We start from the raw sequence: 230666 nt of genomic DNA, 5'->3' as shown, positions 1-230666 counted from the left end.
GTGCACCCAAAAACTGAAAATTCAGTCATTATTTACTCACCCTTCCTCCAAACCTGTTTGACTTTCTTCTGTTGAGGAAGATTTTTTAAAGAAAGCAGGAAAAATCTTCCATTTGTTTGTGTTTTTTCCTCTCAGCTTTCTTCAAAATATATTCATTAGTGCTCATCAGGTTTGAAACTAGTTGAGGTTGAGTAAGTAGTGAGTACATTTTCATTTTTGGGTGAACTATCCCTTTAATCATCACTGAAATAAACATCCTGCCATACCTAAATGATTTAAAGGTCATTTTCAGATATTTTAATCATATCTAAATATATTTAAAACAGAAATTATAAGTGTTTTTATTGAGAAATTAGCATCAAGATTGAAATACAGTATACATGTTCAGTTTATTTTCTGCACCAACTCAAAAACATTGATCTTTCATCACAAATGTAATAGCACAGAATCTCTAAAAGAAAACAGAAGCCTTTTCATGGTTGCATAAACACACACTCGCTGTAGAATTCCGAGTGAGCAAGTGTATGATTTATTATGAATCAACATCGAGGCCTTTGGATGAATTATTAAAGTGGATCGTTATGACAGTGGTACATGGAGGTCTCACTTTAAAGATAAATGTGTATTTTTATATGAAGTGTTATTCTGTTGTTGTTGTTGTTTTGCTGCATATGTCGATATTGGATTGTTTATAATATGTATTCAGTTGAACCAATTGTATATATTTTGGTACTGTAAATATTTATAAAAACAAATATATATTTGAATGTTAACCCAATTGCTTGAGATCTTCTTTTTTTCCACCCCATTTCTGGTTTCAAAATGAATTCCATCACCCTCAATACAACACACACTGATTTGCTAGGCTCCTCTTGAAAAATATCCCCAGGAAAGAAAGCATTATCCAATTGGGAAGTTTCTGTTCTCTCAGCTCATGTCTTTCACGTATGCATGCTGGGAATGGACTCATTCAACTTCAGACTTGTCGCCTCGTATCCATCCTCCCTCTACGAGGGCCCTTTGATTATCCGTTTCCCTCTCATCCTGGAGTCCAGGGAAGCCTTTCTCTCTTTTCCCATCAGCTCCCCTCGTGGTTCATTCACTCGGTGAACATGGTGCCAAAAAATATGTCACTGTTCCTTTGGTTCACTAAGCAAATCTAGCCATTGCCATTCGTTATACTTCTGAAACACTTCATATTTCGTCTTTTATCCTAATATGTGACCCTGGTCTTATGTTACTTGGGTATATTTTGCCAATGAACAAAAATACGTTGTAATATGATTTTTTTTAAATGCCAAAAATCATTGCAATATTAAAGAGCCCCTATTATGGGTTTTTGAAAATGGCCTTCCATGAAGTGTGAAACACAGCTCTAAGTGAAGAGAAATATCCAGCTAAGGTTTAAATCTGAAAGTGCACCATGTTTAAAACTATTGATTCATCTACAAAAGAGTCGACTCAGAGTGGTTCAATGAATCATGGAGGTAATGAGTCTTTAGCCATGTCGTCGTGACGTCAATACTGAACTCAAGCCCCGCCCATTTGTTGCGCTCGCAGATGCTGGAAAATTTAAACCCCCGGCGCCGCCCACGAACACTGTAGAAAGAAAAAGAGGAAGACAAACACTGTAGCACATCCTGGTTGAATCATGTCGTAAAAGCATTGTGCTCTGAAGTGTGAGGGAAAGTTAGTGCTATTTTCCCTACCCAAAGATGAGGCTATAAAGGGTCAGTGGTTGAAGTTTATTTTTGCAAAAATACTTCAGCATTATAGCCCTTAGCCTTGTGCTGTGTTCCCATCATTTTTCTGACAAGAGCTACAGCAATCTACACGCTTACAATAAGGGATTCATCAGCCGTTTGTTAAAGGAAGGATCAGAAAAGACTATTGATGTATGGGACTTTGTCAGAACTTGACAGGAACTTTACAGAACACAGTTCATGGACCAGTTTCTTCCTCCATTTGTGTAAGCAACTTAAGTGCGATTAAAATGGTTGCCTCAATGTTTTCTCTAGCTTGCAAATTATATTTAATTGTGTTTTGCTACTTGTAACTGCTCCATGCGGCTTGTACTGTATCTGGTTCACTCTTTAAATTCTCATATCACGTCTAAAAGCATGTTGAAAATGTGGCGTGTGCCGCTTTATTTGCTCATTTAAATGCATTTGTGAGCTCGTGATCCACTGCTGTTTGTCGTTGCTATGGCCACCGTCAGCTGTTCCAACACATGTGCTGCGTTCAAGTTTCAAAATAGTTCCGCTTTTGCGACTGTGTGGATTAATACTGAATGTGTGTGTCATAGTTTAGAATAGAGCAACATGCTGGCGTTAAACTGCATTGCTTTAATGCACTCCTGAATAAGGCTCACACATACACTCTGCACTCTGACTACTTCTGTCTCGTGCTGAATGCAGTCGACCAATCACAACAGACTGGTTCATCGACCAATCAGTGGAGATTAGTTTCGTGCCAAGGAAGGGTTTGCAAACAAATGAGTTGCTGAATGAATCATGGGAGTTGTTGGATAATTAGGTAAAAATAAATGCATATTATAAAACAATGAAAGTGTTTTTTGACCTTGCACGCATATCAGCCTGTTGTTGGAGACCCCAAAACCAAAATATGACCTTTTTAATGCATAATAGGGGCTCTGTAAGCAAACATCATTTGTAATTTTCCAACTGTAAATATATCAAAAGTCAGTTTTTCATTAATAATGTGCAATAGGCACTTTATTTAGACAATTTTTAGATGCTATTTTCTCAGTATTTATTGTTTTTGAACCCTCAAATCTTGGTCAACAACATTTTGGTCAAATGTAGTTCTTTCCTAGCAAAACAAACAACAATGCAAACCTAATTTACAGCTTTCAAGTAAAAACAACAACAACAAATAAACAAAAACACTTACGGTTTTGTGGTTCAGGATCACATACTTGCACTGCAAATAATTAATAGTAAACCTAACGTACAACTGATTTTGCTGCTCACATCATATATCATGTTGTTGTCTTCTTACACTGTAAATATCCTTGTATTAATTTTCACATGCCTTTACAATAGTAATACATTAATTAAATTACAATGATTAACAAGTTAATACACCATACATACAGTACACCAATCATATTCAAAAGCAGACATAATCACCTCAAACGGCGCATTAATTGGGCTTGTTCCTCAAGCAACTTCACTTTAACCCTTTTCTGTTTCCTGCAGTGCTGTGCGTCCTGTGGCAGAAGATTTAAGTGCTGTAATGTGACTTGTGTCAGTCATTTAGGCTTTCCAATCCCAGAGAAGAACTGCCCATAAAAGCAAAAGTGGGCGGTGCCCTCAGTGTAAGACTGGGCGCTGGGGAAAGGTATAGTAAAATTTGCTTTACATTTATTTGTGTGAATTACAGGCCCGTAGCCAGCCTATTGAAAGGGGTGTTTTTTTGTTTTTTTCTCAAAAAGTGGAGCTTTTTGCAGTCATTCTCCTCAATTTCTATTAAATTATGAGATTCAAATACTGCATTTTAGTTACATTTCAAGCACTAATCTTTGCTGCATTAGCTTGTCGGATGATGATCATAACCACACTTTTTAAAGCAACTAAAATATTCATACAATTTTGTCTAAGTGCTTAACATACTATTTTACCACAAAGTGTTTAGAAATGTGCGTTTAAACTAAGTTATTACAATTTTATAAATAATGTTATGAGATTAAAATTTTACATTTAAAATTTAGAATAAAGAATTGTGAAAAATACTTATTTTTAAAATCCAAATTATCATCATGCATCATTAAAAAAATAGGAATCTGTTCAAACGAATTAAAAACGAACTAAACACATTAAAAACTGTACCCTGCAGATAAATAACATTCTGGCCAGCTCATTTCCTCAGTCAGAATTTGTACATTTGAATTATTAAACATATAATTTGTCAAAGCCTTCTTTTATCAGTTATTTTCACAATTTATGATGGCATACTGTCAAAAAAAGGGACAAATGAGTTAATATAGGGGCCAAATTCTGGACTTTGTCAGTGGGGGGGGTGGGTGTTTCGACCACGCAATACATTACATTACATCGATACATTACATCATGTAATACATACAGTTGTAGCATTACAAACGTCTTTTTTTCCACACAGAAAATAAATCCTATTCACTTTTACCTCCTCCATAAACTTTCAGTGGACCCGATTAGAAAAAAAGCTGTTTGAAAGCAAACAGCTTGCTTCTCTTCAATTGTAATCTAAACCTGTCACCACATACTGATTTACAGCTTTCACTGGAAGTTATGCATTCCTGAACAAACAGGCTTGCTGTATGTACATATAACAGTAGAATTGATGGACAGAGATCCATTAACCTACCAATGTGTCTCTTCATAGTGTTCATCATCATGAGAAGGACTTCTCAAATGTCCCATTGTCCTTCTCCTGTCCTCTATCCAGCACCATCAAGACTCAGGCTGTGTCTTCTGCTACAGGTGGGCCAAAAAAAACTGGTAAGAGATGAATAAAGAAAAAGAGAGAAGTAAATCGATGAACAAGTGTGCGTGAGCAGAAGAATGCATGACTGAGTGTAGCACAACAGTGACCGCCTACTTTTAGTGGCCTCGGTTCCTGGAGTATTTTCTTTTCTTTTTTTTTTTTAAAGGGAACAGTTCACCCAAAAATGAAAATTGTCATTATTTATTTCCCCTCATTTCATTTCAAACCTGTATGAGGTTTTTTCTTTTGTGGAACATTAATGAGGATAAAGTCATTTTGTCCTTGCAGTGGTGAACAGAAGTATATGAAGAGTTTAGATACAAAAACCTCTAAATGCCATCTGAAATTTTCCTGTAAAATGAGAATTTTTTAATCAGGCTCCTGTGTGCATGTTCAGTAATATCACTTTTTTAGCAAAGATTTAAGTCCTTTTCTTGTTCTTTAAAGTGAAATATTTCAACATAAACAAAGAAGGTTAAGAAAAATGTTCATTTTCTATGGATATTTTAGATGGCACTTACGAGGATTTTGCAGGGATTGGTCAGCTAACATAATGTGCTGTGATTAGCGGATCACGTCACCAGGAAGCATCATGTCCAGTCACATCTCTACTAGCTCTAGCTCTAACTCTGCTGTGTAAATACTGTCAGTCAGTGTAGCTGTGTCAGTGTGAGCCTGAATAAGACATAAAATGAAGAGGACACAGCTGAACCTCACACCTGCTCTCTAAAATAAAATCTGACAAGTGTCCTTCACATATATTTGGAATAAGCATGTGTAAATAATATGAAACGTTCACATATCTTTTGTGAATTTGTTATGTGAGATGTAGAACTCTGGGAAGCCGGCTGCATACAGAGACACTGCAGAGCTGGTGAAGATTGTGGGTGTTTACAGCGGTTTGACTGATAAATATGAATTTGTAGCTAAATTGTTAACAGTGCCAAAAAGCATTTCCTGTTGTTTACATCCTCGTTTAAGTCCTTGCTACAACATACCATTAACGCTAGACAATATGCTGCATGTAATTGATCAATTTTAACAAATAAAAATACTTCCAGGTTGTGGCTCACAATCCACAGCTTCTGCTGTTATGACTGGAGCTGCTTCTTTTTAGAGGAGTTTATAGCTGAGTTCAGCACCGAACTGAGAGAGATTCTGGAAGCTGTCCTTTGTCAAATGTTAGAGCTATATCTTTTTTTAATTCTCTGGAACTTAATTTAAATTGTAAGCACTTCTCTCTTTATGTCGTGTCCTTTGGAAGCCCAAATATAGAAACAGAACAGCAACTCTCTGTGGAAACAGCAGCGTTTGGACAGCATTTTAACTTTCTCTGCTATAACATTACAGTGCCTCTGGCCACGCCCCTTTACTGCATGGGGTGTATGCGCGTGGTGAATACACATAAACTTAAAGGGATTGCATTAACCTGGATATATTATTTTTTTGTAGTCCCAAAACTTTGTTCGCTGTAGGCTTTGCTAAGCTAACTCTGTAAACGCCAATGTCTCCCTTTGCATTGAACTTTGAGCGTATTACATTCAGAGATGTTGTTTAGTTCATGTGTAATGTAGCTGTGTGAACAAAGTTTAAATGAGCAATATAACACGAGCAACAGGGCGATGTGGCTGTATATCGGCACTGGTCGGAGGCGTGTGTTGTGTCCCACTAGTGACGATATACAGCCACATCGTACTGCTACTCGTGTGATATTGCATTTATACAACAATTCGACCGCATAATCGTGTATATAAAAAAGAAAATCAAGCACGGAAAGTCTGCAGCTTTTATCAGAAACCGTTGCTACTTCACAAACGTCACTTTAGAGCTAGTATTTGAATGATTCTCTAGCGTAATGTCTAAAGTGATGACAAAACAGGTGATTTTGCTGACATTTTAAGATTATAAGGCTGAACGGCATGAAATGCCATCAGTATTTATAATGATTTGATCAGCTGTAGTTTGTAGTTTTACACGGAATTTTTCCCTTCTAAGGGCTTATTATGCGGATGAACAACTCAAATGTCTTTACTCTGCTACAAAACAACTACATTCTTGACTAAAAACCCTCAAAAGTACATTATGTTGTCCAACAGCTGCAATATTTGTCAACTGTAGTCCTCTGCTTGCCGGTCGTGTGGGCAGAGTAATACACAAGAGTGAAGAGGCTGTACGAGTTCTGTTATTGCAGAATACTGCACAGCTATCAGTCAGATTCGTGAACTAGACAGAACTGTTGTATAAAATATGATATCGTAGTGGACCACCTCTTTATGATTTTCTGTGCTTGTTTTATAGTGCAGTTGACTGATTTTTGGATAGTTTTAGCGACACCAGTGGCCATTAAGTGAATTGCAGCCAGCAACTTAATGTTCATGCTAACACCTGTGTGCAGAAAATGGTACAAATGACTAAACGCGACTCAAGGTGCTGAAATATTCATGGAAAAACTGTTTTGTTTATTGATTTAAGTAAAAAGTTGTAAATGTCTACAGCGATATAATTCTTTTAAAAAAATCAACTGAAATTGAAATGATATTCTTTTCCCTCCCTTAACACAAACAGTTCTTTAAACGTCTAGAAACAAACAGAATTACCTAAACCCACACTTCTAGATTCTGCGAATAATATGTTATGTAATAATTTATAGTTCTATTAATGAATGTTACATGAGGAGTTAAAAGAATTGGGTTAAAATGTTTATAAAGTCAAAAAGTTGAAAACCACTTGGTCTACAGAAAAACTATTTCACACAACAAATCTGTTCCATAAAACTGAAATCTGGGTCATCTATCAGCATGAAATCACAGCACTTAACAGAAGTGTAATTAGTTGAGTGCTCTGCTCGAGAGAACACCTCCACTTCTCCCCCAGCGCAGAGACGCAGGCAGCTGGAGCCTATTAGAGCAGCTCACTTTGCCTGTCGGATGCTTGAGGGGCCAAGTTACCTCGCACAAAGCTGGGTTCTGCCCATTGTCAAATATTTACAGCATATGACAGGATTCTCAGAAACTGGTTCCTCTCTTTCCAATTTCTATATCAGAGGTTAACTGTTGATGGGTGATCTGAAAATAATTTGAGGGTCCAAGTCTTGAACAAGCCGACATACTCATCTACTAGTTAAATGTGCAGTAGGTGATCTGCCAAAATGCTATCTGTTAGCATATTATCTGTGGAAACACAGTCCCTCCCCCGCTGTCCAAAGCCACGCCTCTTAAAATCACGAACATGCACATTAAAGATGACAGAGACACACTAGATCATGTCATTTGCCAGTTAGAAAACATTATAGTACTTTATAATACTACAGTTCTAAATGAAAAGCTGTATTATATTTAGCATGTTTTCAGTTTTGTAGTTAGCAAGCAAAACTTGTCATAATGTGCAATATTTCATGCATGCAAGGATCGCTGGTCTCACTCTCTCACGCGCTTTGTCCTAAAGCGACTTCTGTATACTTAGTGGTTGGCCGATGGGGTGCAGGAACTACACTTATTACTAAGCCATACCTACATGCTATTTCAGACCAAATATTCAGTAGCGTGGTAAACTGTCACGGTTTGTGTAGGTGTAACGAGGGAGCTGAGGCGGTGTTAGAATCCATGTGCAGAAGTTTATTTAAGGGGTTAGGCAGAGACATCAACGAGTGAACAAGCAGAGAGTCGGCAACATATAAGCAATCCAATCCAAACAACAAACACAGGGGCAAATCCAGGCAACGTAGTATAAGAGCAGGCAGAAGTTCAGTAACACAACAATCAGTCCAAAACAGATCAAAAGGGCAAAGACAGAGAACGTACGTGATCAAGGCAGGCAGGGTCATACACAGGATAGCAGTCATGAAAGTCACTAAGGAACAACGCTTGGTAAGGCAGGATAAACTGGCAATACTTCGCAAAGAAGCATGGCCTGAGCACTCATTGAAATACTGTTCAAACAGGAAGTGGCCGCAGAGGGAGCGGAGCTGAGTCAGTAGTCGGGCGAGGGCTCCCTCTGCTGGCGTGGCGTTACAGTAGGGGAAAGGAACCAGGACTAAATGGGTTTTTATTTAAAATAAAATAAAATAAAAAGCAAAATAAACTACCCCGAGGGGGAAAACATTAATGAAATAAACAAACAAACAAACAAACAAACAAACAAGACTTGGATTGGGGCTCGGTGTCAGGTCAGACTCACGATGGCAGGCCAGATTGACCATCAGGTATAATTTATTTATCACTAGCAAATCCTAGCAAGCAGCCCAGATCATTTGAACAACCTGTTTAACTTTGGTAGCAACATGGTAATTTCAATTTCATTCAATCTTTCTGTCTTTATGTACTAAAACATGCTATAATTAGATTAGATTAGATTAGATTCAACTTTATTGTCATTACACATGTACACGTACAAGGCAACGAAATGCAGTTTAGGTCTAACCAGCAGTCCAATAGCAGCAAGTGCAGGATACAGGTATAAGTTATAAAGTGCAGTTATAGAAAAACTATGGTAATATTTACAGATGGATTTACTATGAACATTATATACAGGTTGTATTAGCTATGAACAGATTTACAATAAATGAATATATGTATAGGATACTATTAATAGCAGACGTGTGCAGATAGATAAAAATAATTACAAATGTCCATGTGCAGTGGGTATGTCCAGTTCAAATAAGTGAATCAGTGCAATGAATATGTGCAAACTTTAAATGTGCAAATGTTAAACAGTGCAGTGATTGTGAGGAGTATAAGTTAGAGGAGAGTGGGGGGTGGGGGGGGGGGCAAAAGAGTCAGTGAGGGGCAGAGTTCAAAAGGAAGACAGCTCTGGGGAAAAAGCTGTTCCTCAGTCTGCTGGTTTTTGTCCGGAGAAGCCTGAAGCACCTGCCGGAAGGCAGGAGAGAAAACAGTCTGTGAGCAGGGTGAGAGGTGTCCTTAAGAATACTTTGTGCTCGGCGCAGACAGTGTTTCTTCTGGATGTCCTCTATGGCTGGCAGTGTAGTCCCTGTGATGCGTTGGGCAGTTTTCACCACCCGCTGCAGTGCCTTACGCTCAGCAACAGAGCAATTAATGTGTTAATTCATAATAGCATTCTACACAGAAAAACATTATCTATGTTAAAAAAAGATAACATTTTTATTACATGCTGATAATGTTAAAACAACTAAACAGAATATAAACAACTGCTTTCAACATATTACAAAAATGCCAGCAGCCTGTGAAATTTATGCTAACATGTTAGCCATGTACTAAAACATGATATAAACCTATTAATGTACACTAATAACATGTTAAACATGCTAGCAACATGCTAATTTACAATAGCAGTGTGATGAAACATGTTTCTCATGTGTCAACAGTGTGCAATTTTATGATCACACAATGTTACAACATAGTAACGTCAATAGCTAGCAAAGTGTTTCCTAGCAAAAGGGTAATTCATTCTTAGCCTACCTTGTGCTAAATATATTAATAACATTATAATTATTGCTAAAATATGCTAGCAATATTCTAAAACAAGATAACGCATTCCAAGAACATTGCTAAATGTTAACGTTATACTAATCATACTAGCAGTATGCTAAGTCTAGTATGCTAATGTTTGGAAATGTAAATTAATATTTCAAACTGACATGCTATAGGAAAAATATGGATATGGCCGACTTTAACCTTTTTCTGTGAAAATAGTAGTGGCCTAAGACTTTTGCTGTCGTGTACTGTATGTATGTGTCTGTTTTAACACGTGTGTTTCCTTGCTTTTGTTCATTGGTGCTCAGCTAGATGGAAGGGCTTGCCTTGGACAAAGAATAAACAATCAAGTGTACAACAGTAGGAGGTGAGATTTATGAGGAAAAAGCCCCTCTTCTTAACCAAAATAATGGAAAACCTCTTTCTTGTAAGTACCACAGAATTAGTAACAGTTGAAGCACAATAATTACAATGAATGTACTTGGAGTTGTATTTAATTTCTTTACATATTATGGTAGTTGGAAGAATAAATGTTGTTTCTTCCAAACTAGTAAGCTTGTTTGCTAACAGTTTGCTAACTTGAGAAGTAGCAAAAAAAAGACCTTCAAACAGTTTTAGTTTCTTTTAGCTTTAGTTTCTTACAGGGTTGCTGTTTTGCTCCTGTCTGACTTTATAGTCAGTGCTAAATATAGTGCTAAATATAGTGCTAAATAGTGCAGTATAGTGCTAACTAAGAATGGGAGTGCTTTACTGAACCAGTTTCCGTAGTGTAGTGGTTATCACGTTCGCCTCACACGCGAAAGGTCCCCGGTTCGAAACCGGGCGGAAACAACGTGTGGCTTTTTGAAATAAGAGCCTTACTAAAAATAGTTCTTCAAACAGGGTTTTAACTTTGAGATGGTTTCTAGAGTCCAGCTCGATTACTACCACACAACAGTCAGGAAATGGTGGATCATGTTCTTTGAAAGTACAAGTTTTTGTATTGCTAACCCAGTTAGAAAAATCTTAATTTAGATGAATCTAATGGTTAAAACCTGATGGTCATTACCATTCTTTTATTGTAAGTGATAATAAAAAAAGTAGAACTTGTTGTTTTCAGCATTAAAACGTGAAAGTCCAAATGCCTCTTAAAGTGATGAGTTTTATACATCAATAGATGGATGACAGTCATAATTATTTTATTTTAAATCCATTCAGATGTTATCAGAAACAATTAAATAATCACTGAAATAAACCAACATAATGACCAACATGACAACAGCTTTGTACAAAGAACAGTACAGTCTGTCTAAAAAGTTACTGGCCTTCTATTAAAATCAACCTCCAAAGAACCAACCAGCTGGTAAGAGCCACATGTTCTTCAGTCTGTAACGGAAACTTTTTCCTCACAAATTCTAAAACGTTGTTTCCGCCCGGTTTCGAACCGGGGACCTTTCGCGTGTTAGGCGAACGTGATAACCACTACACTACGGAAACCCTGATTATCATTTGCCATGTTACTTTTAAAAAAAGTGTTAATAGACAAAACTGCCAAATTACACGGCGGACTCAATGTACAAATATAAACATGAGGATGATATTTGTGCACTTAATTTGCATGTTTTGGTCACTTTTGCACAGTTAATGTTTAACCTAGAAAATATCTGTGATAACATATTTACAGTCAATTTGTCATATGGCACAAAAGAAAAAAAGCTTTTAAAATAACTTTATAACAATTTTATATATTTCACAATAACTATATTATAACTTTAACTGTTTAACTGATACTATTGACTAGTTAATTCGTTTTTAGTTACTAATAAAGTTATGGTAACTGCTAACCTTAACATTTCTGAATTTGATTGTAATAATCATATATAATGAATAATGTGCACCTTTTGTAAAGCTGATTTGAAACAATAATTATTGTGAAAAGCGCTATACAAATAAACTTTAATTTCTGATTTTGGAAATAATAAAAAAACCTGCTTACCTTCTCTGTTTATTAGATGTTCTGTTCAGAAATGAGCTCTGACAATCCTGTGGAGTACAGATCACTAGAAAAGAAGTGAACTACACTTTAACCCTAGTTCACACTACAGGATTTTAAACAGATCACTGTGCTGTTCACACTACATGACTTGATTTTGTGTCTTTTAATCGCTGTGGTGTTCACACTACGCGACACTACGTAAATGATCCACAAGAGGGGGGGGGGGGGGGGGGGGTCATTTAAAAACATTGTCAATCAGCTCATGCATCAGCAGATTAATCGTTATTATTCCTAAATATCTGTATTTCTTTCTAACATTGTTATTTTTTAAATTACAAAACAGTAAAGAACTGAGCATTTCTACCTTTAATTGCCATATTGGTCAAAATGACTGCATGCATGTCTGCTACTTTTCGCTGTGACTTTAAATAAGCATGCATTTTTTTGCCTAGCAACTTCCTGTTAACATAAACATAACTTTCTCATAGCAAAAACATAAATTTACTTCAGATATATCTTTCAAACCAGAATATTCTGTGAAGGGAAATAGCTCCTGTTTTAAAGTGAAAATGAAAACGAGGCCCAGACCTTTGCGTGTTTAGTATCTTAACTACATATTTATAGGCTTTATTACCAAAAAACATAATATTAGGGTGATGGTGTCATCAAATATGATGAAAGACATTCAGAGCTTAGTTTTAATATCTCAATAGAAGCTTTGAATGTAAATATGATGTGACAATATGACGTTTTATATGAGAACGGTCAGAATGACCAGTATGGTAATTCTAATAGTTACAGAATTCTAGTTCCCCTGTTAATATAGCCTACTGTGTTAACGCAGAATGAAGCGAGCGCATCGATACCCTTTCTGGCCAATCACAAACAATTCTGTTGAGCTTCTTACCCTTTCTACCCTGAACACAACCCTTAGGGCATGAGACGGTCTCTGTTGCGCCCCTAAAGGCAAAATAATGTAATAATGCTAAAAATCACTCAGAAGGAAATCGTTTCTCCCTTTTGCCAAGCAGAGGCGGGAAGAAATCACGGTTGAAAATTTGTGAGGACTGGGGTTTAATAAAAAAACGGCTTTATTACTGTCCACAAATAATATATAGTTTTGGTTTATTGAAACAGTATGTCATTTTAAGTACATTGTATCTTTCTAAATGTATTCATATTTTTGCTCTTTGCTTTTGTTTTAATTTCTGTTATTATAGATCTGTTGTAGACCAACTGTTTTGATAGCTTTTGTCAAATATTTTTATTGTAGGAAATCATTCTTACCTGTGAAATGTAATTCTCAACTTGCAGAATGATGCATTAAAAGTGCATCCTCTGTTCTCTATTTCATACACCGTATATGACATTGCCTTTAAGGGGGGAAATTAATATTAGGATATTTGGTTTGCGTTCATATCACCTTTTAACAATGTTTAATTGTTAATACTACTACTACTACTACTATTACTACTACTACTACTAATAATAATAATCATAATAATAACCGTTTTCTTTCTGGCACAGTTTGTTTTGAGAAACTACCTGGAAGATTTTTATCAGCAATTAATCTGCAGTCAGTGTAATCATACAATGTGACCAGTTGAAACAAACACAACCTATATCATTTGTTCAGGGATCTTGGTAACACTTTATTTTAATGGTCCATTTGAGTATTAGTAGACTGTCTGCTTAATATCTGCTGATACTGCTCCTTCAACTGACTATAAGAAACTTTGCAAGTACAGGTCAACTAACTAACCCTAACCCCAACCTAACAGTCTACTTATAATCTAATGAGAATTAGTTGACATGCAATGTAACTTAACAACAAACGGACCATCAAAATAAAGTATGACCGGGAACTTGTTGCAACTCCAGACTGCACATTTGCCATTATGCTTATTATTATTTGTGTGGTGAAATGGTGGTAACCAATATCACTTTTCAGGCATTTTTTTGTGTTAAATTTGTTCATGTCTGTATTTAACAACCCTGTCCCAAATAAAAAAAAAACACTCTATATCTTATAATAAACAAATCAGCAGTCACTTTATTATATACATATATATTTTATTAAGAAATGCAAATTTAGAACATCATCTCAACATCATCATTTTATATGAACATGTGCAAAGTGGAAAACATATCTTCTTATACAATGAAATTCTTTACTTTTCACAATAAAATCCTGTACATGAATGAATAAATAAATAAATAAATAAATAAATAAAACCAAAAAATTGTATCAAATTTGCAAGATCTAGACGAAAAAGAACCAAAAACCTTCTCAAAATAGACCATATTGTTAAATCAAAACCTTTGATTTTGCCTACATCCCATCTGAGAAGAACGTGAGAAGGATGGAGAGGGTTGGGGCAAATGCCTTTAAAAGAGATCTTTAAAAGAGATTTTTTGTTAGTTTTTTTTTATTGCTGAGCTACAAAAAGCAAACTGAAATAAAATGTTTCAATTAAACGTTGTAAATGAATCAGATTTTTAAAAATGTACAGTGAAATATTGTCACTCCATGGATAGAAGACTTTGGTGAGCAAATCAAGGCAAAAACTAGTGCTTTATTCAACAGTGTTCCATTTTGTTATAAATGAGATTATTATGTTTTTTTTGTAATAATTTCACTATAAAACATAATAAATGATGCTGTATTAGTTTATAAAGAAAAGCAATGTTTCTAGTTATTTTTAAATATTATTAAATTAATTAGGAAATTACCCATGGCAACTTTATTTACCTATATTTGCCCACTAGCCTAAATCAAGTTTGGTTTTTGGCCCTTCATAAGTAAATATTTGGGCACCCCTGCTTTAAAGTTTCTTTTCCTCAAGGTCAGGGGCACATTCACAAGCGCTGTGCTCTTTCTATGTGTGTCTCACTCAGTCAAGTTGCTTACGTATACCTCAGATGCACCTGTGCTTTGTTTTATACAGAAGAAGTCACGTGTGGGCATCTGGAGAGGGCTATACAGTGCTCATGAACGTGCACAATATACTGACACTAAGGAGAAGAAACATGTTTCACAAATATTTTCATACATTTAGAATATTCAAATAGAACCACCGAAGGCATAATCTGTACATAATGAAGCAATGATAAGACATTTGTGTGCACATAAAAAAAGACTTTATTCTTTTCATCAGTGTCAGGGTCACATTCACGAGAGCGCTCGTGCACAATATACTGACACTGAGAAGAAGAAACATGTTTCACAAATATTCTCAAACATTTACAATCTTTTTATCATATTTTTCTATTTGATGCTCTGCATGTGGGCCACTGCACTCAGATGTAGATTCTTGGAGTCGACTGCTGTTTTGACGATTTTGATGCTTTGTGTGAGGAGGTCTTAACTGAGGAAAACAAAAGAAGAAAAACATGTCTAGAATCTTTCTGGCTCAAATTTAGATAAAAATCATCTTGTCTGTGAACAGCCCCTTAAAGCTCCAGCAATCAACTGATAAAACATAGTATGGAGTCAGTTTAGGGCCATATATACTTGCAAAATGAAAGAAAGTTTAGCAAACAAAAAATAAAGTATTGAGCAAAATAAATAAACAAATGCAAATCTCCAAAAATCACAAAGCGAAAATTATTTTTTGAGAAATAAAAATTAATTTTGCTAACAAAAATAAAGAACTCAAAGGGAAAATTAGGTTTTGAGAAATTTGCAAAAAAAAAAAAAAATTGCAATTTAATTGTTCGCGTTTCACTTTGTGGCCCTGTTTTTACAAGGGGGCGGAGTCAATGTAACTTGAGCATTTACAGGCCCGGACCTGCCTCCATTTAAGCGATGTCATCACCTGGAGACACAGTATCACTGAGGTGGTCTTACAGCCCAGTAGGTCCGGGCCTGCCATAAATGCCCAAGTTCCCTTGACTCCGCCCCCTTGTAAAAACAGGGCCACAGAGTGAAATGTGCAGAAACATGAAGTGCAAATTGAAAACAGCATCGCAAACTCAGAGTTGACTAAAAAGCAAATGAAAATGAGCATTGCAATTGACTGGATGGGTTTTGTAAAGGCAATGCTACAAAAATGTTTATATATATATATATATATATATATATATATACATTTTTTTTAATTGCAAATATATAAATAATGTTTGTTCTTGTTTTGTTTGCAAATTTCATTTTTATTTCTTAAAACTTATTTTTCCCTTTGCAGTTCTTTATTTTTGTTAGCAAAATAAATTTTTATTTCTCGAAAATAAATTTTCGCTTTGTGATTTTTGGAGATTTCCATTAATTATTTTTTTTTTTGCTCAATTCTTTATTTTTGTTTGCAAAATTACTTTTATTTTGCAAGTATATATAGCCCTAGATTGACTCCATACTAAAGACCATGGCCTCTAGCATCTGTCGCTAGAGCACCTGGGTTGGTAGAGGAGTGAGGTTTACCTGCATAGCACTTTGCTAACAAAAAAAGCTTTATACTTGTGAATTTTGCTGAGTTTTAAGTGTACAATAGCATCCTAGCAAACATAAAGATGCCAAAACTAATCTGACACTGGCCGATCATCAGCTTTGTGTGTCCAAGTGTTATCAATTTAGTTTCTTCAGGATCAGTTGCATTTACCTTCATCCCGTCTTCATTCACAGCTTCTTCATCCACTCGTGCTCTAAGACCTCCTCCAGTGTCGACAGGTCTTGATTCAGACACTTTTCAATAAGATCACAGCAGTCTGTACAAGGAGAGAGAGAGATTGTTAGTCAACACTGTAAAATACACTTAAAGTTGACAATTCTGATTATATATTTGGGCTGCACGATTCTGGCTAAAATGTGAATCATGATTTTTTTTTGCTTAAAATCAAGATCGCGATTTTTCTCACGATTCTGTAAATGTAAAATAAAGGTTAATATGATTAGCCTATTATAATTGTTAATTCTGAAAAATATGGTAAAACAACAACTATAATAATAATATTAGGCCGATGTGTATGTATACTGCTGCTTATAGTGGACTTGAACAGACTTTCAATATGTCCTGTTTGTTCATTCACAGTAAATGATGACATCAGAATATAACTATTCATAATTCTGAAGTTGATTTATTATGTTTAAAACATGTTCTTGTCATCTGTTGTTGACAAAATTATTAGACCATTTGTTTACACTGGTAAAATTGGAATTTTGTCATTATCAGATTCCTTCTTGAATTTTAATCAACATTAAATATAGGTTAGGGTTGTTATACTGACACAGTAAACATTTATTTTCAGGCACAACACTTTGTGTTCGCTATGAAAGAAAAAACATATCAAATGCTTGTCGTAATCATAACTCTAATATGCCATATGATCATTTAAATGTGCATGGCCGCCATCACTGTGAGGAAAAAAAACACATACATGCAAATCAAACCTCCCGCACGGCCCTCAAACATTTACAACTTTATTACCTGTTATTCACAGCCTATGCAGCGTCTGTTCACTAAAGTAGGCATCATAGACGGCACACACGCGTTCTTGGAAGTAAATAAACAGCTAGCGGTCAGCTCACGTGTGATTTCGCGGCCACGAAAACATTATTACATGAAGACAAAAATTACATTTTTGGGTGAATTATACCTTATAAATACAGCATGTGACACTTTTAACACCATTTGAAGGTGTCAATGTTGCTGTGAAGATTTGTGTGACTGCCTTGCTTCTCTCCGGACCTTGAAAATATAATTGGCTGAATCGTAGAAAAAGCTGAATTAAGATCGTGTGTAGGTCGAATCGAGATCGTGATCTTTTTTCGATGAACCGTGCAGCCCTATTGTATATAGTCTGAAATGTGTCATTAAAATAAACTAGTGTAGGCGACACAGTGACCAAGTGGTTAGCACTGTCGCTTCACAGCAAGAAGGTCGCTAGTTTGAGTCCCGTCTGGCTCAGTTGTCATGTTTGTACTAGTTTGCATGTTCTCCCCGTGTTTGTGTGGGTTTCCTCCGGCTGCTCCGGTTTCCCCCACAATCCAAGGACATGTGGTATAAGTGAATTGAATGAACTAAATTGGCCGTAGTGTACAGTATGTGTGTGAATGTGAGAGTTTAGGAGTGTTTCCAAGTTCTAGGTTGCAGAAGGGCATCCGCTGTGTAAATCATATGCTGGATAAGTTAGCGGTTTATTATTAGTGATAGTAGCTAATTCTGGATACAATTCAAGATCACTTGAAGATCTTTAAGTTAAGAGTTGGAGGTAAACTGCAGGACGGTAGCTCTCAGATGCCCATTACTGAGTTAATACATATGGTGACATTAGGGCCATAGTTTGATTCTGTTGTGGACGTTTAAAGCCACACATTTCCTGGCTTCAACAATGCTATGCTCTTTCTGTCCTGGCATGAGACTATGACAGGTTGAGTTTTTGGCATGTACATTTATCAGTGTCTGTTCACTCACCACTAGATAAGTTGGGGATAAATCTAAGCCGATATCCTTTTTTATCCCTGGAGTAAAAAGGCACTTTTCCGTTGACCATTAAATACAGCAGGTAGCCTAGAATCCAGATGCTCCCTGAGATGATCATCTCATGGTCTTCTTCCTTGTACATGGTAGCACAGCCGAAGTCAATCAGCTTGAGCTCGAATGTCTCTGTGTTCACCAGGATGTTGTCAGGATGCACGTCGTTGTGAAAAATACCATGTTGAAGGGAGTGCTGGATTGCCTGGATTAACTGGTGCAGCAGGCAGCGTGTAATCGGTTCTTTAAGCATGCCACGTCTCTGTATAAAGGTCCCCAGGGATATACAAGGTTTGGGGTACTCCATGACGAGTGAAATGAATCCTTCTTGATCAAACCACTCGTACATTTCTATCAGGTATATGCTGGTTGGAGGATTTTTCAGCATGAGCATAAACGCCACTTCTCTAAATACTGGTTTGGAATAACCAGGCTAAGGAGAAAAAGAGAACAAGGGTTACAAGCTGTAGATCTGAAGAAAGATCAGCACTATTTAATCGATTAGTTCAACCAGAAATTAAAATGACTTTCCTACATGTCATTTTAGAGACCTTCAATCGTCTTCAGAACACAAATGAAGATATTTTAGATTAAATCTGAGAGCTTCCTTATCCTCCACAGACAGTAACCTTCCTGAGGCACTCAACATCAGTTTCAAATGCAATCATACGAAGCTCCAAGAACACTTGTGAAACGTTAAAACAACTTTCTTTGCCCAATTCTTCCACATCAGGTCAGGGTGTGCATTTACTACAGGTAATATAACACTTGTGCCGCTGACTCTGACAATATATCATACTGCCTGTAGAAAACATGCCGCTTGACCTGATGCAAGAGGGTTTTTGACACACAAAAGTGTCCTGTCAGGTTTGTATGATTACAGTTGGACCACTGAAGGCACATGAACAGTTTTAACAAGGTTTTTGGCTCCTTTTCTGGACTTTGAATGTCCGGGACCCTTGCTGTCTATGGAAGACAAGGGAGTTCTCAGAATGTATCTAAAATATTTTCATTTGTGTGCTGACGATGAATAAAGGTCTCAAGGGATTGAAATCACATGAGGGTGAACAATCAATAATTTAATGTTTGAGTCAGCTAATCCTTTAAAATGTGCTTTGTTATTTTTGTTTGTACAATGCTCAGCAAATATAAAGACACCCCTCACAAAAATCTGTATTTTAAATTCATATTTTTAATAGGAAGCTGTACAATATTATTTTTGTGCATATACATTAGATTAGTCAGTACTGAAGCCAAATATGGAGCTTATCTAACAAAATAACTTACAATAACAGTTCAAAAACTTGTACACCCAAATTTATGCTATAGAAAAATATTAAATTCAAATTTTAAAAAGAGGAGAGATCAAGAGAAGCAAACAAATGTAAAAATTTAGGTGAAATTTTGTAGGTTGTAATTATTCTTTGCAATATTTTGCTTGAATTTAATTCTATTATCTTTTAATTTCTAAATATGTTTGGTGATTAAAATATTATTTTAATAAATATATCTGTTTAATAAATCTGTTTTGTTTAAATGAACAAAAATATATTGCCTATATTCACTGAGAAATGGATAAAAATATTCATTTTCAAAAAGGGGTGTACTCAATTACACTGAGCACTGTATGATCAACAAGGCTTTGCAGCTGTTTTCTCTTACATTGTTGCTATGTACTACAGTAAATTTTAACACACAAAAAAAAGCTTTTTCCCAGTAGTGTAGACATATATGAAGCTCAGCTCATTCGATTAAATTGAATGAGTTACCCTAAACATTATTTTCCCTTAAACATTATTTTATTGTTACCCTAAACATTATTTTATTCGGCTTGAACATTTTTTGCATACATGTTCAAATGACTGAATTTTGCCTTTTAAAATTAAACTATTAAACAGAAAATGTGTCCAAACTAATAAAGAATTGAGTGAAGTTTTGTAACTTACAACAGATAAATAACGGTCACCCAGTCTCTTGCGAATCCTCTTGATGGCAACCTGCAAAGCGAACATACAATCATTAGTTTTTCCCATATTATTTGACTCTGTGATTTATTTAATAAATATACAAGTTTTGATCAAGTGGACAAGTTACATAAGGAGCAAAATGCACACTAAGAGAGTTTTACCTCCTTGCCATTAGATTTACAGATTGCTTTGTATGTTACGCCGAAGCTCCCGGATCCCAGAATATCTCCAAAGCTGTAGAGACTGCTCAGCAATCCTGAAAAAAGAAGAGGTTAAATGCTTTCAGTTCTCTCACACTAATAATACCTTAAATTATCAAATATGTTAGAGTAGCATTTATAACGGTACTATTTGTATCAAACTTGAACTTGACACTTTCATTTATGTTTTGTACATGACTTCAGAGTTTTGTCAGCAGACTCACCTCTATTTGGCCCTGTGGCAGATGATGACTCCCCATCAGCCATGACCTGGAGCCCAGATGGTCCAGAGACAGGTTCTGGATCTGGAACCGGATCAACAGTACCCTGGCACCCAGATGCTCTAGGGACAGGCTCTGGATCTGGAACCAGATCAACAGTAAGCTGGCACCCAGATGGTCCAGGGACAGGTTCTGGATCTGAAACCAGATCAACAGTGTTCTGACACCCAGACGCTCTAGGCACATGCTCTGGATCTGGAACCGGATCAACAGTAAACTGGCACCCAGATGGTCCAGGTACAGGCTCTGGATCGGGATTCGGATCAACTGTAGTCTGGCACCCAGACGCTTCAGGGACACTCTCTGGATCAGGAACTGGATCAACAGTAATCTGTCGCCCAGATGGTCCAGGCACAGGCTCTGGATCTGGATTCGGATCAACAGTATTCTGGCACCTAGATGGTCCAGGGACAGGCTCTGGATCAGGATTCGGATCAACTGTAGTCTGGCACCCAGACGCTTCAGGGACAGGCTCTGGATCAGGAACTGGATCAACAGTAATCTGTCGCCCAGATGGTCCAGGCACAGGCTCTGGGTCTGGATTTGGATCAACAGTATTCTGGAGCCCAGACAGTCCAGGGACAGGTTCTGGATCTGGATTCAGATCAACAGTATTCTGGCACCTAGATGGTCCAGGGACAGGCTCTGGATCGGGATTCGGATCAACTGTAGTCTGGCACCCAGACGCTTCAGGGACACTCTCTGGATCAGGAACCGGATCAACAGTAATCTGTCGCTCAGATGGTCCAGGCACAGGCTCTGGATCTGGATTCGGATCAACAGTATTCTGGCACCTAGATGGTCCAGGGACAGGCTCTGGATCGGGATTCGGATCAACTGTAGTCTGGCACCCAGACGCTTCAGGGACACTCTCTGGATCAGGAACCGGATCAACAGTAATCTGTCGCCCAGATGGTCCAGGCACAGGCTCTGGATCTGGATTCGGATCAACAGTATTCTGGCACCTAGATGGTCCAGGGACAGGCTCTGGATCTGGATTCAGATCAACAGTATTCTGGCACCTAGATGGTCCAGGCACAGTCTCTGGATCTGGAACCGGGTCAAAAGTAATCTGTCGCTTAGATGGTCCAGGCAGCAGTTCTAGATCTGGATTTAGCTCAACAGTATTCTGGAGCCCAGACAGCCCAGGGACAGGCTCTGAATGTGAATCATTCTCTAGGTCTGGATCGGTTGTAGGTGGAATCCCCTGTGGTGTTTGAGGCTCCACTCTTCTCCATCTGCAGCAGAGGAAAGGCTTCTTTATGGCCTTCCACACTCTCTTGAAGAAAGAATGGATTCTGCTCCTCCTGCTACCTCCTGTTTGAATTTCTTAATTGAACAAAGACAAAAAGAAAATAAAAGAGAATATTTAAAACATGATAATAAGTAATTGTAAAGGTATATATAAGAAAATATAAATATATTCATATAAGAAAATCAAAATAAAAATTTTATATTGGGTGAATTGTCTTGAAGTGGGACACCTAAGCTCTAGTGTTTGTAGCTCCTTCATTAACCCATAAATGCCACTAAAACTGTAGGTTAGACAGAGATGTAGTGCAGTGTGATTAAAATCCCACAATCCATCAAATGTCCAGATATAAATGTGGAGCAATCTTTGGGTGTTTTTCACAGAGGGTGCTGCTTGTTTTATGATTCTTGATTTTGCCCCGTTGGAGACTTTTGAGTGTCCCAGATGAGGAAGCTGCTATAGCTAATAGCAGCTATACGTCTTTCATTTATTTTATTGAGATGTATTATCTGTATTTTCTCTTTTTCAATTGAAGTGGTTGCTGATAATCTCACCAGTTGTGTCTTTCTCTGCAGTGTTCTCCGGAGGAGAAATCTCATCCGGCATCTCATCCTGTACTTTACCGGCATCTGAACCCACAGTCCAGTCTTCGTCCAGCCACGAACAGAAGTTACTGCAAAAGCTGATGGTCTCCAAATGTGATCCTGAACAACAAAATCAGCCATAAGGGTCAATTTTTAGAAATAGATTTATTCATAACACAATGTCTTCAAGGATGAACATAATCTTTACTTAATATAAAACATACACAAACATTAGGGCTGCATGATATTGGAAAAATCTTACATTGCGATATTTTGTTTTTCCGCGATAAATATTCCAATATATAAACAATTTCACCAAATGACTTAAACTGCTATTTAGAAATAATTTATTAATTTAGATCAATTGGACTGATTCTGTAGGGAAGTGAATCGCTAATAAAAATATCAAACATTAACTAATTACAACCATGATAACAGTGAAACAGTGTTTTATGGTTTTGGGGGAATCAAACAGTATTCAGGTACAGAATTTGAATAATCAAATGTAAAATAACACTGCGAAAGTCTTTACAGTATAAATAATTAAAGATTATTCTTTATTTAAGTTACAAATGTTAAAATGTCTTGTGCCTAAACACTTTGAACGCAGTCAGGCATTAAAAATGTGCAAATGAAAAACTCACTCCATTTTGGTTAAACTCTGCCTTAACTACACAGTTCTCATGTGTCCTAAATGGTTACACCTGGTTAACTATAATCATCTATGAATCTATGTTTTGAATTTTCACTGTAAATGTCATATCCATAACGCTGGAATATATATATTTAATTGCAATATTTATGGCAAATACATAATTTTATTTACAGTATGTAAAATCCAAATGTAATTTGCATATGTTGCCATATATATCATGCCATGTATCAGCTTTCTACACTTTACCATAGTCTTTTTTTACAGGAATCCAAAGATTTCTGTAAAAAATGTATGATAAAAAAAATGTATGATTGAATGATAAAATGTTCAGTGATTCCACTGTCTATACTATTCCTTCTACACTTATGTGTAAACAATAATGAAACCTGTATCATATATTTTAAACAACAAAATTGAATGATTGTTTATTGAAACAATGTGTATTGTGTGGGTGAACTAAATAATGTTCCTGTAGTATTTATGTGATAAAAGGATTATGTGAACCAATGATGCTGCTAATGCAAGACTATTTTAAAGAAATGAACATAACATGCAGAGTTTTAACCAACGGAGAAGAGTCTGTGTTAAAAGTAGTGACTGTTTAGAGTTTTTTCTCTACAGGTTTCTAAATTTATGTCAGGGTTCTGAAATTTGTGGCAAAACAATTGTAAAAGAAACTGTAAATAAATACATTCTTGAGCATCATTTCCGGTCTGCTTGCCTGATTTTTGTCAAAAGTGGAGGTGGTACAATTTGGTGGAGGTGGCCACCTCGCAGTTATCTATGCAGGAAAAAGTCCTGTATGAATATCTTTTTCAGTTTTAATAGGATATATTATGTCTTTTTAAAATGGTGTTGTGTGTGTGTGTGTGTGAGAGAGAGAGAGAGAGAGAGAGAGAGAGAGAGAAATAGTATAATAAGAGAGTGTATGGTTGTTTCTAGGTACTGGATTGTGGCTGGAAAGGCTGAAGGGGACAGTCAGGGGGACAGTCAGGGGCGTAGCAACCGGGGGGATATGTCCCCCTCACTTTTAGAGACAGACCATTTAGAAACAGCAGACTAATAATTATATGAACGTAAACTTTTAGATCTTATTCAGCTTATACCCTCGGGAAAAGGCATGAGTGAGTGGGTGTGCATCACTGGTGTGCATTTAATGCTTTGACTAGGCCAAAGTCTCGATTTAAGTCAATTTACCTCACACAAAATTTTCTCATCCCAAAGTCTGCTAAAAAACCCCATTAGTGATTATTTATCATTTTTGTTTTATATGTAACGTCTCTTCTGTCATTTATACCTTTATTTTAACTCCCCAATAGCTTTTCTTCCCTCTGTTTTTAGAATTTTTTAAACCTTAGACAGCTTGAGTGTTTGCTGACAGTCTCACCGGTTGTTTTCTCCACATAAACAGAAGAGGGCTCGTCAAGTGCTGTACTGGCATCTGAAGCCGCAGTCCATTCCTCGTCCAGCCAGGGACAGAAGTTTCTACAGAAGTCGATGTTTTCCAGCAGTGCGGCCGCGTCTCTTTTCTCTCCTTCACCACACACAGGTGCTGTTGCTGCCATCGCGTGGCCAACCACAGGCGGTGTCGTTTCACTCAGAAAGTCTTCGAGTTCACTCATGTGTTTACTCATAAAGTAAGTCGACAGATATTGGTAAATCAGAAGATTTGGTCAAACTCTGTAAACGCGTTCAAATAATAATCTTCACTGTAGCTTGGATAATCACTGAACTAAAGATGGAATTGAGAACGCGCGCTTATGTAGTTGTACTGAGTGACGTCACTTATGGAATGTTTCGAACAGCTAATACACCATTGCGTATATATATATATAGTGAGGGGTGGAGTTCATATAACAAACGCTGTGTTGTTCACATTTAATATATAGTTTTGATTTAATACAAGAGTACATTCTTTTATGAACATTATTTTTATTTTTAGCATTTTATTTATTTTTGCTCTCACAATTATTGGTGTATGTTTGACAAAGTTTTGGTGTATGAATGACAAATGACAGGTGCTAAACGTGGTTTAGGAAACATTTTTATACATTTTATCAGCATTGCTAAATTTATTGCATAGCAAGACCACGTGTAACGTATTCAAATTGAATTCCTTCATTGATAAATATATAAATCTTGTAAATCAACGGTTTAGTTGTTTGTATTTTGTTTAATAATAAAATCAAAGGCAAAATATTCAGTTTTCCAGCGTGTTGTCATCATGACTATCAAGTCCAGTGATCAGGCTACGTGATCGAGCGAGCCCGCGCGCCTGATTTACCCAATAACACACCTCAGCAGAGCAATAATTTGAACGGATGAAGATGTTCATCTCATGGAAAAGAAAACTTGATGAGGAGAATCGACAGTTCAAAGTTGAATGTTCAAAGTTGAATAAGTATGCTTTTAACTTACCACAAGCCAGCACAATGCCATTCTGCATGATTTGTAATGAGACAATTGGAGTTGTAAACAGTGGAAATGTGAAACTCCACTATGAAACGAAACACGGACATTTTGCCACATTTACATTGTATTTGATGTGTTTTGAATGCAAATGCCACTTTATTTAAAGAAAAATAAGTGTTAAATAAATAAGTGTTGACTTGTGGTGCATATGGATGTTTATTAAAAACAAGTTATGATATATCAATTGTTCTGGACCTCTGACCTTAATAAAAATTAATTTAATGTAGACATTGAGAACCCCTGCTAGCCTATAGCATATACCCAGCCAGTGATGTAATTTCTGTTGTTCTGGATCTGTTGTTATGCTACAGTATTGATAGTTTGTCACATAGATTACAGAAAAACCTAATATCATGATGATATAGCAAAAATATTTTTGTCAGTTTAACTAGTGTAATATTGCTACTAGGCTTGGGCAGTAATACGGTAATATGGTATACCGCAGGATCTAAAAATAGCAACGGTGTCAGTTTCAATACTGTTATACCGTCATAAAAAACAATGCTCTTAAATAGGAGACAAGTATTAAATATACAATATAATTTATTTAATGCCTAAAAATGAGTATGCGTGATTGTCATCACGGAACAGTGTAGAGGAGAGAGGGAGGTGAGATAAGATGGCGAGTCGCGCACCTGGTCTGGAAAAAGAACACAACCTCTGCAGTTTGGCAGTATTTTGGGTTTCGACCGAACGAGAAGGGAGATCTGGTAAATATGAAATAGAGGTTTGCATTCCTGCTGCTGTACCGTAGGAGCCGCGGGACCTGACCAGATTTCTTGCGGTGCGGGAATACATTTCCGAATAAAGTGCAGGAGCGATCGGTGTAATTTGAATGGGAGCGGGCGGCAGTGTTGCCAGATGTAGCTGACTGATTCCAGCCCAAAAACTGTTAAGTTGCAAACCGCCCAATTTTACTATACCAGCCTATGTCATTTTTCTCCCGCACAATCGTGTTCAAAACCACCCAATCTGGCAACACTGGCGGGGCGGTCTAACAATATCGCTCCCGAGCGAGCGAGCATTGTGGATGCTGTTTATATTTGTGTGTCTGTGTGTGTGTGTGTGTGTGTGTGTGTGTGTGTCTGCGTGTGTGTGTGTGTGTGTGTGTGTGTGTGTGAATGAGAGAGAGCGTGATGCTGTGTGTCGCTTGTTTGGTGCTGTTTATGTGTGTGTATGTGTGTGAATGAGAGAGAGAGTGTGATGCGGTGTGTCGCTGGCTTGATGCTGTTTATTAGCTCGTTTCCACTGACTGGTACAGTATGGTACGGTACGGGTCGGTACGGGTCACCTTTATCAGGCATGCGTTTCCACTGCTAAAAGGGTACCAATGGTACTCTTTTGGTGGGCGTGGTGTACGACAGAAAGTTTCAGTCAACCTCATTTTCACTCGAGAAAATGTCTACAGTAAAGCTGTACGGGTCGCTCGCATATCACATGAGAAGCACTTCTCACAAAACAGATGCTGTATACACATAAATACTTCTGTATAAATGTTTATTACTAACTTTTCTATGAACAGGATTTGATCATAACTGCAGATCAATGACAGTGCGAAACAGCTTACTGTAATGTCTGTAATTATATAAAATAAATAAATAAATGCAACATATATGAACACATACAGACCCCCACAGTCTCCGATATGTTATCAATTACAGATAAACTACTAACAGCAGACATTTAGTCCTTATCGAGGTTCAAAACAACACGAATTCTAGCCCACAGTCAGTGCAAACCTCTCATGATTAAATGTGTCTTTAATCTTCAGCAGCACGTGCAACCTCTTGTTAGAAAATAATTCCGTCATTCTGAATTCATTATAGTCCTAAAGGTGATGATAATAGTTAAACATGGCAGTTTGTTCACGTTTGCTGAAAAAATAATGTGCTCCTTTTTTCCGGCTTCTCCTTTGTTTCTTTGTGTGTCACTCTTGCGTTTGTCAGTTTCTGACAGGATCGGGTTTCAAAAGCACGTCAATAATCAAGCGCACGTTATTATCATTAGCTCAAGAAGTGTGTTATTTCAAATATAGACTCGAGCGCGTTTTAGACTGGCTTGTAAAAAACTATGGGGCACAGGGTAAAATCTGCTCTTCTTCATGGCTTTGTGGCTGTTCATCAAGACGACGGCAAAGTTTGTTTGAGCCCGGGTCGACCATGGCTCGTTATTATATGTATAAATAATTACGCTGTAATCTCTCGGCTTTGTATTTAAAACATGGCGGTTCCTTTGTTTTCATTCTGGCTTGTTGCGTGAGCGAATGACGTATCTCTGTCAAGCAATATCGTTCAGCTGTGCATCTAGCCCTGCCTCTTGGTACCCTTTCTTGTGTTCTGGTACCCTTTCGAAAGGGTGCTGAAAAAGTTGTACGGTTCGGTTAGGTACGCCTTTTGACAGTACCGTACTGTACCACTCAGTGGAAATGGGCCATATGTGTGTGTGTGTATATGTGTGAATGAGAAATCTCTATTACGAACAAGACAAACAGGTGACCGCGAATCTAAGGTAGCATGTACAGTATTCAGTTTTTCAATGGTTTAGGCACAAGCCAACAGTTTGGTGACACTGTCTGAGCCTTGCATCATAATTTTTTTTATTATGCACGGTAATGCTGTATAGCCAAGTAAAATTGGGAGGAGGATCTTCCTGAAAAAATTTACAAGTTAATATATTATAGTTTGCAAAAATGAATACGGAGAATTGAATCCTAACCTCCCTCTTCCCACTTTATTTACCTTATTAGCACTGTCAGTATTACTATTAAAAACTATTAGCCTACTATTGCTATTGAAGTTCAACTTTAAAACTGATTCTACTGCCGACCTGTATTGCAAAGAAGTTAAATGTTTTTTTGTTGTTTGTTACTTCTAGGGATCAATTCAAGGTTGAGTTCAAGATATTCAAGGTTGCAGAGAGCACAGTTCTCTGATTTCTCAAGGGAACTACATTAAGTCTCAGGTAATTCAGACACAAAGTACTGGGTTTAAATAAACAAATCTATTTGCTGAAATCATAAAGTCAACAACATATAGCATACAGTTTTTTTAATACATTTTATTGTAACACATTGTTTTAATGTGCTACTACATTTTGCTTTTAAGCTTATATAGTTAATTGTACCCTGCAAGCATTTTTTGTTTTTAAAAGACATCTATTAGACATCTAAACGTAGACAGCTTGGCTAAAATAAGGCTAAATTTGGGCTGTCAGTGAAAATCTAACAGACGTTCAAGAATAGACCAAAACAAATAAACAGAAATGAATGACTACACATATAAAGTCTGTCTAATCTGTCTATTTGATGACTAGTCTAGTTTTGGGCTACTTTAGATGTCCATTAGATTTTTACTGACAGCTTAACTTTAGCCTTGTTTTAGCCAAGCTGTGTTGTAGGTCTTAAATAAAGTTTTTTAACAGGTCTTAAGTTTCCTCTGTTCATGTATAGCTACCCAGTCTGGCCATTAACACTTATACAATGAAACGTTTAACTTTTTATTATAAAATAGCATTTAATTTCTTTCCTTACAGTACCATTTGTTTAAAGCTTCTTCATTTATGTTGGCGCAATAACATAGTGGTTAGCGCGCTGACATATGGTGCAGTTGCACTTTAGGGCATCCAGAGTTTGAATCCCAACTTGAGGACATTTCCCGCCCCTACCCTCTCTCTTTACCCCACTTCGCTTCCTGTTTGAAATACTGTCCTATCCACTTAATAAAGGCAAAAAGACCAAAAAATATATATATATATATATATTTTTTTTATTATTAACTGCTGAGGATACTGACCTGACCTGTATTTTTATTATTAAATTATTATTATTGTATTATTTAATTATAATAATTTTTTGATTGGTCAAGTGAAATCTTTTCCAACCAGATATACTGGGATATCCTTAGCATTTAGCCCTATATAAGTCTAAAATTTCATTCATAATGGTCTTTAAAAAATGTCTTAAAAAGTCATAAATTTAACTTGGTGAAACCTGCAGAAACCCTGATTAAACACAAAATTGTTTGCTGGGTAGCATGACAACAGTTTCTTTAAAACCTTTTCGAAACTAAGTATAGGCCTACTTTCACTAAAACAGAAAAAGTTTTGTTAACCAGAAGTGATAAAAAAGTCAAATGTAAATTCACCAGACCATGTGTCATCCCTGACTGTGCAGCACTCACATCTCTGAATGAATAGTGAATAAAGTATATTGTCTATTTTTGGCTTAGAATTTGTTTTTAACAAGTGCAGTACCTACTCATCCATCTTATTTAGTACAAGTGTCCTGTGGAACACAATCATGCAGCTGCTGTGCAGAGTCAGTCCTTCTGGAAATCAGCAGAGAGAGTCATTTTGGCAGAGATTGAAAAGAGTCCAGTTTAAAATGATCCACTGTTACAAGTCAAGAGCTCTAGAGGACAAGCAAAAGAAAGAATTTAGGTCTATTGCTGAAATGAAAGTGAGTTTTCATTTAAAGGCCTTTCTAATTGGGTTTAATTTTCTTTATCATATATTTTCGTTGTTCTAGTGTTATTAAAAAATGCATAAGAAAAAGCTCAAGTGTGTAACTTTTTTTAGTGTTTTTTTATTTGTAGTTAATAAATCTAAGCCTCTTGTAACCTGTTTCATGATGATTCATGATCAGTTTAATGGTATACTCCGTCATTAAATTGAAAAATGACAACACAAAAGAGGTTACATGCTGCAGCATGCAAACATTTTAAAAGTTGGGGGCAGCCATAATGAGATCCAAAAGTTTACGTTCATATAATTAGTGATCACCTCTTTCTAAATCCCTAAAAGTGAGGGGGGCATAGTAACTGGTTAACCACCAGTAAGTGGTTGCTACGGCCTTGTGCTGCAGCTTAAAAAAACTTACTTAGAACTTGAACATGTACTTTTTCTTGAATCCACAGGATGGCAGTAGAGATTTGGGAATTCGTGGTGTTTTTTTGTGGAACATGTATTCCCTCTTCTAGCTCTGGGCTTCTTGTTAAAGGTCCATATGTGAGTGAACTGGTAATATATATATATATATATATATATATATATATATATATATATATATATATATATATATATATATATATATATATATATATATATATATATATATATATATATATATTACTGTCTGTTTTAAAAATCCTTTTAGTTGAAGCTTTCATTCTTTTGTTGAGTCCAAAGGAAATAAAGAGCAGCCCGAATGACGTGTTTTGAGAAAAAAAATGTGTATGTTTACAAAGTTGACAACTGTTTACTTACAAGCCATAAGAATCATAGTACTCTCTCAGAAATAAAGGTACACGAGCTGTCACTGGGGTGGTACCTTTTCCAAAGGTACAAATTTGTACCTTAAAGGTCCATAATAATACCTCAAGGGTAGTACCTAGCAAGTACAAAAGTGGTCCTCTTAAAATATTTATATACTTTTGAGGTACCAATATGGAGTACAATTTATTTTTGAGAGTGTATACTACTATGGCTGTCTAAGGAAGACAATGTTTCAATGGAAGTCAACATTTTAAAGAATCCTCAGAAACTAACAAGGCTAACAAAATCAGCAACAACTGATTTAGAAATTGGAGGGTTTGAAAAGCATATTAAAAAATGTGAAGCCATTAAAAAAGATCTTTGTAGAATGAAGTGCTCACAAAATAGATAAGTTTTCAACGGTCTCAAATGTTGTCAAAGATTTTATAGTTTTTTTTTACGTTTAGATTTTCAAGAAAATATTAGAAGAGACATGCTAATCACACAGCTAGTGCCTTTAATTTACTTTTCTGTTTAATGCATTCCAGAGAAGCCAATATAAGAGAGAGCCTAAATGAAAGACATAGAACACACAGTCTGTGTGTTTAACATTGTTAGGGAAAGGAACGTGTTGTGTCCAAGCAAATGGAATTCGGACTATTCGGTACCGCTAGTCTAAAACAGTTGTGAATGGAGAGTTAAGCTAAATGTAGTTTCACCAAGTTTGTTCTTAGACTAAATTATTTAACTGAATTTGAGATTAACAAAAATAGAGTAAATAAAACAATATTGAGAAGTATTAATACAATATACAGTACAATAACTTCTGTTTTATATCTTTTAACATACTTTGTTTAGTTTGACTCACAAAAAGACTTGAGTCTATACGAAATGTATAGACCTAAGATGTTTGGTGGTATCTAGTAAGTTTTGTTTTTAAAGTAATGCAGCTTTTTCTAGCTTTGAACTCACGTCACAAGTCTGTCTGTAATTCTTGCCTCATTAGCAAGAAGGAAAGACATTCCAAGGATTTTTGTTTGCAGTTGGTTGTCTTATTCATTTGCCCAAGCTTTGCATTTTGAGGCCAAGTGTTTAACAGCCTAAAGGAAATCAAGATAGTTTGTATCAAATGTTGTAAATACATTTAGGTGTTCCAACTAGAAGAACCAGCCAGCAGACATCAAAATCATGTCTGGGAATGTTCTCTGGATGCAGTGTGGTGTATATTATTTGTCTTTTTAGATTATTTTATGGGGTGATGGTTAAATGTCTGATGGCCATTGTCTCAGTAATGATTAGGATATTGCAAAATTATTGTTTTGTTGTAATATTTAAAGTATATTCATTCATTCATTCATTCATTTTCTTTTCGGCTTAGTCCTTTTATTAATCTGGGGTTACCACAGCAGAATGAACCGCCAACTTATCCAGCACATTTTTTACGCAGCGGATGCCCGGCTGTAACCCATCTCTGGGAAATATTTAAAGTATATATCAGGTAAAAATTTATTATTATATGAAAATTCTAAATGAAATTGTTTTTTTTTTAATGGTGAAAAATGTACTTGATGATTCCATTTTTTTGCATAATTTTTCCCAGTTATTAGTGTTGCTAATAGCAAGGGTTTCTGGAGTAAATTATTAGATTTGGTTTATTTATTTGTTTAGTTTTTTAACATGTAAGAAATCAAGGAAATTTTGAAATCAACAGAGCTATTATGTTGGGATTTATTTGTATTCTATGAAAGCCAGAAGACAATATTGTAAATTAATTTGTGGCAGTTCATGTTTTAATTTTAAAAGGTGTGCATGTAAAGAAAGTTACACTAATAGGCACAAAATATCTCAAGTACATTGCAATATTATACATTGCTCTACAAAAAAATGTAAAAATGCTTATTTGAAACTTAATATAAATAGGGCACAAAATTTGATGTTAAAAATATTTTTTCTAGCTGCAAATAAATTGTATTAGCATTTTACCATTTGTATTTTTCCTATAATTTCCCTTTAGAAAATGTTTACAGGGTGACACGGTGACGCAGTGGGTTGTGCTGTCGCCTCACAGCAATAAGGTCGCTGGTTCAATTGGCATTTCTGTGTTGAGTTTGCATGTTTTCCTTGTGTTGGCATGGGTTTCCTTTGGGGGCTTCAGTTTCCCCCACAGTCCAAAGACGTGCAATAGGTGAATTGGGTAAGCTAAATTGTCCGTAGTGTATGTATGTGAATGAGAGTGTAAGGGCGTTTCCCAGTGATGGGTTGCAGCTGGAAGGGCATCCGCTGTGTAAAACATATGCTGGATAAGTTGGTGGTTTATTCCGCTGTGTCGACCCCTGATTAATAAAGGCACTAAGCTGAAAAGAAAATGAACGAATGAATGAAAATGTTCACACATATTTACCTCTGTAAGATATCAGTTAAACCTAATAGCTCCATGAGTACATGAGTTATAGTATGAGTTATGTGCAGGGCCATACAGAGTCTGCTGACATTTCTAGCTGTTTCTGAGCCAAATTTCAAGTATCTGTGTATTTATGCAAAATCTTTTTGAGAGTATTGGGACTAAAACGTAAGATAACATTTTTATTTAAGGTTTACAATGCAAATCCAATTAGAGGATCACTTCTTTGTAAAAAAAAAAAAAAAGTTACCTAGACTAAGTCGTACTAGCTAACTTAGTCATACCATTTATATACTGCTACTCTATGATTTGAAGTTTTTATCTGTGTAAGTCACTTTGAAAAAGTAGATGACTAAAAGTAAGTGTAAATTTTTGGTAAACAAAGTAAGTCTCATAAAATATATCTACAAAAAGACAGAAAACAGTGCTTTGTATTGTATATAAGTCATATAAAAATTGCACATTATACAATAATATTACAGAAATTCATACAAAAACGGAATAAATATATATTTACACACATTTACATAAGTAAAATAAAAAATTGGCTATAAATGCTGAAAATGTAATTGTCTTGCTATGATCATAGTTATTGTACACAGATATAATATGTATATTTTTATTAAGCAAAATGTGTTTTTTGTTTGTTTATTTATCTATCTCTCTCTCTCTCTCTCTCTCTCTCTCTGTCTCTGTCTCTCTCTCTCTCTATATATATATATATATACATATACATATATATATATATATATATATATATATATAACTGTGAGTTTCACAAGTTTTTATGCCTTACTTTTAGCTGAAATGTTGGTTGAGAACCACTTGAAATGTTGTATAAGAATTGTCTTGAATTGCGGTGACTAAGATATTTACATTATTGCGTTGTTTTTCATTGGCCTTGAATGCCATTCACATACATAGAAATGCAAGCTTGTTCTTTGAGCCCCACTTAAATACTGAACTCTGAGACATTTCTTACATAATGACCATGAAAGTGTCTCTGTAAGTGTCCTTATCATGCTGCTTTGTTGATCTCCTTTTCCTCTAAGTGCTTCTTACTGAATAATTAGAAAAAAGTGATGAAATATTTCAGCTCTTTGAGAATGAGACGCTTTAAAATGACCTTTTGCCAGTTCAAAGGTCAAAAACGAAAGCATCAAATCAATAAAAATAATAGTTTTTTGTTTATTTATTTATGTGTGTGTGTGAGAGAGATAGAATTTGTCCTGGTTATTTTTTTCTTTGCAGAAAATAATGATGATCATACATTTGACTATGGTTTACAGAAGGTCAGTAGTCTTTATAGAATCACAAGTGCAGTACCAGACAACAATAACAACAACAAAAATTAAACCAAAATAAGACTTGTCCTTGATCGTCATACATTCATCAGATTCAAACCCTTGATCTCAATGTTGCAGCTGTACTTTTTAATAATTGAAGAAAAGTAACAAATTGTTTACCCCAATAAATGTATAATGAATGAGTGAATGAAATAAATTATCAGAATATTACGCATAAATAAACATAAAACATGATTACATGATTGATACATGATTTTGACACATAAAAAAATAGCTTTTTAGTTTATCTGTGGCATAGGTCTCAAACTCGATTCCTGGAGGGCCGCAGCTCTAGTTTTGCTCCAACCCTAATCAAACACCACTGATCCAACTAATCAAGGTGTTCAAGACTACTTGAGACTAAGCAGGTGTGAGTTGGAGGTGGTTGGGGCTAAACTATGCAGAGCTGCGGCTTTTCAGGAATTGAGTTTGAGACCATTGATCTACGGTATCCACAATTTAACTTTGGTTTTACTACATTAACCATAGTGTAACCATGGTATTTGTAGTAAGACTGCAGTGGCAATGTAACAAAAAAACAGGGTTACTACACATTTATTCAAGGGCGTAGATTCGCTCTTAACATTGGTGGGGACATAGTTGAAGTCAGAATTATTAGCCCCCATTTTTTTCACCATTTTCTGTTTAACGCACAGAAGGTTTTCTCAACCCATTTCCAAACATAACAGTTTTATTAACTCATTTCTAATAGCTGATTTATTTTATCTTTGCCTTGATGACAATAAATAATATTTTATTAGATATTTTTAAGACACCTCTATACTCATTTAAAAAGAGTTTTGAACTCAGTGTTGAAGGCAATGAGTTAATTAAGTACCTCTTTCAACTTAAATGGAGTAAGTTCACAATGCTCATATAGATTAGTTTTTTAACTCAAATGGTTTGTAGCAATCGCTTTCTTTAAATGGTTTGAGTTGCCTTAACTTATTGGGTTTTACACTACTCAATTGGGTTGAGTTCTCTTTATTTATTGGGTTTTACTGTGCTCAAATTGCTTCATTTACTCAAATGGATTAAGTTCACAGTACTCATTAGTTTTTGAACTTAAATGGTTTGTTGCAATTGGTTTTCTCAAACGGTTTGAGTTACCTTTTTTTGGGTTTTACAGTGTAGGCACATTTCAGGAATTGGTGGATATTGGTGGGGACATGTACGTCCCTGCCGTCCATGCCAATTCCTTGCATTTACTATTATAAAATCATGGTATTTATACTTACTTTTAAAATAGTACACATGTTTATATTACGAAATGCTTGTTTCTCTATATAAATTTCTCAATCAAATTCATTTACACAATGACAAAGCGATGTACAATCTAACCCTCTCCTTTTTTCATGAATAAAATTAAAAACGGTCGATATCGGGGATTTAAGCAAATACAACAACAGAAAAGGTCTCCCTCATTTACACCGGAATGTACCTGACATTTACAAGTTTTCTTTCAAAAACCGCTGCTGTCTCCGGAAATGCAGTAATTTCATTCACAAGCGCGCAGCCAAACAGATGGGACAGACGGAAAGAGCGAGCGGCGATGAGCACTTCTACCACTCGCTCATATTGACTCAGTGACCCGTTTGAAATCGCTTTAAAATTCATTTCTTCAAGCTGTCATGTTTGTTCGAAGCCTCAAGAAGAGAAACTCCAGCCGGTCGGTGAGTAAAGTGGTACAAGGGTGATTTCATTTTAACGCCTTGTAGTTTTACGCACGGTTGGTCTACGCGAGTCCATGAGACATTCAAGAAATGCTATTTGTTGTGAGTTGTTTGGAGGAAATGAAAAGAGGTGAACATGCGGACTGTTGATGTGTGAAGTTGCGAACAACAAACACTGAGAGCTGGTACATCAGATAGGTCTGATGTTGCAGTCCGAAACGTCTGTTATCAGATTAGTTTGGTGTTGAAACGGTATTTTGTTGTATTTAACTGTGAGCTTAACAGATTAATTATTCACCACAAGCGTGTCGTCAGTGCTATGATATGTCAACATCTGGGCAGTTGTGTTGCTGTGTGTATTGCATTGGATCAGTATTTATTTTACTCCAAGCCTTATAAAAAAACTTAAATGGCTTGAATATTAAGGAAAGCGCTTTATTTTTGGTCAGAATCTGAACAGCTGCTCAGTTACTTAATAAGAAATTGAAATATGAATATGTGTTCACATTGGCTGCACAATATTGGAAAAATCTAACATTGCCATATGAATACAATCTCACCAGATGACTTAATATCTCTTGGAAAGATTTATCATGTTAGATCATTTGGGATGATTCTTTAGTGGGAGAGCATCTCCATAAAATCTAATAAACAATCTATAAACCTTTTTGGGGTCTCCTAGCAATTCGTTGTGGTCTGCTATTTGCAGTGCATTTCTGTATTTGCACATTTTGTGAGTTTTTTTATGCATAACAATCTATATATATATATAATCAGAAAAGGATACAATTTAAATAAAGTGTTTAAATGGTACAATTTCATGGTACCATTTCGGTAACACTTTATAATAACTACACACTATGAATAATTTACTAAGCATTAGCATCTAGTGAATTCATTATCTGTTAAGCATTAACTCTACATTAATAAGCGTTAGTAAGCAGTTTATAACTGCATCTAAAAATGCTGTATTCTTGACTTATAAGCACCTATATAATGTGCTTAATACTTGTGTTTTCATACTTTGTTAATAATTTACTTTTCATTACTAAATTAAGTATTGCATTATTTACAAACCATTTGTATTTAAAAGTAGTTGAGGGTTTTTAGGATCATTCAGAATGAGTTAGTAAATGATTAATAAACTATTGAAATCAACGTTTATATGTCTTATTATTCAGGCATATATTACGGGTAACTATGTATGTTAATAAATGCTTTATTATCTCAACTTCATCTAGTTTTGTGACCTAATCTAAAGTGAGGACTATTTATGCTTTATTTGCTAATGCTTAATAAATGATTCATAGTGTGTAGTTATTATAAAGTGTTACCACAATTTCTTATACCTGAATGCTTTTAAAATCATTATACAATCACAGGCATCAAAAACGCAAACAAATGATAAATTATGATACAAACTCAACATTGCATATCCTGTGATGTGACTATTGGGAATGATCACATTGCTAAAATATGTTGTGCATTATGATACCAAGAAATGTATGGATATGTTTGGGTTGAATGCATATTTTGATGTTCTTTATGATGTGCATGCATTGATTCCAGTAAGTTTGCCACAGATATTTTGACATCAGTAACTTTCCATAGATTTAAAGCATAAATTATGAACTTGCATATATGAGAAATAACTCTTGGACCACTTCTCAACCTTTGCAGCCCACTGTGCTTGATGACCTAGAAAGAGGACAGCCGTGCAACGTGTGTGGAGAGCAGTGTCCAGGCTTCATTCTGCATAAATGGAGGTGAGACTCACAACTTTTTCGCATTTCGCCTCATGCTCACGTGTTAGGAGGAGAAACGAGTTATCTGACCAGATCCTGATTGTCTGCTTATGATAGCCACAGTTTTTGGTAAACAGTGTTTTGCTTTTGTATATGGTTATTATTAAATTAAATCAGCATTTCTAAGCTCTTGAAATATTCAGTGGACATTTACACTAGAGGTCTTTGCCTATAGAGTCACCATAGGGGGATTCAGTAGAATTTGAATAGAGCTGATGGTGCATGTCTGAGCCAGCAGGTAATTTGCAGGACCTGTGTGCTGAAAGATAACAGCGTACACTATAAGCTAGCTATTCATGCTTCCAGGACATTTAGGCTTCATTTTTGCTTGACAAGTCCAAAAGCCAACACTTTTTCAGGCTCATATGGTTGAAGAAGTATAGTAAGCAAATTAAATTGCTTATGAGAATAGTTCATCCAAAAATGGCAATTCATCATTTACACCCCATTATTTTGTCATACACCTGCTTGACATTATAATGTTCTATGTGTGTTTTGGAGTATACAATGGAAGTCATAGGAGGACTTGATTCACAAAATCATTCTTTAAAATATTTTTATACAGTCACACAGCGTTGGAACAACTTGCGGGTGAGTAAATATTGAAGAATTTGGTGTATTGTCTCTTAAACTGTACCAGATTCGGAAATATTTTCATATTCAATTGGGTTTATTAAATAATTTGTTGCACATTTGTAGCCTCGGATCTTGCAGTTTAAACAAATTATTAAAGGCATAGGTAACCTTAAAATAAAAATGACCAAATCATTTAAAATACCTCATATTGGTTTAAACTTTTATGAGTTTCTTTCTTCTATTGAAAACAAAAAAAAGATATTATGATAAATGCTGGTATATTATACATGCAGATACACTGCTAAAACTCAACAGATCATTTTTTTAGTCAATATTTTATAATAATAAATATTAGTTTAAAGCAGGCATGAGGAACCTCAAGGCCCGCAGGTCCCTGTCAGAGTTTTTGTTTTTTAAAATATTTTTTTTATTATAATCATTAGTTCCAAAACTTTTTTTTCATAATTTTATTAGTTCTGCTCCACTTTCTGAAAATACTTTTTTTTTTAAAGATGATAATCATATTTTATCCAAACGACATTTTCATCATTGTTCAATGAAAATGTTTTTTGGGAAAAAAAAGTTGTGAACTTTGGTCTCACAGTTTTGACTTTCTCACAATTTAATATGTTGTTTTTCTCAGAATTGTGAATTTACATCTTGTTATTTAGACTTTAAACTCACAATAGTGACTTATGTTTTCCGTTTTCATTGCAATTGTAACTTTGAATATCATAACTTTGGCTTAAAAACAGAATTTTAAGAAATTGCAGCTTACTTTTCAAAATTCTGAAAAAAAAGTCAAATATATTCAGAACTGTGAAAGCCTATAAATTCATAGTTGTTAAAAAACATGCAGTTATCCAAAAAACTTAGAGTTGTTAGATAACTATATAAATTTTCTACAGTCTGTCTTATAAACATAAAAATAATTCATTGACCAATCCTAGACTTTTGTTACAGTTTTGTGGTATTGTGTGTGTCTAGATCCTAGAGTTGAATCAGCTAAACAACTTTCTATGTTTGCTTTATAAAGAAAGCAAAGAATGTTTTATGAGTTTCTATAGAAGCATGCGTTGCTGGGATCGAGTGTAAAAGATCTCCTCATCTGCCTGCCCTCCGTTGCTGTAAACTATTACGGGGCAACAGTCAGCTCTGGAATGTGCCCTAAATTGCCTGTCTCTTGCAGTGCTACAATAAAACTAAATGGTATTCCAGACAAACTTAAAGCGAACATTTGTAACATAGTACTTTGTTGCCATCTTTGTGTGTGAGTTGAGACACCTATGACACAGCATGGGGCCTCTTACACAACAGCAGCTCCTAAACAGTTTTACAAAGACTGTAAAAAGGCATATTTGAATGCAAATGATTAATAGGATGGTTGTGTATGTGTGAAAAAGAGAGGAACGGAGTTTAAATCCATGTGACCAAAATCTGTGTAATAGAGATCAAAAAAAGCAAATTTGAACACTTGATTTTTTTTAAAGTAGTCTTCATTGTTCAAAAGCTGAAGGAACTTTAGTTGTGGCTAAACATGCTAGAAGAGCACAATGAGAGGTTTTGTCCCTGCAGGGTGAACCATGTAAACTATGATTAATTTGTTGTTTTTTTTCTAAAAAAGCACAGGAATTTCATTAGCTGGGGGGAGGTCATTCCACAGAACTGCAGTGCTTTCTGCCCCAAATCTCCAAAAGCTTGTTTCCGCCCGGTTTCGAACCGGGGACCTTTCGCGTGTTAGGCGAACGTGATAACCACTACACTACGGAAACACCTGCTGTTGTATGTTGGCCTGCACCAGGAGATGTTGGGGAACTCACAGGAGTGTGTCAGTTACTGAAAATAAATACAGCTTACTCATGAATGAATAAGTAAACAAACAAGTAAGCTAAACAGTCATTCAAATAATTAAACAAACAAATAAATTAAATCTGACAAGGGAGCTTTAAACGGGATTGTTCACCCAAAAAAGAAAAGTCACAATTTTATCAATAGTAACTTGTCACAAACCAGTTTGAGTTTCTTTCTTCTGAGGAAAACACAAGAGAAGATGTTTTGAAAAATGTATAAAAACATATAGCCATTGACTTCCTTTGTATTTGTTTTTTCTATTATGGAACTCTATAGTTATAGGTTTTCAACATTCTTCATGTAGTTTTTTTGTTTGTGAAACAAAAGAAACTTAAAAAGTTTTGTAATCACTTGTAATTTTTTTGTGAGCTATCTTTTTAAACAAAAATGACTATTTCTTTCTTTTTTTTTGTGGGAAAAAACTTGTTCACCAGAGTTACTTTAGTATAGTGGTTATCATGTTCGCCTCGCATGCGAAAGGTCCCTGGTTTAAAACTGGACGGAAAGAAGTTTTTTTTTAAATGGTTATTTGTTAAAAGTTGATTACCTATAACTTCTTATAATATTTTCTAAAAAATAAATAAATAAATTAGCTTCCTGGTTTTTGTAGTTTTCTCACAGGAAATAACTGAGCCACTTTTATGGGTCAAAAGGACCACATGTATAAATTTGAATGAAAAAGGTCCTACCTTCTATCCAAGTCAATTAATCAAGTTGGTAAAGTTACATTTACTCTCCGTGCTTTTATTTTCACCAGTTAACAGAATTTTTAAAATGTTGTTTCCGCCCGGTCTCGAACCGTGGACCTTTCGCGTGTTAGGCGAACGTGATAACCACTACACTACGGAAACATGTGGTGAACTTTATGTTCTCACCCTCGTAGTTGTGGGGGAACTGAAGGGGATTATGAGGTTATGAAAAATACACTGCTAACATTCAAAAGATAAAATGTATTTATTTACTAATGATTGAAGTATTAGTTTAAAGCATGCATGGAAAACCACAAGGCCTCTGAGTTTCCATCATATATTTTATATTTTATTAAATTCAATAGTTCTACAAATTTGTATCTATTCATTCGTTCTGCTCCACTTTCTGAAAATACTTGTTGTTCAGAATCCATGACATTAATCAGTCATTTCAATTTGATGGTTATCAGAAAGATGGCCATTGACTGAGTTGTTTGCCCCTTGATTGTAACAGTGGGGTTGAATGGATTTAAATGGTATCAGCCTTAACTTAAAATGCTAGCTGTGGGTATAAAAAGATTCTGGTGTATCTGTGTTTAAGTAAATATAAAATATCTGTTCAGAGGAATCACCAAAATGGTCACCAGATTATCTGATGTCCCGTTGATGGATTTTGCTCAAAAGTAGAAGGAAAAAGCAGGGATCTGTTGCGAATGAAAAGGTCATGCATCAACTCCTATTCCAACACTTTTAACATCTGCAATGTCTAAAATGTTTTAAAATATTCATAAATCTATAAATATTAATGTTGGTAGGAATATCTGCTGGAGCCGAGATCTATGTTCCTGCTTATCCATTAGGATATAAGAACATGAGGGGTAGACTGGGGTTTAAACAGTATTATTTGTCGAGATTTTTGGAATTAGCAACTCTCCTACTCAAGAACTACTAATGTTAGAGCAATTTTACCACTAGACAGACTTTGCAGTTTCTTACTGGCTGATTCTTTCAGATATCAATGCATTTACAACAGGCATTTTGAACAGGTTATTGACTTTATACTATAGACATCAATATCAGTTCTTGTGATGAAATCAAATGAATATTCACTCACTTCTAAAAGCCAAATAAAAATAAACAAGCAAAAAACCATTGTTGTGTCATTGCATGTCAGTCAATCTTTGACTTTTGTAATCTGCATTGTGAATCAGATATTATTACTGCATTACAAACTATTAAAGTAAATTTATGTTTTCATTTGTCTGCCTGTCTATCAGCTTGAATTGGGGATGCTATGTAGGCAAGGAGTCAAGATAGCGGGACATGTAACATGAGGAGGTGAATAATTTATGAGAGCCGTTGGCTTGATTGATTTTCTTTGTGTTAATGAGTCTCAATACTGCCTCTATTAGCATCGGTGTGTTGAGTATTTGCTATCTGATCAGCCAGCTTAAATGACCCGCTCCGCTTGGCATGTAGCTTTGTGCATGTTGGTGTCCATTTGTGATGATCAAAGACTTGTTGTTGCCAGCTACATTGTAGTAAGAAATGTTTTATATCATGTTGATTTTGTTCTAGACTTAAATGGTATGTAAATGGTGAGATGTAAGGATCATCTCTGCACACTTTGTCTGTTTCTGTCTGCACAATAAATAGTTTTAGCATTAACATCACAATGTGTACATAAACAATAGTTACATTGTAGGATGTGCAATTTCGAGTTAGATTTATAGTTGACCAGCCACCACAGATTGGAAGACATGTGATTTGTGGAGTCATGGCATATTTGAACCATAATAGAGTCAACGTTTATCATTTGTAGGCGTTTTGTGACTTTGTATTCTGTTTAAGTCAATTTAAAGCATTCAGGGACAAGGACTTTTATTCATAACTTTAACAAAGATCATTTTATAAATTAGTTATTTAATGAAGACTTTACAGTATATTGTACTGTACGCTGTTAGACTCTTCAGAAAAACATAAAACACTGTTTATTTCATTTCTAGCTTTGCTTTGATGGGTTCATCTATGCTTTGGATTGAATACATTTTATTCAGATGCTCTACTAGGGCTGGGCGGTTAAAAACGGTATTGGTATGTAGGCATGGTCTGGTATAAGATTCTGACGGTATGATAACCTTGGATAAAATATCACGGTTTCACAGTGATTACTGCTCTAAAATATAGTCTTATATATTCTTAAAACTAAAACTTTTCCCCCTTTGAACACACAATATTTTGTTTTGAGACACATTTAAAATATTTTGGAACAGTAAACATGTCAGACTAAATGAATTATTGACTTCTGCTGTCTTCATTTGTTTCAAAAACAGATTTTTTTTACAATTTAAAATGGCATCTTTGGATAACTTTTCTGCTGGAGATACTGTTGTCCTAAAAAAAAATAAAACGCAAATAGAAAAATCATACACGTAACTTAGGAGTGGTATTGCAGAAACTTTGACGGTTTTAAAACCTTGACTCTTCCAAACCACCGTATACCTTGAAAACAGTTATCGTCCCATGCCTATTCGTATATACTGACCGAACACTATTGTCAATAACGCTAAAAAAAGTATGGTATGTGTCACATCTCCGGCTCGTTCCTGTATGCGTAACAGTATGAAGTTTCGGTTTGAAGTACAATAGTTTTATTAAAATGTGGCTCTTGAGCACGAGTTTTGGGTTGTCACTGCCACATCAGGTCAGAATATCAACACATGTAAGAATGAGTGTTGAGGAGATTGTAAATAAAAATATGATGTAAGGATGTCACCAGAGTGGCTTTTTGGTTTCTTTTCTCGTGCATCCCAGCCATTAGCACCCTATCTGAAAGATTTTTAAGCAAATTCTTCAGCAGGTTAGCGCTCCTTCTTATTCTTCAACCTCCACATAAAAGTTCCTGAATGCAAAGGAGGTCAAGGTGCTCCAAGATTGCGCAGCCCAGTCACCAGACATGAACATTATTGAGCATGTCCGGGGTAAGATGGAGGTGGCAATAAAGATGAATCCAAAGAATTTTGATGCCCTGGGAGTCCTGCAAGAAGGCTTTTTTTGCCATTCTAGATGACTTTTATTTATTAAATAAGCTTTTTGATCAGTTGAGAGATTCACTATCCATCTTTTCATCAGCAAGGTGTGCAAAGACTGTTAGATATGGAACTAAAGACAAAAACACTGATTAAAAATGAACTTAAAATGTCTGTGAAGTCAGCTGTAGCTGCAGGGCGATTCGCTGGATACTGTCCTCCCGTTAACCTGCTCCAATATGCATAACAGTGGCTTTCAATGAGTTAACCAGCTAAACCAATCCGTCAGACTGCTCTGTCACATCAATGAGCCTGTAAACCGGAGTCTCCTTTTCAGCCAGTCAGGAGGAGGAGAATCCATGCTTCTCACACATATACAAAGAGCCAAGAGAGCATAACAACTGGGACCTTCTAGATTAGCAGAGCCATTAAAACTCATCCACTGTTTCCACTCCAGGAGTTTTGTTGCCTGCTAGTGCTAATTCCACTCATCAACTAAATATGCTTGGGTTTTGTTGGCTTATGTGGTGATTTAAGGTTATTTTAAGGAAAGATTGATATTTTGCCATCTGTGTAAATTGATGGGCTGTATAGAAATGCATATGAAGGGATGCATCAGAGGTTGACCATTGAGATTCAGAGAGTGCTGTAGTGGGGGTGGATGTGTGTGTTTGTGGTTGTCTTTGATTGGGTGTAATGAGAGGGTCATTTATTTGTCATTGTGGTCATGAAAATGGTGGGGTGGGTCACGTGCCCATGGATTGAAGCCAAATGGATACACTCATAAAAGTAACATCTGGTTTTAGAAAAGAAGTAGGATGCCCAAACTTGACGATTAATGAAATAAAATTAAATATAAAATGTAATACAATAATATTATAAAATATATAGTTTTTTTATCTATTATAAAAATAAAATACATACACCTGACCTGGTACAATATGAAAAAAAATTGTAATAACATAATAATATAAATGCTAAATACATGTTCATTAAGCTGTTTTTAAGATTTTTGAATATTCAAACGTAAAACTAATGTAAACTCGAGACAAGAAACTATTTAAATTCAAAATACAATATTTTTTTTACCTGTAACACAGATTTCTTCATGTAAACAAATTACCTGCAAAAAAAACATCAAGATCCTCAAATTGTTATTTAAGCCATTACAGAAATAAAAACCGGGGCATGCAAGTGCCATTTGAATTTCATAACAAGCAATAAACAAGCAATAAAAAACAGAAGGATTCCCAAGTTGGATTTTAAGTGGACTGCAAAAAAATTCCAAAATACAGCATTACAGAAATGGAAATTGGAAAATTATAATAATAAAGTAATTAAATACAAACAATTGTACTCATTGAAAAGTTGTATTGCTGAGAGTTGAGAACATTAATTATAAAGTAGAAACAATTTTGCTTAGTCCTCCTTTACATTCAGCCAGTTGCTGAGACAGACCAGTCTGTTGACATTATTGGGGGACAATGTGGCCATTTTCTTTAATGATGTGACCTGAGAGTGAGAACAGTTGCTCACAAGTAGGGTTGGGTACCGAAACCCAGTGCCATGTAACCGGTATGCACCGGACCGAATCAGCATATGAATTTCAGTGCCACTGGTGCTGCGACAAGGCATCAAGAGGTACATTAAAGGCACACACAGGTACACGTTGTGTCACACCAAAGACTATAACATTCTTAAAGAGACTTTAGTCACACCATCTCTAAACATTGAATTCTAAACAACTTTGAGGGATACGGACATCGTTGGTGATGTTCTTGTTGCTAGGGAACTCGTATGCGATATGCACAGTGAAGCGCATGCGATGAGAGACTAGATTCATCAAAACGCATGATCGCGCTCATCAAATGTGCTTTAAAGGTTTAATAGCAATAATAAAACGATTAAATAATAAACAATATAATTATATTATTTATTTATTGTTGGGGTAATTTATTATTTAAATGATTAAAAATGGGATAATTAAAAAAATTTAATGGGCGAATTACCGGTTTGTAAACATTCAGGATGTGCGCGCAGCGAGGTTGCAGAAAAAAAAAACAGGAGCGCTAGCATTTACAGCGAGGGAATGACATGCGATGCGGTACAGAGTTTGTTGTTGTATTAGAGAGAACTTGTATTGATAACATATTATATTTATTATTTACATAATGCTTTCAGCGTATTATAACAGCTTGTCACCCAGTGATAAGCACAGTTATTCTGCAAAATTAACGTTAAGGTGAGCGGCATTCGTCTGACAGGCCCATTTGCGATTGCACCCTCACAATGGATATTGGATAAGACGAAATGACCAAGCATCCAGCCCCAAATATACAACAATCTCATTGAAAATCCAAGTGATTTTACAAGAGAGAAGTTAAAGGCCTACACGTCTTTGGATGCCAACAATTTTGTTCTGTGTGGTCATGTGCAAGAAATAATATTCCATGATTTCCAAAAGTTTGTAGTGCTAAAAACTAGGGTTGGGTATCGTTTGGGGTTATTTCTATACCGGTGCTAAATCGATACTTTTAAAATGGTACCAGTGCCAAAACGGTGCCTAAACCGATACTTTTGAACCACAAAATGATTTGACCAAAAAAAAAATATATATTTTTATCATTATAATTGAACAATTTAAATATATATTTATTAGGGGTGTAACTATACACCAAAGGCAAGGTTCGGTTCGGTTCGGTTCGGTTCACAGTTTTGGAGCCACGGTTTGGTTTCTGTTTGCTGTGGGGTTAAGGTTGATGTCATCTTAACAGCAATGCTAAGGAACAATAGATTCACTTAATAACAAGAACAACTAAACTTTTTATTTATTAACTTTGCCATCATATTTTTAGTACAGTCAGGATACCGGAGTAAACAACAAAAATTAAATAAATACCTGCAATATAGACTATTCAGAAAAAAACAATTCTCTTTAGTGCAGCAATCTTAACTAAATAAAACTAAAATTAAATAAATAACTGCAGTGTAGACTAGTGAAAGATAAACAGGCTTATCCTCTCTAAGGACATTTGGAATATTCAATTAAGTTTTAAGTTCTTCTTCAAAAACACCATAATGTCCACATTCTCAGGTGAGAGGCTTGATCTCAGACACAGACATAGTGATGCTCATTTTTGATTATAAGTTTTCATTTAGATAGATTGGTTTCCGTTTAAATTAATGAAAAAATATACATATAATGTGTTTGTAAACTGTTTTTACATGACATATTCACCAGTAAAATACATTGTAGTTTTATCTGAAACGAATGTTATGGTTGTAGCCGCATATAGGTTGTATTTTTGCCTCCCGTTAGTGATGCGCGGATGGCGGTTATAGCCTATCCACAGGCGCTGCGGATAAAAATGGTCGGGTATAAAAATACATTATAATTAATTGGTCATTGATCTTGTTTATTCCTACAACATGCTGTGCGAGCGAACGCTCATTCAGTGCAGCTGGCCGCGTTTAGGAGTCGAGGCGGAATTGACCGAATCCAGGCACAGTAGATGCTATTCTGTTTTTGCACAGTGCGAAGAAAAATGCCAAGTAAACATAACAGTTGCCATTTAGACTCAAATGGCACCATTTTTGTTATCTTGTTCCTGTATCTATAAAAGCTAAAATGTTTTATTTTTGTTTTCTGTATTTATTTGAAAATGAAGAAAATGTTGTCTAAAGACAAAATTTTGTTTTTATAAATAAATGTTCATTTAAAACGTTTAAGATTAACGTATTATTTTACTATCAGAGATGCGCAGGTTAGCTCACTGAATCTGCTGTTAATATCCACGTTGACCTATCATCATGCCTAAAACAAAGAATTAAATGATTAAAGTGGCGATCGAGTGCGGATACATATAGGCCTAAATTAGATAAAACTATATGTGCGTGGCGGGTGGATGAAGCCGCGGATTCGGTTGTCATTTCAGCTCTACCTCCGGTTCTCTTTCTCTCTTTCTCTCTTTCGCTCTCTCTATGCCTGTCATTTCTGTAAGTCCGCCTTCACGACAGCTGATTGGTCAGGAGGCTACTTTATGATTGGCTACTTTATTATATTATTTTTATTAGTGTAAAGTTTCTTTTTTGTATATATATTTGGACATTATTCTGGTTTCACTTTTGTACATTAAATCACTTTTGTTGGCAGTTCTGTTGTCAGTTTTGCTTTCATCCTCACATTGTGAAATTAGCACACTTTAAATGTTAATCCTTATAAGTAAGTTTCGTGAAAGTTACGACAGATAGACGTGCGCTTTGTCTACATTCCTGTACTCCACTGGAAAACCAAAATGTTCCCACACAGGCGACTTAAATGTGTCTGGGGGATCTGCAATCTCAATCTATGCGAAGCAGCCATCCTGCATATACAGTAGTAACCTAGTGTGATCGCTCACTCAAGTCACATGACATGACATGCACTTGGAAAATACTAACTTTATAAAATAATATTTAGAACAAAATATCATCATTACTAAGGCAATTTAATCAAATGTGATAAAATAAAGATGTGTTTAAACAATGGGCAGCAGGGGGCGTGAGAGTACCGCGGTACGCCACGAGAGTTTCGCGATACGTATCGTGGTTGGTGTATCGCGATATTTCGGTTCAGTTTGTAATATCGTTACACCCCTAATATTTACAATAAGTTTAAAGTAAACATCAATTCATATTTTATATATTTGAATTGCATTAATATATTTCCCTTGTTCATTTGTTTGCTAGCATGAATGCAAGATTTGTATTATGCTATTAACATTACATTAGCTTACCACCAACCTGTGGAAAGGCTGTCATCAAAATCAGGAAACACCTATTTTCTGGGTTTGGGGCTTGTGACTACTTTTACATGGACATCAGTGGTCTATTGATTTGCCATAATCTGAATAAAACAGTAATATGAATCAGGTGTTTACATGAGTTGCTTTTTGAATGTTGCATTCATGATACCCAGTTACATGTTATAGCACAAATATCCATCAACGTCATTGCGTCACCAGCCAATAAACGTTTCCTCTGCTGTTTGTGTCTGTAGTCCTTTAAGATAATTAAAAATCACTGTTTACGTGATGGACTCTTGATCAGAGTATTGTCTTAATCATATTAAAATCAGAGTATTGGTGTTCTTGTAAACGTACTAACTGAAAGTGCCAGATAATGTCACAAGCTGTCAAAGACAGTCCATTCCTCACCTTTTAAGTTGATTTCATGAGCCCTCAAATTTCATAAGTTTGACGCGTTTCCCCCCTTACACAAAACTGTTGTAAAGCATCTGCTGCGTGTTGGTGTGTCAGAATCCTTGCTTGTAAAATATATTAGCCATACTTTAGAATGCTTAGTTTAAGCAATGAATGTAATCATACGTGTTGATGAAGGAAGTCGCTTACCGCATGCTGAGTAATGCGCGCTTTGCCTTCTATAAGCAACAAGAACAAACGCCTGACATCACTGACATCTTTATCCCTCAAAGCTGTTTAGAATTAATATATTTAGAGATGGTGTGACACAATGCGTACTTATGTGTGCCTTTGATGCATCTCTTGATGCTTCTTAAGGCCGTCAACCACCTCATGCGCTGCTCAGAGCCACGGCACAGTGCGCACATGACAGTTAATAGTATCACGCATCAGACGCACACATTCGCTATTTAAAATAAAACTATTCAGATGGCGCTCTGTGGCGCGGCAGAAATATGAACAGTGTCCTGAGTCATGGCTGGGCGCCGCGTGCATGATGGCTGCGTGGCACGACGATGCTCATTGCCGAGCGGCACTGCTGGTGTGTGACCTGCTTTTACGTACTTGTCGCAGCACCAGTGGCACGGGAATTAGGCACCGAAATTCATATGCTGATTTGGTCCTGTGCATACCGGTTCCAAAGGTACAGGGGGCCATAATGGCACTGGGTTTCAGTACCCAACCCTACTAAAAACCGAGGTTCTGCCTAGCCAAAGACAAGACAAGAAAAGAAGACGGAGCTGTACAAGGCCTGAGTAATAATCAACAAGCTAAACAACTGCATTCTGACAGCAAACTGCACCTGTACGGCAGGGAATGTGAACTTGCATGTTTATATTTCATTCTTAGCATTCAGTGTCCGCAGTTTAATTAACCATATTTAACTGTTTTTGCTGAAATCATTGCTGCAGTCAAAAACAAGTAATGTGTATGATTCAGCATAGCGTAACCTTACCTGATATGAAATGAGAACTGCAGAGTCGAGCATTTTTAATTAGGTCCTCACTCCATTCAGCTCTTCTGATGGCTGTTACATTAAATTAATCATAAATGAAAGTGCTGACCTATACATTGTTACAACATCCAATATAATACAGTCCTAAGAAATAAATGCTTTATCAAAGCGTCTTAACAAAATATTATGCAGCAAAGTTTGAACTTTATTAATATTATATTAATATCATTCACGATATTGTTTTCCACCCTCAAATAAGTGAAAACTTTCAGAGCATAAACAACCATGAACCCAGTTCACCATTCACCTTTTTTTTAAAATAAAAGCATCGTTTAAACATCCTGCCATATTCTTCATAAAAATACACCTAATTTATTCACTAGAAACATAGTTCAAAACAACTGCCCCACTTTATGCCAGTAAGTGCTGCTGTGTGCTGTTATTACACAACTGCCTGTTAGAACTAGACTTTGACTAGACAAGACTCACACAAGAGGGCAAGTTTCACCATCAATAATAGCCCTCATTTATGAAGAGATTCTTCGACACGCAGAGTTTTGTATCAAGAGACTTCCTTTTGCACACATGCACTTGGAACATGCTAGGATGAAAAGAGACATCTCTAGGGGTTGGTTTTATGGCACCTTTATATTTCCACCTTCACAGAGGCAGATGGGGCCAGAGTGGGTGTAATTGGAGAATGTTTCTATCCTATTGTCTGTGAATCTGTAGAGATGATGATTACAGGGGAGTTTAAAAGTGTGCCAGCCTTTGGGTTCTTTACCATAGTAAGCTTGGTTTTTAGTACTTCTTTATAATGTGTGTGAAAGTGAAGGAGAGGACATGATGACAGGATAAGGCCTATTTCTGGTGTCACATTGCCTTTTCCTGTATATTAATCACGCTTTATGTGGATATGTCATCATTTGTACTATATTTGGCTAATTACCTAAACAATCTTGAACAGCATCATGTTCATTTATTGGGATAATGTAATACAAATGGTGTTACATTGGAGTAATTTAAAGGACAAATTAAAAAGTCATAGTTCTCTTTTGACAAATAAAACATCATGTACTATAAAAACATACTGTACGTTTCGGAACTTGAAACTTTATATTGAAGTGACAGGTTGTGGAATGAGCCAATTTATTTTGTAATAGTGTGTCTACATCGGAACTCTTACCTCCAATGATGAAGGTCAACTCTTGCTTTTACATCACTGTCTGTTAAACTCCACCCAGTGGTTCACTCTGCAGTAGGAAAATAACGAGAGACGAACATGCAGAATATCCATGCAGAAACAAAATGATAGCAAGACATTGTTCGAAGCTAAGTTGTGGAAAACGCAGTCTTTGCTTTGCCTTATTATGATCCGAACATAAAAAAGTGTATGAACTTTGTGAGTAGGAAATTAATAATTAGTTCTTATTTGTAAGTGATATTATTTTTGTCATTATAATATTCATTTTATACCAGACACTGTATAATAATGCAAACAGCAAAATAATGCAAATAGACTTACTTTCAAGGGACAAAAACTTTTCATTCTTATAATTATTTAGATCATATACTGAGATTTACCTTTTAATCAACGTATTATAAAAGTAATGTAAATGTCTTTGCAAAATGGCTTTAACATTATTTGAAAATATCACTTATATGGAGGTAGACTGCAGCTTTGAAACAGCTCATTTGTACAGCTTCTTCCAAACTATTGGAAAATGTGGAAATTGATCGTTTTCTCACCTTTCAGCTAGCATTGTTTCTAAAGTCTACTTCACATTACAGGATTTTAAGCCTGATTTGAGCCCGATTTGAAAGTTAACGAGTTCGCCGACAGATCGGGCTGTGATCGGGAAAAAATCTGGGGGTGCTCTTTAAGTGTGAATTACTGAACAACGCATCAAAGAGGCTCACTGAAGCGTTGCCGACACTGGCAGACAAAAATCCTATATCTAGCATGCTGAATATTGCCGACTCAACCCCATGTGCAGTCAGATGTAGTGATGAGCTGCAGCCAATGAGAGAGCATATCGGCATGATCTGGATGGCCATTGTGCTCAGGAGCTCAACAGAAACGTCTGTGATTGGCCAGAAAGGGCATCGATGCACTTGCTTCGTTCTGTGTTAACACAGACACGAGAGTAGGCTATATTAACAGGGAAACTAGAATTCTGTAACTATTAGAATTACCATAGGCAATCATATTTACATTCAAAGCTTCTATTGAGATATTAAAATTAAGCTTTGAATGTGTCATATTTTATGACACCATCACCCTAAAATATAAACTTTTTGGTAATACAGTCAATAAACATAGAATAGATACAAGAACACATGCAAAGGTCTGGGCCTCGCTTTCATTTTCACTTTCAAACAGGAGCTATTTTGTGGCACAGAATATGCTGTTTTGGAAGATATATATCTGAAGTAAATTTATGTTTTTGCTATGAGAAAGTTATGTTTACGTTAGCAGGAAGTTGCTAAGCAAAAAGGCACGCATATTTAAAGTCAGAGTGAAAAGTAGCAGACATGCATGCAGTCATTTTGAGCAATATGGTAATTAAAGTTAGAAATACTAATACTCTAAAAATAATACTAGAAAGAAATACACAGATATTTAGGAAACATTAGGGTGTTATAGATATGTTAGTTTTATTTTAAAGCGTTATTAAATTACAAAAATTAAAAACTTCCTGACTGCCGCGGTAATTCTAGTGTTAAAGCCACATCTATCCACTTAAACCTTGCAGATGAGCGATTGATCTGTTGATGCATCAGCTTACTAACAATGCTTTTAAATGCTGCCTTGAAAGCTTGAAATGCTGTCAGTGATGTAATCAGCACACAATAAGCTGAAATGTTTGTGACATTCATTTTTTTGTGTAAAAATAATTGCCATTAAAGCAGCGATGAAAGGGACCTCGCACCCGGTGGCCTTAGGATGACAGAGAACAGCGGACAATAATAATTTAAGCTGATATATACACATATATATATATATATATATATATATATATATATATATATATATATATATATATATATATATATATATATATATATATATATATATATATATATATATATATATTAAAAACTTGAGAAAATCACAGATCTATGCCAAACTTCCTTCTGCCAGCAGGTGACGCTATGATTGTGACTCAGTATTAGCTTGTAGATGTCTTACAGAGAGAAATCTTATCGAACATGAATTTTCAGGCAGATCAGACATTGTGTGGCCGAGTTATAAGTTATTCATCCTCCATGGTCTGCTGATCTGATAAAATTCCTTGGAGTTAATTAAAATGCAAACGCTGCACTGTTTTTGATAAGGAAGTTAAAAATATCCGACTTTCTGTTCGACTTTTTTGTAGGTATTGGTATGTTTGATGTGTGTGTCAATTTTCGTACATGTGTGTGAAATATTGCTCGGGGGCCACTCTGTCAAAGGTGCATAGGTGGTGCTGTCGAGTCATTTTGCCACACCCACTTCTGAAACCATAACAAACATACATTTTCGCCACTTTTGGTATGTGTGCAAAGTTTTGTGAGTCTTTGAGCATGTTTAGACCTTCAAAAATCTGATTCATTCTAGAGAAGAAGGAGAAGAAGAAACGGAGCAATTCCAATAGGGTCTACGCACCACTGGTGCTTGGTCCCTAAATATATATTTGATCATCAAAAATGTATTGGGGTTTGTCGATTTATTACCTGATATTGACTATTCTCAGCCGGCACACAACACCATAAGACGTTAATATTAGGTTAGATTTAGGTCATGATGTCAGGTGACCAAAATTCAATGTCTAGCCAGCGTCTAAGGACAACGTTATTTTGACGTCCAATAACGACGTCAAATTACGTTGAAATCTGGTTGATTTTAGGTTGTGTTGGAAAGTGACAAATCCAATGTTTGATAGATGTCATAGTTGTAACGTTCACACTACGTCAAGGTGTAACATGACGTTGATATTTGGTTGATTTTAGGTTGATTTTTAGGTTGGATATTGGACATTGATGTCTGCCTGACGTTGGGTTCTGACATCAACACGATTTTCATTTTCAAACAAAACCCAATGTCCCCACGACATTGGGGTAGTTGGGGTACTACCCCAATTATTGTGGTACCCCAACATGATTGATAATGTCATGTTGACACCCTGTGCCTGCAAGGTTGCGACAGGCCTACCTATTTCAAACAAAGGCATTACTTTTCCCATTATTTTGGATCTGACAGTAATGTCTCATCACACAAGTGTGAGTAACACTTAGAGTATGCTTTGTCTGTTAATAAAGACTGTTTGATATTTACTGAGTATGTAAGTGTTAAAATGCAGCAGCATCCCTGAAGGATGTAGGCTCTTAGACATACATGTGACAGTGGGTGCACAGATGTCCTTATCAACTTTAGGACCTGATCATAGAAACAAAGTGTCGAAGAGTTTAAATATGCAGAATTGTTATCTTATCAAACCAGTGGGCATTTACTTCACAGTCTACAGTCTCACCTATTCAAACAGTGTGTTCAGATGAGAATAAAAACAGAACAGAAAAATAGCCTATTGCTTCTAAATTATGATGTGAAAATTTTATAGATGTCATAGTTGTCATAATGTCATAATAAAATTTTAATAGCATTATAAGTTGACCTCCAAGAATATGACAGCCTTTTAAAAATGCAGTTCATAACCACCTTGAATGGAGTGAGATGTTTTGATCTTTTTTTGTTGCATAATTCATTTATGACTCAAAATGAAATGCCAATCGACAGATTCTTGGTAAATTTAGCAAGATGATATTAAACACTAATAATTATGATGTCATTGTTATGCAGGTACATGCAAATGTCATTGATCTCGAAGAAAGTGAATGCTCATTTGTCAGCATTTGATTTTCCATTCAGATTTTTAATCCAGAGAGAGTTTTAAAGTTCAGCCTAATGGAAAAATACACTTTATTGATGACTCAGTAAGATGAATGATTGTCCATTTTATTTAACCCTTTCGGAGAAAACTGTTGTTACCTCATTTTCTCTCTTCAGTATTTCAGTCTCTAATAGGGAACAGCTGGATACCTTTCCAATTATTATGCAGATTATTCCTTTCAAGTTTATTTTAGTTCACTGTCAACATACCTCAGCATATCCTGGATCTGACAACAAGCCTTATCACCTCAGGAGGCCAGTTAGTGACCAGGGTCCTGTTTACGTCTGGTACTAACATGCCTTCAATCTGTCTCCTGTGAGCACTGTAGATCAGATTGCATCGAGAGTCTCTCAATGACACAACCATTAGTATCACCTATGATATTAATGAATAAATATGGATAGATAGATAGATAGATAGATAGATAGATAGATAGATAGATAGATAGATAGATGGATGGATGGATGGATGGATGGATGGATGGATGGATGGATGGATGGATGGATGGATGGATGGATGGATGGATGGATGGATGGATGGATGGATGGATGGATGGATGGATGGATGGATAGATGGTTAGATTGATTGGTAGATAGACAGACAGTAAGATAGATTAATTGATTTGTGGATTGATAGACAGACAGACAGACAGAAAGACAAACAGACAGATTGGTTCATGGATGGATATATAGATAGACAGACAGACAGATATATAGATAGACAGATTGACTGATAGATTGGTTTGCGGATAAGTAGATTGATAGTTTGATTGATTGGTAGATAGATACATAAATAGATAGACAAATTGGTTTGTGGATGGATGGATAGATAGACAGACAAAGACAGACAGACAGACAGATTGATTGATTGATTGATTGATTGATTGATTGATTGATTGATTGATTGATTGATTGATTGATTGGTTCGTGGATAGATAGACAGACAGACATGCAGACTGATTGATAGATTGGTTTGTGGATAGATAGATAGATAGATAGATAGATAGATAGATAGACAGACAGACAGACAGACAGACAGACAGACAGACAGACAGACAGACTGATTGATTGGTTTGTGGAGAGATAGATAGATAGATAGATAGATAGATAGATAGATAGATAGATAGATAGATAGATAGATAGATAGATAGATAGATAGATAGATAGATAGATAGATAGATTGATTGATTGATTGATTGATTGATTGATTGATTGATTGATTGATTGATTGATTGATTGATAGGTTGGTTCATAGATAGATGGATGGATGGATGGATGGATGGATGCATAAAATAATGAAAGGGTGGATAGACAGATCGACAAACAGATCGATATATAGCTAGAAAGATAAATATATTGATAGATGTTTAGACTAATAAATGCATGAATGGATGGATGGGTTGGTGGGTGGATTAACAGACAGATGAAGGAATAGATGGATGGATAAATAGGAAGACTGGTAGATGGATGAAGAGGCAGATAGACAACAGATGAGAAACTGGATAATCACTGTGGCGTGAAATTAAATGGCTGAAATTAGTAGCTCTTTTGCAAAGACTAGTGAGGTGTGCAAACAGAGGGCAGCAGTGTAGTTGGAGAGATCAGAGATTAACACAGGCAGAGAGCTGTGTGTCTGCATGAGGAGAGCTAAAGCTGTATTCCCTCCAGTCTCAGAGCTCAGGGTCAGCTTTCTGTCAGCTGCAGCTGCTGAACACCCAGATCATGTCTTCATCACCTCAGCCAATTTACTTACACAAGAGCCTCAAAGAGCCACTGGAATCCACACCCAGTTAAGTGATTGAGTAAAGGCTTGGAATCTATGCGAATCAGATGCTACCTTCAAAAACATTTAGTTCATAATATTTAGTATTTGTCTTCCATCTTCTGCTGGGGCCAACAGCTCTATTCTGAAAACTTGTTAAACTCTCCTCAATACTCACAAACTGTGCTATTTTTGTGTGCTGTTGGATCACAACTGGATAGGGATTCCAACCTTGAATAGCATAAAATCGTGGCATGTAAACACACAACCAACTGCTAGAAAACCAACTGTTTTAGTAGATCATTGCCATTCAATGTATATGAATGTGTCCCCTCAGATTTCTCAGTCAGGGGAAATTTTTTAAGCATTTGTAAAGTTGTCATGATTATTATAAAAGTTATACATAACGTAAATAAAAGCTCCTCCATACAATAAAAACATGACAAATGGTTTTACAAAAATGTGTTTAATCTCACTAAGGCTACCTTTATTTAATAAATGATAATTTAACAAAAGTAGGCATGGGATAATAACCGGTTTCAAGGTTTACCGCGATTTAGAAAAGTCAAGGTTTTAAAACCGTTAAAATTTTCTCTTATACCGTTCCTAATGTATTTGTAAGGGTTTTTTATGTGCTTTTTAAAAAATGTGTTGTAAAGGAATCTGTGTTTTTGGAAATTAATGAAGAGAGCAGAAGTCAATTGTTTATTTTAATTATTTAACCGGACATATTTATTGTTCCAAAATATTATAAATGTTTCCTAAAATAAAAAGGTGGTTTTGTTCAAAGGGAGAAAAGTTTTTTTTCCCTGAGACATTTAACGACGGTATCCGCGGGGTCTTAAAGTCTTAAAATGACTTAAATCTCAAAATCTAAATTTTAGGCCTTAAGAAGTCCTATGTTTACTGAAATATTGTGTTGTTGGTCCTAACTTTTTTAAACAGGCCTCAATTTTCCATTGTTCATGTATAGACGAATTACCATGTTTGTAAACACTCAGGATGCGCGTGCAGGGAGGTGGCAGAAAAAAACCTGGGAGCCCTAGCATTTACAGTGAGGAAATGACATCCGATGCAGTACAGAGTTTGTTGTTGTTTTAGAAATAAGATTACATATTATATTTATTATTTACATAATGCTTCCAGCATATTATAACAGCTCGTCACCCAGTGATAAGCACAGTGATTTGGCAAAATTAACGTTAAAGTGAGCGGTGTTCGTCTGACAGGTCCATTTGCGATTACTCCAAATGAATATTGGATAAGACGAAATGACCAAGCATCCAGCCCTAAATATACAATATCAATGAAGCTCCAAGTGATTTTACAAGAGAGAAGTTAAAGGCTTACAAGTCTTTGGATGCCAACAATGTTGTTCTGTGTGGTCATGTGCAAGAAATAATGCACTGTGATTACCAGATTCAACACTATGTAGAGCTAAAAACCGAGATTCTGCCTAGCAGAAAGAATGACAATGACAATGAAAGAAGGTGGAACTGTACAAGGCCTGGGTAATTAATTATCAACAAGCAAAATGACTGCATTCTGACAGTGAACTACACCTGTACGACAGAGTATGTGAACTTACACATAAAGGTAAAGTTGGTTTTATATTCGCACATTTGGACTTTCTACTTAATAATATAATTTCATAAAAGTATTATTTGCAAACTATAAATAGCGAAATCATATTAGCAGCCAATGATTATCAAAGTACAACACTGTTCACAGTCAAATAAACAGTGTTAATGTTGTTTTCAAGTCACACTTGCAGGTTATTTCAGACCGAATATTCAAAGTGCCGTGGTAAACAATATAGGGAGTGTGTCACAAGTTGTCACTGAATGAATGTGTGAATATAAAACCAAGTTTACCTTAATAACTTACACTTTCACGTTTCAATCTTAGCATTCAGTGTCCGCAGTTTAATTAACCATATTTTCAGTTTTTGCTGAAATCATGTCTGCAATCAAAACGAGTAATGTGTATGATGCAGCATAGCGTGAACTTACCTGATATGACATGAGAATTGCAGAGTCCAGCATTTCTAATTAGGTCGTCACTCCATTCAGCTCCCTTCTAGCCAAAGACGTCTGCAGTTGGCATTAAGGCAGTGTGGTGTACGGTAAAAGTTAAGTTTTATATTTTTGGACTTTGGCGTTGAAAAAATTTCGAATTTGAGGTCCTGCCGCCAGCGATACCCACTGCGCCACCACGTCGCCCCAGAGAAAATGTTGTTTTCTATATTTTTTTTGTTCAGTGTAATTTATACTTGTGATGGCAAAGCAGAATTTTAAGCATCATTACTCCAGTCTTCAATAGAACAATTTGTCTCATTAGTCCTGTTCATTTCTAATGAATGGTAATTTCTTTAGACATTAGGAATGTGTTCGATCAATGTTTGTCTCCGCCAAACATTGTTTCTTGATTTCAGCCACTTCCGTGTATAGAATCGATGTCCATTTTAGCACAGAATAAAATAAATAATTAATAAATTTGCTTCATGGTGGTACTGACAACAGTTGGCATTTCTGTGTGGAATTTGTATGTTTCTTCCCGTGTTCGTATGGGTTTCCCCTGGGTGCTCTAGTTTCCTCCACAGTCCAAAGACATGTGCTGTTGGTGAATTGGGTAAGCTAAATTGTCCTTAGTGTATGTGTGTTTGTCCTGGTCCTCCAGATTGGGGGTTAAGCGTTGGGCTAACAACTCACCTCATAAAAACTAGATGTTACAAAACACCAATATGGTGCAGCTAAATATCAACTTTGATATAATTGGCCCTTTGAGCAAGTAAGTAAGTAAGTAAGTATGATTTGATTACAGGTTATCTCATGTTTCACCTCTGGCAATTGTGAGTTGTAATTTTTAGTTATGAGCTTGCAATTGTGAGAAAGAAATTGAAAATAATGAGATACAAACTCTATGTTTTGTGAAATTTTAGAATTCCAAGACAGCTTATAAACTTGTCTTATATCAATTCTTAGGATAAGTTGCAATTCTGAGTTACTAACTAACTAACTAACTAACTTAGAATTGAAAAAAATCCATTGTTAAGAAATCTTCAGAATTTCAAAGCAACAGATACACTGGCAGTTCTAACAAATAAAGTAGCAAGTTCTGTAGAAAAAAAGGAGAAAGAATTTCAGAATTTTAGCACGTAAACTCAGAATTGCTAGAAATAAAGAATTCAGAAACTGCCTATAATCTCTTACAGTTTTTTCCAACTGCTTATCTTTTCATGTCACACAATTTCTAAAACAGCTCACTCAAAATGCAAAACTACACAGCAAATTTCCAAAACCAGAAGCTATTTCTCAGCCTTGAACTTTCCGATTGTATAAAACACTTTTTTCAAAACACTACATACAATTCTCACATTTTATTGAAATGTAGAAGCCTAAAGAGCAAACCGCTTTAGTTTTAGACCAACAGTGTTTACATGCTATATCCAAGCATTTACTGTTATGAAAAACGTGTTTGCCATTTGATGCAAATTCTTCATTCTGACATGTGTTTATGGCATTTTGAATGAAGTGTTAGATTTTGAAGGAGATGTGAGGCATTTTGCATTTCGTGTGTGCAGTTTGGGGAATTGTGGGTAGAGTTTTGAAAAAAAGGTGACACTGTTTTGAAAACTTGTGTTAGCAGTTGGAAAAAACTGTACAATAAAATTGTAAAATATTAACTTTTCTGACGAAATGTCTAAGAATTCTGAATGAGTTCTGTTTTTTTTCACAATAAGAAATTATAGGTTGCCTTAAATATAAATCAGAATTGTGAGATAAAAGTCATGATATAAATGTAAAAATTTTTTATTTCTTTTAATCTCATGGCAAAACTCACTTTCTATAGTATAACAATCCATCTCAAGGTGAAGAGTACAAATGACTGCAGGTGCTCTGGCTCTGCAACACTGCTGATCTGCAACTTTACCAGACAGCTGAGGAGACTTTATAGGAATGAATGTCTCTTTTACTCCATTCAAGTATGACTAGGCTTTATCCTCCTGTCTCTAGTGTCCAAGGGATGGCAATTGTTAAGTGGCACAGCAGGGCTATGTCTCTTAATATACATGGGCACAGAAACACACACATTCAGTCAAAACAGCTTGTGAACTGCAGGTATCTGGACGCCTCCCTGCATCACTTTAAACTGTCTTTTGAATCAGTTCCTGTCACTTTCTCTCACTTTGTCATCCGTCTCTCACTTTTTCACCACTTCTACAGCAGTGTTTTGTTCTTGAGGCTGCAGATTGAAACTTTTATTGATCTCAACTTCTTTTTTTTAAAGCCTTTTCCCTCTTAACCTCTCAAATTAAAACGGCATCTGTTCAGACTGATTCTGTTTTGAATGAGCTTTAAATGGATGCATGTGACTAACACTGCCGCTGGAATTCTGTTTGGAGGGAGGAAAAAGATTTTATCTTGTCTGTGAGGTCAGGGGCAATTGCAGTAATAGTTAAAAATGCTTAAAAATATATTAAAAAGCAGGACTTAATGGTATAGTTTGCCCAAATATTACAATTATGTCATTATTTGCTCACCCTTCACTTGTCTAAACCTATTTGAACTTCTTTCATCTCTTGAACCCTTGAAAAATGCTGGTTACTGGGACCCATTGACTTCCATAGTATTTTTTTCCTACTTTGGAAGGTGATGAGTCCCAGCAACTAGCATTCATCAATATATCTTCTTTTTTGTTCAACAGAAGACAGAAACTCAAAGGTTTAAACTTATCTGAGGGAGAGTAAAGGTAATTTTCATTTTTTTTGGTGAACAATACATTTAATTAATCATTTATCTTTAAAAACTCAAACAATTATTTAATTGAAGTGTATAGTTGTAATCTATGCTTGACTTAGCTCTGTTTTAGAGTTCAACAATATGTATAAACGATTATATACTTTAAAGAAAATGATCATTTAGTCATGACAACATAAGTTTTTAGTTCATTTTTACTTATTAAACTAAGTTAATCATGTTCTAAATTAATTTGATAAGTTATGCAAGCTGTTTTAAGTCAGTTTCAATGGACCACTCAAAGGTTAATTTGATTTGGCTTAATTTAAGGCAACCAGTATTTTTTTCAGTGTATGTAAAGTATTTGTATGTAAATAAATCACATTAAATATATACACATATGTTTCACATACAAAAAAATAATGTTAGTCTGTAGGATATGAAAGTGCAAAAATGTTATGGTTGCCCATGAGTCTACTAAATTTACGAACAGATACTGAAGTTGTTGTCCTTGAAATCCTTGGTTGTTGTAGCCATATTGTGTCAACAGAGGGCACTGTTGTATTTATTTAATAGCGTTACAGTGGAAGTTAGCGGCTGATTGAATGTTCACTGAGAGTTGATGCCAACACCAGAGTGTTTTAGATCGTTTTTTTTTTCCTGGTGGATTAGTTACTCGTATAGTTAGAAATGTGAACCGTTTTTACACTTTTTAGCCTTTAGAACTGTGTTAATTTGGCAATGTGGCTTAGATTCAACAAGGTCAGTTCAAGGTGGTCATAAACTGCATTTTTAAAATGCTCTTCTGTTCTTGGAGGTCAACTTATAATGTTATCAATGTTAATTTTCTCATCATAATTTAGAAGCAATAGGCTATTTTTTGTTCTGTTTTTACCCTCATCTGAACACACTGTTTGAATCAATTTCTTAGATATTTTGGCATTATACCATCACACTATTTGCTGCAAGTGTGTCATATCTCCACATTCATGATGTGATTCTCAAATTCTGGACTGTAAAGGCATTTAAGAATATCTAACTCAACTTTCAAGCAACTAGTTTGAGTTGATTTAAGCTTTGTGATGACATGCTCGTCTGCTGAAAAATCCATGAAAAGATGAACACTCATAAATATGCCAAGTCTGTGCCATGAAAATACTCCCACACCAGACAAGGTAGGATGGATACATGCTTTCATGTTGTTTACTTCAAATTCTGTCCTGACCATCTGAATGTCAGATGCAGATATTAATAAAGATATCAGACCAGACAACATTTTTCCAGCATTTTTCAACCTTTTTCAGGGTTGATGAGGCTGTGTGAAATGTAGTCTGAGTTTGCTGTTTTTATCTTACAGAAATGACACCGGTGTGCTCTTCTTCTGCTGCTGTAGCTCATCTGCTTCAAGGTTTTTATCATGTTGATTATATTTGAAATAGCAAGCAAAAAAAAAAACAAAAAAACAGTTGTACCTAATAAGTGATTGTACATCTGAACAAAGCATTTCTTTACAAAAAAGTTACAGAAACTGTGTATTAGCGATTGTATGTTTGTGTATGCATGCATTAAGTGTTAGCATGTGTTTATGCATGTACATGGATTGCTCAGAGTTTTACGGATGACAGAAAAACAGGCATGACCGTTCAACCGCTGCCTATCATTCAATCTAACAGGAAAGCGCAGGAAATGACTCTTAATAGGAGAACTGAAGTGGTTCCAATTTCCTGTGATCACAGACCAGGCGCTCTTGTGAGCCCATTTCACACATACATAAACTCAAATGCACTTTTTAGCCTTTATCTGAACTGAACAGAAGTGTCATTTTAATGTACACCAATGACAACCTAGTAAATTTAAAATAATAATAAATAAGAATAAGTAGTAAGTAAATAAATAATAAATAAGCAAATAAATAATAAATAAATTGATATTACTCACAACATTGAATTACATATTTACATTCACATAATCATCATCGGATGCTTTTATCCAAGACTACTTTAAAAGCAAGTAATCCAAGCAACAAATGAAAACATAGTGTAAATATTCTGAATTAGTATTACTAAAAAGTAGTTTGGATTGCGCAGTGGCGCAGTAGATAGTGCTGTCTCCTTACAGCAAGAAGGTCGCTGGTTCGAGCCTTGGCTGGGTTGGCGTTTTTGTGTAGAGTTTGCATGTTCTCCCTGCGTTTGCGTGGGTTTTCTACAGGTGCTCCGGTTTCCCCCACAGTCCAAAAACATGTGGTACAGGTGAATTGGGTAGGCTAAATTGTCCGTAGTGAATGAGTGTGTATGGATGTTTCCCAGAGATGGGTTGCAGCTGGAATGAAAAGGGACTAAGCCGAAAAGAAAATGAATGATTGAAAAAGTAGTTTGGCGTTGCATAAAATGCTGATTTTGTTTTATTTTGTAAACCGTTTTTGACAATTGTTCCAAATTCTAAATAAAAAGGATGTCATTAAAGCATTTTTTGCATAAAGTTATAAAAAAAGGTGCCATGTTCTCAGACATATTTATAATCTGATTTAGACAGCATAATATCAATCATATTTATATATATATATATATATATATATATATATATATATATATATATATACATATACAATATATCATATTGATGATCAAATATCAGTGAGAGAATTTGTTATTCCGACCATTTTTGGGGGAAGTAATCTCTAAATTACAATATTATTTTAAATGTTGAATAAATGTTTGTAGACCTAACAAAACAAATATTAACATTTTACTCAAACCTAAACTAAAAAAATCAGTAAAATGAGTGTCTCAATAAAAAGTTGTCTCAATTTTTTGCCATATATATGGATTTTAGAATGTTTATAATTAATACCTTTTTATTTTGATAAAAAGATATAATAGAAAATAGAAAAGGGACTGTTAGTGTTAGAAAATTATATTATATATATTTTTTTATCTAAATTAAAAATGCATCTGTTCAGAATTCATTTCACATTGGTGTTTGTCACATTTTACTGTAACATTTTATTTACAACTAATTTCTAGTTTTAGCTTAATATATAGGTTTATTTTATAATGTTTAGCATTTTTAGCTTCCTCGCTCAAATTTAACAGTATCCAGAACAGAAAAATGCAAATATAATCCAGCAGAAATTATAGCGTCATTCACTATGAACCACATTTATTATTAAGGTTAAAGGCTGCACAATTCAATTTTAACATTTTCTATGTTTTACTAGATGTACGTTAACCGTATTATAGGGCTGGGCGATTTGGCCTAAATTCAAAATCGAGTAATGAACGATTATTTAATTTATTTATTTATTTATTTGTTTGTTTTGGCCTCCTTGTTCACTGTCAAGTTTAGTTAATATGCTTACATATTACATGAGAGAGTTTTGAATGAAGAGTGTATTACCTGATTTGAAGAAAACACGCACTACCTGCAGGCACAGGATGTCAGATTGATGTATGCCAACATCGTCGGACGTTGGATTTTGGTTGGAAGTGAAAATCAGGTTAACGTCAGAAACAACATCAGACAGAGGTCAATGTCCAATGTCAGGCAGACATTGGATTTTGGTTAGTTAATGCCACAAATTTAAACCAACCAAAGATCAGCATCTGCTGAAGTTGTATGGACGTCACATTATGACGATAAGATGATGTTGAACTTTGATTAGTTAATTCAGTAACCTAAAATCAATCAAAGATCAGTGTCTACTGATGGTATACTTTTGACGTTGTATGGGCGTCACATTATGACGATAAGATGATGTTGGACTTTGGTTAGTTAATTCAGTTACCTAAAACATCTACTGATGATATACTGACGTTGTAAGGAGGTCTTATTATGACATGATTTGACGTTAAACTGACATTGGATTTTGCTCCCCTGACATTGCAACCAAAATATAACCAAATACCTACCTCTTAAAATGTTGTGTGCCTGCTGGGTGTCTACTATCTATGATTATTTATTAAACATCAACGTTGAACAACTGAAATTAAAACACACATTGCCTAAAACAAACAGGCATTTTTTTCTTATAAAAAAGTGAAAATAAATCTGCGGTGTATATTTGAGAGCGCGCAATAAGTTGTGCATAAACAGAGGAAATCGGATTCGCACGCTCCCATTACACGAATGTGCTTACAACATGTAATACTGCACTCACGACATTTGTCATTTAAATAACTTCATAGAGACAAGTAATTAAAAATAACTGACCTGGAAAAATTAGACCGATTATAGGTTCTGAATGTCAATTTTGATTACTTTTCGATTAATCGCTCAGCCCTACCGTATTATATAACTCACTTTTTTTTTGAAAAACTAGTTACAGCAAGTTTTAGATGCTAAACATGGCATACCACTGAGAATATGGTATGTAAGCAACATTAGCTTAATGTAAGGAACATTTTCAAAAGTGCAATGTTGCAAGTTGCTTTCTTAAGGTCAGAAAAATAAATGCAAGCAGCAACTCTCATTCAAAATGCCATCTTATTCTCAGTGAGTCATAAAAAGAGAAGTGTTTCTAGGCGCCAGTTTCCAGGGTGATGGTACTATTCACACTGCTTTGGTGCCGAGAAGGCAGACGAACGAGGGCGAGAGTGGTCAAAAATCAAACACAACACCCTCTGAGATGTGAACAAACACAATCTCTCCATGTTTTTGACACATCTCTACAGCTGTTTTGTGGTGAAGTCGTGGCTTTAAACCCCCAAAACGGAGACAAATTGTGCAAAATCTCAGCCTGAGTCTCATTGCGTTCTTAACATCCTTGACAGTCCTGTTTGTTTGAAGTCCAAAATAATTATTTCTACATTAGGACAATATGCCAATAAAAAGCTTCAAGCAGAACAATCCTTGTTCGTGCGTTGAGTCTCCAGCTGTTGAGCTCTGACATCCCCACCCAAACATACAACAGCCTGAGGGAGTGTAAAATCCAAACCAGACATGGCTTCTTTCCATGATTTCTATGATAGATTATTGGTAATGTAAACATACTTGTGTGGGGATCGTTTCAAAAGCATCCCAGCTACAAGAGAATACAGATAGCCTTCACTTAGTGACCTAAGGTGAGTCTCAGATTTGGCAGTTCTGAGAGCACAAATCCCAGAAATGCGAAACTGTAGTCAAGGTTGTGCATTTTTCAAAGGCTGAAAGCCATTTATCTCTTGATATGATATCCCTGTAGTCCAAAAGTCGCTGATTTTGAACTTGAAAGCAGTTTGGATTTGTTTTGACTGGTCATGTGATATTTAACACCGTCCTGCTGATGACATCACAGGGCAAAAAGTCAGGACAGACGCTGAGTTACAGGGATTTTATCACTGTCTGTTTCCACTTGGTATTAACTAAGGATGGGTACCGTTAGGGTTTTTTGCAATGCTGGTGGGAAATCTTTTATGAGCCAGTCCTTAAAAGTGCCATAGATTGAAAGTCTGGACATATCAAGTCATAGCTGAATAATAATTGTTCAGTGCCATAGATTGAATGTCAGGATATACCCAGTCATAGCTGAGTAATAAGAGTTCAGTACATAGAATTGGCATACAGTAAACCTTAAACACCATTGTTTAACCATTCTCTTGTAAATCCGGTGAGTGTAAAATCTAGTGAAAAACCAAGCCAATCAGAAAAAACAGTAATGTTCCCCAAAGGATCATCAATATGCATGCCTCAGGCAGCATTTGATTGGCCACAATGTTTCATAGTGAGATTACAACAATGATCATTTCTCTTATTTTTGAGTTTTTATAAACTTGCATTATACTATTGGTGTGAGACTCTTATTTTGAAAATTTAACAGGCTTTAAGGAAGAGTCAAGTAAGACCACATTGTTCATAGCTCATTGTCAGAATGCAAAAGGCTGGATATACTGATAATAGCTTTACTCCATATCACCCTAAAACTGCATAAGGACTGTTTTTTTGTTAGTTGTTACATGTATCTTGTGAAATGTGCAGTATATGTGCGTACTGTGGCAACAGACAATTGTGCACATTTGTAATGAGTGCAAATGCTTGTAAACTGCTGAATACAAGTGTTCAATGCACATTTATGCATGGTGTCATATCGCTCAGCTCTTACTGTGAATTGTCTGGAGTGAAAGTAAGCCAATAAACTGATATTACTTACTACATCTGTTTTCAGATACATTACACTCATAAAAAACTCAATCTCTACATTTCATCCCTTTTGTTGAGTATAATTATAATTTAGCCTATATTTAAAGTAAGAGTGAAGCACTCAAGTCAAGTTTACATTATTTTGTAAATTGATTTCCACTTTAATTAAAATATATTAAACAAACAGAAAACTGTGTATTTTACTATAGTTTTTAGAGCTAGGGCGTCGCCATCTTGGAAAGCCGCTGTGTCTGACGTCACAGAGTTGGTTCCGTTCCCTAAACTGAACAGATAAAGTGAAAGTAATGGACTGAGTTACATAATGATAGCTCCTTAGTTTTTTAGCTAAAATGTTTACAGTTTGACTATAGATAATATACAATGGTTTTAATGTTATTGTGGGACCAGCTTGTAGCACAATAAGATAAATGAAAATCATTGTGTTCATAAAAAGTTTAGCAGCAGCCATAGGTATCTGATGCCTGATGTTTCTATAAATCCTTTGACTTGCTCTAGCACTTTTGGAAAACTTCTTAATGTGTTTTTTTATTTTAATTAGAGTCAATAATTATGCCTAAATTTTTAAAATGAGCAACTATATTTATCACTTCTTTATGACCTAAAATATCAGAGCGATGCTCCTCATTTTTCTTAATTGAAAAAAACATTCCCACAGTTTTACTTCCATTGAGTAAGACATGAATGACATAACCTGTCTGAAACTTTCTTGAGTGCAGCAGTAAGTTTGTTAGCAGCTTGTCATCTGCATACATTTGAACCTGAACTTCTGGACACACTGCAGGCAAATCATTAATGTAATTAATGTATAAACTAAAAAGAATTAGTCCAAGAATTGATCCCTGTGGAACTCTAAAATCACAATTAATAAATTAATAAATGGCGAGTATGTGTCATTAATTCTTGTACATTGTTTTCTCAATTTTAGATATGACTCCATCCATGATAATGCATTAACAGAAAAATGAAACCTCGATAATTTAGATAAAAGTACATTGTGGTTAACATTATCAAAGGCATTTTTAAAATCAATAAAGACAGCACCAACAACTCCACCCCTATCTAGACTGGATTTAATTTGTTCAATAAACGAACAGTTTCGGCTGGTGCTGGTTTGCGGCTGAAAGGGTATCCGCTGCAAAAACATATGCTGTAATATTTGGATGTTCATTCCACTGTTCCAACCTCTGAAATAGACTTATTCAAAGGAAAATTAATGAATAAATACCTTTTTCCTTATTGTTTTATAACTTCAGAGAAAGAGAAAGTTAACTAAGAGAAAGGCAAGTAAGAGAACTGTGAGCTTCAGATCAGCAATGGGTGTAACTGCATGTTTTATCTATCCAACTGCAAAACTGCATTTGATACAGAAGATTTGAGATCCACATGTTTTTCCAGCCAATTGTAACATGAACACTGGCATCCTTTCTCTGTGGTTTTTTAAGAGCACACTTAAATATGAAGACAGAACTTTGCACTGCACAATATTATGTCTCAAAATGTGTATTTGAGATCGCAATTATATTACTTGTTTGCTATAATAAAGCGATGTTTGGGTTTTAAATGAACCGTTTACCTTCAGATGGAAACTTTGCATGAAAAAAGTAACAGCATGCAAGTTTGCGCATCATGAGGCTGAGTAAATGATGAAAGACCTTTCGTTTTTTGGATGAGCCTTTGAAGTATTACAGAAATGACGCACAGCTTCACATTATTAAAGCATTCCTCTCTCCTTTTCTCCGAGGAAGCACAGCCTAATGATTCACGGCAACCCTCAGCTGTTTAGGAAGAAAGACTAAGCTGGTTTAGAAAGTCAAGAAAGAGAAAAGAAAGAACAGATTGAGAAAGGGGTGGGATGACATCATCCTGGCTGGCCTGTATAGCTTTTTTTCTTAATCACTGCATTCTCTTTATGGAGCAGATTAAACCAGCGCTTATTCCATCAGTGCATCTGTGTCTAATCAGAACTGAGTGATGTTTGTTTCTCTAATAATATGTTTTAAAAATCCAGCCCTGACTATGTTTATTGGGTAAGTGTGTGGGGGTTAGGTATACGCAGGGGGACATAATTGTCCCCAGAAGTTAGTTAATTTTGAAAAAGGCTGCCTTTGGGGATGCATGCAAATGGGTATAACAATATCAAAACACAGCAAGGTCAACAATCGTTGCTTTCAAGAAACGTTTTTAAATGTTTCCTTGGCAAAAGCACGACATTTTCAGCTGAAATGATTAATGAAGTCAATTGTTTATTTATTTATTTTAAATGCAAAACCAGTTCTTTGGGGAAAATCTCTGGAACTTGCTTTACATGTAATTTGGACAATAATTGACTAAAGGGCAATGGGAGTTGTTTCATGTCAGTTGCATCCAATTTCCATTTAAATGTAAGTTTATTGCTCATTAGTAATTTCCAGTGTAGGCACCCTTTTTATTTATTTATATTATTTTATTAATCAATCAATCTAATGGACACTTCCAATCTAATGGACATTTTTATATATTTCTTTAGTGGACAAAATGGGGTTCAGCTTTGTAATTAGCTTTGTTATAATAAAAAAAGATGGCGCGTTTCAGGTATGTCTTCATTTAGATGGCTAATTAAACAAATGTGCATGTTTGTGGGTTTACTTATCTATACTTGGCAATACTTTGGGGACAGTTTTGTCCCTAGAAGTTAACTAAGCTTAGCAAAACCTCCCTTTAGGGACATTTGGCACTGTTCTTGTTTATAATTCATAAATGAAGCATGTAATGTGTATCATATAAATTATACAATGTTTCTCTTAGGACTGGATTTGCCGTTTAGATGGAAATTTAAGGCTGTGCGATCTGGGGAAAATATCTAATTGCGTTTTTTTTTTTACATATTGCGATTTTGATTTGATTTGCGGTTCAATTTTGTAGTCAAGCTTCAGCTCAGTAATCTGTTTCGTAGCTTCTTACTGCTAAAATGCTGTGAGTGTTGAGCCCTGGTCAGATCACACACATTTGGAATTTATCACAAATTTCGGAACGACTTCCTTGACGTAGGGTGTCATAGGGATTCGTTAACAACAAATGGGCGTTGTGACACAAGATTCAAATGTTTCTTCTTCTGTAGTGTGGCATAGTCAACGACAACTAATACCATGCCTGTAACACCTCACGAGTCCATCACAGAAAGTCTAGCACAGGGGTGTCCAAACTTTTTGGGAAAAGGGCCAGATGCAAAAAAAACATTGTCCCGGGCCAAATTGTACATACATCACACAGACACGCATATATATATATATATATATATATATATATATATATATATATATATATATATATATATATATATATATATATATATATATATATATATATATATATATATATATATATATATATATATATATATATATATATATATATATATATATATATATAGCTCATATATCTATATCATATATCTATATATAGCTCATATATATAAATATGTGTGTGTATATTATTTTGGATTTATTTTAATTCATCGTCCAACTGTGTTTCTAGAAAGACTTATGTTTTTAAAATCTTGAATCTTCTCTGGGCAAATTACAGTTGCAACACTCATCAGACATTCCTTTATAAATTCTCCTTTATAGTTTCCTGTGCTGTGCGATTAGCTGAGCTACCTCATAACTAGCCAGCGTAGAATTTCCTTGCACTTTATAAGCAAAAAAACTGCTGTTGTTGAGCTGATAGGGCAGCTGCTAATTGTTTTACTTTTTGATCTCGTTCGGCACCAGTGTAAGAGCTGAAGGCCTGATGTTTTGTTTCATAATGTCTTTTAATATTATATTCCTTCATTACTGCAACTGATCCCTGGCAAATTAAACTGTTGCACTCACTGTTGATTTTCCTTTTTCTTGGTTTCGTCATGGCTCGCCAAAACGTGATTATCAATTATGTTTCCTTCAGTTTGTTTGGTTTGTTTTACTTCATAACAGGAACTGCTGCCTTATTAAAGGCATGTCATAGCGACACCCGGTGGTTATTTATTGAGTAACATTCATTTTTGTATAGCGGGCCAGATTCTAGTAATATTATTTGTAAAAAGCCTCGGGCCGCCACAAAACTGATTGCGGGCAGCAGATGGCCCGCGGGCCGTAGTTTGGACACCCCTGGTGTAGCATGTTTAATTTTTTTTTTGTTCTTCATTACGAGTTCCGTCACGTGGGTGATGCTGTGCAACAGGAGCTCATAATTTCTTGGTTATATCAGTGGGTGCTGCCGGTCAGGTAATAAAAAATAAGCTACATATTTACTTATGGGTGGGTCATGAGTGGATAAGATCAGTCATTTGCTCATGCACACTTTAACCACCTTTTCTAAAATATTAAGGTGTTTTAGCAATTTTAAGCAAGTTTCTGAGTTCTCTCATACTTTCAAACAGAGTTTGTTCTTCCAAGGTAATCTGGGAACATGTTCAGTGCTGCGAATGCATTGCAAAAGTGTTTCCTTCTTATTCAAATTTGTCATTAATAGTGATAACAGTTTAATATAGGCTTCTCTGAAACTGAATATTTCACTTTCATTTTATTTAGGCTAGATTATTATTTTATTTAACAAACCAACACAATCTCATGTCAGTTTGTGTTTTGGCAAATCTAGCGGACTTGTTTTGAAGCGCATCACCTCAAATGTTATTCGTTATTCTTGTTTATAGATAACTGACAAACTGCAGATTCATTTTTACACAATTTAGTTTAATATTATTGCAAGCGAAGTTCAGGGTTACTCATTCATTCATTCATTTTCTTTTCGGCTTAGTCCCTTTATTAATCTGGGGTCGCCACAGTGGAATGAACTGCCAACTTATCCAGTATATGTTTTACGCAGCGGATGCCCTTCCAGCTGCAACCCATCACTGGGAAACATCTATACGCTCTCATTCACACATACACTACGGTCAATTTAGCTTACCAATTTACCCAAACCACATGTTTTTGGAAACCGAAGCACCAGTTTCCAAAAACATATTTATTTATTTTTTGGGGGGCAGGTTTAGAGGTTAGGGCATATAATGCAGTGTTTGTCTGTGTACCTTGTATTTTTAAAGTTGTGCAGACCAGGAATACAAGGTTTTAAATTTATTTAGAAAATGTAAAGTTTCCTGTGAGGGTTGGTTTTTGGGATAATGCCATAGGATATACACTAAATACAATTTTAAAAAATCATTATGTCCCCAGAAAGATAGCTGTACGAGTCTGTGTTTCTGTCTATGTGTGTGCGTGCGTGGTCAGGCTCATGTGTCAGGTTTTGCTTACTCATGAGAAGCAAATGTCCTCACAAGATTGTAAAATCTGACATTTTTTTTCAGAAGACATTAGAAGTCTATAGCAAGTCCACACAAAGATAACTACAAACGTGTGTGTTGTTTGTTTGTATGTATATATTCCAACTAGTCCATCATCATATTACAATGATGAACCTGTTTGTCAAAAACAGACTCTACTCAAGCTCAAACATGCTGAGTGAAGCTCTCGGCGGCCTCGCTCCTGCTTTGGAGTGCTGCTTTTATTTTCTGTAGCTTTTGAAAGTGATCTGTGTGCATTTGTCTTTCTTCTACTCAAGTGGATCTGAATTATGGCTCCATGGGGAATCCAGCAGACATGGGATAAGGATGTGCTCTTGTTTCTCCATCAGATGGCATTTGAGTTGTGATCTTCAGTGCGGGTTACTGTGTGTGTGTATGTGTGTGTGTGTGTGTGTAAGTGTGGACTGGCAGACTCAGCAGATGCAAGCTGATCAGGCTTTCCTGCCCTGAGGCGAACGTTCACCATGTGCACCATGTGTTTGCTGTTGAGTGTGAGGGTGTAGCCAGGCTGGTGGATTTGGGTGTAGTCTGCGTGTGCACCAGGGGCTCCTGTTCGCTTGCTTGAAGTGTGAAAGTGCGACGTCGGTGCCAAAAGTGTGCAAAGCAGAACTTCTGTCATGCTGATTATCTGCTCATATGTTACACAGTCTGCTGGCTGAGACGTCTGCAAACAGTTTGGTTCACATTGAGTGAGTGGATTATAGTTCGAGAAGATGCCAGTTTTAATTATTTTCAGTTACAGTTGTATGTTTGTATGTATGTATGCATCTATTGTTTTCACTTGTGTGTTTGTGTATATTCGGAATGTGAGATACTTTGACACAGAAATCTTATTAGATGTTTAATTTAGTCCAATATATTAGCAATTGAAAAGCATTGATGTAGAATCAAATATTATTATTAATGTAACAAAAATGTATTTATAATAATGGACATGAGAAACAATTCTGTGGCTACTAGCTGAAATCAAATATCTACTGTGCATCCGGAAAGTATTCCATTGCCTTATTTCAAAATGGATTAAATTCATTTATTTCCTCAAAATTCTACACACAATACCCCAAAATGACAATGTGAAAGAAGACTTTTTTAAATTGATGCAAATTTATAAAAAATAAAAAAGCTGAAAAATCACATGTACATAAGTATTCACAGCCTTTGTCATGAAGCTCTAAATTGAGCTCAGGTACATTCTGTTTCCACTGATCATTCTTGAGATGTTTCAGCAGCTTAATTGGAGTTCACCTGTGGTAAATTCAGTTGATTGGACATGATTTGAAAAGGCATACACCTGTCTATATAAGATCCCAGGGTTGAAAGTGCATGTCAAAGCACAAACCAAGCATGAAGACAAAGAAATTGTCTGTAGACCTCCGAGACAGGATTGTTTCGAGGCACAAGGCTGGGGAAGGTTATAGAAACATTACTGCTGCTCTGAAAGTTCCAATGAGCACAGTGGCCTCTATTATCCATAAGTGGAAGATGTTTAGAACCACCAGAACTCTTCCTAGAGCTGGCCGGCCATCTAAGCTGATCAGTGATCAGGGGCGAAGGGCCTTAGTCAGGAAGGTGTTCAAAACCCGATGGTCACTCTGTCTGAGCTCCAGCGTTCTTCTGTGGAGAGAGGAGAACCTTACAGAAGAACAACCATCTGTGCAGCAATCCACCAATCAGGCCTGTATGGTACAGTGGCCGGACGGAAGCCACTTCCCGCCTGGAATTTGCCTTACAGAAGAAAATTCAAAAATTCTCTGGTCTGATGAGACTAAAATTGAACCCTTTGGAGTGATTGTCAAGCGTTACGTTTGGAGAAAACCAGGCACCGCTTATCACCAGGCTAATACCATCCCTACAGTGAAGGATGGTGGTGGCAGCATCATGCTGTGGGGATGTCTTTCAGCAGCATGAACTGGAAGACTAGTCAGGAGAGAGGGAAAAATTATTGCAGCAATGTATAGAGACATCTTGAATGAAAACCTGCTTCAGAGTGCTCTTGACTTCAGACTGGGGCGACGGTTCATCTGAGGACTATGACCCAAAGCACACCACCAAAGTATCAATGGAGTAGCTCCACAACAACTCGGTGAATGTCCTTGAGTAGCCCAGCTAGAGCCCAGACCTAAATCCTATTGAACATCTCTGGAGAGATCTGAAATTGGCTGTATACCGCCGGTTCCCATCCAATCTGATAGAGCTTGAGAGGTACTGCAAAGAGGAATGGGCAGAAATTCCCAAAGACAGGTGTGCCAAGCTTGAGGCATCATATTCAAAAATACTTGAGGCTGTAATTGCTGCCAAAGGTGCATCAACAAAGTATTGAGCAAAGGCTGTGAATACTTATGTACATATGGTTTTTCAGCTTTTTTATTTTTTATAAATTTGCAACAATTTCAAAAAATCTTTTTTCACATGGTCATTATGGGGTATTGTGTGTAGAATTTTGAGGAAATAAATTAATTTAATCCATTTTGACACAAGGCTATAAATCGTGAAGCACAATGAATATTTTCCGGATGCAGTGTATTTACAAACAGAACCCAATCATGGGTGATTTATTTTTAGATTTTATTTTCTTACACATATTCATTTATTTTCTTATTTAATAATTTTGCTCTCTCTCTCTATCTCTCTCTATCTCTCTCTCTCTCTCTCTCTCTCTCTCTCTCTCTCTCTCTCTCTCTCTCTCTCTCTCTCTCTCTCTCTCTTTCTCTCTCTCTCTCGCTTTCTTTCTCTCTCTCTCCGTCCTTATTTACTTTTCTCTCTGCCTCTTGTTGTTAGGTTGCCATAGACCACAGCTTCACCTTGACAACAGGCCCTCCCAATACCTTGTTTGAATTGTAAATGCTTGCACACTTGCAAGCTGTGCACCTTTAGTATGAATAATGAATATACACAGCAAGTGGAATATCAGATGTTGTTTGCCTTCACTGAAAGTTGACACTTCAGTATTGTACTGTACCATATCATGTTTCAAAAAAAAAAGAAAATCATGTGTCATGGGTCATTATAATCCAAGATGAATCCCTGGAATCATGAATAAATGGCCTCATAATCCTTATCTTCAAGATTGTTTTAACAATACCTTGAGATAAATAAATGGCTGCATGAGCACTGGTTGAGAGTTTTTGTATGTGCAAACATTTAAAGGAGTTTTTGTTTTGGGGATGTTTATGCATGAGTCTTCTTATTTACGCACTATTTTTGAGAATAATATAATATACTTGGCCTCAGTGCTAACAAAAAAGAGCTGAAAACCACAGAACTTGAATGTATTTAACAGATTTTTAGTACTTAAATTTAGCATTGCACAATATATCCCCCACCATATTAGGATTAGTCAATAAATGTTGGCACAACTTTAGTGTTATCAATTCAGTAATCAGAAAAATGGATGTCAAGATCTGTATTTATTGACCTATATATTCTTACTAACATAAAAAGTTATGGGTTATTAGTATTGTTCAAAAAGTAAAGATTATTTTCATCTTCATAAACCTGGAGTGTTTAGATGATAACCATGTTTTAAAAATGTGTTTTAACTGTTTTCTCAAAATTATTATTATTTTGTAGATGATAATGGTGTCACTTTGGGCTGCAAAATAAATAGAAATTATATCAAAATTGCCATTTATCTGTTACAAATTAAATTAAAACTCCTTAATCAAAATAAAGTTTTTAACCAATTTTTTCAATTTTTTATCTAAACTTAACAAGATGCGTAACAAAAACATAATCCCTGGTGCCCCCGCGCTTTCTCTCCCCAAGAAAATATGATTTACTTACAGAAAACAAGGAGAAAAATAACATCAGGAGGGGTTAAGCCAAAATAAATGACAATAAACTAAACTAACTAAATTAGAGAAAACTTCCCTGGAAAATAAATAAGAGAATAAAGTACAGAAAACTTACCTCCCTACTAACAACACAGGAGAAAGCGAAAATAATAAACAGAAGGCACCAAACCTCCCTACCATGCTCTATGCCAGACAAGGAGACAGAAAACCGGGTTTCTCCCGTTAGAATGTACAACTTCACATCGGCATCTCACAAAATGTCACAAGAGACATCAGTAACAAACACTCGTTTTTCATCATACAAGCTGCAACATCTCCACAAAGAAAAAAAAGTGGGGAATCAAGAGAGAGCAGGGATGGATGGAGGAATCCATGTTCTCTGGTGTTTTAAATACGGCCGCTGCCAATTCAAGCACCAATCACGATCTGCCGTAATCTGCTGCACCTGCGAATAATTGACAACGAGTAAGAGCAAGAGAGAGCGAGAGAAAGAAACACCACACACACACACACACACACACACACTACAACAGCTACTTGTAACATATGCGATTGTCTTGCACATCTTGTCAGGGAAACATGACTCTGTGATCAGTCGTAAATATCTTCCAAGGGCCAAAAGGTGCGTAAAGTGCAAATATGCTGCAAAGAAGAAACCTAGGAAATCAAACGGAGAATTGAACCGCTTTTGTTGATTCAACATGACAAATCTTCACATCATCTCACAGAAGGATATATTTCAGACACTTGTCTGAAGTTATGAAGTAAGTTTGGAGCAAACCCATGTTATTGTGGTTGGTAGTGGGCAGAGCAATGCTTCATGAAACACTGAAACGGTTGAAGCAAATGTGTTGAAGCTTTGAAATGTTTTAAAACCCGTCACTACAGTGACTACAAGCGGTCATTTTTTAATGTATTTCTCGGGAACAGCATCAGCAATCAAACAGTTATGCAAATTGGGGAATTATAGCCCACCATGTAACAATAACGTGTCAAGTGATTTAGTAAAGCAGTAAGGTTTCTTGACTAGCATGCAGAGATAATGAATTTAATTCCAGGGTGATGCAGCGTTAAGGGCGTCACACACCGGATAGGCCGCTCGGTACCTTGACACGGCACACACAGGACAGTTTAAAGTATCGCAAACCAGACACGTACATTCACACGCTATTTAAAATGAAACTAATCAGATGGCGCTCTGTGGCACGGCAGAAATAGTGTCCTGAGTCGTGGCTGGGCATCACAGACAGCCGCTGACTTGCGGCGCTGGTGTGTGTATCCTGATAAAAATGTATGTTTAAAATTCTAAAATGCATGGCGCGGTGTGTCGCTGAGCGGCGCTTCTGGACATTTGCAGCATAGTTACTTTGCGCACAAGCACGGTCCACTAGGCTACACGAGTTAGAGTTTTTTTCCACCCTGTCAATCAAACACAGATTTGCCAAGTCTTGAAATGCTTCTGAAACATTCGATGCTTTGAATTGCTTTAGTCACATGAACTGGGTGTTTACGAATCACTTTAGTCACATCACCTGGGTATTTCGGAACATGCTTTGGTGCAGCGTTTCGAAACACTTGGGCTTCGGGATCGCGACACTGTGTCGAAATGTTAGTTTCATGTCAGCCATCCCAAGATGTGGTATTTTTTCAAACTTTAGAGATATACAGTAGCAGCAACACTGTGCCATAGTCATTTAGAAGTGGTGAAAACAGCTGTCAAATCACAAAACAATTATCTTTGATTTTAGAATTGCACCAAATTAATTGTTTGTTTTTGGGTAGCTTGTCAGTACATTATGGCTCTATAGTAATGCTGCTCCATTTGAGGTCCTAGAGGTTTACTGTTCATTACCGAACTGGCTTCTTTTTTTTTTTTTTTTTTTTTTACTTTTTAAGATTTTTAAAAAAAAAAAAAAAAAAACTTTTTTTCAGAACAACCCCTTCCCCAACAATTTAATCCCTTACAAATGAGGGAATATTTAAAAGAATGATAATAAAAATATTTTACATTTGTACATCAAGTTACATTGTTGATAGGTCAATAAACCTCTAAATGTGCATATCTAAGTATGTTGTAATACTTTTCCACATCTTCAGAAAAATATCCGTCTTCATTTGTAGGCATGCAGTCATTTTTTTCCATTACATAGACCTGTTTAAGGCACTGAATACACTGAGCCACCAATTTTGATAAATTACAAAAGAAGTATTAAAGTACCTCATTTTTACTTTCCAATCAAATTCTTTCCATAACTGACTATTAATTCCTTTATGACATGCTTCACATAACTCAATTCAGACCCCATCAGAACCAGCTTTACTGACAAAATGCACATGAAAATCACGTTAATTGCATTTTCAGAACATGCGAATAAATGGCTGAAACGCATGAATATTTTAAAAAGTAAAATGTAATCCAAATGCCCTGTAGTGGCAATTTCCTTTAAGGTGGCTCTTTCAGTGGTCAAGAAGACAAATTCTTACCCAAGTTGTGTTTTAAAGTTTTATTCTTTGCAAAGGTCACACGATCATACATCAACGACAGTTTCTGCAGAGAGTGAGACACAGAAACGGAGTACATTCTCTTTTTATCTAGTTTGTAATACCCACAAGGTCATCAGTGACATACAGGATGAATCACAGTTACATCAGCGCTCAAACTTCATTTTGGACCATCTATATTTCAGTCTTACCTCCCAATCTAACATGTAGCTTGTTAAATCACCATGTACTTATCCAGATCTTGTCTGGTGATAAACAGATGTTAAAGTGGTCACACTTGGTCTAGTTTAAACAGGACATCCATGGAAAAATAAAAGAACAGACCTTTATAATGTATGTAAAATAATTATAAGATGAATAAAATGAATTTCCACCACATGCCCCCTAAATGCTTTCATGAACTCATTCATAACTTGTTTATGTGCAGCGTTTCAAACTCTAAATATGCCAGTAAAGTATAGTTTTGTTCAAATATTCTACCTCAAAACGTCATAATGCAGTTTAAAGGCACACATCAAATGCAAAGGAAGGGAAGCTGTTAAATATAACACTTTCTCTGAGTCTAATAAGGATACTATAATTTTTGTGGTGAACCATTCCTTTAAGGGTAATATCAGACATTAATCAAAGCTAGAATTTTCACTTGCAGACTTTTGTAGATTCATCCGCTCATTGTAATGCGGTGACAGTGTTCGCTGCTGGGATCTAGCGCATATATTAGCTGAAGGCAATGGACTGTCTGACTTGATTAATGACAGCAGACAATTGACTGTAGAGCTGACGGGCCTTACTGCGCAAATACAATAGGCCTGCCGTGAGGACACACACACACATACATTTGGAGAGGCCTGGATCCGCTGGGGTTTGTCTTTATAGAGCACTTGTGATCTAGTAAGGGGCATTCCATCTGGTAAAACTATCTTTGGGGAGATTTTATGAAATTTCATTTGTAAGGAGGAAATACACTGTTATAATGTATTTTCCAGTGCCTGATACTAGTGAAGTGAGAGCTGAGACCTCCGGCTTTGTCTCCTGTCCACTGTGTCATCAAAACTCACACATTATTCTCTCTGATTTGACGTTTCTTGTCAAATCTTTCCATGAAAAGGGAAAGACACTTTTTTTTAAAATCATATTCATAATTCTCAGTTCGTCTCAGTTGGAGGTTTGCAAACGTTAAGAGAACGCTACCGTTATCTTTTGAAATAACCTCCTATTGTCAAAGTGGGATTGTGTTCTTGGCTGATCAAAGCTGTGTGTGCGTCAGTGTTTGCGCAAACCTTAAGGAGGCTTCAGTGTCGGGCTTTTGTAGGGCTAGATTTTGAAACCTTTTAGATCAGAATGCTTCTCTGACAGCAAAATGTTCAGCTATTTTTGGAGAGTGAAACTGCCTTCCCCAAAGACCTGCTGGTTATTGATGTCCCGTAAATCATGCAGAGTTATAGGTTTGTTTGTCCCTGAAGAGTTGCTAATTAAAATAGTATAGACTTTGTGTATAATCTACATAAGGAGACATTATATTATCATCAATGGAAAGTGGCGTTTATGAAATCTGTGTTCCTGGGGAAGCTAAACCAGAAAGTGTGATTTTTAGGAACTTGTAGGAATATTATATAACCACCCGCTTCGAATGTCATCACTCGATTGAATGGGCATTATCAGTGGTTATCAGCTGATAGTGATATTATCACCAGCGATCTAGCAGCTGGAGATCGCTGGTAAACGCAGTTCATTAAAGAACTACAAATCCACCATTATATGTACTATGAGATCCAGTCATGCACTGCACACACACACCGATTCCTAATCCTGTCTGATTGCAAACACTCACAGCTGAAGCTGCTCATGGACTGATTAAGGACTATAAAGACGGCACACACACACACACACACACATTGTTGCTGAGTCTTGTTCATCTGTCAAGTTAACATTACGATGCATAATCCTTGACTTGTTTTGCCATGTTAGGCCCTTGCTTTGTTTTATTGTTTATTCCTGTATGCTGCCTGCCTTTTGACTTTCCACCCGTTTATGAACACGACTCTGGATTTGCCTGTTACATCTGTTTGCCCCTGTGTTGACCATTGCTTGCCTGACCATCCTGTTAATAAATCTGTATTTGGATCCACACTTCATTGTCAGCGTCTCTATTGTAACAGATAGATATATAGTACTACTAGTAGGCCCAGAAGGCTGTTATCATCCATCCACATGGTTAATCAGCTATACTATTAGAGAAGACTTCAGATTCAGATCTGTCTTTACATTACTGTGAAGGTTGGGTTTAGGGTTAGGGCAGGGGTAGACATTAAGAAAATACATATAATGGGAAATTTAATAAATAATATAAATAATTCTCGTTAATTTCCGCCCGCAGCCGTATGTGGTCTATAGCTGATTAAACATGTGGATGGATGATAACAGCCTTCTGAGCCTACTAGTCGGCACAGAAAGCCCCTACTGGCCCAAATCTATCAGCTGATAACCACTGATAATGCCCATTCAAATGAGTGATGACAGAATTGGCTGATATAACATATTTTGGGTCAAACTTTTATGCTGTTCTTTTTAGTATATCCTTCTAATTATATTAATGAAAAATCACAGTTTGGACTGGAACATGTCAGTATTTTGATAATGGATTAATCTTATGATCATTAGATGAATCGAGTAAATATCGATTAATTGGTAGATTTTTATAGATTCTTCATCTTTTGCTGTTAGCCAGATCATTGCAATAATATGTTGCAATTAGGACTGTGACCAATAGTTATTTTGACAATCTGTTAATGTGTTTTTTTACCACACAGATTAGTAGATTAATCGCAGATTATTTCATAGATACATCAGTAGAGGTTATAAAAATTATTTATCTATATTAGTTTGTGAAAATATTGAGTTACATGTGTTTTAGTAAAAAACACTGTAATAATATTTTACAATTAAGGCAACAACAAAAAATTATTTCAGTAATCGATTAATCTGGTGGCGATTAATCTATTCTACACTATTCATAAGCTTGTGGTTTGATTCTGAAATAAATCAAATTACATTCAATATTACTTCATTTTGATGTATATATCAGGTACCAAATATGAATTTATCTTCTTTGATATTCTAAAAAAAATGTCACCTTCCAATCTTAGATGGCCTGAGGAGTGACTGAAGTAAAAGCACATTTTCATTTATTGTGTTTAATAATAACAACATAATAATGAATACACTATAAAATTGCATTATTGTAAAACTTTTTTATTTTAAAGGGGTGGTCCAGAGTGCATTTTTAAGGCTTGGTTGTGTTTATAAGATGAAAAGAAATGTGTTATCATGCTTCATTTGTAAAAAAAAAAAAAATCACATTATTATTTCATATATCTTACTTTGATCATATATTGATATTTGGCTAACATTAAAACGACAATCATGTTTCCTAGTTCCTCCGAAAGGCCCGCCCTCAAGAGGCTCTGATTGGCCAGCTAACATAATGATTCACGGATTCATGGATCGGCTCCAAGTCACCAGGAAAAGCATCACGCCCTTACAAGCCCATTCTTTTGTAAATACTGTCAGTTAGTGTAGCTGTTAGCGGTAGCAGTTTGAGCCGTATAAATTTGAGTGTTCACAGCGGTTTTACGGATAAATATGAATTTGTAGCTAAATTGTTAGCGGTGCCAAACAGCATTTCCTGTTGATCAAATCCTTTTTGATTTCCTTGCTACAACATTAATGCTAGACATGCTATGCATGTAATAGATCAATTTCAACAAATAATAAAAATAACTACAGGTTGTGGCTCACAATCCACAGCTTCTTCTATTATGATTGGAGCTGCTCCTTTTTTGAGGAGTCTTTAGCCGAATCCAGCACGGAACTGAGAGAGATTCTGGAAACTGTCCTTTGTCAAATGTTAAAACTATATAATATAACATATAATATTTTATAATTCTCTGGAACATAATTAAATTGTAAGCACTTCTTTCTTTGTGTCGTGTCCTTTGTAAGCCCAAATACAGAAACAGAACAAGCTCTGTGGAAATAGCAGTATTTGGACAGCATTTTAGCTTTCTCTGCCATAACATTAGAGTGCGTCTGGCCTTGCCCCTTCACTGCGTAGGGTGTATGCGCATGGTTAATCTGAAGCGTTTGTGATCTCACTCATGTGTTTTTTTGTAAACTTCGTTCGCTGTAGGCTTTGCTAAGCTAACTCTGTAAAAGCCAATGTCTCCCTTTGCATTGAACTTTGAGCGTATTACATTCAGAGAAGTTGGACCACCCCTTTAAGTGTGTACATTTAAGAAAATGTAAATGTAAAAATCTTGATTAGCCTGGAAGTGACTTCTATCAAAATCTTTTTTTTTAAACGTTAGCAACCAAGTACGATGAATGGTAGTGGTATGAGCTCAAATCCACTGGGCCAAAAATACATAAAAGTCAGATTGAATGAGTTACTGATAAAGCTGAGTGTTAGAGGACAGATAGTTAGTCTTAGAGGATAGGAAATGTTCCTTATGTTGCTTTTTTGGAAGTGCTATGTGTGTGTTATGAGCTCTTTGATGGATCTTTGCTTGACTGCTTGATTCAACATTTACATAGTTGAGTTTAATCCTTAATGACCATCTGTTGTTTGACCTACTCCTGTGCGTTGAGGAGCAGCAACACACACACACTTATTATTCGCCATTGTGTCATTAGCAGATCACAGTTAAGTGTCATGTTTCAAGTTAAAGGGATAGTTCACCCAAAAATGAACATTTGCTAACTGTTTACTCAACCTTAAGTGGTTCCAAATCCATTATGACTTTCTTTCTTCTGTTTAACAGTAAAGTAGATATTTTGAAGAAGGATGAAAACCTGTAACAATTGACTTCAATAGGAAAATCAAATACTATGAAAGTGAATGGTTACAGGTTTCCAGTATTCTTTAAAATATTTTCTATCTTTAACAAACAGCTTTGGAACAAGTATAGAGTGAGTTAATAATGGCAGAATTTTTATTTTGCGGGTGAACTGTCCCTTTAATAAGGTTCTAGGCTATAAACACCCTAATTATTAACATCCATTCCATAATTCACATCACTCTGTACTTATTTTCTGAGATTAAAAAAACAACAACAACAACATAATTTTATATTAATTACAGCGTTTTCAGTTTGCTTGAGTAATAAAACAGCTCTGTTGTTTTTCATTTGAATTAGTTTGACTCATCAGAGGCTATAAATGTCTCCTTTTTCTTTTATGTAACTGGTTTATTATGGGTGAAAAACTAATGTACCTGCTTGCTCGTGTTTCCATGACAGTGGATCCAGACCAGCCGCAAAGGTCGAGCTGAACTTGAATTTAGCTGACAGACTCCTGGCACAAGCACTGCTGATTGCTTGAACTATTCATTGCAATCAGTTTCGCTCTTGATGACTTGATTTGCTTTATTCAGTCAGATCTCTCCTCAGGTACATGATTCGAGTCTTGTCTGACATGAACAGCTCTTATACCTGCAGAGTTCGTATATTTGTCTGATTTAAAAGATACATTTATGAAATGAAAAGTCTTTTTTTCTCACTAATGCTGTACGTATTTAACTGTAAAAAACATTATTATTTCTATTATTACATAACTAAATATGAAAATATTTTGCAGAATCATTAAGCAGTGCATTTTTTCATGACTCTTTGATGAATCGAAAGGTTCAAATTTCTGTGCATTCAAAATACAATTACTCTTTTTATATATTAGCTAAATACCATGATAAAGCTGTTGATATATTTTAGTTTGAAAGTTGACTTTACAAATTATTTGCATTTTCAGTGCCAATTATTTTCATATACTTATTTGATGCTTGTTATCGAATGAACATTGAAAGATTGACAAATGCTGTTTATTCATATCCATTTAATTACAATTAAATCAGTCAGTAAATTTGTGCATCATGATGATTAAAAAATTTATCAATTGATATTGCTAGAGATTATATACACTCACAGGCCACTTTGTTAGGTACACCTTACTAGTACGGGTTAGTCCCCCTTTTACCTTCAGAACTGCCTTAATTCTTCGTGGCATTGATTCAACAAGGTACTGGAAATATTCCTCAGAGATTTTGGTTCATATTAACATGATAGCTTCATGCAGTTTCTGCAGATTTGTCGGCTGCACATCCATGATGCGAATCTCCCGTTCCACCACATTCCAAAGGTGCTCTATTGGATTGAGCTCTGGTGACTGTGGAGGCCATTTGAGTACAGTGAACTCATTGTCATGTTCAAGAAACCAGTCTGAGATAATTAGTACTTTATGACATGGCGCGTTATCCTGCTGGAAGAAGCCATCAGAAGATGGATACACTGTGGTCATAAAGAGATGGAGATGGTCAGCAACAATACTTAGGTAGGCTGTGGTGTTGACACGATGCTCAATTGGTACTAATGGGCCCAAAGTGTGCCAAGAAAATATCCCCCACACCATTACACCACCACCAGCAGCCTGAACCATTGATACAAGGCAGGATGCATCCATGCTTTCATGTTGTTGACGTCAAATTCTGACCCTACCATCCAAATGTTGCAGCAGAAATCGAGACTCATCAGACCAGGCAACGTTTTTTCAGTCTTCTGTTGTCCAATTTTGGTGAGCCTGTGCGAATTGTAGCCTCAGTTTCCTGTTCTTAGCTGTCAGGAGTGGCACCCGGTGTGGTTTTCTGCTGCAATAGCCCATCCACCTCAAGGTTGGACGTGTTGTGTGTTCAGAGATGCTCTTCTGCATATCTCGGTTGTAACGAGTGATTATTTTAGTTACTGCTGCCTTTCTATCTGGTGGAACCAGTCTGGCCATACTCTTATGACCTCTGGCATCAACAAAGCATTTGCTCACTGGATACTTTCTCTTTTTCAGACCATTATTTGTAAACCCAAGAGATGGTTGTGTGTGAAATTCCAGTAGATCAGTAGTTTTTGAAATACTCAGACCAGCCCATCTGGCACCAACAACCATGCCATGTTCAATGTCACTTAAATCACCTTTCTTCTCCATTCTGATGCTCAGTTTGAACTGTAGCAGATCGTCTTGACCATGTCTACATGCCTAAATACTTTGAGTTGCTGCCATGTGATTGGCTGATTTGAAATTTGTGTTAACAAGCAGTTGGAAAGGTGTACCTAATAACGTGGCCGGTTAGTGTAGACTTTTTCATAGGTTATAAATCTGATTTAGTTCTTCTATTGAACTTATGTGTGCATATTAGTCAGCTTTTAGACTTTTGTAGGTTTGTATCATGTTCTTCATAAAGTTTAATCACCGAAATCAGGGGGGCTAAGATTTTTACCACTGTAATAAATGTCCGCTGTAGCTCTTTCGCAGTTCTTTTACAACTGTTTTTATAAAAAATGTAAGCTTAGTCCATTTCTTTGGTCGTTAAGTAACCTCCAGAGAAAAATGTGGCTTATTTTAACTTAATACTTTTTATTTTATAACTCTGTCCATCTATTTCCCACTACAGCCCTTTATTCTACCCAAAAGATATTTTGAATGTTGCAAACTATCTTTCATAGTATATATTTTTTTGTACTATGAAATTCTATGACATTATTCAAAATACCTTTACAGAATAAAAGGGTCTTATCAAGGTTTTGTACCACTTGAACATGAGAGTGTACATTTTTATTTTGTGGATGAACTATTTCATCCAGTCAGGCTTCTTTTTAAACACAATGCAGGACCCTGAAAGCAGAGCCCTCGTGTTCCTTGGCTGTCTCGTCTTCCTCACAGCCAGCCTGTGTTCAGATTTGCATAGCAGTAATAATGAATTGAAAACCAGTCCGGCTAATGTTTCAAATCAAATTAGGTCACTGAGCGCAGTTCCCACCAGGCCTAGAAGTCTCCTTTCTTAATTATGAGCATAGCTGAAATCCCTGAAATGAGGAGTAACACAGAGCTTGGCCGTGGATCGTGAAACACTCTGTGATTTGTGTTAGACTTGACATTTTTCCCATATGGTTCAGTTGTACATGCCAGAAAACGTGCTCCTGTGAGAGGAACATATATATTCTTCACCTCTGTTGAAACATTATTGCCTTGCCCAGAACCACCAGTGAAAACATGCACGTATGCTGTTGATGTAACTTGTCCCAGATTAATTATTATGAGTTTGCGCGTTCTCTCTTTGCTACCAATTGTGCTGTCTGTAGGCTTATTGTACATTTAAGCAGACTTTAAGCCTGTTATCCTGGGGAGTGATGTAAATGTTTGGTTTGTGGGTTGTAAGCAGATGGTATTAGTCTCGGGCTTTGAGTTTCACGCCAAGGAGATTGTTTTTGCTTTATTAAAAGTCACATCTTATTAGAGTGCCTTACTTCTTCTATTGCTCTTCTGAGGATTTCTTTGAAGCAGAGCAAACTTGCCCACCCAGTTGAGTGCACGAAGGCTTTGTATATCATGCTGAATCATTTGTAAAACTTGGTGGTCTGTACGTTCTTCAATTTGGACTGGAGTTTGTTACCTTGGAGCATATGGAAAACAATAAAACGTGGTTATTACTTTCTGCATAAAATGATGACAGATATGGCATTTGTTCAGCGAGTCTCCCTGTTTGTATACAAACGAAAAAATAGTATGTTTGGTAAAATAATAAAAAAAAAATGAAAATGTGATGTTAATTTACACTGACTTTTTGGATTAGCTTTTTGTGATTCATAAAATAAAAGTCAAGGCACTTTAAAAGTGTGTGTGTGTGTGTGAGAGAGAGAGAGAGAGAGAGAGAGAGAGAGAGAGAGAGAGAGAGAGAGAGAGAGAGAGAGAGAGAGAAACGTATATAGAACAGGCCAAACAAATTTAATACCCATGGCTTCTGACAATACATTGATGTATTATTAAGTGAAACAATTGGTTTGTGAAAGAAATTAAGCATTATTTAACTTGCAAAGTCGTCACTGTGTTCATTTACATTTAAAATTAAGGCACTTATTTTATTTTTTAATTATTATTATTTTTGCTTTCCCAGAGATGGGTTGCAGCTGTAAGGGCATCCGCTGCGTAAAAACGCACTGGATAAGTTGGCGGTTCATTCCGCTGTGGCGACCCCAGATTAATAAAGAGACTAAGCCGAAAAGAAAATGAATGAATGAATTATTATTTTTGCATCAATGGTTCCATAAAGAAACTTTAACATCAATGGGACCTTTCCATTCTACAAAAAGTGAAAAATGATTATTTAAATCATTATAATATTTGTCACACTAAGAAGTAAATGGTTCTATTAAGAACTGTTGACGACCCTTTTTACCCTTTTCCAGTGATTTTTCCTCTTTGTTCCTAAATAATGTAAATGTCGGCCCATATTGTTACTTTAAAATGCACCTGTGATGAAAATGTAACTTTTGTAAGCTGTTGAACTGTGCGTAGGTATAGCGTTTCCACTGTCATATTGGAGTGATATAAACCCAAAAATAGGTTAAAATAGGATCCAAATCCCAGTGATTTTGAGGCCCACCGCAACATGACGTAGAAGTGCATTTGGTGGAATTTCGGGAGTTTTCCGGGAGACAGAACAATACGGGAGATGGGTCTGAAATACGGGAGACTTCCATGAAAAAAGGGAGTGTTGGCAGGTATGTCACTGACTGCTGTTTATCTGACAACGCATGAGAAGCAGACATGCTTGTGGGAACGATGGGTGAGGAGAAGCATCTCATTTGGATTTAAAGCCACAGGCTGCAAAAACAGCTACGGTACTCAAGACAGCAAAATGGACAGGTTCTGGAGGCTATATTAAATTGTCTGATGGGTTTTTTAAGCTGAAACTTTACAGTCACATTCTGGAGACACAAAAGTTTTATTTTAGATCTTGTAAAAGGTGTAAAATAGCTACCCTTTAAAACCTGTGTTATTTTAAATAACAGTGGTGAATCATTTATGGTGAATGTTTAAGAATTATTTATTAAATGAATAGTTTGTGCAGGAATTAAAATGTACTCATCTAATGAGTATCAAAGATATATATTACTTTCTTTCTACAGCTGAAGTAAAATGAAGGTTTTTGGGTGAATAAGTTTAGGATTATCCACCATCTACTGCAACTGAACAAGGTTCAGCATAGTCCAAAATTTCTTGTATGTGGCTCAGTGGTTAGCACTGTCGCCTCACAGCAAGAAAGTCCCAGCTGGGTCAGTTGCCATTTCTGTGTGGAGTTTGCATGTTCTACCTGTGTTTGAGTAGGTTTCCTCTGGGTGCTCCGGTTTCCCCCACAGTCCAAAGACATGCTATGAGTTGAATAAACCAAATTAGCCGTAGTGTATCTGTGCGCATGTGAGAGTGTATGGGTGTTTCCCAGTACTGGGTTGTAGCTGGAAAGGGATCTGCTGTGTAAAACATATGTTTGATAAGTTGTCGGTTCATTGCACTGTGGTGACCCCTGATAAATAAAGGGAGTAAGCCGAAGGAAAATGAAAATGAAATCATGATCAAACACATATTAATGCTTTCATACACATATAGCACACATGTACCTCAAACAAAAAAGGCAGTTAGGTTTAGTTGCTTTTGAGTTACGAATGAAAAATATAGCAACATATTACAGTTTTCTCCCCTGTATTGTGTGTGTGTGTGTGTGTGTGCGCTCATCAGTCCTTGTTCCAAGTGGTGTAAATTAGCAGTGTAATTGCTGGCAATGAGGCCAAGAGCCCGGGGAGAGGATTTTGGGATAACCTGTTGCTCAAGCACCAGAGGGAATGATTATCCAGACACAAACACACACGCATACATACATACATTCAGACTTACTTTGAAGTAACTTCACTCTTTTAATCTCGCTCTTGAATTTATTTGCATCCGCATGATTTGAGCCTTTGTAGTGCAAAACCGAATCGGGTTTTACCTCACTTTAATGAGAGCCGATCCAGTGCAGAGAATATTTGTGTGGAGCGAACCGCATGCAGCCAAAAGGCGTTTAGATGGATAGCTTGTGATGAGAAAGTACAATATCATTAGTTATGTGATTTATGACTACATGATTATGGCAAAATATATTGTCATGATGTTTATGGTTTATGTTAAAATCAGGAAGATTTAGCACAAACATTAGGAGTGGCTGATAAGACCAAAATCTTCATTTTTTCCCCCAGCCTGATCTCACAAAGAAATGTAACTGTAATGTAGTATTTCATGTATTGTCAGAAAAGAAGCTAATTTTATTTCAAATTAATACTATTTCATAGTATTAAGAGAGCATGTCCCTAAACCCTTCAATGTCAAATTTGAATAGGAGGAGAACATTTGGCATTCTAACTCAAAACAACTGCTTTCAAAAGATCAATTCATATTCATTAACACTTTTATTATGATTAAAATTAGAAAAACATTTGATATGAACCCCCAGAAAATTATCTATGATATAACTAATCAAATATGAAACACGAAAAACCAATCCATTTGTCTTAAAGTGATTTACCACATACTAATTTCCCCAACAGACTACTGTGTGTCAAAAAGATAAATGAAAAATACAAATATTGCAATAATAAATAATAATTATTAATTAAAACAAATATTCAACAGTTTTTATGCCTCTTCCCTACACAGCAAAAACTCAAGAGTAGAGAGTATTTGGTCCCACACTACAGAGTTTCAGCAAAGAAAAAACTAACATAAAAAAATCAAAAAGTAAAGCCAAAAAGTAAAGTAAATACTGGTGTAAATACACAAACGTAAAGGTCGTGACTGAATTTGTTTGTAGTTTTGTATTTTTTTTCTTAGTGATTCTGCTTTTTAACATTATTCTCTGTTCGGTTGGCACTTTAACACTGCTCCAGTGTTATTTTAACTCTTTGTAGGAGTGGGAGCAGTGGGAAATGTAATTTTACTTGTATTTTGCTGTGTATCAAGTTGTGAATCAAAAAAAGTCTATTTTAAATGAAAGATATCAGTTAAATGGTTATGTTTTGATGGGGTATTATGAAAGCAAAAATCATTAAACAAGACCAATAACCTTGATTTATTAACTTATTAACAAATTATTCACTAATTCCTCATGCTTTATGTACTTACAAGGTATTTGCCCACTGGCAACTATAGTTGCCACTTAAACATTTGACAAAGTATACAAAAAACTATAGTTCAAGAGTTCCCACTAAGATATGCTTGGCGTATAAAGCAGGTTTGGCATGCTGTCCTGGGAGAGAACCCTGAGCTCGGAGATATTTGAGCCCAGGGCTCCCGCCCGGTCGATAAGCATATCAGGAGATCCGAGATCAGGTAGGTCTCGAGAGCTCCCCCTTTAGAAAAGGGAGGAAAAGGAGGAGATGGGGTGGAAGGGGGGATTCTTCCAAACGAAGATAGAAACAGTAGCGAGAAAATGATCCATTTATAGTAGACTAGGATCACTCTGATTGGATTATTACTGATTACAGATGAGTGGCCAGACGTGCTCAATCATATCACGTGCTCCTCTCGAAATTAGTTTATGAAACTTCACATCTCATGAAAGATTGATTTTATTTGGATGAATCTAGAGACCTTCATGATTATGTTGATATATATTTGTGAACAAAAAATAACTTTAAGTTTCATGAAAATTGCCTTTATTTGGGAGTGTTTGCATCCATTTTGCATCCTGAAATTAGTTGAAGGCCTCATGTGACAGAAAGTAAATCAATTCCTTTTTTCTTTCCTGAAACCTTTTATTGCTTGCATGTCATTGAGCAATTAAACATGGATAACATGTAGAAAATTAATCATAAAAGGAAAATGGCAACTATAGTTGTCGGTGGGTTTAAATGGGTTAACCATGTGGATGAAGAAATTGTACTAAAATGTTCAAATGAGATCATACATACTACCACTAAATCATATTACTGTGAGATTGTGTTGATTTTTTTCAGCGCCATCTGATTAGTTTCGTTTAAAATAGCATGCGAATGTGCGCGTCTGGTGTACGATACTTTCAACTGTCATGTGCGCGCCGTGTTGCGGCGCTGAGCGATGCATCCGGTGTGTGACGGCCTGTAGACTTATTCTTTTTCAGGAGTGATAAAGATCTACCAGTCGATCTCAATCTGTTATAAAGATTCCATCCTTGGCTGATCACAAAAGGCACAAAGAAAAAGGATTGAGTAATAATTTTCTTTAAATGAATGAATTATTTATATTAAGAAATCAAATAAAGGTAAAATGGGGTATATGCACACAGACTTTGAATCTTCAGCAATACAGCTCAAGCACTTCCGGTAAACTATCATGTCATTACAAAATCGCTGTATTTAACAACTTAAAAAACAGTGATATTCACTGACTCACTGAGATATGATATAAAGCAGGTCTCAGACCAGACAAGTAGCACTGAATTCAATTGCTTTGTTCCACACCATGTCATTAAAATATGGAAATTTATTTTACCACAGTATTTTCAATGGAGTTTTCACGCTCACCTGCTGTTCCTGACGATGCTTGGTCATCTCATTTTACGCTTGAACAATTAAATGAATGATTTTGATTAAATTACAAAATCGGTGCTGTAAAAGGAACTGTAAAAAATAGTCATATTATCCTATCACCTGAAGTTTACCAGTGGCTGAAAAACATATGCTGTGCATATAGCCCAATAAAGAAATAACTGCTGATTTGATTATGTGTACAACACTGCATTAATAACTTGTTTAGCTATTTCTATTTTTAATTGACCAAATTTATTTAACATTTTTCATCAAATTCAACATTTTGCATTTTAGAGCAATACAAAAGGCATATGGCCCTACAAAAACACAAAAAAGCTACATAATACTACAAAAGTGTCATTCTAATTGAATACAGAGACACTGTTTCAGTATTTAATACTATAAATACTATATTTGCTTTAAAGCAGTTTACATTTGAATTTGAAGTGTGAAGCAAGCTGAACTTCAGTATAAGTTTATAAGTTGTAGATTATGGGGCAATTGTGGCCTAATGGCTAATCGTGAGTTGCATTTGGAGTCCACCACTTCTTCGGGTGTATGCTTACTCTGTTTGTGTGTGCGTGCATCTTACTCCTCTCTCATAATGTGTGTGTGCACTTGGATGGGTTAAAAGCAATTTAACCCATTGGCATACTACTTGGCATACATTATACCTTGCAAACTATAGTAGGACATAAGGCTGCACAATATATCATTTGTTCATAAGTCACATCGCAGGATCTGCAATGTCAAGTTGGGATTATAATTAACCAGGAACCCAGTTCAGTACACATGATTTGTGGAGACATTGTGAATTTGAACTAGGGTTGGGTCGACAGACTATGCCATCATCCATCACCGATGGTCGTTAGACACTCGATCCTCTGCCCGTCGCTATCGCAGCAGCAACCCGCTCGTAAAATACACACTTAGGCCCCATTTACACTAACATCTAGTTTAAATTGCCATTTTAGAACAAAAACGATCCACGTCTACACTTTCGTTTCATCTAGCATTTCTGAAAATCCCTCCTTCCACACTATACAGCTGAAAATGCACATCACAAGACCACACACAAACACACAGGCTTGCACTACAGCATATGCGCTTTTGAGCACAAAACCCCAGAGAGCTGTGCACGTCGAACAGTTTATCAAGGATGTACTGCTGGATCGCATCTGCCTATAGTTGTTAAACGTGATATTTATCTAATCTTGTCTCTATCTAACTGCTCTTCTGTCTTTTGAATCTATCAGGTAACGTGTTACCGCGTCGTTACTCTGCTTCAATCTTTCGCTTTCACGCTTGTACTTAGTAATTTTAGCAAAAACCTCAGATACTGTTGGTTGGTTCCTGTTGGTTGTTTGTCGCTGCCTTTATTACGACACAGATCACTCTGTCTATTCATGCCCACGGAAAAAGTGATTGACAGGTGGAAATTTGTGTGTAACTTATCTTTAATTATTTATGATTTGGTTATGGGTAAAACAAAGACCATGCATGTCAGGTAGTTGAAACGGTAGGCTACAAATAATTAATTTATGAATTAATTAATTATTCGTAAATAATGAATTCACCACCGACGACGATGCCATCTTCCATCACGATGTTTCACATTAGACATAGTGCGATGCCAAATTGGTCGACTTCGCCCAACCCTAATTTGAACCATAATCTAATAGTGTTATTTAAAAAAATATATATTTTTTTACTTTTTATTAGGGATGCACCGATACCAGTACCAGATCGATACTTGGCTAAAATACTCGTACTTGTATCGCACATGAAAAGCCGAAACCAATACCACTCAACAGTAATTCACTACATGGATGTGATTTGTTGTCCTACCTGACTTCAATGTCTTCTGTATTAATTAATGTATTATATATTAATTTCTCAGTCCTTATGAACAATCCGTTTATAAAATACATTATTAACGAATCTACAGGCTACTGAAGAATAAACTGAATATGAAATATGATCCTTGCATAATGATCACAGCTAAACAAGCTAGCACTCATTTTAAATAAACTATGATTTAAAAAAATGAAAGAAGTTTTAAGTAATCAAACATTATGTATAAAATCTAAAGACTACAGACTAAATAAAAGCGCCTTGTTAGAGCTAAAGATCACTGCGGTCACCGCGTGGCTGTCAGTTTACATCTTCTGTAAAGATCAGACAGCCAATACAGATCACAGTCTCAATAAACACCATGTAAATGTATTATTATTTCGATAAGTATCGTTAATGGAATATTTATAATGATATGAACTTTCTTTTGGTTATATCTATACCGGCTTTGAGCTCTTACGCTCTCTCTCTCTCTCTCTCTCTCTCTCTCTCTCTCTCTCTCTCACCAGCAGCAGTTGACACACGCTGCATAAGGGCACTATACACACTACACAGCACACACTGGCAAGATGACAAGTGCGGAACTCCATGGGACCAGTTTTATTTGTTGCTGATTTGCGTGTTGTTCATTTTTTAAAATGCCTTTAATTTTTAAAATCTTTCAAGTTAATATTGGCTATCGGGTAGCAATCTCCCTCAGAGATATTAGAGTTCAATAACGTTGTGCGCAGTATTGACCAACACCTCACCGTATAAGTTTACACACTGCATACACAAGCCTACAGCTCTGGTGTGTTATGAATGGCATGTTTTAAATGACAGCGAGGCATGCTACATTTAGTTTTTATTTTGAAATATACATTATAACACAATACACAGTAAAATTATATTTTTGAATGGCTTGCCTATTGGCATTTATAACCATTAATCTTAAATAGGCTAAGCATATTTTCATTCATATTAAAACACATTAATACAAACTAGCCACTCTTAGATTTTTTTAAATTTCCGTATATTTTTTTTCAAACAAAAATACAATTAATTGTTTATTTTGGTTTTTATTTTATTAGAATTAATATAATTATTAGGCTACACAACATAACAACATAACATTGGCTCTGATATCCTACAGACTTTTTGCTCAAAGACATTTATGCCTGTTAACTTCAGTGCTGTATATTGACAAAAGCTTCAGGTATTTTAACTGTCAGCTGGTACCAGCCTCCGTTTTGCGACCTGACTTGTGTGCAGTGGCGTACCGTACGGGCTGTGATTAGGGGGCTCCATGTGGTCCCCATTTTGCCACCCCCCCCCTCCACCAGTTCGTGATCGCCATCAACTTCCGGTTTTGGAAGAGAGTGGCTTCAGTGATAAAAGACGCACACACACACACAGGATACACTCTTGTAGGCCTATTCATTATTGATTTTTTTAACATTAAACACATAATAATCAAGTGCAAAAAAGAACAGCTGAACTTCGGAAAAAGTGATCACTGACATTGCCACGATGGTTGCTTTGTTTCTCTGCAGTTGGCTTGTCAATGGCGCAACATTTCTAAATCACTTTTGTTTTAATAAAAAATAAGATTATTTATTAATAAACATTGTGAGATGATGGTCGTGTGATTTTTAAGATGAGAGTATGCGTTGCGTATTTATGGCTATTAATCTTATCTACCCGCGACCCACCCATAGTTAAACATCAAGTAGCCTACTTTTTGATTACCTGACCAGCGGATTAACGGCAGGACTCGTGAATATGAAAGAATCGTGCATAACAGGGTTTTATGCGTCCCCAACATGCAATGCCAAGAGAGTGACTCATACACTGCACACACTTTATGTATTGTGTTAAGTCGTGGATGCATGTCAGTGCAAGGATAACTCATCCTTTAAATGTCCATGCATAATCGTTAATAGATAAGGGATTCGCAGGGTCATCAACAATGTGTGTATATTTTTGGCTTGGACAAGCCTTATTGTGTTCATCCTTGCTACAGGCAAAAAAAAAAAAAACAACAACAGACAAATAAACTTCATTGAAACTAAATCTATAGATTCGGTACTTGGTATTGGCGAGTACACAAACTAAAATATTCGTAATCTTATCGTTTAGTAAAAAAGTGGTATCGGTGCATCCCTACTTTTTATGTGTTTAGTTCTAATATAAACCATTTGGGCACAAGAAATTCTAAAGTTTGCCACTTTAACAAAGATTAAGTGTGTTTAATTATTTGTAAAATAAAGACTATACAGTGTTATTTTAGATTGATAATTGAATTTCTGTACCTCAATATTGTGACATTCCACCGAAAACAATATTTATTTAGTTTTTATTATTCCTGTTGTTTTCACCTCTGCTTTAAATTGTTTAATTATTTATATTTATGGATATAGTATGCCGATGCACTCCTCTACAAAATCATCCCAATCAATGTAAAATTATGAAATCTGTCCAAACGGTTCAAATTATGAGATTATATTCATATTGCAATATATATCAAGAAAGGCAAAAATCATATCACAATTTCAGTTTTTTTAATATTGTGCAGTCCTAGTAGGACAGTATGCAATTTGGAGGCAGTTACAGACTGCATCAAGTAACTTAGGCTTCTTTTAATAAGGGGCTATACTTTAAATGAAAAGTAACAACGTCGTTTTATCATGATTAGTATGTTTTTGTAATTGTTGGAAACCAAAATCAAAATAGCAACTGAAATTGATAGTGTGTGACCCATGCATCAGTTAACATTTTTACTCTCACTGCACTTAAATCACAGATGTTCCTCTTGAGCTAACTTTGATACGTCTCTCTGACCTCCGCAAGGTTCAAATTAGCTGCATATTCATCATAAATATCAGTCTGACAGCTCGCGCCTCGAAAACTTCTGGTGCTGCTTGGAAAAGAGCAAGTTCACACTCGGCTGATAATGATTATACAGACTGAAATGTCTCCCGCAGTCTCTGCATTGCACATCTGTTTCACACATTTGGATGCTTTGAGTGATTCAGGACAAATCCATGTTAAGTGTTTATTTTCTCTGCTTTCAAATTATCTTGTCTCTTTGAGAAAGTACAAACAGGGAAAGTCCCTTCATCTCACTCTGTATCTTACTCTGTATCTGTTATTATGATGGCGTTTCATCTAGTTTGATAGGACATTTTGGTTCTGTGTTACAATAAGAGACCAGAGAGACAGACGTGGTCACCCGGATTTTTAAAATGGGAATCTTTCTGAGTGACAAAAATAACATAAAAAGAAGATTTTTTTTTCTTCTCCAGGATTGACCTTCGTGTGGCCTGTTCATTGAGTGTGGCTGATTTTAATGAGAATTTAATGAGAATTTTCTTTTTTCTTTCTGAGCTGTCACTGTTTCAGCCACTGGAGAATCAGGGCTTCATCTTTGACGAAATTGAAAGCTGCAGAAGTGTTAATGTAAAGATATGGGAGCTGGAGAATTGAGGAAATGAAGTATTATCGCATTGTCACTCATATTGGCATATAAATGCACCTCATGTCCAGCTGTACAGATGTTCATTATTTATAGAAAAGACTTGAAGAGCAGAAGAGAGTAGAAGTGGAAAATAAAAAGATACACTTTAACCCTCATGATTGAGGTTTATATCCCACCATGTGGACTTCTACAGGTTTTCTATTTTTAATAAATTTGCAACAATTAAAAAAAATCTTCTTTCACATTGTCATTATGGGGTATTGTGTGTTGAATTTTGAGGAAATAATTTAATCCATTTTGAAATAAGGCTATAACATAATAAATGTGGAAAAAGTGAAGCGAAGCTATGAATACTTTCCGGATGCCCTGTATGCAAAACTTATTTGGAAACAAATAAAAAATGCACTTGGAGGTGCTTTTGCGTGTTGACGATTTCATTTTGCACTGTTCCCTTCAAACAAGCTACCGGGGCATGAACACTGGTGCATGAGCTTGAACAAGACTGATGTAGTGATTGAATGAAGAAGATGCACATTTGTAGCTGGACAGAAGATCTCCTAGACAGTGGTTATGACACTGTTCCTTTAAATGGGGTCCCAGAGCATTTACTGTAAGCTTAGAGTGGAACAATCATTGATGATTTTTGTAATTGGTATTTGATTAAATACCATTGTTTTCTTCTGTGTTTTTATTTTACAGCTTGAAATGCTCTTATTATAATTTTAATGCTTATTAGTGTTAATGTTTATTTGTGTTAATGTATAAATGTTAGTTTTTTTGTCTCACGCCATGGTTTAACTTAACCACCAGAAAGATACTTTGAGATATATTGTGTGGATTAAGGCAGTATAGCTATATTGGTAATTTGGTGAAATCACAGCAAGCTGACTGCAAGTTAAGAACTTCAATACTGCAAAATAGGACAAATCTAATTAAAGTAACACAATGGATTTTAAAAATCATACATGGACAAGGCTGAAACTTGTAACAGGGACAAATCTTGTTGAGTTGAAGTGCTTTACTTACATTTAGTGAATAGAAGAATAGATTTAAGCAGATAAACACAACACAAACATTTGAATTCCATTAGCTGCAAAGTTACACAGACCTATTAAAACCATGTTGAAGTTTATATTGTGTTCATATAACACATTCACAGCAGTTCAAGTTTGATTTGTTTAGATGCAAATGGGTGCTACGATTAAATCATGTTGACTCAACAAATAATTTTTTTGAGTGCAATTTGTCTTTTTTTCTATTTGTTTATTTATGTTCATGCTGCTGCCATTGCTAAAATGCAGCTCATTAACAAAACTTGCATGTCGTTCACCACACTACATCTTGCAAGGAGAGAAAAGCTGGAAAGTTTCATTCTTCGATTGTTTCGAATAATAACACGTTTCACTTTGAAATCACCGCGAGGGCCTTATTTGAAGCCAATAATAGCACTGTGTTTGACAGGCTGGTATTGTTCACCCATTTCTATAAATTGCTCAGAAGTGAAGGGGCCCGTTTTAATAGCCTTTCAATGCTGAAATGATTGCATTCATAGCAAACTGCCTTGTTCATTGTTTCTCATCAGCCAAAGGAAGGGGCCACGGGTGGGTCATTGTTTGGGGGAAATGTCTGAAATATGGAACGCCTGACTGACTGAATGGAAAATAGATTAATATTTTTATTTGTGATTTTTTTTTTTTAAACATTTTCTTTGAATATTGTTTTTTATTGTCCTTGTTGGGGTGCGTGTGCATGTATGCGTGTGTTTATTTGATAACACTTTATTTTGATGGTCCAGTTGAGTATTAGTAGACTGCCTGCTTAATATCTACTGATACTGCTCCTTCAACAGACTTTGCAAGAACATGTCAACTTACACTAACACCAACCCTAACCCCAACCCAATTAGTTGGCATGTACTGTAGATGCAAATGTAACCTGAATTCAACAATTGGACCATCAAAATAAAGTGTGACCATTTATTTATTTGTAATGTAATCAGCTTTGGTTTTCCATACTATATACAAGAGACATTATTGTCTTTAAAGGCACAAGGCATCATAAAAGTAGACCATACAACTATTTTACTGTATCCAAAGCCTATAAGAACCAAACTGCATTTTAAGCCAATTTTCACTGAAGATCTAACAGCCAAGCATTGTGCAATGAAAACTTCTTGCATTTTACAGTCAAAAGAGCATCATATCGGTGTCCAAATATACATGAACTTCAGAACTGCAGAATTTTTCATTAAGCTATTTCTGATGAATCCTGTTTAACGCTTGTGTATCATTTGGAACAATTTCTATTTATTTACTTACTTTCCATTTATTTTTTAAAGCATTTTGGCAGATTTATTTATATTTATTTATTTTTGTTCTTTTTTAAAATTTCTTTGTATATTTATTTATGAATATATTTGTTTTTTGTAATTTTTTAGGGTTTGTCATTCCGTACTGAAAGGTCTCACATTTCAATGTTTTCCTTTGTATCTCTGGCTCTTCCTGCTGCTTTCTTATGATTAAATCATTCCCAAACTTTCGGACACAGAAACGCCACACTTCATAAAATAATGAAAGAAAACAAGAAGAGCGTGTCTGTCTTTCAGAGTGGCCCGCGGATCTCTCTTTGTTCTCAGGGCAGACGGAAGACCAGTTGGCTCTTATTGCAAGCTTCTTCAGCCTCTCTTTAATTCCCTCCTGCCTCTCTCTCTCTCTCTGATATATGACATCTGTTTATGTGAAATTGGATTTCAGTGGGTCCCGTGTGGCAGCCGGTCAAACATCTCCTGTATTTTATTTAGGGGTGTGAAAAATTCAGAGTTCGGCAATTAATTGGGTTTCAGTTGGTGAGGTAATTTAGTTGGCCACATGCTGCACTGGATGTTGAATTAGAATTAAAATTAAAATGACAGGTAGAGACAATGAAAATTTTCATGTCAGAGAAAAGAAAAAAAACGAATTTCATTAGTCTAAAACAAATAAATAATAAATAAATACAGATGAAGTCAGAATTATTAGCCCCCCTGAGTTATAAGACCTGTTTATTTTTTCCCCAATTTCTGTTTAACTGAGTGAAGATTTCTTCAACACATTTCTAAACATAATTGACTAATGGCTAATAATTCTGACATCAACTGTATATAAAAATACATAAATAATAATAAAAAAATAATAATAAATAAAGAAATATATAAAACAAAATGCAGAAGTACAGATGATTTGTAATGAATTTTAAATATAATGGGCACGGACACACATAATATAAATGTAATATTAATTGTAATAATATATATATATATATATATATATATATATATATATATATATATATATATATATATATATTACTAAGTCGAAGGACTAAGCCGAAGAAAAATGAATGATGAATGAATATAACTTTTTAACTTACATAATAACTTTTTATGTATTTTAACCATTTTAAGATTCACACAAATCACAGAAATAAGTCAAATAAAACAAATAAAGATAGAACTAACAGGTCATCAGAGACATCACATTAATTGTAATAGTTTTTTGTTTTTTGTTATAGACAAAAACAAAAATTATTTTTGTTGTTTTTTCCTCGAAAAATTGATTATAGGCGCACAGAAAGGTCACTGGTTCGAGCCCTGGCTGGGTCAGTTGGCATTTCTGTGTGGAGTTTGCATGTTCTCCCCGTGTTCCATGTGGGTTTCCTCCGGGTGCTCCGTTTCCCCCCGCAGTCCAAAGACATGCGCTATAGGTGAATTGAATAAGGTAAATTGGCCGTAGTGTAGGAGTGTGTGAATGCAAGAATGTATGGGTGTTTCCGAGTGTTGGGTTGTGGCTGGAAGTGCATCCACTGCGTAAAACGTGCTGGATAAGCTTGCGGTTCGTTCTGCTGTGGCAACCCCTGGTTAATAAAGGGACTAAGCTGAAAAGAAAATGAATTAATGAAAGAAATTGATTATATAAACCCAAAGGTTCATTTATTATAATGTGAAGTTGTATATTATATATAAATATAGTTATTTTTTACTAAATACTGCTAAACTTTTTCTTCACAACTCATAACTTTAAGTTAGTTTCATAAAGATGTATATTTAGTTATTTTGATAGCAACAACCCCAGAGTTCTGAAGACATCTTTATACAACATTAGCATGGTTACACAACTGTCCTGAACTGAACTACCAGTTGACGTCTGAACGGTGTACTACCTTGATTTTATTATTGCCTTGTTCCTGTTATATAGGAGAAAGTGGCTAAAGCCAGAGAAAAGAGAAGCCAGATAAAGAGGCATGTGTGGAAACAATGAAAGCAAGAGATAACAAGAGCAAGAAAGCACAGAGAAGTTGCTCTCTATGGTCTCTGTGGTCTCAGATAAAACTCTGTGATGCATGACTGGCAGATGGACTGACACAAGCGCTGTGAACTTTACACTTCACTGTCAGTAAGTAGATTGCTTATTTCCACATGCCAGTTGGGCTCCATAAAAGTCTCCCTATAACTCGCTCTTTTGAGTGTAGTTAACATCCCATGTTTTCTGTGTCCTCTGGAGTTTTACCCCACTTTTGCTCTCTTAGTTGCTCAGATCTGAAATCACAGTGACCCCAGATCAGTTTCAACATTCAACATTGTGTTGAGACTTCATTCAAAAATACCAATTCATTTACTCGCTCTCATGTGGTTGTAAAACAGTCTGACTTTATTGCTTCTGTTGAACATAAAAGGATGTGTTTCTTTTCAATTCAATGAAAGTGGATAGGAATAATAACTGTTGAAAACAAAACAAAAAATATGCAGAAATACTTAATATAAGCGTACATATGCTGTGTCTGAAGTCCTCTAAAGCCATAGTGTGAGGAACAAACTGAAACTGTAAATGACTGTATTACTGCCAGGTCAGTAGCTGGAGATGTCATTTTATTTAAAATAAAAATAAGTGTCTGCCATTGTTCTTTTTTGTTCTCGAACATTCCTTTATGCTTATGGTTTGGCCAGAGGAGAAACAGAGCCTGGTTTCTCTTGAGATCTTTTTCCTTCACTTAGCAAATTGATGAAGTTTGTTCATTGCCACTGTCTTGCTTGGTTTGGGACTTGTGGAGCTGCGCATCGATGGATTTGCTCTTCAATATTTGGACTTTCCGCAGTGAAAATTAAACCACACTGAACTAAACTAAACTGAACTTCAACTCTGAAAACTGGACTGACAGTTTCAGTTTACTAGAACTTCTATGTTAAGTTGCTTTGACACAATCTACATTGTAAAAGCGTTATAGAAATAAACATGAGTTAAATTGAATTATAGACTGAACACAAAAACAAAGATGGCATCGAGGTTTTCACAAATCCATAGTTTACACTTAGATGACAGCTGTATCGAGGTGGCATGGTGGCTCAGTGGTTAGGTGGTTAGGAAGGTTGCTGGTTCGAGTCCCAACTGGGCCAGATGGCATTTCAGTATGGTGTTTGCATGTGTTTGCGTGGGTTTCCTCCGGGTGCTCTGGGTTCCTCCACAGTCTAAAGACATGCGCAATAGGTGAATTGAGTGAACAAAATTGGCCGTAGTGTATGTGTGTGTGTGAATGTGAGATTGTATGGGTGTTACTCAATGCGGGGTTGCGGCTGGAAGGGCATCCGCTGCATAAAACATATGCCGGAATAGATGGTGATTCTTTCAGCTGTGGCGACACCGGATAAATAAGGGACTAAGCCAATGGAAAATGATTTGATAAATGACATCTGTATTATTTTCAGAAAATCAGACTTCTAAAAAGACTTGTTTTTATATTGTGTAATGCCGCTTAGACTGTTTTTTTTTTTGAGTTCTCAATTGAAATTTCTGGCATTAATTTATTGCAAAATGAAAAACATTTCAGAAGATGACTTGCATTGCTCTGTTTGGAAAGAAATCTCTCATTCCACAAACTATTTTAAAAAGATTGAGGTGATTTTGTTGTGAAGTGAATGAAATTAAACACTAGTAAACCAAATTAAATATACATTACTAATTAAAAACAGGTTTATACAACAAAACAAAGATTAAATAAACAGTGCTTTAATTTCAACCTCAGACATCACTGTATCAATTCTTGTGCTTAAAGTTATGAATATTTGCTCTAACAATATGCAAATGATAAAATTTTACTCTATTATGGCTAAACTTTAAAATGAATAAACTAATCATATGCAACCTTAATCGATGCTACAAAAAACTATGCTATGTAGCCCTAGTTAGAATCATCGTCGTGTAAAAATCCCCTAAGTCATGAAACTTATAAATTTATTCATTCCATCCATAAGAGGTTCGATTTTACCTGAGCTTTCCCAAATAACCCTTTTCTCCTTTTAAGTTCCTTTTTAATGCAAATGATGCAATATCACCCAAATGAAATATTCATCAAGCCAGCCCTTGTCTTCCCAAAGGGAGAATAGGCTGTTTCTGCAGTATTTGGCCGGTAAAGATCAATGAGATGTTTGCGTCCCTGTGTGTGGCAGTTAATGTGTCGACCAACAGACCATGGCCTCGGCTGTCGCTTGTCAATAAAAGTAATATTTGCTGATTGATTCTGTCACAGCACTACAGGACGAGGTAACCCTGACTGAAAACTGTTTTGTGAGCATCATATGTCACATTCAAGAGGAACCCTGCTGGCCACTATATACCCTGAAAGGAATTTACCACACCTACTCAATTCTGTGGTCAGGATTACTTGACTGGTCCATTGTCTGAGTCGCTTTCAAGCCAAAAGGCTCTTTAATTACAGCAGGAAACCTGTTTTGTATCATTGGAGATGGTTTAATAGACTATTGTTTGGCTGTTCTACAAATGGCACCCCTGATAAGATAAACAAGCTTTTTGTGTTTACACCTAACTAACCAAAGAATGCTTTTAAAACAGAGTAGATGAACCCAGGAAAGCTTGTTTGGCACAGTTTCCAGCCATCAGCCAACATCCTCGGTTCTGTATTTAGACTTTCCCATCAAACATTTGGTGGTTCTGATGTGGCTTTGGTTTATTTGTTTTGCTTAAAAGCCACATCATAAAAATTAATCATCATTTTAGGAGGTTTCTGCGCATATGAGATATTTTTAGGGATGTTGTAATGCCATTAGTACCACAAAGAGTTAAAGAGGAGAAGTGACAGCCAAAATCAATGCCTTTTGAAACATAAACATCTGAGATTTGTCTTTTGCTTACATTGCACAAAGCTTCACTTATCAATTGTTGGTTTGGGACTTGTGGAGCTGCACATCGATGGATTTTCTCTTCAGTGTTTGGACTTTCAGCAGTGAAAATTAAACCACAATGAACTGAACTAAACTAAACTTCAACTGTGAAAACTGGACTGAGAGTGTTTCAATTTTCTAGAACTTCTGTAGTGCGCTATAGAAGTAAACATGAATTGAGTTGATATACTGAATCCATATTGAATCCTGTCAGTTTCGTCAATATATTAATGTACATAATACAGAAAAAAAATTTAATCAGTGAGTTGTTCACTCACACTGAATGGATCGTTTGAATCAGTGGATCATTAACTGTGGATTTGCTCTGAATAAATAGTTTGAATCAATGAATCATTAACTGAAAATTCTATTCTGAACGGATCATTTGAATCAGTGAGTTGTTAACTGAAAAATCGGTTTGAATGGATCAATTGAATCAGTGAGTTGTTGACTGACTCACTCCGAACAGATCATTTAAAGTTTTTGACTGCTGACTTGCTTTAAATACATCATTTGAATCAGTGAGTTGCTAACTGGAGATTCGCTCTGGGGTGCGTCCCCAAACAATTCAATAATTCACTACTGAACTACAGCAATGAAAATAAGTATTGAACACGTCACCATTTTTCTCAGAAAACATTTCTAAAGTTTCCATTGACTTGAAATTTGTTGGTATGTTGGTAACAACTAAAGAAATTCAAATATAGAAACACAACAATTCAATTAGTTTACAAATTAAGTTATGCATAACAAAATAAAACAATGCAGGAAAAATATTGAACACATGAAGAAAGCGACAGGAAGTGAAAGCCTAGACAGCAGCTGAAATCTTTTAGTAGTTATTCAGTAACCATCTGTCATTCGTCGCTGTAAATTAAAATTAGCTGCTTCAGTCCAACATCTGCATTAGCAGGTGGAAGAAGATGAAACCAAAGTGGACATTTCAGCAAAACAATGATCCAAAACACAGCCAAGGAAACTGTCAAATGCTTTCAGAGAAAGAAAATCCAGCGGTTGAATGGCCCACCCAATCACCTGACTTGAATCCAATATAGAATACAAATTAAAGATCAGATTTGAAAGACGAGACAAACAGAATCATCAAGATTTTTACACTCTGTTAAAGTCTGTGAAAAACTCACACCTGAGCAATTCATGTGACTTCATTCTCCAAATGAGAGGTGTCTTTAAGATGCCATCACCAAAAACGCCTTTTCATATAAAGTATTAAATACATTTCAGTAGTTCAGTACATTCTCCTTGTGTTATTACATTGTTATTAAACATAACTAATTCTTCAGTTTTTTTGTTTTATTTTATTTTTATGTTTGTATTGTCTGGGTTTTTGCCAAAATCTGGTTAAATTCCATGTCAACAGCTCCTTTTAGAAACATTATTACCAGGAAAAACACATGTTCAGTACTTATTTTCCCTACTGTATATAAGTACAATGTATTGTCAGAGAAACTAATCAAGTTTACTTTTAATTGTAAAGTTTTATAATTTTATGGCTCCTTAAGTCATATCATATTAGAAGAAAAGTATGCTGTAGTTCCAGCCAAATTTGTGATGCTGTTTGCGAATGCTCATTTAAACTACGATTTCAGAAAATAAAGATTTGCTGAATTATAGGGATAAACCCATACCACTTTTCTACAAACGATACGAGTACGAGCATTTTAATTTGTGAACTCACAGATACTTAATACAGTTTCTGATACTTCTTAGATTTGGTTTTAATGAAAGTGCAATTAATTTTAAAGGATTATTGTTTTTTTAAAGGTTTTACTTTTTGCCTGTAGCAAGGATGAACACAAAAATCTTTAACTAAAGGCTATTCCAAGCCAAAAATATACACACATTGTTGATAACCCTGTAAATTGATTACCGATTAAGCATGGACATTTAAAGGATAAGTTATCCTAAGTTATCGCCCTCGACTTAACACATTACATAATCAAGTGTGTTACCTTACCTTATGGAGTCACTCTCTTGACATTGCATATTGGGAACACATACTGTAAAACCCTATAAAGCAGGTCTTCGTTATACTCAAGACTACTACTACTAATAATAGTTTAGATTTTTACATATAATGTTCCATTACTTAATTTCTCTCATTTTTTATATTTATAGTTTATATATAAAATGAGCACTAGCTTGTTTTGCTGTGATCATTATGCAAGGGTCATATCGCATATTTGATTTATTCTTCAGTAGCCTATGGATTCGTTGATAATATATTTTAGAATCAGATTGTTTATAAGGACTAAGCTATTATTATATAATACATAATTAATACATCAAGACATTGAAGTCAGGTAGGACAACAAATCACATACACGTAGTGAAATACTGTGAAGTGGTATTATTGCGTGGTATTGGCATTTAATGGCCTGCCAGGTATGCGTATTTTAACCGACGCGTAAGTATCGACGCGATACTGGTATCGGTATTGGTGCATCCCTACTGAATTATGTTGGTAACGACAGAACTTTCGAGCATATTTGGCTGATGATTGTTATTAGAGACAAACCCCTGAATGTATTTTTTGAATCGCTGAATCACTACCCTAAAGCTCCTTCTGACAGGATCTTTTGAATCAGTGAATCGTTAACTGCAGACTCACTCCCTTGAATCAGTACCACAAGGAGTTAAATGGAAAAAGTGGCTGCCATTCCCAGGATGCATTACAAAATCAAAAGGGTCAAAAAATGGTCATGTCTTTTGGGACATAAATATCTGAGATTGGTCTGCTTTGCATTGCACAAAGTGTCTGTTATCATTCAAGACATTCATCCACGCTGAATCCTGTCAGTTCCCTTAAAATGCTGATGCTGTGCTTTCCGCTCTTGATTCACATCTTCTCTGACCTTTGTCTGATATCTCTCCTGGTGGTTTTAAGCAGAGCGTGCTTTTGGAAACCTAATTTGATATGTGCAGTCTTGTGTGAGAGACAATAAAAAAGAGGGAGAAACATCACGAGAGGAGCAGAAACTGCCAGCCTTTCCATTTTAGAGACTGGAAATATAAAGGTTATGACCTCTAACTGTTTCTCATCGTCTCTTTCTGTCTAATCCAAACCTTAAATCTGCTCCAGAATGTCTGTCGCCCCGGGCTGAATGGTGACACACACACACACACACACACACACACACACACACACACACACACACACACACACACACACACACACACACACACACACACACACACACACACACACACACGCATCAGTTCTTCATTGGTTAATGTTCTGCTCAGTTCATTTGATTGACAGCTGAAGTGGATACCCAAATAAACCCTGTCAGTGTTTGTGTCTTGTGATGTGCCTTTTGGGACCTCCTGTTAGGCACACATTAATGCTGTCCTGGCATTTGCCGGTCTATTTAGTATACTTGAAGGTTAAAATTATATCATGGAGGCAGTAATGGATGAAATAGTCACACTAAGCACTTGAATACATATTGTATCATATAACACTATTTATGATGAAGAATAGTGTTTTTCTGTTATTTCTTATACAGCACTTAATCGTGTACCAATATGAAGTGTCTCCAGTGGGGGTAGGTCTCTGTGGGGGGATAGAGTTTTGCTTAATAATTCATTTCAAATGAAATATTTAATGAGAAATCCTTCCTGGTGTACCTTTCAAGTAGTACCTTGCAGTGCAAATACATTTACTGAGAGCCCACTTCACACATGTGCAAGTGCATAGGCCCCTAGAGGCCTTGGGTGGGCACTTATTAACAGGTGGACATATAATAATACACACAAAATATGTCAAAATGGTCATCTTGGTGAATTGTCACTTAAACACAAATACAGCATTTATCTCTGAGGTGACCATACAGAACTGGGAAAGTAATTGAATGCTTATCACTATATTAGATACGTGCATTTAATCTTAAAATACACTTGAAATCAAAATGTATTTGGGTGTTTCAGGTGATGTATGTAAGTTTTTGACTCTTCTAAAGCATATAAATACCATAATATGTTTGCAGATATTTAAGAAATATCCTTAGTGAACATTCTTGTTTATGTGAAAAACAATGCTGAAGTTAGATATTCTGCTTTGAAAATGTCGATTACGTGCCAAAACGACTGTCTGTCTTTTGTCTGTCATCCAATGCCAGTTTAGCCAATTATATTTCAGCACCCCGTGTTGCCTTGTTGGAAAACAGCGTAGAAAACAGCGTATTTAATTCGTTCAGTCAGAAAGGCTCTCAAAGTGTGCGTCTCTGACCGAAATGCAACTTCTGGTGGACAGTAGCAGACTCAGAAATGAGATGCAGATTCAGAGTCCCTCAAAATAAATATTGTGAATATACACATTAGGTGAGCAGGTTACATTGTAACCCTGTGTCCTAACAACATGCTATGTGACTAGATTTGCAGTGATGAGCAATTTGGCTGTTTGCACCAGAGGAAATGCAACAGAAATTTAAATAAAGCCATTCAGAAGCACAGAATAGTGCACTTACTGCACTCCAATGAAATGGTAAGGTTTATAATCTAATTAATACATATTAAACCTCTTTAACATTAATAAATGTACGTGCTGAATCACTGATATGTTCTGGCTTGCACAGTCACAGTTCTAAAGTTCAATTTTAAATGGTTTATTTTATTTTCAAGATCTGAGGTAAACTATCTGCTGCTGCTTTCAGTAGTATGGCTATAAATGTCACATAAACTTGCAATTAAACTCACATTAGTCAGTTTGTCTTGTTGTTCAGCTGCAAGAAATAGAAGCCGTTTCTAAAATATAAATTTCAGGTGTTGGTTAAGTCAAAAACTCCTTTTTTATGCAATATATTCCTTCTATCGTGTGATGTTGCTTTTATTTAGAATCCGAATTAATCAGCCTTTAGGCTCGATAGTCAGGCTCGCTCCTCTTGGTGTCATCAATCTGGCAAACTGCCAACCCAGGCTCATTCTAAAAACATACATTTCTATATACATTTCAGGAGAGCGCCAAATACATCCCAGGAGCTACGTTTTTTTGCAGCTTTTGTTTTCGCGAATCCACCAGAGGCTGCTGTGTATGCTTTTTCAAATCTTAAATTTTTCTCGCGAGTGCCATTCGTGCCTGCTGTTTCTGCGTAAATCGACCAGAGCCGCTGTCGACTGACTAAATGACTGACCGATCAACTGACCCACCCTCTTCCTTCCCTAAAACCAACCAATAGTGCTTTCAAAAGCACCAGTTGACCCGCCCACCCACTTCCCTAAACCCAGCCAACAGTTTTAAAAAGCAATCCAGAAATAAAAAAGCCCTCGCCTGATTTTTACCACGTTTTCAGATTTTACCACATTCTCACTGTTATTTACTTGTTTATTTAATTTTTTTGGCTTCCGCTTTTGTCTTACCAATTTTTTGGAACCGTTCTTGATCTGAGTTGAACCCCGTCATCATGGTAAACTCCTCTCTGCATTTCAAATCCACCGACGTACACGGTGAGCTACTGGACAAACTTGCAACAGCGGGAAAGCGATCCATATGGAGGTCACCATACCAGCCCATATCATTCGTTTTAAAGACGAAATGCAGCCATACATACTTTATTATTACTTTATTACATACTTTATAATACTTTCTTATTTTGAATCAGGAGTGCAATACCTAGTTAGACCACTGGGTGTCAAACTTACATACTGCACTTTTAATATCAGTTTGTTATAGGTGTGATGTTATCTGTAAGCTTTTATGCTTTAAGACTAAGGAAAATTTAGCACTTGGAGGATTTAAGCAAAAATTGTAATCAAATGCATTGTAGAATCTGAAGCATCACATCTTCTACACTATAAATAGAATGCTTAAGCATTAATGGATATCAGTCACTTGCCTATAGACACTTACTATAGTTTTTATGGTTACTGGCACATAATGTGTCCAAAATCAGGCTTTGCATCAGTGCGACACAAAAATGTAATTTTTTTTGATGATAAAAAAGCCATTTTTATTTTACATTTGGGAGTCATTTCATCAGTAGTTTAAAAAATAATACAAAACTGACATTTTACGTGCACAACCATACATCCAGAGAAACAAATCAAATGGTTTCTTTAAATTTTCAGTTTATTTTCATAGCTGTGGATGCTGTTATAACCAGCATTATCATCATCCGTTTTTATCATTGAATTTGAGTGTTTGTGTTCATTTTTTTATCTCTTCATTTTGGTTTTCTCCTCTCTGCAAGAGCAAACACTGCTATAAGGCTCTGAAATGAAATCAAACCCAGCACTGAAAGATGTTCCTCCTACACCAGTCTGTGCTGAGACCAGCTATTGCTCATCACTTCTCAAGAGATGTATAAACAAACACAGAATGAAAGAAAGACAGGAAGAAGCAAAGAAAATCCCGAAAATTCTTGCTTAGTCAATCTAAGACTAATGTTGATGTTAAACCCTCTTTAAAATTCTCTTAAACCCAGGATGATAATAATCATAATAACTTTAAAATATTAATCAATAAATCCATTAATGGGCATCACGGTGGCGCAGTTGGTAGCACGATTGCCTCACAGCAAAAAGGTTGTTGGTTCGAGCCTTGGCTGGATCAATTGGCATTTCTGTGTGGAGTTTGCTTGTTCTCCCCGTGTTCTCGTGGGTTTCCTCCACAAGTCCAAAGACATATGGTATAGGTGAATTGTTAAGCTAAATTGTCCGTAGTGTATGTGTGTATGGATGTTTCCCAGTGATGGGTTGCAGCTGGAAGGGCATCCATTGCATAAAACATATGCTGGGTAAGTTGGCAGTTCATTCCATTGTGGCAACCCCTGATTAATAAAGGAACTAAACCAAAAGAAAATTAACAAATGAATGAATCCATTAACAAAATAAAATTGTTGTTTTATATTTTTCACACAAATGTCACGTTTATCATCCATTTACTAAACTGAAAAAATTCATAGCCAATTTTTATTCAGAAATTACTGGTAAATTTTACAAACTGAATGAAATAGGAAATTTTCAAGTAAAAAAAAGAAACAAAATGTTTTTTAAAGCATGCCTTATTATGTCACATCAGAATATGGGATGTAAATGAAAAAAAAGACGGTTTCACAACTTTTAAGAATTAAATCATACACATTTTAAAAAAATGATTAATACATTTTTTTCTTTTTTTTTTGCTTATCTGTGTTTATGTAGTTTTAGTTATTTTAGTTTTAACTAGGTGAAAAAAGCATTGATTAAATAAAATTGCAGTTTTAGAAAAATAAAATATAGCAATTTTTGCAGACAGAAAAACAAAGAACAGACAGGAAAACCCATCATGTAACAATAATCTGTGCAAAATGTAAAATAAAGCATGAAACAAGGAATAAATGACAACATTCAAGACATACTGTAGGCCCACACGGAATCTGTACACGCAGAAATCTGCAGATTTCCACAGATTTTTAGCTCATCATTGAGTCTATTTATTTACTTGTGTAAATATGTGTGAATTAATATTTATTCCGTTTTTTTTATTAATTTCAGTAATATTATTGACAAATATGAAAATGTTCATATGATTTATTTACAATACAGTTTGTAAAGCCATATTTTTGTCTTTTAGTCGATATGTTATATAAGAGACTTGCTTTGTTTACCAATTAAGTTGATCTAATTAGATTTGCATTGTAAACATTTCATAAAAGTTAAAAAGGTAATATTTTCTATTTCATATATTAAGTTTTTAGTAGTTTAGTTTTAGTTTTTACTCCCAATATCATTCCTCTTAAATCTGCAGATTTTTTTAGCAGAAATAGCAAGAAAATTTCGCAGATTCTGTCTGACCCTACATATGACCTGCAAAAATATACAGCAATGGATGTAAAAAGAAAGGGAGAGGCTGTGTTTGAAACCGCATACTTCCATACTATATAGTACGCTAAAATGTATGCGAGCTGAGTAGTATGTCCGAATTCATAGAATTTGAAAAACAGTATGTGAGAAGTACCTGGATTATCTACTATTTCCACTTGACCATGACAAAATGGCTTATGTAGTACATTCAAATTCCATTCTTAATGCTCACGTTCCTACTGTATAGAACTTACTTTTCTAACGGCCGAGTAGTACGTTTAAATTCAAATGCAGAACCTAATGAGTAGTAGGTGGTTTCAGACACAGCCAGAGCTTTCTCTCTCAAGTGTTCAGAAATTAGACACCATTGTTAGTCTTTATGTTGTGTTAGAAAAAAAAGACTGGATCCCACATTTTGAGGTGGTTCCCAGTGTGGGAAGTCTAATTTCCAAATGTAAAGTGGAGGTGAATCCAAGAAGCCAGTCAGAAAAAAGCGGCCTATATAACATTAAATAGCAGTAATTTTAATCCATTTCAGTTGGTTTATTTTATTTCTAGCGTTTTCATGGTTATAGTTTTAACTCTAATAACCTTTCTACCCATCAAATTGAATTATTTCTTCAGAATACACTATATTTACGTGTTCCCTCAATCATGTGATTGTAATATTATGCTTAGTCCATTTACATTAAAAAAGCGAAAAAACAAATGATTTTAACATGTGATGGAGTCATTTTGGTATCATATTCATTTTCTTCTCCCACTCTGTCCAAAATGAGAGTGAACGCATTGATTTAAGAGGAAAATTGATTGTGATACATGAGTGTCTTACCATCCTGTACCCCTCGGCAGTCCAAAAAGGTCCTGTCGTTGATGTCTTTTCCTTCCCCTCTCAGATTTCATTACGCATTTCTTAATGCCTTTTTATGCATGCGCTTTCTCTCTTTGCCCTCCTCAGAATATTTTGAGGTTTTCCACACTCTGTGCTTAGTCAAAGATGTCTATGTGGGTCACAAATTGTTTTCCCACTTAAGCAAGGATAGAGTGGGTTTGTTAACTGGCGGGTCGAGCTGTTTCATTCATTGAGTGTGGAAACAGATCTCGCTCTGTTTTTCTCTCAAATCCCAGAATCCATCTCTCTTGGGATGCCCCTATTGATTGATAACTTCAATTAGTGATGATGTGAGATGGAATAAGTTACGTGCTGCTTTTCCACTTTATTTTAATAAAACACTTTCAGTTTGGCCATGACATATTTTGTTTTCAGATGTCATTATAGAGTTTTTAAGGTATAGTTGTAATGTATTGGTAAAAAATGCTGTTAATGATTTATTTTTCAGCAGAACATTAAAAAGGATTTTTAGCTGAGCCTGTGATCTTTGGTGATGCATAAAATGCTATGGTTATTGGTACTTTGAGAGTAAAAAAAACAGAAACAAATCAATTCCAATGACTCCAGACGATACGTCTTTTGACGCAATAGATTTTTTATGTGCATGTGGCATTTAAACTGGCATTTCCACTACATTTCAGCAGAAGAGGGAAAACAGCATATTTCTATCATTACATTGAGTTTAAAGATAAAATAAATACATTCATGCTGGTAGAAAATCCATCAGTATTCAGAAGAGAATAAGATATATATGAAAATATAGTTGTGTATATGTTGGACAAATTACTATGGCATTTGTATAAACAACATAGGTCTACTATCCATGCTAGGTGTGTAAACATCTTAGTGAGTTTAATCTCTCATTTGGAATAGATACAGTTGTTTTTTTAGAATTGTAACCAAATGTTAAATTGTTAACATCTAAATAAGAGATTGTATTAGGAGTGGGAATCTTAGGCACTCGCAATTCGATCTAGTATTGATACTGGGAGTCACATTCTTATTCCAAAAACATTCTTGACCTACATTTCTTCCCATTTCTTCTTCTGTGCGAATACATATTTACAACTTTACGTAACTCAAATTGGAGTTTCTACACAGTTCCTATTCCACAAGAGAGCATGACAATTTTTCAAGAACTTCAAAGCAAATGAATAAATAAAAAATAATATTTCATATTCATTTATCAGTTTGATTGATGTAAGTTGAGATGACTAAAAAGGTTGAGTTCAATTTTTTATAACTTTAAAGTTATAAAACTGATTCCTGTGACGCTCCAGAGACAGACGAGTCTTCGCTGAGGCCAGCTTCCAGCCTCCGCCGCTGAGACTGCAGCTCTGCATAAGACGTTTGGTCAGCGGAGAAATTAAAATGGTCGTGCCCAACTGAGCCTGGTTTCTCTCAAGCTGTTTTAGTGAAGTTTTTTTTCCCTCTCCGCTGTTGCCACTGGCTTGCATGATTTGGGATCTGTAGAGCTGCGCATCGTTGCATTTGCTCTTCAGTGTTTGGACTCTCAGTAGTGATTTTTAAACCACACTGGACTGAGCTAAACTGAACTGAATTTAAACACTAAAAACTGAACTACACTGATCCAATTTACTATGACCTTTCATGTGAAGCTGCTTTGACACAATCTACATTGTAAAAGTGCTATACAAATAAAGGTGAATTGAATTTAATTGAATTATAATTTTAATTTAAATTGAAACCTGATGAATCTATTAAAATAAGTTAGTAACATAAACTTTTTTTTCTCATTATCACATATTTTTATAGTGTAGTTCAAAATTTCTAGTCCACAATGCACTTGTTTACAACACTGTGTAATAACGCAGTAATATTCATGCTGGTATGACTTTCATTCACTGCCCACATTTGCAAAGCACAAGCAGCAGTCTTCCACTCATCTGTAATGTAATGATGTAATGGTGGCGTATGACACCATTTTCCACCCTGACGCTAGTCTTAGTTTGGCTATCTTTGTCCAAATGAAGCAACCCAGGCTCCTTTTACAAACATGTCGCTATATATATATATTTCTGAAGAATGCAAAATACATCCCAGGAGGTAAATTTTTTTTTGCTCTTTTTTTTTCATAAATCCATCAGAAAACGATGTGTACGCTTTTTCAGATCTCAAATTCCTCTCGTGATTGCCATTCCTGCCTGCTCTTCTCGTGTAAATCCACCAGAGGCTGCTGTCATCTGACTGACTTACTGACCGATCAACTGACCCATCCACCTCCTTCCCTAAACCCAACCGATAGTGGTTTCAAAAGCAATCCAGAAAAAGCCCTCGCGGCAGCCAAATTTTTACATTTTCAGAGTTTACCACATTCTCACCCTGTTATTTACTTGTTTATTATATTTTTGGGGTTTTGTTTTTATCTTACCTGCATTCTGGAACCATTCTTCGCTAGACTCGAACCCCGTCGTCATAGTCAACTCCTCTCTGCGTCTCAAGTCCTCCAACGTACGCGGTAAGCCACTGGACAATCTAGTAACAGCCGGAAAGACGTCCATACAGAGGTGGTAAGCGGTCAGCTGATAAGCGCTAAAAGGAACGGTAAATTACCACCCCGTAGCATTCGTTTTAAAGATTAAATGCAGCCATACGTACTTCTGGCTACATAATTCGCAAAAGAAATGTATATAGGGGGATGAATAAGCCTATGTTGATATAAAGTAAAAGCGACAGCATATGTACGTGCGTCTGCTAACACTTATTATTATTTTCATTTCTTGTGATCATGCAGTCCAGCACCCCTTGAATCTAATTTGAAGACAGAATCAATTCTGAACTTTTCAGAATTGGATAACAATGTCAGAAATGGATCAAGCCTATTGGATCAGAAATGAAATGTGATGCATCAATGAATAAATTTTCTTCTCCCACCCCTAACTTGTCATAAATCTGTCATAAACATGAATGTCATGATGCGATTATAATTGTGTCATACGTTTTTTTCTGATTATTTTTGTCTGTAAAACAGATTGAATTTGTCGTTAACATTTCTCATCTAAAGTGTCAGGACAATAATTTCTGTCAAATTAATATTTAATGAAATTATAAGGACAAATTCAATTTATACCACTGTCGTTGAGGTCAAGAAAAAAAAGGATTGTTTGTACTTCATCTCATGTGTCAAGTAAACATACTTGATGCACTTTCTGCAGTTATATGTCTTTACTTGAGGCATGTGTCACTAAAATACAAAGAAAATTGTTATATGATTGGGGCTTGACGAATCATGGAAGGATGCACAGAAGACTCAATCAAGGAGCGTTGTTTTTTGAAAAGCCTGTATTTCAGTCCATCCATGCTAAAATGCACTAATAGCAAAAGTTTTTTAAACAGAAACTCACTCATGTGAACATGGCATAAATTAACATCAGTAAAAACAAATTTGTGTGAACTAGCCCTTGTAAATGCCTCTGGTGGTTTTCCAGACACATGCGATACACAAAACCCATTCTGAGCATGAAGTACACCTAGTAACAAGCAGAATGCAAATTTGTGCAAATATGTGAGTCAGGAGACAACAGGCGATTATTGAGGTGCTCCGTCTCGCATCATATGACCAACCACACTTAAACTGCACATAAAAAGCTTCCATTCAGAGCAGGTTGCCTGGTGCCGAGCTAACATATAATTACATTAAAGAGTCGTGCAAGCAGCCGGGAATTTTTACCGCTCCAAGTCTTGGCATACACTCATTCTTCTAACATTTAGAGATAATGTCAGACTAGAATGTTGCTTATAGGGGCATATTATGTGCATATATTTATAAATTGTGGCAAGAGCAAGCTTGATGGGATGCAGAAATGGGGAGTGTATGGGAATGTGGAGAATGCCAATTTGTCTCAAGTCTCTGGACTGAATGTGATATAATGTTACTTAAAATCTGTATATAATATACTGCTGTGATTGGGGTTGGCAGAGTTTTTACTGTCGCAGTTTATCATTTTTAATGATAAATTAGTTAAATGTGGCAGCAAAAACCTTGAATCAATCAATAGTTTTTAATGAATTCCTCCTTAATGCTGAATAAACATTTTAATTTATGTAAAAATATATATTTTGATAATTAAACATTACTCTTTGTTAACTTTATATTACTTTTGATCACTTTGTTTACCAGTACATTAAAAAGTATCTTAATTGAGTTTAAAGAGGTTAAACTGCTGTGGATTGTGAGATTTATTTATAATTATTAGTTTTAAGTAAATAATTTCAAAGTCATGATGAATGTATTGCCACAGACTGTGACTTTAGCTTCAAATTAAAAATGATAAAATTATAGTAGTTCAATTTTAGATTTCAGTTTTAGTTTTACATTTTTATATATGGGTCAAACTACTTCGCATGCAATTTTATCTGAATCAAATGTGTATGTGGGAATCAATTAAAGTTACAAATGTGATTTTATATTCATAGAACACATGAAGACAATATAAATGCAAGTAAAGTGTAGAGTAAAATAAAATGTAAAAATACAGGTAAAAAAAAGCATTCAACTGAAAAATTAAACAACATATTTATTTTAACTTGTACTTATTAAACTATATGGTAACATTTTACTTGAAGGGGGTTCCTAAGACTGTCATAAAACCTTTATAATCATATGAACAGGATTCTATGCATGCTTATGACAACTGTCGTTGCCATTAGCTCAGTTATGTCATTTTAAATGCAAAGATGACATTGTTGGAGATGTCTCAGTTATGACAACTTGGAATTACCAAGACAACATAACTTGTCATAAATCTGTCATAAACATGATTGTCACTCATGAGTGGGGATGTAATGATTCACCAGACTCATGATTCAATACGATTCACGATACTAATCTTACGATTCACGATTAATAAAATGATCTAAAACAAATTTAAGATGAAGAGCCCTTTAATTTTTTTCTTAAATGCTGCACATTTTTGCAAAACAATATATTTTCTGCCATAGCTAATTTGGTGTTTTAAAAACAAATAAATTCCAAAAATAAAAGAGAATTTTAAAAAAAGATGAAAGAAGAAAACTGTGCTGGGATTTTACATTTTTAAAAAGAAATATCAGCATATCTATGAGGTCTTTGCACATTTATAATGTCCCCTGCTGAAAAACACTCTTTCACTCAGGACTGAGATGGCTGGTGTGAAGAGGATAGCCTTTCCTAATCCAGAGAGCAGTGTGTACCGAGATGGCCAATAGGCCCTCTGCTCCAGGCGACTGGCCAATGGCACAAAAATTTATTATAAAATTATTAATTATATAGTAGGATAGAGACAGGAGTTGAACATGATTATGAAGGTGAATAATCAATATTACTTGTATAATTAATTAGTGTAAGTATCAGTGTTTTACACTTAAGAGGTCATCTTGAACATTTTTAAATATTTAATCATAATAAGCAAATTATTAAAATATGCATGAACTAATTTGAAAAGGAGAGGGTGAAAATAATCTGATACCTGGTTCTGTCACAGCACAACTTTCTTTTACAGTCTGAAAAACATCTTCACACTTTCGCTATGAAAACACTGATGCACCGTGTGATCTCCATAGCACTAATCGGAGCAAGCAGAGCTACAAATCATCCGGTCCGCGGGGTTTGGCTTATTAATTAATTAATTGGCTTATTTTTTATTTTTTTTTTGCGTATAGATGTCTGTGACAGTAGTTTTTCACTGTGCTGATGGTTTATGTGCATCATATTCGTTGTTCTGTTAGTGTAAGTAAACATCTTTTCACAGTATTTGCACACAGTTTGTGTTTTGTCTGGCACACTTCACCGCTGTCGTTTTACTCTGTCGCCTCACATCTTGCTCGCCACTGATGTGCAGGTAAAGCGAGCTTGTGCCTGTTAACATATCACCCTCTCTGTTAAAAAAATGTATCGCGATTCATTCAACATTTCTATTGATTTGAACCATCACATACAGTTAAAGTCAAAATTATTAGCTTAAGTTAGATTAATTAGGTTAACTAGGCAGGTTAGGGTAATTAGGCAATTTTAACCTTAAAATAATTTTGACCTTAAATATATATTTTTTTAAAATTAAAAACTGCTTTTATTCTAGCGAAATATAACAAATAAGACTTTCTACAGAAGAAAAAATATTATCAGACATACTGTGAAAATTTCAATGCTCTGTTAAATATCATTTGGGAAATATTTGGGGGGGCTAATAATGCAGGTAAGACTTCAATTTATTTGAATCAATTTTCAACCCACTCGCAATGTGTCATTACATCCCTACTTATGAGGCCATTATTGTGTCATGAATATGTTTCTGATCACTTTTGTCAGTGGAACAAACTGAATTTGCCTTTAAATTTATCATCAAAAGTGCCATTACCCTGTTAAATAATCAGTTGATAATCAATATTAACAGTGTCATTAATATTTGATGACACTTTAAGACACTTTCCAGCACGGAACTGAGAGAGATTCTGCAAACTGTCCTTTGTCAAATGCTAGCTATATCTTTTTTTAATTCTCTGGAACATAATTAAAATGAAATTGTAAGCACTTTTGTATTTGTGTCGTGTCCTTTGGAAGCCCAAATACATAAACAGAACAAGCTCAGTGGAAATAGCAACATTTGGACAGCATTTTAGCTTTCTCTGCTGTAACATTACTGCACCTCTGGTCACGGGCCGTTGCTGCTCATGGTGTATATGCGTGGCGAATGCGCGTAACCGAAAGCCTTTGTGAACTCACTAGCCTGGATGTATTTTTTGTAGTTCCCAAACTTTGTTCGCTGTAGACTTTGCTAAGCTAACTCTGTTAAAGCCAATGTCTCCCTACACATTGAACTTTGAGCGTATCACATTCAGAGAAGTTGTTTATGTTCACACAGCTACATTACACATCAACTAAAGTTTAAAATATACTGTACTGGACCACTCCTTTAAATACAGATTTTTAAATATCATCAAATAATTTTGTTTCAAATTTGGCCTAAAGATTTTTTTTTGTATACAAACTATTATATTACACTGAATGACGCTTTATGTATATCATGCAAAAAAGTATAATATTCATAATTTTGGGGGTTCAGAAAAGCACTTGCTCAGGACACATTCAAATAAACAGAAGAATAAAAAACAACATAAAACTGTATAATAGTTTTGTTGTGTTGCTGCTCAAAACCCCCCTTTTTTTCTCTTTTCGGGTAACATGTTGCATGCTTCCGGTACAGATTGGCGAGCTCCAGAAGGTTGTGTAAAACATCTAAAAAATGCATTGCACTTTTGGTCTTTTGATCAGATTGTGTCCTTTTTTCAGCTAAGAGGTGATTTTAATCATCTGGGCTGCCGAACTGTGATTGGCAGAGGGATTGATGACTCATGTTGGGGGACGAGGGAGAGCGTTTAGTGGGTGGAGGAAACTGGGAGCCAATTTGAGTGTGAGGAAGCAGATTTGCCACCTCTCAGCACTGCATGTTCTCCTTTCAGCCTCTTTCTCTCTGTCTTTCCTCATTGCTTGTTCCTCCTCTCCATCAGCTCTTGTTTTTAATGGTTTTAGTGGAGTGAATGAGTAAAAAAAACACGGTCTCTGGCGCAACGATTAGCTCCAAACATTTGTCTTTCACTTGCTCATCTCATTTGTCCAGCTCTCTACTGTCAAACTTGCTGCACATTTTCCAGTTAAGGAAGGACCGGGAGGTTTTACTGAGGCCTGTTATTAAAAGAGACTATTAACGTGAAGGTGAACGACTTTTAAACTCTCCTCAGAAACCTAGCGGCGAAAGGAAAAGGTAAGTACCTCTTAAGATTGAAGTTTAGTGTGTTTCATTTGCTTAACTGACATTGTATGGCAAGCTGTTTTATTATCAAATTTACTAGTATCTGTCTTCATTATACTTTTTAGTAAATACTGCTATCTTTTTCATACTTAATCATTGGCTACTAATAGTATCAGATGCTAGTACTTGTTTGTTAGATATTTGTTAATATTTATTGATCACTAGTACTTATTTTAATACTGAAAAGTACAGAGTTTGTATAATTGTTGTAACTCCTTTGAAAAGTGTTTGAAATAGTTTTTGGATAAAGTGGTTAAAACTGCATGAAAATTGAATTATGGTTGGTTAATAGATAGTAATAAATTACTATTTAATTAAAATAAAGTAAATCTTTTTTCTTTTTTTTTACATAAAATGAAAAATCTGGAGTCTGCATATGTGCCTGTAGCATGATCAGCTGTTTTTCTTCATCTGTGCCCTTTGCTTAAGCAGTGGGTGAAGACAAAATTCACAGAGATAGTTGCTTTGTGTATGACCAATGCATGACATTGAAATAAATATAAATTTAGGATGAAAGATCACACAAGATGTGAGTAAATTGCATTTAAGATGATAAATGAGAGGAATTCAATGTTGGGCTTGGGGCAAAGATGGCATTTTTGTTAGTATACTCTACCGTCGAGTAATAAAGCAAATGACATCTGATATAATGTGATGAAGTATGTAGTATGTAGTTTGCCACACTTGTTAAGAGCTGAAAAGTTTGAAATTGCATCTGAAAGTGCTTGAAAATACTTAAATTTGACTTTTAAAATGTGTAAGAATCATGAGAGTAACTAATCTAACTATCTGTTACTAAAAATGAGTATTTATTGAATAAGTACAAGTAGAGCTGGGCGATATTGCAAAAAAAATTATCATGATGTCATGTTTCATATCATTCGATATAGATAATTGTTTAATATTTTTAAAAAATGCTTTAGGAATATTAGGATTTTTTTTAATTTATTTAACAAGTTTATTATAACTTACAAACATTACTAAGGCAAATAGTTTTAATAGTCTATTATCTAGTATATTGATATTTTGTCAATATCGATAAAACTTATTGATATTGACAATGGTGTTCGGTCAATAAATATCGATACCAATTTTAACACCCAGCCCTAAGTACAAGTATCTAATAAATATTAGCAAGTATCTAATACATGGTCTGATACAGAAGTATCTAATACACTTAGTATATGGGTGATTCAAAAAAAATACCACAACTGTGAAAATTAGTATTTAATCAAAGAAACATGATGGAATCTTGGGTTATTAATCAATGTGAAGAGTACTTAACAAATTTTTTTTCAGTAGAAAACAAGTTCATAAATGTTCCTGACCCCCTTCAGACACTCGAGTGACATCAAGCTGACAGTTGTGGTATTCTTTTTGAATCACCCTATATATATATATATATATATATATATATATATATATATATATATATATATATATATATATATATACAGTATTAAATATTAAAACAGCTTGCCATAGAAACAAAGATGGTTTGTCAGACTTACAGACTTAATAACAGAATGGTGATTATTTTGTGAGAATATCACTGTTTTATGGCTGCATCACAAGTAAATGTGTCTTGAATGCAACCCATATGATTAACAGACCAGGCAAACTGCAGAGAGCTAAAGAAATCCACAACCTCTTGTCATCTCAGCTGTTGAGATTTAAGCAGACTGACAGCACACAAATCTTAAAGTATCTCACAGCTGTGCGACATGCCTCTCGCTTTATTTTTACCCTCCACTGTTGTTTTATTGGTCTACAGTAGTGGTGGGGCAGGTCAACATATAGTCTGGACAGTATAGGAATGTATGCTGCTACATACTGTACATGTTTATCAACTTTGTTTGCTAGATCCTCAAAGTTCAGGGTCACTGTCCTTGCTGCTTGTAATTCTGAGACAGGAAATATAGGCTGTATATTATCTTATTGTCTAGCGTTGAGGCAGTTTATCTCTGTTGCGCATCTGGATGGAACTGTAAATCATGATTCTGTGAAGACCTGCTGTTGTCTTTATGGCGTGTGTGTGATGACTGTGCATTGGGCACAGATTTATCGTGCCACCCTTGTCATTCTGCACACGCCCAGAAGGGTGTTTCCTGTCACGTACGATGTGGTCACCTGGCACTTCAACTTATAAGTGCACAATTTCTTAGAATAATGCTAATGTGTATGTTGGTTTCAAATTGTTTTGAAGGTAATCTATTTTCAACAAAGTTTTTATTTACATATAGAAGTCAACATAATAAAATAGTGTTTGAATGTTGTAATAGTATATCTTAAAGGCCCAATTCACCCAAAACTGAAAATGGGTTTTCAAACCACTTCAGGGTGACTATATAGTGAGTAAATTCAAGTTTTTGGGTGAACTATTACTTTAAGTGATTAAAAATGAAGGGAAATAACCCTGTAAATGCCAGTGCACAATAGGGCGTGATTTTTTTTGCTTACATTTATCACTGACGTTTAACACCTCATGACTAAACAAAGGCCGCCAATGTACGCATTCACATTAAACGCCAGCGGAAAAGCATAATAAAAAATGCCTCAGTCTTTTTTTTAAGTGCTATTTCACAGTCTCTACTTATTCTGTGTAACAAGTGAGTGTCAGAAGCATAAAGTTGCGCAGCACCACCTTGTGCACTAGGGTCATTCATTAAGAGCAATCTAAAGTCTGCTCATTTTGCTCATCGCCAGTAAAAATTGCTTAGGTATAAATACTAAAAACATTTCCAAAAGCGCTGAACAGGTAAAAATTGTCCTGGTGGTTATAAGCCTTAAGACAGCTATTCATCTTTGGAACATAAAATTATTTGTTTTGTATTAAATCTGATAGATAGATTGTCATAGATCTAAATTATAGCACAGAAGGACGAACTAATACATTTTTATATGAAAAAAAAAATACATTTAAAATCTTTTGTTATAATGGGCAACGCAGTGGGTAGGACGATTACCTCACAGCAAGAAGGTTGCTGGTTTGAGCCCCGGCTGGGTCAGTTGGCATTTCTGTGTGGAGTTTGCATGTTCTCCCTGTGTTCGCGTGGGTTTCCTCTGGGTGCCTCGGTTTCCCCCACAGTCCAAAGACGTGCGCTATAGGTGATTTGAATGAGCTAAATTGTCCGTAGTACGAGTGTGTGAAAGAGAGTGAATGGGTGTTTCCCAGTGTTGGGTTGTGGCTGGAAGGGCATCTGCTGCGTAAAGCATATGCTGGATAAGTTGGCGGTTTATCCCGCTGTGGTGAGCCCCAATTAATAAGGGAACAAGCCTAAAACAAAAGGAATGAATGAATGAATTTAAAAAATATACAGAAATTAAATAAAAATTATTATCATTATTAAGTAGGATATTGTTTATTTATTTATTATTTATTTATTTATTAAAGTCTACTTTTACAATTTGACACATTCAAACCACTGCAGAAATGTTCTAACCAACAGGCTCATGTCATATACAGTACAGATCTTTAATAAATAACCTACTATACATTAAAAGCATTACCGTTTTCACAGGCTTTGGAGATGTAACATAAATTCTGCTTTTAAATAATAGGTCACCTATAGCTTTCATCATGAGCCACATCTGTGTTCAAAATGGCATCAATGTTTTCAAAGTGCACTGCGAAGGGAGGGCAATTGTCAATATGAAGATAGCTAAAACTGAACTGTAAAAATACCTTGAAAGCAAATTACACCTAAGAGAGATGACTTTAATGCTTTTTTAAAAAAATAATTTCAAGTTTTAATGTTAGAATATTAAAGGATACAGCTCCAGAGGTGTAGTTGCAAGCATAGAAGTTTGCGACAAAGTTTGCGAATGTTCATTGGAATGATGGATTTGGGAAACACCAAATCAATAAACTATGTTTGTAACGACGGAACTTACGACCTTAGTTGGCTAACAATAGTTTAAACTAAATCTGATTAATTGACACCATTTAAATTGAAACATTTATTTTCAGTTAGCCTTTTTTGTAGCTTAACAATAAAACAAACCAATAAAAAGTTACATACAATTTGAAATGACAATTTCTAAACCATCCCCATCATTCTGCCTCTCTTCTCAGATGGGATGGCAAGCCAAATCAATGGTTGCCATGTGCCAACTTTTGGGCACCTCTGGTGTAGACCAAAAAACTGCTTCCGCATGATGTCCACAACATGAACCAACTACCAAAATAAAGCAGTTCTCAGCCAATTAAAACCATAGGCTGGCATTATATAAATATATTACTGATCTATCTTATCTAATAAATTATGATCTATGATAATTATGATCTGTTAAACTGGTAAAAACAAGGAAAACTGAAATTGATTATGACTCATTTCAGCAATTGATAATAGATGCGTTCTTATAGGAGTCAATATGATCTTTAAAACTTCACAACAGCTACATATTTAAAAGGGAATAATGGAGCAAAATAGATTAATGGATTAAAAACTATATTCCCATTCCATTCCTCGTACTTTCATGTGCAATAAAAACAACATTCTTGTCTTATTTTTCTCATTTACTTCCTTATCTTAGTCTTTATATTTCTCTCTGGCCTTGGCATCTTTTGTGACACTAGCAGCATGAGTGAACACACTGTGGTCTGAAGATAAGTCCAGAGACTAGTCAGTGAATGAGAAGTCTAGCCGTATTTAAAGAAGAGTGATTATGAGCTGAATGCGCAGATAGGAAAAGCCATGTTGAGAGGTGGCGAGGATAAAGCTCTGAGTCTACCTTTATGCACACTGCAGGCTGTGAATGTGGCCATTGATTTCTTTTTTTTTTTCGGGTGCGTAGGTGCCTCCTAAACATCACACGCTCACAATATTTCCTCTCTCCTGCTGCTTGCTCTATTTCCTGCTTTCCCAGTCACAGCCAATCAAAACTCAGCATGCAGGACTCCAGGAGATCTGAGTTCGTCACCCAGACGGCAGTCGAGTCATGGATCAGTGATTCATAATGGCCCTCTTTAATACCCCATACGTGTATAAACACACTATATTAAAGCGTCGTTAAACAAAGGGTCATGAGTCTGGTTCATTTAAAGGGGCCACATCAGATTTTTTGTTTAATCAACTGAAAGAAAACAGTGAGTAAAATTTACTTAATTCATCTTTGCTTATTTTTCCATTCATTTTTTTAAAGAATTAAGCGTAAGTTATGTAAAACTACATAAGCTATAAAATAGGTTGTTTTCAATCACGTGGTTTTGGTGACGCACGAAATTCAGACGGAGGGCAGGAAGTAAAAAACTGAATGGGAGACAAAGAAAAGTCTGTATTTTTGCGATTTATATCATATATCAAAGGAGATATAAATAGAAAATAACCGCATATGTTGGGCAAGATCCTTATATCATGAAGAGTGCTGAGTTTTCTACTGAACTAAAATTCATTTGTCTGTCATCGAGGCGGTAGATAACGTTACTGTATAAGCTATGTTACATGAAAAAATACTATATGAAATACTATAGTGTATGGAATTAAACTGTCTTAGTAATTATATTGTTGCTGTGGTACAACACTGTAGTAATAAACAAATTATTTAATAGGCAGTTCACAGTTTACACTATCATTACAGTATTTATTACAGTTTATCAGTTTACTATGCTACAGTATTCGGTAGCATTCATTAACAAAGAGTTGTACACATTATACACTTTACTATGTGGTTCAGTAACATGTTTATTATGAATTACTAAAGTTTTTTCCCCATGTGGATATCTTTCAGGCATCAAGATTTAACTCAGGAAAGCATACAAAAGCATGGACGCATAGTCTAAATTATTATTTATTTATTTTTGTAAGAAGAATAATAAATTTACCATAAACAAACATTTACCTGTGCATCTCAATGTTAAAATTATGTTGTTTATTCCACTAAAACGCCAGTAAAGACTTAGATTATTACAAAACAAGACAGAGATTTCATTGCAGCGATTACAAATACAAACACTACTGCACTTGTATCTTATTATATTTAACTCATTAACAAATTTATACACATAGCTAGGCCTGTATAAAATCGTCAAACGAATTATCTCATTCAAAAACAATTGTACGCATGAATGTATTGAAATATGTTTATTCCATGCCGCCTTTTCTTCCATTTTTTTTCAGCCAGTTTCTTGAACTTTCTCCCCTTTATGAGCAAAAACTTTTGGAAGTCTATAAAAGCGGTTCGGCATTTCTTATTTTGGCCGATTTAAACAATTATAAACAACATAAAACAGAAATATTCTGACGTTCTGATAGCGATTCTTATGCAGAAGAATCACTTCCTGCCCTCCATCCAAATTTCGCGCATCATCAATAACATCATCTGCTTCATGTGAAAACAACCTATTGTCTAATTTGGTCAATTTGTACGAGTTCAGCATGATTTTTAAAAGGAGTTGTGGCACCAAACCTGACCCCTAAACCCAACTGTCATTGGGGGATAATCATTGCAAAATCGTTGATATATTGATAAGTGATAATTATGTTATTCTGTAAAACATTTTACATTGCCTTAAAAAAACTGTATTCCATGTTGACTTCACTTTCAGGTTTACATTTGCTAAACACAGTTTTCCAAGTTTTTGTGTATGCTTTGCAAATTTACATTCACCATTCTGACGCAATTGGTGGGCTTAACAGTGATCTCCCCTTATTGACTATTTAGATATTTAGTCAATATTTTGATGAGTGTGCTTTTGTGCTTGTACCTCAACTGGGTAATGCCTGAACAATTGTATGCAATTGTTAGATCACAGCAATGACAGAATTTTTTTGCGAGTAAGGATTTTATATAATTCTGTAAACTAATTTTAAAAATGTTTAAAAATAATAGATTATCAATAATATTTTCTTTTCTTTTTTTACTTTATTCATAGAAGTTTTTATGAAAACATAACACTCATAAGTGTACATCATATGTTGTACAATTATGTACAATTATCTCAGTGTTATTACATGATATCAACTAGAACATGCACCAAAACACCAGCAAGCAATACAGCAATTATACAGCAGCACCAAAAGAATCTTAGCCAGACTAATGGAATAAGAATCAAAATAGAATATTATGTAAAAAGGAAGGAGAAAAAAATCATTACAGAAAAAAAGAAATAATTACAGAGACATTTTTAAAATATACATCCAAGGAAGGGGGGCCATATTTTATCATACATCTTCTGTTTGCTAAATCTAGAGAAATGTAACCTTTCCAGCTTGAGGGCAGAAACCATTTCAGGTAACCATTTAAAAAAACTTGAAGGTGTTGTGGATTTCCACTCCATCAGAATCACTCTCTTGGCCAGCACCATGCCAAACACAAAGGAGGGTTGTTAATGTTTAGGCCAAGTTGTTCTGGTCTGAACATCCAAATAATGCTAATTCCACATTAATGTTGAACGTTTTGTTTTCTTTTTTCATTGACAATTTAGTATAAGGTGATGCAGTGGCTCAGTAGGTAGTGCTGTCACCTCAAAGCAAGAAGGTCGCTGATTTGAGCCTCGGTTGGCGTTTCTGTGTGGAGTTTGCATGTTCTCCCTGCACCTAAGACTCTTACACTTGATTCTTCACCATGAATTAATGTCTTCGTTTAATGCGACTAAATTTATACTGAAAAAAAAGATTGCTCATCTTTTTCTTCTCGGTGACGTTAAGCATGACGTACTTCAGTGGGCAAGACAGAGGTGTTGCATAAAGGAACAAATTTGAATCACAGCGCCTTCCATTGTTTAGGTGTCAAGGATATCAGATTGCGGCATGTTGCGACACCCCCTTCCCCCATCCTGTAAGACAGAGGCAGGCGGCCAAATCAACCAGACTGATACTCAGCAGTCCCACCGCCTGCCTCCAACACCTCCTGGCCAGAGAGCTGCTATTCTGAGGAGCCGTCAGTCAAACACAAGTGCTTCTGTCCATCGCTGAGGAATGAGGAAAAGATAGAGGGGAAATGCCAGAGAGAAAGACTGGCTGAGAAAGAAGGGTTGCGGAGAGTAAGAGGCAGAATGATGAAAGGAAATGACAGTGGAGACCAAAAAAAACTTCAGTTTTTATTGAATACTGTTGCAACACAGTCTGCAAATGCACACTGGATGAAGAGTCATACTTGTACAGTGTTTGTGATCTTTTTCCTTCAAAAACTGTGATTGTTCAGAATAGCTTTGGGCTTGTTTAGCACTTGAACACATGGGTCATCAGTGTCCTGGGACGTCTTTTAATACTGTTTCCCTATTTTCAGCTCTTTTAAAAATTAAACATCTGGCACCGTTTTCACAAAACATCTTAAGGTTAAAAGTAGCTCATAAATTGACAATGTTGGGAAAAATCTTAGGAAATAATAGGTCAGAGTGTACGCAGGGTTTTAAAGGTTCTAGAAACCCTGGAGTCCTTTTTTTTATTTTAACAGATTTGTGTGGTTTGAGCATCAGTTAAGACTGCGTTAGCACCAGTCAGCTTTAATTGTGGAGAAAACTGGATAATTTTGAGCTTTTGTCAGCTAATTTCATTTTCCGGGATGAAATTAGCGTGAATCTGCCTGTCCAGTGATGATGTGTTGGTTTCTCGTTATTATTCATAGCTGAGTTTTCTTATCTTGCTTTCCGAAGGCAAGGCAGACCTGCCAAGGTATGAGACTGCGTCCACGGACTCTGCGCACAGTATTTAGCTGTTCATGAAGGGTTGTATGTGTTTGTTTTCATTATCCACGGGGTTTGTTGCATGTTTTTTCCCGTGAAGCTGTCAGGGCTGATACAGCAAAGCTGTTGGTTTTCAGCAAGCAATTTTGTCTGGAGAGCTGTACGAGAATTGGAGAATGGCTGACTTTGTCTTTTATCAATTGAGTTTGTTACCATTCAGACACATATCTGAACTTAAATCCGTGCTGCGGTGTTCGTCTATGTTTAAAATCCTCCAGATTACCAGCAGGGCTAAGGGTTGAAATAGACAGGGCAAGAGACCTGCTGCATTGCTATCCACTGTGTCTGCATCATTAAGACCTGGGGATTGAGAAGGAGAGAAATCCTCCTCATTTATAGTGTTTATATAAACAGGATTATCTTTATAATGATATAACAAATTGTGGTTATATGTAGATGAAATTACAAATAACATATGTCCAGATTACTTTATTAATAAGTTATTTGAGTTGTTGCAGAGATGTATGGATGCAGTCCTCCAAGCTCATGGATATCATACACAATATTCATTCTTTTCCCACTGCACAATGACTTTATATTTTATACTGTACATTACTTTTGTTAAGTGACAAGACTTTTGTCTAAGCAAAGTCAGACGTTACTGTCCTCATTAAATAATTAAAAATCAAGACATGATCATATTTTATTTTGGTCAAATAAGCCTAATCTAGAGGCCTTTGCCTTTTATATAAGTCACTTCTGATACTAAATGATCAACTAGAAGTCAAGTTATTATTTGTTGTTCCTAAAACTTGGATAGGTGACAAGACTTTTGTCCTGTAGTTTATAACGAACTGCAATTTACCTTTATTCCTCAAAGTGGCAGTCTGATACACAATGATGACATTATGTTTCTCTCAAAATTATCTTAGACAAAATTAACCTTCCTGTCGTGTTCGGGTCAAATCTGACCGATTTACAACTTAAATCACTCATAAATATTGTGTTTTACATCTGATTGCCTCAAGGCCTTATGATATCCTCCACACTATGCATTGGAACATATAAAAGTGATGATCATTTTGAATTTTGAGTGTTTTAATGAACCGTGTTACACCTGTGGTGTTCCCGGTCAAAAGTGACCGCCATAGGAAATGAATGGGTATCCAGGCGTCCCCACACACACTACCCTTAACTCACTCACTCACTCACTCACTCACTCACTCACTCACTCACTCACTCACTCACTCATTTCAGACTGAGCAATGTCTTTTGCAGGTACACATCTCTTACTCTTACACGTCTCTTTTACACACCTACGTGCTGATCCTCCAGCCTGATCTCACAAGGAAACATAACTATTTTACGTTTTGTCAGTTTAGTGGCTAATTCATATGTGTTCAGTCGTACAAAAGTGTACGATTTTTAAAAGGAGGCGTGGCACCCAACCCCACCCCTAAACTCAATCGTCATTGAGGATAAGCAAATTGTACAAAACAGTATGAATGAGATTGTACAAATTCATATGGATTAGCTACTAAACCAATAAGTTATGAATTGCATGAAAGTGTTGGATCCTCCAACGTGACTCAACTTTCTGATAAAACGTATCATGTATCAATCATGTATCATATCTTCACACAGACTAGGTGTCTGTTATGTGAATCCATCTACTGTATGTCTTTCTTTCTTTCTTTCTTTCTTTCTTTCTTTTTTTCTTTCTTTCTTTCTTTCTGCCAATCTTCATTCAGCCAATCTCTGAGTCTAGCAGGAGCACTTTTAGCTTAGCTTAGCAACAATTAGGATAGCATTTTGTTTGTGCTTTGTTGGTTGATAAATCATTCAGATTGATTAAAATGTCAATTTCTTTGGTCAGACCCTGTGATTTTAGTGAGCTGTCTATTAGTAATAAAACAAAGTATTTTGATTTCTGTCATCTATTGTTTATTTTGTAATACATTGTCAGCGCCTAATTTTGTTTTTATTGCAGTTATTTTATGTCTAATTCTGTAAATTCATGTTAAACACTACTTTGAGACATTGTTCATAGCTAAACAATGTTGAATAAAAATTTGGTGGAGAAAAATGATTTTTGTGCTAATAGAGGAGCAGTTAAAACAGACCGGTCAGTTTTTACCAGGAACACTAAAGTAAGGGGCAGGATGTGAACACGACAGGAGGGTTAAGGAATATCATCAGCAATACATCAAATAGCTTCAATGTCAGAACAGCAAGCAGTTTGTTAATTGGTTCCATCTCACCCATTTCTTTTCTGTCTGTGACAGCAAACAGATCCATTGTTGAATTTGTGCTATAAGTTGTTTAAATATAATTTATAGCACATTTGCCAGAAGTACAAACATTGTACTTGAAAAATATAAGCTCCAAATACTGAGCTGATGAAAAATGTTTTTTTATTCTCCAGTTTGCTTTTTGATTTAGCTCAAACTATATCAGGGCTTTAATGGAAGGTGAGGCCAGTAAGAAAGACAAAGATGAAGAGTGAAAGGGACACATTTCGTCTTTGATTTTTCAACCGCTCGTAATCCCCTTTGTTCAAACCATTTAGTTGCCAGTCACTGGATCACTGATCATCTTTGTTCTTCATTCTAGCGCCCCAAACTGCTGTGCTTAAAATACTCACTCAGACAAGAACACAACAAATTAACTACCAGTTGACATGAAGCTCTAATCTTCCTGCTTAAATTTCACAACGGCGGTTGTTAGAAGAGACTGCATGCTATTATATGTCCATTAGAGTCAATCTGAGCACAGACTAGTTCACTTTTTAGTGTACTGTTTTTGTCGTGCAATTAGTCATCAAAGTGGAGCCGCATGTGTCACCAAACAAGGGCTTCTGGAAAGGCTTGGTCGCCTGCATTGCGGATACTTGAACCATGAGGAGCTCTTTTTGGGGTTTAGGAGCTTGAATCTGAGCTGTTTGACTTAATTAAATGGTGTCATGCTAAGCTGAGTTATAGGATTAACTGGGTTAATGTGCTTTTACTGTAGTCTCTTATTGGCCCATAGTCCTTGATGTTTAAAAAGGGACAAAATGCCAGGGGTTTTGAGGAACAACGTTGGGAAGGAATGTTATGATTCTCGTTCCACTTTTGATCATTTTTTAAAAAAGTTTTTAGTGATCTTGATGATCCACCACACATCTTTAGTCTTTGTTCTTAATGTATAGTTGAAAAATATAATTGTAAGCGTTGCTATTTTTGCTTTGCAATACACAACTAATAAAAATTTGTAGAGTGCTTATGGTATTAATTTTATTTAAAGTTATAAATAGTCTTGTTTTAAAATGTAAAACAAAGTTTTGCTATATAAAAAGTGAAAAAAGAAATGTATAATTGTTTAGTTGCACTTATTTTTGTATAAAATGTGTGTGTTACCAAATAATTTTATAAAAGATTTTATATACACATACGAGTAGCAATTTACTATTGATTCATCCTTTAAAGCTGTTTTATTTATTTTACATGGCAGATTTTTGAAATTTCACTATAAAAAGTGATTCATTACTTAAAAAAATGAGTAAACTCGTAACTTGGAATGGTTAAATTGACTTGACTTAAATTGTTCATTTTCATTATAGTTTTAAGGCAGCTGGTTTATTCACTTTTTAACAAATCCCTTTAAAAGCAATGCGTTTGCTCAGTTTATAAATAATAATAACATTAGTAATAATAATACATTTGTTTTATATAGTTCCTTTAAATCTTCATTTTCAAGCACTTTACACTTAAAAGATTAAATTAAACTTAAAAGTAACACAAAGTAGAAACATGTCAAAACATTACAAGTATTAAAACTGTCACAAACGCTAGCGATCTAACTCTTATAGATTGCTGGAGAACATTCATTATCAATAGGACTACAATCCTGCCACCAAATGAACTACAAATCTCATCGTACCTGTACTCATACACCAGTTGAAGTTAACGCTGCGATTAAACACACAAACACACTTATGGCCCGTTTCCACTGAGTGGTACGGTATGCGTCACCTTTATCAGGCTTGCGTTTCCACTGCCAAAAGGGTACCACTGGTACCATTTTGGTAGGCATGGTGTACGACAGAAAGTTTCAGTCGACGTCATTCTCACTCGAGAAAATGTCTACAGTAAAGCTGTACTGGTGGTTCACATATCATACGAGAAGCACTTCTCACAAAACAGATGCTTTATACACCTAAATACTTGTGTATAAATGTTCATTACTAACCTTTCTATGAAGATGTACTGCAGATCAATGATATAAAGCCTACTGTATTGTCTGCAATTATAAATTACAATTAACTTTATAAATGCAACATAAATGAACACATACAGATGCTTACAGTGTCCAATATGTTACCAATAACAGAAAAACTACACACAGCATATATTTAGTCCTTATTTGGCTTCAAAAACAACACACAACATATAGCCCACAGTCAGTGAAAACCTCTCATCTTTGCAAAGGGTACCCAAAAAGTGGTACAGTACGGTTCGCTTTTTGGTACCTTTTGACAGTGGACACGGCCATAGAAGCTTACCGAACCGTACCGTACCACTCAGTGGAAACGAACAAATACACAGCTGGGAACTGATCAAAGACTGATTACACAAACTATATACACTGCTCACATTCACACACACTTTGCATTACAGTGTTTTCATGTTTGTCTTGTCTTGTTTTGATCCTTGTCTGTTTTCCATTTTGATTCTTTGCCGCCTATACTGACCATTTGCCTGTTTTTTGACTACGTTTTTTTGATTATTTATATGCTACTGTTTGCCTGTTTTTGACCATGCCTGCACGACTTCTCTTTAAGTAATGCACATGGATCCTCTTCTCTGTTGTCAGTGTCCTACAGTTACAGAAACAGAGTAAAAACCCACATCTCATAGATATAGGTGAGTCTAAAGATGTGCGTTTTCAAGGACGATTTAAACGCCTTAAAAGATTTTGCATTAATAGAGTGAACTAATCACTGTTATTTTTATTTTAAACTATCCTTTTTATAAAAATGTAGCTATTAAAATGATGTATAATTTAAATAAAGTTAAATTAATAATGAACCCTAAAGACCAACTCTGTCCGGTTCAGTAAGTGAGTGATTCATTAGAACAATTCAGCTCAACTGAGAAGAGCCATTTGTTTGCAAATCACATAAGACAGAATGCAGTGCAAATGTTCAAGGAGCGCTTGCAGTCATGAAGATTCCAGTATTTTTTAAAAATAGTCCTCAACCCTGTTGCTGACACACACCCACAAATACATGCACATGTCTTGGCAGACCATTTGGTAGAGTTTTTGCCTATGGAAACTTTTGAAGGCTGCTCCAGACCGAACATGCATGGTTAAACCAAGGCCTCTTGCGGTTGTAATCACTTAGCATGGAGCCGTCTGTGATTATTGATGACACACACTAATTGGGATCATAGATCATCTCCCAGACACTGACAAGACCACTAAAGTCAAACTCTAGGCAGCCAAAGGTCGCGTGTTAATGCCAAGTGTCATATGTCATGTGTCAAGTTAAAGTGAGCCAAGCCCAAAGGCATGTCTGATATTTGCTGTGTATGTGCATATGCTGGGCTGATTTATCATATATGCACATAAACTATCGTGCTGTTCTGGAAAAGACTTGTTTGCATCTAAAATATGTGAGGATCAGCTCTCTAGAAGATGCAATCTTTTCTTTCTCGTGGATACTTTGTCAGTATGAATGTTGGTTGATAAATGGTCTGTGTGCAGTATGGGAAAGTTCATAGCCACTGGCAAGTCTGGCATGTGATACTGCTGAAACTGGTGAACTGGGAGAAGATGAGTAGAAAAGACAAGCTTTATATTTACAGAGGCAATTTGATGCGGTTTTAAAAGGACATAGTTTTGTTTATTTGTTGTAGTTCAATAGGGATAATCCACCTAAAAATGGCCTCATCATTTATTCTCCCGCATGTGCTTTTAAACTTATTTGAGTTTGTTTCTTCTGTTAAACAGATACAAGATATTTTGAAGAATTCTGATTGCTGACACCAATCGACTTTGATAGTAGGAAAAATAATACAATGGAAGTCAATTCTTCAAAATATCTTCTTTTGTGTTCAACAGAAGAAAGCAGCTCAAATACGTTTTGAACAAGGGATGGTAGTGAATAAATGATGACAGAATTTTCACTTTTGGGTGACCTATCCATTTCAGATGTTTTAATTCACAAAAAAATATACATTTTTTATTTATCACATATATTATATGTGATATTTGGATGCAAATGCACAGCTAGAGTAGTTTTAGACAGATTTTGACCATATTATGGTTCCATATTATTTTCTAAAAAAGAAAATGGATCGTTTTTGGAAAAAGGAGTTCATTAAGTTCATCTGTGCACCCTAATGCTCCAAATAGCAATACAATATCTAAAATTGACTGCATTTGTGAATTTTTAAAGATGTTTGCCATCTGGATACCATGAAAATGTGTGTGAATAGACAAATCAGCAGGCTGAGCACATTGTAAAACATCTGAAATGTTGTTTTGGTCATTCCAAACGTCTTAACTATTGCAGGATTAGTGTTAATGTATTATTAATGACCTCCAGAATCAAGAGCGTCTGTACTCTGTGTCTCATGCCTTGAAATGCCACCGCACGTCAGGATTGCGTTCTAAGGCATGAAGAGAAGGTCCATGCAGCTTCTCCTACTGCACCAAATTCTGTTTTTAATGTTGATATTTGGCGTCAGTTAATCAGGAAGTGTCGATTTTATTCTCTTTGACTCGTTGGATGGAAACACTGCTTTATTCACACATCTTTTATGCGATAATCCAGTTTTGTGCAAAATGTTAATTCACATTTTTGGATGGAAACATAGCTAATGTCCAACCTAAAATCAACTAAATATCAACGTCTAATGATGTTACAGGTTGACATTGTGTCGACATACTAAAATGACATCTATCAGACGTTGGATTTTGGTTTTCGTATCTGACTAATAAACGTTAGTATTTGAAATCAATATGATGTTGGTTTAAGATGTTGGCTTGACGTTGGATTTTCAATTTTCAACACAACCTAAAATCAACAAATTATCAATGCCATTTCACGTCGTTATTGGACGTCAAAATAACATTGTCCTTTTAGGCAACCTAAAATCTAACCTAATATTAACATCTTATGACGTTGCGTGTCTGCTTGGGAGTTGAAATGTGAAGAGGTCTGTGCCAAACAGATGTTTACTGTTTTTTGGGCATGGCTTTAGACAAAGTGCTTACTGTGCCCAATGGTTAGTAATGGCAGTCTAGGTTCAGATGCTGGGTGTTATAAGTGGAAATGTCTGTGATAATTCATGACACCTTAAAATCGTTTCCTACGCAAAATGTTATTACATTTATTGTGCCTTTAAAATGATTAATTGAAGGTGGGTATGAGATAAATTAGCCTTTAGGAGAAAGATTGTTATTGTAAACTCATGAGACATTACTTGTTGCACATTGATCTATTATTGTGCAGATATCTCCATATTCTGAAACATGAACAAAACGAAATGTGATTGAATGAATTGGCTGTCAGTCATATGTCCTTTCAAGCAGTCTTTGACCATTATTAGCGACAAATGTTCACAGACCTTTTGCTATCCGTCTGAAGGTCTGGCTATTAAAGGGTAAGGGGCTATTTAAACATCTTTTCAGCCCAAAACCATAAGCTTTTTATGAATTGTGCTTGGTCATTTACACGACAGCGGCATCTTGGCGACTGGAAATGCATACATTTCTGAAAATGGTGCTGTTGCCATGTCTAGTCAATTCAAGTTTATTTGTATAGTGCTTTTTTACAATAATTATTGTTTCAAAGCAGCTTCAAAAAAGGTGCACATTATTGCATTACAATCAGATTAAGTTATTATATACAGACATAGTTAACCAACAATTTTATTGCATATAGGTGATGTCTGTGTGTAAATGTTTAATTGTATTGTATTAAGTGTATGTGTTGTCCTCAAAGTCCTTGATGGTTGGCATCATCTTTTTGTACGTGTTGTCCTTGAAGCCCACGATGGTTGGCATCATCTTTTTGTAGGTGTTGTCATTGAAGCCCATGATGGTTGGCATCATCTTTTCGTATGTGCTGTCTTTGAAGTCCTCAATGGTTGGCATCATTTCTATGTAAACACCCAAAATGCAAACCTTTAAAAACAGTGATATCATGTGTATGCTTGCATGTTAGGTATGTGTTGATTAGTCAAGTGTTGCAGGCACAAACAAACATGTATAACAATGGCTGAGTAGTGCTATGGCTACGCTAACACTTCATCAGCAAAGCGGGGATTTTCTTTGCATTACAACCAACCGCAAGACGCATCCTATACAGTACACATTGCAAATTTAATATAACAAAAAAAGAATATTATAAACAAACATAAGCGCCAAGCCATCACAGACATGTCATCAGTTCCCTACAGGTATTGTTTACAAACAAGTAACAGCACCAAATACTGCCCTGACATATTTAATATGGAATATTTTCATGGAACACAGATCATTTAGAAAAAAACTGTGTAGATGTGAAACTTTTTAAAATACAAAACCTGAATATTTTTTGTGTAAATATAACCTAAGAGCTTTGAAACTTTGTAGAAACAGTTGAAGTCAGAATTATTAGCCCCCCTTTGAGTTTTTTTTTTCTTTTTTAAACATTTCCCAAATTATGTTTAACAGAGCAAGGAAATTTTCACAGTATGTCAGATAATATTTTTTTTCTGGAGAAAGTCTTATTTGTTTTACTTTGGCTAGAATAAAATTATTATTTTTTAAACCATTTTAAGGTCAAAATTATTAGCTCCTTTAAGCTATATATTTTTTGATAGTCTACAGAACAAACCATCATTATACAATAACTTGCCTAATTACCCTAACCTGCCTAGTTAACCTAATTAACCTAGTAAAGCCTTTAAATGTCACTTTAAGCTGTATTGAAGTGTCTTGAAAAATATCTAGTTAAATATTATTTACTGTCATCATGGCAAAGATAAAATAAGTCAGTTATTAGAGATGAGTTATTAAAACTATTATGTTTAGAAATGTGTTAAAAAGTCTTCTCTCCATACAACAGAAATTGGGGAAAAAAATAAACAGGGGGGCTAATAATTCTGACTTTAACAGTACGTGTTTCTTAAACTGCATGCACACTAAAAGAAAAGGAAAACATTACACATCTTATTTGGCCTCTGTAATAAGGGAAATTTTTGGTCTGAATATTGTCATGTATTAGTTTTTAATAATAATAAAAAAGGAGCTTAAAGGTCACTGACTAACATGAAGCCAAGAGGATTTTTGTGTTATTGATGACAGTGAATTGAATGTGGTGAGTCAGGCGGCCTTGCTGTGTGTGAGTTTGAATAATGTCATTTATCTCTGAATACTTCAGCAAGATTAGAAAGGCTCTGACTCAGTAAGCTTAAAGGTTTGATGACTCTTCAGGAAATATGGAGCCTGTAAGTGAATAATGAGAAATTGAATGATGAATTAAGTCCTTTAAAAAATTATGTATGATTCAACATGAACATATAGGAGTGCATGGAAGTTCACCTGTGTACAACCCAAAAAAGCATTTCTGCATGTATATAATAAGCAGGTGATGAGAAGCTATAATGTTATAATTAGGGCAGGGCGATTAATCGGAAAATAATTGAAATCGACATTCCTATAATCGATCAAATTTTTCCAGCTCGATTTTTTTTTTTCGCTTACTTTTCCTACCGCGTGTGAAATCACATGACTCATGACTTTGGTACTACTTTGTACTACATTGACAATGATTGGAAGCTGCACCAGAGATGCCTTGAAACATTCATATGATTTTTTACATTAAAATATATGTTTACAGAAGATGCGAGAAATGCGCTGTTTAAAATATTATTTACAGGATAAACAAGAGTTATTTTACTTAGAAGAGATGCTGCTCATTTTCTACGTTTAATATGAAAAAATTGAAGGATATTTATTTTGTTTCCAATAGTGCAAGTTAATTATTTTTACTTTTTTAAAGAAAAAGTGACTGTTTGTTTTAGGCAAGGTGTGTTTTAGGGTGCTTTCACATCTGCCTTATTTAGTTCGGTTGAATCACACTAGAGTTCGTTTTCCCTCTTGGTACGGTTTATTTGGGCAGATGTGAATGTAGCAATCGCACTTTAGAGCGCACTAAAAGCGGACTAAAAAAACGTACCGAGACCTCCTTGAAGAGGTGGTCTCAGTATGCTTTTAAAACGAACCCTGGAGTGGTTCGTTTGTGGTGAGAACATGATCCGAACTAAAACAGACCCAACCGCAAAAAGTACTGTGCCTTTTTGGACCAACCCAGCTGCCATAGTCCAATGCGCTGTACCATTTTATAGGGTGTGGAGGAAAATTATTTGTTGACAGCGCTTTACCAACGATTTTAAACAGAGAGAGAGAGAGGGAAAAACATTACCTGATGGATTGTTGGTAATATTTCCAGAAGATGACCATGTCGCAGTTTAGCTAAATTAATTCACGCCTCCTCCTGAAGTGACTTGTGATGTGCCTTCGCCATTGTTTTCCAGCCGCAGCCACGCTTCATTCTCAAAATGTATAGTTTGTCTAAAGTGATGTATACAAACTATAAAATATACTATGACCAGGGATACAATCAGCCAGCACAGTCGTCCCTCCACAGTAAAAAGCTACATTTTGTGTCTGCTGGTTTGTTTACTTGTGGGTGTTCCATTGGCATTTTCCCGCACGTTAATTCTGACCAATCGAAAAGCAGTTTAGGAAATATGTTCAATAACATCTGGCCATTGAGTGATGTGGATTTTGTCACATGACTGCATTTTGGTTCTTTTCAACTGGTTTGGATCAAAGAAATCAGTGTGGTGTGAAAAAAAAATTGACAGAAAATGCTACAATGTATCGTTTATTGCCCTTGGTCCGGACTAAATGAACCGAACCACTGATGTGAAAGCACCCTTAATTTCAGTTGTTCAACGTTGATGCTCAATAAATAATCATAGATAGTAGGTACTGTAGTAGTGTTTGTTGTCCTTTAATTATTTTAAAATCAAGTAATGCTCCCTTCATTTAAAAATGTCTCACTTGTAATATGAGAGCATATTTACTGTACAAAACCTGTCAGTGAACTATAAGGGCAAATAAATAAATAAATAAATAAATACATAAATAAATAAAATAATCGTTCATTAATCGTAATGGAGTTAAATTGTTCAATCAATTGAGATTTTGATTTTAGGCCAAATCGTCCATCCCTAGTTATAATGTGTAATGGCTATTTTGTGCTAGTAAAACAATATACAAAATAACCAAGGAACACGTGAGCAACAACATCTGGTGAGATACAATTTGGAACCAATAGCCCATTGGTCTTACATTAGTGTTTTAATCACATTATTTGATCAATACTGTTTCAAAGTGGGCCTGAATTTTGGATACAGCTTTGTATGTGTGTCCATAAGAAACAAGAGTCAGAAAAAAGAGAAGAAGACACACGGGTGCCATTAGAAAACATTAAGATGGAGAACAGAAGTCAGCAGGTTGGAGGAAGAAAAAGAGGAGCGTATATAAAACAAATGAGAAAAAAGAAGGTGCAGCTACAGTCCCTATGATGATGAATGAGTCTATAATGAAGTATCCCTCCCCCCTCTCTCATTTTTTCCCTTCATCTCACCCTCTTTCTTTCTCACCGGCTGTCCAAAACCGCAGCCTTGGCAGCTAACACCCCACTCCATCACGTCACGCCATGCGCGATCAGCGGACCTCATCTATACACACTCGTTTTAAAAGCTTCGCAGCACAAAATGACAAACGGACCCCCAGGGATGACTTTCTATAAGTCACGCTTAAGTGTGACAAGACTGAACTTTACAGCGTGTTCCTGATATGATAACATGAATGGATGTCAGATGAAACAGATCATGCGTGAATAAGTGTTTGTCAGTCTGTGACAGCATCGTAGCAGTGATAGCCGATCAAAACATTAGCATTGGATGTCGAGCACAACACAGGCTGACTGGAAATACATGCTTCAGCCTACATCTTTGTAAAGCCACAAAAACAGCTCTGAAACATACATTTGACTGCAGATTCTAGGTGAAAAGAACACTGTAGGGTAGTGTGATGCCATCAACTTTTGTTCCTTTTCACACTAATGATATTTAGAGGGACTTATTATTGACTAATAAGTTCCTTGCACAACATTTGTAATTGAATGCCTTTTCCTCACCTATCTATCTCCATATGGACAACTTTTCTGCTGTGGACAGTTTGCTCAGTAGCTCCCTTTGTAAAGTGTTTTATGAACTAATTTCGAGAGGATCACGTGCTTATGACTGACCACAGCTGGTCACATTAACAATCACACTATATATCAATCATATGAATCCAAACGCATAGAAATAGCCTGTTTTCCTTACCTTGTCCATCTTTGTCTTGAAGAATCCCCCATCCACCCCGACTTCTTCCCCACTTTTTTAGCCTAATCAAGACCTACCTGAGCCTAGACTCCTTTCTCTCCTGACTAAATAGGAGAGAGCCCCAGGCTCGAGGATCCTGTAGGCTCAGGGTTCTCTCCCGGGACAAAGATGCTAAGTGTGAACTCTGTTTCAAAGTTTCTTTGTTTGATTTTGAGTCTGATGAAGCACGGTTCTACAAAAGAGTTAAAAGCAATGTAAAATCAAGGTGAAACTATGTGTACTTTCTCTTATGTTTGATTTTGAAAACACTATTGGTTGGGTGTAGGGACGAGTTTAGGTCAGTGGTTTGCTGATTTATAGGTGAACTGTACAACAAGCTCCACTTACTCGTTGACATGTACTGCACAAGAAGCACATTTATCAGAACTGTACCCTTTAAAACAAAATGTACCCCAAGTAAGGATTGGCTTAAGTGTATACAGCTCCCTTTAGTGAATTTGTCATCTGAAATGTGTATTAAAACATAGCCAGTATTTAACTTTTTGCAGGCTGAGAGATGTATTTCCAATGGCAATGTACTGTATTTTCCTACTACGGAAGGTCCCAGATACCAGCGTTTTCAAAGTATCTTCTTTTGTGTTTAGCGTAAGAAAGAAGTTCAATTTTTTTAAAAAGTTAAGAGTGAGTGAATAATGGCAGAGTTAAAATTTTGGGGTGAACTATGTTAAATTACCATTGGTCCGTACTTGTTCTTGAAAGTGCATCTGATGCGTCATATTCATGTATAATAATGAAAGCTGCTTTCGGTAGTAAAAAGTATTATAAATAAACATATTGTGACGAGCTTTGCATTCCAATGCTCATGCAGATATATTTATATTGGCATTAGCAGATACTTTCTTAACCACTGTTTACTTACTAATGTCGTTTTTGTGTTTATGTTATGATCAAGTGCTAAGAGTAGCAGATATTTGCATGAAATCATCAGCAAAAGCCTGAAATTGAAGGTAAATCTGTGTTCGTTCATGTAAGTGAAAGTCATGTAGTGTGAATCGCTGCCGTGTCACGAGGCACATGAAATATTTGGCATGCTAAATTTCTGGACCTGTCGGTGATTCATAATCATGCTGTTCTGACGGAAAAACTCTGACAAAGAGCAGTATACAGGTCAGTGGGGAGTTTAGGGAGGAGTTATAGACCACAATATCAAAATAAATAAGCTTTACAATATCAGAAACTAAGAAACATTTGCTTGATCAGTCACAGCAAACTTATTTTAATTTAATTATTATGCACAGTCCATGTTCCCTAGCAGCTCCCCAAACATTTCCTGCTCTATAATCTTCTTTTATTTCTGCCCTTTTGCTGTAAATAATCGTTCAGCACATGGACCATTCAAATGGCAGATTATTTAAAATATCAATCAATGAAAGTGAAATAGCAAACAAGATTTAGCAATGCTACAGCTGTCATGCACATCTTGTCAGGGAAGCTGATTGTGATCTGTAGTAAATCTCTACTTGTCCATGAAGAAACCCATCAACTCCTCATATCATTCATAAAGTAGAAAAGAAATCCATTTTTGTGTAGCTTATCAATGAACTAGGAACTTCACTCTCTGTCGTAAACTCTGCTCTCTCTGAATGCACATGCTGGAGACTTACTAGAAGTGACTTTACTGACAAAATGCACATGTAAATGACATTAGATCAATCATGCAGCACTAGTAAAAATACTTCATTAATGTTGTGAGATACAGGGTGTGTGAAAATTACCTATAGTCAATTTAATTACTATAGAACTTGAACAGAAGCGACTACAAAACGGTTCACACGACGTATGAATTATTCCAAATGTTAAATGCCTATTTACTATTCACCCACTGTGTGTTATTACAATTTATTACTTTTTTCTATTTCAATATATATTAAAACACCATTTGTTCCCATGGTGGCAAAGCTGATTAATTACAGCCACACATCCCTGCTCGCCACTTAAAACATTGGCATTCGACTCCTAAAAACAATGTTGAGGACAGAAAAGCTTCCTCAATGAAGTGTGTTCTCACTTTGTAATGAATCCAGCATTGCAGTTTGTGAACCTTTGGAACTTTCCAAATGTCCTATTGTGTGTGTGTGTGTGCGTGTGTGTGTGTGTGTGTGTGTGTGTGTGTGTGTGTGTGTGTGTGTGTGTGTGTGTGTGTGTAAGAGGATCCAACTGCTGGGCATGCTTGAGATACCTCTGCGTGTTTTGCCAGACAACAGGCGAGATCTCCACAACAGTGTGTTGAGCGACAGAACGGGACTTTTCCACCACTCTGCTGTGTGTGATGTCTTCATAGTCCTGTCACAATTGTCCAGAGGAATGAGAAAAATTATAGGTTTGTGCGTGTGTGTGCGCGCATGCAGAGAGCAGCATGTTTCCGAGTAATGCTAGCGGCCTCAGAGATTCCTTGGAAAGAAAATGAAAAACACAACAAGGGGGGAAAAGACAAAGGCAAGCAAGATATTGAGAAAAACAGAGAGAGAGAGAGATAAAGAGAGAGAGAGAGAGAGAGAGAGAGAGAGAGAGAGAGAGAGAGAGAGAGAGAGAGAGAGAGAGAGAGAGAGAGTAAAGACTAGAATTGAGAATGAAGAAAACCTTCTATTTTGGTAACATCATTTTAACATCACACTCTGTACGTTTACATGGACACTAATAATCCAATTTTAATGTGATTAAGACAATACTCTGATTAAGTGTCTACCATGTAAACAGAAAATTATTATTATTATTTTTTTTAATTACCTTAATCCGACTAAAATCATAAATGAATTAAGACGTGTGGAGTATGCCGATTTTAGTCGCATTATTGAAGTGCTGTACAGACATGTAAACACTGCAATCAAATTATTACCATCATGTAGGACTTTTTGCCACATTTTGCGACAGGATAGTCTGTGCACACACAGTGTCAATATCTTGACACTATTCTCTGCACCTACCGAGTCAGTGAAGAACCACAGACACCTGCACTGTGAAATGCGGAGAGTTTTTTTTCCCCATATGGCGTGCGGTATCAAATTCCATTAAAACAACACTCTTCCAGCAGTTCATACTCGCATCCAATATCTCGTTTGTCACAGAGGGCATGCAGGAAATGTTTCTGAATGAAAATGGAAAGTGCCAAACTGCAGCTAAAGTCAACAAATTAAAAATGAAACACCCGAAATTACATGAAACTCTGGAGGACATGTGGAGAGTGTGGTGATGCAATGATGTTAATCAATAGATGTGCTATAACATGTGAAACGGGATCATGAAAGAAACATTCAAAAAGCAACTCATGTAAACGTCTTGATCATATTACTGTCTTAATCAGATTAGGGCAAACAGTTTGATTACTGATGTCCTTGTAAACGTAGTCATTTTATTTGTGGGCTATATTTGTGCTCAGCAGATATACATACATACACATACTTCATCAAGGCTACGTTTATTTAATAAAACAACAGAGTAATGCGTTGAATTAGTATTGTATTTTAGAATATATATTTTTTCTTTCTGGAAATCTGATTTTTACATATGGTAAGTGTCCAAACAGCAAGTCACTGAGTTCTTTGTTCAATTGATCAGCTGATTCATTCAGGAAGGAATTGAAAGGCACTCTTTATTAAAATATAGTATCAAGTTCTATAATATTAAACAAGCAAGAAGGCAGTTAACCAGCACACAAGTGTAATTGCAACTGTGATATTGATTTTACATGAAGCTTAAAGCAAGACTTTTACATTGAGTGAGACATTTTTAACAGACCTCTGGGCTTTTTTTCTGTTTTGTCCTTGAATATTGTTCAGAACACTGCAGTTTTTTGAATGATCAATTCAGTGTTTAAGTGAATAAGTCTTAAACAGCCCTTATTATGGGTTTTTGAAAATGACCCTCTATGCAGTGTATAACACAGCACTAAGTGAATGAAAAGGTTTAAAGGCTGAGGTTTAAATCTGAAAGTGCACCGTGTTACTGTTGATTTGACTCAGAGTCGTATAAATTAATCGTGTTGAGTTTGGATCTTTTGTCTGAACGTATTGACGTCGATGAGGCTGTTCATATATTGCGTCCAAAACTATGTTGAAAAATGCATTTCTGAACTCGAGATCCTCTGTTGTTTGCCTTTGCTATGGCCACCATCAGCCGTTCCTACACATGCAGCGCAAAGTAGTTCAACTTTTGCCACTGTGTGGATTAATACTGAATGTGTGTCATTGTTTTTGCTTAGGGTTAGGTTTAAGAGGAGAGTAATATGCTGGTGTTTAACTGTATTGCTTTATTGCATTCCTGCATTGGGCTCTCATATATGTGTGCTACTTCATAGCCATAGTAGGCATTTTTCTCTGTCTCTCGTTGAACCAAGTCGACTAATCACAACAGACTGGGTCATCGGACCAATCAGCGCAGATTAACTTCACGTTATAGGAGGAGTTTGGGAACAAATGATTTGCGGAACGAATCATACGGGAGTTGTTGGGATAATTGGGTAAAAATAAATGTATTTTACAAGACAATGAAAGTGGGTGACGCAGTCGCGCAGTAGATAGTGCTGTCGCCTCACAGCAAGAAGGTCGCTGGTTCAAGCCTTGGCTAGGTCAGTTGGCATTTCTGTGTGGGGTTTGCATGTTCTCCCCGCGTTTGTGTGGGTTTCCTCCGGGTGCTCCAGGTTTCCCCCACAGTCCAAAGACATGCGGTACAGGTGAATTGGGTAAGCTAAATTGTCTGTAGTGTATGAGTGTGTATGGATGTTTCCCAGAGATGGGTTGCAGCTGGAAGGGCATCCACTGCGTAAAACATGTGCTGGATAAGTTGGTGGTTCATTCTGCTGTAAATTAATAAAGGGACTAAGCCGAAAAGAAAATGAATGATGAAAGTGTTTTTTTGACCTTGTATGCATATCAGCCTGTTGTTGGATACCCCCAAAACCAAAATATGACCTTTTATAATGCATAAAAGGGGCTCTTTAAACACACATTCATAATTTTTAAATGAATTATTTAAATAAATGAACCATTAAATCACTCAGACAGGAACTTATCACTATATATAGATTTTTAACACTACAATCTTATTTTGTTGTTAGAATGCACTTAATAGAGGGGTATTAGTATAACCCTATTACAGAACATTACAGTATCCAAATCCTAAACATGCTCAACTCCACTGTTTCTCTTCTCCTCATTCATATCCATTAATTTAGGCAATGTTAAGCCAAACTTTAGTCCCGATCATGTTTCATACTGAAGTGCGAGTGTGTGTGGGCTTCATGACTGTAGTCCTGCAGTCTTCATGAAAGATTACATTCGCAGTGTTGGCCTTCATCCTGACAAAGCTCTGCCAACAGAGGCATCGCACTGTTTCATCTCATCTTCCATCAGGCTTTTGTTGGCTTTCTTATGTACAGCAGTATGCAGATCTGGCAGACCCTCATTCACTCCTCCAGCCTGATGGTCTGTCAGAAAAATCAAGCTTTTTTTCCTTTCTCTTGTTCTTTTTCTCTGGCTCGTTCCGTTTCCTCTCTTGTTTACCTCAGGGACACAAGATCATTTAGGAGTTTTTTCCAAACAAGTAGAAATGCACAGTTGTAATTGATTTCCCAAACACACCAGAGGACAACAAACGCACAGATAGAGGGGCATAGTTAAGATAGCGTTTAAGGGGGGGTAAATAATGTAGGTTGGAGACAACTAACTCTAATATGAGATCAAGCTAAAAAGAAATAGATAAAATACTGTTAAATACTGTTCTGTGTTTGTCTACCGAAATGTGTATATTCCATACGAAGTATAAAGCTGATCAGTCAATTCGTGTCACATGACTCGTGGTACGCTCATGACAGTTGGATGTTTTAATTGGGTTCACCTGGAAGATGCGAGCGCAAGCGATGTGCCTCTATTGAAAATAACTCACTTGCGTGCGTAAAAGACGTGATATGTGAACAGCTCCTGACCGATGCGGTTTCTAGCAGTTGATTTTTTTTCTCACACAGACATGCTGGATTCACCTGATTTGCTGACAAATGGGTTGTGGATCCATTCCTTGGCAGTTCGCGGGTCCTTCACTGGGCCTTTTCCCCTTCACAAAGAAACTTTTCAAAGACGTCTTTCTTACACATTTTGCTAACATGAGAGTTAAATTTTGGCACTCAAGTGACCAAGATGTAACTGAAAAAATACGGTAATTTTTCAAAATAAAGGATTTTTTAAAATAAAAGATCGTTCAGACCCAGATAATAAATAAAACAGAAATTATTTCTTGTGCGGCCCAGTACCAATTGATCCACGGTACCAGTCCGCAGCCCGGAGGTTGGGGACAGCTGCTTTACACCACCCCCTGATGGCTGGATGCAGTACAGGTCATAAACCATGCCTTCTTCATGTAAACAAATAGGACATGAATCCAAATAATTAAAAAAAATGTACAATTTCATTAGACATTCTCTGAAAAATGTTTTTGGTCATTTAAGGCAATTGTTATCATGCTGATAGGTTATTGATTTTTGTTTCTGCTATGAAAATGGAGCTTAGAGAGGAAATTTAGGCCCAATACCAATTCTACCCCTTAACCCTTTCCCTTACCCCTTACGCATTCAGTTGAAGGGGTAGGGGTACCCCAATTCTCTTTAGCATGAAGGCATAGGGCTAAGGGGAAGGGCTAGATAGCCCTCGTTACAGAGATTTTTCAGGACCACACTCTAAACTAAGTGGTAAGAAAATTTCCCATAATACACAATCTACAATGGCAACATGGCTGCACACGGAAGTCAGGAGATCCACAAATTTGTATTTTTTTGTCATTATTACAAGTTTTTACAACCAACAAGCATATGTTTTAATGTATTCATAACAGTGTTTGTGTTTTACTGTCACGCTTTAAAAAAAATGCTAAAATAAAATCTGTTAATTTGGAATGCCTAATAAAACTCCTGTATAGTAGTCCCACAACATACTTTCACATCTGTCACTCGATGACACTCGAATACCCTGTCAGAAAAGTCTAGTGGCTGGGAATGAGTCTGGTATAATGCTAATGTTGTCTTCTTGTGTTTACATGAATAGCCACGGTGTATGCACAGTAACTTTATGGTTACAAACCTATTGCCACATTATATCGTCATGATAACATGAAATCTTGCCTTCAGGGAAGATAAATACCAAAAAATAACGCAACTGGAATAACTACAACAGGTCCCATGTGATCAATCCCATATGAAATAAGAGAGTGCGATGACATATGATGATGATTTGCAGGTATTGTAGTGGTGTCCCATTTCTTCTGAATTTTGAAGCCCTTCCCCGTCATACTCTGTTTCAAGGGCCAAGGGCAAGGGGTAGGATTAGGGGAACAAAATTACAACTGGGACTGGGCCTTAAGCTATAATCGAGTATTAATGTTAGATTTTTGTGTTTTTTTTACTCTGACAAGATGAGTGTTTCAGTAATATATACAGTCTATGATTAAAAAATTAAAGTTATTTTTTCATTATTTTCGTTATCATTCATTATTTTATAAATTTTTCATTTAATTGAAATGCCTCTTAGCCTATGATTAAAAAATAAAGCTTGTTTTAATGTTTTTTTACTTTATTATTTTTTTTTATTATTGTTTATCTTTTTGTTAACTTTATTTCATTTAGAATTTTATTTTATTTTAATATCCTATTTATTTTATTACCTATTTTTGCCTCTTAGTCTGATAAAATAAATATAAAAAATGATGTTGTTATTTTACTTTATTATTATTTATTAGTGTTTATCAATTTGTTTTTGCTTTATTTTATATTTTTATTTTATATTATTTTGATTTATTTTATTAGCCTATTTTTGACTCTTAATCTATGATTAAAAAATGAAAGTATTTTTATTTATATATATATATATATATATATATATATATATATATATATATATAAATATATATATATATATATAATTTTTTTTTTTTTTGTACACTTTTTTGCCATGGTAAATTTTCCCAAAAACTAAATTGCACCAGAAAAAACATTTTCAGTACTTTAACATTTATTTATTTATTTTATTTAATAGCCCATGAAGTTATTTATTATTTTCAGAAAGCAATTTCCTAACGCAGCATCCAGTGTGTTGTGCTCTTCTTCACACTCAAGCATCTAGCACCTGAGTGCAAACCACACGTCTGGAATATTAAAAGGCTATTAGCTGTAGAAATATCACTGAGGCTGCAGTTTTCATCCGCTGTGTATATAGTTCTGCAGGTCTGGCTAAGCAGTCCTTCACTCATTAAGCTGCTGAAAGCTGTGCTGACTTTGATAAGTGATTGTTATTAATGTAACACACTCCTTTAGGCTTTCACTGGGACCGACCGACTGTGTGGATGTAATGAGGTGGACAGGATCTGTAAATGAGCTTTCGTTGAGTTTCGCTGTTTGAATATGGACGGTGTGTTTTGTTTGTTCATGCTGTATGTGTGTGTGTGTAACTCCAGGGGCAGAAACTGAGTCCTGCTTCTCCACCAGTAGAGAACTGTTGGCATTTGCTCTGGTTTTTAAAATTACACAGAGATCCTCTTAAGTTTCCCTCGGGCTTCACACCTCCATACCAAACTCAAACTCAAGATCTGTGCTTGTAAGAGTGGAAGAAAAGTTTTGTATTGATTGCTTATTTTTAAATGATACAGCTGAATATTAGAATAATTTATTACATACTTAAGTTTCATTTTCATTGTAAAGTTATAAGTTTTAAAAATGATCTTAAAGATTCTTCTTGTGGCATGCAAAAAGAAAATAACAAGGAACTGGCTTAAAGACTTAACATTGAAATGTAAACAGTGATTTGAGATAAAGAAATTCATGTAATGGAAAAACTGACATCTATGTGGAGGATGAAAACAGATATTTTCAGGAAGGTTTGGAAAAAATGGTTGATATATAGGGAATATAAAGACATCCCCATTTAAATACTTGGTAATTGGAAGAGATATAGCAATCTTATGCATTTGTCTTTTTTCTTTTTCATTTATTTTATTTTATTTATTGATTTTTTTACTCTTTTTACATGCAAGTTTATGTGTATATATATTGGTAATTATGTATGTGCATATTGGTATGTGCATGTATGTAATAATGCAAATGATGTTTTTAATGTTAAATTATTGTTCTGTGTTGTAAAAAAAAAAAGACTAAATAAAAATAAAAGTTATAAAAAAAGATCTTAAAGTATTTAGGGACCAGATCTACTGCAGGCAGGACTAGAAAATAAGATTGATTTAATTTATACATTCATTCAGAGTTAAATTGATGAGTTTATCTGTGGAAACAAACATTTCTTAAATTTCAGTTTTAGCAATTTACAGATGACGTGTTTTGATGTTGTGCATTGAACAATTGCGATAGTTACTAAAACTTAAAGTGTTAATTTTCCAACATAGGCTCAAAGCGTAGCCCTATATACATATCTGGAGATCGTGAATTATGTAGCCAGAGGTACATATGGCTGCATTTCGTTTTTAAAATGAATGCTACTGAGTGGTATGCGCTGTTCCTTTTTGCGATTTCCAGCTGCCCGCTTACCTCCGTATGGCTTTCCCGCTGTTACCAGTTTGTCCAGTAGCTCGCCATGTACCTCGGCAGACTTGAGACCACGATGACAGGCTTTGAGTCCAGCGAAGAACGGTTCCAGAAAACGAGTAAGACAAAAACAAAAACCCACAAAAAAAAAAACAAGTAAATGACAGGGTTAGAATGTGGTAATAATCAGGAGAGGGTTTTTTTTTTATTGTTTTTTTAAAACTGTTGTTTGGGTTTAGCAAAGTGGGAGGGCAGGTCAATCTGTGCTTTTGAAAACACTATTGGTTGGGTTTATGGAGGAAGGAGGGTGGGTCAGTCGATAGCGACCTCTTGTGGACTTACGCGAGGACAGCAGGCACGAATGGCACTCGAGAGAGAAATTTGAGATCTGAAAAAGCGTACACAGCGGCCTCTGGTGGATTAGCAAAAACAAAAACTCCACACAAAAAACATAGCTCCTGGGACGTATTTGCCACTCTCCGGAAATGCATATAGCGGTACGTTTTCAGAATAAGCCTGGGTTGTTATTTTCAGAAATCATGTTTTGGCATTGAGTATCTTATGTACATTGAAAAAATAATTTACTTGTTTGTTTACTTGTTTTACAAACATTAATAACAGTACATATACATAACAATAAATACTATTTAAAACATATTTATATTTTAGTAATCAACCATTACTTTATTTGCAATATTTTATGTATAATTTATAAAACTAAAAGTATCTATCAGTCTTAAATTATATAAAATATTATGGAAATAATGTATGGAACGTCTGAAGTTATGTAATGATTATTATGTAAATATTATGTAATTATTGTAATTATGTATTTATTATTAATATGAATTTATAGATTTTTACTTTTTTTACTGTTTTTTTTAATTTAAATCTTATTTCATTTTTATTATTTAGCTCTTCAGTGGTGTGAATTGTGTGTGCATTTCTGCAGTTTAATGGTAGGTTTAAGCTGTTCCTAAGGCTCACAAAATAATGTTTGTTTTGAAGCTCAGCTCTCCTGAAAAAACGCGACTTTGTAAAAAGGGTTTTGCTTTTACCAAGAAAGAAAGGCTCATGTTGTCAGTGCAAGAATGAAAGAGCAAACTCTTTCTTCTCTCTTTCTCTTCTCTTTTCATCTAATCCTCATTTTAAATATTGACACGTAACACTGCTAGAACCCTATCCATCTTTCTGTCTCATGTCTGGGCCCAATAAATCCCTGCAAATAAAACCAGCTTCTCCTTGAAGATGGACAATGACCTCAAACTTTGAGGAGACTTTTTTACTCTGCTGGGTTAAAGCAAGGCACTGCAATAATAATAATAATAATAATAATAATAATAATAATAATAATAATAATAATAATAATAATAATAATAATAATATATTATTATTATTATTATTATTATTATTATTATTACATATTACAGGCGTCATTCAATTAAATATGCTATTTGTTTACATATTTAGTATTAATAGTAAATATTTTTTTAAAATTCAGAGTCAAAGGTTTTTAAGGCTTTTATTACTTTATTATTCAGAAAATACTTGTTCACAACTATTTGTCATGTATGAACATATCCCTCTGTAAAAAATCTTTAAGTATAAATTAAAGCTGTGAACTTGTGTTTTTTTTTTGCCTGTAGTGTCTCCAAATAAAGTTCACCTAAAATATCTTAGACTAATTTTGGTCAATCTTATATCTAAAATCAAAAATGCAGCATTTTAAGATTTCATGCACCAGAACCATTTGGAGTCTAATTTCAACTGCATTCTGTGTTTTATGAAGCTATCTTGATTCAGAGACTTCAAAACAAGGTGAACGAGACATTTAATCATTAACACCCAAACCCTCCCTCACTAGTGTCCCTTCCCCCGAAACGCACTTTCCCTAAGCCCTAAATCTGAGGCTAAATAATTGCTGGCACAACATCAGGAGATCTGCTGGATGTTTTTCATGCTCTTGGTTTATCTTCTAATGAGCATGTTATATGTTGAACATTGGCTCATTGAGCCCCATACCATGTGTTCTTAGCATTGCTTGACTGAACCATTTGCAAACAATTATGTTGTTCATGAAGCCCATTGTCAACTCCAGACACACACACATAGATCCCTGGGGCTCAAGGAGAGGTTGTTTCTGTAGTAATGAAACAGAATCAGTCGTGGCCACGGTGAGTTTTTAAGCTTAATCATTTCTCCATTTGTTCAGTCTTATTGAGACATACACACGCAAGCAACTCTCAGTAGCGCATAACCCAGATCTGTCAGAGTTTCTCATTAGGTTGTCATGAGCAGAAAAAGGTGTGTTTGTATGTGTGTGTGTGTGTGCCTTGTGTTCCTTACATTGTGGGCACCAAATGTCACCACAAAATATAGCAATACCTGTCAATTTTGACCTTGTTCAGGGATTTTTTTTTTCGCCCATTAGTTTTGTTTTGTTTTTTACATTGAAATAATTCAAAACCACATGTGATATGCATTTCACATATAGATTCCACTGGTAAAGTGAACATGAAGATTGTGCAGTTTTCATTTGGGGTGAAATTCACTTCTTTTTTTTTTTTGTGTATCCACTTGAGAAGTAGAGATGTTTGATTCATCATTATTAATCTTCATTGGTTCTCACGTGTCAAGCAAGCATGCTTGGGCTTTCGGAACTAACTTAGAATGTTGTAATGGGTAATGTTAAATGGGAAAAAAAACTGAGATTCAATCCTGTTTGTTTTTTATCTTCACAAGATGTGTATTAAGTCACTTTATTTCAACATAGGCTCATTCTGAAAACATAGCTCTATATACATTTCTGAAGATCGCCAATTATGTAGCCGGAGCTACATATGGCTGCATTTCATCTTTAAAATGAACGCTACGGGACGCCGTTCCTTTTATCGCTTACCAGCTGACTGCATACCTCCGTATGGAGGGCTTTCCCGCTGTTACCAGTTTGTCCAGTACCTCGACATACAGTGGCGTTAAAGATGGCAGAATTTTCATTTTGGGTTGAACTAATCATTTAGGTCTGATGCTAAATCATTTCATCTCATTTTGAAAATTGATCTAAATGATTCATTTGCAGTTTTAACCAATTCAGTTCTTGAGTTCAGCTCATTAACCCTTTTACACATGAGTTTTAAATACTCCATGAGGTTTTTTTTTGTGACCGTTACTTAGAATCCAATGTGTTCTAAAGTTCCCATGACAACGCGTAAAGTTTATCTAATGACCCACCTACCCCTAATGATCTGTATATAACATATTTTGTGTCTTTTTGCCCTTTTCTGTAAATATTGACCAATGTTTTTATTATATCGTAATAATTAAATATGTAATATATGTTTTGTCTTTTAAACAGCTTAATAATGATCATATTATTTGTTATATAATGGGAAATGGGTGCCACCGTTGTTGCTAGAAGGGATACCGCTGCGATCGGAAGTTAATGAGAAGTATTTATATTATTTATTAAATTACGCATTCATTTATTAGCATCAACCGCTACCTCGACCCTAAATTCAACCCTCACAGTAATGTAAAAATAATATTTGTTAAGCAGAGTCACACAAAATATGCTATATTGATGTAACAATCCTCAGCTGGATCCCATCTAGATTTTACCCTCTAATGCATAGTAATATAAACAGTGTATATCTTACGTGAACAAAACGTCCAGTTATATTGAAAAATAATTATTATTGCCGTCTTCATAGACATGTGTTTTGCAAACTTTAAATGGTATGTTTTGCTCGTAGTTATGTGTATTTAAATGTCTGAAACTTAATCTAAATGTTTTTTTGTTTGAAAGCATGGATAAAGTGTGATTTATGACCAGCGCTGTGCACCTCGTGCGCTGTCAGATTTAAAATTTTGCAGTTGATGACGTGCAGTCTGAATGGTCTAGTCACACCAGTGTGATCATGTGCTTCAGAGACCAGCCAAGACTGATCACACCCGTGTGATCGTACGTGTGAAAGGGTTAACCCAAACCTTTAAGTCCCTGAAGGGGCAGATTGGCAGTTTATCAGACTTATTACAGAATAAAGTGAATAAGTTATACCAACCACTTTTATGTTTCTTTCAGATGATTTTGTCATTTCGATTCCCACTCTTGGGAAGTGGCACATTTCATTTTCATTTTTTGACACGGTTTCAGAACGATGTGAGAGTGAGTAAATGATGACTCTCTTTATTTTGGGGTAAACCGTCTCTAGCAGTTATACGTCATCCAATTGTCCGGCCATTTAAAATACCAATATAACCAACTCTGCTTGCAAGAAAATAGGCTGAATTGCTTGTCATGACATTTTTGTCTGTCATTAACAGGCCGCTGTCATTTTTCATCTCTGTAATTTAACACCTGATGAAGAGGCAGCTGACTTAGTCATGGATTGAATTGCCCGTTTGAACAAATCTTAGACTGTGTATTGTAGAGCCCTTGCAATGTCCTGGAAAAAAGTTGAGAAATCTGGTAGCAGATGAACATGGTGAGGTTGCGACCGACACTGAGTCATCTCTTCAGTATTAATGTCAACTCAAGGCAATTAGGCTGCAAAACTCACTTAGAAAATGTAAAGGACATCAGAATGAATCATGGCGATTGTTTCCTCCATTAAGCAGGTGTCAGGCTTTGATACAACTGATTTCCATTTTGTCTTATTTAAATGTCTGACTCACAGGCTGAATTTTGTTTCCGCTGTTCTGGAACAGTGTGAAATTTTGTACAAAGCTGAGGTGTGACATTTCTGTGTAATTTGCGTCACTAAATGAATTAGCAAAAACAGTGGATCTCATTCACTGAGGATAGTTATGCAATACACAGTTTTAGGAGTATTTTATTAAGAAAGTATATGTGTGCCTGTTCTCATGTTTTATTATTGTATTAAATATTTGGTCAGCAAAGGTACATTACCATTTCCACCTGTCTACCTGGTATTAACAAATATTTAAATAAATACAGTGGTCCCTCGTTGATCGGAGGAGTTATGTTCCAAAAATAGCCCGCAGTGGGTGAAATCTGCAAAATAATCTTTATTTTTTACAATTATTATAGCTGTTTTAATGCTTTAAAACCTCTCACTACACTCTTTATACACTTTTCTCAGACAGGCATTCTCTCTTTTTTAGACACTCACATAACTTCCTTCCTTTAGCATGTCCAGAAGTCCAATCTCATTCTGATTACATACCCGTATATACATTTCTGGAGAGGGCAAATATGTCCTAGGAACGTTTTTTTTTTTTTTTTGCAGTTTTTGTTTTTTTACGAATCCACCAGAGGCTGCTGTGTACACTTTTTGAGATCTCAAATTTCTCTTAGGAGTGCCATTCGCACCTGCTGTTCTCATGTTAATCCACCAGAGGCTGCTGTGTACACTTTTTGAGATCTCAAATTTCTCTTAGGAGTGCCATTCGCACCTGCTGTTCTCATGTTAATCCACCAGAGGCTGCTGTTGACTAACTGCATGACTAACTGACCAACCGACCGATCCCCCACCCTCCTCCTTCTCTAAACCCAACCAATCGTATTTTAAAAAGCACAGATTGACCCGCCCTCCCGCTTCCCTAAACCCAACTACAGTGTTTTGAAAAGCAATCCAGAAAAAGAAAAGCCCCCTAATTTTCAGACTTTACCACATTCTCACCCTGTTATTTACTTGTTTATTTTATTTTATTTTTTGGTTTTTGTTGTTGTCTTGCCTGCTTTCTGGAACCGTTCTTCACCAGACTCAAACCCTGTCATCGTGTTCAACTCTGCTCTGCATCTCAAGTCCGCCGACGTATGTGTCGAACTACCAGACAAACTGGTAACAGCTGAATTACCATCCACATGCAGGTAAGCAGTCAACTGGTAAGTAAGAAAAGGAACAGCATTATACCGCCCCGTAGCGTTCATTTTAAATACGAAATGCAGCCATATGTAGCTCTGGCTAAATAATTTGTGATCTCCAAAAACGTATATAGGGTTGTTGTTACTTTTGGGTGCTACTATGGGTGCCTTTAACGGTGCAGAATGTTTCGTTGACATTGTGGGGAGAAAACTTGCAAACATACAGTACAGAACTTCAGAGTTACACTGCTAGCGATCAAAGATTTGTCAATTTGGCAAGCTGAACGCATTCTGTACTATACAGGAGACACAGCACGGAGGAGATTTATTGACAATGGTCTGCAGCCAATCAAGACGCAGAACACAATGTGCTATAAAAAAAAACATGTCAAAATTGCACTAAAAAATCTGCGGAACTGTGAAACTGCGAAAGGTGAACTGCATTATGGCGAGGGACGACTGTATATCAAAAATAAATATTCATATTTTTATAAACCTACAGTTTATATAAATATTATACTTATTGTTTTAATTTTTAATGCTATTATACTATATTATACGTTATTATATATTTTGGAATTTTGAATAAATGTCTTAAGTGAACTTTAAATGTTAAATACATAAAAACTGAGAATGTTCAAGAGTTATTTAGCAGTATATAAAGGCTAAAATGTATTTACACACATGCATTAGTCAGAAAGTTTTGATTGGCATTTAAAGTAATTTCCACCCACAAACTCAAACCATTTTTTGAGATGGGAATATTAATTTATTTAAATATCTGACTTTTTTAAACATTCTCTTAATGGGACAAAAGGTGTTTATTTCAGGTTTGTGTAAGAGTTCAGTTCGAATTGAAAGCTGTTTGTGTGTGTGTGTGTTTGTGTGTGTGTGTGTGTGTGTGTGTGTGTGTGCATGTGTGTGTGTGTGTGTGTGTGTGTGCGTGTGTGTGTGTGTGTGTGTGTGTGTGTGCGTGTTTGTGTGTGTGTGTGTACAGTATGTGTTTGTGGCCGACACAGGATCTCTAAAGTTTATGGAGGTCACCAACTTTAGTGTGTCAAATTCCTCAACTGTCCTCTAAAACAGGGCTGTGTGCTGTAGACTCCCGCGAGTGTGACCTCTCTTGTCCTGAACTCCTTTTGTTCTTATCTCAACAACATCTCGTTCGTCTACTTATGGACAAAAAGACCGCTCTCCTGAGGGGAGAATAAAAGTGGACAAATGAAAAGTCGAGATGCTACTTTACAAATGGGAAGGATTTGCTCACACAGGCTGTAAAATAGACCAGATGGTAGAGTTCATACATTGTTCGCACTCCTACACACAGAATCCTGTGAGGAAGGCAAAACTGCTTACTAGCGTCATTTCAAATCTGCGAGCCTTACATATTTATTTCATTTCATTGCCTCTGCGCTACGTATGATATTTGTACATAAGTGGTCTGCTAGATCATGTTTAGATGCACATATGGGTGATTTGCAACATCATTTGCTTCATACTAAGCAAAAAAATAAAAAAATAAAACAAGATCTCTATCTGATAGGAAACACACTTAAACACACTAAACGATAGTATAAACAGATCAATATGTGATCAAGAACAGCTGTGTGTCTGTTAGCCTTCCTGCTGAGAAGGTCAATGGAGGTAAAGACTACAGCCATGCTAGCACAGGCTGATTTATGCTAGTTTACCAGTAATCTAGTGAAGCTTTGTAACCAAAGAAGGCAAACAATGCTGATTTGGCTAAGGAAGTCATGCGAGCTAGTTATGAAAACTGTAAGGATCTGAAATACAACCTGTTTAATTTGCCTTTATAGTGTGATACTGTGTTTCTGCTACAAGCTATAGCAAACATGAGTTTATCATGAGATTTAATTGCAAAGATGCTAATTATCAGGCACTATGATAGTTTGGCACTAAGATAGTGGAAGATTGTAACCATACCAGGTTAACTGGCAATGCTAGTTTAGCTAACAAGGTCTTGTTTTGCTAGAGAACACTGTTAAACATCCAAAACACAACATATCTCGATATTTTGCATATCTAAACTCCACATTAATACAGCATTGTGCTAATTAGAATAATATTAGAATAATTCTAATATCAAATTTACAACTAGTGGAGCATTTTAACCATACCAAAGTTAGTTGACAAGGTTTAGCTATTAACCCTGCTGGAAAATCCAGCTTAAACCAGCCTAGGCTGGTTGGCTGGTTTTAGCTGGTTGACCAGCCTGGTTTTAGAGGGGTTTTGGCCATTTCCAGGCTGGTTTCCAGCCTAGTCTTAGCTGGTCAGGCTGGAAAATGACCAGCTAAATCCAGCTAAAACCAGCTTGACCAGCCTGGTTTAAGCTGGACATAGCTGGTTTTGGCTGGGCTCCCAGCCTGGCTAGGCTGGTCAAGCTGGTTTTAGTTGGTCATTTTTCAACCTGACCAGCTAAGACCAGACTGGAAATGGCTGCAAACCAGCCTGGAAATGGCCAAAACCCCTCTAAAACCAGCCTAGTCGACCAACTAAACCAGCCAACCAGCCTAGGCTGGTTTAAGCTGTTTTTTTTTCAATAGGGGTCATGTTGGTTTAGCTAACACTACTAGCATCTAAAGCACAACACATTATGCACAATATAGTACTGGCTGATTTAGCCTTTTTAGCATAATATTGTTTTTCTGCTACAAGCTATGCTAGTGGAACATTGTAATCATACTAGGTTAGCTGGCAATGCTATTTTAACTAGCAAAGTCTTGTTTTACAAGAGCAATGTTAAACATCTAAAACACGACATATCCCGATATTTAGCATGATATGATATTGTAAACTCCACATTAATATGGTAATGTGCTTATGCTTATGACAAGAACCTTAATGTCAAATGTGCTAGTTTACAACTAATATGCTAGTTTAACATTTAACAGGTGAAGCATCGTACAATACCAAAGTTAGTTGACAATGTTTAAGTATTGAAGTCATGTTGGTTTAGCTAACATTACTAGCATCTAAAACACAACACATCCTGCTATACTTTCTTTTTTAGTATAATGTAGTATTTTCTTCTTCACACTAGTTTGTGTTATGCTGCTGTAAGCATATCTGTATGAAAAGACCTTAAATGGCTAAAGTACTAATTATCAGGCATTATGCAAGTTTAGCGCTAATCTAGTGGGGCTTAATGATATCAAAGATAGCTGACGATGCAAGAGAAGTCTTGTTGGTCTAGCCAGGATGCTGTTAGAATATAAAATACAACATGTCCTTGCCTTTGTAGCATGGTTTTAATATTTTCTTCTGCAAGCTAATGTTGTTTTGCTGTTAGCAAGTGCATTTGTATTACTGTACAAAACATGTAATGGCAAAAGTGCTTATTATCAAACATGTGTCAACAGAACACACATGCTAGCTGTTTTGCTACTGACCTCTGACCTGAAGATGGTAATTCACGATAAGCTTGATGAAAACAGACACAGTGCCCTTTACTCCTGTAGCCTTGTGTTTTTGACACTGACCGTTGCATTTCTTTGTGTTTATGAGTTCAAATTCAGGGCACGATAGCTAGAGTTCAGCACAGACGAACAAAATGGGATAATTATGTCATATCCTCTGACTTGTTACGCCCGCACAGTGACGAATCGCCGGAAGGGGTGACAGATGCAGCATTTGTCGGATTGGTCTCTCGGCACCAGCCGTGAATGATAAAATAGAGTGATTACATATTTCAGCCACAAGCTAAACGGTTTTAACATTTTAATCAGTAATTACATCAAGTCAAGAGCCGCTGGGGTGCAGACAAGCTGGATTGAATTTTTCATTATGCTACATGGTGTTGTTATTCATTAGGATTGTGATTTTTAAACTGAAATCTTTCGAATGTACAAGCTCAGTCGAACACTTATTAATGACGCCTTTAAGAGTAGCAGCGTTTCTTTTAATGTTCCAATACATTTGCCTATTAGATTCAGTGTTTTAAATGGCTCTTTTTTGTTTAGTGAAAGTGTGCTATTTATGTCCCTTCTTCGCCCACATGCTGGGGGTTTAAGAAACAGCTCTGATATGGCACAGCAGAATTACAGCCTACCTTCTCTCAGGCGTCCGTAGAGGGAACTGTGAGTTATTTCAGAATTCAATGACTTTCACCCAGCAATTAGCAGGGATAGAAAATAGCTCAGAAAAAGCAGGTGTGTTATGTCAGAGTGTGAGTTTTGGGTTTTAGTGACATTAAGACACTTAAAACCATAGTTCATCCAAAAATAATCTTTCATCATATGCTCACCATCAAGTTTTGAAGAAAATCAGAGATTCTTTGTTTTCTACTGAACACAGAAGTAGAGATTTTGAAGAATAGACAGTTGATGGTTCCCATTTACTTATATAATATGAAAGAAATAGTCAATAGGGACCATGAACACATTCTTTAAAAATAGGTTATTTTGTTATTCAGCAGATGACAGAAATATCTGATCATTTGACATTTTTGTGACAAGGTCTAGTTATTTTAAAGAAATATAATTTACTCATCTACAAGCCATTCTTTGTGTATACTACCTGACAAAAGTCTTGTCGTCGTTCCAAGTTTTAGGAGCAACAAATAATAACTTGACTTCTAGTTGATCATTTGGTATCGGAAGTGGTTTATATGAAAGGCAAAGGCCTCTCGATTACACTTATTTTACCAAAATAAAATATGATCATGCCTTGATTTTTAATTATTTATTGAGGACAGTAAGATCTGACTTTGCTTAGACAAACGTCTTACTCCAGACATCCTCAATAATGTTCATTTCTGGTGACTGGGCTGGCCAATCCTGGATTACCTTGATATTCTTTGCTTTCAGGAACTTTGATGTGGAGGCTGAAGTATGAGAAGGAGTGCTATCCTGCTGAAGAATTTGCCCTTTCCTGTAGTTTGTAATGTAATGGGCAGCACAAATGTCTTGGTAGCTCAGGCTGTTGATGTTGCCATCCACTCTGCAGATCTCTTTCATTCCCCCATACTTAATGTAACCCCAAACCATGATTTTTCCTTCACCAAACTTGAGTGATTTCTGTGAAAATCTTGGGTCCATGCGGGTTCCAATAGGTCTACTGCAGTTTTTGTAATGATTGGGATGCAGTTCAACAGATGATTCATTAGAAAGTTCTACCTCTGCCACTTTTCCAAATGATCAACTAAAAAACAAGTTATCGTTTGTTGCTCTTACAACTGGGATTGATGACAAGACTTTTGTCAGGTAGTGTACAGTATATGCCTTTCTTCATTCACTCCAGTTTTGTAATTGCAATGAATTGCGTCCATGTTTTTAAAGCTCCAAAAAACACATTTAAAAAGTTCTGTAATCCATATAGCTTGATGAATACATATAAAGTTGATGAATGCCTTCTAAAGTAAAGGGTTGGTTTTGTTGTAAGTAAACTTTATAAATTGTAATGGCTTCTAGCAACTGCTAAACATGCGTTCTCAAGAGAGTTGAGTTACAACGTATGGACCAAACTCAGAAGAAACCATTCGTGGTTATTAAAAAACTGGTAAATGTCAGGATATTATTTGAAATAACTGTAATAGCTTGAGGAAAATTTGTGGGATAAGTAAAATTTTTAACTTTTAAGTGTTAGTTTGATACAAGTAATAAGCTGTTGTACTTCTAAAAGTACAATACTTCTGTACAAGCCTAGCAGTTCTAGATCTCACAGCCATCCCAGAATAATCTCCATATTTAATCACTGGCAGCTTGCTTAAGGAGACTGTGGAGATTTGGAGCGGCTCCAGTCAATGCCATTGTGTGGCAGACGGGCTGTTTTCCATATGTGGATCAGATCTGGCCTCACAATTCCCACAGAGCCTCGGTCTCTTCCTGCTAAGTAAGGAAAATTAGCAAAGACAAAGGAGGGTTTAATTTCAAGACTAAGAGGTTTGGGGAGCGTGTGAGACTCCAATCTAGCCCCTGTGCTCTGATCCATCTCTGGGACGTCCCATACAGAGATGCTTCTGTGGGTGACGCTGAGAAACAAGCACTCTTAGTATAAGTAAGTAGATATGTGTGAAATGGACCAGGACCTCCAGTTTAACACCCAACCTTCTCCATGTCCAAGTGTCCCTCACACATACACACGCACAAACACTCCAACCCCCATCATTCGCAGTTCAAATAAACACACCAAAATGGTGTGCGTGCATGTGTGTGTGTGTGTTTGTGTGCTCCACTTTCTGCCTGCTGCCTGGGCCATTAATTCCATGTAGGGTGTAACGTTCTTCTTGAATTCATTTGAGGGAAATGTAAATAAGCAAAGACCACAGGGTGAGATTTAGAGAGATGAGGACTGTTGAAGTGCAGAGAGAATTTATGGAGCCAAAATGAGAGAATAAAGTCATCTTTCTTGCTCGCTCTCTTTAGGTCCAGATTTATTACCTCGCTTATTTTTCATGTATTTATACTTTTTAGCTTTTGCGTTTTACCTGAATATTATGTACACTACCATTTAAATATTTGAGATTTTGAGAATGCTTTTGAAAATCTCATCCAATATCCTTCAACGATAAGATATTTTCAAGGTATTTTATTTTTCTATATGTGTGAAGACTTTTCAGCAGTGCTAGGTATAGAAGTTATTTTTTCCCATTTGTATTTTTTTAGCAGACCTTGTTAATGCATTATGACCCAAATCAACCAGCTACATGGCGAACCAAATAGTAGCATTACAAACTTTAATTTTATGCAATGAAAATCTGATAAAATAACAAAGGTATGAAAACCTAAAGGCTTTAATAAGAGAAATAAATGCAATCTCTGAAACATTACAAATAGCATAATCAAATGTGTCAATCAGATGCATGTTCTCTCGTTTTCGCATGGGTTTTCTCAGTGCTTTGGTTTCCCCCACAGTGCAAAGATATGTGGTGTAAGTAAGTAAGTAAGTAAGTAAGTAAGTAAGTAAGGTGTATTTATATAGCGCATTTATCATGTATGGACATACACACAAAGCGCTTCACAATGATGAGAGGGGGGTCTCCCCACTCCACCACCAGTGTGCAGCATCCACTTGGATGATGTGACAGTAGCCATAGGACAACAGATTCAGTGTGGCAATTCGGTGGATGGGGATGAATGGGAGGCCATGATGGGTAAGGGCCAATGGAGGGATTTTTGCAGGACATTGGGGTTAAACCCCTACTCTTTACGAGAAGTAATCCATGGGATTTTTAATAACCACAGAGAGTCAGGACCTCAGTTTAACATGTAATCCGAAAGATGACGCCCACTGACAATATAGTGTCCCATTCACTTTACTGGGGCATTAGGACTCACACAGACTGCAGATTAAGCACCCCCTCCTGGCCTCACTAACACCACTTCTAACAGCAACCTAGTTTTTTTTTTTTATGTGGTCTCCCATCCAGGTACTACTAACCAGGCTCAGCCCTGCTTAGCTTCAGTGAGTAACCAGTCTTGGGCTGCAGGGTGATATGGCTGTGGCCATACAGGTGAATTGCATGATCTACATTGGATATAGCATGTGTGTTTGTGAATGAGAGACTGTATGGGTTTCCAAGCATGGTGCTGGGTTGTGGCTGGAAGGGCTTCCGCTGCTTAACATATGTTAGAGTAGTTGTCAGTTTATTCTGCTGTGGTGACCCCAGGTAAATCAGGGATTAAGCCACATGTAAATGAATGAATATATTTCAAGTTTATTTCAATTATGTCATTTGTAAAGTTTTATGATAATGAAGCTAAAAATCTCTTTTGACACACTTTGCTCACTGCAACTCTCAGATTGGTGAAAGATTTCACAGCATCATGGGTAATGTAGTTGTTGTTTTTTAGCAAAAAACCTCTATGCTTTTAAACACTACTGTTTCTCACAACAGGTCTGTCTTTATGGTCAGTTATTGTTCAGGATACTTTAATAATATTTTAATTACCTTAATTAGATATATCAATAAACAGCATTTATTTGTATCTTTTTAACATTATAAAATTGCCATTTTTGATCCATGAAACGATTTAAAGTATACTACCCAAACAGTATAAAAATTACCAAGCAGATCCAGCAACCCTCCACAGAACAGCCCTCTATGTTTTATTTGGAATAGTTTATTATCAGATTGAACTTTTAATGCACTTTTCAGCTTTCTATTTGTGCCTTTCAACGCTATGACTGTCAAAGAATGAGACACCATTCAACATGCTATCTTCGCTATTCTCTAATCTTTCAGCATCTATGATTTAATTAGCCTATTTTCCACCATGCCCCATGCTTGTTCTCCTATCTTGCGGATTTCTAGCTGTAACACAAATTAATTTCATTTTCCCTTCGCCGTTTAACAGCCGTTTAATGAGAAAGTCTTCTCCTCCTTAATATATCAATTCCATAAACTTCTCTTCTTTCAATAGCTGCCTGAGCTTTAATTCTCCTCTAATAGATAGCTGTTCATTTCTGGATGAAATCCAAATCTAATGGACCCTCGTGTTCTTGTTTTTCCACTGCTGACCTTTGAAATCTCAAAGGTGCAAGGCTAGTTTGGAGGTAATATATCTCTTTTAAAGACAAACCGTTGAAAGTTAGTCCTGACACAGTTTGTTCATAAGAAGGAAGTGTAGGTAAAGCATTTATGGCTGAGAGGTCAGACGTCTCTGGTAGTATATTCACCAGATGGGTGATGAAACCAACCCATTAATCTGACAGGTTAAATAATTCAAAAATAGTCCAATGGCTTTATAAAATGTGCTTGAGAGCCTTAAGGTGCTGCATTATAATGACACAAGGTTATCAGTCATGAAGTGGAGTATAAGTGTGACTCAAATGGAGTTTCTGTTTTCTGCCAAAATGTATTCAAACAAACTTATCGTGGACATTTATCTTACCGTTTCTCTCCATCTTACTCTCTTCCGGACATGTCAAGCTCATATCTCAGTCCTTGCTCTGTGTAAATGACTGTTCGCTGGCTGCTGCAGTCTCCCCAAACTAAATATTTAAACAGGGAATACTTGCTCACCCGTTTATTTAACTTTAAAGTTTAACTGGCTGCTCTAGAATGATCTTGAGGGTAAGTTAGAAAAGTTTCCTCAGTGATTTCTTCACATTAAAAGGTATAATTATTCTTTCTTTTTTATAAGGCGTTATGCTTAGTGTGTTTGGATTATACATGAACATGAGCAAATGTATCATTAACAACTTAATATAAATTAAGAACACATCTGATATTATAATAAGTGACTTTTCCATAAAACATGGCCAGTACCTCCATATAGTGGACTAATTTCTGCCTTCAGCACTGTCTTAAATCTTCATGGCGCTTTGAAGGCATTCCTTTTAATTTTTGGTCTATACTGACTTGAAAGCATCACACGGTTGCTGCAGATTTGTCGGCTGCACATCCATAATGCAAATCCCAGCATCCCAAAGGTGCTCTGATGCATTTAGATCTGGTGACTGTGGAAGCCATTTGAGTTTAGTGAAGTTAGTGTCATGTTCAAGAAACCAGTTTGAAATCATTTGAGCCAGTAGGTCCCGGTAGATCAGCAGTTTCTGAAATACTCAGACTAGCCTGTATAGAATCAATGACCATTTCTTTCAGAGTCACTTAAATCACCTTTCTTTTTCAACCTGATTCTTGGTTTGAACTTAAGCAGATCTCCTTGATCATGTCTACATGCCTAAAATGCTAAAGCTCTGCAGAGTTTCAAAGATCAACGTGTTTAATAAAATAAGTTATTAGCCCCTTTCGGACTGTCTGTATGTGTGAACAGGCCCTTTTTGAAAATACCGGTAAATTCGTTCCACCAATTTTCTGGAAAGAGAAGTTGTAACATTACCGGTAATTTGCCGAAATGCTGCTCTGTGCTTCTGTGCTCTTCTCAATCAGAACATTCAGACTCATTCACATCTGCGCTGTTTATAAAAATAAAAGCCTTTGAATATTTTTCCAGACACATTTAGCTGCTAGATGTTAGTCAGATAACGTTTCTGTGTTCCTTCTTAATGCCAACTGTGGAAAAAATGATCAATAAAATGCTTATGATAAACGGCTGTTTGTTTACCTTCAAGCTCTGTGAAGTAAAGGATTGCTGCGGTGAGCGCCAGCACACACATATTATGTACATCTCAACATACGAAAGTGTTTCTCCATACGTTTTCATCGAAGTTGTTCACAATACTTATCCATCCACAGAATTTGTAATGTAGTCAAATGTGTAAACATTTAGCTGCGGTTCACGCTTCTGCCTTTGGATGTTTCTGCAGCTGCATGAATTATAAAGCTTTAAATAAAAGTGTAACCATCAACAAAACAAAACCCGACCCCTTCTATGTTTACAAATAAAATAGCAGCCATTTAGAGGCCATTTCTGGTTAATGATGTCAGAATTTACCGGTATTTTGGAATGGGTGTGTGAATGGTCTTTTCCAGGACAAGTCTGGAACGTCACTGTGTGAATATCACTTTTTTGAATTTATAGTCGTAATGGTAAAGTCGTTCTGGAAATTTTCCGGATATTTACCGGTATCGCTGTGTAAAAGGGGCTATTGTCTTCCAAATAAAAAATGATTGTGAATTACTGAAACAACTCAGTAATTTCACTCTTACTTACTACACAAACATTTCTAACAAGTTTTCCTAATGCAAACCTATGCCTCTTGCTTGAATTTTTGCAGAAAAATCAATGCTTTATTGTATACAATTGCTGAGAATGACTCTGGAGCTAATATTTAGATATTACAATACACATTTTGACTTGGCTGCAGGTGACTGACCAATCATAAAAGGCTTGGCTATCTGACCAATCAGAGCAGAGTAGACTCCGGAAGGTGGGATCAGATCCTTGAAGTAACCATTTCAGACCCTGTGAAAAAAAGCTGATGCTGAAATGTAGATTGAGATCAATCTTGAATTTTATGAACTGGATGTAATGAGACCTAATAAATGGGACATACACTTAGAATTTCTCTGTATGTCTGGATTTTTTTTGGAATTGTTTTGAATAATAAAATACATAAAAATTATTTATTCTATAAAAGGCTGATAACATTTCTTTTAGACCAAAATTGATCAGAATAACATATGTTTTCATTTGTTGGGATTAAATATAAGGATTATTGCACCACATATACTGTCTGAAGCCATTTGAAGTTAAAATTGGTATTGATATGTAATACCAATTGATATTGCTGTTGAATATGAAAATGTATATAAATATGTCTGAAAACAGGGCTGCTTTTTTACTTTTTACTTTAAATTTGGAGGTTTTGGAACACATGACCATAAATCGCAAATCAACAAAACAATTAATTTTCTGATGGCTTTTCTTTTGTAAGAGGTAAACGTACACTTAACCAAGCTTTAAGGACTTCTTTCTTGGCAGCAGTGTGCCAATTTAACAGCATATAGTCCTTAACCTCATAAAAAGACCACTGGCAAGACCCTCTCCTGTGTATTTTGTGTGAAATAACATGACTGTGCTGTGGGATGTAACACCTACAGCTTTCTCTGAGTGGATCTTCTCTAGTACTGAATGAATGGGCTCAGGAAGGTGATGTAAGACCCTTTGAGAGTCACTGACCGAGCCCCCTCACATTGTTCTGACTGAAAGCACAGGTTTATATTGGTCCATATGATTGCTATGTGCAAGAGAAATGTTTAGAGCAGATGAATCATCTGTGCAGTCCGAATGCCTAGTCTATTTTTAGAGACACTTTATTGTTCCTTCTTAAAAACAAGCCAAGTGCTGTATTAAATGTACAGTGTAATAATAGTCCATGTGTCATGTTTCATTGCCACTTGTAACTCGGTAGAAAACTTAGAGTCAAAGCAAATGCCCCAGTTTTGGGTTGAGTCAGAAAAATGCATGTGGAGGCTTAGAAAACTTCCTATCGTGCTCTGCAGCTGCTGTCCTCCCTTTAATCTGATGCACTGATGGATGTGGCACAGCAGCACTTCCGTACAGTGAAGAGCCCTTTCAGAGTGGAAGAAGTGGGGCAGAAATAGCCAGCCAATCTACAAGGTCATGGAGGCGCTCAGGGTCCCAGTGCAGCATTGGATGGCTTAATGTATTACGCAGCTTGTCTTTCCTTTCTCCTCTTTGCCTGTACAGGCTGTAAATAGTTAACGAAACTCTTCAGCAAACTGAAAAATACACACACACACACACACACACAAACACAAAAAACAAACAATTTAAAGGGATGGTTTATGCAAATATGAATGATTAAGATGAAAGAAAACATTTATTGAAGATTTGTATATGCATGTACGATATATTGGTGGCCAAATTGGTAAAAAAAATAGCCCCTTTCACACATTCAGGCAGAAAATTACCGACACATCTTGAAAAGTACGTCCAGGACTGCTTGAAAAGACATGAATTAAATTCAAATCAGAATAATTATAATATTAGTATAGCATAACTTTTATTGTGACAAAATGAATGCACCATAGAAAACAGAGGAGGTGCTTTGCTTTATGATTCCTCGAAGCTCATTCCCCAGATGGAATTTGGTTATCTCATCCTGAGGTCGCACCAAAAAAAGAGACGTAAGCATTCCTCACCAATCAGCTGTTGAGCTTCACAGCTGCCCGAGTGTTGACTTAGAATGATGGCTATCAGCATTTTCTGCTCAGGAAGGGGGGTGTGGTGGTGCTTTCATGATAATAAACCAACATCTATTTTAGTGTAGCTTTGTGTTTTAATTCAATTGCCACTATGAAGAAGGGTTATTATTGTATATTATTGTATTATTATTATTGTATCAAAATCATTTTAACCTCATTAATAATTTGTAGTTTTTATTTCTTCAGATGTGAATTAGTTTTTGTTTATAGATTTTTAATGATTTGGCTTAATTTTTTTTTGTTGAGTTCATATTTTCTTTTTGTCAGTTAGGGCCCTATCATACACCCAGCGCAATAAGGCACAAGACGTGTTTCGCGCGATTTGTTGCTATTTTCAGACCAACGCAACCCTAATTTTCACCTTTTTGCGGCACGTTGTTTAAATAGCAAATCCATTTGTGCCGCTGGACTCATAGGTGTGTGTCTCATGGGTCTATAGAGGAGGTGTGTTTGAGATCATTCTTGGTGCGTTGCTATTTTAAAAAACTGAAATAGACTGCGCCACTGACCAAGTAAAAGCTGGTCTAAAGTCCAGCGCAGAGCGCGCTAGTTATGCACCTATGCTAGTCCAAAAGCTTAATACACACAGGATGTACAGCAATACACAAATATCTTTACACATGAAAAAAATAAAGGATTAAAATGTTACAAAAATATTATTTACTACATAAATATAAAACCACTACCTCCATGCCTTCTTCATGTCAGGGGGCTTTTTTTTCAGTTTATTCATGACAGTTTGCATTTGGATAATGTTATTATTATCAGCAGTATTATTTATTATGTGCATGTTTATATTTGTTTTAATAAAAACAAGTTTAGATTTGTCCATCTGTCTGGTTTTGGAGACAGATATGGGGCACAAGAATAGGATGTGTGTTTTGATAGAACTCGGTTTTTTTTACCACACTTCTTTATTATTGTTCATTTATTCGTTTGCTGGAAATTAGAACTGAATTTAGAAATAGTTTTGAAACAAATCTTTCGCTTACCAAACGAAATTAAATATGTAGGCTAATGGATGTCTTTAATGGAGTGAAAACAACACTGTTTCCTTATCCATGAAAGTAAAGGAGTAAAGTAATGAGGTAAAGTAAAGAGAAAGTAAAGAGGCCGAATGGAGGAGGCTCATTCTTTATCCTCGCACTGCAGATGACCTGTTAAACTGTTTTCTCGCTAGTGAAACATTCAGTTTTCCATTCAGTTTTTCCACTTACAAAGTCCTCCATGTAAATAGCAAATGTGCCATGGCACGACGCGACTGACTCTTAAAGGGAATGGGAGATGAGACTCTGATTGGTACATCCATAATTCATTAAGAGAGTAAGCACAACCATATTAGACCATGCGCCACAGCGCAGAGTGTATTTTTCCATTCTTAAAATAGCAAAAGTGGATTCGGACATGCCCTTAATGCCTATGTGCCATGCGCTTTAGACTTTGTTAGAGCCCTTAATGTTTATTTATTATTCAAGTAAAAAAGTACTTTTCTTTTGGGATTTTAGTTTGTTAATCATAGTAACCCTGTTAAAACAAAAGCAAAAAATTTTAGTTAATTGAAATATTCACCTTTGTTTTTACAATGCTTTTTGTAATAGATAACTGACTCACGGTATGTAACAATAAACAAGAAAAAAATATATTTAAAAAATCTAAACCAATGTTTACACCTTAAATCCAAACTGAAATAAATTGTAGTAAAAAATAAACAATAATTAAGACAAAGGCACATAACAAAACAAATACAGCTTAAAATAGTCTTCTTTTGAAATTGGTTGTAATTAAATGATTAACAAAAAAGTACTAAAAAATTAAAATTCACTTGAAATATGAATAAAATCTATAATTGTGTATAAAATTAATTATTAACCACTTGCTTTCAGCTTTACTGGATTCATGCAGATTTGTATTTTACTCATTTGATGTCAAGAATACAGTGATTTAGCACACACACCTATAAGCAGGATCATAACAGAAGCCACTCATCCACATGATTTGGGGGGCTGTGGCTGTTCTGGAGATCTATAGAAGCGCAGGCTTGTGTCAGTGTGTATTACTCTCTAAAGCCTAAAGCTCTAGGGCAGACTGGGGTAAATGGTACTACTGTGTGTTTTTGTAGGTGTTTGATTCAGGCTGGCGTAGTAAATGAAAAGCACAGGCCAATAAGAGATGCCCATCCACATGGACCATTCAAACCACTTATAGGTAAAAGAGGCAGCTGCATTCAAATAGATTTATAGACGTTTTATTAAGTAATTTAACCACTCTTTTTTCCCTCTTTGTTGCGACCTGGTGTTGGAAGAAAGCTTTTGATATGAGTATTGATTTACTCAACCAAGCGTAGCTCATGCTGCTAAGCATCGTCTATGAACGATTTGTGGTGGTCTTTGACTCACCGTGAGATTTTAGATTAGGGGAGAGTGGGGTAAAATGTGTCAGTTTTTTTTTAACCTTGCAAACAAAAATGAAAATTCAGTAATGTCCAAGGCAATGTTAACTCAAATATTGGTATTGATTTTCAGAGAAACTGAAAATAGGAGAGAAATGCTAATATTTGCTAAGATATTTTTGTTATTAAAAATACTGTAATGTATTGAAAAACACTTAATATATATTCAGTTGAAATCAGAATTATTAAACCCTCTTTGAATTTATATATATCTCCCCGTGTTTGCATGGGTTTCCTCCAGGTCCTCCGGTTTCCCCCACAGTCTAAAGACATGCGGTATAGGTGAACTGAATAAACTAATTGGCCTCAGTGTAAAGGGCATCACACACCGGATGCGCCGTTCGGTGCCGCAACACGGCGCACTCATGACAGTTGAAAGTATCGCACACCGGACGCGCACATTCGCATGCTATTTAAAATTAAACTAATCAGATGGCGCTCAGTGGCGCGGCAGAAATATGAACGGTGTCCTGAGTTGTGGCTGGGCGTCGCCGACTTGCGGCGCTGGTATGTGTACCCTGATAGAAACCTGTGTTTAGAATTCTGAAATGCATGACGCTGCGTGGCGCTATGCGGCGTGTCGACGAGCGGAGCTTCTAGTGTGTGACCCCCTTATGTGTGTGGATGAGAGAGTGTATGGGTGTTTCCCAGTACTGGGTTGCAGCTAAAAGGGCATCCGCTGTGGAAAACATATGCTGGATAAGTTGGTGGTTCTTTCTGCTGTGGCGACCCCTGATGAATAAAATAAATAAGCCAAAGGAAAATTAATGTATGTTTGTATTAATAACTATAAAATTTTTATTTCGTACTAAAAAAATAGTAATAATACTATCATTACTTGTTTATTAAAGCTGTTTGAAATAATAAGCTTGTTTCACCCACATTTATTTTGTGCATTAGTAACTTACAAATACAGCAATAACAGGCAACAAACAAAAATTCCAAAGATAATTGAAATTCAAATAACAAAACAAAAACAAAAACAAGTGGAAGACATTCACAAGACGCCAAAACAGATTGATAATGACTTACAATTGACAGAGCTTTTACATTGTTTACAGCTTTGAGAGACTTCATTAACAGAATAAGTTCGTTGACGAAAACCTTGTATAAAGGAGGGGATTTTGAAAGTCTACATTTGTGGATAAAGAATTTACCATTTAAAATAATAAAATTAACAAAATATTTATTTTTTTATCACCATTTTCAAAATAACAAATGGTTTCTTTTGCATTCAATGTAATCAACATATTATTTTCAGCAGAATAATCAGAAAAACTTTTAATCAGAACTTCTTTCCAAAATAATTGCACACTGGCAATCAACAAATAAGTACCATAAGGATTCTCACTGTTGTTACAAAATTAACATTCTTTCTAAATATCTGATTAATACATTAAGTAAAGAGCTAATTACGTGTTTAGGTTTGTCACACATAACAGTCTCGAATTTATAAACACAAGCCCTCTGAAGGCACATCTCCACATTATTTACACATAAACAGTATTCTTTCCCCTGCTTCCTTTTTCACGTTCTTCCCTGTGAAATGCTTGTATTGCCTCGGGTCTTTACAGTTGTAAGGAAAGTGACTGATTTGCATGTAAATGATTCCAACAACACCAGCTATTCGCATCGCTAATTAACTAATGTAGAGACGGTGACTTGCTGACATCACGGACGCTCATTAACATTCACAAGCTCGAGTGGGCAGAGCGAACACAAGAGAGTCACTGAGCGGTTCACTGAGCTCCCACAGCCTGCTATTGACGAGGAGAGGAAGAAGCGCAGGCTGTTCATGGCTTTACTGCTGGATAAACCACGGAGAGTCGCGCTGGATCTGCGGGGATGCTTGCGTTATTATATATGCTTTATCAAAAGTATCAGAGCTTGAGGCATGCCTTTCCTGGAACATGCCTTTGCGCGGACTAGAATGCTGGCGGTCAGAAGCGCTTGACAAAGACTTGCGGGTTGAATCGTTGCGAGCGCTTGTTTGTGGAGAAGTGAAAGTGCGCCAAATGAACGCTTTTTGCTGTGGAAATGTGTAGCGCGTGCTTTGGTCGATCCACGACGAGCGACACCGCACTCTCTCGTCTTCATTCACGGTAAAAGGTAAGTGTTTGTGGCTCTTTTCTTAGTTTAATCGGGTTTGCAGTTTGAACTCTGCGTGGTGACTTTATTTTCGTGCGCTGCGTGATGTGGTCGAGGAGGTTTTTCGAGAAAGTTGACCTATGAGCTCCGTTTTATGGCTATACCAAACGCACATACTTTGTGTACAGTTTGGTTTATTAGAAAGCAGCCGTTTTTCGTTGCTTTTACTTTCATACATGTTTGATTTGATCTAATAAAAGTGCGAAAATGACTGTGAAAGACGCAGGACTTGATACAAGTTTTCACTATAACTACCTTGTATCTAGTCATTGCTCGTTGACCCGAAATGTTAATCGGATTAAGTGTTTATTTGGTGTTGTTTTGTTGGATTAACACATAAAGGGACAACGTTTAGAATAATGCCCAGAAGAAAAATAAAGCCATTGCATCTGCTTTTGGATATAGGCTATATGTTTTTATTTAGGATTTCTTTGTCATGTAGCCTACATTCGCATTGCTTTCGATTCGCACTGCTTATGGACATAGTTAGAAATACGTCAGATTTCGTTTATATATATATATATATATATATATATATATATATATATATATATATATATATATATATATATATATATATATATATATATGTATATGTATATATATATATATATATATATGTATATATATATATATATATATATATATATATATATATATAAGTGACTTTTTGGGTCGTAAAACCACTCATTAAACGGAGTATCTTCTGCTTCAGAATCATGAGCCGGGAATTAAATATTATAATGCCATGATGATACAATGATTCTCTGCAGTTTTTAATGAGCTTTCTAATTCTATAAAAAAATACATGTTCTATTTATAACTATGGTGATAGATAAAAATATGCTATTGTAATGAGTAAGGGATACCGTACATTTAACCGGTTGTTATCATAGAATAAAGCCTGACAGGCATATCAAAAGCAATGGTAATAATAGCAACAAGATTCATTTTTGTTGACCAACAACAAGTGGACAATGGTATACAAGTGTAAAGAGGATCCAATATGCCATCCATTGACCTAATTCTTAAACATTGTGGGTTGAAGTTTGCTATCCATAGAGACTGTGCCTTTGGCTGCCTGAAATTGTAGGTGTGAACATGAAACATGTCAAGCAGTGTTCAAACATTGGTTTGTGGCTACTGTTGCCCATACAATTTTCTGTCTTCTATGTTGAAGCTCATACAAACAGCGCTTATCTTGCTAAAAAAAGGAAAGTGGCTGAAAGTGAACAAAGATGGATTAAAACAAACATAAACGTGGATTTGTCTTTCTCATCTTATTGTGATCTGAAAACACATCTTAATACAGGTGTGTGTCATATATTTATAGTTACTATATTGTCCTTGGTGAAATAACCATTAGAATTTCACTGATGCTGTGTAAATTGCTTCAATAGTCAAATAGAAGTATAATTTCAATATATGACAGTTTTATCAAAGCAAACAAAACAGTTGGGTACATATTCAGCTGTTAGGGATGAAATGCAGTTACACATTGACATGAAAATAACAAGTTCTTTTAACCGTTCATCGAAACTGATTTGAAAAATTGCATGGACTTTTCATTACTGTTGAGAAGCTTCACTCATTCGCTGTCAATGGGAAGTTACTCCAGGCTGAATCCATCTTATTTACAGCCCTGTTCCAATTAGATCAATATCTGTTCCTCCTGCATCCCTCACCCATTTAAAGCAGCCTCCATTAAACTGATTTCTTTTTCCTCAAATAATTGATTTATTCATCCGTCTAACTTCATACAGTAGTAGGCCATTGTTCACCATTCAGTTACTAGTATCAGTATTTATATTATGGGAGCTTTTAGCATCATTAAAGCTCAGAAATGTGAGTACTGAAGTCTTCCCGTGGATACAGTTGCCCCTGTGTTCTGAGTTATTAAAACACAAACTAATTCAGTACCCCGAAACAATACTTGAATATAAATTCAGTTAGCTGACTTTTTGAAAAACGCCAATGTGTAATGTGGGAAAAGTATACAGAGTTGTGTATATATACAAAAGCTAAGTAAGAATAGATGGTGAATTGGCTTTCAGTAGCACCCAGCTGTGACCAGCTTCTCCACTGTGTGTTGCCCTTTAAAAAAAAAGGTTGTTTAATTCATCCGGAATGATGCCATGGAAAAGCCTGGGAGCCTCATCTGAGACTGGAATTTCGCAAAAGCTACAGACTGTTATTTTAATTTCGAGTAGCATTCTTTTAAAATGGTTTTATTTTAGATAGATACAGGAACCCTGGGTACAGCAGACCTCGTTTCTCACTTTTTTAAATGACAGCTTTATTAAACATGACAATGCCGCTGTGTCTAGCCATAGGCTATTGTTAAAAAGAATTAGAGGAGATTGTCTGATGGTGGCACAGGCCTGGTTTTTAAGGGGTTAAGTTTCCCTCGAGCTAACAATAAGTCCACATCTGTTGTTGTCTGAACAATTTAAAAATGCAATGATTAACCCACAATAAGCAATTGTCCGATCAGATCATAAATCACATTTACCACGTTCCGCTTGGGCGCCTCAGGGGCATAACAACCTTCTGTGTCATCCCTAGATTACATTCCCAGTCTTCCATATTTGCAATGTAGGACAAAACCTTTCTATAGGCTCTCAGTGCATGCTGGTAGATCACATTGACCAGGTCTGAGCATGACGTTTGTAATGAAATCAGCATGCATAGTTGCAACCCGGCATCCATTTTAATTCAAATCACATTTAGATGATTGGAAGAGCATTATCGATGGAGCGTGCAGTGGTGTGAGCCTGGAATTTGCAGTCAAGTGTGAAGCATGTCAAAACGTTAAAGGAGTTTCACTCGATCCTTTTCTGTGTGGTTGAGAAGGGAATTACGGTGACCTCATTTTAGTCCAGATCATTTATCTGGACCAGAGCGGCATCTCCATGGAACTCTTTTTAAAATCACCCCAGAAAACCCACCACAGCCTAATAGGATAATCCCTTCCAGATATGCATGTATTATTGGTTATGACTGGTTAAAGTATTATGGTTGAAGACTACACTTTCCGAGAGTGTTCAATTGCATTGTGTGGCAAATTTTTAAAAATTAAGTTCAGCAGAATGACTGGGCATTGTGGCACAGAAAGAATAAGTTTCTCAGCAGTGTTTGGTATTCACAGATGGACTGTTGGAGGGTTTTTGTGTTCCTGTGTGTGTTCAATATTAATGTGAATTGCGAAGTTGCCACCCTCAAGTAATGCAGGTGAATTGTCCTTGCTCAAGGGTGTAGGAACTGTGGAGAGACAGCTGCGTGCCCTATATACAAGTCTTCTCTATATCACCTCCTACAGAACCTCCAACCTAGTGTCCGAGTCGTTCATTTTCTTTCCGAGAGATGCTTTTAAACAACTTTCAGTTTGTGCAAGTCTAAAAGCACTTTATCCATTTATAGATTGTTTTTGTTGCTTTCTCTTTAAATATTTATAATGAACTATTGTTCCCTATCCCAGTGTTTTCCAACATGTTCTTGACTTATTTTACTTCACCGATGCCAAGGAATGTCTTCATTTTGAGTTCTATTATCCCGGAGTGTCATTTGGCTCTATTCAGATAGAATGAAATGGAAATTGAATATCTTTTTTTTCTTCTCTTCCTGAATGCATTGTAAACTAAAGTCTCTGGTGATTTATGCCAGATTATTCCAATAATCTTAACTGCAAGTTTGCATTGAAATCTTAATCCATTACATCTGGAATCAATGGAGATAACAAAGTTTAACTTTTTTTTCTTTTGAATAATAAACTGATTAGATTGGATTTACATTACAATTTATTAGTTACAAAATGTTTTCCTACTTCTGTTGCAGTGCGACAATTGTGCAATTGTTTGTTTGTCCTCAAGTTTTGGTCATTCTGCAGGCTATCATGGAGAAACTTTCCCTGAGAGACCTAACAAAGAATTTGTTAAATAATCATGTCCAGATGGGATGTTACACAAAAGTGAATTTTCTTTGCACTCATTGTATGGTTTTGTCAAAGGAGAACCATGCTAAAAACTGCTGTAAATAGGGACTGCATTATGTAAATTTGGGATTTTTAAAAAACTTTTATTAGGCAAGGACATTAAAATCATAAAGTGAGAATAAATACATTTACAATATAGGTTTTATTTCAGATAAATGCATTCTATTCATCGAGGAATGTATTTAAACCATTTCCATGATGTTTGTGATGAAAACAAGTCCACCAGCTCATCTTCAGTTGGAGAAATGAGAGTTTGCGAGGGATCAAAAAAATGATGGCTTACTTGCAGTTTGCTTGCAGCTTACTTGCAGTACAAGTGCAAAACAAACAAAAATCTAAAAGTACCAAAGAAACAATAAAAAAATAAATAAATCTAAAAAAATATACTCCAAATACATCTACAAAAATAATAACAACAGGTATCTACAATATAGGGGTTTGCTTGAGGCTCTGCTTGAGCACTCTTGCATCGACTTGGTAAACAAGCAAACCCGTATATGTGGATACCTGTTGTTATTATTTTTGTAGAAATAGTTAGGATGTATTTTTTCTGTTTATTGTTTGTTTGTTTGTTTGTTTGTTTTGCACTTGTATATACCTTCACTGTGGAGGGACTATTTGGACTTTTGCCAATCCCTAAATTTGGATTTTTCTTTTAGGCAAGGAGAACACTTTAAAATCCTAAAGTGAGAGTAAATATATTTACAATATAAAAGATTTTATTTTAGATAAATGCATAATATTTATCAAAGAATGCATCCAAAACCATTTCCATGATGTTTTAATGTTTATAAATGCAATTTAAAATTTGATAAAATAGAAAATTATGTTCCACTTTATATTAATGGCTACTAATTACATTAAAAAAAGTACAGTTGTATTTATCGTGTTCATATCATATTGCACAACACTTATGATGCAGTTAAGGTGGGATACAAGTAAGGTTAGGGCCAGGTTTGGTGATGTGAATAGGTGTGGCTTATAAGGTATAAGGCATGTCTCAACAGTGTATTTATAGATGTAATTACAGAAAATAATAATTACAAAATGTAATGACATGTAGATAATATTTAAATACGTACATATAATAGCTTGTATGTACATATGTGCATTGTACCAAATGATTAATTAAACTGTAAGTACATAGTAATTAATGCCACTTAATATAAAGTGGGTCTGAAAATGGTTTTATTTTTGAAATTCACTTCATTCACTGTTAACAGTGTTCTTTTCCCTAAATATTTATTTTAATTAAATAAATCTAAGAATTATGGTTTTTTAAATATAAACTAATAATTTAGACTCCAAACTCTTGAATTGTTTTTGTATGGCAAAATAAAAAACTAGTTTAATTTAAATGGCCCTGGTTGAGTATGATATAAGCTAGGGCTGCATGATATTGGAAAAATCTGACATTGCTATATTACATTTTTTTGCAATAAATATTGCGATATTAATACTGTTTCACCAGATGGTTTGAATTCTCTTTTTTACTATCAAGTCTATCAAGTATTTAGGTACAGAAATTGAATAATCTAAGGATTGCCTTGTTTCCAGTCAAACTATAAAAAATACAGATTTCTTTTTCACTTTGAGAAATAATAAGTCAAAATTAACTGGGATGTTCCTTAAAACAAGCTAAATAAAATGGCAGTGGGGTAAGTAAAATAATCTTGTTTTAGTTTGAAATGCAGATATTTGGACATTAAACAATACAAAAAGAATTCTAAGAAATGCATCTTTTTTTGTAAATGTAAATTAACACTACATCATCTTCATTGTATAAATAATTAAATTAAATTAATCTTTGTTACACCTCCAAAAGTCATAATTTCTTGTGCCCAAATTATTTAAACTTTCTTGAAATGCTTTGTTACAGGCCTTAAAAACGCATGCTAATGATAAACCTTCACTTTATTATGGTTAATCTTAGCAGTGACTCTAAAAATCCTCTGTTTTGTGGCTCCTGGACAACTATGATCCAGACTCAACATTGTAAATCCTGCAATGTGATTATTGCGAATGTGCACATTGCGATTTCAATGCTGAAACGATATATTGTGCAGCCCTACTACAAGCATAGTTCTAATTAACTCACAGTTAGTCTTAATCTGTCCAAGTGTGATCAGATATTTGTTAAAATAAAAGAACATTACATCAGCTCTATGAACCAAATCTACAATATCAAGCCTTCTATGTCGAATGAAGCCAAACTGTTGCATTAACTAGGTCTGTTAGTCAGACTTTACATAAACCAGACAGTTATGATGTCACTCACATTACATGACATTTTAAAAAAACAAATAATTTATTAATCTGAATGAAACATTACATTTAAGTGTGTCTTAATGGAGTTGAAGCTTGTCGAAGAAATGCCATGACTCAATCTTCATATCCTTAGGACAATGGAGGCACGATGACACAGATCTGCTGACGCCTTAAACTCAACTAACAGAATCTTTTTTTGTCTTGCTTCCATAGCAACTAGAGTTCTTTGATCTAAATGATTGTATGGATTAAACATGTTCTGAAGTTAACCATCTGGCTAACGTGAAAACGTCAGTCAATCATTGTGCTAGTGGCCGGTGTCTGTCTTTGACACCTTGCAGCCTGTCAGAGGTGCTAATGGGATTGGCCCTAAGTAGGTGGCTTGTTTTCTCTTCCTTTGGTCTAAGAGGTTAGTTAATCTGACCAACTGGCCGGCGTGCTCAGAAAGTGTGGTTTTGGCAGAACTTGACGCCTGTGTCTGCTTGTCTGGACGCTAACCAGACGCTGCGTGTTTGACTGGTGAAGTGTGTGTTTCATCGTGACATGAGTCACTGATCGTGTTGAAGGTTTTTGTAGGAATTTTTGGGCCCCTCTTGGTTATAGCCAAATGTAAATCTGTTGATTGACTAAGTAAAGCAATACAAAGACTATTGGCTGGGTGTAGGCATAGGCCGGTATAAGATTCTGATGGTATGATATCCTTGGATGAAAAGTTCACGGTATTGTGATTACTGCTCTAAAATATACATTTTTTAAATGTCTGGGTAAAAAACAAAAACCTTTTTCCATTTTAAGCACAATATATTTTATTTTAAGCAACATTTGAAATATTTTGTAACAGTAAACATGTCAGGCTAATTAATTATTGACTTCTGCTGTCTTTATTTGTTTCAAAAACTGATATTTTTTATTACAATTTTAACGTCATCTTTGGATATCTTTTCTGCTGGAGATACTGTTGTCCTAAAAACAAAAACAAAAAAGTAAATAAAAATCATACACATTTCTTAGGAATGGTATTACAGGAAATTTTGACTGTTTTAAAACCTTGCCTTTTCCAAACCGCGGTATACCTTGAAAACTTCCTGTGGAACTTGAATAATTGGCTGTAAACAACTCATAATAATAATAATAATAATAATAATAATAATAATAAGTGGTCATATGAGCCATATTACCATTTTCACCTAGTATTGACATGAGTTTAAATGCAAAAGACTTTTATTTTGTAGCAGCTTACAAAGCATTGGGGCTTTTGAATGAAGGAATCAGTGTTGCACAGCAAGCAAGCAAGTGGAAAAGTAGGCAAATGAAAAGGATGTGGATGACAATTATGATTGATCATAATTGGTATGTTTTGGTACAACATAGAGAACTATGAATGGTTTATTTTGGTGAATGTTCACGCAAATTGTCCTATAGTGATTATCCGAAATGTCAGAGAGTAGATGCTTTTATGTGTGACCTTAATTGAATTGTTGTACTTCAGGATTTACTCTAAGAATGCAATCTGATCAAGTGTTTTTGACTCTGGATGTGGACCAGCACAAAATATATCGATAATTTGTTTGACCCCAAGTTCACATTTAAGGATGCTAATGGCCAAATATGTCTATTTAGCTATTTCCATGTTCTTTTATTATATATATATATATATATATATATATATATATATATATATATATATATATATATATATATATATATATATATATATATATATATATATATATATATATATATATATATATATATATATATATATATATATATATATATATTGTTTTTATAGGTAGCATTTGCATGATGTTTTTGCTAGAGTAAAAGATGAGATGTAGAAATTTTTCACTATGAAAGAACTGCAGTTTGTAAATGACTTGACAAAAAGAAAGATCTGGACCTTGAATCACAAAAAGAAAGATCTCGATGTTTCCTTGCTTTATACTATTATACTAATTATACTATTTAATTAGTTTTATCTGACTGTTCTTTACTTTGCATTCTAGGAAAATCTGTCTCCACTGTAAGTGCCCTCGTGAGGAGCATGTTGTGACCGCCATGCCTCTGGAGATGGAGAAGACGGTGACCAAACTGATGTATGACTTCCAGAGGAACTCTACATCTGACGATGACTCTGGCTGTGCTCTTGAGGAATATGCTTGGGTGCCACCCGGGCTCAAACCTGAGCAGGTATTGCAGTTTACTCATCTGTTTCCAAAGTAGACTTATGGCCCGTTTACATCGAGTGGTAAGGTATGGGTCACCTTTATCAGGCTTGCGTTTCCACTGCCAAATAAGTACCTTTGGTGGGCGTGGTGTAGAACAGAAAGTTTCATCATTCTTGCTCAAGGAAATGTCAAAGTAAAGCTGTACTGGTGGTTCACATATCATATAAAAAGCACTTCTCATAAAACAGATGCTTTATACACCTAAATACTTGTGTATAAATGTTCATTACTAACCTTTCTATGAACATGACTTGATTATAACTGCTGATCAGTGATATAATAGCCTACTGTATTGTCTGCAATTATATAAAATAAATAAATAAAACACATATGAACACATACAGGCCCTTACAGTCTCCGATATGTTACCAATTACAGAAAAACTACACACAGCATACATTTAGTTCTTACTTGGGTTCAAAAACAGCACGCAACATATAGCCCACAGTCAGTGCAAACCTCTCATCTGTATCTTTAATCTTCACCAGCACATGTAATTCCATCATTCCGGGTTCATAATAGTCCAAAAGATGATGGTAATAGTTAAAGATGGCAGTTTGTTCATGTTTTAACACTTTTAGATAGCCTCGTAAACAACAAGAGGACATTCAGTGGATTCAGCTCTTTTTCTTGGCTTTAATGAATAAATTCACATATAAGTTGGCTCATATTTGCAGTTAATATTGATACAATGCATAAGCATAAACATCTTGTTTTAGTGAACTTTCTCACAACACCTTAATTATTACATGATTAATCAGTAGGTGAAGAGTAGGCTGTTTTCAAGTGGCTGTTAAAGCATTCAACCAAATGAGTGTTTACACTACAAAAGCAATTCAGCCAAAGCAATACAAAAGTGGACAAAGTCAAAAGTTTAGATCTTGTCCATACCTGTATTTAGTGTCCTTCACTTTGATTTTGTGATTGGTTCAACAAAAATACATCATACCAGGTATAATACTTTTGTTCAACTAGGACACTTTGATTATGTGAGGGTGAAGACAAAGTAAGCAGAATATTTATATTTCAAATAAATGCTGTTCCTTTTGAGAATTTTATTCACCAAAAACCTCTGAGAATAGAAATTTACCAGACCCCAAAATATTTCATTTTAGACTGGTTAATAGATGGACTATATGTTTAAAGGTGTTTTTTCTTTTCTTTCATTGGCATGTTTAAAGCAGCATTAAGACATTCTGAATACAATTTTGACAAGGCCTTAAATGCTCAGAATTCAAATACCCTTGAGATGAATGTCTCTTTATGATCTCTCATTCTTCCTCTGCTAATGTTTGTTACTATAGCAATGCTCGACTTCACAAGGCTGGTGAGTGTGTGAGGTTTATAAGACACCGGTGTGTGTAGAGCTCTTTATGGGCCAGTGAAATCATTTATAGATGTGAGTTTCATTTTCATGATGAACTGAAGAAACTCTTGGTAATGCAACAGCAAAACGGGTTAATAAGTAATAAAGCACCAGCAAAGCTGCTAGCCATATTAGGTGTCTGGAGGTCACACCATGTGCCTCGGATCCGTTTTGGTTTATTAAATAACATTTGCTAACCTGATTGGTCCCATCTCAAAAAGATAATAAAACAGATGGTCAGTACTGGACTGATATTTATATGTTTATTATAAACACTAGACAAAAATGATGGTAGCCAGTGTATATAGCAGAATAATCTCTTAGATATTCAGAATTATACTGATGTCTGATTGTCTAGGCAGCTTTCCAAGAGCCCTCAGTTTGTGGAGGCTCTGGTTTAAGTCAGTACCCACAGTTTTTCGGCATTCACACAGATGGATTGGAGGAAGTTGCTGGGATACAAGAACTCGGTGTCCATGCATGTTATTAGCAAGCTATTAATTATGCCTTTTCTCTGCGCTTTGAAAGCTGGTGTCTGCAGTTTCACCCAGAGACAGTGATTACCTCAGGCCATGACAAATTAGCTTTGCTTAGACATAGAGTGGAAATTTAGGCCATCCACATCCATAATAAGATAAGATGGCAGATCCCTGCTGTGCATTTCAGAACATTTGGGATCTGGTTTTAGCACAAGAAAATTGTAGCTGAGGCATATAGAAACTGAAGTTCAGCTGCATGGGCAAAAAGTAAAATCTTGCCCTTGTTTTTGTTTTGTTATTCATTTAAAGGAGTAAATATTTTGGCAATATTACTGGATTGTAGACACAAACTTTGTTTCAAAAATCTTTTTTAGACACCTGCAAATGTTCATACAAGACAAATTATTCAATTAATTGTCATTGTTTCTACGAATGTAATTGTCCATCAACAGAGTGGGGTGTAACTACACTTACTGTATTCTAATGACATTTTTGGGGAACGCAGGATTGTAACAAATTACATTTTAAATTTGTGTAATTTGATTACAGTTACTAAAGTCTAAATTGGAACAAGTGAATGATGAGAGGATTTTAAGTTTTGCTATCACTTTACGTCTTTTGATGTCAAGCTGCTGTAATCAACCCATTGTAATGTTTTTCAGTAAATATTAAATTACTGAAAGAGCTACAGTTTATTTATTTATTTTTTTTGTATATTTAATTTGTTTTATAAATAACTTCAAAGTAAAATAATTAGTATCTAATTACTTTTTTTACGTTAAGTAATAAGTAAATCAGATTACAATTTTCCAGTAGTAGTCAGTAATTTAACCTACTCAGCACAATATGGTGTTTTGTCCTTCTGCTATGTACAGCTGTGAAATAAAATAGAATTTTTCAAGACAACACTTGAAAATGGTCAGTTTCACTGGATTTACCTAAATAATTAGATATGGCTTTGAGTAAAATAATATTATTTGTTTCATTCTATAAAGGTTTAATAACGTTTACTCCAACAACCAAAAATAATATTGTGATTTATGAACATTTAAATAAATAATACATAATAAAAATGAATGAATGACTTAATTAATAACATTTGTTCAAAATCAGGGTTATTTCACAAATATTTATTTCTAAACTGTTAAAAAAAAAACTTTTTTTTAAAAAATTTTTTATGAGAACATTTTTATTTAAAATTTGGGTAAAATTTTAGTTTAATTACCAGTTCTCAGTATTAACTTGATGGTTTATTACCTGCAAAGTATTAAGATATTGGCTGTTTATTATGACTTGATCCTATTCTACATGATCTTATTCTACATCCCTAATCTTACCTAAACCTAATTTATACCTTGATATATATTAATAAGCAGAAATTAGGAGATTATTGAGGCAAAAGTCATTGTTAGTGGTGTATTAACTGTACCTTAAAATAAAGGGCTCTATTTTGACGATCTATGCGCAAAGCGCAGGGCGCAAAAGCAATAAGGGGCATGTCGGAATCCACTTTTGCTAATTTAAGGACTGAAAAATCCGCTTTGCATGGTCTAAAAGGATTGAGCTTATTTTCTTAATGAGTTATAGGTGTGTTTTGAGAATAAACCAATCAGAGTCTCATCTCCCATTCCCTTTAAGAGTTAGTTGCGTCGCGCCATAGCGCATTTGCTATTTACATGAAGGACTTTGTAAGTGGAAAAACTGAGCATTTCACTAACAAGAAAACAGTTAAACAGAGCATCTACAGCGTGAGAATGAGAGATGAGCCTCCTTATTATTTACTTTCACTTTCACTCTCGTGGATAAGGAAATATGTTGTACGCACAGACATCTTTTAGCCTATAAATAATAGTTTTCGTTTGTTAAGCGCAAAGATTTGTTTCAAAACTATTTCTAAATTCAGGTCTAATTTCCAGCAAACGAATAAATGAACAATAATAGCGAAGTGGGGTAAAAAAAACTGAGTTATATCCTAATACACATGCTATGCCCCATATGGTCTAAAACCTGACAGATGGGCAAATCTAAGCTTGTTTTTAATAAAACATATATAAATATGCATATAATAAATAATACTGCTAATAATAATAACATTATACAAAAGCAAATTGTTATGAATAAACTGAAAAAGCCCCCCGAGATGAAGGCATGAAAGTATGGTTTTTATATTTATGTAGGCTGGAAAATAATATGTTTTGTAATATTTAAATTCTTTATATTTATATGCTATATATCCTTAATATTTTAATTCTTTTTCATATGTAAAGATATTTGCGTATTGCTGTACATCCTGTCTGTATTAAGCAATGTGTAAGCGAGGAGCACAACTAACATGCTCTGCACTGGACTTTAGACTGGCTTTGTTCTGGTCTATTGAACAGTCTATTATAGTTTCTCAAAATAGCAATGCGCCAGCAATGCGCCTCAACACACCTCCTTTTTTAGACTAGAACGCCTACGGGCGCACATATGAGCGCAAATGCATTTGCTATTTAAACAGCATGGTGCAAAACGTCAAAACGACTCTTGCGCCAAGCTAAAACTAGCAAACTACTATTGCGTCGCGCCACATTGCGCCGGGTGTATGGTAGGGCCTAAAGTGTGAATAAAATTAGTAATAAATGTAGTTTTCAGAATAAACCAAAATGTATGTGTTAGTCATATAAATAACTATAAATTGTAAATCAAGAGGAACCGAGATGTTGCATCTAATTTAGTAGGACCACTGTAGTCTGATTTATTAACAAATACCCCTTATAAACTGGCCCTATGATTTAACTCATGTAAATTATTATTTATAAGAATAAGAAAAGCTACTGCCAACATATGTTTTAATTCCCATACTATAACTATAATATATTTCACAGGATTTGCTTGTAGCTTGAAATAGGCCTTTGTGTATTCAGGTTGATTTTACCATCAGGAGTCATAATTAATTTTAGTTACCTGGGGGTAAAAAGTGATGAAGTATAATGTATGCGTGCGTGCGTCCGTCCGTCCGTCTGTCCGTCCATCCATCCATCCATCCATACTATACACACACACATACATACACACATACATACATACATATGGTTGAAGTCAAAATGATTCGCCCTCCTGTAATTTAAAAAAAAATCTTTTTCAAATATTTCCCCAGTGATGTTTAACAGACCAAGGAAAATTTCACAGTATTTCTTATAATAGTTTTTTTAAATTCTGAAGAAAGTTTATTTTACTTTGGCAGGAATAAAAGCAGTTTTAAATGTTTTTCTAAATAATTTTAAGGTCAACATTATTATTATATATTGGATTGTCTACAGAACAAACCACTGTTGTCCAATAAGGTGCATAATTATCTTAACTTGCCTAGTTAACATACAAGGTTATCATGTTAACTAGGCAAGTCTTTAAATTGCACTTAAAGCTGAAAACCTTGAAAAATAAGTAGATTTACTGTCATTTACTGTCATAATGGCAAGTATAAAAAATAGTTATTAGAAATTAGTTATTAAAGCAATTATGTTTTTTTTAATCTTCACTCCATTAAACAACACTTGGGAAATACTTTTTAAAGAATTACAATATCACAGAAGGCTAATACTTTTGACTTCAACTGTATATACTAACCTTTTAAGATCTTTTGTTGTTGTTGTTTATTTTTGTTTTGGTTTTGTTTTAGCATCAGCAAATTATGGCTCAGATTTACTGTGTCATCCACTGTGTGTCTCTTTTTTCTGAGGCATCACTTTCTTTTATTCAATGAAAACAGCTGTTAGGGATCTGGTTATTTCACCCCAAATCAAGAGCTTTTGCCTTTTTTTCATCCTCTCTCTGCCTGACACAAAATACAGTTGCCAGATCCCTTGACACCGGGGCGGGTTGCCAGATCTCTTCCTGCTGATTATAGTTATTTCCACAAGCTGTTCCTCTGTGTGAGTGCTTTGGGCTCTGGGTCCATGTCCTTCAGATCGCTGCGTCACAACAGCTCTTTTGCTGGCCCAGGGAATGTGTTATTGTTGGACGTCTGCACTGTAATTTACCAGGACCAGACCACAGTTGGTGTTTCGTGAAATTTTCAGCTATCCCAAAAGAACCTCTGCACGAGTTTTTCACAAACCCCTTGCTAACACTATAGTAGCCAACACAAGCAACGGAAGAGCCATCAGCTTCTTTAAAGAGACAGCTTCTTATTACAAGGAGGCATTAAACACCGGACATGGACACAAATGAAAACAAATCCCACGCCTAACCAAAGCTGATGATTTCGTTTCGGAGCGTATCCCAAATATTTTCTGGCCTTTGTGGGAACACATTGGGACTCTGAGATTAACAGTATTTCATCTCTGTCTTTAGATATCAGTCATTCACACAGTCATGAAGTACTGAATTCATGTTGATATTTAAAGGTGATTGTGTAGTTTTTGCACCCCTAGTGGCAACAAATAAAACTGCAATCTGTTTGATTCGACAATTGAACAATAAGATTTGGTAGTTCAGGAGTATTATTTAGTAAAGTAATCATTGCTTGCTGTTTTATCAGTCTTTTGTTTTGCAGAATAAGTTTAAGTCGTGACGCATGGAATATGGTTTCCGGGTTCAAGCCGATACTCATTTAAAATGAGAAATTATTTACTTTTGACCACTTTTCAGTCATGGTGTACACAACAGTCTCTTTACTTGCTGCATCACAGACACCAATATTTTATCAATTTATAAAACATCAATCACTTTCTGGCCATCCGTGCATTAGGCATGGGTATAGACATTGCAATCATGATTTTCAAAAACATTACAGTGATTGTTTATTGGTAAGCATTTGTTGAGCCTCATCATATATAGTCTGATAGAGTGCTTGGACCTGGAAGCTGCGTCATGTGATGTCAGACTTAAGAAGCAGATAGATGCTTTGTAAGTTTTAAAAAATCCTTCAGATTTTTAAAGAATTTTGAGCAATAGGATATTACTTACACTGTAAATACACTGATTGGTTCCAAACAATCAATTTGTGTTGGGACATCATGAAGGAATTAAGTTAACTTATTAGTTTTTACAAATCTAAGTGTATTTAACACAAAATGATTAAGTTCTTCCAAAAAATATTCAAGAATTGTGTTGTTTTAGCATATTATAATTAAATAGTTTGAACAAACAGCAAATGTCATTTTTTGAATGTAGGGATTAAGGATTATTTTGATTACTTGACGACAGTGTATATGCCATATAGTCATTTTCATGAATAACATTTGTATCATATTTTTGGGTGGTTCATGCTTGTGTATGTAGATATATTTTAGTCCTGGGCAGAGATTAATCATGATTAATCGCATCCAATAAATAAATTGTTCATTCATTCATTTTCTTTTCGGCTTAGTCCCTTTATTAATCCTGGGTAGCCACAGTGGAATGAACTGCCAACTTATCCAGCATGTTTTCACGCAGCGGATGCCCTTCCAGCTGCAACCCATCTCTGGGAAACATCCACACATACACTACAGACAATTTAGCCTACCCAATTGACCTGTACCGCATGTCTTTGCACTGTGGGGGAAACCGGAGGAAACCCACGCGAACACAGGGAGAACATGCAAACTCCACACAGAAACGCCAACTGACCCAGCCAAGGCTCAAACCAGCGACCTTCTTGCTGTGAGGTGACAGCACTATCTACTGCGCCACTGCGTCCCCAATTGTGTTTATGTATTTACATAATAAATGTGCTCATTTAGTATGTATAAATAAATACACACGTGTGCATCCATTTGAGAAAGTGTATTTATATTTAGAATTAAAATGAATATCATTTTTTTTTATGTTTGTGTGTATTTATTTGTACATAATAAATACCAGAGACTATGCAAAACTCACCGCGTCTTCAAAGTGGTTCAATAGGTGCATATGCAAAAAAAATCACAAAAGAATGAAATGACTGAAGAAAAGTATTTGAAAAAGGTCAACACTTGAGCCTTTTTTACTTCTGTAAATTGCTTGTCACTCAATCTCGCTGGTGTCTTTTTATTTTGATGTTTATTTTTGATGGCAGACTTTTCTTCAGTTATTACATAATAAATGCACACACACGCACACACACACACACACACACACACACATATATATATATATTATATATATATATATATATATATATATATATATATATATATATATATATATATATATATTACGTAAAAATATCTTTTATTTTAAATTAATCATGATTAATCTTTGCCCAGCACTAATATAGTAATATCACGGCCTCAAAAAAGTTAACATTTCACATTGACTTCACAAGAAGTTGTCGATACAATGCATTTATTTTATTATTAAGTTAGAAATTGTATAATAAAGCAATGATTATTATGGAAGTTGAAAGGAAATGTTTTCTTAATAATTTTTTAAGCTATATGTTAATTACAATAAATCTCAGGACTAATAATTAAATTAATTAAAAAATATATATATTTATTTTCAAATAATTCACTTATTTATTAGTTCCTTCAAATGTTTGAATAGGTCTAGTGTGTGAACTTTTGTCAAAATGTACATATTGTAAAGACTAATGAACAGGGGCATATTTCACTTCTATTTCCACCGGTAGTAACATTGAAAAAGTCTTGAAAAATTTGGTTTGGTGATTTTTAGTACTTTAATAATTTAATTTCAGCTATTTGCCAGGGAAACAAACATGATAAAAATGTTTTAATGGATTTAATTTTATTGTCTTGTAGCTGTAGCAAAACTATTTGCAGCATTATTGTTGCTCTGCATCATGATTTCTTTCTCGTTGTTGTTTATTATGGTATGGCGACGGAGGCAGATGGCCCCCGCTGTATATCAGATTAAATCATTAGGCATCAGATCTGTGTAATAGGTTTGGACTGGTGGTCTGAGGCTCCTGCTAAGTCTGGACTCTTTACTGGCCTGTTTGCATTTTTTAGAAAATAACTCCCCAGACAATTACATTATATAGTAAATCATGGACTCGTGTTATCACTATTGGGCCAATTAGGAAATTAAATGTGTTATGTAATTACACTTAAATTAGATAAATGTTGATTAGACGACTGTCTTGGTGTCCATTTTCATCCAAAGATGTAAAGCTTGTATGGTTAATTAAGTTGGGATGAGCTCTGTCTTAAATGCTTGTTATTTTGCGATAAAGTATCCTCCATATAAGCAGCACACAGGGGATAAAAGGGGCCGATTCCATTAACTCATTCTCCGCTCCTTCATAAATCACTCTGACTGTTATAGCTGTGTGTGAAAGGCAAGGACGGTGGTCGAAGTGGGGGGAAGGGGTTAATAACAACAGCCATGTAGAAATTCCACCTCTGTGTTTGTGACACCATCACCTAAGTGCCAAAACCACAGTGTTTGATTAACAGACCATCTGAATACAAGACTTACCTGCTGCTGCTTTAGTGGAATTTATAGTATATATCGTCACCTTGCAATTATAAGGTTCTAACTGCGTTTAAAATGATTTTAAGATATTGAGCTTCAAAGTTTTAACATTCCATATAGCAAACAATATGTGCGTAACAGTTCTCTTTCATACATCAACATGACAGAGACCCTAAATGTACTCTAAATGTAAATGATCAAAATTCTCTTAAATTTGCAAAGAGGGGTAAAAAAAACAGGGCAAATGCAGAAACAAAACCTTCTAATTCTAAAAAATCTATTTCCGCTTGGAATTATCAGGTTATATCTGGCAGATTATTAATTGAAGCATTGCTTTTCAAGAAATACACTCAGTCATTTAATTTAAAAAATGTAATTGGTGTTATAGCAATATGTTGTTATTTGAGAAAGTAAATGTTTTGTTTTCTATAACATTTATTTAATATTTTAGGATTAATATTTTGTTCTTGTTCAAATTAAGCATAAAAGGCTGTGCTAAATATTTTGTCCAGTGCAGTTGTTAATTTTATATAATTAATATGGTAATATTTATTGAATTATATGCCTCTTGAATTAAATGAAGTATATAAATATCAAATAAAGACTTTAAAAGAAAACAGACCATGGGAAAATTTATTTAATAAACACTGAAAAATGTAAAAATGTTTCACTGACTATATACACAAATACAAATATTTCACATTTAATACACACACGTGTGTGCGTGTGTGTGTGTGTGTGTGTGTGCATATATACATATACAGTTGAAGTCAGAATTATTAGCCCGTTTATTTTTTTCCCCAATTTCTGTTTAACGGAGAGATTTCTTCAACACATTTCTAATCATAATAGTTTAATAACTCATCTCTAGTAACTAATTTATTTTATCTTTGCCATGATGACAGTAAATAATAGTTTACTAGATATTTTCAAGACATTTCTATCCAGCTTAAAGTGACATTTAAAGGCTTAACTAGGTTAATTAGGTTAACTAGGCAGGTTAGGGTAATTAGGCAAGTTATTGTATAATGATGATTTGTTCTGTCGACTATCGAAAAATATATAGCTTAAAGTGGCTAATAATTTTGATCATAAAATGGTTCATAAAAAATTAAAAACTGCTTTTATTCTAGCCGAAATAAAACAAATAAGACTTTTCCAGAAGAAAAAATATTATCAGACATACTGTGAAATTTCTTTGCTCTGTTAAACATCATTTGGGACATATTTTTAAAAAAAAATTCAAAGGAGGGTTAATAATTCTGACTTCAACTGTGTGTGTGTATATGTATGTATATATATATATATATATATATATATATATATATATATATATATATATATATATATATATATATATATATATATATATATATATATATATATATATATGTATATATGTATATGTGTGTGTGTGTATATGTATATATGTGTGTGTATATGTATATAACATTTCATCTCAATGTCAAAAAATGCTACTAAATCATCACGTTTTCACAAATCTTTTCAGTTTTAGGTTTCTAATAAATTTTGTGTGGTGCAGCATTATTTATTCGACTTTGATTTTGTGATTCTTTCTGGTCTTTCCCACTGTCACCGGAGCAATCCGGCAAAATGACTAAGAAAGCTGATTGAAATCCTGATTGGTCCTTGTGTGTGCATTCGAAATGCTGATTGGCTCACAGAAAAAAAAACTCATAGAGCCAAGCTAGAGTTCAACTTTGTAGATAAAATTTTTTTTTTTTTTTTTTTTTTTTTTTTAATAAAACGTCTTATAAAAAATATCACAATGTAAATAAGTTGTCATTTAATACCAACTTAATTTTGCTTTGTTTTATTTTAGAGATATATTTTTTATTTAGTGTTTTAAGGAATTTTTTTACATTGTATTTATTATTTAGCATTTTATTTCCTTTTTTTTTCTTCAATTTAATATTTGTTTTATTTATTTATATCTGCATTTTTTCTTTATCAATTTGTTTTTTATTTAATTTAATAAAATAAATATTTTTATTTTATTTATTTATTAAATTTTTTCACACAAAAGCCTAAAGTGTCACTCAAACCTACACATATAAGCTTCACAGATATTTATTTATTTTTTGTTGTTGTTGTAGTTGTTATTTTAGGTTATTTAAGAGAGGATTGAGAATAATCCAACTGTTGTTTCTCTCTCTATTGTCACTCCAGGTCCATCAGTATTACAGCTCTTTGCCGGAAGATAAAGTACCATACGTAAACAGTCCTGGAGAGAAGTATCGCATCAAACAGCTCTTGCATCAGCTTCCTCCCCATGACAATGAGGTATGATCAGCTTGAAAAGGTCACCACTCACAGTGCATGTATGTTTGCGCCAAACATGTTCACCTTTTCATGACACCTCTGACCTGAGCTGTTGTTGTTGAGCAGGTGAGATACTGCAACAGTCTGGATGATGAGGAGAAACGAGAGCTCAAGCTCTTCAGCAACCAGAGGAAAAGGGAGAACCTGGGCAGAGGAAACGTCAGACCCTTTCCCGTCACAATGACCGGAGCCATCTGTGAACAGGTGGATATATTATTTAACCTCCTAGAGCTTAAGTGTCCACATATGTGAACAGCACATTTTAGCTCTTAAGTGGTTATTTAAAATACTTAGAATGTTTTATATTTTGTTACAGACATACATCCTGCAACTGTTTTGCATCATATGAAATGTCCCAAACACTATTTTTAACTTTCCAAAATGGGAAAAAAAATTTGTTTTTACTCTCTGATAGTCAAAGCAAGTTAAAAAAATTCTATGTTAAATATGCATTTTAAAAAGTAAGGAAAAAGTGTTTTTATGTAAATGTTTATGTTATGACATAATTTTTCTCTAAAAGTACATCGTATCAGTAGATGATACTTAGGTTTTTATTCTAATCAGGTTCTAATAAGCCCAAATAGCAAAGAGAAATAAAAGAAACATGTAAAAAAACACCTTGGGACTTAAGAGGTTATTAGGGATGAAATAACAGGCCGGTTCATGTCAGTATATTTATCAGCAGAAACTAACCAACTAGTAAACTAAATGAACAGACAAATTAATATGGGAAAAAGACTCTGCATATTTAATATTTTTCACATCATTTTGTCAGATTTGTCAATCTAGAAATCAGTTTCATATGAGTTCCCTTGGGATAACAGAGGTGCCCTTAACTGCAGTCTTAAGAGTACACAGTTGAAGACTTGAAGTTATTATTTATTCTTTTCAAGTATTTACAAAGTGCGGTTAAACGGAGAGAAGATTTTTAAACATAATAGTTTTAAGAACTAATTTCTAATAACTAATTTACGCCATGGTGACAGTACATAATATTTTAATAGTTATTTCACTAGATACTAGTATTCAGTGCAATTAAAGAGTTAACTGGTTTAATTTCAGTAAGTTAACTGGGTAATCTAGTTTAATTAAGCAAGTCATTCAGATCGATCAGCCAGAGATCGGTATCGGCCGATAATCACATTTAATGACTCAATATGTACTCGCTGATCTCATGAACCTATCGCAAGTGTTTGTAGTTGGAGATGAGCAAAATATTTGAATGGTCTTGCATGTATTTAGGCCTTGTACATATAAGAACTGAAAGTTCTGTTTTTTTGACAACAGTGCAAGTTCACTGGCTGGAAATATTACGCAAATAAAAATTTACATTTAAACGAATAATTAATAATATCACTTCTTGTAATTTACTTATTGCAATAAACTGTAGTTTATAGGCCTATTTCCTTTTAGTAAAGTAACAAATTTATAGGTGTGCATTTTAACTTCTTATGCATCAAATATGCACTCTTAACTTTTTCTTGATTGAGGCATGTTGAATTCTTCCATCATTGTTTCTAAATTTCATTGTTAGTCATTTTTCTTACCATTTTTATCTATGCTATCTATTACTTTCTGTAAAGCTACTTCTGACCACGACATGTCCTCTGTAAATAGTTATTGTAAAAAGAGACATGTTTAAGGGATTATATGCAGCATCCTTCAATTTATTTTCTACAATTTGATATCATACTTAAAAGGAAAATGTGCTTAAGGCAGTATTGCTTGAAGCATCAGAATCGGTACTCCGTATCGCCCAATCACCATGACAAGGACTCTGTACTTGGTATCGGGTGCAAATATCCTGATCGGAGCATCCCTATTGACTTTTATATATAAATATTTTTAATCCTTTTAATTAAAACTGATTTTATTCCAGCCAAATTTAAAGAAAAATACTTTCTCCAGAAGAAAAAAAATATAATAGGAAATACTAAGAATATGTCCATTTTTTTTTAAATGATTAAAATTTCACAGGTCTAATGATTTTGCCTTCAACTGTAGGAAAAAATTTACTTGCAATTAATCAATGCATTAAATAAAAGGCTACTTAAGTTTACATGGAGAGAATCACGTCCGCTGCATGTTTGTGTATCTCTTGTTCATATGTTTATTTGTTCTGTTTTTATTTGTGTGATTGGTTGAAATTAGCTTACTTGTAATGTGCTTATTTCTGACTGTTCACACCTCTTTCATAATGTTTTAACGTTGTATAATTTAGGTTAGCAGTTTTTTCTGTAATACTGAAATTGGAATTAAGAATTGTGAAATCTATTAGAATGCCAAATGGCATATTTTATCAGAATGTTACACGGCAAAACAACCAAGACAACAAATATTTTTATTTGAATAATGTATTTATTATTTTTCAGCTGCACCAGTGAAAATATTGGCAGGGCAAGCAAATATCCAAACAACTGGCCTGTCTGGACCAATAATGAAAATCTGTAACATTAAGCCACTCTGGAAAATGAATAAATTAAGACATGCATTTCCTCATGGTTTTGAAGATGGTATCAAGTTGTGTGCATTTGTGTGAACTGTGAATTGTTCATATCAAAGTTAGAATTTCAAGCATCAAGATGACATTAGTTTATTGAAACACATCATTTTGTTCCCAGACGCTTATTTTCATATTCAGTTTTAAGGTTTCCTCTGTAGGTTTTTGTGTGTCGCCCACCTGGGATGCCATGTTAGTGCCAGTAAGTGAATTAGAGTTGAGTCTAAGCTGGATATGCATGTCTGTGACCACCTGCCTTGTTTCTCTCCCCTTCTGCTACCTCTCACGAACAGATGTCACACTGACACAGTTTGTCTTTTTTTCACGTTTGAAATGTATCTGTGAAACATGTGAAGCCCCCCATTTAGCCCCCACTGCTGTCGGAAAGATGCAGTCTTTCCAATAAATAATGGTCTCGAAGGCAAAAATTGTACAAGTACAAGTGTGTGTCTATGTGCGGAGATTCATGCATCTGTCTGTCCCATTAAACATTTGCTGAGTCTCGACATTGCGCATGATATTGAAAAACGCTGAAGGAGGCCTTTAATGGAGAAAGCAGCTAATATCAGCTCTTTCATTCTGTTCTTAGATGCAGCACGGTGGTCACAATGTTTTCAGAATGCTAGATGTGCAAAAATATTTTAACACAAGTTTGATGGCAGGATGATGGTTTTTTTTTTAAGAAAAGGCTATATTTATCCAGCCAGAACATAATGTAATTGATTTGGTTGTTAAAAAATAAAGATAAGAAATGTTTTAGATTAATACAATAAAGATGACTATCATGTCATAAAGTAATTATATTTGTTGAGGATATTTAAGAGAATTTAATGAGGAATTGATATAAATACATAAATAATTAGCCTAGAGCACATATGCAATCCTCTTAAGATGTATTTTTAACTTAATATTTTTCAGTTACTAATCAATAATATAGTCAGTTTTTAATATTAAAACTTTTACAGCTAATCTTTTGGTGGACAATAAATTGAACTGTAAACAGGTTAACCAATAAAATTAAAGTCATATAATGATTGATTTCATCTTTACCCTGCAGCTAAATCACCCATAAATGTCAACACACCTCTTTTTAACCCTTTCCTTCCTGTCTTGTCTCTCTCCCTCCAACCATTCTCTTATTTTCAGTGTGGAGGACAGATCAATGGAGGTGACATTGCGGTCTTTGCATCACGAGCAGGTCACGGTGTTTGCTGGCACCCCCAGTGCTTTGTGTGTAGCATGTGTGATGAGCTGCTGGTGGATCTGATCTACTTCTACCAGGACGGGAAGATCTTCTGCGGTCGCCATCATGCAGAGAGACTCAAACCCCGCTGTTCAGCGTGTGATGAGGTTAGACACTCTCACACTGACAATACAGGACATAAGTCTGTATGTGATAAAAACAGCATTACTAAATGTAACATTGCAGATATTTGGATTCAGTTCTTTGTAAAAATGCTAATTGGATAAATTATGAACAAAACTAATATTGAGCAAATTAGAACATTAAAGAGAAGTATCTGTTCAAAACTGCTAACATAAGGCAAAACAAACAAGCATTTAAATGAGTCGGTTTCATAAAAAAAAAATTGTGAATAATAGAGCCTATATACAGTTGGTCAGAATTATTAGCCCACCTGAATTATTAGCCCCCTGTTTATTATTTCCCCAGTTTCTGTTTAATGGAGAGAAGATTTTTTTCAACACATTTCTAAACATAATAATTTTAATAACTCATCTCTAATAACTGACTTATTTTATCTTTGCCATGATAACAGTAAATAATATTTGACTAGATATTTTTCAAGACACTTCTATACAGCTTAAAGTGACATTTAAAGGCTTAACTAGGTTAATTAGTTAACTAGGCAGGTAAGGGTAATTAGGCAAGTTATTGTATAACAATGGTTTGTTCTGTAGAGTATAAAAAAATTAGCTCAAAGAGGCTAATAATTTTGACCTTTAAAATTAGGATAAAAAAAAAAAACAGCTTTTATTCTAGCCGAAATAAAACAAATAAGACTTTTTCCAGAAGAAAAAATATTATCAGACATACTGTGAGTTTTATTTATATTTAAAAAAAAGAAAGAAAATTCAAAGGGGGGCTAATTTTGACTTACACTATATATATATATTATACTCTCACAGGCCACTTTATTAGGTACACTTCAGAAATGCCTTAATTCTTCGTGGCATAGATTCACCAAGGTACTGGAAATATTCCTCAGAGATTTTGGTCCATATTGACAGGATAGCATCATGCAGTTGCTGCAGATTTGTCGGCTGCACATCCATGATGCGAATCTCCCGTTCCACCACATCCCAAAGGTGCTCTATTGGATTGAAATCTGGTGACTGTGGAGGCCATTTGAGAACAGTGAACTCATTGTTATGTCCAAGAAACCAGTCTGAGATAATTCACGCTTTATGACATGGCGCTTGATCCTGCTGGAAGTAGCCACCAAAAGATGGGTACACTGTGGTCATAAAGGGATGGACATGGTCAGCAACAATACTCGGGTAGGCTGTGGCATTGACACAATGCTCAATTGGTATTAATTGGCCTTAAGTGTGCCAAGAAAATATCCCCCACACCATTACACCACCACCAGCAGCCTGAACCATTGATACAAGGCAGGATGGATCCATGCTTTCATGTTGTTGACGCCAAATTCTGTCCCTACCATCCAAATGTTGCAGCAGAAATTGAGACTCATCAGACCAGGCAACGTTTTTTTCAATCTTCTATTGTCCAATTTGGTGAGCCTGTGCGAATTGTAGCCTGTTTCCTGCTGACAGGAGTGGCACCTGGTGTGGTCTTCTGCTGCTGTAGCCAATACACCTCAAGATTTTACGTGTTGTGCATTCAGAGATGCTAATGAGTGGAACATAATGTAAATATTTTGCTTGCATCAGGGAGATGCTATCAAAATGTGAGAGACTGAAACTTTTTACTTTCACTTTTAAATTTATTGATTGCCCTTGACCCCTTATTTTACAAGTTATAAAATGACACAATTTCCTCTCTATATGCACCAGACACTTATAAACACTGTTACAGGGATCATTTTAAAAACAAGCAGCTTTGTTATGGTAAATGTGGCAAAATTACCAATTAGATTCCTATTGAGGTTATTTATTGGTTACTTAAATGGTTTTATTATAAATGTTCTGTGAAATTTTGTTGACTGTATTCAGCAGCTATATGTTTGTAAATGTGATAAAAAAAAACTAAACAAAAAAAAAAACACTTGATGTAAATTAAATTTGATTGCATTGAAATGTGGTCAAATTTAATGTTCCTCTTTAAAAGTTTTGCAGGCAAAATCCTGATGAAATCTCATCATTCTCTCTAGTTCACCGGAAAAAGGTGGTTTGCCATCTCTAGGTTAGAGTAAAGTCCTTACCCCAGGTGGAGGAGTTCAAGTATCTTAGGGTTTTGTTCACGAGTGAGCAAAGGATGGATTGTGAGATTGACAGGCGGATTGGTACAGCGGCAGCAGTAATGCAGTTGATGTATCGGTTCGTTGTGGTGAAGAAGGAGCTGAGCCAAAAGGCAAAACTCTCAATTTACTGGTCAATCTACGTTCCTACTCTCACCTATGGTCATGAGCTTTGGGACATGACCGAAAGGACAAGATCTCGGATACAAGCAGCCCAAATGAGTTTTCCTTATAGATAGGGGAGGAGCTGAGAGTAGAGCTGCAGCTCCTCCACATCGAGAAAAGTCAGCTAAGGTGGCTTGGGATGCCTCCTGGACGCCTACCTAGGGAGGTGTTCCAGACATGTACCACCAGCAGGAGGCCTCGGGGAAGACCCAGGACATGCTGAAGGGACCATGTCTCTCAGCTAGCCTGGGAACGCCTTGGGATCCCCTCGGAGAAGCTGGAAGAAGTGTCTGGGGAAAAGGAAGTCTGGGGTTCTCTCCTAAGAAGCTTCCGTGACCCGGCCCCGGTAAAGCAGATGAAAATGAATGAGGAGTGAATCTCATCATTCTGATAGAAATATTTAATTTCACATGACCAGAGGTCTTCATGGCGGCAAAGTTTAGCAAAATCATGTTCAAAGTTGACCAAAACTAAATCGAATGTGAAATCTGATTGCTGAAATTTAGTGGAGGAAATCCAGGCGTTCCAGTAAAAATCTGCACAGTCAAGAGTTGAAGTGAATTTGCAGCATCAACCAACAGAAAGCTGCTTTGTTTAAAAGTAATGCTTCATACATCTCTATTTTATTCACAATAGATAATGGACCTTTTTCTTGCTGCAATTTCACTAATGGGACCATTCTTTTTTGTTCAAGTAAATGTAACCCACACATTTAAAATGCAAAAAAAAATGCTAAAATGAAACCTGAACCATCTTTCATTGTGTAGTTAAAAATTGCACACAATTATGCTTTTCTTGTCCTCATTTGATGTAAAGGCCGCTGAATATGTTGCATGATTACCATGGTTACAGAATTTCATCTGTGTAGTGATAATAGAGTTCCAGTTGTGCTTTAGTTCACTGCAGAAACAGCACCTGACTCTTTTTTTTTTCTGCTTGTGTCTCTTAGATTATTTTAGCAGACGAGTGCACAGAGGCAGAGGGCAGGCATTGGCACATGAAGCACTTCTGCTGTTTCGAGTGCGAGACGGTTCTGGGCGGCCAACGGTACATCATGAAGGAGGGTCGGCCCTACTGTTGCACCTGCTTCGAGTCCCTGTATGCAGAATTCTGCGACTCCTGTGGGGAACACATCGGTAAGAGCCCATCCATCAGTGACGACCTGAAATCCACCCAGTGTCCATGCCAGGCTGGTCCACTTGCTTTTGCAGGCATTGCATAGTAGTTACTGGCTGACCTGCTTTTAGTCTTGTTTTTTTTGTTTTTTTATAAAATTTGCTTTAGATTTTTTAGGTGTATTTAAGATTGATAACTTTTAAATATATTATTATTGTATTTTTTTAATTCTAAAAATGCTAATTATTTAAAGTAGCTTGAATAAAACTTCTTCTAGAATCCAGACTTTTTTATAAAATATGCCTTGCTGATTATGAATATTTGAAAGCTTTTGTCAGCATGTATGCATGTACTACACTAAATAAGTGTCATAAAACAATCAAATTAAGATTTCATTAATTAATAAAACATGCAAATGTAGTAACTTGACTAATGCCTATTGTAGAATACACACAGTGTTGGGCAGTAGCGTCGCTAAAAGTAGTGACGTTACTAGCTTAACTACATTTCTCAGTAGCGTGGTGGTAGCGTCGCTACTTTCTAAACCAAATAGCTTTTCAGAAGCAAAGCAATTTTTTAGTCAAGTAGTGCAGTAGCATCCACACAAGTTACATTTACCAATCTCGGATCAATAAGTGACGGTACTGACATTCATGGAGCTGTGAAGCCGGTGTCTAGCCGATGAAAGTAAATCTATATGATGGCAGGAGTGATGATTTATTCTTCTTACTGTTTTACGGTGGTCGACAACAAACTTTTTGGTGTGTTACTGCCACCTCTCGCTCTGGTCGGTGACGTCGCCAACTAATTAGGCTAACACGAGAAATTTGCTTGATGAAAGTATGACTGAGGGAAAGGAGTTATTTCTAAAGCTGGGTTCCTCGTGACCATACCTGGAAAAGTACATGTTAACATGCAATAGCTTTATTCTGATGTTGTGCTCAATTCTTTAGTAATTTATAGAAAGTACTATAAAATTTTTGAACCACATAAGAGTAAAGTACTTTATTATTATTGTTTATATATATATATATATATATATATATATATATATATATATATATATATATATATATATATATATATATATATATATATATAGTTTTACTGTAGTAAAAGCTAAAGTATACTATGGTAATTACTCTTAGTTTATGATAGTTACTAATGAGACTACTTTATGTAGTGTAATTCATTAATGAAGAGTTGTAATTCATTTACCAGGGGGAGCTTTTAGTGTAGTTAAGCTACATTTTAAGAGGAGTAGCTAATAGCTTAGCTTACTACATTTTTCAAATAGCTTGCCCAGCACTGAATATACATGATTTTTCAATAGTTAACAGAAAAAAATCCATTGCCAAGTCTACACTGTTTAACATCTGCTTGAGGACGCTGATATTTTCTCAGAATAGCTCTAATATGTTTTATCGTAGTTTGTCAAACCATGATTTTTATAGTTGTAGACTCATGGTAACCTGTGTCTACAAAGTCACACACGAGCGGATATTTTCTGATGTGTGGTACATTCCCTTTCCGTAAGGAATCTGCTATTGTAAATTTGTTTTGGGACTTGTAAAAGTGTTTTGCGTCTTGTAAATTTTTTTTTTCTTCGTCCTTGGTAAAATAGTTTTTTCCTTTGTAATTGTGTCTTATGATAGGTAAAAATGTTTTCAAAATGTAAATTTGTCTCAAGCTTTGTAAAAGTGTTTCACATTTTGTAATGTTGTTTTGCACTTCCAGGCCACCGTGTCATCAAACAATCAAATTATATTGACAAATATCCTAAAAATGCTAATCATATACATTAACTTGAATAAAACCTCTAGGATATGCATGGTTTCTTTATAATTGAGAAAAAAAACACTGCCTTGCCGCTTAATAATATTTGCAATCTTTTGTCAACACTACTAAATGTGCCAGTCAATAAGTGTCCTAAAATGATTCAATTATAACATATTTCAAGGTTAGGCAAGTTTGTAACAAAAAAACGTAAGAAATTAAAGTCGGTCAGGAGTCAGCTGATCCTGCTTTTTGTCTTTCAGTAAGATATTAAAAAAGAAGAGCTGCAGTCGATAGTTTAGTCTGGCGTTCACGTTCAGCATTTGGCAGCCAGTTTCAGAGAAATTCAATCCGGAATTACTCTCCACACAGGACCACAGAAAGTAAATTGGTGAAACTGATTATAAACAGGAAGCATCAGGGCGAGTTTTCAAAACAGATGTTGTCCATTAGACCGTGGCTGCTTAAAGAGAGCTGTGATTAAAATCAAATGCATTTCTGCAATATGTGGCACACCGTATAATCAGTTTGCTCCAAACACATCTACACCTCACCAGAGCCACGCCATCCATCAAAAACCTCTTTGTTCTGTACTTGTTTACTTAGTCATTTCAAATTCACAAGATCTGAAGGTTATGTAACTACACTAAATGTTTACACAGTGCTTTTAAATGCATTTTCTAGGATTATTGTCATTTCTGTAGAAAAATGTTTTATTTTTCTGTTATTAAAAATGTTTCATTGCTATGTTTCTATACTTAAATATATAGTTTTTTATTTTTTATTTTAATCATGTATTTAATAACTTCAGGAAACCTATATATTCTGTTATACATTTTTTTGTCATGTACTAAGATTGTCTTTATAAATAATGTGTTAATATTATTTATGTATGTACTTATGCAGGAATTGACCAGGGCCAGATGACGTATGATGGTCAGCACTGGCATGCCACAGAGGCTTGTTTCAGCTGTGCTCGCTGTAAGAAGTCTCTGCTCGGCCGTCCCTTTCTACCCAAGCAGGGTCAGATCTTCTGCTCTCGGGCTTGTAGTGTTGGCGATGAGCAAAACGGCTCTGACTCCTCAGATTCTGCATTTCAGAGCGCCCGTTCACGTGAGGCCCGTCGCAGTAGTTCCAAATCAAACAAGAGCAACACCGGTGGAAGTGGGGGAGATGGACACCAGAGTGGTAAAGCTTCAGCTGGGCGTTTCTCTGCTGACGTTGACCCGTTGTCTCTGCAAATGGATTTGCTTAGTCTGTCCAGTCAAACGCCCAGCCTGAATCGAGAATCTCCATCCTGGAAAACGCAGGCTGAGATGTTTGGCTATGAGGGCCGTAATGAACTTTCCTCAAACCCTCTTCATTTGCTCAGTCAATGCAACATCCGGACTTCCTATTCCTCAAATCTGTCCCCTGGTCACCTATCAGATCAGAGGCCCAAGGAGCCTGTGCCCTCTAAGAGACCCCCTGTATCTGCTCTAAAAGGGAAGTCTTTGAATGAGAACTGGTTCCAGCCGGGACCAGAGGACTATTATCCACCTGCACTGCGAACACAGGCAAGCTTTAACGAGGTCCCACACAACAGCTTCATGGATAAGCGCTCTGTAAGTCTGCATGTGTTCCAGAGGGAGAGGGAGAAGGAGAAGGATGTTGGGCCACAGATGAGCCGCAGCAGGAACCCCATCAGTGCACTTGGGTTTAGTGAACAGCTCACACCACTGGAACAGACACCACGCGGCTCTATGGAGTCACTGGCTCTATCTAATGCTACAGGTAAATGCTACATGTTTACATCATTTTAAAGTCAGCCTATCTGACTAACTGCAAACCTTTGAACAGTAGAGTCCGTTTAATATTTGGGTTTCTAGGATACAAAAACCAAAATGTACAAATATGCACACTTTAGATACTTGTATGTACTACATTTAAGGTATTCGCATTTGCCCATTTGATGTACCTTTTAGTGTTTGTATCTAAGTTTACAATCCCAGTGAGAGTCTTGTACTCATTTAACCCTTAGATGCATACAATCACACATGATTAGAACGTTTGGTGCTTTGCGTGATTTGCTGCTAAATTTAAAATCTGCTATCCCACGATGGCTGATGCAGAGCCACAAAAAGACACGCGCAGTGCTTGTCATTAATGACAATTCAACAATTCAAATTCACAATTCAAACAAAGAACTTTTTTTAGGTTTCAGACATTTAAATACACTTAAGAACTTGCAAAATATAACATTTACGCTTTGTAAAATATGCTGATGGATATAGCAATAATTATTTTAACATAACCAGATGATGTGCTGTATTCATATTAGATGCACAGTTTAAGTGTTAAAACATTTATTCTGTATTCTCCACCCATTTAAACAGCCACTTTTATGTACTTCAGCAGAAGTTGATGAATTCACATGTTGTAATTCAAGAAACTTGAATCTCTCCACTGCACCACAGACTATAGTTTTTCTTAATTGCTTTGGCACATTTTTCAAAACAGACTTGACACACTCTAAACTGTGAGTGCAAATCTCAAAACGGTTTGCTGGAACTTCAGAACTTTATTGCATGTCTGCAAAATGTAGTTACACCCCAAAACATTTAATTCATACTTCAAAACCTAGTTATTGTGTAAGTAATTTGGCCAAGGCCACTTAAACATAAAGCCTGTGCAATTGGCTTAAATCAATAAGAAATCACAGTCTGTTATAAACAATAGGCTAATTGTTCAGAGATCTTAAACTTGTTTCGAAAAAAAAAAAATTTCAATCAAGAATTGAGCCAAAGCAACTGAGAAAAACTGTAAGAAGGCAGCGCCCTTTACCCTTCATAAATTAAATATCATCATCCTCATCAAGCTGTTTAAATGACACGATACATGTTCTTACACATATTTGAGAATATTCATTCATTTTCTTTTCGGCTTAGTCCCTTTATTAATCTGGGGTTGCCACAGGGCAATGCCAACTTATCCAGCATATGTTTTACGCAGCGGATGCCCTTCCAGCTGCAACCCATCTCTGGGAAACATCCATACACACTCATTCACACACATACACTACGGACAATTTAGCCTACCCAATTCACCTGTACCACGTTTTTGGACTTGTGGAGGAAACCGGAGCACCCGGAGGAAACCCACGCGAACACAGGGAGAACATGCAACTCCACACAGAAATGCCAACTGACCCAGCTGGAGCTCAAACCAGTGACCTTCTTACTGTGAGGCAATTGTGCTACCCACTGCACCACTGTGCTGCTGTTTAACAATATAGAGCTTATGTCAATATTTTCAGAAAAGGAAGAAAAAAATCTGTCACATTATAAAATTATATGTTGCCATGGAAACATTTAAGCAACAAGTTCTAAATGATGGTCACATAAAATAACTCTTGCTGGGTGTGAAAGAGTTAAGACTATGTCCATACTAGATCATTTTCATTTCAACACCGTGACCAATACCAGCATTTCCACAGCACTTTAAAAAAGATCTCCATCAACACCACTTGACTGAAAGGGCTAACTTAAAATGGGTCTTGGTCTATCCTAAAATTGCCTCATGGATGTGTAGGCAGCTGCAGCATTATAAAATCCTGAGTTTAACTGCTCAAAAATGACTTCTAAGAGGGACAAAAAAGTAAGGACATCTTGAAGTTCTGTCTCTATGCTATCACTTACATGGTGGTCAAGACTGGTCTGTTATATTCATCCTCCAACGATTATATGATAGGTTTATCAGGGATAGGTAGTCAATGATCCAGAAGATCCAATTAGGGAGCTAATGTTGTTTTTAAAAGTGCCTTTTGTTGTTTGTCCACCGAAAAAATGCAGATTTTTCAAACTAAATAAATCATGTGCAGAATTTTAACCAGACCACGAACACCGGACATTACCATAAGCTACGCTCTTTAAAATGCAGCCTCAGAGGATGTAATTATTTGTCAACTAATGCCACACTCCATTTAAAATGCAAGAAAATATTACAACCATGCAACATGTGTTTTCCGTCTACAGGCACCTCTGCAGATGGTGGCAGTAAAAGGCAGGAGCACTTGTCTCGCTTCTCAATGCCGGACTTGAGTAAAGATTCTGGCATGAACGTGTCTGAAAAGAGCAACATGGGCACCCTCAACTCCTCTGTGCAGTTCCACAGCTCTGAATCTCTGTGCAACCTGAACTCAGCTCAGCCCTACCTGGAGCTCGAAGCTCCGGTTCAAGTCAGGTTTCCTGTGCAATATACCCGAGAACCTTCTGGAATTAATGCTTTGCCGCCTGGTTTTGCCTATCAGGAGGAAGATCGCGCAAGTTTGGTTAGCAACGCCAATAATGCTCGTCTACCACCAATGAGCGAACGGACACGCCGTCGAAGTATAGATCACGAAGAGCCACGCAGGCGACACCACCACCATCGCTCCCGCCGTTCCAGGAGATCCCGTTCAGACAATGCACTCAACCTAGTCGCCGAACGGCGCCCAGCTCCCAAACGATCTCAACTTCATGCGCGGGAGGATTACGACCAGTTCCCTCTTCCCCGTGGATCTCGGGACACTTATGGAAGTGGCAGACTGAGGCAACAGCCTTTCAGACCTTGCCCTCGGACAACCTCTGACCTCACGCTTCAAAACCCAGCTCTCCACCGACACCAGGGTCCTTATTCGTGGGATCAGTACGATTACGATGACGACTGGTGCTCCACATGTTCCTCATCTTCCGAGTCAGAAGATGAAGGGTATTTTCTGGGTGAGCCAATTCCCAGACCCATCCAACTGAGGCACATGACCAGCGAAGAGCTGCTACGCAAATACAACTCTTCAGGACTCGGCGCATCCGGTCAATTCGGCAGTCGAGGACAGTTACACATGCGCAAACGTAGGAAGAGCAAGAACTGCATTATATCTTGAAAGACACAACTGCTGCTGAGTCCTGCACAACCTTGCACAAGATTTTTTTTTTCCGTCGATATAGTTCAAAAGGCTTTTCAGTGTTGTGAGGTTACCAGTGAATAATACGCAGTAATTTAATTTGCTCACGGCTCAATTGCATATGCATGCTTACCATGTGATATTTACAAATTAATCTGGATGTTACACTTTTATTTTTAAGGACTTCTTCAATCTGCAGCACTGTTGCCGCATTCGTTACAGCTAATGTGCAATTTTTTGTATGTAATCCATTCAGGCGCAGTGATGTTTTTTTGTATGGTGTTCGCTTTGGGTTTAATACCCCTTAATGAGATGTATATACGCAAATTAATGAAGAAATACACTAAGTTAAGGATGTAATGTAAATTATCTGTAAATGATGTACCACATATTTTTATATTTTGTATCAATAGAATCATTTATGTACTAAACATAATGTAGAGAACATAGTAAAGGCATGCACGTTCATTTGCTGATTTTTTTTTTGTCCTGTATCAAAAATTAAAGAGTATTTCTGTGAGAGATGTGATTGACGGCTCTTGGTTCTTCATCATCTGTGATCTGTGACTCAGATTAGACACCAACACACTCGCCATCTGCTCAATGCATTAATGCAGAAGATCACAGTTCAATGTAGGATCCAAATGGCTCGCCTTGCTTAGTGATACACCTCATTGCTAATGACAGCTTATGAAAATTCAAGAATTCATTTTTTTTTACTGGGGTTTTAAAGGTGGGGGACCGTTTTTGCTTCTCTAGCTGTAACTTTGGGATCTAAACCATAATTCTGTCAATAATGCTGCTGTTAAAGCAATAAGATACAAGAATATAATTTTACAAATTCAGAATGCTATTTTAGCCGCTGGCTAATACGCTAATACATATGTGGTTTTCAGATATGCATACATAAACCATGACCGCAGTCTCTTGTGCTATAAGACTGAAATATGTATCTGAACGTATTTAAAAGTAACTAGATTTAATGTACCCAAAGGGCAAGAAATATGAGATGCTTTCTGCTACTGTGTGAGGAATGTTTGTCCTCATATATACTGAGTAGTGGTCAGAAGAGTCTTGAAGGAACGTTTAGATTACGATCTTATGGTATAACCAGCTGCATAAACCTCATCTATGGACGGTTTTTCTTTCTGTATCTCTGCCGACTTTCCTTTGCTCCCTCTATCATTCTGTTTTCTCTCCTTTACCTCAGAGAATGATGAATAGCAGTTGAAATTATGACAGCTATTGACAGAAAAGACAGATTTGTACTGAGAAACTGATGAAAGCTTTCTCATAAGGCATTACATATTCTGGAAGTTTTCAAAATAATTAGCATCATACAAATGGTAATCAATAAGAACAAAAACATTGTTACTACACTTTTATTAGAATAAAACCTGGTTCATTTTGGTAAGGTTTATGAAAGCCATAAAGCAGCATTACCACAGATTTCATCATCAGCTGACCGATTACCTGCATGTGAACTGCTTTTCTGCTGTTACCAGTTTGTCCGGTAGCTCGACACATATGTTGGCGAACTTGAAATGCACAGCGGAGTTGACCCCGACGACAGGGTTTGAGTTTGGTGAAGAATGGTTCCAGATAGCGGGTAAGACAAACAGAAACCCAAAGGTAAAATAAACAAGTAAATAACAGTGTGAGAATGTAGTAAAATCTGAAAATTTGGTCCACTAACACTATCCAATTGGGTTTAGGGTGGGGGATCAGTCAGTCTGTCAGTCAGTAAGTCAGTCAACAGCGGCCTCTGGTGGATTTACGCGAGAACAGCAGGCGTGAGTGACACTCGCGAGAGAAATTTGAGGTCTGAAAAGGCCTCTGGTGGATTTGGAAAACAAAAACCTACGTCCTGGACATGTTTTACTCTCTCCAGAAATGTATATAGGGGTACGTTTCAGAATAAACCTGGGTTCCTTTTAGGTTAGGGGAATGTTTCTAGAACATTCTCATTTACAGTAGGTTTTGTGTGTGGATGTTTAGTTGTTTGGTTTGCTTTAGTTTTTCGCATTGTTGAATTTTTTAGTCACCAAAAAAATAAAAGATTCTGCAGATAACGTTTCCAGAACATTCATATTTGTATGTTAGATGTACATTCTGTTAGCTGGCATAACTTCAGTCATGACTCATTTGTTCAGAATGTTTTATGCCAGTTTACTTTTTCCTCAAAATGTAAGCAATACAATATAATGTAATACAATATACAATATTGCATATAATAGTTCTAAAATAACATTTCAATATTACTAATTTGTAAAGTAGTTCTTCAAAAATCTAATAATGATAATTAGATCAATTGAGTTGTGAAATGAACTTAAGAATCTGAACGAATCTGAACCGATATTTTTTTAAATAGATTTGCCTTAAAATAAGGGTTTATTCACAAACTGGACTTCGCAGCTTAAATTGTGTTGTTCCTGACTAAAACTGTCTAAAATCGAAATGCTTCAGTACATCAAAAACTCTTTACAATTTAGATTTCTTTTATCAAAACATTCCTAATGCTTCATGCATTAATTGTTCAACCTCTCCATGACACTCCAGAACATGAACCACATTTCTGTTTGATGGTTATTTAGCCACACTGTTTTTCATAGCAAGTTTTGCTAGATGTCAGGGCCAATTTTGAAAGAACTGCATATTGGCACAGACTGCATGATATAGTGTTAAAAATGGCTCCCAGAGGTCCACCGAGGGCTGATATTGCAGACAAAGCAAAAGCATGAAATTGTGAAACAGCCCAGGCGTGTCTTATAGTCATAATGGAAAGTGTCAGACCTGTCTTTGCCGTTAAGCTCGGTGGCCCGTGTCAGTTTTTTTGACAATTTCAAATGATTTGCAAATGGATTGCAATCAGCCAGTGTTTCTGTTCTCCTGATAGCTTGTGTGAAAGTGAGTTTGCATACACAAATGCTCCTGTCTGTGCCCATTTACCACATTTTAGGTGGCGAAACCTTGGTCTTGTTCTTTATTTTCTCTTTCCTCTACCTACAGAAAGATCAAGTACATTCATTTAATATTTGATAAGATCAGAAATGTTTTAGATAACGTATCAATAACCGTTTTTGCTCTTTAAATCATTTCTGAATGAATAATCCAGAATCTCTACTGTATTTTATTGAAGGAATACCTCATAAAAGCAGAGAGAGACTCACAGGGTTGACATTCATCCCACTTATGACCCTATAATAATCTGTGGGCCATGGCTGAAATTAATCTAAGGGCCAGAACCCTGAGCAGGCATTATACTTATAACCATTAAAACAATATATAGATATAAAATATGTGAGTTTATAGTCTATCCATCTATTGTGGAAATGACATGTCGGTTCAGCAATTTGTGGTTTAACTTTATGCTTTTAGAGCATTTATGTCTGAGGTAACTGAAGAAAGCACTTTTCAATGGCGTGACATGATCATCGCTGTCATTATTTCATGACTTGAAAGAGCCAGCTGCTGCTATTGCTATTTAAATGTTATTGTCTTCAGCCAGAGTTTTAAATTATAATTTATCTCTTAAGGCATTAAAGTTAGAACTATTAACCTTTTGCATGAACCAATTCCTAACACTCTTGCTTGTGTGTTTCAAAGCCCTGTTTAATTCATTCAGTTTCAAACTGAATTAATACAAATAGAAACATTGGACGTTTTGAAGTTAATAAGATGTATACATGGCCAAAGCAACATTTGTTAGATAAAATATGTGTAAAATACTTGTCATAATGTTCATCTGCAACCAAGGTAGTCCATGTTAATTCACTTCAGAAAATAGTCAAAGCAGTCATGCATTTCTGTTTTTTTCTATTCATTTGAATATTTTAAGTCTACACCACTCCAATCTATTTGAAGTTTGGATTTATGTAACTAATATTGATTTATTTAATCTGTGGTTCATGAATTGCAGTAAATCTAACACCTCAAATGTGCATACATTTGTAAAGAGCAAAGAGGCTAAAATGGTTGTAATCAGATTTTTGCTATGATTTTAACCCATTTTAGGCATTAACTAATAACTTAACATTGTAGTTTTCATTTTGAGGTTAGTTAAATTAGCCAATGTTAACTATTGGAGCTTTATTGCACAGTACTAACATCCAATAGCCTTATAAATTGTCACATAATTATAGTATGGCCAGATTAACATGAGTTTTTGCTGCACAAAAGTATTCTAGGATTTTTATATGATAATACTTGTGGACCGGTGAAGTCATATGGAATGTTTTAGCATTGTTTCTGGTATTTCTGGACTTTGAAGAAACGAGAGAGCTCCAGGATTTCGTCTAAAATGTCTTAATTTGCGCTCTGAAGATGAACGAGGGTCGTGGGGCTTTGGAACAACATGATGATGAAAAATTCATTCAATTTAATTCATGTTTATTTCTATAACGCTTTTACAATGTCTATTGTGTCAAAGCAGCTTAAAGTTCTAGTAAATTGAAACTGTCAGTCCAGTTTTCACAGTTGAATTTCAGCTTAATTCAGTTTAGTGTGGTTTAATTTTCATTGCTGAGAGTCCAAACTCTGAAGAGCAAATACATCGATGCGCAGCTCCACAAGTCCCAAACCAAACAAGCCAGTGGCAAGGAACAAACTTCACCAATTGACGAAGTGAAGGGAAAAAAGCCTTGAGAGAAACCAGGCTCTGTTGGGCACAACTATTTCTCCTCTGGCCAAACTTATTGTGCAGAGCTGCAGTCTAGGCGCCGGAGGCTGAAGAACGCTGGACGTCCATTGTGGAGAACTGCAGGTGTGAGTGAATTGAGAAATTTGAGAACAGAATTTTCTTTTTTGGTAAACTAACTCTTTACAATTGAAAACATGGATGTAGAAATAGGTTGAATCTTTTGTGTCTTGATCTAGAGCTCTGTATTGACAGTATGTTTAGTCACTGCTCTAAAAAGAGTAAAAAGTGCTTGAGCTTCCTGCTGTTGCTATGGTTACAGTATCAGGTGGAAACAATTTGTCTGTTTACCAGTGAAAAATGTGAGCTGACTAACTTTATACTGACTGAAGTCATGCAGGCAACAAGATACGTGAAATTTACACGCTGTTTGAGTGCTCTCAGATCATCAATGTTGGACAATAAACATGTTCATTTCAATGTGCTCTGGAAAACATACACTCACCGGTCACTTTATTAGGTACGCCTTACTAGTACCAGGTTGGACCCCCTTTTGCCTTCAGAACTGCCTTAATCCTTCTTGGCATAGATTCAACAATATACTGGAAATATTCCTCAGAGATTTTGATCCATATTGACATGATATCCTCACGCAGTTGCTGCAGATTTGTCAGCTGCACAGCTATAATGCGAATCTCCCACATCTCCACCACATCTCAAAGATGCTCTATTGGATTGAGATGTGGTGACTGTGTAGGCCATTTGAGTACAGTGAACTCATTGTCGTGTTCAAGAAACCAGTCTGAGATGACTTGCACTTTATTTTTTAAGTAGCCATCAGAAGATGGGTACACTGTAAAGGGATGGACATGGTCAGCAACAATACTCAGGTAGGTTGTGGTGTTGACACGATGCTCAATTGGTACTAATGGGCCCAAAGTGTACAAAGAAAATATCCCCCTCACCATTACACCACCACCACCAGCCTGAACCGTTCAAGGCAGGATGGATCCATGCTTTTATTCTAACCCTACTATCTGAATGTCGGATAGTAGGGTCACTTAAATCACCTATCTTCCTCATTCTGAGGCTACGTTTGAACTGCAACAGATCGTCTTGACCATGTCTACAAGCCTAAATGCATTGAGTTGCAGCCATGTGATTGGCTGATTAGACATTTGCGTTAACGAGCAGTTGGACAGGTGTACCTAATAAAGTGTATATGTATATTTTGTTAAAATCACAGAACAGTTTGCCTTTTTATAATTCAAACCTCATCCTTATAGAAGGTGCAGCGCTGGTTCATTTCCCATTCAGGATGTGATATGGTAGACTGAATATGAAGATTTAATTTCTGCATGATTTTATCCATTGATGAGATTCTCATCTCTCCAGCTGGATGTCACCATCACATGCCAAATGTATGACATCAAACCCCTTGAGTGTCTTATTTTGCTTCATTATAAGAAAACCCACACATCCATTCATTCAGAAGCCTATCATGCATATTGCTAATTTAAAACACTATGAATGTATTATCTGAAACAATGATCCACAATTCACAATGCATTATGTATAGACTCAGTGAACCCAAATTAAAGGGATAGTTCACCCAAAACTAAACATTCTGAACTAAAAAACCTCACCGTTCACTTTTTTACAAACACGTTTGAGTTTCTTTTTTTTGGAAAGCGATAACCATTGACTTGCATAGTAATTGTTGATTTTTCTACTATGGAACCGGTATAGTAATCGGTTTCTAACGTTCTTCAAAATATCTTCCTTTGTGTCCAACATAAAAAAAGGAACTCATAAAGGTTTGGAATCACTTGAGGTTGGGTAAATAAGTAAATTTTCATTTTTTGGGTGAACTGTCTCTTTAAAATCCATTCAGAAATACCAATAGAGCAACCTGTGGTATTTGTCAACAATGACAACACACAAATCCAATACAATGACCCGTGTGTGTCTACATTGTGATGCCACCGCAGCTAAATGGAGCAATTCAGAGCTCATAATCCTGGGATCAGGAGGTCGCAGGACTGTTTAACATTCATAGAGACATCCATTTCTTACTCACACATAGGAGATAATCCCAAAGTGCCAAAAGCCCTGTGATTTCCAGCTGCAGCCCCAGTCATTTTACAGATGGTAATGACCTTACTGAAGCATGCCCATCTGTGCACTTACACACACACACACAGGCCTACTAAAGCACAATTACTAGCACATTATGGTGATCTTTATGAACCAGCTGATTACCGCATCAAATTTGACATTTTTGTCATCCATAATGGTTAAATAGATAGTTATTTCATAAATGAAAATATGTTAGTTTACTCATCCTCAGAGGCTTGTTCAACAAACTCATGGTTGCAGAGTCAGTTTCAGGTTGACAAATCAAGGAAATGCAGACTGGTTAAGTTTGCATTAAGTTAGCTGGTTTATTTTTCACTTTATTAATTCAATGCTCAAAAGGAGATATTGCATTTTCACATATTTAAACATAGTTTACCATTAGCTGACAGACATAACATAAAAAATGTATTAACAATAATATAACAATATGTAATAATATAATGAATTGAAATGTTTTCTGAGCATTACATTTTCAGTGCTTTTTGTTTTGTGTTTGATCTAAAAGAGTTACATATAACTTGAAGTCATTTGTAAAAGGGGAAGTTTAACCCAGAGTTAGTTATTAACCCCGGAGCACGTGTGACATGCAGCAAACCGCCAATGACACAACACATGAGACTGTCAGTTATCAGAAATAGAAGGCATTTAAACACATTGATACTACCTGACAAAAGTCTTGACGCTTATCCAAGTTTTAGGAGCAACAAATAATAACTTGACTAGTTGATCATTTGGTTTTAGAAGTGGCTTATATCAAAGGCCATTAGGCTTTTTTTTACCAAAATAAAATATGATCATGCTTTGAGTTTTAATTATTTAACGAGGACAGTAAGATCTAATTTTGCTCAGACATAAGTCTTGTTGCTTAACAGAAATAATGTACAGCATAGAATATTAAGTCATGGTACAGTGGAAAAAGAATTAATATTGTGTATGAGCTAGGAGGGCTGCATCCATACATCTCTGCAATGACTCAAATAACTTATTAATAAAGTCATCTGGAATGGCAAAGAAAGCGTTCTTGCAGGGCTCCCAGAGATCATCAAGACTCTTTGTATTCATCTTTAATGCCTCCTCCTTCATCTTACCCCAGACATGCTTAATAATGTCCGTAATAATGTCCATTTCTGGTGACTGGGTTGGACCATGAGTTTGCTTTCAGGAATTTTGATGTGGAGGCTGAAGTATGAGAAGGAGCGCTGTCCTGCTGGAGAATTTGCCCTCTCCTGTGGTTTGTTATGTAATGGGCAGCACAAATGTCTTGATACCTCAGGCTGTTGATGTTGCCATCCACTCTGAAGAACTCTTGCATGCCCCCATACTGAATGTAACCCTAAACCATGATTTTTCCTTCACCAAACTCGACTGATATCTGTGAAAATCTTGGGTCCATGCGGGTTCTAATAGGTCTGCAGTTCAACAGATGATTCATTGGAAAGTTCTACCGTCTGCCACTTTTCCAAAGGATCAACTAGAAGTCAGGTTATTATTTGTTGCTCTTACAACTAAGATCAACGACAAGACTTTTATTAGGTAGTGTACAAGGCTGAAATATTGATTCAATGAAGGTTTGAGAAAGGAACTTAGGGTAAACATTAATCAATGCAAATTAATAATTCATTTTAATAATGTAGGTAGGTTCGCAAACTCAAAAGACAGCCATTGATAAAAACTTTACATATTAAAGGTGATTTGAATGTTAATATTTAAATGTAAATGTCATTTAAAGGCATTACAAATGTTCAATTTAAAGTATTTGAATATATAATAGGCCTATAAATATTGATAATTTACATAATATAATCTAATTATTACTAGCAAAAAAACAATTACTCAAAAATGCTTTTAGTATTGGTGTTTCCCAGAACCCTGTTGCGGCTGGAGGTGCTTCCACTGTGTAAAACATATGCTGGATAAGTTGGTGGTTCATTCTGCTGTGGTGACTGCTGATGAATAAAGGGCCTAAGCCGAAGGAAAATACTTGAATTTTGTAAAAGACGCATAGACGTTCAAAGCTGATTGGTCCGGTTTGGGTCTATCTTTAAACCAGAATCATTTTTGTTTAGTAGAAGGTTAGCTGTGTAGCGTACGTTGCAATGGTGTCGAAACTTTATCAAACCCAAAACAACTAAACATGAACTTAATAACCAAAACCGCCTTTGCTTTTTTTCCCCACAGAAACAGTTGAGCTGAAATTGTTGTTCTTACTGATTTATAAATCCAAATATGATGCTACAAACACCTTTAGAATAATAATAATAATAATAACACGTATAAAAGCAAAATCAATATTTGTGGCTACTGATGATACATTGAGGTATGTATTTTATATATATATAGAGGTGTTATGTATAACATTTTAGGGGCCATTCACACCAAGGTTGAATATCTGCTTTGCACGTTGACCTTGTGATGTGGAAGTGAGTGCATCTGCTTACACACTCATTTACAAGATTAATGATCGATTTTCAGTTATGCACTCGACAGGACGGCAGCTGAACATTAATGACGAGCTGCAGGAATGTTAATGAAGCTAATTTTATTAACATTGTCTGACCGTCTCCTAGCAGATTCAGAACCATTATGTCATTTGCCTGTGCAGATTGGCTCTGATAAAACGGAAGAACAATTACTGTGTTCTGCTCAGTGGTATTTCAGTGTGTCGATCAGCTATTATTAGCACCCTTGACTAATTTAACGCTCTCAGAATCTCTTAACATAAGGACATCCTTAACATCCTTTAACTAAATCCATACTGGAGTCACATTGCAGTTAACACAATTGTGCTTTTAAACAGATCAGGACTTTGGCATTGTCATTGAGCAGTGACTAATGTTAACTTGTTTTAATATAAGATAAGATAAGATACGATACATTTAATATAATATAAGACTTTTATAGATTGTTTTAAAGGGCTCATATTTTACCTCTTTACAAGATGTAAGATAAGTCTTTGGTGTCTCCAGAATATTTATATAAAGTTTCAGCTCAAAAATTCCCATCAGATAATTTATTATACCCTGCTGAAAGTGTCAATTTTGAGGTCACAGAAAATTAAAGTTGTATTTGTAACCTGTGCCTTTAAATGCAAATGATCTGGTTCTCAACACTGACCATTCTGACATGTTAGGGCATACAACATCCTGCGTAACATTTTATAAACAGCAGTCAATAACAGAGACAGACATAGATGAATCAGAGGTACAGTTTTCGAGTCAAAAGTAAGACTGAACTATTAGAATTTTCCTAATGGTTATTTGATGTATTTGTTGTGAAGTTTATTCAAGCCTTTCTGCAATGATGAGTCCCACACAAATGCCATTACAAAGTTCGCAGTACACACATTTGTTTTTGCACATCTACTTGCGGCAAATGTGACAGGATACAAGTTACTATTAATTTCTGTATGTATATACGTTTTGTTACTGTACAAAATAAACCAGATTTAACGTCTACAAATCAGGACTTCCGTTGTGTGGTCAAAGCATCCTCGTTTGTAGTTGCACCGACACAATGCAGATGTGCTGAATTGGAACAGAACTTTTGATCCAAGTTTCTTTGCAAATCCTGTCTTGTGGATATAATTAAACGGAGACATGTTAACATGCTCCTGTCATTCTGTGGGCAGGGAAAACTGCACTCCTACATCACATTGCAGTAGGCCTCAAAATCAGTGCATTTGGCTCCTTTTTTAACATCAGGAAATTAAAAAAGACTTGTTGTGTTTCTATCACTTCAATATGACTGTGGACTCACCTGCACACAGTTCTGTTCAAACAACTTCTAAAATTAGATTTTGCATGATAGGAGCCCTTTCCCAGAGATGGGTTGTGGCTGAAAGGGCATCCGCTGTGTAAAACATGTGCTGGAAAAGTTGGCGGTTCATTCCGCTGTGGCAACCCCGGATTAATAAAAGGACTAAGCCGAGAAGAAAATGAATGAATGAATAAATGATAGGAGCCCTTTAACCATGTGATATTGTTCATTTAAAGCTCACATTTGTGATGTTTGCAGTTTTTTATTTGTTTGTTTGTTGGTTTGTTTTGGTATTTTAATAATATATAAATTACCTTTTTTAACCAATAATTTGATTATTTTGTTCTAAAATTACAGAGCAACACTAGGGTAAAATGAGATCTTTAATAATAATAATAATAATAATAATAATAATAATAATAATAATAATAATAATAATTAGTAGTAGTAGTAGTAGTAGTAGTAGTAGTAGTAGTCCCACATTTTTATAGCTGCCTAAAATTATTTTGTGATAGCCTTTTTCAACACGTTTACCATTGTTTGCTTCAAAAATATGCAAACAAAAATTTTTGTATAAAAACCCATTGGACTTACAAAATCCTGGAGGGCTAGAGTCAATTTAAACAATACACTAGGGTTAAAATAGTAAAAGATACTATGTTTATCAACACTTTTTCTGTTAAATCTTTTTTATGGTTTAAATAGGTTAAAACTTAACTTCATATTTAAAAAAGAAATACTAAAAGCTACAACAAGGGTAAAATTGCAAATAAGAAGTGTTTTCAGTGGAGTATTCTCATATATCACATTAAATAAATTTAAAAACTCTTTAGCTCTTATTAAAAGCTGATTATCCTACACTCTGCAGCTTTCCTGTGAACAAACAGCGCCACCCTGTGATAGCTAAAATTACTGGACAATAATTAAAAAATATATTATTTTTCTAAATACACATATTTTTTTAATATGGGGGATTTTTATTTTGCTTTGTGTCAGGAGTTGTTTTTTTATGAGGGTTCAATTAAAGCTTCTTGGAAGTTCATACATTCATCAATTAGTTTTACCACTTTTTGAATGCCCCTGTCTACACACACACACACACACACACACACACACACACACACACACACACACACACACACACACACACACACACACACACACACACACACACACAAATGAGTTGAATTGTTTTGACCCAACATTTAGTCAAATATGGACAAACCCATGTTTAATTTTAAATTTAAATTACTTTTTTTGACCCAACTGTTATGTTTGTCCACATTTGATCCAATGCCCAGATTTTTAAAAATTTTTTTAGGTTATTGGTATTACCCCAGTATTTCAATCTTTAAATGTTCAAGGAATCTGAATGCATATTTAACGATCCCAGCAAAGCAAGACAAAAATGTAACATATCCATGTGGGTTAAATACTGACAAACCCAACCATTAGATTAATAACTTAATTTAAAATAATTTTACAAATTAACAGTTACATTTCTCCATATTTGACCCAAATCTAAGTTGAAAGAACACAGCGTTTTTGGGTTTTTTTTAAGACTGAAGGAACCCATTTTTATTGCTGTGAAGGTACAAAAAGTTCATTAGTTATTGATAGTTAATGTATTTACTAACGTGAACAAACAGTGAACAGTACATTTAGTATTTATTTATATTTGTTAGCATTAGTTCATTACTCACAATACATTAGAAAGGTGATTTAAGTGACTTTAAACGTGGCATGGTTGTTGGTGCCAAACGGGCTGTTCTGAGTATTTCAGAAACTTCTGATCTACTGGGATTTTCACAGCACAACCATCTTTAGGGTTTACAGAGAATGATCTGAAAAAGAGAAAATATCCAGTAAGTGGCAGTTCTGTGATCACAGAGGAGAATGGCCAGATTGGTTTGAGCTGATAGAAAGGCAACAGGGAATTAAATAAACACTTGTTACAATTGAGATATGCAGAAGAGCATTTCTGAATGCACAACCTGTCCAAGCTTGAGCTGGATGGGCTACAGCAGCAGAAGACCACATCGGGTGCCACTCCTGAAAGCAGGAAACTGAGGCTACAATTCACACAGGCTCACCAAACTTGGACAATAGAAGATTGGAAAAGCGTTGCCTGATCTGATGAGTTTTGATTTCTGCTGCAACATTTGGATGGTAGGGTCAGAATTTTGCGTCAACAACAAGAAAGCATGGATCCATCCTGCCTTGCATCAACAGTTCAGGCTGCTGGTGGTGGTGTAATGGTGTGGGGGATATTTTCTTGGCACACTTTGGACCCATTAGTACCAATTGAGCATCGTGTCAACGCCACAGCCTACCTGAGTGTTGTTGCTGACCATGTCCATCCCTTTATGACCACAGTGTACCCATCTTCTGATGGCTACTTTCAGCAGGATAACGTGCCATATCAATCAGCGTGAATTAGCTCAGACTGCTTTCTTGGACATAACAATGAGTTCACTGTACTCAAATGGCCTCCACAGTCACCAGATTTCAGCGCCTTTGGGATGTGGTGGAACAAGAGATTCGTATCATGGATGTGCAGCCGATAATTCTGCAGTAACTGTGAGATGCTATCATGTCAATATAGACCAAAATCTCTGAGGAATATTTCCAGTATCTTGTTAAACTATGCCACGATTAAGGCAGTTCTGAAGGCAAAAGGGGGTCCAACCCGGTACTAGTAAGGTGTACCTAATAACGCCGGTGAGTGTATATTGAGGTTACTAAAAGGCATCAAAAGAATTGATTAAATTTAGTTTTGGGCCTGTGCTTCCAGTAAACTCTCAGACATAAATGTTACTGTTAAACAATACATGTTTGTACCTAACAGGTCCATTCTAATGTGACACTTTTGTACTTTTACACTTGGTACTAATTTGTATGTGGATCTTTTGGGTACAAAAATGTACCTTTTGAAAACGTTCTCCTCCAGTGGCAGAATCTGTTCCCTTATTTTCAGTGTTTCTTTAGTGTAACATTTCTTCACAAGCTTATAACATTGGTTTTCCCAATGGACATTATGTCATGCCCATAAAGTCTTTCCAATAATGATATAACAGGGTGTTTTGGGATGTCCATAATCATTGTCAGTCAGCTAAATTAATCCTATGAAACAGCTGAGGTGGCGATAAAGCATCTAGTTGTGTCAATCATTATTGGTGTGTGTGAAGTTCACTCAGTACATATTAAACAGTTAATGAGGGTGGGAAGCTCACATAGCCTGTCCAGGACTGATAAGACAGAAAGTCCCTGATCTGAACCTCAGCAAACACACTGCCCCTGCGCAACAGTATGGGTGGGCATATTCTGAGCGCTTGACATCACTGAATGCTTCAATTATATCTATCTGCACTCTGTACATGAGAAATGGAGAGAGAGAGAGTTTGCTTTTTAATGTTTGATGGGCTAGTTAAGGAGTAACTGGTAGGCCTACGTTGATTTTAAAAAGGAGAATGTTTTTGTTTTCAGATGTTACATAATGCAGTTAGACATTTTCAGTTAATGTGAAAGAAATAAAAGAATCAGTAGTTTTACATATTCGAATGCTAGTATAAATGCATGAAACTTGTCAAACATCTCTTAACAACACAAAGCGCAGATCAAAAGCAGAGTATATTTCTTAAAAACATCTTTGAACCCATTGAAAATTAGAACACACTTATTAAGACAAAACGTAATAATAACAAAACATTTGTTGTGATGTTTGCCTTAATAAACTCCTAATTTGCTGCTCATGTTTAGGTATTATGTAGAATAAGATCCTGTAGAATGTTTTAGAAATTTTTATAAATGGGCAAAGTATTAAAATGTCACTGAATTCAAATATTTAGGCTTCATGTTGGACTAATTTTAAAACTCATATTAAAAAACTTGCTACCACATTGAGATTTAATCTAAGAAATGTTAAACATATCAGAGATTCTCTGACATTTGAGGCCTGTGGTGTGTATTTAAATACTGTACTGTATAACGAGCTGGTCTCAGGCATGTAAATCATCTTTGACACAGTTGGAATCATTATACAAGAGAGCACTTAAAATTCATGATTAAACGCCTCGGTTGTACCATCACTGCGATATCTTAAAAATAAATAGTTTCTTAAATTTTGATAATATTATCAAATATTCCAAAATTTGTTTTGTTTTTTAAATTATTCACAATCTTTCTGCTCCATCGTTAAAAAAAATAAAAATTCCAAATTAGAGAAAACATTGCGAACGACACGTTCTATGACATGAGGAAAATGTATTGTCCCTAGACGCAAGACCTCTTTTGGTCAATCTTCTTTTATTTATAAAGGTTACGTGACTCAACTTTCATGTCAGAGACCCGGGTTCTACCCCAAACCCCTGACATATGTGTATCATATATGTATAGACTGAATCATGTGTGCATGTGTATAGAGTGTATTATGTGTGGGTGTGTATGGAGTATATCAAGCAAGTTGCCTTTCGATGTGTTCGTCGACTCTTAGTAGCTCAGTGGTAGCGTAACTCACCTCTCACGTCAGAGACCCGGGTTCTATGCCAGACCCTGACTGGTGTGTATATGTATAGAATATGTATATATTTGTATATGCGTCTAATGTATAAAGTGTATCATGTGTATAGAGTGTGAATATACATAGAGTGTATCATGTGTGCCTGTGTATCAAGTGTTTGTTGTATGTGTTCATCAACTCACAGTAGCATATGTATAGATTGTATCATGTGTGCATATGTTTGGAGTGTATCATGTCTGTATATGTATGGAATGTATCATGTGTGCATATGTATAGAGTGTATCATGTATATAGAGTGTGAATATGTATAGCGTGTATCATGTGTGCACCCCAGAGAACCGGGTTTATTTTCATAAAATAATTAACTGACTGCTCTACCAAATGGTTGACCATATTTTCATTCATTCATTCATTCATTCATTCATTCATTCATTCATTCATTCATTCATTCATTCATTCATTCATTCATTCATTTTCTTTTTTGCTTAGTCCCTTTATTAATTAGGGGTTGCCAGCAGAATAAACTGCCAACTGATCCAGCATATGTCTTTACGCAGAGGATGCCCTTCCACCACTGGGAAACTAACCATGTTTTGACTGTTTTAAATAATGACTGTTAAAGTCATTTAAAGAATGACTCTTTTAAGTAATGGTTTACACAGAGCATTGTTGGTTTCAAAAATCAAACAAACATAGTTCTGTTGCACTACTACACTTGATTTTGGTTTTACTGTAAAAATTTTTTTAAAAAAAACAAGAACACATGTTAAATAAGTATCTGAAATATTTTATGGCATACTTCAAAAAATAAAGATGATTTAGTATTCAAAAATGTTTTACTTTGATTATGTTTTTAAATAAATTGGTCTTTCACTTCATATTTTCTGATTTTCACAGTATATGTATTAATTCCGTTACTTTTACCATAAACTGACATATAAACCATAGAGGTTTATATTTAGAAATAATGGGATGTGTTGAAATAAATGCATTGATTGGGATAACTAGCAATATTAGGAGTTAAGAAATGCAATCCAATTTTTTCTTGGTAGGGCAGTAAAGGGTTAGTTTTTTTTTTATTGTGACACAACTGTTTCAAATATATAACAACAACAACAACAACAACAACAATAATAATAATAATAATAATAATAATAATAATAATAATACCAGCTCAAAACAGCAATAAAAAATGATGCATTTTTTCTGTGAACATGTGCTTCACGCATTTAATTATGGTTCAGGAGCAGCAACTTTACTAACAGAGATTTTAAGAGCCACATTGTTATTATGTTATTCTGAAATCTTCTTTTGGTGTGGTCGGCTGTTGGATAAAAAATACACACACACACATTTTTTTAAATTAATTAATTAATTAATGTTTTTTTTTTTTAACTAGGCTTCCCTGAATGTAAAACAATTGACACATGCTTAAAACAAATGCCTGTACATAAATTCAACCCTCCTTTCAAATAGCAGCAAGACCATCTGTGTAATAATTGCATAGATCAACAAATTAGATGTAAATATAGCTCATTTTATATTAGAAATTCAATAGTGTAGTAATGTGTTCAACTTAGCTCACACTGTTAAACTAAACTGTTTGTCTGTTCTGAACCTAGCGACCAAAGTGAACCAGCTGGATCTGGATTTCACCAGTGTTAGTTCATTGAAAAATGCAAAATGTTTCTGCACCAGAACATTTCTGACAGAACATTTCACACAAACCAGGATTGAAGCATCTTTTATGATTGTACAAACATGCGGCTGTGGTGATAAAAACGGTAAAATCACTGTAATTCATTACAAACTTGATCACATTTGATGATGATTGATAATCACAGTGAGCTGAACAGATCTTTACATCCCAGTTGCTTTGCGCACATCCTGGCTTGTTGATATGATTATATGCATTACTATGGAGACATGTTAATACATGGCTGTCAATCAATAGGAGGGATTTTGATGCTATTTTAATATCCGGAAAAAGAGAGACTTATTGTCTTTACATCACCCTAATATGACTGTGGACACAGTAGACGCAGTTCTGTCCAAACAGCTTACAAAAGATTTTCATCATAGGTGCCTTTTAACTGCGAGTTCAACAAGCAGTTTTTGAGATTTCAGTATTCCCTCATTCATTTTTTGGATTTGTCATGTCACACCACACATAGATTCACAACAGAATCATGATTATAATGGGTTCTTGTTATTAGTTGCATTGTGCAGCACATGTCCAATGTAAAATCACTGTAACATTAGAAAAAAGTGCACTACATCTGTTTGTTTGTACACAATTTTATTGCAAATTCATTCCTACACCACTGAAAATACTTTCAAACAGACATAATCAAACAAACCCAAAACACTATGAGCATTATTTACAACATAAATAACTAGATAAAAACCAATAACCCGGTGTATTCTAAATATGTATTGTCTTTAAAGTTTTGACATGCGTTGAAATGAGTAAGAACTGATTTTTATGATTACTGTTCTAGTAGCTGGCTGTAAATGATCCCTTTAATATAGTATTAGCTAAACTGTCTGTCTTAATAAATATTATAATGATAAATATGACAATAATGTAACATTTTGTGCAGCAGTCCATATAACGGAGACTAAATTTCATGAACTTTACAGCTTGGTCTCTAGGAACATGATGTCTTCTTTGGGGGATCCACACACTCTGATCTTCTGAAACTCTTGCGAAATCTCAAGGATGGTTTTGCCTTTTGTTTCAGGAAGGATGAAAAAGATGTAGAGAGCGGATAGCAGACAATGCAGGAGAAGAGAACAAAGCTCAGAGACTTCAGAACGACCTGCGGAAACACAGGAGGAATGTAGTCTTTTGTTAAGGTGAGTCCCTCTGTGACCATGGAGCAGTTTTCAAAGGCGCACCTGAAAGCCTGGTATTACACATTGTTCAGATAGAAGACATATAATAGGAGATGCATAAAAGAATCATTTTGTATTTGATTTGGTTCTTTATGAGTTTTAAAAAAGATTGACTTTGAAAGAATCACTTATAAAAAAGATTTGTAAAATGTAAAGCTGGAATGACATTACTAATGCTGCATTTGTGAAAACACACAGACTGCAGGATATATTTTAGTGTCATTGAAGCGGAGTGAAGTTATTTTCTGGGCTCAGCTTAAGTAGTTTGGATATTCTATATCACTATGCTGAATAATTTCATCTACAGTGCTCAGCATAAATGAGTAAACTCCATTTTGAAAATAAATATTTGTATCCATTTCTTCGTGAATATAACTATTTTGGTGCATTTGAACAAAAAAAAGATTTATTAAACAGATATATTTATTAAAACAATATTTTTAGTCAATGAACATAATTAGAAATGGAAAGATAATACATTTCCATTCATGCAGAATATTGCACAAAAAAAAAAAATTACAAACTACAAAATTTCAACAACATTGTGTATATTTTTTGTTTTTCTTGATTTTTGCTATTTTTAAAAATAATAGCGGAAATACATTTCCCTAACAAATAAATTTGGGCTATGAATTTTTGAAACCATTATTGTAAGTTCTTTGTTAGATTAGCTCCAGATTTTGCTTCAGTGCTGACTAAACTAATGTATATGCACAAATATAATATTGTAAAGCTTCTTATTAAAAATATAAATTTAAAAGATAGATTGTGGGGGTGTACTACAGCCTACAAATATGAAAAAAATCATAACAAAATTAAGAACGACTTGATTATTGATTACTTTGCGTAATCTCAAGGACACAGAGTTCACAGAAAATGAAGGCCACAGGCAACTAGGGCTGCACACTAAATTGAAATGAAATCACAACACAATCATGATTTAGCAAAAGCTTCAATTCACGGTTCTGTGATCAGTAGCAAATGTCATTCTATAGACCAGAGGGTGCTGTAATACAGAAACTCTGAAAACGCAAAAGAAGAAACCCAGGAAATCCCTATAGCAGTTGCTGAATCAACCAAAGGTTTAGGGTGTACTCACACTTGGCTATCCGAACCGTGCCCAGGCATGTTTGACCCACATTTTCCGGTTCGTTTGACAAATGTGAGTGCTTCGAATTGGGCCCAGGCACAGTTTATATGGCTTTGGCGTGGTACTCCTGTAGCAGTGCTTAATTTGTAAATGAATAATTCCTGGCACAAAACCAGGAAATAAACGTCTCTGTCACAGACGTCCACAAAACAATTTCAGTTTTCCCGGAACATGACGTCATTAAAGTGATATTTAAATACGTCATAAATAGCGCAAAAAACAGCATCATATTTCTGAACAGTCTTTAGTGAGATTGGAGTAAAAACTTTTGGGAGATTTATTACTGATCACAGAACCGGCTTTACTGACAAAAGTGCATTGATTAAAAATGTACTTTGATTAATTGTGCAGTAACTGAGTTACTATGGATACTACAGATGATCAAACTATACCTGTGCAATAAACAATTTTATTCCACACCTTCTAGCCAATCAGAAACAAGAATTTCAACAGACCATGGAATAATAGATGATAATGCAAACCTGAGGCATTACCACCTCACTGTATACTTTCTTTTTTCTAACAATTCAACAGCCTGTGGTCAGTTATATGGATATACGCAAACATTGCTTTATATTCAAATGCTTATATTTTGGCGGGGTATTGACTTACAATTAGGAATGGAAAGACGAATCCAAGAAGGGTGAATCCTATCCAGCGCAGAAAACCGATATACACAAATGCAGCTGGACGGTATGATTGGATGAACATCTCATTGCACAGCGCTCCTACTGTTGCAGCTGTCAACAACAAACCAGTATGAGTTATTTTCACTAGCTGATGTATAACACATATGCTTTTTTTAAAGGACTCCTATTTTACCCCCTTTACAAGATGTAAAATAAGTCTTTGGTGTCTCCAGAACGTGTTTGTAAAGTTTAATCTCAAAATGGCCCTCAGATAATTTGTTATACCCTTCAAAATATGGCCATTTTCAATTCTGAGGACGGTGTAGCTGTTTTTGTAGCCTGTGTCTTTAAATGCAAATGAGCTGGTTCTCTCTGCCCACCCTTTCCATGTGTGTGTTTGTTTCTCCTGCTGCTTCACATCAGATAAACAGCAGTCAGTGACAGAGACAGACATGGATGAAGCAGATTCAACATTCATTTTATGGATTATGGATTTAGTTTATGAGTTAAATATAGCAAGTGAGTTTATTTGTACGCAGCACAAACATACATGTTTAAAGGTGCAGTAGATGATTGTTGTCAGAAACATTTTTTGTTGTGCTGGTTAAAAGTCTCTTCCCATTCCGATTTTACTGATTAAAGTAAATGATCTAAATGTATTTACATGTACTTTTATTTTCTAGGTAAAGCAAAAGACTAAAAAATGTTCGTCCGGTTAAAAATTGTCGGGCCGACAAATAACTCAATTACAACAGGTAACTCAGACTGTCTGTCAACTTATTTAAATGCGTATTTCTGCACAACCTCTTTCAGGGTTCCCTGGACTACTTTTTTTGAGATGTTAACAGATTTGTATGTGTTGAGCATCAGTTAAGACAATGTTAGCAGCTGTCAGCTTTAATTGTTGGGAAAACTGGATAATTTTAAGCTTTTGTCAGCTAATTTCATCTTCGGGTTTAAAATAATTTTTGGGGCGAGATCAAAATCGGTGACGTATGGCAAACCTGCAAGTGGAGTAATGACGCGTCAGTTTCTCATTATTATTCATAGCGGAGCTTCTCTATCCTATGAGAAGAGCCTGCT

General features: G+C 35.6%; 2 protein-coding genes, 1 long non-coding RNA gene and 4 other non-coding genes across 9 annotated transcripts in view; 2 read left to right on the top strand and 5 right to left on the bottom strand.

Moving 5' to 3' along the window:
- Positions 1-2928: 2928 nt before the first annotated feature.
- On the bottom strand, positions 2929-8410 carry LOC130237256 (uncharacterized). Its single transcript, XR_008838532.1, has 3 exons — positions 8286-8410; positions 4366-4496; positions 2929-3232 (listed from the first exon to the last, which is right to left on the bottom strand). It is a non-coding gene; the product is annotated as an uncharacterized LOC130237256 (long non-coding RNA).
- Positions 8411-10693: 2283 nt separating this feature from the next.
- On the top strand, positions 10694-10766 carry trnav-cac (transfer RNA valine (anticodon CAC)). The gene has a single exon. It is a non-coding gene; the product is annotated as a tRNA-Val (tRNA).
- A 572-nt stretch (positions 10767-11338) lies between these two features.
- Positions 11339-11411, bottom strand: trnav-aac (transfer RNA valine (anticodon AAC)). Its single transcript has one exon. It is a non-coding gene; the product is annotated as a tRNA-Val (tRNA).
- Positions 11412-36372: 24961 nt separating this feature from the next.
- Positions 36373-210376, top strand: prickle2b (prickle homolog 2b). 3 transcript variants are annotated; one of them, XM_056468057.1, is made up of 9 exons: positions 36373-36458; positions 38139-38224; positions 184143-184326; positions 195783-195896; positions 196002-196139; positions 199582-199785; positions 202993-203179; positions 205842-206708; positions 208949-210376. In XM_056468057.1, exons 1-9 carry the CDS (start codon positions 36417-36419, stop codon positions 209833-209835), a joined length of 2709 nt encoding a protein of 902 aa, XP_056324032.1. In that variant the 5' UTR covers positions 36373-36416; the 3' UTR covers positions 209836-210376. The 3 variants fall into 3 exon arrangements, with proteins under 3 accessions (XP_056324032.1, XP_056324034.1, XP_056324033.1); XM_056468059.1 differs by lacking the exons at positions 36373-36458; positions 38139-38224 and adding an exon at positions 121836-122173; XM_056468058.1 differs by lacking the exons at positions 36373-36458; positions 38139-38224 and adding an exon at positions 175462-175838.
- Positions 40539-40611, bottom strand: trnav-aac (transfer RNA valine (anticodon AAC)). Its single transcript has one exon. It is a non-coding gene; the product is annotated as a tRNA-Val (tRNA).
- Positions 41469-41541, bottom strand: trnav-aac (transfer RNA valine (anticodon AAC)). The gene has a single exon. It is a non-coding gene; the product is annotated as a tRNA-Val (tRNA).
- Positions 210377-227415: 17039 nt separating the features above from the next.
- The window catches only part of slc2a9l1 (solute carrier family 2 member 9, like 1), a 14398-nt gene continuing 11147 nt past the window's right edge, over positions 227416-230666 (bottom strand). Inside the window, 3 exon segments of the mRNA XM_056468569.1 lie at positions 227416-227689; positions 227692-227728; positions 229567-229694. Of these exon segments, the coding sequence (XP_056324544.1) occupies positions 227544-227689; positions 227692-227728; positions 229567-229694 (311 nt within the window). The 3' untranslated portion in view covers positions 227416-227543.

Source organism: Danio aesculapii, chromosome 11 (assembly GCF_903798145.1).
Source record: "Danio aesculapii chromosome 11, fDanAes4.1, whole genome shotgun sequence".
Lineage (NCBI taxonomy): Eukaryota > Metazoa > Chordata > Actinopteri > Cypriniformes > Danionidae > Danio > Danio aesculapii.
Note: the sequence above shows the minus strand (reverse complement) of the source record. Positions and strands in the feature narration are given on the sequence as shown.

What these genes read in the sequence shown, in the direction of transcription:
- prickle2b (XM_056468057.1), top strand. Translation starts at nt 36,417, where the DNA reads ATGTTTGTTCGAAGCCTCAAGAAGAGAAACTCCAGCCGGTCG. An exon ending in AGAGAAACTCCAGCCGGTCG is followed by an intron (nt 36,459 to 38,138) that starts GTGAGTAAAGTG and finishes CAACCTTTGCAG; the next exon opens with CCCACTGTGCTTGATGACCT. An exon ending in CCGGAGCCATCTGTGAACAG is followed by an intron (nt 196,140 to 199,581) that starts GTGGATATATTA and finishes TCTTATTTTCAG; the next exon opens with TGTGGAGGACAGATCAATGG.